This window comes from Oryza glaberrima, chromosome 3 (assembly GCF_000147395.1).
Source record: "Oryza glaberrima chromosome 3, OglaRS2, whole genome shotgun sequence".
In the NCBI taxonomy this organism is placed as follows: Eukaryota; Viridiplantae; Streptophyta; class Magnoliopsida; order Poales; family Poaceae; genus Oryza; species Oryza glaberrima.
Window position 1 is genome coordinate 32,565,675 of NC_068328.1, and position 234,801 is coordinate 32,800,475.

At 42.8% G+C, this 234,801-nt stretch overlaps 32 protein-coding genes and 1 pseudogene across 42 annotated transcripts; 22 read left to right on the plus strand and 11 right to left on the minus strand.

The window, feature by feature from the left end:
• Window positions 1-3,956: 3,956 nt before the first annotated feature.
• Window positions 3,957-7,755, plus strand: LOC127768571 (transcription factor UNE12-like). Its single transcript, XM_052294179.1, has 7 exons — window positions 3,957-4,304; window positions 4,442-4,537; window positions 4,636-4,758; window positions 5,502-5,567; window positions 5,927-5,992; window positions 6,080-6,154; window positions 7,345-7,755. The coding sequence occupies exons 1-7, from the start codon at window positions 4,077-4,079 to the stop codon at window positions 7,573-7,575; spliced, it is 885 nt and encodes a 294-aa protein (XP_052150139.1). The 5' UTR covers window positions 3,957-4,076; the 3' UTR covers window positions 7,576-7,755.
• Window positions 7,756-11,169: 3,414 nt separating this feature from the next.
• Window positions 11,170-15,419, plus strand: LOC127769035 (rRNA-processing protein efg1-like). The gene is made up of 8 exons (XM_052294731.1): window positions 11,170-11,405; window positions 12,514-12,643; window positions 12,746-12,858; window positions 13,168-13,306; window positions 13,456-13,564; window positions 14,015-14,078; window positions 14,185-14,424; window positions 15,055-15,419. Exons 1-8 carry the CDS (start codon window positions 11,250-11,252, stop codon window positions 15,058-15,060), a joined length of 957 nt encoding a protein of 318 aa, XP_052150691.1. The 5' UTR covers window positions 11,170-11,249; the 3' UTR covers window positions 15,061-15,419.
• A 1,607-nt stretch (window positions 15,420-17,026) lies between these two features.
• LOC127765803 (auxin-responsive protein IAA14) lies at window positions 17,027-18,230 on the minus strand. The gene is made up of 3 exons (XM_052290763.1): window positions 17,989-18,230; window positions 17,558-17,902; window positions 17,027-17,464 (listed from the first exon to the last, which is right to left on the minus strand). The coding sequence occupies exons 1-3, from the start codon at window positions 18,177-18,179 to the stop codon at window positions 17,407-17,409; spliced, it is 594 nt and encodes a 197-aa protein (XP_052146723.1). The 5' UTR covers window positions 18,180-18,230; the 3' UTR covers window positions 17,027-17,406.
• Window positions 18,231-25,072: 6,842 nt separating this feature from the next.
• Window positions 25,073-31,443, minus strand: LOC127766444 (probable aldehyde oxidase 3). The gene is given in 8 exon segments (XM_052291486.1): window positions 25,073-25,165; window positions 26,984-27,105; window positions 27,279-27,358; window positions 27,360-27,455; window positions 27,903-27,962; window positions 30,367-30,413; window positions 30,527-30,622; window positions 30,904-31,443. Coding segments are annotated over 7 exon segments (588 nt in total). The 5' UTR covers window positions 30,617-30,622; window positions 30,904-31,443.
• Window positions 31,444-39,023: 7,580 nt separating this feature from the next.
• LOC127765136 (E3 ubiquitin protein ligase DRIP2-like) lies at window positions 39,024-44,602 on the plus strand. The gene is made up of 7 exons (XM_052289978.1): window positions 39,024-39,451; window positions 40,662-40,761; window positions 41,454-41,667; window positions 42,372-42,712; window positions 42,802-42,852; window positions 42,937-43,009; window positions 43,543-44,602. The coding sequence occupies exons 1-7, from the start codon at window positions 39,292-39,294 to the stop codon at window positions 43,759-43,761; spliced, it is 1,158 nt and encodes a 385-aa protein (XP_052145938.1). The 5' UTR covers window positions 39,024-39,291; the 3' UTR covers window positions 43,762-44,602.
• Window positions 44,603-45,208: 606 nt separating this feature from the next.
• LOC127767204 (DNA (cytosine-5)-methyltransferase 1A) lies at window positions 45,209-58,810 on the plus strand. Of its 4 annotated transcripts, none has more exons than XR_008016341.1 (16): window positions 45,209-45,350; window positions 45,826-45,890; window positions 46,524-46,564; window positions 46,974-48,435; window positions 48,683-50,162; window positions 50,273-50,437; window positions 50,547-50,739; window positions 50,817-50,928; window positions 51,017-51,164; window positions 51,266-51,463; window positions 51,549-51,827; window positions 51,924-52,085; window positions 52,184-52,402; window positions 52,793-52,961; window positions 53,261-53,324; window positions 58,780-58,810. XR_008016341.1 is itself a non-coding variant. In XM_052292466.1 (15 exons), the coding sequence occupies exons 3-14, from the start codon at window positions 46,531-46,533 to the stop codon at window positions 52,922-52,924; spliced, it is 4,584 nt and encodes a 1,527-aa protein (XP_052148426.1). In that variant the 5' UTR covers window positions 45,209-45,350; window positions 45,826-45,890; window positions 46,524-46,530; the 3' UTR covers window positions 52,925-52,961; window positions 53,261-53,432. The 4 variants fall into 4 exon arrangements, 2 of the variants coding, with proteins under 2 accessions (XP_052148426.1, XP_052148425.1); XR_008016342.1 differs by lacking the exon at window positions 58,780-58,810 and adding an exon at window positions 55,697-55,916; XM_052292466.1 differs by lacking the exon at window positions 58,780-58,810 and having other exon boundaries at window positions 53,261-53,432.
• Window positions 53,538-54,749, minus strand: LOC127767207 (PRA1 family protein E-like). Its single transcript, XM_052292469.1, has one exon. It carries the CDS (start codon window positions 54,466-54,468, stop codon window positions 53,776-53,778), a length of 693 nt encoding a protein of 230 aa, XP_052148429.1. The 5' UTR covers window positions 54,469-54,749; the 3' UTR covers window positions 53,538-53,775.
• LOC127767205 (protein WRKY1-like) lies at window positions 58,381-60,659 on the plus strand. Of its 2 annotated transcripts, XM_052292468.1 has the most exons (4): window positions 58,381-58,512; window positions 58,815-59,702; window positions 59,783-59,908; window positions 60,238-60,659. In XM_052292468.1, exons 2-4 carry the CDS (start codon window positions 58,843-58,845, stop codon window positions 60,404-60,406), a joined length of 1,155 nt encoding a protein of 384 aa, XP_052148428.1. In that variant the 5' UTR covers window positions 58,381-58,512; window positions 58,815-58,842; the 3' UTR covers window positions 60,407-60,659. The 2 variants fall into 2 exon arrangements, with proteins under 2 accessions (XP_052148428.1, XP_052148427.1); XM_052292467.1 differs by lacking the exon at window positions 58,381-58,512 and having other exon boundaries at window positions 58,548-59,702.
• A 2,132-nt stretch (window positions 60,660-62,791) lies between these two features.
• LOC127768317 (40S ribosomal protein S15-like) lies at window positions 62,792-65,291 on the minus strand. Its single transcript, XM_052293874.1, has 4 exons — window positions 65,144-65,291; window positions 64,882-65,036; window positions 64,740-64,797; window positions 62,792-63,218 (listed from the first exon to the last, which is right to left on the minus strand). Exons 1-4 carry the CDS (start codon window positions 65,144-65,146, stop codon window positions 62,970-62,972), a joined length of 465 nt encoding a protein of 154 aa, XP_052149834.1. The 5' UTR covers window positions 65,147-65,291; the 3' UTR covers window positions 62,792-62,969.
• An 11,116-nt stretch (window positions 65,292-76,407) lies between these two features.
• On the plus strand, window positions 76,408-77,814 carry LOC127768365 (histone H1-like). The gene is made up of 2 exons (XM_052293924.1): window positions 76,408-76,706; window positions 76,786-77,814. Exons 1-2 carry the CDS (start codon window positions 76,530-76,532, stop codon window positions 77,488-77,490), a joined length of 882 nt encoding a protein of 293 aa, XP_052149884.1. The 5' UTR covers window positions 76,408-76,529; the 3' UTR covers window positions 77,491-77,814.
• A 4,245-nt stretch (window positions 77,815-82,059) lies between these two features.
• On the plus strand, window positions 82,060-86,584 carry LOC127767901 (protein WVD2-like 2). The gene is given in 8 exon segments (XM_052293380.1): window positions 82,060-82,389; window positions 83,573-83,999; window positions 84,430-84,515; window positions 84,859-84,952; window positions 85,081-85,152; window positions 85,565-85,675; window positions 86,048-86,245; window positions 86,248-86,584. Coding segments are annotated over 8 exon segments (1,098 nt in total). The 5' UTR covers window positions 82,060-82,309; the 3' UTR covers window positions 86,278-86,584.
• An 898-nt stretch (window positions 86,585-87,482) lies between these two features.
• On the plus strand, window positions 87,483-91,438 carry LOC127765357 (probable myosin-binding protein 6). 3 transcript variants are annotated; one of them, XM_052290234.1, is made up of 4 exons: window positions 87,483-87,793; window positions 88,296-89,306; window positions 89,405-90,659; window positions 91,037-91,438. In XM_052290234.1, the coding sequence occupies exons 2-3, from the start codon at window positions 88,340-88,342 to the stop codon at window positions 90,622-90,624; spliced, it is 2,187 nt and encodes a 728-aa protein (XP_052146194.1). In that variant the 5' UTR covers window positions 87,483-87,793; window positions 88,296-88,339; the 3' UTR covers window positions 90,625-90,659; window positions 91,037-91,438. The 3 variants fall into 3 exon arrangements, with proteins under 3 accessions (XP_052146194.1, XP_052146193.1, XP_052146195.1); XM_052290233.1 differs by having other exon boundaries at window positions 91,055-91,438; XM_052290235.1 differs by having other exon boundaries at window positions 89,408-90,659; window positions 91,055-91,438.
• Window positions 91,439-92,476: 1,038 nt separating this feature from the next.
• On the plus strand, window positions 92,477-93,322 carry LOC127768608 (uncharacterized). Its single transcript, XM_052294221.1, has one exon. The coding sequence runs from the start codon at window positions 92,758-92,760 to the stop codon at window positions 93,001-93,003; it is 246 nt and encodes an 81-aa protein (XP_052150181.1). The 5' UTR covers window positions 92,477-92,757; the 3' UTR covers window positions 93,004-93,322.
• Window positions 93,323-96,651: 3,329 nt separating this feature from the next.
• Window positions 96,652-98,866, plus strand: LOC127765868 (protein RTE1-HOMOLOG). Its single transcript, XM_052290833.1, has 3 exons — window positions 96,652-96,838; window positions 97,847-98,100; window positions 98,240-98,866. Exons 2-3 carry the CDS (start codon window positions 97,867-97,869, stop codon window positions 98,618-98,620), a joined length of 615 nt encoding a protein of 204 aa, XP_052146793.1. The 5' UTR covers window positions 96,652-96,838; window positions 97,847-97,866; the 3' UTR covers window positions 98,621-98,866.
• A 943-nt stretch (window positions 98,867-99,809) lies between these two features.
• Window positions 99,810-104,878, plus strand: LOC127767025 (chromatin remodeling protein EBS-like). 2 transcript variants are annotated; one of them, XM_052292224.1, is made up of 6 exons: window positions 99,810-100,125; window positions 102,495-102,604; window positions 102,701-102,843; window positions 103,513-103,581; window positions 104,078-104,213; window positions 104,499-104,878. In XM_052292224.1, exons 1-6 carry the CDS (start codon window positions 100,050-100,052, stop codon window positions 104,523-104,525), a joined length of 561 nt encoding a protein of 186 aa, XP_052148184.1. In that variant the 5' UTR covers window positions 99,810-100,049; the 3' UTR covers window positions 104,526-104,878. The 2 variants fall into 2 exon arrangements, with proteins under 2 accessions (XP_052148184.1, XP_052148183.1); XM_052292223.1 differs by having other exon boundaries at window positions 99,818-100,125; window positions 102,495-102,843.
• Window positions 104,879-106,070: 1,192 nt separating this feature from the next.
• Window positions 106,071-109,935, plus strand: LOC127767023 (probable GTP-binding protein OBGC2). The gene is given in 10 exon segments (XM_052292222.1): window positions 106,071-106,714; window positions 106,809-106,900; window positions 107,542-107,625; window positions 108,186-108,263; window positions 108,560-108,760; window positions 108,881-108,988; window positions 109,202-109,276; window positions 109,395-109,594; window positions 109,711-109,766; window positions 109,769-109,935. Coding segments are annotated over 10 exon segments (1,512 nt in total). The 5' UTR covers window positions 106,071-106,122; the 3' UTR covers window positions 109,795-109,935.
• Window positions 109,936-128,102: 18,167 nt separating this feature from the next.
• LOC127767766 (SEC12-like protein 1) lies at window positions 128,103-132,178 on the plus strand. The gene is made up of 10 exons (XM_052293205.1): window positions 128,103-128,625; window positions 128,746-128,846; window positions 129,030-129,162; window positions 129,301-129,392; window positions 129,673-129,772; window positions 129,869-129,941; window positions 130,023-130,143; window positions 130,782-130,901; window positions 131,507-131,577; window positions 131,651-132,178. The coding sequence occupies exons 1-10, from the start codon at window positions 128,446-128,448 to the stop codon at window positions 131,743-131,745; spliced, it is 1,086 nt and encodes a 361-aa protein (XP_052149165.1). The 5' UTR covers window positions 128,103-128,445; the 3' UTR covers window positions 131,746-132,178.
• A 9,861-nt stretch (window positions 132,179-142,039) lies between these two features.
• On the plus strand, window positions 142,040-144,559 carry LOC127765314 (uncharacterized). The gene has a single exon (XM_052290185.1). It carries the CDS (start codon window positions 142,124-142,126, stop codon window positions 144,008-144,010), a length of 1,887 nt encoding a protein of 628 aa, XP_052146145.1. The 5' UTR covers window positions 142,040-142,123; the 3' UTR covers window positions 144,011-144,559.
• Window positions 144,560-145,660: 1,101 nt separating this feature from the next.
• Window positions 145,661-152,214, plus strand: LOC127766682 (cactin). Its single transcript, XM_052291799.1, has 13 exons — window positions 145,661-145,967; window positions 146,073-146,164; window positions 147,020-147,116; window positions 147,645-147,716; window positions 147,810-147,872; window positions 147,965-148,105; window positions 148,665-148,760; window positions 149,187-149,471; window positions 149,759-149,915; window positions 150,011-150,153; window positions 150,750-150,923; window positions 151,449-151,715; window positions 151,800-152,214. Exons 1-13 carry the CDS (start codon window positions 145,674-145,676, stop codon window positions 151,917-151,919), a joined length of 2,001 nt encoding a protein of 666 aa, XP_052147759.1. The 5' UTR covers window positions 145,661-145,673; the 3' UTR covers window positions 151,920-152,214.
• A 710-nt stretch (window positions 152,215-152,924) lies between these two features.
• On the minus strand, window positions 152,925-162,007 carry LOC127766681 (protein argonaute MEL1). The gene is made up of 22 exons (XM_052291798.1): window positions 161,242-162,007; window positions 158,751-158,956; window positions 158,517-158,666; window positions 158,289-158,422; window positions 158,089-158,198; window positions 157,911-158,017; window positions 157,348-157,486; window positions 157,153-157,269; window positions 156,853-156,960; window positions 156,697-156,768; window positions 156,311-156,430; window positions 156,064-156,229; window positions 155,858-155,979; window positions 155,598-155,738; window positions 155,271-155,410; window positions 155,128-155,190; window positions 154,985-155,048; window positions 154,754-154,889; window positions 154,577-154,650; window positions 154,386-154,480; window positions 154,260-154,291; window positions 152,925-153,379 (listed from the first exon to the last, which is right to left on the minus strand). Exons 1-22 carry the CDS (start codon window positions 161,935-161,937, stop codon window positions 153,195-153,197), a joined length of 3,177 nt encoding a protein of 1,058 aa, XP_052147758.1. The 5' UTR covers window positions 161,938-162,007; the 3' UTR covers window positions 152,925-153,194.
• Window positions 162,008-166,466: 4,459 nt separating this feature from the next.
• LOC127765563 (uncharacterized) lies at window positions 166,467-168,953 on the minus strand (annotated as a pseudogene).
• Window positions 168,954-169,682: 729 nt separating this feature from the next.
• Window positions 169,683-172,717, minus strand: LOC127765304 (uncharacterized). Its single transcript, XM_052290172.1, has 2 exons — window positions 172,008-172,717; window positions 169,683-170,251 (listed from the first exon to the last, which is right to left on the minus strand). The coding sequence occupies exons 1-2, from the start codon at window positions 172,562-172,564 to the stop codon at window positions 169,840-169,842; spliced, it is 969 nt and encodes a 322-aa protein (XP_052146132.1). The 5' UTR covers window positions 172,565-172,717; the 3' UTR covers window positions 169,683-169,839.
• A 376-nt stretch (window positions 172,718-173,093) lies between these two features.
• On the minus strand, window positions 173,094-175,231 carry LOC127765305 (thioredoxin H2-2). Its single transcript, XM_052290173.1, has 3 exons — window positions 174,981-175,231; window positions 174,755-174,877; window positions 173,094-173,433 (listed from the first exon to the last, which is right to left on the minus strand). Exons 1-3 carry the CDS (start codon window positions 175,116-175,118, stop codon window positions 173,290-173,292), a joined length of 405 nt encoding a protein of 134 aa, XP_052146133.1. The 5' UTR covers window positions 175,119-175,231; the 3' UTR covers window positions 173,094-173,289.
• A 411-nt stretch (window positions 175,232-175,642) lies between these two features.
• Window positions 175,643-183,914, minus strand: LOC127765306 (uncharacterized). Of its 3 annotated transcripts, XM_052290174.1 has the most exons (7): window positions 183,759-183,914; window positions 180,650-182,638; window positions 180,518-180,575; window positions 178,871-179,019; window positions 178,504-178,590; window positions 177,370-177,498; window positions 175,647-176,295 (listed from the first exon to the last, which is right to left on the minus strand). In XM_052290174.1, the coding sequence occupies exons 1-7, from the start codon at window positions 183,834-183,836 to the stop codon at window positions 176,212-176,214; spliced, it is 2,574 nt and encodes an 857-aa protein (XP_052146134.1). In that variant the 5' UTR covers window positions 183,837-183,914; the 3' UTR covers window positions 175,647-176,211. The 3 variants fall into 3 exon arrangements, with proteins under 3 accessions (XP_052146135.1, XP_052146134.1, XP_052146136.1); XM_052290175.1 differs by lacking the exon at window positions 177,370-177,498 and having other exon boundaries at window positions 175,643-176,295; XM_052290176.1 differs by lacking the exons at window positions 175,647-176,295; window positions 177,370-177,498 and adding an exon at window positions 177,528-177,954.
• Window positions 183,915-184,187: 273 nt separating this feature from the next.
• Window positions 184,188-187,265, plus strand: LOC127765899 (uncharacterized). The gene is made up of 9 exons (XM_052290871.1): window positions 184,188-184,377; window positions 184,513-184,548; window positions 184,643-184,711; window positions 185,589-185,657; window positions 185,758-185,820; window positions 185,909-186,007; window positions 186,083-186,150; window positions 186,231-186,543; window positions 186,850-187,265. Exons 1-8 carry the CDS (start codon window positions 184,309-184,311, stop codon window positions 186,541-186,543), a joined length of 786 nt encoding a protein of 261 aa, XP_052146831.1. The 5' UTR covers window positions 184,188-184,308; the 3' UTR covers window positions 186,850-187,265.
• A 2,128-nt stretch (window positions 187,266-189,393) lies between these two features.
• Window positions 189,394-190,734, plus strand: LOC127765861 (uncharacterized). The gene is made up of 3 exons (XM_052290824.1): window positions 189,394-189,900; window positions 190,208-190,359; window positions 190,560-190,734. The coding sequence occupies exons 1-3, from the start codon at window positions 189,685-189,687 to the stop codon at window positions 190,642-190,644; spliced, it is 453 nt and encodes a 150-aa protein (XP_052146784.1). The 5' UTR covers window positions 189,394-189,684; the 3' UTR covers window positions 190,645-190,734.
• A 2,280-nt stretch (window positions 190,735-193,014) lies between these two features.
• On the plus strand, window positions 193,015-201,182 carry LOC127766206 (vacuolar protein sorting-associated protein 35B). Its single transcript, XM_052291288.1, has 22 exons — window positions 193,015-193,331; window positions 193,417-193,513; window positions 193,609-193,735; window positions 194,484-194,669; window positions 195,233-195,320; window positions 195,562-195,618; window positions 195,705-195,794; window positions 195,873-195,995; window positions 196,558-196,632; window positions 196,703-196,762; window positions 196,998-197,114; window positions 197,387-197,626; window positions 197,714-197,779; window positions 197,903-197,992; window positions 198,447-198,536; window positions 198,843-198,932; window positions 199,236-199,304; window positions 199,375-199,455; window positions 199,642-199,749; window positions 199,872-199,975; window positions 200,358-200,471; window positions 200,554-201,182. Exons 1-22 carry the CDS (start codon window positions 193,236-193,238, stop codon window positions 200,765-200,767), a joined length of 2,382 nt encoding a protein of 793 aa, XP_052147248.1. The 5' UTR covers window positions 193,015-193,235; the 3' UTR covers window positions 200,768-201,182.
• On the minus strand, window positions 201,046-204,838 carry LOC127766207 (FAD synthetase, chloroplastic). Its single transcript, XM_052291290.1, has 5 exons — window positions 204,492-204,838; window positions 203,268-203,431; window positions 202,894-203,029; window positions 202,614-202,789; window positions 201,046-202,523 (listed from the first exon to the last, which is right to left on the minus strand). Exons 1-5 carry the CDS (start codon window positions 204,695-204,697, stop codon window positions 202,030-202,032), a joined length of 1,176 nt encoding a protein of 391 aa, XP_052147250.1. The 5' UTR covers window positions 204,698-204,838; the 3' UTR covers window positions 201,046-202,029.
• Window positions 204,839-205,842: 1,004 nt separating this feature from the next.
• On the plus strand, window positions 205,843-213,095 carry LOC127768008 (uncharacterized). Its single transcript, XM_052293509.1, has 19 exons — window positions 205,843-206,022; window positions 206,146-206,206; window positions 206,283-206,319; window positions 206,780-206,910; window positions 206,990-207,133; window positions 207,229-207,319; window positions 207,515-207,648; window positions 207,776-207,915; window positions 208,918-208,968; window positions 209,062-209,144; window positions 209,232-209,286; window positions 209,367-209,478; window positions 209,815-210,310; window positions 210,425-210,638; window positions 210,747-210,817; window positions 211,278-211,446; window positions 211,536-211,665; window positions 212,102-212,514; window positions 212,605-213,095. The coding sequence occupies exons 1-19, from the start codon at window positions 205,876-205,878 to the stop codon at window positions 212,806-212,808; spliced, it is 2,883 nt and encodes a 960-aa protein (XP_052149469.1). The 5' UTR covers window positions 205,843-205,875; the 3' UTR covers window positions 212,809-213,095.
• A 2,352-nt stretch (window positions 213,096-215,447) lies between these two features.
• LOC127768974 (uncharacterized) lies at window positions 215,448-219,031 on the plus strand. The gene is made up of 3 exons (XM_052294648.1): window positions 215,448-216,303; window positions 216,691-216,979; window positions 218,605-219,031. The coding sequence occupies exons 1-3, from the start codon at window positions 215,554-215,556 to the stop codon at window positions 218,637-218,639; spliced, it is 1,074 nt and encodes a 357-aa protein (XP_052150608.1). The 5' UTR covers window positions 215,448-215,553; the 3' UTR covers window positions 218,640-219,031.
• Window positions 219,032-221,450: 2,419 nt separating this feature from the next.
• Window positions 221,451-223,585, plus strand: LOC127767726 (LEAF RUST 10 DISEASE-RESISTANCE LOCUS RECEPTOR-LIKE PROTEIN KINASE-like 1.5). Its single transcript, XM_052293160.1, has one exon. The coding sequence runs from the start codon at window positions 221,491-221,493 to the stop codon at window positions 222,790-222,792; it is 1,302 nt and encodes a 433-aa protein (XP_052149120.1). The 5' UTR covers window positions 221,451-221,490; the 3' UTR covers window positions 222,793-223,585.
• Window positions 223,586-223,918: 333 nt separating this feature from the next.
• On the minus strand, window positions 223,919-227,248 carry LOC127767727 (uncharacterized). Its single transcript, XM_052293161.1, has 5 exons — window positions 227,105-227,248; window positions 225,114-225,245; window positions 224,614-224,766; window positions 224,283-224,412; window positions 223,919-224,192 (listed from the first exon to the last, which is right to left on the minus strand). The coding sequence occupies exons 1-5, from the start codon at window positions 227,246-227,248 to the stop codon at window positions 224,152-224,154; spliced, it is 600 nt and encodes a 199-aa protein (XP_052149121.1). The 3' UTR covers window positions 223,919-224,151.
• An 805-nt stretch (window positions 227,249-228,053) lies between these two features.
• Window positions 228,054-230,239, plus strand: LOC127767724 (probable F-box protein At4g22165). Of its 2 annotated transcripts, none has more exons than XM_052293158.1 (2): window positions 228,054-228,315; window positions 228,397-230,239. In XM_052293158.1, exons 1-2 carry the CDS (start codon window positions 228,128-228,130, stop codon window positions 229,940-229,942), a joined length of 1,734 nt encoding a protein of 577 aa, XP_052149118.1. In that variant the 5' UTR covers window positions 228,054-228,127; the 3' UTR covers window positions 229,943-230,239. The 2 variants fall into 2 exon arrangements, with proteins under 2 accessions (XP_052149118.1, XP_052149119.1); XM_052293159.1 differs by having other exon boundaries at window positions 228,181-228,315; window positions 228,393-230,233.
• Window positions 230,240-234,801: the final 4,562 nt, after the last annotated feature.

Sequence of the window (234,801 nt, forward strand, 5' to 3'; positions counted from 1 at the left end):
AAGTAGAGAACTCTCGATGAGCAGAGAAAATGCTTGAGCTAGTGGGTCTATAAAGGTTTTGCACGTGGGCTAGAGAAGAGGGAGTCAGGGGCATATGGCTGAAAGATCAGTGGCTCGTTGCAGTTGCTATGCGCGCACGAGAATACAAAGGAAAGAAACAGCGAGCAAAGCCGATATGTACAGCTGAAATAGGTCCGGACCCGTTCGTGTAGGGCAAACGATCGTGTATTAGACCCACCCGATGCCGCTTGCTTCGACGACCTCCGCTCGGGATTCCTCCTATGAATACATGTGAAATGGTGAATTACTACTATGCCTCTTTAAACCTTCCAAAAAAATTGGAGATACTTACACCGTGTTTAGTTGTAAATTTTTTCTTCAAACTTCCAACTTTTTCATCACATCAAAACTTTCTTACATACACAAACTTCCAACTTTTCTGTCACATCGTTCCAATTTCAACCAAATTTCCAATTTTGGTATGAACTAAACACACCCTTAGGGTATGCACAAATGTAGAGTCTAATATGAGCTCTCTATATTAATTAATATCACTAGAGACTATCCTCCTATAATAGTAAAGACAATAAGATTTCTAAACCATTAATGCACTAAATTTTTTTTATTATACTTCTTTCCTTTTCTACACCCTCATGCAACAAACTTTCCGTTAATAAATGCTAAGAGTCGACTCTGAGCCGTTGCATGCGTAGCAACGTTGTTCTTATTTCTTCCATCTCTTTCTTCCACGTCATCAAATTTACTTGCATGACAACGAAGAGAGCCCGTTATTAGAAACTATTTCACATGCCCTTGGTGGACAGATGTGATTTGGTACCTCCATTCTTTAAAGACGTTAAAAACTCTTTTTATTTAATTTGTAGATTTTTATATTTTGCGGTGGAGAAATAGTAGGAAACGTCTGCTTGATTGGTCGATGTCGTGGGCACGCGGGCACGGGCGCGTCAGCTCGGTTTCGGTTTGGAGATGTGTCGGGTCGGAATAGCTAGCCCCGCCGTGCAAAACGTGCAGTGTTAAGCAGCACCACTCTCTGTTAATTTGTTCGTGGCCACACGCTCGCGCGACGACCGTTCGTCGCGGATGGCCCAGACACGATCCAATACTCCATCCCTGACACTTCAGTACGAGTACTTGTTCACTGCACTGACCAGACCAAACCAAAGCAACAATGACCAACTGACCATTCCAATTTCCTCTCGACCACCGGCAGAAACGAAATCCAACTGATGAACGTCAATGTGCTCAAAAAAGGGGGGAAAAAAAGCTGATGAACGTGAACACAATTAGTACGATTAGTACCTGCTGATACTGGCGTTGTGATAGTGTCTGCATGCTCTGCTGACTGCTGATCAAACCTGCTGACGTGTAAATGCTGACGTCACGAAAGGAGCAGTACACTAGTGCTCCATCAGCTTAGCTAGTGACGTTCTCCTAACCGTCCGTCGTCGATCTCTATTCGGTAGATCGGCGTATGACTAAACTTACTGGGGAACAAACGGAGCCATCGTTTCGGTGTATTTGTGAACGAAAAATAATTTATGAATAAAAATTTTTTATACGTGTTCTTAGCAATATATTTAAAAGCAAAAGCTGACAAATAAACTTCGAGGAAAAAAACCTTAAAATCAGCTTCAAATTTAAGGTTAAAAATTTAAATTTTGGTTGATAAGCATAAGTATAAACGAAAAGATGTGGCTCTAAATTTGTAAATCCTAAAAAAAGTGAGAGGACAAAAATATAATTGAGATTGAAAATTGAGACAAACAAATTCTCCAATTAATAATACTCTAGGTTGTCTCTCTACGCATATACTCCAATTAATAGTACATAGCTTGAGAGGGACATCAAAGACTAGTACTAATACATGTTTATGCCTTCTAGAAGCTTAGCAATGCATGTATTTGGCCTTTTCGGAGTATATGAATAATGTGCTAGAAAAAATGAGTATATGAATTTCACGAGGAACAAATCATAACAAAGGAAAGGCGTGTTTCCTGCTGATTGCTAAATTTTGCTAGTACTGATTTGTTTAGACACTTCCAATTTCCAAACCATATTGGCCTTGCAAAAGGCTATATTCGAGAAATGTTGCATTCCAGCACCCGTGCATATAGGAAAACACAAATCAATAGCGCGTAGAACATGCTATAGCATGTGAACATATATATGTCATTTTTTTCTCAAAGAGAGAGAACAGATATATGACATTTTTGTGCACTGTGCAAATTAAACAGGGCCCATATTGTTGCGAGTGTACATAATGCAACGTATTTTGCATTTATGAATCTGACTGAGCATACCTGGTACTTTGATTTTTTTCAAGTTAAACTTATTTAAATTATATATATATAGGGTACTCATATGGGGCACCATGGTATGAAATACACAAATTCGTCCAAATTTTTCAAAAATTTTAAATTGTGAGTATATACCTAGTTATAAGTATTCGATTGATACCTATACCTAGAAACAAAACAACTTAAATTCAACTTTATTTGACAATCCAGTATTACATACCTAACTAATTATATGTTTGAATGCTATATATCTAGAATCAAATTCTAATAAAAACATGTTTAAATTCAGTTTAAACTTGTTTTGAACTAGTTGTAAAGTAGTTAATGTTAATACCTAAACATTTGAAAAAATTTCATACTCATTTGAATTGAGTATATACTCAATTTGAATCATGGAGCCGGGCACCATGGAGCACCAAACAAATTTACTATATATATATATATATATATATTAATACAAATCAAATATATTATTAAAATTATATTTAATGTTATATGTTGCTAAATTTTTCTAATAAAGTTTGGCTCAAAACGACATACTTACAATATGAATTACTATAACGGAAGAAGCATCTTGGTAGTGCACGTACGCTCCATAATGCTGGGATAAACTTACATTGATGGATGGGCTAATTAATTCCTAATAATTGGTCCGTTTATTCGCGTAAACAAACGTGTCCTAATTGCGACCATCATGATGGTGATGTCATTTCCAAATTAAGCTCTTCAGAATTTTGCTGGCCGACACCACGTGGAAGACAAGGCCTAAGAATAGTCAGAGCGGTGGCGTTTAATTTCCTTTTGTTTTAAATTTCTTTCAGAAATTATATCATCCACACATGCGCAGTGCAACGAGAATCACAAACGGCGTGCACATATATGGGGAAAAAGAATCCGTGAGCACCGTAGCAACTACTCCAGCAACTGTGTTTTCAATTCTGCAAATGCTATTCTCTGTTAAAAACAAGTTCTATATGACAATATCACTCCGATAAATTGTCTAATCTAAAAAATATTGCTGTAGACTTTTTTTAAAAAAAATCATACTTTTGAAAGCGTGGTAAGAATAATCTAAGCTATAGACTCGTACTTTTGAAAGCGTGGCACAAGAATAATCCAGACATACAGAACGTAACTCAACTGGTTAATTAGGTTTTTCTACGGTGGAATCAACACACTCATGTTAAATCATGGACTTCTTGATATGATACCCATATTACAACTAATTTTTTTTTAGTGGTGTGAAGACTTGACCTGCGTCTTCTTTAAAAAATAAAATCCAAACATACACGGTGTTACTGGATCTCCCGGCCCTACAGAATTGGGCGAGATGGTGACTGATCTCATGGGCCATGACGTATACAAACCTATATGGGCCTTCGCTCTATTTACTGGCCTGGTTTAGACATTGGCTTCCTCCTTACCTCGGGAGGCCTCATTTATATGGGCCTTGATTTCAGTTCAGATTCCAAGCTTACCCACCCACCTAAAAGGCCCCCAATTTAGGCCCATCACATCGAGGCCGAAACGCGAAGTGACAGTGACAAGGGAAGGACGGCCCACGTACAGCCCATCAAGGCTCATATCCACTTCGCCTCTTCCCTTTGATGTTGCGAGTGAATAAAGTCGAAGCGACTCCTCCTCCGATCCCCACCTCGCTTCACACTAGCCGAGGAGACGCGAGCGCGAGCTGCTCTCCTCTCCTCCCGCCCCGCGTCGCCGACGTCGAGGCGGCGGTCGACGTCGACGTCGCCGGGGATGGCCGGGCAGCAGCCGCAGCAGCAGGGCCCACCGGAGGACGACTTTTTCGACCAGTTCTTCTCCCTGACCAGCTCCTTCCCTGGCGCCGCGCCGGGCGGCCGCGCCGCCGGTGACCAGCCCTTCTCCCTCGCGCTCAGCCTCGACGCCGCCGCGGCGGCCGAGGCTTCCGGGAGCGGGAAGAGGCTCGGGGTCGGCGATGACGCCGAGGGTGGCGGCAGCAAGGCGGTGAGTGCGCGCGCGCGCGCAATCCTCTCTCCCTCTCGCTAACTTTCCCCATTTTTGCTTTTGCGTTGGCTCTCCTCGTTCGAGTGGGAACGGAGGCGCGTGTGCTTGCGTGATAAGCTTCGAGCTCTCCTCTGTAGGATCGGGAGACCGTGCAGCTCACCGGACTCTTCCCGCCGGTGTTCGGCGGCGGCGGCGTGCAGCCGCCGAACCTCCGCCCCACCCCGCCTACCCAGGTGCTCTGTTGCAGCAGCGGATTGTGTCTCAGTTCGAAATCGGCAGAGCTGGTGCTAATTTTTGTTGTATTTCGGCGGCCTTATGGCGAATTTTTCAGGTGTTCCACCCGCAGCAGTCGAAGCAGGGCGGAGCAGCCGTCGGGCCGCAGCCGCCGGCGCCGAGGCCGAAGGTGCGAGCGCGGCGTGGGCAGGCGACCGACCCCCACAGCATCGCGGAGAGGGTAATCAAATCAGTTCCCGCAGTTACACTCTCTTAGCTTATGGTCTTTCATCTTGGGTATTTTACTGTTGAGAACTTGTGATCTGCATAAGTCACTGTACCATTCAGACATGCTGTTTGGCGTTTGTAAGGTGATCAGGTTTTAAATTTCAATGCTTGTAATGCAGAGGAAATAATCAGTTGTCTCATGCTACGAGTGAGTCACCGAAGCAGTTCTGTTGTAATGTGAGACTGTGAGTGCAATAATGCACTCTCTTGTTAGGCAAGTCGGATCAATTAGGACTTTCAAATTCGAAGGGATTGTCACCCGTGATTTTTTTTCTCAGATAAATGTACAGAACAAATCCAATTTGTAAGAAAAATATAGCATGTTCTAAAAGAGGATGTTACTTTAGATAGATGATGGCCGGCCATTTGGCGCAGTTATAAGGTGTTTTCCTTCTGGTCTGTACTATTATACCACAAGTCTTATCTTTTTGACAATTGATATGTCATGCCGCAATCCTGTCATATAGCAAATGTCATGTAATTGTTATCTAGCTGTAGAATGCTTCTGCTTTAAGATAGGTTCTCAGTACTTTGTTTCTAGCAGTTGTAGATGTGTCCGATGCTCATTTGCTGTTATTTATATGAATGACCACCTTACTTTAGGCTGCATATTCTCACTTTTCATATTTTTTTTAAATTTTTGGTCTTCTAAGTGTTTGATCAGCAGTGCTCTGAAGCATATTTGTTCTGATGCAGCTAAGAAGAGAGAGAATAGCAGAAAGGATGAGGGCCCTACAGGAATTGGTCCCCAATACAAACAAGGTAATATTATTTGTTATACTTTTAGGTGTTATTATAAGGGTAAAGACTTCTGTGGTTCACATGCTAGCCATTGAAAAAATTTTGGCAAGTGGTTTGGGTCATGATGTGCTCACAATATTATATTAATGCTTTTTTAATATAAATTTTCTTCTTTAAAAGAGTGTTTTGGTTCACTGAGAACCATGCGATCAAATCTTAGTATGCTGTCCCTTTTGAGATAAGCAAGAGCGCATCCTTAGGGTTATATGCATGCTTAAAATAACATGTGATTTTACTACTATAATACAGAGTTCCGTAAATTGCAACATCAGAGGTTGACTATGGGGGAAATAACTCTGATGTCTTCTTGAACTATGCAGACAGATAGGGCAGCTATGCTAGATGAGATCCTTGATTATGTGAAATTCCTGAGGCTGCAAGTAAAGGTTTGGTTCACTATGCTATTATCTAGTAAGCATAAACCACATTTTGTGTTTTTAGTTGTTTGATAGAGCATGATTCTATGGTGGTAGGTTTTAAGCATGAGCAGGCTGGGTGGCGCGGGTGCTGTTGCGCAGCTGGTTGCTGATATTCCACTTTCAGTTAAGGTAAATCTGTGGCCATTAACTAATATATAGCACTGTGCCCAGTTACTTTCTCTCGACTTAGTTTTTACTGCCATTCTTAATATACTTCCTTCGGTCAAAATTATTTGACGTTGGCTATGTGGTTTATTTGTTAGTTCAAGGTTTTCTTCTCTCTTGTATAAAAGCAATACATCAAGCATATCATCCTCATAACTATGTATAGTAAAATTGTGAACTAATTGCTCTCTGCAGTGCCTATTTTTCATTCTTTTAAATTATATGCTACTTGTTCTTGCCCATTCTCTCTCTCCCTTCTCCTCCTCTTGCTCCTCCCTCCTCTCTCTGTGTGTGACTGCAGAGAAATTGATGGATGTTTGCTACATGGGAAAGCATCAGCCTGTACTTAAATCAGATCTCCATACAAAATAAAAGCACCTTTGTCTTTGTTTCATACTGACAATTACTCTGTATTTCCACTTTATTCAAACAAAATATGAATCAGTTTTCCCTTGCAAGAATCATTCTACTTCTGATTCCTCTATTTTTCTCTCGTGAAGTTTTTCACTTCTTTCTTCTAGACAGTGGTGCTGAAAGGCAGTTCCCACTCACCACCTTATTTTCACTGCTGGCCTTTTATTGATTTCTTGATCTAATTGTCTATGTCAGTGCAATCCATTTGTACTTTTGCTATCAGTGACAGTGATTGTAGCTTTTCCTGTCTCTTCTTGAACATAAAACTTCTATGTCTATAGTTTAACAATAATGAATAGTGTTAAAGTCTTAGCAAGATGAAGATATGACACATTTCTACCATATGACAACATGTCTTGTAGATCCCACATTAAAGTCTCTCTCATCTCTAGTTTCCTGATGAGCACAGTGTCTCCATTAGGCTTTTGCTTGCTTCAGAGCCCAATTACAAAGACTTGTATACTTCCTGATCCCCATCGATCGCTCCATAGTACTCCTTCCGTTTCACAACGTAAGTCATTCTAGTATATCTATCTAGATTCATTAACATCAATATGAATGTGGAAAATGCTAGAATGTCTTACATTGTGAAACGGAGGAAGAAGCAAAAGAATGGTGTGCATTATTTCTTTCGTGAACGATCACACCTTCACTCAAGGAATCAATTTGAGAGTCCTTTTCCGTCTCTGCTCTTTCATATCTTTTGGTTGTTAAACTGTATCTTGCTTTATTTTCGTTAGGGGGAAGCAAGCGATAGTGGGGGCAACCAACAGATTTGGGAAAAGTGGTCAACGGATGGCACAGAAAGACAGGTAGCGAAGCTGATGGAAGAAGACATCGGGGCAGCGATGCAATTTCTCCAATCCAAAGCACTCTGCATGATGCCAATCTCGCTCGCCATGGCAATCTATGACACACAACAAACACAGGATGGACAACCAGTGAAGCACGAACCCAACACTCCTTCCTAGTATAGTAATAGCAACTGTAAGTCTGTAACATGAATCGTTACAACCCCTAGTAGACATCAACCTATCAAAGTGTAAGATAAAACAGCTCGTTTTGATTCACTAACAAGGAGGCAGGAAAAGACCTAAGAGATCCTCTCCACTTGAAGTTGTACCAATGGTATATGATGTCACCTTTCGTTATCATCTTTTGTTCAAAGGTGCTTTGATTGCAAGGATATGGTAAGCAATAGCCTGCTCATCCTCCTACACCTTTCAATGCCCCTATGAGCGCGGGTGATTGAGAGAGCTACTAAAGAGTCTGGCATGCTCTCACATTGTCTCTTTTCGAGTCTGTAGTGCACCAGCCATACACTTTGTGGTGGGGACTGCTTTTTTGGTAGTGGGTGTTTGGACTAATCAAAAGGGATTGATGTATGCCTGTGTCTGCAGCCTGCACAATGGTTGACGGAATTTGAACACAAGATGAAATGGAAGATGATTTTGATGGTGATGTTCATTTATCTCCATTTTTCCAAAGTGGAGGCGGAGGCTTTGGTCAATGGAGGCTGAGCGTGCGCTAAGCTGATCGCTAGTGGGTCTGCTATCTACATCTACATGCACTACTGTTGTATCTATTGTGACATACTCTTGATAAGAACTGCGGTATAAAGTTTAATCTTTCTATTGGCGATTAATCCATAGAATTACTTTGTATTTTCTGCCATGAGTTCTCAACTACCCACATTATTTGTGAAGAACAGCTGTTCTTGTACTGTTCACTGCCCTCTACCACAGGGTTTCCTGAGTTTGTGGACAAATTGTGAGAATCTACAGCAAGGACTATTGAGTTTTTTTTTTGTCAACTGACGATTTGTTTGGATGTTACTGTAAGCAATTCACCCATCTCAATACTTGATATGTGCTCACATGTTAATAATTCATGGGTTAAATATCTGGTCAAGTTTATACTTGCACTAAGGTTGTTTATCCTGCATCTTTGATTTTAAAAAGTTTGATTTCAAGTGTGATTACTTATCTGGGAACTGTTCTATAAAAAAGTGACGGCTACCTTTTATTTCTACAGGCTGAAATATTGATTTGCAGGAAGAAATGAAGTTTGTTCCTTCCATTCATATGTTTGTGCTATACTGCAGAAAACTGCTACCGGTTTTAGTGCTTTTGGTACTCCAATGGTGCTATCCTTATCTCTCTGATGATATACATAATTTTTACTCATCAAGCTTACTTTGCATTTTCTAATGGCACAGTCAATGGTATCATGCACTCATATGCTGTGCTTGGCTGGAGAGGAAACTGCTGGGCTGACTATACAGCGGTCGAAATTTTTTGTGCTCTGCTCATGTCTGAATACTATGGTTCATTGATTGATTTGTGTATTGCAGAGCTCCTGGTAAACCAGGTAAATCTGCTTTCAACACATTGTGTCAGACTTTTTGGTGTTATTCTGCAGTTTTTTTTAAAAAAAAAATAACTGAAGATGGCTGCATTATGTCCGGCAAACTTGTGAAAATGACCCATTTGCCCTTGCCAACATAGATAGGGGTCATTTTCATGCAAAATTGGCAATTTGTAAAGATTTACTCTCTCTTTCCAATGATATATTTGTAAATTCATCCGAAAGAATAGCATCTTATGAGTGACCGTCCATAAAAGTACCAAATAGTCAAATTCCCCATCAAGAATCAGGATAACTCACGAGGGATCTGAAACTTGGGATCCCCTGGAGCCTGGGTCGTTGAGACGGTGGATTTTTATTTTAATTTTATATGGTTGAGAGAGTGGATAAATAGGTGCGTTGGCCACGGCTCACCGAATAGGCAATGCCATGTCGACCCACGTGCTGAGACTGGAGCCTAAGCATGGCGGCCATGGCCCAATGAGATGTTGGGCCGTATCGTGTTAGGCTAGTATGAATTGGGTATGTGTGTTGTGCCGGAGGTCTGTAGCCCAAATTCAACATATACCAAGAAAAAAATGCGAATAGTCCGTTGCATCCTGCTACACAAACTTGGGAAGATCTGGCGAGGTCCTCCGCTCATCGATAGCACATTCCTCTTCCTCCTCGTCAAGCACTGTCATGGCACTTCGTTTCCTACTTCCTTCGTCTCGAATCAATGAGCTGCCAATGATCGACACGCTCAGTGGTTGTGCTCACGACTGGGCCGGCCGCACCACTATGCTGTTGTCTCTTTTTCATGTACCCTTTTAGTGTAATCTGTTGGCAACACCTGGGGATCCAATGGAATCCAAATCTGGAATTTTATCAGATGGTAGTATTGGCAAGAATTCAGTTCGCGCATAAGGGCTTTTTGGAAATCTTCTTCTTGGCTGCTTGGCATATCTGGAAGCAAAGAATGGTTTCATCTTCCAAAATAATCACCCCACCTTCCAATCGTGGAGATTACTTTTCAAAAATGAAGTTCTTCTGCATATGTGCATAATGAAGGATCCTCTCAAACAGCTGGTTTTAGACTGGTTAAAAACTATATAGGAATCCTGTTTTCGTTTCCTTTTTTCTCTCTGTAACTTTGTATATATTCTTTTCATTTATAAAATTACACTGCTGGGCAAAGCCTTGGCAGTTTCCCCGGTCAAAAAAAAATGCCTACATCGATGAGCATCCACCATCGCTTTCCTCTATCTCGAGCCTTGGCTTCCTCAATTCTTCCATTCTTCTTTGCTCCTTGCTCCTGCTCGGATGTCAGTTGCTCAACTGGCAGTTGTTCACCGGTCGTCGATCGCCACTGTGTCGCATGGGCCAGGGCATGCCGTGCCATTCGGGGGCCATGTCATGCTAGCTTCCCACATACAACTTGTCGTGCGGGGTTGGGGTGGCGGCCCAAGCATGGTATGGTTAGATGGGTCATGCCATCATGACCCATAGCCAAACAGGGCGTACCATTCCTGGGTCGGGAACTATACATACATGCCCGAGCTGATACGGAAAGACCTAGCCCATTTTATATCCTATATTATATCCTATAGGAAGATTCGGCAAACTCATAGAAGATGATTAGTATGCTAGATGTTCCACCTCTTTATCTTATATGGACAAAATTTATGGCCCCATCTTTTTGCTTATGCTGATGCTTATCAACAAAAAAAATTGAATTTTCAACCTTAAATTTGAAGCTGATTTTGAGTTTTTTTCATCGAAGTTTATTTTTCAGCCTTCGCTTTTAGGTCACTAAAAACACATATGTAAAATTTTTATTCACAAATTACTTATTGTGGAATAAGCCAAACAATGAGGCCGTTAGATATCTGGTAGTAATCACCCTTCCTTTAAAACTTACTCTAAGGCTACACCATAAGAAATAAAAAACCATTTTGTATCTCTGTAACATCCATATCGGTTTGAAGCCTGCATATGAAAGGCTAAAAATATATTTTTAGTGTGTCCCACCTTAAGATTAAGATTAAGAAAAGACCATAAATTTTGTAGCATAATAATGTTATTAGTGAAAGACCATCTCCATGAACTTAAATAAACTGAGGATGCCCTAGGCCGAGCGTTGAACGCGGACGGGGAGCAAATTGCCTGAGAGCCGAAACGCGCGAAACGACCCACCCGCCCACGCGGCCCAGCCCAACCAGGTCGCACAACGCAACTCGCGAGGGCGAGCGACTGAGACCGTCTCCTCTCGTCTCGTCTCCCCGCTAGGGTTCAGGCCATGGCGCACGGCCGCGCCGCCGCCGTACGCCGCCCCAAGTCGTCGTCGGCGTCGTCCGCGGGGGCGGCCGCCGAACGGAAGCGGAAGCGCGCCGCCGCCGCCAAGACCGTCTCCCTCAAGAACCAGATCCGCTCCACCGAGCGCCTGCTCCGCAAGGTAACTTAACCTACCTGGGGTTCGGGTTTGGGTTGGAAAGCGCTGCCTCTCGCTCGCTTCTGCTGCTGCTGCTACTGCTACTGCTGCTAATTCTGCTCCCATGATTAACTTGTTTAGTAATTTAGTTAGTAGCTTACTATCTACTGCTCCGGTGTGTAGAGTGGTGGTGGGGAACAACGATAAATTCGTCTCCGTTGACTGAATTTTGCTTTGATTAGTATCTTCTGCTACTTGCTACGGCGGGGATTATGGAATGGATTGTTTTGAGGTTCCGAGCAGCTTGGCTCGGGTTATTGCAGTAGTTTCGTGAATGGTCATTCGCCTCACGAATTGCAACCCTCCCGTGGGGCATTGCTTATAGGGGGAAAAAAGATAAACGAGCCTGATGTTAAGTATGCAACCACAACTAGATGAATCAGAATGATGTTAATAGAAGTGATGTGTTTGCTCATTTCAGAGTAGGATGGTAAAGGTTGGGTTGATGATGATTGGTTACAACATACTTGTAGGTTGGCAGCTTTAATGTAGGAAACAAGTAGGGATTGAGGGACAATTGATTGTAGAATGTAGAGCACCTTGCATGCTGGTCATAGAGCACATTGCATGCATATATGTCTGCCCAAGCTCGCATGTACTATACCCAAGGGTACCCTTTACAAGATTCCAGGATTCCACTGAAAATCAAGTTAAAAACACCTATAAGGCTGTATGCAAGAAGACAGCCTACTGTTTTGGTCATTGTAATTCAATTCTATTCGAGGACACTATGCTTGTCTGTGCACCAGTGCTTGATGTCAACGGTACTGACAATGCACGCATGGTGTGTTTTTTGGGTAGGCTTGCAGGAATCCCTTCTCCCCCTAAAAAAAGCAATGTATCAAATGGTTATAACCATCTTCTGTGGCAACACTGCTACCAGTTTTAAGTATTCGTGCATGCTTAAGAGTTAGAACTTCTCCAAGTATTGGGGTTGATCATTTGTTGGGGTCTATTCTAATCGGTATCATTTCCCTTAACATGCCTTAGTGCCAATTGTTACATGCATGCATTACTCTGTTTTTTTTTCCCAGGCCTGTTGTTAAGATGCTAATATTGTATATTTGGTCAGGACCTTCCTAATGACATTAGGGTAGCTCAAGAGAAGAAACTGGAAGAATTGAAGCGGCAACAAGAGCTTCAGAATCAACTGGCTATTCAACGAACAGTTCAGCTGAGAGATAGAAAGATAAAATTCTTTGGTCTGCTGGACATTTTGCTTCATTCTTGCTCCTGTATGATGACCTTTAACTGAACATATGTACTTATCATTTTGTTTGTATTGGTATTTGAAAACTTTGAAGAGAGGCGAAAGATTGAGAGGATGATCAGGCGCCTTGAGAAGCAGCAACGTTCAAATGCCGATGATGCCAGCAATAAACTGTCAAAATTAAAGGAAGATCTTGAGTATGTTAGGGTAAGCTTACTGCTCTTTATCCCCCTTGCTGAATCAGTATCTTTGCATTAATTTACTACTTACCTCATCCGAAAAAGAGTTTACTTTTCTACTCGAATATAGACAAGTGGTTGTCCAGATTCGTGTAGAAAGTGAACTCTTTTTGGGACGGAGGTAGTACAGTTTTTGTGTGGACTATCCTCAAGTCTCATTCTTAAACGACTCTTGAAATAGGTGTTCATTATTTTTTTCAAAATTGGATAAAAAATCATTGTTCCATCTGAACCTGCTTGAATTCCAAGCTAAAATTATGCTGTTTTACTCGTGCAGTTTTTCCCAAAGAATGAGAAATATGTCTCACTGTTTTCTGGAGGGAATACCCCAGATATGTTAGAGAAGAGGAATAAGTGGCGTAAACAGATAAAAGAAAATTTGATGGCTGCTGCAGAAAATGGAAAAGACTTGGAAGGTGTGTGTTTACATTACCGTTTACTAGATTACTTATGTTCTATTTGTATTCTTCATGCACTTCTAGCTTTTCATTTGAAAATTGTACTGCCTGTTTGGCTACATATCTACTCTGAAGTACTAAATTTTATTTTTCTCGTCGCCTAACAGAGACAGCAAGCGATGATGATACTGTGGATGTGAGTGATGACGACTTCTTCATGTCGGGGAGTTCAAGTGATGAAGAAGCTGATGATGAATGGACTGACAAAAGTGCCAAGTATGATGCTCCCTCATGTTTGTTGCATCTTCCTTGTTACGTTCCATCTGATATATCATGTGTTAAGCTACTATATTGCAATTATTCCATTTGCTCAGATAAATGTATATAACCAATAAATTTATGCTTTGCTGCTCAGATAGCAATATAGCTTTAGAATTGGTGACTACTCACTGTTTACAGTAATTTTCCTAAGCTTGTCTATGTTTAGTTACTGTAGGGTTATCTAAAAATTATCTCTGGATAATGCAAAATCTGGAAGTAATCCATGAAATACTCGATTATTTGTTAAAGATAGCACCTTTTGAGATCATAGCTGTTTTGTGCACCTGGATCATAGGCTTGTAGTTTGTCCTTTTCAGTCTCTTATGTTAATGTTGTACTTAGTCTAAAACTGCATAGACATTCTGCAGAAAAGGCATCTTTCCTGATTTTGTTAGTTTAATGCAGAGAACCAGCTTCCAGTGCTTCAGGTAAGGCAGCGTCTGGCATGTCAAGCGATGAAAAGAATCAGGTTGTTCTCTCTATACTGGTATTTCAATTTACAAACTTCTTCAAATTTCCAGTAGGTTGCTTTGGTATTCTTCCCTACATTTAATCCCGTCTGTTTTGCTTTTCAGCGTCAGAGAGATGCTCGAGTTCTTATGCCACCACCTCGTTCATTAGCACCAAATAGAACTAGACCAGGGGTGAAACACGTGTTATCCAGCTCAAGCAATACTTCAAATAGCACAAGTGGTGGCACTTTCAAAAATAGGAGAGCAGCAAATCAGCCTGGAGATCATAACAGCAACCTGAGTTCAAATTCTGATGCTCATAAACCACGTCGCAAAAGGAGACATCGGAAGAAAAAGAAGCTGGTATAAACTTTGCACCCATGCTATGAACTTAATTAAATTTATTTTTTCGTGATATCTGTATTTGACAAAAATAACTTGTGCGATTTAACATTCAAATGCAAGTTATATCGACATTATCTATGACCTGCATACATTATATTTGCAATTACGACACTTATGTGAAATGCGTGCTTTGTGTGAAATACATTATCTCTGAATTTTAGTTTTACTGAAATTTTATCTGATTGTACAAATGCCTTAAGGATTTTATATGCACATTGTATGTTCCACCACAAGTGAAGATCATACAAACAGTAACAATATTGAAACATGCATATTGTTTTTAAGGCTATAGGGAGGAAAATATTTCCGCATGATGCATGTATAAATCCAAGTTGGCTATGCTTTTGACTTTTTTTCCCACAAGTTGGTGAATTTCATTGGGAGCAAGAAAATCTTGCTGCATAATGTGTGTATAACTGTAAGTTGGTTATGCTTGATTTTTTTTAACAAAAGTTGTTGATGATATCATTAGGAATGATAACTTGGTTGGTTTGCTTTGTACATTGTCTGCCTGAGAAAAAAAAATGGCATGCACTATCAGCTTGTTTCCCTGATATTAATTGTCATGCTACCTGTCCATCTCAACAGGCATGAATATTCTGGAGCGTGAGGTGGAAGCTGATTTTATTCCCGCACCAAAGTGTGTACTAAGGCTGGTTACTATCAAAAGAATGGAGACAACATGTGTGCCCTGAGGAAGTTGCTGATTTTGTGCGCCCTCTCTCGATGTAAAATGAATCTCCTATCGCTCTTCACTCAATCACTCATTTGTTTTACAGTAACCATCCAAAAAGTTCCGATTATTAACTGAATGCATGCTGGTCTTTACCATGAAGCTGTGCTTTTCCTTTTTTTTTTTTTCTTTCATGACCCACCATCAATCAATTCACGGGTACCTGAAAGCTGTAATTGTGGTTTTAGGGACAGCTCCATGAATTCAGAATTTCGGTACATACTGATTCTTGTCGGGAGGCAAATGCATATGCTTTTATCATTGCTAGGCTGTGAGCGGTTGTCGTTGTCTGCTCCCAGGTCTGGGATTACATGACCTGTAAGGCGTGATATGGATGTTCAATTGTCTCCCTACTGTCTGATCCGCATCTATCATGTGGGTCTAGTGCACGTTGTCTGTAGTCACTGTAGCACCAACATTTTCATATTCTCCCTCCCATCACTTTGCAAAATTAGAGAGACCCTTCTCACTGGACTGTTGCCACACTGTATTTTTACCTACTAGTATCAATGTTATACAGTGCAGCTACATTATCTCTGTCGTTTGCCGGCATTTTGGCCAGGTTTTCTCTTGCAGCCATGCATGCATGCATCGCCTGTGTGGTGTAGTAGGTCAGTATCAGTAGGTCCCGGTTATGACCTGTGCTGCTGTGCACAGTTTGTGACATTCTGGGCTGCAGTAAAGTTCCAGGTACCATCGTTATCAGTGTGGCTCACTCGCCTCTGCATCCTATGCTATGATCCATATGATGTGTCGTCATTCCATGCATGTAGTTTTCCCACACCACCTTAAAATGAGTTCATCTTTAACCTTTACCATTTGTTCTAAAATAATTTTACTTCTTTCTTTTTATCTATTGCATCGATGAGTTTCATTTCTTCAATACCCCTATCTACACATCCATTAATACTATTTGTCTTATTAATAGAAGGTACTTCGGTGTTTTTCACTTTGTATTAATTTGCATTCCAACGATGAAAGATGAAGTTATTTTGGGATAGAGGTAGCCTGTTTTTCTTTTGATTTTGCCGTGCATTTGGATGCTTCTGCTGCTGTGATCTCTCTTGATGGGTACTATGTGACGTCTCTGTTATTCTTTTCAAGCGTACACCCTGTGCAAGACTGGAACGTAACAGGAGCTTTGGGAAAATCGAATGGATGGATATGCATCTCTCTCTTTGGAAAATTGAATGTACTATCCTTGTACTACAATTTCCTGCCTAGCAGGTGTAGTAGTTGAGATTTAATAGTAGGAGCATCTCTGAAGGCGATTACTCAGTGAGCAGGTAATAATCTGATGGCTGATGCACCGTCAGGTGCAGTAGTTGCAGTATTGTTGAGATGGTGAGAGAGACTGCATGGCCATTACTGCCAGATTTGTGAGATTAATGGACAGTAGATGCGTGATTGATTACAAGAATTAAAGCAGAATACATAAATGAGTAGTATGCTGAGATCTGGCGCCTTCAAGTGCTTGTCGTTCTTCACTTGTACTCCATATACGATAGTGAACTTCAAAGGCATACTACACATGAAAAAGGAACAGCAACGAGAAAAGAAGATTGGTCTTGTTTCAGAGAAAAGAAAAGAAGATTGGGAGACAATTCTTGATGTGACAAGGTCTCGTTTTTGACAGTTAACGTACTGTTCTTGTTTTTTTATGACTCTGGTCAGCATCAGTAAATCACACAGAGATTAAAAGGAATCAAACAGCTGGGAGGAAATTAAAATGACCAAACTTCCAAGTTTCTCTTTCTTCAGCTCTCAGATTTCTTCAGTGACACAACAGAAGCTAGAAAAAAAAAAGCTTTAAAAAAAAGGCATGTGTACACAAATCTGCAGAACTAGCAGTTGCCATTTCCAACAACCAAAGTCTCAGCTAGATTATTCTGTACATAGGAGTACTGCAGCTCTGCTCAATCGATCATATCCTCCTCCTCACCAACTCCGATCCAACTGAATCCTGAACTTTTTTAGAATTCAGATCCTTGGATATCTCATCTACACATCTACGTAGAACAAAAACAAGATGCATCCACGTGTAAGTGTCCTTCTTGGCCAGCCGTCCGATCGCCATGCATGACGATGTCCACGGATAGATCTCATCTCTCTCATGCATGAAGCCTTTTTTATGTGAGATGTCTACTCCATGCATGCATCGGCGAAAATTTTTTCTTCAGCTCGACGCCTTTCGATTTCGATATATATCATCTCGCCTCAGATCCTCGCATTATCCATAGCTTCTTGCAAGAAGAGATGAACATGCTGCAAAAGCACAAAAAGATTCAAATTAGAGACAAATAAACACAGAAGATTTTCCATGGATGGATAATTAACATGTGTGTGTATGGTGCTTACTCCCAGGGCACGTCGCCGGCGAGCATGAGGTCGCCGTCCTTGTCCTCATAGGCGACGGCGAAGTGGGCAGCGGAGGCGGAGGCGTCGGCGGAGAAGCAGCCGAAGAGCGCGTCGAGAGCGTCCCTGAGCTCCCTGTAGCCGCCGTACATCCGGAGGTCGACCTTGCGGAGGTATGGCGCCCCGTCCATGCTCACCTTCACGTACAGCCCTCCTCCCTTATTCTGCCTCCCTTGATCCGTCTCGCCGCCGCCCTTCCCCTTCGCCGCCGCCGCCGTCGACGACGACGACGACTGGAACGTGCTCCTCCTGTACGACCCCACCGGCGGCCACCCCACCACCTGCACTCTGCTCACCCACACAAGAAATTGTAAGATTGGCTGCAAATCGAGCTGGCACACATGGCGAGAGAGAGAGCTAGAGCTAGAACTTACTTGGACGCCGGCGAGGCGCCGTCGTCGACGTCCCGGGCGCCGGCGCAGCCGCAGCAGGCCGTGCCGGAGGCCTCGCTCTTCACCGTCGACGACGCCGACCGCCGCTTCTTCGCCGCCGCACCGTCACCGCCGCCGCTGCCGGGCAGCCCGAGGCGCAGCTCCGCGTCGATGCTCTCCGCCGCCATGGCCATCGATCGAGAGAGAGAGCTAGCTCGTCGGCGTTCGTCGCTGCGACACTGACCTCGTCGTCTCGTGCTGCTTTGGTTGCGCGTCGCGTTATATAGAGCGGTTAGTTAGTTGTTGCGTGCGTGCCCTAGCATGTGAGTATGCCAGGTGGGCCCGGGAGACAGGGAGGACGCATGGTTGGGTGGGCCCCATCGGGCAGACAGGTGGGGCCAGACGCGATGGGCTAGGTCGGGTACTTACTCGGGTCGGGTATAGATTCCCCGCGGTGGGCGGGGGCGGGGGCGGGGGCGCTGTTCGTGCACGTCGGGGGCAGCGCATGTGGGGGTGACGGGTGGGGCCCACATGTCGGTGTGTGGGGGGGGGCACGCGTGCTGGCGGGGGTGCCACGGTGTGGGGCTCACACGTGTCGTCGCGACGCGGGCAGTCTGGTTTTGGTTGCATGGGGCCACGTCACGCGCTCCGGTGTGCATGCGTAGCTGGAACGGATAGGCACCTGTCATTGCCCTGCATACGTCATACTCATTCTCGCATTTCTACGCCGGTTTCCAAGACGATAATACATCCCTACTCCCTCAAAAACCCAATTCTCCCGATAAATTTGGAGATACATAATGTTTAAATCATTATTATTAGAACTAAGTTGTAGAGAGCAGATATTATTTTTTAAAGAAATAAAGTACAAACGTAGACGCTCACAACACGTACACACTCATCCCTGTAAATACATGCACGTACATTCTACCTCTACGAGCATATCTGTAAGATTGGATCAGTATATTTTGAGATTGTGTCAGCATGGAATGGGGGGACGGCCCTAATGTTGTGTTAGCCGGGTTGCGGGCGGATAAAAGCGGACGTGGGGACTCGGGTCGGGGCACAGCATAACTAAGATAAGAGAGCCATTCCATTTAGGGCAAGACAGAATGGGCAGGCACAAGCGGTCTGGTGTCCGAGCCGATTGGTCAGACGGTGAAGAAGTTATCACGACCACCTTATTGTCGAGAGTTACTTATCTGAATATTCTTTTGATTATATTATTGGGAATTGATTTTTATAGATGGATATAGTCCGAAGTTAGTTTTTTTTTAAGGATCGAGGGGATTGGTAAATTTTGTAGCACCTTTTTGCCGAGAGAGTTTGGTGTGGTTCAAATCCAGATGAGTGAGTTTATTAACCCAAACTTTCATGTGAACCGTGTCGGATCGTCAAAGGTGATACGCATACGTGTGCATGCAAATATGCAATGCAAAGCATGGTATCCAGCTAAGCGCAAAACGGATCCGGGCCAGACATGCACACGCAACCCAATCGCCCACGAAACTTTTTTGCATGCATATGGCAAACGGAAAATATGGCATTCATATGTCTTAATTATCACTGAAAAGGCAAAAAAAAAAAAAGAAAAACACACTCCCTCGCTTCATATTATAAATTGTTTATCTTTTTAATCAAACTTTTTATAAAAATATAGTAATATTTTCAATACAAAACAGACATATTATCAAAATACATTTAATGTTAGATTAAATAAAACTAATTTAATATTTTATATGTTTCTAATTTTATCTATAAATTTGATGAGAGTTAATAGGGAAAAAAAATCAAATTATATTAAAACGGAGGGAGTAGCTAGTAGACGAAGCTAGGTGAGGAGGATGGTCCCGCAGTTATCGTGTTGCACGGTTGCCGTGACAAGCAACCAACAAACCCAACCAGGTGATCTGTCTATCCCAGATCGTAAACCGGAGGGGGAGGTGCGAACCAAACATGCTTTTGGTGTTGGGTTGGTGTGTGTCCCCTCTCGACAGCGATCGAGCCGTGCGATCGAGCACGCACGCCACCGCCCCTCCATCGCGTCGTACGTCTATCTCGCATGCACCGTGTGCTCCATCGCTGTCACGTCACCAACATCTAAGCTGACTCCGATCCATCTCGTTAATCTCACGAACTACGCCTACTCTTCTTCTTTTTCTGATGAAGACGACGATGGAATGGATGCATGTTCAGGAGACGGCATTGCCATATGTAAACCGTGGAACCAGGATTTAAGTATGACTGTATGAGAGACCTAAGAGTATGGTGGAGACTAGAGAGGGCTAAATATACTATATTTAGATTAATTAGATAATTATATGTGAAAAAAATTGTTAGAAGAGGGCCATAGGGTGCTCGTATTTACGGCTAATTATTCTTTCAGTGGTAGGTGGCGTATCAGTCGACAGCAAGACGCCTGTGGTGACTTCGTCAATCTCAAGACATATCGGCCCAGTCTTCCGAAGGTACTCATATAGATAAGTGTGCTCACGTTGTGAGCATACTGTGTTCCTTTAAAAAAAATGTGGTGGTCGTTCCCGTTGTCCTGTCTCAGCTGCCAATGGCGGAGCCACCACCCGACTACCACATATATGGCTGTCCAGACTCGTCATCAAAAGTTCCATTAAATTTTAGCTGTTGAAAAGAACTATTATGCAATTTCTATAAAGAATACTCGACAGGGGTAGAGCTACTGTGTAATTACTCGGGGTTTAATGAGTAATGACCCCGGTGAAGTTTCCTAAATCCCATGGTAAATCATGTTATTCACCATATATAAATAAGAACAGAGTGACTCCATGGTGCAATATGAGTGACCCCGTGAATTTTCTGTCTGGATAGATCCACCCCTGATACTCGATATTGTTGAGTTTTGTCGGGGTTTAAACATCTTTTCCTTCTCTGCTACTAGTCTGAGAGAGGCGGGCGATCGAGTGCGAGATCGTCCCGTGATTCTGGGGAGTTTCGCGCGAGCGATATATTGATTGCTAGTAGCTACTTGTTGTCGATTCATAGCTAAAAATGTTTAAATTTTAGGCTGAAGGGAGTAGGTGGTTACATTGCTGGCAATGCTGCGCGATACAATAATGGATCGATCGATCGAGTTGCGCCAATGCAACTTGCGATTATTCAGACATGTACATTCAGTGCAGTGTGCAAGTGGCCGGCCGTGTGATCAGCTAGCAATATGTACTGTTTCGTGTCACGATCTCTGATGATATGTGATGATCAGCTGCCATGCATTTGTTGCAATGACGCTGCAGGCTAGATACGCGCGTAGAGTCTCTCTCTCTCTCTCTCTCTCCCCCCCTCCCTCTCGTGATCTCGTGTCTGACGATTAGCTCTCGCAGCTTCACACTGCATATGAATAGCTGAATATGTAGCGCGTAATCTGGCGAAAAAGTTCCAGGGGGAGAAACACAGTACAGTACTTGGAGGGTGCATGTCATCTGATCAGACGTGCATAGTTAGTGATTTGACCTCATGCGTCCTTCTTGGACGACGTGTATTTGGACCTAAGCAGGGGCGGATACAGAATAAGATTTAAGAGAGGACACATCTTCTTATTTCTTCTTCAGTCTTTCTACTCTTTATTTTCTCCCTGTTTTTCTCCTTTCATCTCCAATTCTATCAATGGTAATCCAGCGAGGTAAAGAGGACTCGAGTCCCCTCAGCAACTCACGCTTGATTCGCCCTTGGACCTAAGTATGCTCATGGTGATGGCTAGCTGCTAATAGCTTAACTAATTAAGCTGCTCAATGACGAGAAATGAACCATCGTTTAAACATCCCCCAACTCTTCTTCAAATGAGTAAAGGTATCCATGATGGAGAGATCGATCAGACCATACACTGTAGATGACGATTTTTTGCCGTGAAATTTGGGAGATATTTATGGCTACAAAACGAGGGAAGGCGATGGTTCCTCGAAATCCAGACATACAGTCATCATTCAGCATGACCATACAGTATACACACTATACATGAAACCGGCAACCCATCCAGGGTTCCAGCGAATGCGGCATCGAGGCATGGATCGATGGCTGCTAATTGGCTGCATCCCATGCCGCCCCCGGGTCCCGCCCCTGCCGGTACTTTGGTTCCATATTTTTTTAGGGTGCAGCTATACAACGGAATCCTGTTATCAAACCAAATGATCCCGAGTAGCTATCAGGTGTGATACCTATCAGGTATCAGACGATTCTACACATGTTTCAGGTGATACTTATAAATATCATGTGATGCTTATTAGGTATCATGCGATTTCTATCACGTATCGTGTGATGCTCGTGAGGTATCATGTGAAACATGTCAGGTATCAGACGATTTCAACCACATATCGCGTGATACTCACGAGGTATCATGTGATACCTGTCATGTATCAGACGATTTCTACCACGTATCGCATGATACTCATGTGATACTTGTCAGGTATCAGACGATTTTTACCATGTATCGTGTGATAGTTGCGAGGTATCAGATGATACCTACCAGATATCAAGTGATTCCTACTAGATATAGCTGAGCATCCTGTTGGGGGAGGAGCACCCCGACACGCGCGGTCGGCCCCCTGCAGCCGTCCCTTGTAGACGAGGACGGCGATGGCCGCGGCAACGGACGGGTGTGGCGACGGCGGCGGTAGCGGGGGACGGGCGCGGCGGCGGCGGTGGGGGATGGGTGCGGCGTCGTCGATGGGGGACGGGTGTGGCGGCGGCGACGGCGGCGGAGGCGACGGGGGACGGGCGCGGCAGCGGCGGGGGACGGTGACGGCGGCGGGTGAGCAGGCCTGGTGCATGTGTGGATAAGAATCGCGTTATGAAGGAGGAGCTATCTCGTTGGGGGACGGTATCCCATCCCCTAGCATTCCCGTATTTCTTAACGTGTTGAGTAAAGTTAGAATTAAACTTTTACAACTTTAATGATATTTAGCTTAAAGGCATTACAACAATATATATAAATTTTTCTTACAAATACTATATATAAAAATAAAAGTTTATCTATTTATTGTATATATTAAAATAGAAAAATATAGTCAAATATATATTTCGGATACCGTGCTATTATCCAAAATATAAAAAAAATATGATATCAGAGGCAGAGAAAGATATTTTTACCTGGCTTCTACATCCAACCGGATATATGCAACCTTTTAAATCAGGAACTTAGCCCCTTAAACAATACAATCTGTAAATTCGCTTATATAAAGAGTTGAACTCATAACCTTGATGTGCTATTCAAATCATCGCACCTACTACATGCTCTTTCGCATCCATGATCCACGATAGGTCGATCGGATCAGACACTGTAGATGACGATTTTTCGCCGTGAAATTGGAAGAAATTCCTGGCTACAAAACGAGGGAAGGCGATGGTTCCTCGAAATTCAGGCATACAGTCATCATCCAGCAGACCATACTGTATACACACTGTACATCAAAACCGGCAACCCATCCAGGCCAGGTCCCAGCAAATGCGGCATTCGGGCATGGATCCAGGCGCGCCTCCTTGGCTGCATCCCGTGCCGTCCCTGCCGGTCGACGTGTACATACGCGCGTAGTGGTAATTGCAGAAAATCCATCGTACGGTGTCCCGTGGCTGTGCGGGCGGTCACGGGATAAATTAAACGACTGGATAACGTTTTAGTTCTTATCCATTCCTTTTCTCTTCTCTATCCAAAGCTTTGGTCAACGCCTTCGCGTTTGGGCAGGCCAACACCCGCCATTCCAGCCGTGCATCGCTGCAAGAGAAGCTCAAGAGAGAAGTTCCCGGCGGCAAGATGGCCGACAGCTGCGTGTTCCTCCGATGGCCGTCGACCTTGCCCTCCCTCCTCGGCTACCGCTCCCTCGACGATAGCAAGGTGGCCGGCTTGTCGTCTCCAGCAGTTGAGAAGGAGTGGTAGGTGTTCTCCGTCGACCAGCTCATGCTCGACAGCTACCCATCCCGGCTGCTCCTCGAGAAGCGGTGAGGAAGGAGGAGAGCAAGGCGACGCTCTTCATCGACGTCGCCATCCTTTTCTTGTCAGTGTTATGTGCAAAGTACGTCACGACTGATACCTAGGTATCAAGTTTGGTACCAAGTACCAGGGGTCTTGGGGTCTGTACGGCGTACGCCATCACGCGCCTGTACAGCGTCTTGGGGTGGATGAGGCCTAGCCACGGTGGCAAGAGGAGGTGGTCGCGCGGGCGGAATGGGGAGCGCCATGCTGTGGGCGGTGCTGGTGTTCGTGTTCTCCGCCGCCATGCTGATATAGGTGATACCAGTTTGGTACCAGCTGCATGGTACCTAGTACCTGTGACACCTGGTACCCAATACTTGTGATACCTGATACCTGATACCTGTGGCACCTGGTACCCAATACTTGTGATACTTGGCACCTAGTACTTGTGATACCTAGTACCTGATACCTGTGACACTTGGTACCCAATACTTGTGATACCTGACACCTAGTACCTGTGATACCTAGTACCCGGTACCTGATATATGGTACCTACAGTATGGTGTACGCTAATTAATCACACATTAAAATTGTCCCGTGACTTCAGTTTTTCACGGTATCCCGTGGGCTAGCAGCCCTCGGTAATTGCGGCATTGCGCGCGTACGTTCGTGAGGCGTTGCATACTAAATTTTGGCAATTTAACAATATTGTCAAGTTTTAGCATGATTTCTTATATATTTATCAGAGTTTGGTAAAAGAACTAAATAGATACATATATTTGAAATTAATGGCACCAATCTAAACAACCACTAAAAATACAATAAAATTGTAAAGATATGTAATGTTTGCATGATATTTAAAATACTCTAGATAATAATTATTAGTAGGTGATGATGTAAAATACTCTAGATAACGACTGCTTGTGGATGATGATGTGACACACTTTATGGTAAGCTTTAGGAGTTACTCCCTCCATACTTAAAAAAATCAGTTGGTGATTTGACACCACCTAGGACAATAAATTTGAACAACCTCATGTCCAGATTTATTGTTATTGGTGGTGTCAAATCGTCACCATGTATTTTTTTTTGAGACGGTGGAAGTAGTTAGTAAGATAAGATATGATTTTATTTGCTTTGTATATAAGTACGTCAACTAAAACCACTATTAATATCATGTTCAACTGGTGACTTTGAAAAGCTTGGAGTCTTCTTCTTGTGCTTCATCTCTTCTACCTTAGCTACCTATTCACCATCCATAACCATTTCACCAGAAGCATCAAGCGCGAAATATCCATAATGTTCTCCACCATCTATTGACCTGGTTTTCTAGTAGCGAGAAACAGCTAGTGGTCTTTTGGCTAGTTTCACAGGGTGGTGAGCTAGCCGGCCTGGATTTTAAACCTCACTTTTTCTATTTATTTTATATTAGGTCTTTCTCTATTGTTTGTTTTTTTTAAGTAGTACCTCTTTGATTGGATGGCTTACATTTGTTTTTCTTATTTTGTCCTTTTCTCAATCTGATGGTTTATATTTTGTTCCCTACGTAGACCAATGAGGTGTTTTAAAATCATTTGGCTTTCACTATTTTAGATTTGGACCGACATATATAGTACCACCTTCATATCAAAATAAGTGTCCTTATTTAGTTTAAATTTAAATTAAAGAAGTGCACTTATTTTAAGATAGAAGGAGTAATATGTTGACGTCAAAATTCCTAGTACCAACCTCCAGGAGCTATGCTTGCTAGCTTTAGCTGCCATGGTTGGCAAGAGGTTGATGCCAAATCTTGTTAGTATATTGTTGGATTTTTATCCAAATTCGTGGTACTAAAATATATCACACTTACTTAAAATACATTATATTTTGTAACGGTGAGTAGTATATAATAGTTTCGCTTGCAACAGGTTACATAAGCCATAACACTTGTGATTTAAAAATAATTTATAAGTATTTTTATATATATTTGTGTTTTTAGTGATTTAAAAGTAAATGCTGAAAAATAGAGTAAGATAAAAACCCAAATTAACTTTAAAAATTATGCTTTAAACTTAAGTTTTAAATTTAAATTAGCTGATAAGTAAAGAGGAAAGATTGAGGCTGTATACGTCGGCGCCGGTGATGTCCAGTGTAGCGTCCGAAAGCCCAACAGGCCTGCCATCTTGTTTGCATATCACACCAACAAACGAGCCAGCTTGTTTGCAGTCAGATTATTTTTGGTGTTAATGTAACAAGCCAAGCCAATGAAGGTGGGAGAAAAAGACCGAACCGAAAGACCGAACTAAAAAGACCGAGACCGAGAAATTCAAACAACCGAACCCTTGGGACCTTCTTCAACCCCAGGATGTGATGAGTCAGTCATCAATTCGGTCCTAGATAGTGAAAGACCAAATTTTGTTCGGTCAATTCGGTTAGTCTTCTCGGGTAACCAAATAGACAAAAAGACCGAATTATCAAAAAATGTCTAAATACAACCTACAATCCACTATGTTTAATAGAATTAAACTCTAACTTTCACATCCCTACTTCTTCTAGGCATGCAACATAATAAAAGTCTTTACTCATAAGTGCTTACGAATTTTTTTTTGTGATTTTTGTGTTAAAAATTTCCATTATTTCTTTGCATATATGGAAATGTTGTTGAATTCGGTCAGGACCGAGACTGAGACCGAAAAGACCGAGACCGAATTTGTCGGTCCTAACATTTTTTCACTGAAATTCGGTCTTCACTTTTCAAAGACCGAAAAGACCGAAAGACCGAAGACCGAGACCGAAATTTTCGGTTAGACCGAATGCCCACCTTATTCATCTATTTATAGGCTTTGGCAGCAAAGCTCTCGAGGTACCAGCAGGGTTGGAATTTCGGTCCCTCTGATACTATTACTTCGCTGAAATTTTTCAACTTTTTAATATTTTTCATGAATTCTGATAATATTTGTTTAAATTCAACTAAATTCTGTTTAAAATATCGGACCAAATTTTCGAAATTTCGGTATTTCGGTGAGACCCGATCAAATTGGCCACCCTGGGTACCACTCGACAACGTCGAGGCCGCAGAGATACGTCCATCTGGAAAGTCAGCGCCGAGCCGCTGGCACCGGCGAACTCCTTCCGCGCCGCCCTGATCGCCTCCCTCATCGCGCAGTGCACCGACGACGCCAGCAGCGGCGGCGGCTCACCGGACGCTGCATGCCATGATGGACCGCAAAAACAGTTTCAGATTTCGAGTTCCTTTACGATTTCAATGCTCATGCGTTTGAGAACAAAAGGATATGATATTTCGAGTTCCTTTACGATTTCGGTGTTCATGCGTTTGAGGAAAAAAAAAAGGATCGAAGGAAGAAGACGATGATTTCACCTTTGGAAGATAGGACGCGCTTGTGATCGCGGGCGCTGTTGATGAGCTCGACGTTGAACTGCTTGAGGATGGTGTCCACGCCACGTGCCGTCGTGGATGACCAGCCCATCGGAGTTGGTCGCGTACTCCTCATTCGTGAAGAAGCCGATCCCTTGCACGAACGCGCCTTAATTCCACCTAACCAAGATCAACAACATTCAGTTTACATGTTTAGTATTTACATCTCATTCTTGCAATGATATGCAACATTGGGGAAAATCCCCCTTTTTTTTTGTATGTTATTCAAATTATCATAAAAATTAAATTAATTAACATAATATATCAATATGAGGAATGTCATTTTCTACAAAACATGCAGGCTCAAAATAGACTTATACAAATAAAAAATAAAAATAACAAATTTTATTGCAGATATTACATAATATTCACGTCAAATTTGTTATTTTTGTTTCTATTTGTATTGATTGAATTTGAACGTGCATATTTGTATAGTAATATATCATATATTATTCTATCTTGTCAACTTTTTTGAGAAAATATGATGGTTTTTTTAGCGACATGCATAAAGTGATAAAACAATGGAACGTCCCCTCGAATAATGTTGAAGGTAATTAGTAGATTGACTGACTGACCTGGCCCAAGTCCACGGCAGGATTGAAGCTCTGCCCACAGTCATACACTAGAAAAGAAATGCAGCTTTGCCGCATAATGGCCTAGCCAATAGGAATTAAATATCAATGGGACAGCCTGCACAACAATTTAATGGTCAATTATATAGAGTTTTGTGCTTTAATTTATTAGGCCATCCCCAACCCAGAAATTATCTAGTAGTTTCCATACTTGTCATGTCATATAGACACGAAACTATGTATTCAATGGATGGTGTCTTCAAATTAAATTATCATCTAATCACCTCTCTTCTCTCTCCTTTTATCCACCTATCCCCTTAATTTTATTCTTGGTTCTTGTGTAGAAATGGTTTCTTGCATGAGAAATGGTTTCTTCATCTTTTTACCTCTCTCATCATTAATTCTCTTGCCACATAGGATTTTTGCTTATGTGTCAATGTATTTAATGCTATGGAAACTAGATGACATGGAGGGTTGGGGATGGCCTTAGTATCCAGATCAATTCCTTCTCAGCCTTTCTCATTCGTTCTGATCAACCATCACCCGCATTGCTATCGGCTTCTACTTCCTTCCTCACGCCTGTCCTCTCCGGCTTTCATTCGATGCCATCGGCCGCCTCACCCAATACCAGGCCCTCCTCCTCGAGGCAGTATTGCTATCATAGAAAAAGAAGCTCGAGTCATCATTACCCCCTCCTAGTTTAAATATGATGGTTGTTTTAGCTCTATCACCAATAGCTATTTTTCTAGCTCAACTGGCGAAAACTCAAGAAAATGATGCCCTTTATGCTATTAAATAAGCGATTGCCAACTTAAATAAGAGAAAACTTGATGCCCACATAGATCACTCCACAGGAACATTAGATTTCTAGAAGGGTTATAATATGATATCGGGATGTCGATTTCTATTTCTATAATTAAGTTGATTTTCATCGTTGCAAATGATGTATATTTTATCTCAGTTGATTGTAGTGTATCTCTATAAATATGCAACCCACCCAACATAACATAATTATTGGTGATTAGAAAATGCATTTGTATATTTAGAAGTAATAATTTTATGTATTATTTATTAATGGTACTTAACTTCCTTAAATTTGCTTTTTTGTTTTGATTTTTTTCTTTATACTATTTCCCCCCTACGTCTTCCCTCCTGCCTGTTTACCAATAAATAATTCTTCTATGTTAATTTACTTTGGTAAAAAAAAAGAGAGTAAAAATTAACTATAGGAAGTTGTGCATTTAAAATTATGAATCATACTATTCATCTAGAAATTTAAATTGTTCCATGAAAATAGAAGTTTACATTAGACCATATAGCTAGAAGGACTACTATTAATATTGGTAAAATTAGGAGCTCACACTAACAGCAAACTACTCACATGAAAATTGCCTAACGCTCCACAAAAAGGAAATACTGGTACTACAATTTTATAGAACATGATTATATATAGATCACATGATAGTTCATTGATATATGCCTCTCGATCTACAGAAATTGGCAGCCAACTTTATTTTATTTCTGTGTTTAAAACATTTTTAGTAACTCCAATATAATATTGCATTTATGCATATAAATTTCCTTTAGTTCAGAGAACTATATTGATGGAGGGGAGTTTAGGCATCAGGCCAATCTAAGCTCTTGTTTGCTCAAACTAATAATCTAAAGAATCCATACTTAGTTGTTATGAATATTTGTATTTGACAACTCACATGCCTTTTTAGAGTAAACAAAATAGAGAATTGAAAATGGAACAGTTCTCACTAGCTATTACCTGAGAAAGGAACAGAAACGTGAACTTACTTGCTTTGCCCTTCTGGAAGTTCAGGACTTGACGGCAACAATTGTGGGCGCGAACGCCGGCGTGGTGACACTATGGTGGAAGGCGTGAACTGCAGGTGGAGTTAATGACGGTGGATCTTAGCAACGGTGGTGGAAGCGGACGGCAGTGGCAAGGGATTTGGGCGAGTGATAGCGCCGATGGTGGAAGTGGATGGTGATGGCGGATGGATTTGGGTGAGAGATCGATAGCGCTGGTGCTGGTGATAGATCTAACCGAGCGATGGAGCAATGGAGAGATCGATAGCTAGCTGGATTGATTGTTATGTGTAGAGTAGGAATAGTAACCTTCTCCTTCTTTTACTGCCCTATGCATGGAGGGGAATGGGATAGTAAATAGTCACCTTCCGAGTATACAAAGATTACCTCTTCATCTTCTTTAGGTAACTTCTTTACTTTTCTAAAGAATTCATGGACCAACTAATTTATTTATTTATTTTTCTTCCTAGAGCATTCATAGATATAGTACATTGGAGCATCTCCTCGGAGTGGACACATGGCAGATATTGGGAGGGGACTTTTGCTGATTTCTATGGCACCACGTCGCCCAATAAGATGCAAGATCTTGGACTCTGCATTAGGTCTTTAAGATGAGCCTGCATTAGGTCTTTAAGATGAGGTCGCTCCTTAGGATGGTGGTTGCTCCTGTCAGCATATCCACTTCCACCTACAATGTTCATATGTAAACTTTAGGTCAAGCTCTGAGATTTGGTTTGGCAAATGCATTTTCAGAGCTTCTGTTGTAGTACTAATATGGATCAGGGTATTTGTAGTGCGTACCTCACTAACCGCAGGTCCATAGTTCAAGTAGCTAGGGAACGTCGGGTCAGGGGTCCAGTACGTATGCTCCGTCAGCTTCACACTCGCCATGCTTGCCTGAAAGCGGGGTGGAGCAAATTAAATCAATTCCCATTACAAATTACAAATTTACAATGCATCCAGAAGATGATCATTCAGAAAATAAGATCAGCCTACTGATGCTTGCAGTTGAAAAAAAAAAAGATTCGTTTTGAAACGGAGGAGCAGAACTCCCCAGTTCCATCAATGGAAACGCAGCAGATTGATCACATAGAAAGAAGGAAATTATAGCCACGAAGATCTCACAGGAATTGGATTTTTTTTTTAAAAAAAGGACATTTACAAGGCTTAATACTCACCTGGGCAATCAAGGATTTCCATGGTAGGGTACCAGCCTTCTCCTTGATGGATCATGCTCAGTGTGTCAGCCTGGATGAGGATGACATGGACCTTGTCGAGATCATCGCACAACTGGCCCAGCGCGAACGCGGTCATCTGCTTCACCTTTGTCCATAGCCCCTGACCGATCTCGAAGCCGCCGGCGATGGAGCCATCGTTCATGATGGACACCTTCCCCAGAGTCGTCCGGAGCCTCACGTCGTAGGTGATCGGCACGCAAGAAATGCCCCGCGCGCTTCTTCCAAGCTGCAGCAGTAGCAGCAAGGGAGAGAGATGGAGCAGATTAACTCACCGGCTGGCAACGCCAACTAGGACGGCGCCGTTGTCGCTGACCTCGATGACGAACTCCAGTGGCTGCGCGTAGGGGAGTGCGTCCCCTCTCTTTTTGACGGCCGCCACCGCCTGATCTGGTGCTAGCAAGTGGTGAGGCCGCCGGATCTGGCGAAAAGGCCCTCGCCAGCCTCCTTCAAGAGTAGGCCACGCCACCCCACTGCGAGGGGAGGAGGATACCGGAGCCGGTTCCGACGCTGCTGAGGGGAGGACAAAGAAGGGGGAAGGGGGGACTGACGCCAAATGGCGCATGACGGCGGTGGGGGGGATGGCGTATGGCGTACGGCGATGGCGAGGGTAGGCGGCGGCATACGGGACTACGGCGGAGGCCGGATCCGCCAGCCAGGAGGGCGGTGCCCGGTGGTATGACGATAAGGGGGAGGCGGCGACGGCGGGAAAAGGGCGGTCGTTGAAGGTGATGGCAGTGGGATGGCGCACGGCAATGATGGGGGAGAACGTAAGGCCGTGTCTAGGGGAGGACGGATGGCGGCGAAGGGAGGGCGGACGACGGCATAGACAGGGCTACGCCGCCAGGGATTGGGATCCTCAGACGTGAAGTCAGAGGGACGTGGTGACTGATATGTGGGCCCCACCGCTCGTGGGCCCACCTGTCAGTGACCACGTCATGGGGCAGTTCACGTCAGAGGGACCCTCTCCGTGCCGTCGATGCGTGGCGTGGGTGGGGCGCTGTTGGGAGGAGGTGGGACCGTGGGAGACGGCGGGTAGAGTTCGGGAGGGGATATATTGGGTTCTTTTTCGAGAAAAATCATGTGTTTTTTCTGTTTTACAGCGCTACCTAGGAATGCAAGCAGATCAATCCGCAAACCCGCTTATATACCAATTTGATATATAAATGAGTTTATGGGTAGATCCACTTGTTTCTCTACAATGTGGCAAGCCAAGTTAATACGTGAAAACCCACAAATTACCCTTTATTTAACATATAAGTAAGTTCGTGGGTCAACCCGCTTACATCCCTTGAGCCGCTACCGCTAGAAACGGAATTTTCTCTTTTTCGTGTTGTATTTCTGTGAAACACGAGGGAATTTTCAGATAAAACACAACGGAGCGTCAGTCCATTCGAGGACATAAAATACAACCACACAAAATTTGCGTGGCAGACATGCACGCTGCCGGTCACAACCAGGAGGGCGGGAGGGGGGTGAAACGGTCACCACATGCATGGCTGCACAGGGATTTGACTGAGCATCTGCTCCCTGCCGGAGTTCGTAGCCTAATCGAGAAGCTTTTGCACCTACAAACTACTTCCTCCGTAAAAAAAACCAACTTAGAAGAGGATGTCACCTCCTTACAATAAATATGGAGTATGTGCCACAAGTATCGTGGAGCAAAAACAATTAAAAAAATGAGAAAAACCGTATCCCTAGAGCTGTTATTTATTGATGATGACCAGTAAGACTCTACAAGGATATTCTAAAAAAAAAAGTCTATAGAAACCGTCATGATCCCCCGATTCACATAGCTGCGGTACGTCCAAAAAACCCTAGCCGCATTGTACATGAAATCCGAAATCCAACTATTTTACCTTCCGTTTGTATTGGAAGTTGGTGGACGTAAACATGTTCAGATTAGAAATCGAGTCGCTGTAACTATTGGCAGGGTAGGCCTAAAATGGAGGCATGCACCATATGTTTTTTTTTTTACAAACTAAACTGTTATTAGTACTGGGATTAAGGCAAATTAAGAGGAGAGCAGCTGACAGGTCTTACAAGAGAAGCTAGGGCTGACACAAATTCAAGAAAAAGTGGTGGGTGGAGATACGAGAGGATGTGCGCGAATTCAATTCTTTTGTCCTACTAACTTTATTTTAAAATGTAGCTATTTTAACACAGTGTCTTGTCCCAAAATAAAACTATTTCTCCACATACCTTCACCTCTCAACCAATGATAACCATCTTTTTTCATCTACTTTCTCTTTTCAACCAATCATATACTTACTCCAATCATTCTCATCTGCTTTCTTAATATATGTACCAACCTTAAAAATGGCTACATTTTAAAACGGAGGAAGTATGAATGAAGATGAAGATTAAATGTTTTACGTAAAACAATATAGTATTGATATATGGTTAATAGAGTTTTATTTATTACAAACTTAAAAATAGATTTATCTGATATTTTAGAGTAACTTTTATATAATAAACTTTCGCATGAAATATATTATTTAACAGTTTAAAAAACATGAGACATAGGTATTCAAATTTTCATCATGTCCTTACACCAGAACCGAACGGGGCCAGATGAGAAATCTGGTGGTGGGTGGAAGGAGATGAGATGAGAATGACTGGTCGCACCGTCGCACTGGTGCAAGGAGCACCTTCCATTTGTCTGGACGACCAGAATAGTTATTTTTTATTGGCCGTGCAATATTATCGCTATCAATTTTTAAATTGTCCTGATAGAGCAGGAACAATAGCGGACTATAAACCAGCTATAAACAAATTTTGAGGAGTTAGAAAAAAGGCAAAATAGCCATTTTCGTCCCTAAACTATCGCCCGAGGCTCAGTTTAGCCCCTGAACTATCAAATTGTCCAATTCCGTCCTTCAACAATTGATTTCGAACTCAATCTCGTCCGTTCCCCTTGATAGCACGCCACGTGGCCAGCTAGACATGCGAAATGTCTGTCCTGCCCCTCACTCAATTCTTTACATGTTGGATGGCTGACGGTGTTTCAGGCTCCCCGTTGCCTCCCTCTCGTCCTCGTCTTCTCTGTTCGTCATGGCGGCTACATAGGTATGCTACATGTTCGTCCTCGTCTTCTTTGTTTTTTTGATAAAAATTCGTCGATTTGGTGCCGCTTGAAACATTGCTTGAAGAACATTAAGAGGGGATGCTGGTGAGGACAGGGCTTACATGTCGGCATGGATTCTTCCCAATTTTGTGTTGTTGTTGGTCTGGTCCAGACACTAGAAGAAGGTTCCTGGCATGCTCCCAAGTTGAGCAGCCCTGTGATTTCAAGTATTGGATCGATGAACACTTTGAAGGTAGAGCAAAAAGGGTGATTCAGGACCTAGTTTCCATGAGGCACAGCATGTCGGAGCTATACGAACAGAGAAGACGAGGACGAGAGGGAGGCAACGGGGAGCCTGAAACGCCGTCAGCCATCCAACATGTAAAGAATTGAGTGAGGGGCAGGACAGACATTTCGCATGTCTAGCTGGCCACGTGGCGTGCTATCAAGGGGAACGGATGAGATTGAGTTCGAAATCAATTGTTGAAGGACGGAATTGGACAATTTAATAGTTCAGGGGCCAAACTAAGCCTCGGGCGATAGTTTAGGGACGAAAATGGCTATTTTGTCTAGAAAAAAAAGAAGAGCAGCGGACTATATATTTGTAACCAGCTGCAGCACGGACTCCAAGATGCAACGTGTGTATGATAGGTGGGACCAGATATTAATAGTTAAATATATGTTTATAGATAATTATTATATGAACTGGCTATTAAATTGGCTATAGATATTTTGGAGTTAGTAGTGGGCTATACTATTAAAGCTCTTACACAAGGGATGATGGTTCGGACTGTGTTTTTTTAGCTCAGGAAATCCAAATTACTGTCGATTGGTAGGGCAAACCGACAGTGATATATTTACTATATCTACCCTTAAACATTACAATTTAAGTGCAGCCATCGTTTTTCATGCCCAACTTTAACTGTCCGTCTTATTTGAATCTTTTTTGAAAAAAAATTAAAAACATAAGTCACAAGTAAAGTACTATTCATATTTTATCATCTCATAACAACAAAAATACTCCCTCTGTATTCATAAACAAAGTCGTTTAGGACAATTTTTAAGTCAAACCTTGAGAATATAAATCATGAATAACTCTCAAGTTGTTGAGTTTAAAAATGTAAAAATTATATGTATAGATTTGTCTTAAAAAATACTTTCATAAAACTATACATATATCACTTTTTAATAAATATTTTTATAAAAACAAGAAGTCAAAGTTGTGTTTTGGAGACCGTGTCGCTGTCCTAAACGACTTTCTTTACGAGTATGGAGGGAGTACTAATTATAAAAAAATGTCAAATAGGACGGACGATCAAAATTGAGCGTGAAAACTTATGGTTGCAATTAAAATGAGATGAAGGGAGTATATTTCTGTATCGTGGTCGGCTTAATTATGTACCGACCCATCACTGTCACCTGTGGCCTGCTGGTTCAAAAACCGTTTGCCGGTTATGAACTGGTAGGGATCACCTATTCTGTACTTGTGTGCCCTTTTGAAGATTACTTAAAAACATTATTATCCATCACACAATTTACTAAATCAAAATTTCAAAAAAAAAAAGAACCAATTCGATTTATTTGCCATAATGCAATCTGATATTACATATTTTTCCCTATATTCTTCCTGTTTTTTTTTTGCATTGTTCTTTTTTTTCCTTACTTTTCTCCATATTTAAGAGCATTAGTGCCAATTTGAACAGTTAGAGCTTGCACTTGAGTTTTGGTAGCTAGCTCGGGTACTCAAGCTCTTTGGCCGTCAATTAATTATTTATGATCTATTTTACAATGAGATTATCTAATTTATTTTATTAGTACTAATTACTATACATATCAGTAATATTTGTTGCACCAATGTTGATTAAGTAGTTTTCTAGAAAAAGTATTAAGAAATATATTTATCCTAAAAATGTTCTAGAATGATCTAAAGTAACAATATATACATATGCATATGCTTTGTGTGTGTGTGTTATAAAATGATTGCTACAGATAGTTCAACAAAAAAATTATAACTCTTATAAAAGGGGAGAGTGACATTTGTCATGAATATGGTGGTTGTTATACACTATAAATATTACCAAAAACAACACTATCTTTAAACACATATATTATATGTTAGATAGTTTATAACTGATAAGGGTATGAGTATTTATATTTCTAAGTAATAATATAGAGTACAACAATGACATGTCTTTATGCAATTTCATTAATTAAAAATATTAAAATAAATTATATATATATATATATTATTTTGTAAATAAATATTTTTATCAAGCTGTTATTAAAAATCTAAGTTTGCTACTCATTATTAGTCTCTTATTAGATGAATGTATAATACAATTTATCCATATTTATAAATTAATTGTTTATAGTAATCAAATATTCTTTCAGTATCCAATATAAATGATATTCATCTGTCGTATAAATCAATTGTTACACAAAACAATAAGAATATCTAAGTGTGAGGTCTTATTTTTTTCGTCCATCTTATTAACCTAATTTGTGTTAGCTCGATTTAGTTAACATCCTTAAGGATTGAAGGAGTTTAAATAAGGTTAGGTAATTTTTAAACTATCGTTTTGTATTGTATCATAAAACAAATAATGTTCCTATACAACTATCAATAATTATTTATAATTTTACTTATATAGAAAGGAATATCGTATTTTATATATTTCAAATTTATATTACTTACAAATAAGTGGATATATATATATGATACAAAAAAGTAATTTATATTTAAAATAAATTAATATAAATATTTTTATTTAAAAAATAATATTGTTTTTTACTTAACAAACATATTGATTTAGTGTATTCAAAAATAAGAAATTTAATAAATATGAATTCATTATTGTTAGCGAAAAACACAGCGGCTTCGAAAATTTACTTAATTATAATGTAGGTCCAAAGTTTTGGTTTAATACTTACAATTTATTTTGATCCTGCAATAAACAAGATATATTGGATGCGGAACCCAATCATGTACAATATGGCTACTAAGAAAGGAGTACTTAATATGAGTATGACCACATCCAACCTTACTCTAAACGTAATACATCTCACAACCATTATCAACAGTACTGCAGCTGTTCAATGCTAATTATTTTCTTTCGCTAATTATTTTATTATTTCTTAATATATGGGAACATGGTGAACTTTGGGTGCTATTAAAGTGAACTGGTAACTTTCGGTGCTATAAAACCAAAAACGTGAACTTTGGATGCTATATAACCAATTTTAGCTTTAATTAGTTAAGGCACGTCGGATATCTGGTTTTAACTTTTTTAGCTCGATGACAAGTTGAGGGACCTTCCGGTGTACTTTTTCCTTTGTCCTGCGTTTCCGGGTCACGGACTCCAGGTTTTGGCCCATGGGCCACGGCCTCATATGGGACACCACCCCACGTGAGTGGTGACGCGGCAACTGGGTCGTTCTTTCAGCTCAATGGTTAAATGGCCCTAAAATATAACAACATAAAAATCAGATGGAATATAATCTAGACATACCCCTTACATATTCATACTATTATTCTACTTCCTCCCAACAAAAAAAACACCATCTAAGACAACGAATCCAGACATTGATTTTTTTTCGGACGGAGGGAGTATCTGATTCTATCTTCCTATAATTTTCATGATGGAGATGGTACCATTATTTTAGAGTAGGAAAGAACCAATAAAATGATATAAATATTGAAAATAGATTAAGAATAATATTCTAAGAATTTAATCTGTAAACAATTTTTTTTAGAAATTGCACGTTTAGTTTTTGTTAAAAAAATAATCCTTAGTTCCTCTCATCACGAACAAACTTACCCAGGGCTGCAAGCATGTGTATTGGCTAGAAAAATAGTAGAGTACTTCATTTTACAATCCTTTGATTGCTGAGATGAAATTAAACCTTAGGACAATAATAGTGGTAGCTAGTACTCGATTGTTCGGCCTCGCTTACCATCTCAGCCACAATTTACGAATACGAGTAGGACATCATGCATTCCATACGGCAAAGTGGAAAATGTCTTGGGTCCAGAAAATCTAAGGCGCGAGGAAAATAGTACAGGCTGGTTTTGGGAACAAGGGACGTGGGAGAGAGCAAGGCCACGCTAAGCCAACACGACCTCCACGGCATGAGTAAAACATAGTTGCACCAACCATCAGGCATTCATTTCGGATGGTTTCACAAGGACATGAGAGATCTCATAGGGTGTGTTTGGTCGCTCTTACAGCAAACATAAAAGAGAGTCTCCTATATAATACTTTGAGAGCCATATGCCACATAGAAGCACCGTGACTTCTCTTAGGACAGGAGCAATACAAGACACGCAATCACGCATAGCGTGTCTCTAGCCCTCCTGAAGATGCGAGATTGGTCCAAGGCCAGCATTTTCACAGTGTAGGCGCGATTTTGGATGCGACACGAGGAGACGAGGAGACGAAGGCACAACTGTGAAACCTTGGGTGTGTTTAGTTCACGTTAAAATTGGAAGTTTGGTTGAAATTGGAACGATGTGACGGAAAAGTTGGAAGTTTGTGTGGGTATAAAAATTTTGATGTGATGGAAAAGTTGGAAGTTTGAAGAAAGAGTTTGGAACTAAACAAGGCCCTTTTAGCTTGCTAAGCGCGAAATGTCAGATATGACTATCCCTCAAAATTCTTCGCGGGCATTTTGCCACTATTGAGGGAATTCAGGCCCAAATTTCTGAACGAGAGTTCAGCCCAGGGGCGGATCTATAGTAGAAGAGCCGGTGTCAGACGACACCGACGACTTTCGGCAAAACCTATAGTGAAACTGCTTATCCACATGCTATAACATCATGATCTAAACATAATTAGCATACTATGACACTGATAGACACGTTCTGACACCAACGAATCGATTTTTTTGATCCGCCACTGCTTCAGCCTATACGTTTTCCTTGAACATTTGATCAGCTCCTCCGCCACTGGGCTCTCGTTTCCACATGTGCTTGACCAGCCGAAAGGCGAGACTGTCTTTGGCAGTTTCAGCGTTGCAAAAACACAAATGTTTCAGTTTCAGAAACGAACCCAATCGATCCCCCCTACTACTGCAGTTGCTCACACACCCACACCCCGACTGCACACGTCGCCTCGCCTCGTCTGCGTCTGCGTCTCCGTCTCCAACCCAGGCGGCGTAGGGGAAGGAGAAGGAAGGAGAGATCGCGCGGCGCGCTGGCTGTCGCTGTCGCCGTCGCGCAGGCTCGTCCACCTCGCGAAATCGTGAGCTCGCGCGCCGCTCCGGGCATGCAGGGCGCCGCGCCGGGCGATGCCGCTGGAGAGGAGGTGGGAGGCGGCGGGGACGTGGTGATGGTGAGGCGGGCGAGCGTGGCGGCGTGCCTGACCTGCCCGCTCTGCGGCCGCCTCCTCCGCGACGCCGCCACCATCTCCGAGTGCCTCCACACCTGTGAGTCCCCTCCTCCACCCTGCTCCGCTCACAGTCTCCACGCTTTCTCGCCCAGCGCGCTGGGGAGGTCGTCCCCACGCGTCAAATCTGCACATTTGCGCGGTGATTCGGGGTGGGTTTTTGAGGTGACGCATGGAAGGTGGCAGTTTCCGCCGTTCCATGAGCTATTTCTGCGTGGGCTTATTTTTTTTTCCCGTTGGTGCGTCAAAGGTGGGATGATTTTCATCGTTCGTTCGCGAAATTGGAATTTTGGTTGTGCCATTTCCGTGGGGTTTTGAGGTGGTGCGTGAATATCTCTCGATGTCGGCATGTCGAGGAGGGCCTAGCTTGTGATTCCTGGGTTCGTTGCTCATCAGCTCATGTGTTCTACGGGGATTTGGGATGAGGCTATCAGGCCAGTGGAAGTGATCGGTTGCGGTGGACTTTTGTGCGGTGACGAATTACGTTTGCCCAGAAAGGGGCGCACGCTACTTATTTAATAATATTTAATTTCATGATGATCTATTTTTTCGATGCGAGGATTAGAAAACTTGTCAGGCAAATATACAAAAAAAGATTAATGAAATTGATGAAGGGAGTAGGAAGGTCCTCCCTATTTTCATCAGGAAGAAAAGGGGCAAGAGGATGTGTAAAAGGTGGCACTTTTGGTTAGTGTAGTGTATGCCATTTTTTTTTTTATTGTCAGGTGCTTAAATGCATGAAGCAAAGGTTGCATACACATCGTTTTTTATTGTCAGGGGACTTCATTCTTTGAAACATGTTGAGTACTAGTTACTGTTCATTATTGGAAACATGCTTAGTTCTTTTTCTTTCTAGTTTGTTGAAATATCGTAACTGTGCCATTGTATGGATGCTTGGCATGTAATACTGATCGAATGATGGGTGAGCTCATTAGGAAGTTAGGCAACCAAATATATAGATCATCTAGTATTCTGTATTCGGTTGGTCCTTCTTATTTCTAAGTTATTCTGGAATAAGAGAGGAGAAAAATCCTAATGTGGGCACACTGATTCATTCCATATTTTTTATGACTCTTGCAACGTATTCATAAAGCAATAGTATTGGAGTAACAACTCTACCCAGTGTCCAACCAAAATTTTGTAAATTTGGGGAGTCTTACGGCCAACAGCTGCCAATAGAAACACTTGATCTGTTACCAGTTAATTCTTGTAATATCGTGCTTCAACCATTGATTTATACCTTTAACCAGTCTGCAGAAAGTGTATACATGAGGAGTTCGTCGATAAGGAGTCCTGCTGCTGCCCTACTTGCAACATTGATCTGGGGTGTGCTCCATTGGAGAAACTCAGGTTTGTCTTTGTCACTGTTTCCCTGAAATATTTTATCTACACTATTGCATACTTCTGAGGCTTAAAACCATTGTTCAGTTATTGTATTATTTTCTTTTCTATGTCATGCCCCCAATTTGATATTGCGATTTCAGTGCAGCGCATGTACATACACCTAAGAAGTTAGTGACATTTGGGAGTTGGGAGAGTTTTTTCTTTACCACCTCTGCTCTCTTGCATGTACAAATGAGATAGTCTTCTGTGAGCAATCATCCTTCCTCCATCAATATAACAACTATTGCGTCCTGCTTTTTTGATATTATTATGCATACAACACTATGTTCTTCCTCAATTGCCAGTGATAATCGTGATTTTGCAATACCAGCCTAGTGCTGTGCCACTGTTCTGTTTGCATCACATGGACTGTTATAACATCATAATAATCTCCATCTGTTCAATCTTGGCTTGGATGGTCTTAAAGACTTTATAATTGTTTTGTTTTTGCTCGGTTTATTTTAATGATTAGTTGTTTGTTCGTTACAAGTTATAACTTCAAAAGGGGTGAGATGAGCCCAAACTTAGTTCACACGATCACACCTTGATTAATCTTTAGCCGCTTGATACCGAGTTATCAGCAGCATATAACAAACAAGTTTTACTTTCCCTTTTTGTGATATTGTAGCTTATGGTATTTTCAATTGTGTTTTGTTCAGAGTTGATCACAGTATGCAATTCGTAAGGTCAAGGATATTTCCTTTCAAACGAAGGAAGGTTGAGAACCCAGAAATCATTTGTCCAGTTGCGTCACCTGTCAAGAGGAAAGAAAGATCACTATCTTCACTTACAATCCCTGCTCCTCAGGTGTCTATACAGAAATGTTTGACAAAGAGGAGAACGAAAGCTTCGTGCTTACGCAACTTTCCTTTGGTATGTAGTTCTCTTGTAATGGTTCCCCTGAGAATTGGATGTGTGAAGAATTCTAATTTCTTATCTGTAAATCCACTATTAGAATTGTTCAAATGAATGTGACTCTGCATCACCAGAATGCTGTAAGCAACCCTATAGGTTAGGTCATACCATGTATTTCCATTGTTTTAGTGCCATAGAGCCATCTACATGGTATGCCAGCTATTGTCGTATTATTGCAGCTGGCACAATCACAGATGTGTGCTAGGTAACAGTTCTTGGCACTGTCCGCATGTGTTATTGGTATGCTAAAGGTTGTGATAGTCAACATGTGAATATTTACGGGCTAATACATAACAAATGGTTATCTGAATCTTCTGAATTCATTTATAGTCCAGGCGACATTAATGATAGATGCACAGTACTTTTATTTTGCCTTCAAAACTCAAATAGTTTCCTACAAATTGAGGCAATCCATAGAAATTTCATACTCCAAATACCTTTGTTCCAAAGACATATAGGAAAGTTTCGTTAGGATTGAAATTCTTCAAAAATCCTCCAAATACCTTTTGTTGCAAAGGAGATGTTATGCATGAATTAAATGCAACCGATGCCCCTCCCCTCCAAATTCTAAATCGATGCGATTTTTATTGCTGTTGTGTAGAGTATTTTTTTCTGGTCTGATTTTAATGAATAAATTTTCTTTTCCCCGCCTTGTGATGTAGCATTCTACCTCGAGGGGCAGTAAAGATACATCAAAGAAACTTGGGGGTTGGAGACCATTGGGTTGTCAACTTAAGCTTGGCAAAGACAAAAAATCTCTCAAATCAAGTGTAAAAGATACAAACAGAACCAAAAGTAAGTCTGGTGATACAGATGATGGTGCTCCTGCTAGTAAAGCAAAGGCTAGAGAACCCTTTACAAGATATGGGCGTGCAGCTAAGAGGACTGGAAGCAAGAAATTGCTCATGTTGAAGAACAAAAAGAAAAGGTTCAAGGCAAAGCATCCCAGTAAAAAGAGGAGATTCCGAGCACTATGGTTTTATCTACTTGCTGCTTTTGACCAGTGAGAAACACTAGACTTGTCTTGTGAGATTTGTGCCGTTTCTTCAAAGGAAAAGCAGAAATCATGCTTTGTGTTTGTAATTATTTCAGGAGAGGAGTACCAACTTTACCACAACTACCAGCAAAGTATTTGAGGATCAAGTGAGTTATTTGGTTGCACTTTTCTATTCAAAACAGTATTTGTTAAGCCACACTAACAACTGCCTTTTGTTATATTTGTCAAAGGGATGTTGATTTGCCTGCTTCTATTATACAGAAGTACCTTGCACAGAAACTTAACCTCTCAAGTGAAACTGAGGTATGTCTTTACATATTTCTTTCTTGTAGTGATCATCAATACCAGTCTGTTTTTTGTGCCAGTATCCAGATTAGTTAGAATCAGCGGTGAGAAAGAATTCCATCAATATTTGGCTTTCCTGCCAGGGACAAGACTGGCTAACTGGAGCTAAAATCTCACAATCTAAACATAGTTAGATGTAGTTATGGCACATTCTTAGCTGTTCTTTGGAGGAAAACAACTTACTTCATGATTATATTTGAAAAGGCAAGAAAATTCACCATACTGTTTCCAATTGGTGCTTGATTGAAGGCTGAAGCTGACCGGTGTTCAGTTGATTTTGTGCTGTAGATACTTTTGCCACTTTGTTTTGCGCATAACCATGTTTGTCTTTGCAATGAACAACATAACTGTTCGCTGCTTCAAGTTTCATGGTGCTGCTTGACACTTGCAACATGTGAAATTATTACCCTATATTGACAAAAGTTGACAGAACATTCTGCTCATTGCACAGCCTATTTTCTTCTGCTCTCACCAACGAGTCGTGGTTGCAGGTAGAAGTGTTGTGTGGTGGCAAAGTAGTGAACCAAGGGATGACACTGCATGATCTAGCAGATTGCTGGCTTGAGAAAGGACCAAAGAGCCGAATGCGCTCATCGGTAGGCTCCCCGGCCACTGGATTCATGGTGACATTGTTCTATAGAAGGCCAGATGTGGATGTGTCCTCATCCCCAGCTCCACCCCAACCTGACACTGAAAGTTGCCATAGCTGATGCAGAGCTTTGCTTCGTTTCTGAACCATCTGTGATTGGCTTCACTCATTGGGCTGTCAGCCCTTGATTGATCTGCGAATCGGTTCCAATTTGTGTGAGGCTCAAGCCACACCAATTCACTAATATGTAGATAAATGCTACTAATTTTACAAGCCATGTTGGGCTTCTGATCATCTACCTTCTTCAACCATTATTTTCCTTTTTTTTTTCTCTTCAACCATTGTACCTAGGTATGTGATCTGTAATGAGATGTTAATCGTTAAGTATCAGTTGTTAGAGCTAGGGACTTCATGTTGTCTCCACGTAGCTAGTAGTACTAGATTATGCTTGTGTATTTGAATTTGCTGGTGCATTCATCATGCATGTATATATATAAGCTCTGGAATTCCTTGTAGTTAACTGGATGTTAAGCTGAGAATGTATAAGCTCTAGATTATCAGTTTACCACTCCATGCGTGATGAAATGTGCTACTGCTTACTCTGTTCCCAAATATAAATAACTTGAAATTGTTTACCAGAGATCAAGGTTTGAAAAGAAAATGCTACAGTGTTTCTTATTAAGGCCGAGTTTAGTTACAAACTTTTTTTTTTCAAACTTCCAACTTTTCCATCACATCAAAACTTTCTTACACACATAAACTTTCAACTTTTCTGTCACATCGTTTCAATTTCAACAAAACTTTCAATTTTAGCGTGAACTAAACACGCCCTAAGTGGAGAGTGGTTAGGGCTCATTCGGGATGTAGGTTGAACGAACACAGTGATTGGAAAAAAATACGAATGTGATAGGAATACATGTACAAAACATATGATTTGAATATACATAAATTTCGTAGGAACAGACGGCTAGGTGAATACACAGTACAGGGTGTGTTTACTTCACGCTAAAATTGAAAGTTTGGTTGAAATTGAAACGATGTGATGGAAAAGTTGAAAGTTTGTGTGTATAGGAAAGTTTTGATGTGATGGAAAAGTTGGAAGTTTGAAGAAAAAGTTTGGAATTAAACTTGGCCACAATCTAATTAACGCAGTATAAATTCATTTTGTATTTCATTCTCTTCTTTTTCTGTTTATTATTATTACCCCCTCTGTTTCAAAATGTTTGACACCGTTGGCTTTTTAGCACGTGTTTGACCATTCGTTTTATTCAAAAAATTTAAGTAATTATTTATTCTTTTCATATCATTTGATTCATTGTTAAATATACTTTCATGTACACATATAGTTTTATATATTTTACAAATTTTTTTAGTAAGACGAACGGTCAAACACGTGCTAAAAAGTCAACGGTGCCAAACATTTTGAAATGGAGGGAGTATTATTTTTAAAAGGAAGCCAAAGTCCAAACTCGAAATATTCGGGGCTCCCGCCCAAGGGGTCCCGCTCTCTCGTCTCCTCGGGACTCAGCCCCAAAAACTCAAATCCCCCGCCTTCTTGTTCCCTCCGCTTCCCCTTCCACTTCCACCCCCACGTCGCCTCACCTCGCCTCCTCTCCCCCTCCAAACCCCACCACCACAGAGAAAACCCCAGGGAGAAGGACAAGGGCTCCACATACCAACGGCGCCCTCCTCCTCGACTAGCTCCCGCCGGTAATCCCCTCTCCCCCTCCTCGCGCTGCTTCGATTGCTTGGTTCGCGTGGCGCGATTGCGCGTGCGGTGGTGGGTTTTGGTTGGTAGTTTTGCCTCTGCCTTGGCTGCTTGTGGGGGTTCGTCGCTGATCGTGGTGTCGTGGGGAGAGCTGATCGCGGTCGCGTGATGCGGTGTGTCTGCGGCGTCTCGGTCGGCTCGCGTCCGGCTTCACGCTGTGTTGTTTTCTGACGCGATCGTACATTCGCCGAGATTTTTTATTTGGGTGTATCGGCGTGGTGGGTGAGGCGGCGATTTTGTTCGTCTGCTCCGTATCATCTTCGATCGCTTGTTCCACTGCTGATGCTGTGCGCGAGCGTGTCCTCTATTTCGTCTGTGCGAATGTGGATGAGTCCATTTGAGTTTTTGGTGCCATTTTTTTCATGCTCCGAGTAGCATGGCGCTTTGATGGTTAATGCGGCTGGTTTTGTTGTGCAGGGGTTGCGAACTCGGCGATGGATCAGTGACCCGCCGTGGTGAAGCCTGCAGATTCTACCTATAAGGTATATCGCCCCACCCTTCTTCCTCGGATTTACTAGTAGCTGAATTGTTGTTGACTGGTGAATGATAATCGAGCGGAAGCTGTTCAGGATTTTGCACTGCTGCTTGTTATGCTCTGTGTGGCCCTCTAGTAATGTGGCTTTCATTAAATCAGTGGTTGCTGCACCACTGTTGAAAATGCATTGCACTATTTACACATTCAACAATCTATGTGGTATAATACTAATGAGAATAAAGTGTTTATTACATTATTCCATTATCTAAATAAATTATTTAATTTTAGTGCACTGTAGTACGTTACACATTCAGCAATCTATGTGGGGTTGTTAACTTAGCGCATTTGTGTTTGCACATGGGAATGGGATCAACTTGTGTTGTACACTAGTATAACTGTAGCTTCCTTATGGAGCCTAGCTCAATATGCTATAGAAACCGTCTGCTGAAACTAATAGGATTCTCCAAGAAGGAGATGATGCGGTGATGGTGTGTTGCTGTTATTATTTTCTTTTTGTAAACTGTTTTTGATGTCATACAAACTTCTTGATGTACTTGCTAAACTCTTGAGTTTTGCATTTTGGTTCCTATATTTGTTTTGAACTTCTAATTGAAATGCCTGCTTGATTCCAAATTTACAGGGGAGCTATGGCGAAAAGTCCACGTTCTGTTGTTACCACAGGTCTTCTTCTGTCTACTTTGTAACTGCTTATCTCACTTTCACATAACATCTCATGCATTTATGATTTAACTAAGTTTTAGTCAGATCGTAAGGCAGTTTATGCAGTGTAGCTTACAGCTTATTTTTACCATTGTGAGTTACTGAATTCAACTAGAGCCACACACATATATAATTATATGCCTGCATATATCACTCATAATCACTTGGAGTTATCATGTTTGATCTTGCTTGCAATCTAGAATCTTGCAATAGCTTTCTACATATACATGCTTGACAGTTATAAGTAAGATGCTGATGTTGATTTACTTGTTTATATTTTTAACGTGCTTGGTTCATCTGATGGATACATGCTTGTATGGTATCCAATTATTTCAAATTGTAATATAACCAACACCATTTTGTCTTTCAGGAACAAAAAGGCGTAGAGCAAAGGTTCATAAAGAAGATGAGCCTGTTGAGAATGAAAACTTGGAGAGTGAATTTGATGTTTCCAAGAAAGAGAGCAATGGTGCCACTGAACTTGGTAATGAGCCTGTTGCCAGCAAGAGACCGAAGAGAGCAGCTGCCTGTTCTAACTTCAAAGAGAAGTCATTGGACTTATCAGAAAAAGATTCAATTATCACAATCAAGGAAAGTCGGGTTGAAGAGAAGGAAATAGAGGCTGTTAATTTGACAAGGACAGGACCTGAAGATGGTCAACCTTGCAGAAAAATCATCGATTTCATCTTACATGATGGAGATGGTAATCTGCAACCCTTTGAAATGTCTGAAGTTGATGACATTTTCATAACAGCTCTTATCATGCCCTTGGATGATGATCTGGAAAAGGATAGGGGAAAGGGAATACGTTGTTCGGGGTTTGGACGAATTGAAAACTGGGCGATTTCTGGCTATGATGAAGGTGCTGCAGTAATTTGGGTCTCAACAGAAACATCAGATTACAAATGTGTGAAGCCAGCAAGCAGTTACAGATCTTATTTTGAACACTTTAGTGAGAAGGCACGTGTCTGTGTTGAAGTCTATAAGAAGTTAGCTAGATCAGTTGGTGGAAATCCTCAGGTGGACTTAGAAGAATTAATTGCTGGTGTTGTCCGTTCCATTAATTCAAACAGAAGCTTCAACGGAACAGTAACCAAAGACTTTGTGATCTCCTCTGGTGATTTCATATATAAACAGCTTATTGGATTAGACCATACAGCTGGCAATGATGATGAGATGTTGGCCACACTGCCAGTTCTTGTTGCACTGAAAGATGAATGTAAATCAAGAGCAGGATTCACACATTTGCCAGCTATGCCCTCGAATGGAACTCTGAGGATTAAGGATGGGCAAGACAAGGGACTGACTGAGGATGAGGATGCAAAATTAGCAAGACTGTTGCAGGAAGAGGAAGAATGGAAAATGATGAAGCAGAGAGGCAAGCGTGGAACTTCACAGAAAAATATCTACATCAAGATTTGTGAAACTGAAATTGCCAACGACTACCCACTGCCAGCCTACTATAAACCATATAACCAAGAAATGGATGAGTACATATTTGATAGTGATATTGGTATGTATTCTGATGATGTACCTGTAAGAATCCTTGACAACTGGGCTCTATACAATTCAGATTCCAGACTCATTTCTTTGGAGCTCATCCCTATGAAAGCTGGTGCAGAAAATGATATTGTGGTATTTGGATCTGGTTTTATGAGAGAGGATGATGGTAGTTGCTGTTCAACAGCTGAGCTAGCACAGTTACATTCTTCCTCAAGTAAATCTGGCCGGGAAGATCCAGGAGTTCCAATTTATTTGAGCCCAATTAAAGAGTGGGTTGTAGAATTTGGTGGTTCAATGATCTGCATAACCATTCGAACTGACGTTGCTTGGTAAATACCCTGGCAGTTCTATTTTCTTTTTGTATTACCATTATCTCCAAGGGGTACCATATTTTAGCTTTGTTAGTCTTGATCATTGCCAGCTCATGATGGAAAAATAAACTCAATGCATTTCGGATAACATATCTTACACACACACACACACACACACGAATTTGGCATTTTGTTTGAAGCATGGAATTTTGCAACCATGTTGTGTTTACCTTCTCTCTAATTTACATCTGGTAATCAATTCCAGGTACAAATTACGCCAGCCAACAAAGCAATATGCTCCATGGTGTGAGCCTGTGCTGAAAACAGCAAGGCTAGCTGTTAGTATCATCACCCTTTTAAAAGAGCAAAGTCGCGCTTCAAAGCTTTCTTTTGCTGAAGTTATCAAGAAAGTAGCAGAATTTGACAGTAGACACCCTGCATTTATATCATCGAAAGCACCAACCGTTGAAAGATATGTCGTGGTGCATGGACAGATAATACTTCAGCAGTTTGCAGACTTTCCAGATGAATCTGTCAAACGGTGTGCCTTCATCACAGGTCTTCTAGCAAAGATGGAGGAAAGTAGGCACACAAAGTTGGCCATCAAGAAAAAATCTCAACAGATGAGAGGGGAGAATCTGAACCCAAGCGCAAAAATGGGTCCAATACTGAGAAAGAAGCTTATGCGTGCTACAACTACAATGTTGATCAGCAAGATATGGGGTGAATACTATGCCACTTATTTCCCTGGGGATACAAAGGAAGAAGATCAGAATGAACCAAAGGAAATTGATGATGATCAAGAAGAAAATGAAGACAATGATGCTGAAGAGGAGGTAAATGTTCAAGATGAGAAGGCCACAAGGACTCCACCATCAACACGGTCTAGAAAGTCGTCAGCAGATACTCGCAAGGAAATCAAATGGGAAGGTCAAACAGCTGGAAAAACAGTGTCTGGAGAAGTTCTGTACAAATGTGTTATTGTTCAAGACCTCAGTATTTCTGTTGGTGCGACAGTCACAATAGAGGATGATTCAGGAGAAACCATCATGTGTTTTGTTGAGTATATGTATGAGAAACTTGATGGTAAAAATATGATTCATGGGATAATTCTGCAAGAAGGTTCACAGACTGTTCTTGGCAATGCTGCAAATGATAGAGAGGTTTTCTTGACTAATGACTGTTTAGAATTTGAAGCAAGTGACATCAAAGAGTTGGTGACTGTTAATATCCAATCACTGCCTTGGGGCCACAAGTACAGAAAAGAGAATTCTGAAGCTAAGAGAATTGAAAAGGCCAAGGCAGAGGAGAGGAAAAGGAAGGGCCTGCCAGTGGAATATATTTGCAAAAGCTTATACTGGCCTGAGAAAGGCGGATTCTTCTCCCTTCCGTATGATAAAATTGGAAATGGCACAGGCATCTGTAGCTCCTGTGAGAGAAAACCAGTTGGCAATGAATTCAAGTTACTTTCTGAGAGCAGCTTTGTCTTTGAGAATATTACGTATAACATCCATGACTTTCTGTATATCAGGCCTGAATTTTTCTCCCAAGGGGAGGGCCATGAGACCTACAAGGCTGGAAGGAATGTGGGTCTAAAACCTTATGCAGTATGCCATCTGCTGAGTGTTCATGGTCCTGCTGGATCAAGGAAAGCTAATCCAGAATCGACAAAAGTGAAAGTAAGAAGGTTTTACCGACCTGATGACATTTCATCAACAAAAGCCTACTCATCAGACATCCGAGAGGTTTGCCTTTTTTCCATCATCTGCATCATTGGCAATACTGTGATTTCACCTAAACCTATCTTTTTTGGCCTTTGGTATTTGATTGTTGTGTACTTTGTGATTTGATCCAGGTGTACTACAGTGAAGATATAATAAGTGTACCTGTGGTGATGATAGAGGGAAAATGTGAGGTTCGACTGAAGGATGACCTTCCAAATTCAGATCTTCCAGCGGTGGTTGAACATGTCTTTTGTTGTGAATATTTATATGATCCTGCTAATGGAGCTCTCAAACAGGTCAGCTACTGCCAAATTTTTCTTCAGAATCCCTAGTTATCTGCATTGTTTCCACTGGGAGATGTCTTTGTATTATTGACCGAGCTTGTCTTGCATGATCTTTAACCAGCTACCGCCCAATGTTAGACTTGTGACACTGACAAGGAAAGTACCTGCTTCAAAAAAGAACAAAGGAAAGCAAATTTGTGACATTGAGCTAGGTGGTTCAGACAAACCAAAGGATGGGCAATCAGAGAACTGTCTTGCAACACTTGACATTTTTGCTGGTTGTGGAGGTTTATCTGAAGGATTGCAGCGATCAGGTATGCTTTGCTCATGTAGATGTTGCTTCATAGGAACATTTTGACTCCAGTTACCTTCTGACCATTGGATTGTACAGGGGTATCACTTACTAAATGGGCTATTGAATATGAAGAACCTGCTGGGGATGCATTTGGTGAAAACCATCCAGAAGCTGCAGTATTTGTCGAAAACTGCAATGTGATTCTGAAGTACGCCATTTTTGTTTACCCTCTTTGATATGCTTATCATGTATATGTAAATTGTATCTTCAGCACGTATCTCTATACGATCATGCAGGGCAATTATGGACAAGTGTGGTGATTCTGATGATTGCATCTCCACTTCTGAGGCTGCTGAACGAGCAGCTAAACTTTCTGAGGACAAGATTAAGAATCTGCCCGTGCCTGGCGAAGTAGAATTCATAAATGGTGGCCCTCCGTGTCAGGTCAGTTGCTATGTGGCTTTTGCCTGTATACCAGGGAGCTCCTAACAACACATTCGACATTGCAAGCCAATTGCTTGACCTTTTGACCTATCCTTTTTTAGGGTTTTTCTGGGATGAACAGATTCAATCAAAGTCCCTGGAGCAAAGTCCAGTGCGAGATGATCTTAGCATTCCTGTCATTTGCGGAGTATTTCCGTCCTAGATTCTTTCTCTTAGAAAATGTTAGGAACTTTGTCTCGTTCAACAAAGGACAGACCTTCAGATTGACACTGGCATCACTCCTGGAGATGGGATACCAGGTGCTTGACACTTCCTCTTCACTTGTGCTTGTGCTATAGCATTTCCATTTCTGTATACATTCTAACCTTGTTTATATGTTCTTAGGTCCGATTTGGAATTTTAGAGGCAGGGGCTTATGGTGTTGCGCAGTCCAGGAAAAGGGCATTCATTTGGGCCGCTGCACCTGGAGAGACTCTTCCAGAGTGGCCTGAACCAATGCACGTCTTTGCTAGCCCTGAGCTGAAAATAACTCTACCTGATGGCAAGTTCTACGCCGCTGTCAAAAGCACCGCTGCAGGAGCCCCTTTCCGCTCAATTACAGTTCGAGATACAATTGGGGATCTACCAGCTGTGGAAAATGGCGCCGGCAAACCAACAATTCAGGTATACCCTACATATCGCACTAGCTTCACTCGCCAAGTTCTGTTCTTAAGCTGCCGCTTTATGTCAGTTGAATAAACTTTGTATGATGTGCTACAGTACGGAAGCGGTCCTGTGTCTTGGTTCCAGAAGAAGATTAGAAGCGACATGGCTTCACTGAATGACCACATATCTAAAGAGATGAATGAGCTGAACCTCATAAGATGCAAGCACATTCCAAAGCGCCCAGGTTGCGACTGGCATGACCTGCCAGATGAAAAGGTACTAACATTTGGCCCTCTAATTAACTTCTCCTGCCTCCTGTTTTATTTTTAAACTCTGTAAACACCAATTACTGTTCATTGACTGTGCAAGTACAGGTGAAGCTGTCCACAGGGCAGATGGTGGACTTGATCCCTTGGTGCTTGCCCAACACAGCCAAAAGGCACAATCAGTGGAAAGGACTGTACGGTAGGTTGGACTGGGAGGGCAATTTCCCCACTTCTGTAACGGATCCTCAGCCAATGGGGAAGGTCGGCATGTGCTTCCATCCTGAGCAGGACAGGATCATTACTGTCCGTGAATGTGCTCGATCCCAGGTACACATACCTATTTTCACCCCCCATACATTCACTGCTGCAACAGGTTAATGATGCTTAACTAATCATCGAGTCATTGACTAACCCAAACAAACAAATTTTCAGGAAGTTTTATCCTTCAAAGTAAATTTAGTACTACATTTTGTCTCAATCAGCACTGTAGCAGTAGATTTAGTTCTTTAACCATAAATCAATGGATATATTGTCATCTCTCTTTTCGGCAGAACTGCTTTGTCCATTCCTTCTTGAACCTGTTCAAACATGCATTCATTCTACCGAGATGCCATTATTGCATCTGCAACTTTGTTGCCCTTTTTCTGAATCTTCTGATCTGTTTCTGAATCTTCTGATCTGTTCCTACATGACACTGTCACCATTGTATGCACGCAGGGCTTCCCCGATAGCTACCGTTTCGCTGGCAACATCCAGAACAAGCACAGGCAGATCGGGAATGCCGTGCCACCGCCCCTTGCCTATGCCCTCGGGAGGAAGCTCAAGCAAGCCATCGACGCCAAGCGTTGAGTGGCTTTTAACTTCACTGCATCGCCCTCATTTTTTGGTCGGTCCAAATAGGTTTAACTAAGCATTACAGTTTTCTATATTTTGTGAGCAATTGGACTCCTAAAATTAATTCTGGGATGGTTACATGGATTACCTTTTGTATATCTAACTTGCTGGTAGGACTCTGATACCATCAAGATATTGGTTCATAGAACTATAGAAGTTCAGAAGAGAATCATAGCACTGGGGGGGGGGGGGGGGGGGGGATAGAAAGCTTTTGTAAACAGTACAACTCTTATTAATATGACTGCAATATGATGAGGATTACCATAATCAGAATTAATTCTCGTTTTCCAGAGTTGTGTATTGGCAAACTGGCAATATCAGCTTTTGTGCTAGGCAAACATGTCCCTGCTTCAAGGTCAGTTGCCACTTGATAATATACAGCTTTCTTACACAGCTAATTTTTTCAAAATAAATCCTTTTCTTGACCTGTTGGTTTATTCATATGAACATTCGATGTATTGCATTTTGATCTTGATGTTATGTTCAGTTCACAACTTGATTTTTCTTTCTTTCTTTTTATTTTGAGAAGGGAAGGATGGATGGCTTACAGTTAGGCAGGCTGACAAAATTTTCCTCCAAAGCAACTTGAAATCATCATAATCAGCCCAAAAAATTCACCCAAATGAGCATACTACATCAAACAAATGTAAAACTCCCTTGAAAAATGAAAACGAAAATTCTATACACAACATTGCAAGCTACAGAAATCCAAGAACACAAGCACAAGATCAGAATCACATCAAGAATCCTCTTAGAAGAAAAAAAAACACCTTCGTCTCATCTCATTTCAGTGTGTTGATGCTTCTTCATCTTGGGAGCGCGTAGCCGCCATAGGAGCTCCCCATGAAGGACGATCCGTCGTACGCGTCCCTCTCGTCGAGGTACACGTTCATCCGGAACGCGGCGTGCGCGCCGATGGCGGCGGCGGCGAGGACGAGCGAGACGAGCAGGTTGAGGCCGGCGCGGGAGAGCGCGACGGCGAGGACGGTGGCGACGGAGAGGGCGGCGAGCACGACGCGGTCGTCGACCTCGCGGCCCATGCAGGCGAGCGGCGGCTCGCCGTCGCCGCGGCCGAAGTAGAGGCCGAGCCAGGCGGCGAAGAGCGCGAGGAAGGCGAGCATGGAGACCGGGCGGTAGACGAGGCCGAGGAAGATGAGCACGAGCGCCGCGAGCGCGTAGTTGGCGCGGAAGTAGGCGAGGTTCCGCCGCGCCCGCGCCCTCGCCTCCCCGCAGCTCTCCGGGCGCGAGAACGCCGTCGCGTCGAGCACCTCCCTCCACGCCCTCGGCCTCCCCGCCGCGGCGCCCGCCACCGCCCTCGCCCGCGAGAAGAACGCCACCCCGGCCTCCGCCGCCGTCGCGGGCGACGGCGAGGGCGCCGCCGCCGCCGCCTCCCCGTCCCCGCCCACCACCACCTCCTCGCGCTTCAGGGGAGGCGCCGCCGCCGCCGCCGCCGGCGGGACGGTGCCGTAGCGCGACCATGAGGCGGTGGAGGCGGCCATGGCGAAGGCGAACCCTAGGCTGCGATCGGAGTGGATCTAGGGGGCCGCGGATTCTAGCTGGAGGAGACGAGGAGGGGAAATGATTTGGAAGCTGTTTTTTTTTTCTTTTTAGTTTTTTTTTCTTTGAATAAAGAACTAAAGATCCAAATTGCAATTGGGGATTTGCGAGTTGGAGGGGGTTTATTTATTTAAGGAGTAGCTCGATCGGCATCAAGTGGGAAAGTGGCTTGTTGTTGTATCGTCGGCAGATGAAATCGGGCGGAATTAATGTGTGCTTCAAGTGCGATGGACCGTGAATGTGTCTATCAAGAGGACATATGGCGTGTTAGCGTTGAGCATCTACTCATGTCACATGCAGCACCATGTCTCTTAGAAAGCCGGGTTTCAAAATTCTATATTTTCTTAAAGTTAATAAAAACCTTATTGATCTCAATTAATTATATTAAGGTGATAAAATTACTCCGAGAACACTTTCCATCTCTGCATAGCTAAAATGCACATAACCAAAACATATACCCACACAACAAAAGAAAGAGATCATATGGAGTATTAAGGATCATAAAAAATTATGTATTTAAAAAGTGTTCAATAAATCGGTCAATTCTTTTAATAAAAAAATTAACATAGTAACATTACTTTTTTTTAATTATGTTGGTTTTTGTCGTAAAATCACTGAGGAGCTATAATTGTTCGGTGGTCGCGTTTTCACATCTTGTGAAAGATTCGTGTCTCTCAAATTCTAGTTAAAGTTTACTCATATAAATTTCATATAGAACAATTTAATTTTCCATAGGAACAGGAAAAACCGTAGCATACGAAATAGTACTAGGACCTTGTCTGTTTTTCGTCGAGTTGTTGTCAAGCCTATATCATCACAGTGCATTTGCTAACGAGGATCTGAACACTCATTCCATACACACCGAATATCCAAGGCATCACTCTTAGTACACACCACGAAATGCCTCAAAAATTATCCACAGGAATCCTATTTTCTCCAGGCAATATAAACAGTTAAACACGTTGTGGCATTTTATATTTTTTCAGCACAGTTTGTTTGCTTGACAGCGCCAATCATGTCCGGCCATGGCACCCTAATGTTGGGTGATTCCGGACAAGAGAGAAACGTCCACCACCACTACCATTTTGGATTTTGGACACTTGCACGTTGAACTGATCTTCCTCTTTCCCGTGTCCCAACCGATGTACCAACACACATCCATCCATCCAGATCTCTGCAGATCAGATTGGACAGCAGCAACAGAAGAAGGGATCGAGGCACGCTTTTCGCAGCCTCATCACGCCGCGAAATGGGCGAGGATGACACACACACCATGTGCGTGCCGGCCCCGTCACCCAAACGCCGTCCAAAGAGAGATGTAGAAAGACGGCCCCGAGCCCACGATGCTATAGTAATACTACCTCTCACATGTTTTGACTATTCGTTTAATAGATGACGCTGTTAATTTTTTCTCACATGTTTGACTATTCGTCTTATTCAAAAAATTTACGTAATTATAATTTATTTTGTTATGAGTTGTTTTATCACTTATAGTACTTTAAGTGTGATTTATATCTTTTACATTTACATAAAATTTTTGAATTAGATAAATGGTCAAACATGTGAGAAAAAGTCAACGGCGTCATCTATTAAAAAATGGAGGGAGTACCACTCCCTTCGTCCAAAAATATAATACTCCATCTGTTCTAAATTAATGATCTCTTTAAGATTTATCACAATAGAGTAATACTTGTTCCATCAATCACTTTTAATTCAAAATTTTCTCTTTTCTACCCTCAATCATCCTCTCACATCCAACCATACATAATTTAACAAAGGACGGTATAATTTCTTTCTTAAACCTTAATCCATACTAAACACTTTAGAACGACATCTAACATGGAACGAGGTAGTACTTATTTTTCTCATCAAAACTAAGGAGTGATTAACCCATCAGCCACGTAATAAAAGCAATGAACGGTAGTATTGTATACACATGTATCATGTATGTAATCAATAAGTAGTAGTAAAATAACTTCTTGGGTTCCAATCAACAATTTAATTTAGCACATAAAAATTACAAATATATCTTAAACTTTTGAAAAAACCAAGAAATAAAATAGATATTGTACTTTTGGATAGAGAGATTAACAAACCATGCAAAACGTGCCGAGATCGCTTGTCATTTTTTTGGTTCAAAAAGCTGCCTCGACTTGTTCGCCGCTGATACTTCAAATTTTGGGGTATTTATCGTGATTTTCTAATCTCAATTACAAGCTCACACGTCTAGCCATACATAGTGATATACTTAATACTCCCTCCGTAGGAACATATAAGTACTCATAGAGATTAAGGATGAAAAGAAAAAAAATACGATGTCTCTTTTAAAACTATAGGGTTTGGGAAAGTTGGGCGATGATTGATGGTAAGATTATTCAGTAAAAAAAATAAAATAGAAGGTAGGTGGTAGGTGAAGTAATACCTATAAATATTTGTATTCGCCGTTAAATATTAAAACCTCTAAAATGTCAAAATGCTTATATTTAAAACCAGGGTAGTCTAACAAGAAAATGTCGTCTAGTAGGCCAGCCGAAAACCCTAGGTGTTTCTCAAATTGAGACACATTCCAAGTTAACATATGAGCTTCACTATTCGAATCCTGAACTTGATGACAAAAACCAACAAACCCCAGAGAATTTGACCTTACATTAATCTACTGGACTTCTTCAAATTGTTAACCACTTCAAGACAATCAGAAACAACCTTACGCCGTCGGAATCCAGAGTCTAAAGCCGACGAAATTGCCTCATTGCAAGCCAAATCAGGGTTCAGTGAACTTATTTGCATGAAAGCCAAATTTGGGCCTTTTTGCTTAATTGCGTTTTATTGGGCTCCAAATTTTCTACAGCACATCTCCAAGCCTCTCAGGCCTTTTCGGCCAACGCTCAAATCTCGGCCTAATCTCTAAAAGATGGGCCGTAATTTCGGCCTTCCAAAACGACCTCGAAGTTTATTGAACAGAAAGTTTGAAAGTTAAGGCATGTTCAGATTGTAGCCAAAATAAACTTTGCAAGATGATAATATTATCAAATTTTTGACATGATTTCTTATTTATTTAGCAAATTTAGCAACAAACTAAACGTAGATATTTTTTTGATAACTTTGCTAAAAAATTGGTATGGTTGAAAATGACGTTAAAGTGAACAGAACCTTATTTTAATTGAACTGTTCGTACTAAGATAAGCTGTATTGTTCAACAAATTAATGGGAGACCTACACTTTGATTGTTATTGCATCCTACAACGTGCAAGTGTTCTATGTTTTTTTTTTCCTCACTACCTGGGGTATATTTATGGGTTCAAATTATGCCATGTATTCAATCATATCATCAGTTAAAATGAGGTTGGCTTCGATAAAAAAAAAATGGAGAATTTCATATGGAATTGTTTGTGACTGACACTGGTGGAGATGACGGCTGGAATCGAACAGCAAGCCGATGATATAGTATTTCCACCAAACAAAAACAAATGAAATTTCTGTTGACTTCCAAAATGTTGATCCATTCATCTGCCAGTGAGCTGGCAAAAAAAATACAGCCAAAGCGACTTATTCAATTCAGTTTTTATTTCTCCCAAAAATAATGCCTTACTGAATTTTAGTGTCTAAGACTTGCAGTCATAATCCTATAAATAAAACAGCTATAATGGTTTTTAAAGGAAAATGTTTATGAGCTCATCAACTTCTTTCAAGTCCCTGTACTTGATAATGAGCATAAAATACTTGAAACTGCAGAAAAGTTTAGTTCCATGTCCACACTTCAGTTTCAATGTTAACAAAAAAAAAATAAAAGCAAAGTCAAATAGCATCCAGACCGTCCATCCTACCGACGGCTGTGATCACTTGATCAGGAGCAGTCTCGTTGACTTTGCTAAAATTTTATTCCAATGGTGTTCCACCTCTCACTCCCAGATGGAATTCTATACTCCCCGAATTACTTCCTGCACAAGTGAAGGACCCAATGAGATTTCATTTGCCATCATATAATGGTAGTATTCTCCTCCTCTATAAAATCTCACCAAGATCTTATTCATAAACTTTTTCCTACGCCACCATTTCTTGCAATCTTGCAGCTTTTCATCTCTTGTTCCTCCTAGATTTTCATAGAGAAATCTGTTTCATCCAATCTTACAAAGCTCCTTTTTTTTTTCTTTTTTCATTTTCTTGGTCAAATTTGTTCTTCATCTTTGATCAATTCAGTTACTATTTACTACCTATGATCTGCTCATTTCTGCTAGAATTCATTGATTTCTCAGCTGAAAAACACTCACTGTTCCATTGCAACACCAAGGGTGCTTGAATTTTACTCGGTTTTCGCCATGGATGGGGTGGAGGAGGCGAACATGGCGGCGGTGGAGAGCTCGAAGAAGCTCGTGGCCATCCTGTCCAAGTCCGGCGACCCGTTCCGGCTGATGGCGGCCGTCGCGGAGACCGACGAGGCGGTGTCAAGGTTCGGCAAGGTGGTCACCATCCTCAGCAACAGGGTCGGCCATGCGAGGGCGAGGCTTGGCAAGAGGAGGAGCTCGCCGCCGGTTGATCCGGGCTGCCTCATGGACCACCCGTTGGCGGCGGCGGCGAGCTCTCCTGCTCCCAGCAATGGCCGCCTCCATTTCAGTAGTAGTGCTGCTACTGCGTCGCCGTCTCCGGCAACGGCTGCGGCGGCTTCCTCCGCCGCGAACGTCACGCCGGCGGTGGTTGACCGGAGCTTGTTTCTTGAGACGACGCTCTTGGATTTGAACAGTCGCGGCGCTCCTGCTCCAGCTGCATCCATGGCGGCGGCTGCCAAGAACAGCTCGAAGCTTGCACCTGCACCCATGGTGAACAGCTCCTCCTCCGCAAATCACATCCAGTTCCAGCAGCCGATGAAGAGCTTTCAGTTCGAGCAGACGCCGATCAGCGACAAGTTCCACATCGAGATGCCGAGAGGCGTCGGCGGCGGCGTCGGCGGCGGCGGAGGGAAGGAGGTGATCAGCTTCAGCTTCGACAACTCGGTGTGCACCTCGTCGGCGGCGACCTCCTTCTTCACCTCCATCAGCAGCCAGCTCATCAGCATGTCCGACGCCGCCACCAACTCCGCCGCGGCTGCGGCGGCGCCGACGACCAAGAAGCCGTCGTCGTGCGCCAGGAAGGCCACCGCCGACGACGACGCCGGCGGCAAATGCCATTGCCCAAAGAAGAAGTCCGTGTCAATCTCGCCACCGTTTCTCGGCCATTTCTGCCATGATCTTGACCGTGTTCTTGCTTCCGATTTCTTCGCAGGAAACCCAGGGAGAAGAAGGTGGTCACCGTGCCGGCGATCAGCGACAAGGTCGCCGATATACCTTCGGATAATTATTCTTGGAGAAAATATGGTCAGAAACCAATCAAAGGCTCTCCTCATCCAAGGTAGTAAATCTCACTACTAAGAACAATTAATCATCTCAAAATTCAGTCATAGCTTCATAATACTCGTTCATCTCAGTTACTGCTACTGATCAACTTCTTTGCAATTCCAATTACTATGATCAGTTTCAACTTAAGACAAGAATAACCATCTCATTATCATATTTAAAAGACAATAGCTAATGATCAACTTATCTGTCATGCCTATTAATACGGCCACTTCCAACTGATCTGCAATCTGTACCCTGTACTCTGCTTAATCATGATCAAATGTTCAGATGAAAAAAATTAGACAAATTTGATGAGATTGATTGTGTTTGGGTTTGATGCAGGGGATACTACAGGTGCAGCAGCAAGAAGGATTGCCCGGCGAGGAAGCACGTCGAGAGGTGTCGCAGCGACCCGGCGATGCTGCTCGTCACCTACGAGAACGAACACAACCACGCGCAGCCGCTCGATCTCTCCGTAGTGCAGCAAGCCACCGCTAATCCCCAGACCTGATGATCCTTAGCTTAATCACCATCCGTGTATCTATCAGCATCACTGCAAATGCAAATGCAAATGCAAATGCAAATATAGGATTCTGGAAATCTGAACTTGTCCATGAACAGCTACTTGGTAATATCAAATTTGTGACTAGCTTGTTATGTTTGATCATGTACGAGTAGTAGCTCTAAAAACGTATAAATGCGGACGCTCATATAAAAGTGCACACTCACAATTATGAACACGCATACATATATACAGATTAACGAAGCCACCACATGCGTCTATCATGTTTAAGTCTTAACAGTTTCTACCACATCAAAAACCAGCTGAGTTACGCTCAGTTCGCACTCACTGATTTCTCTTTCTGGAAGTTGCAACGCACAATTCGTCAATTCCTAGTGTGTCTCTTTCCGTCTGATGTGTAGATGTGAAGCATGAGTGTGGTTCGAGGGGAATGAACAGATCTAAACTGCTGAATCATTGCAAATTCTAGATGCAAACATCAATGATTAGTGTGGCTAATTGCATTTCGTTTCTGAGAGATCAACGTGCGGTTAAGCGCGTTTCTTGGGCCCTTATTGTACTCTGCCACCAACCGATTCATGTGATCTGTTTGTTACTGATGAGTCACGATAACACTGACACTTCGGTGTTTTGAGAAATGTGTTTTTCTGCCGATTCCTAGAGAAAACGAACCGTTTCTCGTCAAATTCTTGCAAAATTTATTTGAAACTTAACCCTTAACCGAATTATAAATGTAGATAGCTGGATACTATCGCATTCTGAATAATACAACGGTGCTGGGTGGTTGCATGGCAAGCATTGGATAGCCTTAATCTAATTTGCCCAATAGACTTCTATATTTTTTTCAATACAGGTTATACAGCATATAGATTATAAAAAAAAAAACACAAGTGATTCACATTGCAGCCGCAAACCGGCCCTAAATAGCTAGATTAATATCCAAATCAAGATACTAAACACTTGCTCATGCTAAATTCCAACCCTAGATCAACTAGGTTCATCATGTGAGGTGATCTACCTGGAGCTGCTTATGACACCCACAAGAGAAACTAGCTGGAAACATTGACAAAATCCAATTTAATTCCATCCAGGCATGGTGTTTTCACAGATGAAACATATATATTCAGTTAAACAAAAAGCAGATGACAGAGATGCTAATCTGTCTCGATCAGTCTCTGACAAAACCACATGAAGGGAAATCAAATCAACAAAGTCATTAAGGCATTAAATGCACCTCCCACAAAGAGCGCCGATAATTAGTGGTGCTAAGCATGTGCACCCGTGCAACTTAGCTTATCAATTGGCAGGACTGATCGAGCTGGCCAAACAATTATTTCGGCTAGGATTAAGCTTAATTATATTTTAGTTGTTTGTTTAACTGGAACTCGTGCGTGCTCATGTGATTGATTTTCTGCGAGCTCAAATCTCTTCCAGGGTGAACAAATCTAAATCTAGCCTTGTTAAATAGGAGTACTTATATATCAGACAAGTTCAGAGCTAATGCGACGTGCATATGGGCTTCGAAATATGATTAGTTGATGTGTTCCTTAATGTTCTTTATTTAGCTCAGTTGCTTTACCCTCGACTTTTTATGCCTTGATTACCTTGATGAGAAGCATATGGGCTTCGAAATATGATTAGTTGATGTGTTCTGTGCTTAATGTTCTTTATTTAGCTTAGTTGCTTTACCCTCAACATTTTATGCCTTGATTACCTTGATGAGAACTGCTCAGATATGAACTTGCTCAGGATATAAACTGTGCCTGTATACGGTATAGCAACAATCATGGCCTTTGGACAATTTGAAATGGGCCTTCATATTATGCTTACACCCAAGTTTCAGCATGTTTTCCAGTGTATCAGTGCAAGAATTGAGTGTTCTTGATAAATTTTTGCAACCCTTAGGCCTACAGTACGTTGCAGTTGCAGATCCGAGAGCGAACAAGCACGATCTTCAGGACAAGCTAATAAGGGCATGTTTTTCACAGCTCAAGAACAATCTTCAGGACAAGCTACTAAGGGCATGGTTGGCACAGTTTCACAGAAAAGGAGTAAAGGAAGTGCTCTCAGAAAATGAATTGGCATAGCTCTAGCTCCAGCCCCACCTGTCCTGAAGCTGGAACCCAACCAAAAGAAACGGTTTCAGCTCCACCAAAAAAAAAAAAGGGTTAAGTAGACTGGGGTGCTCTAGATTTAGAGAGCTCCACAACTGCACTCCAAACACAACTTCAAGATTAAACTTAACAGTTGAAATCCTACCAACCAAGCCCTCAAGTAAATTCTAACCACCAGAATCATTGGTTCATGCCATAGGTAGGTTAACACCTCATCATCAGGGATGACAGAACACTGGTTCAGTTCAACGGATGATAATTGCAATAGAAATAACATGTTTGGATATAACTTCAAAATATCTGGGGAAATAACATCAGATTAACCAAGGTTCAAAAAGTGGCTGCTCGGTGGACACGCTATTAATAAAGTACTTTGGAGTTCCTTGTTCGACAGCTCAAGCTACATACTGGAAGCGCAAACAGCTGCAGATGATCTCTCACTTGAGAGGGATAAACCGTGAGGAGTGGGTAGCACCAATACCAGGCCTACCGTGCTTGACTGGCTTGTACGAGATGGAGAACTCTGCGAGGTAGTGGCCAATCATCTCAGGCTTGATCTCAACCTGGTTGAAGGTCTTGCCGTTGTAGACACCGACGATGCTTCCAATCATCTCAGGCACAATGATCATGTTCCTGAGGTGGGTCCTCACAGGCTCTGGCTTCTCACCAGCAGGTGCATCCTTTTTCTGTTTGCAAGAATTTTACAAGAGAACAGAAGATTAGCAACCTACTAGTTAAGTTTGCGTGCAAAGCGAACATAAAGACAAGATGATTGTCTGAAAAATGGCATAAAAGAACCAGTAAAGGCAGAGAGGATTGGAGGAAACAAAAAAAAAAAGAATGCACTAATAGAACTCAATATACCCCACACTCATACAAGCTTCACCCAGATACTTTGCTGAACCAACCAGAGAGTAAAAAGACCAGAGTTAGCTAAATTTTTTAATCTACCACCAAGAACCACATTCTAGCAAAAATATCCACAAAAGCAGCAGTTCTTATATAGACTTTATACATCACACCTACATAACTCACTACAAAGTAACTTCCAGCTTCATAGAAACCTAGTCTGAAGACAGTACCTTCAAAATTACTGCCCTGATAGAATAACGACACGCCAACTAACATTTTTCAGAACCAAAAGGGTAAAAAGACTAACTAAGCTAGCAAGCATGGAAATGTGAGACCCAAATAGCAAGGAAACAGTAATAAATACTCCCTCCGTTCCATATTACTTTTTGGATTGAAATTTGACAGTTTATAGAAACATGTTTTCCACAACACCAAACTAGTTTCATCAAGTCCACCATTTCCCAAAACATGTCTATAGTATATTTGCTTTGTTTTGGGAATATTGCTATTTTTTTCTACAAACCCAACACATCCTGTAATATATAGAACAGAGGGAGTACACCGCGACAAATAACCTAAAACCCCATGATTTGGTGGTATTAATAATTCACTAAGAAAATATCAGAAACCAGACTTTGTGGAGTGCAGGAAAAAAATAAAGCAGACAAGCCAGAACAATTAATGTGAAAACAATAAGTAACACAAAAATACTGAGTTCCTCCAACTGACAAACTAAAAACAAAAAAAATAACCACAGCATAACCTATAATAAAACTGAGACACTAAAAATTGTGGCAAAACTACTGCCAACATGTTAAGTTGCCACAAACAAGCTCCGGGTAGATTTAAAGCACTGGAATGAACCATGTTATAGGTTTCAACATTTCCAGTGCAAATACACAAAACAAATTAATGTCAGCGCATTAACAGAAAGTGAATAATAAATATATACAAATCATATATCAAACATGTAACCAAAAAAAGTGTTGTTCTGCATCAGTTATTCATTGCTAAATGCTAAAAGCAAGTCCAGAGGCATACATTATGGTAAATAACAATTCCAACCTCTAAAGACTGCATCAAATCAGCCTTACATTTCCAAAGGCAAATTTGCATTGAATTGTAAAACCTAAATGCCGACCCACCACAGCATTCTTTTGAGCGAGTGCAGTATTAAGACAGGCAGTTAGTAGACTACGGTACGAAATCTAAAGAGACGCACAATCAAGTTACAGATCCCCAAAATATAAAATAGCAAGATAAATAGTTAACACATAAGATCTGTATCGATTCCACATTTTAACAAATTTTCCATCAACTCAGAACAAATGACTGATGAGTATATCAACACTCACCGCCTTGCGGAGCTTCTTGATGAGCGCCATGGGCTTCCTCTTCAGGCCCCTCTGGAACCTATCGAAACCAAAAGGCACACAACACATCAGATCAAAGCCACCCAACCACAAACAATTGCAAGCATTCCAGCGACGATTCAACCTTCTGCGGGCGCGCGCGGGGAAGAGCTGGACGAGGTCGTCGGTGGACATGTCGAGGAGCGCGTCGAGGTCCACGCCGCGGTAGCTGTACTTGCGGAACGTCCTCTTCTTCGGCGCTCCGGCCGCGGCCACCTCCGCCTCGACCTCGACATCCGCCTACCACCACCACCCAAAAAAAAAAAAACACCACCACGCGCGGCGTCAGGCATCACGAGCGAATGCGCCGACACGCGGCTAGGGTTGCGGGAGAGGCGGCGACTCACCATTGTTGAAGGGGTTGGGGAGAGCTGGAGCTCGAGGCGAGGGGTCGGAGGCGCGAGCTGCTTGGATGAGGAGGAGGAGACGGCGGCGGCGGCGGTTAGGGTTTGGGGGAAGAGCTCTCGGAAGCTTATATAGTGGTTGGTGGTGCGCGTCAAGGGCTGTTTGAGTGGGCTAGGCCCACGTGTTCCGGCCCGGCCTGTCCTGGCCCATTTCGACGCTGTAATGAGGCCTTCCGCTGCAAGCCTGCAGACTCGGGCCCAGAGTGAACGCTGCCGCTCGTGGTCAGCGTCGTTGTGTTGACATTTTGCTTTTCTATTTGAAAAAAGAAGACGAATTGCATGGTTTGCTTTGTGCACTGGACGGTTGCGTCAGCTAGATTCCGTACTTTAAAATACTGTGTAAATGGATGGATTAACATCCAATCCGGTTACTTGCAGAAAAGAAAGTTGCGACCCTGGTTTCACAATACCAGCAGATTCAATCTCTTGACTATGGTATGTATGCAAAATAGTATATTATGGATAAGTGGATTTTTATATGAAACAGTGCAGTCCAGGTAGAATTCATGTGTAGACCCATCGTTCCAAATCTGGCGTGGATGTGAATGGCGTGGAAATGGATGCTAGGAGAGAAAAAGAGGCCCTCCTTGGTGCCGCTTACTATTGAACGAACATAGTATCTGATATGAACACCTTCGATCCAACGACACTTAGGTTCAGGGTTCCTCTTATCGTTTTTGGCGTGGTAACCACGAGATATACCGTAGTTTTAAAAATTGAAAAGATTACCGTGCATGGTAATCGCGATAACTGCGCGGTTTTGTAAACCCTGTTTAGGTCTCAAATTCAGCATCGCTTTCTAACCGTTGCCAGCACCTCCAACAAGCCCTATGTCCGCTCCTCGTCTTGCTCATTAAAAGAGCGTCGGGTCTGACTTTAGGTTGGATCCTTCCTCTCCAGTTGCCACTAGCACAGCCACCAAGCTTGTCATTGTCGTGCTAGCTAGAGCCACCTCCTAATCCACATGGTTCGATTTAGGCCTATAAACCGACGATTTAGCAGCCACTGCCCCTAGGGTCATTGCCACTACCATGCCGAAAAGCACCGCCACAATAGTCATCACCCTCACCGTCACACACTCAGATCTGGATGAAAAGTTTCCACTAGTAGCCACCGCTCCTAGGGCCATCACCTGTACCACCACCATCATTGTCCACACCAACACACCGTAAAGACAATATTGTCCCGTCATCACTCAGTCAAATCTAGGTGTAGAACCTCCATTGGTAGTCATTGTCCCTAGGCTCACCACTATCAGGGAGCCACACAAAACCGTGTGATTACCATGCACGGTAACCTTTTCAGTTTTTAAAACCACGGTATCTCTCGGGGTTACCGCGCGGTTTCGCGATAACCACCTTGCCGCGGAGGTCCGATAACCACGCCGAAAACGGTAAGGGAACCCTGGGGCCAACACTGATGAGCATGTTGCTATGTCGGGACAACCTTGTTATCGTCCATGTACCCTTGCAACCTAATCTGGGCACTGCTCTGTCCACTCCTTAGTGCCGAGAAGCCTACCAACGCAACCACTTGCGCTGCCATGCGACTAGATCTAGGCACGAAGACCCAAAATTCGACAACCACCACCTCAGGCTCCACTGAGACATCCACCAAGAAGCCTAGCCAACATTGTTCTTACCGTTGTATGGACGCACGACAACTGGTTTAAACAGCAGCCGCACTACCAGAAAACTAATTTTCCCAAGCGGCCAAAACTAATTTTCGTAGGCGGGAGGGAGGTCCGCCTGCAACACAACGAGATTTTCGCAGTCGGGGCAACGGTACGCCTGCGAAAATGCAAAAAAACGAACAAAAAAAAAATCGCCGCACGCGGCTCGCCGCCGCCGCCACGCCGTCGCCCCCCTCCCCGGCCGGATCTGAGAGGGGAGGGGAGGGGAGCCGTTGTCGTCGCCGCCGCCGCTCCACGCCGTCGTCTCCGCCACCGGCCTCCCCCCTCCCTCCTCCGGCCAGATCTGGGAGGGAGGGGGCCAGGGGAGCCGCCACCGCCGGCCGCGCCGCCCCGCGCGCGTAGTCGTCGCCGCCGCCGCCGGCCGCCCCGTGCGCGTCGTCACCGCCGCCACCACCGCCACGCCGTCGCCCCCGCTGGCCTCCCCCCCTCTCTCCTCCGGCCAGATCTGGGAGGGAGGGGGCGAGGAGAGCCGCCGCGGCCGGCCGCGCCTTGCCATCCCCGCCACGCCGCCGCATGCAGTCACCGTCCCCGCCGCGCCACCGTTCCCGCCGCACCGCTAGAGAGGAGAGGAGAGGAGAGTGAGGGAGAGGGATCTGAGGGAGAGAGAGGTGAGGGAGAGGATAAGTGAGGGAGAGAATGAGAGTTAGAAAAAATCTACTCCAGCCTAGTCTATTAATATTGCTCCTCATTTTCGCAGGCGGACCATATAAGGTGCGCCTGCGAAAATCATTTTCGTAGGCGCCGCTTAAGTGGTCCGCATGCGAAAATAGATTTTCGTAGGCAGACAGCGAACATCACCCCAATTTATATTTTTGTAGGCGGTTATTTGGCTCCAAAAGTCAGATCCGACTGCGAAAATAAGACCCCCAACGTTAGGGAAAATGCTTTTTCTAGTAGTGCCGGTGAGGCGGAAGGGGAAGGAGATGGTAAACTATAGCAAATGAAAGTGCTTCTGTTTATAGCAGAAAGTGCAGTCGGTATTATTACCCCAAAACGCGATTAATTTACTTTGTGGTAACAAAAAAAGAGAGAAGAGTTTACTCGATCGGTCCTTTTCCAAGTCTATCGCGTGATCGACTGTAAACAACAAATCCACAATCACATCCAATCCAAGGCTGTAGAAGTAAGAAATGTAGGCCGTAGAAACGCAGCAACCAACACGGCTAAGATACATACATGATACACATGTGGCCATGGGTAGAGCAGGCTAGCAAGCAGTTCTATGAACCAACCCGACATGCACGGCAGCAAACCGAGCAAGACGCAGCTAGTGGTTCTCCCTGCGAAAGCGGCACTGGTTTTTGCTATCAGATGCATCGCAGTTGTGCAAACAAGTCACCGTTTCATCAGTTGCGTCAAGTCAGAAAAGAAAACAAGTTTATCCCATCATAACTAGGTATAACAAATCTAACCTTTTTTTTAACAAAGGTACAATCTATCATTAACAGGCTATAACACTCTCTTTGTTTAGACTAACAAGCCAGTTTATGAGCCCGCCGCTGAGCGCTCGAGGTAGCCAAGCCTGCCACCGTTGGCCAGTGAGAGAAAGGAGAGGACTGGAGGTGAGAGAGAGATAGAAAGAAGATAAGGATGATACTTGAAAATTTTTTAAACATTGAAATGGAATAAGGAGGTAAGTTCGACTTCTGGGTGGGTCCTTAAGAGATTCGTCTGCGAAAATAGACTCATTTTCTATACGGGTACGCTGAGAGGTTTGTCTACGAAAATCGATTTTTACATACGGGCCTCTTAAAAAGCCGTATGCGATAATAGATGTCGATCTTTATATACGTGACTAATTATAATATACATGCCATCTAAAGGGGTCTCGTCCAGAAAACCGTTTCCGTAATACGTCGAATCTAAATGGAAGAAACAACCCTCACAAATAACAAGAGGTAGTTGACAGATTTCTCAACTATTAGGAGGTAGCCGTTCACTATTACACGATTGATTTTCCTGGACGCCCACTCTTTTTGTTTCCATATGGTCCGTAAGTGGAACCGCACGGAAAAATAGGGAACCGGCACTGGGGTATCGGCCGCATGGGAACCGGCGCTGGGGTATCGGCCACCTCTCTCTCTCTACCTTATCTCTTCTCAACCTCTTCTCAACCCCTCAACCGGCCGGCTTCCCCACCTCCTCCTCCTCCCCCTCCCCTGGGCGAGGCGGCAGCTGGGCGAGGCGGTGGCCGGGCGCGGCGACGGCATGGGCGAGGCGGCCAGGCTGAGGTGGCGGCTGGGCGAGGCGGCGGCCGGGCACAGCAGCGGCCTGGGGCTCCTCGACGCTCCCACCCCGCTTGTCGCTAACTATGTTCTCCACCAACCTGTGGCCACCACCACCACCAGACGCTCCACCGACTCGGTGGCGTCTTTCCTGTCCGGCATGGCCACGCTCGGTGCCAAGCTGGTCACGGTGGTCGAGGAGGAAGGCGAAGCGGAGGAGGACGACGGCGACTTGGCTGGCGACGCTGCAGCGGCCGAGCGCGGCGGGGAGCAGCGAGGCGCTGGTGCCCAGGCCATTTTTTCCTCTTTTTTTTTTGGTTCCGTACAGGCGGTATAACACAACCGCACGGGACAATCGATTATCCCGTGCGGTCGGTCCACCCGCGCGCGAAAATACTGATTTTCACAGACAGCCGGCTGCAGCAGGCCGGACAACCGCACGAAAAAAATCAAAATGCTCGTATGAAAAAATCTTGTCTGTAGTAGTGGTTGTTCTTCATCACATGCTAAATAACGGTATTATATATGTTAAATCAAATTATAACCGAGTCTCTGTCCCTTTGTTTTTCGTCAACAACGTCTAATAATGACCAACGAAGACGATATGGAAGTGGCGGATCCAGCGTGGGGGCGACGGGGTCTCGAGCCCCCACTACTGGCGTGAAGACTATGAGAGACCCCACGAAGACCCCACTAAAATTTTTTACCATATGTAGATGAGAGGAGGGACTGTAATTCTATCTAGTTTGTTCAGACTCCACTGCTATTTATTTCTGGATCCGTTACTTCATATGGTGGAGACTAGCAGGAGGAAAAAAAAAATCCCATGCGGCCATGCCAGATGCTCTGTACATGCATGACATACATACATAACCCGAGAGAGATAAAGGTGTAGTAGTTCTCTTTTGCGCACAGCCACTCAACTTCCACCGGTGATACGGGGTGGGGCAAAATTGATTGAAACCAAAAGAACGAACCGAAAAGATTAAGTCTAAAAAAATAGGTCCCGACCAATCAAATTTTATTTGGTCATCATCCTTCATCCTCGGAAAGATTGAGTCTAAAAAGTTAGGTCTCGACTAATCGAATTTTATTTGGTCATCATCCTCGGTTAACCAAACAAAATTTCTCGGTATCTGCCATTGCCTACCATCCAGAGTGTCCTGGTTGATTTAGCGATTGATTTCTATTAGAGATGGGCTGCTTCTGCCTGTCGGCTGCCGTACGTCCCGACGCCCGACGGTTTGACCGCGACGAGTCACCGACGATTACATCCATGGATTCATGCAATTTATACATGTACTCTAGTCTAGTCCAGTCCAGCCCTGGGATATAAATCCAGTGCATAACTGCTTGTTTTAGCTGTGATTCGTGTGAATCTTTGTATCCTAAAACTGTCATATGCAACTAATTTGGTCACAACCGAGACCGAATTGATTGATCTCGATTATTTTATAATGTAATTTGGTCTTCAGTTTTGGATAATCGAAATTTTCTAAAAGACGAAAGACCAACCCCAAGATGATGCTATCACCTATCCATTGTCAGTAGCAGATCCAGGAACTTTTCTAAGCCTGAGAAGCATGACGACGGATAACAAGTATATGCAAAGATTATTCACATATGCAATGTTTATATATAGAACACACACGAGAGAAGATGTGCTCGCAATTGATGCCACTGTTACTGCATGATGTCGAACCATCCGTTGAATGAACCAAAATGGGCCTCATTAGGCACAACGCGTCCAGACTCGATCATCTGCCAAGCTAATGCCAGCTTGTGCGCTAGCTTGTTTTCCTGTGAAACCCATGGATTTGCCTATAGCATCACCGGTGGAGCAAAGCAAAAGCTCCATAGCTATCCGGTGCTGTTGGGCCCTAATTCTACCCTTGTCCACTACCACGACACAAGTTTATCGATTTATCCCATGAAAAACACAACACATCGAGGCCTAGAGGTTGGCGATGGATGGGCGACGGGAAAGGCAGGCGACGCCAGTAATGGAGTGGCGGAGGAAGAGGAGTGAAGTCTTTTATCCACTCATATGGATGTCCACCATGGGCCGGGTTAGATGTCACGCGAATGCACTAAGATTGGTGCATACACATATACTCCCTCCGTACTCATAAAGGAAGTCGTTTAGGATAATGTTTAAGTCAAACCTTGGGAATATAAATCATAAATAACTCTCAAGTTGTTGAGTTTGAAAATGTAAAAATTATATGAATAGATTTGTTTTGAAAAATACTTTCATAAAAGTATACATATATCACTTTTCAATAAATATTTTTATAGAAACAAGAAGTTAAAGTTGTGTTTTGGAGACCGTGTCGCTGTCCTAAACGACTTCCTTTATGAGTATGGAGGGAGTACTCCACACAAGGAAGATGCCATGCACTTGGCGGTCGTGGGTGCTAGCCCCGATCCTCAGAGTCCTCTACTTGTTTTATTTTAGATAATGAATTCTCATTAATCCGGTCTCTATACCCATGAAGAATATACTCGGCCAAAAAAATAATAATACAAGTGCACTTAGACTCATACCTTAACAAGAGGAGAACACACAACTAAGAGAAAAAATTACAACCCTGGCAAACACATGTTTCCAGACATACTTTTATGAAACGGCCAAATTTGACGAGTGGAAGTCATCTAGACGCTGCTGCCTCTAGTGCATCTTCGTTGTGAACAGTTGGTACCATCTTCATCTGTTTCGGGTTAGCTGATGCCATGCGCCACCGGATAGCCCATCTTCATTTGTCATCATCCAATCAGAACTAGCCTGACGAGATGCGAGTCGACGGGATACACTTCCGCTTTATTAGATTGCTAGGTCTCCGCTGCCCATAGGGCCGTCACTGTCGTCAGGATCCTCTTCTGCCTCCCAGACTCCCAGCCTGCCATCGCCCCTAGGGCCGCCACCTCTGCTAGAGTCCACATATTTTGCCGAAATCTCAGTCCTCCACCACTGTCGCTGAGGACAACCTCTTCCACCAGGAATCCCATGCCTCCGCCGCCCTTAGGGTTGCCACTGCCAATGGGATCCACCTCTGCCTCTTCCTCCCCAAGAACCTTGTGCCAGCGCACAGGCCACCGCCACCACCGCCAAGGAGATCCTTTCCGCCTGTCTTGGGGAGGTCGCCACTGCCTGTGGGACTACCTCCGCCTAAACCACCTTCTCCATGCCAAGGATTGGCCGTCAAAGCTCAGGCCGCCTCCGTCCTCCGCCACCCCCGCTGTCGGTCGAAGGGGTGCCGCTGCCGACTCCTCGCCAGTCGCCGCTACCCGTCGCCCTCCCACCACTTCCGCTGTCGTCACCAACAACCACAGCCAAGCGTGGGCTTGGTCGCCTCCGCCATCCATGCTCTCCTTCGCACCGCTCTAACCAAGCAGCAACGACCAGGACGAGAAGGCACATATCCAAGTGAGGGAACGCCAGATCTGGCCTCGTCAGCTCGTGTCGCGCCTCGCCGACTGCCACAATGCCCGTATCTTTCAGAAGGAATTTTACCATCATTGATACCTCCTAGTACCTACCAGTACACTATGTATCTGAACCATCCGTTTGATTTGATCGGACGGTTCATAAAGAACGGTACCAAGAGGTACTGCCTAGTGAGAAACGAAGGTTGGTTCAAGTACTAACCATGAAAGGGCAGCTATGTAATTGGAGTAAGAACTTATCTCTCCCATCCCTCTCTGTTCTCTCTTCCATACCAACCAAACAGCACGTGGTGGCTCTCGTTGAGGTCATGGCCGATGGAAGGGGCCATCTATACGAGAAGAGGATGATGGTGTCCAGGTCGTCCGATGTTGCAAGGGGCTTCATGTCACCTCCCGCTAGAGATCCAAGTGCCATGATGTCCTCTTTATCTCTTCCACCTGATCCATCTCACCCGCCTGCAAATGGAGGCCAAGCAATAAGTTGCCCTAGTGAGCTCCCTTACATGCAATGAGCTACTACCCCCATAGTATCCACAGTTATCTGAATCCGAATGTAGCAACAACCATGCTAAAAAACGATGATTCGGCAGATATCTCTTTCTTGTAATAACGCTATTGTAGTCTCTTTTACTTGATATAATATAATCAGCTCTGTTGCGCAAAAAGGAATATGAGAATTTACCGCCTCCTTAAAATTTTTATAAATCTATTGTAAACCGCATATCCAAAATCACATCCAAGATTGTAGTACCAAGCGATAACGACATAACATATATAGGCCACATAAACACATAATATAAGCGATAACATGAGTCACTAACATGTAGGCCCATTAAATATATGGTCCATATCGGCAGCTCAAAATTAGAGGTTCGCACTGTAGAAAATCTGTTCACGGACACGTGTCGAAAGTTAGAGGATTGTACCGTAGAAAATCCGTTTACGGACACGTGTCAAGTGTCGACCGCAACATATGTACAGTCATCGTGCCATTGGTAGCAACGCTAGCAGCAGTCCTATGAACACGACATGGACCGGTAGCAAACCGAGCAAACGGTGTAGTACTACATATATGTCGTTCTCCCTGCCAAAAGCAACACGTAGTCACATTGCTGCAGTTGCCCTAATGCCGCGATCAGATGCAATGCAAACCAGCCCCCGAAAAAAAAAAGTTACAAACCAAAGTGTATCCCAGATAGGAGTACGTCGCAAGCTGAATGGACATTTACATTTATGGGTAACATAGGATACAGATAGCTTAATCATCATGTTCGTTCGATGTCGCTGGACCCTGTTACTGAAAGCGGCCTCTTCCAAAAAAAAAAAAAAAAGAACTTTCGATCGAAGCGTGCAGCTTCAATTGCTCATTTTGCTCGACAAGAAGAGAAAAAAAAAATGGAGATTGCAACGATGTATTATGAGTATCCGCGACCACGAGCGCTGCGACATGCTTCGAAATGGCCCCTTTGACATCGCGTGTGCAGGAGCCTTTTACGTGCAGATGGGGTTCACCAAGTGTGTAGTAATTAATTTCGGTACTGAATTCCGAATCCATAAGGAAGAATTTAAAGAAACTAACCCTCACAAGGAACAGCAATATAGTATTCAGATAGATTTTCCAGCAAGGAGCCAGCAGCAGCTCGTCAATCACAGGCTAAATTATGGCTTTATTATGCTGCATCTTTAACTAATTACCAAGTGCCTCTCTGTACTTTTGCTCTTCGTCATCGTCTAATAATGACCAACAGGAGCAGAAAAAAGAAGGAGAGAAATATCCCATGCTCTGTAGATGATGCATATATAAACCTGAGAGATAATAATAAAGGAGTAGTTCTTCTTTTGCTCACAGCCACTCGCCTTCACTGCAGGTGATGCTATCGGCTATATCCCACTGTCACGGTTGCAAAAATTTTCCTGCGACGAAAACACGACCTTTTCCGGTTTAAAGATGCGAATTTTCTCGCTCAGATTGGTGATAATTTAACTTTCTCGTCGCAAAACGAGATTGTTAATTTGCGCGTGCAGTAGCATCAGTTTGAGCTGATTTGGCCGTAATTGCAGCCGAATTTTGGGCATATTTGTATCACAGATTTTAGGACAGACATGTTTGTGTGTGCAGTTCAGTTGCTGCTGTTTGGGCGATGGATTTGAGATGCTAAAAATGGGTTTAAGTTCGGGAGAAACACGACGAAGTGAGGGTGCCCAGGTAGAAAAGCTAGGGTGGTTTGGAACGCGGTCAACCTCATGTTTAGTGCTGTCCTCGCTAGCAGCCAATTCATATCCCGTGCAGTACAACACTAAATTCACAATTCGAAATAATTCATCCTTGAATTCCATCATATCAGCGAGTGAAATTCATATTTAGCACCATGGCGATAGTCAGATGGCCAACCATAGGTTTCGTGAATTAAACCACAGCATATCATACGGGTGAGCTGATGGTACACCTGTATTGCCCTAATACCATCTTGCTGTATATCTGTTCATCGATCTTGATCCAAATCTGATTTAACCAACTCGAATCTGCAGATCAAGATAAGGTTTATTTGGTTTTGAAAACGCCAAGAAATGAGTCTATCCATATGCGTGTCCAGTTCTTGGTCGCCCAGACCCACGATGAACCGAGACCATGCAGCTAACCGATGCTGGGTTCGGTAGACAAACAAGTTTCGAACAGGTTTGAGTTTTTTCTGAACTTGATGTCCATCTTTGACACGTTGGAAACATCGGTTTGATTTCATTTTGAAGCAAAAGTTTACAATTCGTTAGGCGTTCTATGTGTTGGAATTCCAATTTGACCAGCTCATGCCAACACATAAGAGGAGTACTGCACCTTGTGCCTACTTTGACCTCTTCCTGCGCAAATCGATTCGTCAGGACAGTAACGAAATCTCTCAAAAAGTTCAAACCAACTCGTAATTCCATCACGAATCCGACGCAGAATTCAAACTGCGGTGAGAAACCGACGGATAAATATGAGCAAAATTTGGATACATGAAGAACAGGCAAACTCGTATCACCTGGTAGGCAGCTATGCTTTCCCCAACGGCAGCAACGAGCTTTTGATTACTCCCGTGCAGATTAATCCGGTTTCCGACGTGCTAATGTAAATGCAGCTGCAGGGTCGCCGCCGAGATGACCGGAGCCACCGGCGGAGGCCATTTCTCCGGCGAGACGGCCGGCGGCCGCGCCGCCGCGGGGGCCAAACCCGGGGCGAACTCGCACACCGGCGGCGAGAGTGCTCCGAGGGTGTGTCAGTTGCGCCGCGTTCAATCCGGCCGTAGACCATCGAAACGGCGGCGGATCGGCGAGGTTCCAGGCTCGCCGGATTCCCCTGCTAGCCTGCTACATCTTGACGCCGGCTAGCCGGAATGTTCGCCGGAGCACCACCGCTCGCCGGCCGGAAATCCCCTCCAAACTCACACAAATCCGCCGCCCAGACCAGTCCGGCTTTGCCGATCAATATCTCCCAGAATACCCAACCAAATCGAACAAATTTACACTCGTTTGAAAGCCATGCTCCGTGCCTACAATCTGGAAAAAAACCCATTCAAATTGGTCGATCCAATTCGGAGAAAATCGGGTGCAAATCCGGAGGAGAAGCACACTTCTGGATGGGTGGGGATGAGGCCGGGCGGCCAATCCAACTTGAGGGGGGCAGCAATCCGTGGCACGGGATGAGGGGCGCACACGACCGTTGGATGGGTTCGGATCGGACGGCTGAGATTCAATGTGGGGTGCGTGGGGTGGCGATCCGTGGGGAGGCCGTCTCGGCCAATCAGAGCGCGGCGTTGGCGTCTCCCCGTCATCGCGAGGCATCCCACTATATAACCACCGATTCCTCCGCCCCGACCTCCTCACCCACCCACCGGCGAGCAGCTGCTCCGACAAGCTCTCTCTCTCAACTCCGGCGAGCCTCACGCGCGCTCCGAAGCTTCGGATAGCGGCAGTAGTCAGTGCATTGATGGCGACCGACGTGGCAGCGACTGAGCCCGAGGTGGCGGCGGAGGAGGCTGCGGCCGCCGCGCCGGAGACCACGGCCACCGCCGGGGACTCCAAGCCGGCGAAGGAGGCCAAGGCCAAGAAGGCCGCCGCGCCGAGGAAGGCTCGCTCCACCGCCACCCACCCGCCGTACGCCGAGGTAAGCTTTGATTCGTTGCTGCTGTTGCTGTGTGTTGTGTGGCTGGATCTGACGTGGTGGTTGGTCGGTGCTCGTGCAGATGATCTCGGAGGCGATCGCGACGCTGAAGGAGAGGACCGGGTCGAGCCAGTACGCGATCGGCAAGTTCCTCGAGGACAAGCACAAGGACCACCTGCCATCCAACTTCCGCAAGCAGCTGCTCGTCCAGATCAAGAAGCTCGTCGCCGCCGGCAAGCTCACCAAGGTCAAGAACTCCTACAAGTTGCCGCCGACGCGCGCCCCGGCCGCGGCCAAGCCCAAGGCGAAGCCCGCCGCCGCCGCAAAGCCGAAGCCGAAGCCGAAGGCCGCAGCTAAGCCCAAGGCGGCTGCCAAGCCGAAGGCCAAGGCTCCAGCCAAGTCCAAGGCCGCCGCGAAGCCTAAGGCGGCTGCCAAGCCAGCCGCGAAGCCGAAGGCGGCGGCTAAGCCCAAGTCTCCGGCTAAGCCAGCCGCCAAGCCCAAGGCTGCCCCCAAGGCTAAAGCCAAGCCGGCCGCGAAGCCGAAAGCCAAGGCGGCTCCCAAGCCGAAGGCGGCAGCCGTGACGAAGACGAAGGCGACCTCGGCTCCCGCCCGGAGGCCGGCGAAGGCGGCGAAGACGTCAGCCAAGGACACGCCCAGCAAGAAGGCGGCGCCGGCGGCCAAGAAGCCCGCCGCCGCGGCGAAGAAGGCGCCCGCCAAGAAGGCCGCGCCGGCGAAGAAGGCGGCCGCTCCGGCGAGGAAGGTGCCCGCCCGGAAGGCGAAGAAGTAGAGCTCTCTCTCCGGCGAGCGAGCAATCTAGGGCTTCATGGTTGTTTTCTTAGCTGTTTTTTTTTCTCTTCTCTTTGTTGTTAGTTGCGAGGAGGGGTCAGGGGTACTAGCTTGTAAATTTGATATCGCGGCGGGGGTACACTGGTCATTTCGTACCCAGGTGGTGGTGCGCGACGATGATGACGACGACGACGAGACAGTTTGTTTTTAGGGCAATGTATTTCTGAGTAGATTGGTGGAGTTTTTATTGTGGTAACAATCTTGTGATATTTGTCGAAATCACTTTAGCTAAGTAATTAATTATGGAGTAATTTTACTTACTGTATTGGCTTGACCACACCCTGTATTCCTCTGAATTTTCAGATCTGGAAATTGAAATGAAATATAGGATTTGTGACTTGGCGTGTGATTAGGGTTCAAAACAAGCATGTTATTGCACCGATCCAAATTTCAGGTCGCGTGTGGTACCGAACTATTGTTCACTTTATGAGCTGTAAAAAAATATATTCGGTCTTATATCTGGATGTATCTGTTGTCAAATTTGAATATTCAATCAATGCAAGTATCCGAACTGATATTAGGCCCCACTAATTTCGCTTATCCATTTGGTTTATGGGCCTTCCTAGTGTTATCGGGCTTTGAAACTTCAAAAAGCCCGGGCAAATTTGAAACTTCGAGAAGAGAGAGAGACGCTTGTGGGCTGGGCTGCCTGACAGGTAGCATACGTGGCCAGCCGTTTCGTTGGACGCGTGGCAGTCTCGTCCTAACGGACACACGTGGATGCCATGGACGCCGCGGGAGGCCGCCTCGATTTTTGAAAAATTGTCCGGAAATGTAGGGGTCGGAAAGTAAGATTCGCTGTACATAACCGCCAGTGTCCAGTGACCTGGAACTATTTGGATGCGCGCTCCGTTTGGTTTGAAATTTTTTTTTTCACTTTTGACCCTCTTCCGGGCTTCTGCTACTTTCTCTGTCCTTTGCTTTCTCTCTTGCAACTTGTGAAACTTGCAATTGCAATGCTGCTCTCTGTGACCTTCTCTGCTACTCTCTCCCGCTGTCTGGCTTGGCCTAGGAGGATCAACGGTGTGGCCTTTTGGCTGGCACACAGAAACTTGCTTGTTCCGTTAACCAAAACAAGCCGTTTGCGTGCGTGTTCGTTCAATCCCATGTTGGCATTCACAGGCTTGTTTGTTTCATAGCGATTTTTAGGCTATGCCTCCCGACACGGAAAACAAAACACACGATTGTAGTGAGATTAATTAAGTATTAGCAAAAATACTTAAAAAATAGATTAATATGATTTTTTAAAGTAACTTTCATATAAAAAAACTTTTGCAAAAAATACACCGTTTAACGGTTTGAAAAATGTGCGCACAGAAAACGCGGGAAGTGGGTTAGGAAAGATGGGATAATAACAGAGCCTTATACCTGTTTATTTTCGTTTTGTTTTTTTTGCAAATGGTAAGGATGTGGACTAGTAAGTGATATTTTTTTGGCATTTATTAATTATTTTTGCATGGTTAGATTTCTCTCTCTCTCTCTCTACCACACTCCTGCCGTACCTGTATATTTCATGTGACTGCATCTTTCGTAGCAGTAACCTTTTTGTTATCTCATGCCAGTAGCCAGTGTATATCTACATGACTAATGAAAATATTGTAGGTGTAATGTGAATACTCAATGGCTGTAAGCCTGTAACGCCTAACGACCAAGGCAATCTAAATCTAAAGAAAAGGTTCAGAACAAATGGCCCAGTCCAGACCATCCATTGGCAAAGCCATCTTTACACATCATCTCCCAGCCCACCAAGCAACTGGCCCGTTAGGCCGTCACCTCTGTCCAGGCCTCCAACCCAACCACAGATCAGTAGCCAGATCAGGTTTGTTTGACAGAACTTCAACTCTAAATTTAACTTGAAAAGCTGGTTTAGAGTGGAGTCGTGGAGCAGTTAAAACACAACTTCATCATTTTTGTGAGATCACTCTCTAGCTCCGCTTTCAATCGGTGATGGTGAAACTATTGGCTGAGCTAACTATAAGAGAGGTAGAGCTGAAGCTAGAGCTCTGCTAAATTGACCCTCTATTAATCCTAGTAGTCACTAGTCAACGGAAGAAAAATGCTTAGCCAATGGCTAATACTCCCTTAGTGACAGCACGTTACATATCGAAAGCACTTTTGGTATCCTTAATTTTGCGGCTAATTCGGTCGGCGTGAAAAGCCTACGGCGCCTAATGCCAGACACACGTACGCGTGCTGACATATAGAGTACATGATAATTAAACTATTAATATGATATTAAACCACTCTTCGTTTGGAAATCTCAAATCCTGCTTTATGAGACTTCATCTGTAAGCTCTACAAGATGATCTCGAAACCTGATTTACTTGGAGAAAGATAAAGCGCTAATTGGATTGGGTATCAAGATATCATGATACAGATGCATTAGCTTCCCTTTTGCTTACATGCATGAAGGGCTGCCTTTCGTGCTAATCAAAGAAGATACACCATCATCTAAGGTTTTTATTATCTCTCTTAAGATGATTATGTTAGACAAGACTACTGTAGAAAAATCATTATATACTAATACTTCTATCACATACGTCTTTTAGTCAGTGACACATGCGACTAAAGTAAATTAGCTAGGCTTATATGTTAGTGACTTAAAGACTTAAAGTTATATAGTGACTTAAGTCAAAGGATTCTTGTCAGTTTTTTCTACTACTCTGTAATAATGTATCCTGATGGAGATTATTTTTGCAGCTCTCATTTTATAGCAGTGCAGGATTGAATCCTTTTGTTAATTAGTAGGCCCTCACTGATCACTAATCGTCACTGCTATATGTGTACTACTAATGTAGGAGTACATCGGTTAGTTGTTGGTGATTAGAATTTAGAAGTAGAGCACTCTACCAAATACGTCGTGGACCCAACCAAACAGCGGCATTAAAATGCTTGATCACTCTGGAAAAACCGGCCAATCGAGAGGTGAGCTGCTGTGAGGCCAACGGTTGACCAGCCGAATTGTCAGGTAGAAGCATCCGATGTTAGAGCTAAGGGTGTGGTGTGACAGGTCGCCCTCCACATTGTCTCCCCAGCTATGAGGTTTTGGATCTTCTATGCCAATTATTGCAAAGGTTCATTGTATCAGTGCTGCTATCACTCACCTAAATTTTATGTTTTAGCCTTGACAGTATGTAGATAACATGTTGAATGGTAAATACGAGGGATCAAATTGACACTATATATTTGAATAGCATTCTGGGTGTGTTCGGCTGCAAGTTTCTAACAGCTGCTGCTGCTGCACTGCATGCGTGTATGCGGCTGCGGCGCACAGCCAAATAGCACTAGCCACAGCTGCAGCTGCAGCCGAAAAATGGCTGCCGAACACACCCTCTATAGTTTGCTAGCCATGTCTCCTGTATTTAGACAATTAGCCGTATAACAAAATAACCAATTCACAAGAGCCGTATTTGTATGATAGAAATTTCTTGAATTCGCCTTTTGGTGACATCGAGCTCATCAAAAGAAATTCAACACAAAACCAAACAAAATATCAGATCGAATAGGATAGCTTCATTTTCTCGAAATGCAAAATACTATATTATATATGTATTAGCATAAATTAAAAATGTCCAACGATGAACATTTCTCTGCGATAAAAACATGTGAATGTTGCAGAGCATAACCTGTGCTTTTTTGCTGGAACAAAGAGGAGAGGAGCCCTTGATGCCAACGCCTCATTTAAGCAAAAGACAATCTTGATCCCGGACCAATCAAATCATCAAGCCAAGAAAAATGGTTGATGCTCAGCCTAACTTGTCAACTGGTTTTTCAGAGAGAGAACATGGATGGATAGTGGATTTCTTATTGATTGTTGATCCCACGTGAATAGATAGTAGAGGAAAGGTACCAAAGAGAAAGGTAGGTTTAAACAGATGTGGTATTTCTTAGCGTTGGTACTCTAAAATAAGTGTAATTTTACACCGTTCATACCCAACGTTTGATTGTTCGTCTTATTTAAATTTTTTTTTACGATTAGTATTCTTATTAGTATTAGATGATAAAACATGAATAGTAATATATGCATGACTAATTTCTTTTAATTTTTTTATAAATTTTTGAGATAAGACAGACTATCAAACATTGGACACGGATACCTACAACTGCATTTATTTTGGAACAAAGGTAGCATGTACTCCTGAGTAGTACTATAATTTTTTGAGCTATAGTACTGTGGCTGTGTTTAGATCTAAACTTTAGATCCAAACTTCTAACTTTTTCTATCACATTAATATGTCATACACACATAATTTTTTAGTCACGTCGTACCAATTTTAACCAAAACTTCCAACTCTAGAAGGAACTAACCACAGCCTGTATTAGTTTTTCTTACATTTTTTCAGCTGATAAATTTTGATTTTGAACGGCACCGAACGCAGCAAATGGCATATGAATCTGTGACCGTGAGCTGGGTTCCACCACTTACACGTGGGCCCTCCCCCCTCGCCCACGCACACGGCACACCTGGGGACTCTGAAGAAACTCTCGGCCCCTTCCCTCTCGCACGAGGGAGCCACGCACATTTTCACACTTCACTCTCTCTCTCTCTCTCGTGCGCCGCGCCGCGCCGCGCGGCGAGGGTGGTGGTGGGTGAGCGGCGAGCCGAGCCGGGCCACGGGCGGCGCCGCGGGAGGCGTCCCGGCGAGCGGAGGGGAGGGGGGCATCCGAGCGCTGGGGGAGGTAGCTCAGCGGGAACGGGAACGGGGCGATCCCCCCCGGCGTTCTCCTCCCCGGTCTCTCCTGTAGCTAGCTAGCTAGCCATGGCGGCGAATGGCGAGGGTGGCGGCGACCCGGCGGCGCGGAGGCGGTGGGATCTGACGAACAAGGGTGCCGAGAGCATGTAATGGCAGTGGCACCAGCTGCATTTCGGTTTGTTTGTTTATTTTTTTTTTTTGTGTGTGTGTGTGTGTGTGTGGGGGGGGGGGGGGGGGGTTGGCTCGTGGTGTGGCGATGTTCATGGAGCAATGTTGGTGGCGGAGTTCATCTTCCAGCTGGGCTGCTGGATCTGCTCGATTTGTGCTTGGTTTATGCGAGTTTTTGGTGATTTCAGATGGGTTTTTTCCCCTTGGTCTACACGGGGCAGCTAGGGTTTCGTTACCTGGAGAAGATAGATTGGCCTTAGATACTGTTGTTGTTGTTGTTGTTGTTGCTGGTATAAATCTCAATACGGTAGGGTGGGAGACGGATTTCTGTAAGAAATGAGCTTTTCCGGAGGCAAACGAAAGAGGGATTTCAATATTAACTAGTGGAATTAAAAAAAAATTCCCTGTTGGGGAGGAAGGATGGGGTAGATTTATAGGCATATCATGCATTATTGTCAAGGTCATTGCAGTGAATTTATGTGTGAACTCGTATTTTAATGACTCAACCTTTCTTCTTCTTGAGCATGCTGAACCATTCAAGGATTACTGTCAGAAATTTCTGATGGATATGACTTTGAACTTTCCTGCCCAATTTCATATGTACTGTGTCACATCCCTGATACATTTTTAATTGCAGCTGCTGATTCTAAGATTTTGAGACATTGCCTGACTCTTAGTGGGCTTGCTGTTAGGATTGTGCTGGTTGACTTTGTGTGGAGATATCTTATGATCTGCTGATGCACAATTGTGATATGGCCATTTTTTATGCAAAGCTTTCGACTTTTGTTTAGATTCTTTGTTATCCGTATTAGCTATACTTTTATTTTTCCAGGGTAATTTAGTTTTAAGTGTTCAAATCGGAAGCACTGAGGCTGAGAGAAATGCTGACTAGTTTATGTAATTACATACCTAAAAAGCCTTCTATGTATGTGCAATATTAGATAATCTGTGTGGGCATCAACTTTTGTACTATTTAGGTTACAAGCCTTATTTTTGCAGGAATGCACTAAATGCTCCTGTTCTGTAGTTATTGTTTCTGCATGACCTGAGTACTTGAGTGTTTCTATATATTGTGTAGTTGCTTGCATGCTATTTGTGGTGAATAACTTATGAGGTTGTACTTTTGTTATAATTGTGGTTAATGTACTTTAATCCTTGCAGTCCAATGGTGAAAGAGGCTGTGGAAATGTCCACAGACGAAGAATCAGACGGTGTCGTTATATGTCCACCAGATGGCAACAATGATGATCGAGAGGAAGCCATTAGTAGTAATAATCATGATAATTGCCAGGAAGGCGAAGTCACTTGTGTTAAAGACCCGGTTATAGACAGTGAAACCCAGGAAGACAAGTGTGTGAACCAAGATTCAGTTAAGTTGATAGATCAAGAGAAGTCTGGTCCACCCAAATCACCATCTAAACCTGGCATTTCTGGGTCAGATAGGTCCAAACGTACTGTTCCTCAACCATTTGCCCTTTCTTCTCAAAGAAAATCTCATGGAGGAAATAGTAAGGCGGCTCATCCGTCTGGCAATGGAGAAAATTCTGGTGATAAGAGCAACTCCTCTCCAGCAAGTTTGACAAAGAAGGTATGACTATTGTCATATATACAGTATTATCCATATATCATGATGCTACCAATATCATTTGACTCTTGTTCTGGTTTTTATTATTGCTTACCATTTTATGTTTCTTTTTATTTTTTGTATTCTCACCCTAAATCATATCATGTATCTTAGTACTGCCTAGGTAGTCTCACTGAGTATATCATGTTCAAGGCTCTAAGCTGCCTTTAGATATCAAATTTATTAGATTGATGAGCCCCATTATATGTTGAAGGTTTGTTTTGCAAGTAAACATCGTAAGCTTGTTCTGTGAAGTGTGCCTAAACCTATTTGGTGGCATACCTGTCTTCTTAGTACCAGACTACCAGTTGATGTATCTATTTGCCTGAAAATGTTATGTTGTAAGCCTTCCAGAGATAGCTGGTTCTGTTGACACAACTGATAATTATTGCAGACTGCACCGATTACTCCCAAGAAGATTGCACAGCTTGATCATATGCTTCACCATCAAGAGGAGGACTCCTGCTCTGTGACTTCTTCGTATCCTTCTTCAATCTAATAAAAATACACCGTGTTTCTATTTTTTTTGGGTTGTACTGTGATGATGTTTTCTGCCTTTATTTCTTGTGAAGATGTTTCTAAAATATTGCATGAGAAAATTCATTTCACATAATGATCAGATATTTGGTTTTCAATTCTAGAGTGATGACTGGAAAAAAAATCGATGTTAAAAATGATTAGTTCTGTTAACCTTAATTGGTTTTCAGTTGATTTGATATTATTCTTTGTAGTGAAAACATTGCCAAGGTGATGTTCTTTCTACTCATTGTTTGAAACTATTGTATACAATTTGGCCCCTTTTTTTTTCCTGAGCTGTGTAAAGAACCACAACTTCAACAAGAGCTGGCAAAACCAAGGCAACTGTTGGTGTTGCCCCTTCATTTGTATGTGCTGATCGTGCTGACAAGAGAAAGGAGGTGAAATATGTAGTTTGATTGCATTATTTCAAGATGGCCTCTTAAATGTGTTTGTTGTTTACAAATAGCGATGGCATTTTCTTTTCTCTAAAAATAGCTGGTGCTCATAGTGATTGTTGTTTCTTCAGTTCTACACAAAATTAGAAGAGAAACACAAGGCCTTGGAAGCTGAGAAGAATGAGGCCGAGGCCCGGAAAAAGGTACGAATTTCCTTGTGGGGGAGAATTGAATTGTAGGATACTTAAGTTTTGTTTGGTCTGTGCTATTTTACTGGGTCTGTCAAACATGGTTTTAATTCGGTAATAGCTAAATTTACTCTACGCTTCTGTGATTCTCCTTAATTAATGCTTATGAAATATTTGTCTCAACATTCTTCGCCCAGATTCAGCCATTATCTCTTTTTTTTTTCATATAATATATTTTGGTTCTTAGATATATCATGGAGAGAGGAGTAATACAATGCCTAAGATTTATGTGCTAGGCAGAACATTTGAATATGATACTTTTTGTTGTCCAAATCTTTCTATAAGATGTTCATGTTGATGGACAACTCCTGGCAACTATTTATTTACCAATTTACCTCAACATTCATGTTCTTTTTTTTTTGTGTAGGAAGAGCAAGAAACAGCCTTAAAACAACTAAGAAAGTCCTTAGTCATCAGGGCAAAGCCCATGCCAAGCTTCTACCAAGAAGGACCTCCTCCAAAGGCTGAACTTAAGAAGGTAGTTCTGAATTTCTGATGTTTTGTGTTTCTTTTGGAAACATGTACTTGTGATTGTTAGTCTTGGCAATGTGGAGATATATTGCTAACTTCTAGGAGGAGATTGTTGGTTCACTGGAATGAGAGGAGTCCTTAATTTACTTATTTTCACTGAACAACATATTTGCCATTTTGCCCAAAATGCCAAAACTAGTTAGATGTACAGTGATAACACAAGAAAGCTACATTTGAGAAAGCTTTTCCTTCTTTACAAGGAATATATACAAATCTATATTATTTCTTGCATCATGTATCTTAAGCACAGTTTTAATTTCCATAATTGATGATTCTACTGGTGGGCAATATGACATTCACTTGTCTTTGTTCTTTGAAGGTCCCTCCAACTCGTGCTAAATCACCAAAGTTTACAAGGAGGAGGAGCTGCAGTGATGCACCGCCGACGCCAGAGGCAGCAAATACCACCGCAGCATCTAGTCGATCACATCGTCACAGCATTGCGAACCCTAAAGATGCTAACAGAGTACAATGCTCACCAAAAAATGGCGTCGCTGCCAAAACTAGAGCTGTCAAACCTGTGAGCTGAAGGCCCTCTGGAGATTCTAGATCAGCCAAGTGTTGCGAATGTCGCTGTACAAACCTAACTTTAGCCGTCTCTCGGTTTCATGGCATTTTGCATTTGATTTATACTTCCTGTCACCAAAAGAAGGCCACAGTGCCGAGGCCGGTGTGCTTGCAGCTGAACCCTTTCATTTCTTTTCTTCTTTTCGCGTTGCTGTGTAAGAACTCTGTTGCTGGGACCATGTACTGTGTTCCTTGTTGTAAATGGTCGAGGGTTTCTGTCAGAACTCAGAAGGAAGACACTCTGTCCTTTTAAAGCCCTTGATGAACCGTTGCAATGTTTTGCTTGATATTTACCTGGGTTTGCAGATCCTCTAGCATTCTAGATCCCTGTCAAAATTCTATGCTCCCATCCTGTGAAGCGTTTGGTTCATGGTGTAATTATCATTTGCCCTAAATCAAATTTAACAAGGTGGGGGTCATTTCATTACACAGCTGACGGCTCATCGTCTGCAACATTTGAGAGATGAATGAATGAATTTTCTGAGTATTGCCGTATCGGATAGACAGATTTTACCATGAGGTGGAGTGATTTAATTTAATTTAACCAATAGCTAGTCGTTATTGGCACCATTTTTGATGAAAATTTTATGACAATTTTCTTGTCTAGATAATGCTCAGGAGTCGCTGACACATCGATCGGAGGCCGCTTAAGAGGATAATCTAATCTGACGAAGTTATAATAACTAAATCGGGCCCACGCGCCAGCGTCAAGAGTGCAAAGTTTTACCTGTGTTGGGTCCGGCCGGTGTGCTGGACATTTCAGCCACTACTGTCACCAAACCTGGCTACTGGGGTACTTAACTGTCCATGATCACCATTTTTTTCCCCCAAAGAATATAATCATGCCAACTTTAGCTCTCCTTGCAAAATGTAAATCTACCGACATGTTTCATTTTAAATTTGATCGTTACCTGTTTGAACTGCATGAATTTTCAGTTGAAATGGACCAATATCAATATTTCCAGGGTTGATATTGTTAAAGGGGAGATGAAGTATAACTGACGCAAGGCATACATTGTTTGCAGCTAAACAGCCTTTTCTGCTTGCTATTTAATTCATAAAACAAAGGAAATGATAAAGAAAATAAAACTAGATGCGAAATATGACCTCTTTTTAGTTGGAAACTGTGAAAGCTATCTGTTTCAGATTGAAAAGAAAAGATCAACATTAACATGTCTCTTCTTTTATTCCCTTCAATCTTCTGTTCTCTTCCAGCCTGTAATGACGAGTTCTGAGAGGCTCCCCATCTCGAATTCATGCTCCATTTGACTACTCTTTCTATGCCCTTTTTATTTTTTTTTGATAAAGAATGTAGTTATTGATGCAAAGTAAATTTCTTATTTTATGATTTGTCTATTGGTACCTTTGGTAGTTGACGAGTAGTGCTGCAAGGACAAGGAAAAGGGGAGATCTGAGGAGCAGTTTCTTCTTTCCTCATTCCTCTCTCCTACCCTAGAACAAGAAATGATCCATGATCCCTTCTAAAATTCAGACGCAGGTATGCTAGATGAGTCATTTTATTTCTCTTCCTTTAGTCACCGAGGCAATTGGAGAATTCTTGTTTAGTTTGATTTGCTTTACATTTCCGACTAGATTTTGTTCTGTGAACATGGGAGGCTTGGGCTATGCAATGGGTTCCTCATGTGGGTTTTTTGTGCTAATTTTTGTAGATGATTTTGAAAGTTAAAATTGTCCGCATTCTTGCTATCTTGCCTGCTTACTGGAAGTTGGTCATAATTCGTCCGTAATTTTGGACCGTTCAGAGTTGTAAGTTGTGGAAATAGTACAAGATAATTTACTGAAATTTTACTTTGGGAAATTTGATATTGAGGAAATTCTCTTGTTCTGCTGCACAGCTGCAACCCTAATTCTTGCTAAAACCCTTGACCCTGACTCTCTCTACAAAATGGTAGTTTACTGGGATATATCAAGCTTTAGCCGAACTTTTTAGTGATATAACCTCATACTTTGCTGCTCTCATGCAAAATATTATCTTTCAGGAAATATAAATTCAGTGACAAATTTTCATCCAAAATTGACATTAATGGCTCCAAGAACTAGTACTGTTATAACCTGGAGATATCAGCAGCTCTTTGTTGTACTATCTTCAGTAATCCTGGAATGGGTTTTGATGCTTCTTCTGCTTTTTGAGGGGCTACTATCCTATCTCGTTACGACATTCGCAAGCCTTTGCAAGCTCCACCCTCCATGCCCAATGTGCACAAGGCTAGATCATGTCTTTGGCACGGCGCAACCAGGCTTCTACCGTGACCTTATGTGCAATTCTCACAAGGCAGAAGCATCATCATGGGCATTCTGCCACATTCACCAAAAGCTTGTAGATGTCCACAGCATGTGTGAGTCCTGCCTTATTTCATTTGCCACCAACAAGAAGTCAAACCTTGCGACATACCGGTCCCTGGCAGGGAAGCTCGGTGTCGGCATCGGCAATGAAGGTTTCAGGCCTAGCTTCAGTTTGGACAATTCATCTGAAGCATCAGTTATCAAGGAAGATATTACTAATACTTTGTGTTCATGTTGCTCAAGCCCATTGAAAGTGAAATCATATCCTTCTATGGTTCTTCAGAACATAGCTAGTGCCATTGACACTGAGGTGAATACTAGACATGTCTCAAGAGATCAGCTTATTGAGGAGATCAGTCTTGTCAGGTATAGTGAGCTGAAGACTTCTGACTCTGAATCAGAGCCCTGGCAACATGGTGGTGTTGCTAGCTTGCTGGATGATGCAGTTGATAATTTGAAGGAAGATTTTACTTTGAGCCATCCAAAAACAAAATTTGCAGGTGTTATTCCTACAGATGGCATTGCACAGGATCAAGTGGCTAAGAACTCTGACTTGATACAACTCCAGAATGGTGGTTCTGACAGTAAGAATTCTCAAGTTTCAGCAGAGTTGTACCACTTCAGAGCTGATGGCAATGCAAATCTTCAGTCAACTGACTTTTCCAGCAAAACTGTTCAGCATCCTACCGAAGATTCAGACACAACAGGTTTGCACTATCCTCTCCAAATGTTAAAAAAAAAAAAACATTGTTGGATTAACTATTCACTTGCTTAGAGTATTGACACTGGTTTTTCTTTTCTTAAGTAGATAAATCTGAAGATGATGTTTGGCACAATGCTCTTGATTCCATCAGTGAATTATCAGTGACTGATAAGCCTGCCGAAACCAGTACCGCGGAGAATGAACCGAAAGCTGAATTTACCGATAGAACTGCAATGAAGGATTCTTTCAAAGCTCATGAAGATCTGCAGTTACTGTTGTCACAAGTTTCTCCAAATGATGCCATCAATATCCCTGGTGTACAAGAGCAAGCCATACTGAACAATATCACTAGAGCACTCTCTCTTGACAGGAATTATTCAGGTAGTATTTCTGAGAGCATGGCCATTGATGAAGCTGAAGAACATTGTACAGTTGATCAACTGAAGAAGCAAATCGAATTGGACCGGAAGTCGATAAGCCTTCTCTGGAAAGAGCTAGAAGAAGAGAGGAATGCTTCAGCCATTGCCACAAACCAAACCATGTCCATGATCACCAGGCTACAAGAAGAGAAAGCAGCAATGCAGATGGAAACCTTGCAGTATCAGAGGATGATGGAAGAGCAAAGCCAGTACGACCGTGAGGATCTTCAGAAGATGGCTGCCATGGTGCAAGAGCTCGAAGCCGAGATCGAAGGCTACAAGACCAAGCTGAGAGACCAATCGCTCGTTAACGAGATACGCGACGCGATGCGCATTTCACGTTCAGAGGAATGTGAGACTAGCATGTCAAGAACAGCTCGATCGCTCTCATTGTTCGAAGACGAGAAGGCGTATATATCAAAACACCTGAAGAAACTAAGACAGAAGCTCCACCAATTCTCAAACAACGGCAAGTTCATCGACCCGAAAAAGATTGACGACAAAGAAGACACATTTGATGTCACAAACAGTGAGGATGTATACCAAGATGCTGATGAAGATTCAGAAATGACCAATTCAGAGAATTCAGAGATGACCAATGTGATAAGAAATGGTCGCAACTTCAGGTACTTATCTAATGGTACAGAGGGATTGACAAATGGTAAAGATGATCCTGAGGGTCAGTACTATGCAATGGTCAGTGAGAATGACTTGGTTAATTTTGAAGATGAGATCTCTGAACTCACTGCAAAGCTGAAGGCACTGGAAGCAGATCATAGCTTCCTAGAGCACAGCATAAACTCGCTGAGAAATGGCCAAGAAGGCAAGGAGCTGATCCATGGCATCGCTTGCAGCCTCAGAGAGCTCCGGAAGATGGGGATCACTTGGAAGGATTGTGATTAGCTGAAGCTTCATCAGAGGATACACGTTTGACAGAGGTAATGCAGATTCAGTTAGGTAGAAGTTCACAAGTACTGATCTATATAAATTCATGGCACATTATACAATGATTGTTCCTTAATTGATTTCTTTATCTCTCTCATGATTGACATGGATCACTTGTCATCTCAATGGCCTCTTATTATTTATCTGTTAGCTTATCAGTCGCACAGACAAAATTTAAAATTTCAAACTTAATTTATTTACAGTTGATTTTCGAGTCTTTCGTCGTAGTCTATTTTTCACCTCTGACTTTTAAACAACTAACATCATGAATATAGAAGTTTTACACATAAATTATTTTTAGTTGATTCTTCTTTTTTTTACAATTTATCAGCTGTAGCTTAACCGATCACTTATCATCTCTAATTGACAGTTGACCACGTGGCTGCAGGATGTAAACTGTAAAGAGTGATGGATTAAGCTGCTGACTGTATATGTGCTAATGTGCATGTGCACACGGCGGTTGCTGTCATGTCATGCGGTGGTGGTAGGTTTTGGGCCGTTGCAAGTGCGCCGTGCTCTTCGCGTGGAGTGTTCCTTGTACAAATGCAGTGTGGATTTTTTGAGTGCTCAGAATTGACCAATATGCATACACACCTTTTCTCAGTGCTTGCTTAATTTGCAGTTTTGCACATCTTTCATGTATTTCTTTTTATACTTTTAAGTGGGATTGTCAGCTTGTCTGTATATATTGTCAAACAATCCAGCATTTCATCTCGACAAGTCGACGACAGGTTGAGTCAATCAGGCCAAAATGTCAAAGAATCGACTGCAAAAATTTGCTCATGCATTGCATCGTTAAACCTTTTTCTTTTGTGATTGTACCGATGACGCATACGCAAACACACCACTAACACACGCTCAAAAAGACGGAGGCGAAGACATTATACATGCCAGTTGTTTCCTGGGTCCTGTTTTTATTTTTCTTTCTTGGGGCTTTTTGCCCTTCGACAGTATAATGTTGTTTTGTAACCGACTCGACTTGGTTGGCTGTCTGCGGGGTTTAGCCCTGCTTTCTTTTCTCGTTCTTAGTTGGATGAGGTGCTTCCCTGGCTGCCGCGACATTGTAATGTCGTTGTAACATTTTTACTGTATTTTTTCCTCTAAATTTTATTGAAATTGGTCGGCCAACCTTTGGCTGACCCGGCAGAAAAAAAACGACTCGACTTTCTCTCTTAATACAATTCGGTTGGTCGATTTTCGGCTGACCGGGCATACCATCTTGTCGAAACTTAATTTTGGCATGCAGCTAAGGTAGCCGGCTAGCCGCACCGGTCGGTTTCAGCGCGTGTGACACGCAGATTCAGGCTACAGATCGAAGAGCTCTGAAGTCTCTGAATCTGACACTCACGCTGACCAGATTAACCGAAAGAGAGCAATGTGTTAGGCGAGTTGCATGATCCAATCGATCGATCCAATTCTACCTGATAAACAAGCGGCCACGCGTACGTAACGTACATCTCTCTTTCTCTCAGGTGGACTCCAAATCTATCTCCAATTGGCCTAGCTTCCAAAGTGCGTGCATAGCTTACCGTTTCTCTGAAAACTCTTGCCGACAACGTCTTCTCTTCCAGCTTCAATCCCACTGACAATCACACACACGACAATGCACGCACGCGCACAACGATGAGAGAGAAATTAGAGAGATGGATAGAGAGAGAGAGATTGACACGTGAGAAAAGGAAAGGAATGAGAATTCACCACGCATTACATTAGTTTCCTTGCTGTTTCTTCTCGCTCTGAAGAAGAAGAAGAAGATTTGCTGAATTAGTCGCATCCTGTGGAGTGTTCGTCCAGCATCCAAGGGAATGATCGGCTGCTAGCGATAGTCAAACCACGATCCAATTACGTCTCTCTCATTTCCAAATGAGGCACGCTCGATCGTGCATTCATGTGCCCGTACACCTGCGTGCGCGTATATATATACACGCACAAGAACTGAAGAACACAACAAAAAAGGCACTGCAAATCTTGTTCAGATAACAGCAAGTATATATTCAGATTGTTCATAGTTCATTTATTGTTCATAATTCAGATACCAGCAAGTATATATATACAGATACAGATAGTTCATAGTCGATTGATCGATCGACCATGAGGCATGTTACTTTCTTCGCGGCGGTTCTTGTTGCCATCTTCCTCACCTCCGGTGGCGGGAGGATGAGCAGCACGGCGGCGCGGCCGACGGCGGTGGGCGGCGCCGGCGCGCCGCCGGCCGCCGTGGCGGTGGAGCTGGCCGGCACCGGCACCGGCACCAACGCGTCGTCGCAGCCGTCGAACTGCACCTACGGCAACAACGTCGGCGGCCAGTGCCCTCCCACTCCCGGCGCTGGCCATTAGCAAGAGCAGTGCACGTCGCTGCCATCAAATCGTGCAGCTGAGCTGCGTAATTACGATTAGATATTGTATTAATCTTGTGAATTTTTTTTTCATCCGATCATGTAGTATTAATCTTTCCTGTAGCTTGAAGGTGATTGCATGATCAATTGAGTCTGTAATTCTGTTGGTTTGGTTGTATTTTTTTTTAACTTTTTTAGGTAAAAAGTCGGGCGAATTGATCACCTGTTTAATATACTGTAATTATCTGTTGCATGGTTAAACAGCAGTAATTGCTTCGTGCAAGTTCATTTCGCCGGTTTGGATTAAATGATTAATTACTTCGACCAAGATCAATTCGCTTTAAATGATTAATTAGATCAAAGATCAAGATATCACGATTCACAAGGCCGAGCCCATGGAGAAATTCAGCTGGGCCATGGGCTTTTTTGGTCCATATGGTGACAGCTTTTGCGTCCCTTAATTTGCAGCTCGCTCTGTCGAATAATTTCAACGTAGTTGTCTGTTACTCTGCTAGTCTGCTTAACTGCAGTATCAGTTTACTTTACTACTTGTCGTTTATACTATAATTTTGCTAATTACAGTGTCACCTTATCTTGTTTGGTAACAATTCGTCAGTCAAGAATGGCAAGTACTCCTATTTGTGAACGGACTGAGTCATAGGAAATGAAGTAGACTATCTTTTTTTTTTAACAGATTCATCAGGTTTCAGTCGTGAGAATCTGTCAGCTAGTTTCTGTTGTGAAATATGAAATGTAGAGGACACATATATAGTATTTCTTTTCTTGTACTGCTCATTGCGTACATGTGCAGCTAACAACTCAGCCGTTCAGAGGAGAGGATGGATAAACAACTCGTGCATATATACCCAACAAACCATTGCTTTACTAAAGCTTAATTATAAACATTAAGCATTAGTTGCGAACCTGTTTTGATCATAGCAATCATTTGCGTTTTGATCATAGCAATCATTTGCTCGAACAGAAGTAGTTAGAGTATCTCTAACAGCCTCTCCAAATCTGACTCTCCAAATATCTATTTGGCCAACTCTCTATCTAATTTGGCAATTCAAACTCTTTTTTACTCCAACAGCCTCCCCATCTATCATCTCCATTACAAGTTTATGACAAATGGGACCCATATGTCAGCCTCAACTACCCTTCTTCCATACTGATTCTTTTTCCCCACCTATACTACATTTCCTTTCTTCCTTCCGTACTACTGCCCCTTCCCCGCACCCTCTACCTCGGTGCGGCGACGGCGACGGCGACGACGACTTGCGTGCGTGCAAGGCGTGGGCGGGCGAGGCGACGGCGACTCGCGTGCGCGTGAGGCGACGGCGAACGGCAGCGACGCCTCGTGGGAGCCCAAGGCGACGGCGGGCACGTGAGGCGGGCCCGCGAACAACAGCGAACGTCGAGCGGAGATGGCACCGAGCCGGCGGGATGCATCACGCGGATCCGCTCCTCACCGGCCTCCCTTGCCGTCGGGCCCTCTCCCCCGCAAACGATGGCGATGGTGGCGGCGGCAAATGGCAACGACGACGGTGGCCCCGGGAGGCATAGGCGGAGGCAGCGGAGGCCGCCGCTGCCCCAGAATCCACCCCGCCGGCAAAATATGCACGAGGTAGGAGGCCGCGCGGCGGAGGTCGCCCCCTCCTCCCGAATCCACGCCATGCTGCCTGAATCCCCCCTCCCCCCGAGTCGAGGTCGGGTGGAACCGGAGGCCTCCAGACGACGGCAATGGATGGCGACGGTGCAGACGACGGCGGCGGCGGCTGGCGATGGAGACCTTGGCAGCAATGGAAGATGGTGTCCTCGATGACGATGGTGGCGTCGGTGCTTCTCACCCTGACTAGGGGCATGGGAACAGAGAAAAGGGCAAATGAGTGTCTGACAGCATGGGGCCCACGGTTGGTAACCTGTTTGGCCAACCGTGGAGGATGGCCAAATTTGGCTAGTTGGGAAGCCAGCTTGGCCAGCCAAATGGCTTGCCATTCGTTTAGCAAGGCTGTTGGAGTGTATATTTTCATCAAAATAGCTAAATTTTAGCTTGGAGAGTCTATTAGAGAGTCTATTGGAGATGCTCTTACTACTTACTACTAGCTAGTACTCCGTATTACATATGCCAAGAGAGAATCGTTCATTAGCAGGTGAGGAAACACAATGCATGAAGAGTGTTTGTGCTTGTGAACTATATGCTTTTTTTTCGGGAATGCGCAAAAGGTTTGCACACTTTTTATATTAAGAGAAATAAAATTTATACAAATGGCAAACAAAGAAGAGAGATAGGGAAAAAAGGGGGAAAGGGAAAAAAAAGACTTAAGCCTACTCTCGCTAATACAATGTGACGACTGAACGACCAAACACGCTAACTAGGGAGCACTGGCGACAGAGGATTGGACTATAAGCTTTGATGAGTTAGTTTTTGTTTGAGATGTTGTTTGTTTTTAATTCGACTAGAGCCATGTGAGAATACTCTACCTCCAAGAGAACACGAGATTTTGTTTCCATGCATGTATGGACACCATTAACATCCACACAACAGCTTATTACATAATTCAATCATATTAAGTTAGACACGGGAGCGAAGAAGAATTACGCATTCGATTGATTCGAATCACTAGTTGTTCATGGAATCAGAAAACAAGACCGACGAACAGCTGAACATCGATCATGCATGTTTCTTGCAGAATATTACAAGAATGCAAGAGCACATGAATCAATCAAATATCCCGAAACTGATCGAAACTACTCGAATTGATCACAAAATCAACTCGATCGCACAAAGAATTTGATCCGCTACGTACTACTACAAACTAATCTTGCTCTTCTTGCGATTTTCGCGGCTGCGCTACGCCGCGCGCTCGACGCCGTAGACGATGAAGCCCGCGCCGTCGAACGCCACCCTGGCCGCCGCCGCCGCCTGCTGCTTCGTGCTCGCGCACGGCGACGCGGCCGCGCCGGTAGACGAGCCGGCATTGTCGGCGCCGAACGAGGAGGAGCGAGAAGACGAGGCGGTGGCGGCGGAGGCGCTCCTCTTGTCGCCGGACGCGGCGGTCGTCGCCGTCGCCGTCGGCGGGGGCTTGTAGTACATGCGCGCCGTCTGGGGGCAGTGCGAGTAGGCCCTGACGGCGACCCTCGCGGTCATGCCCAGCAGGTCCCCGTACGCCGCGTACTTCCCCATCGCCATGGATGGAGCTCGACGCGATCCTCCTCCTCCTCCTCCGGCAAGAACAAGAACAAAGAACCAGAGCAAGATCGGCTCCAAGAACCGCGGACAAGCGGATGATCCCCTCTCTCTCTCGCGATCAAGCTAGCGATCGAATTGGAAGGATTCCTGTGTCGCGAGCTCGGATTCTCCTCCTTGGCAATGGATGTCTAGGGTTTGGGGGATCGGTGTATTTGTAGCCGGTGGGGAGTTCGATTCGGAGTCCGATTCGGACAAGGATGATCTTGCTCTTACCAGCCGCGGCGCGTGGACGCCACGGGAATTTTCCCGGGTGTCATGGGCAAAAATCTGGGAATAATCTCCGATTCGAGGCCCATTATCCAGCTCGGCCCACGAAGACACGAGGCCCATTCGATCTCTCGTCTTCCCCCTACAAGGCCCACCAAAGTCCATCAAAGTCCACGCCTCGCTCGGCTTGGGCTCGCTATCGCGTTGAGTCGAGTCTGAGCCACCGCCGGAGGAGAGGAGGGGGGCCGAGCGGCGGAGGCGCGCAAGGGTTTGGGAGCCGCCGCCGGCGACCTTGGCCGGAGCGCAAAAGACTGAGGAGGCGTGGTCGGGGCTTGCCTGCTGCCGGCGGCCGGCGACCGGCGACCAACGGCCAGGACAGGTCTAAAATTTTACTGCCTCACTTGAATATTTCGATTACTGAATCTGCAGAGAGGAAGCGTATTATTCCCTCTTTTTAGCTGGATCGAGTGGGTTAAAGCAATTACGATAGTAAAAAAGAGAGGAGGGTTAGGATGCAGTTTTTAGGGGATCGAATACACTGTGGAACAGAATGCTGCATTTTGCTCTATCTGTTTATTACTAGTACTTGTTGAAGGATGGAATTGTAGGTTTTCCCCTTTATAAATTGGATAGAGGACTTATGCGGATTACCATATGTTGAATTATTGTGCAAGATTTTTTTTTGTTAATTGTTCAAAACCATTGAAATATTTCATATTGGGTGCCTCTAATAGTGGAGGATAGATCATTCTGTTACAGGCAGGTCTTCTGTAGGCTTAGGTTTGGTGGTCCTCTACTTTGTTCTGGGCTTGTGGCTGTGTAGTAATGCTAGTTGCTAGGTGCCTGACCATATGCTTATCACCTTAGAAGAAAAGCTGCTTCAATTCTAAATTCTAACAAGGTAATTAGTGGTAAACCATACTTATTCCATTCAAAGGGCTGTGACCTTTTGAAGTCACTCGGTCTGAGATGAAAACCCAGAGAAATATTATGAATGAATCCTGACCTGTTCTGAGAACAACATCAGCCTTTGTTTTGGGATGTACTTAAGAGGAAAGCAAATTTTTGGCCTTTAGATTTAATTCTGTTCTATCATCTATCTGATGACAAATCAACTTAGTATGATTTTCTTTTATTTGCAGCTGTCCTCAAATCCATCCCTACATTCCACCAATGTATTTAAGCTGTTGACCACTTGCACTTGCACTTGCTCTCTGCCTAAAATTTGATGTATAGGCTTTATATAAGATGGTATATTGATAATAAACTACTGTTTACTAATCAACTACTAGGCTCCTAGCATGCTTTGATGTGTATTTGCCGGCACCCCTATCAACATGCTTGTGACACTTTTATTTAATGTTAACCCGTTTCTCTTTTCCAACAGCTTGTGCTTATAGTGTCCTGATGGAAACCGACAGAAGCCAGCCTGCTCCAATTGACCCAAGAAGAGCTCGCTTTCCTTGTTGTATAGTATGGACACCATTACCGTTAATCTCATGGTTGATCCCCTTTATCGGTCACATTGGCATCTGCAGAGAAGATGGTGTAATTTTGGATTTTGCTGGGCCCAATTTTGTATCAGTTGATAACTTCGCGTTTGGAGCAGTTGCACGATATATTCAAGTAAACAGTGATGAGGTTAGTACTTAGTATTATGTGGTTAATATCACTCTCATTGCCGCCTCCTAGTGACACCTTATCAACATGTAATGTATAATTATTGAATACTTTAATCATGTATAGCACTCACCAAACATTAATCTCTTGTAATCTGCAGTGCTATAAGCTTCTTGAACCTGAAGGAGCATCAACATGGGATGACGCGCTGAGGAAAGGCGTGCAGGAGTTCCAGCACAGGGGCTACAGCCTGTTCACCTGCAACTGCCACTCCTTCGTCGTGAACAATCTGAACCGTCTGTTCTACTCCGGCCATGACAAATGGAATGTGGTCAGCCTCGCTGCTGTGATGTTCTTACGGGGTCGCTGGGTGAGCACAGCGTCAGTGGTGAAGACTTTTTTCCCATTTGCACTGGTGATCACCATCGGCACTCTCCTTGGCGGCGCGACATTCCTGATCGGCTTGCTTGCTTTCGCTGCGGTGATGACTGGCTGGTTCCTTGTGGGCACCTACTGCATCAAGAGCCTTGTAGAGTTGTAGCTGGAGTAGTATATTGGATTGTACTTGGTTTTGGGTCTCCTTGTGATCAAAGGGTGCATACTTCTAATTTTTATAGTTGCTTGTAAGGTTTATTTTTGACTGGAGAGATCTATGAACTGGAATATAATTTGTAGCTTGATGAACTGGTCATCGATCCAGACGGTTAATTCTTGACTGGAGAGACCTATGAACTGCAATAGAATTTGTGGTTTGATGAACTGCTCATCAATCCAGATGGTTGCGGCATGAATTGCGTTTTGTTCCATGCTCAGGAAGTCAGTACGAAATGGTGTTTGTCTTCAATTGCATTAACTATGTTTACAAGTCTATTACCCATGCTCCTCTACAATGGAGTATATTTCGCAAGCAGCAGATCAAATTCTATACTGCCTCTTCTTTTCGCTTATACTTATACTTATCAACTAAAATTTTAATTTTTAACTTTAAAATTGGAGTTGATTTTAGGAAATTTTTTTATCGTAGTTTATTTTCCAGTCTTTGCTTTTAGATCATTAAGAACACGTATATAAAAGTTTTATTCACATATTATTTTTTATTTGCAAATATGCCGTTTCGCTTACATGCTTATAATCAGCCAAACAATGGTGCCCGTAGAATCGGAAACTTTTCAATGCTTCATTTGCAGGAAACACTTCAGTTCTAACCTATTTTCGTAGGGGACGGTTCAATTCCTGCAATATTTGGAAAAAAAATATCGAGCCATTTAAAACCATAAATATCAAATCATGCCTATCAAATCAACCTATGAACTCCCTTTTTGGCTTTTGCTTGAAGGGCCGCTTTATATTGGTGTTAGAACGTGCCTGATTGTTTTGGTTTGAAGTCAAATCATTGACAGTATCGATGTTCAATTTGATGCTTTCTATGTTGTACTTGAAATTTAGCTCTAAATTGACCTTAAACCAAATACAACTGTATCCTACCAAGAACTCGATAATACCAAAACTTATCTAGATTTTACACGGCCAACATTTTAGTAGGGTATTACAACAAAAGCTGAAAATCCAGATATCCTCCACTGAGTCACAGTTCCACTCTCAGCCTGTCCTTATCCAAGAACCATCTAGAAGCTCTCGCGCCGACCGTAACAAATGGACGGCCAGGATGAACTCCACCCCAGCCGATCCAACGGCTGAGGACGCGCCAAGCCACCGATCCAGTGGGCTCCCGTCGCGGCGCGTCCGATCCGACCGGTGGCCGTGTTCGCGTCCGAGGAAACCAGAAAAGGAAGAGAGTGAAAGCAGGCGGAGGAGGAGAAAAAGGGAGGAGGAGGAGAGGAGCGCGTGGAGCATTTCGGCTCAAAGGGGAAATAAAAAGGGGAAGATTTTTTTTGCATCTCATCCTCTCGCTCTCGCCGTCTCTCGCCGCTCCCCCCCCTTTCCAGGCTCCAATCCCGCCGCCGCGTAGGATGGCCAAGACGCGGCAGCCGCAGAAGCGGGTGCTGGAGTCGTTCACCATCAAGGGGCCCGACGGGGTCATCAAGCGTGAGGACCCCTTTCTTGATCCTTTTATCTATTTATCTAGGTTTTTGTTGTTTTGGGGGAAATTTTGGTGCGTGTATAGGTTAGCTTGGCTTCGATTATAGATCTTAAATCTAGGTTTTTGGTGGTAGAATCTCTACTTTCATCCAAAGGTACCAAATAGTGTTAGCGGAGTGGTAGCGGATTGATATCGGGGTAGCAGCGAGATTGCGGGCGGTATCGCGGACGCTACATTCCTATAGCGGTTTTGATATCGGTATAGCGGATTGATTGCGGGTGGTATCGCAGACGCTACATTCCTATAGCGGTATTAATATCGCTATAGTGGATAGATTGCGGGTGGTATCGCAGACGCTACATTCCTATAGAGGTATTGATATCGGTATAGCGGATAGATTGCGGGGGACATCATGGACGCTACATTCCTATATAGTGGTATTGATATTGGTATAGATGGAAGTTCTATCTCAAGTTTGAACCTATAAAATGTTAGATCTTCTTTAGTTTTAGGACAACCTGCAAAAAGAAGTCTATGTGCTGATTAGGACGGTAGCTCTGTGAACAGGGCCGGTTCTATATTTTCGAAGGTCCTAGGCAAACTCTGTGCTACGGGCCCTAAGGATTTTTTTACTTGTAACCATGTATTCTCTAAAATAACATGATTAATAATACGTAGTTGAAAATTGTAATTTGGTATTTTATTCTCGATAAATAGTGTTGATAGTATAATGGGCTTAGTTTAAAAAAACATAGTACAATAGACAACTAAAAGAAACCCGTGCAAAAACGAAGTAGTATAAATAGCTCAAATAGGATAAAATAAATAACAAAAAGAACAAAACAAAACCGAAACATAATTTTAGGAATAAATAGATGCAAATGAAAATTGAGAAGATCAGAAGAAGTGAAAACCTTATCCGAGTCACGATGAGACAATCGGGCAAGGCATGGGCCATGGGCGTCGGGCGTGAGAGCATCCGGCTGGCTGCTGCCACGATGTTGCCGGACTCTGGATCGTGAAGTCACGGTCGTGCTGTGGCGCCGTCACCTGTCGGCCATCGCGATCAGGAGAGAAAACGCCGAGGATCTAGAACGAAGTAATGAACTGACGCGTCACGGTTTCGCCCTTGATCGATGGTTTGGGCTCGATCCTCGATTGCGTGCGTGGCGTGCCTCCCTCCCTGCCAATCGACGTGGCAACGACATCACTGCAATTGGGCTAACCGGCTAACTAGGTCATCCTGGGATGCTGATGGACTATGATGGTGATGGGCCCTCTACCGGCCTGGGCCCTAGGCGGTCGCACAACCTGCCTAGGCCCAGAGCCTGCCTTGTCTGTGTATCACAAAGCTTAGATTTTTGTGTTTAACTATACTTGTTTACGTTATTGATTTGCGTGATCAGACACATTTCTTGATAACCTTGTTCTACCTATTTGCTTATGTAACATCTGATTGTATGTAAGAATTAAGTTGATGGAGGTAGTCTTGATTATGTATAAGCTTCCACGTAGCAATGGTGTACTCCTGGTTATAAATCCAAGTTTCTTGTTGGGTTAACCAAGTTAGCATTTTGGTTTGGAGTGAGATGAAGACTGAAGTTATTTATTTCCCTGCAAAATTTAAATTTTAAATACAAAAAAGTTCTTGCAAGTTAAAATTTATGGTGGAATTCAAGCAAGGTAATCAATATCGAGATGCTAGGTAGGATCGTTTTTTATTCGTAGTATCATAGTATTGGGATACTACCATACTATCAGGATACTATCAGATTTTAGAAAGTACATATTTTATATAAATATATAATATGTTGTATAAACTAAAGCATATAATATTGGTTTTGATAAATTTAATTGGTTTTTATGTAAACTTGAGCATATTTATTCACATTATTTTAAATAATATTTTGTAGGATCGTAGAATCAGGATACTACCTAAGATTTCGTAGCATCGTGGAAATGAATAGTAAGATCAAAATACTATGAAAATTAGGATACTAGGTGGGATCGGTATCGTTTCGGCTTGGTAGGATCGTAGTATCTAAGATACTAGGATATGGATTGGAATACTGACAACCTTGCTGTGAAGTACCGACAGTTAATTCTGCAAAATCAACTCAGCATTCAACTTCATTCGATATTAAGCACACTCATCTTGGCTACTTGTTATCTTATATAACTATTGGTATTTTTTTTTGTCGAAAGGCACTTGTTGTACTTTTATGTAATTGCTTTGATTCAGTATGAACAGTTTCTAGTGTTGTCAGGAATGTTTTCCAATATTAGCAAATTAATGTAATTTGTGAGGTACAACAATTATTAGGAAATAATATTGGCATAGTCTTTTAGTGATTATGTTGTATGTCTGTTCCAGCTGGGGATACTGTGCTAATGATGGCACCTGACTCATCAAAGAAACCATATGTGGCAAGGGTTGAGGAAATTGAGGCAACAGGACCTCAAGCCTCTCAAGTGAAGTTCAAGGTGCGGTGGTACTACCGCCCAGAAGAGTCCATTGGTGGCCGGCGGCCATTCCATGGTTCGAAGGAAGTATTTCTTTCTGACCACTATGATTCGCAGAGTGCTGACACCATAGAGGGCAAGTGTTATGTCCACACCTTTCGAGATTACACCAAGCTTCGATCTGTCAGCGCTGAGGACTTCTTTTGCCGCTTTGAGTACAAATCTGCCACAGGCAGCTTTGTGCCTGACCGTATAGCTGTGTAAGAATCCAAACCTTCAAATTCGTTAGACATGACTCCGTACTTATTACTACTAGTATATTCTAGCATCATTAGAAAGAACTATTGACACTCAGGATATTTCAGCAAACTGTTCATCTGTTGTGATCTTGTTGACTGCTATATGGTTTATGGCTTTCTTTAGAAAGTTAACATATGATTTTCTTCTGAATTTTTCCTAGCTTTGATAGTTTTCAGATTGTCTCCCTCTATCCAATGCTAATGTCTGGGATCTTTCTACCACCTTGTTGCTCTGATTACACCATTCACAATTTCTTGAAATATGTTGCCCTGTCGATTCTTATCCTAGCAGTCCCATTGGGGTCACAGTCTGTCTTGAAACCGTTATTTTCTGCAGTTCTGCTAGATTATTCAGTGCTGTTCATTAGCGCCTGTTTGAATTGGGAGAATGCAGTTACAAGATCTACCTATTCAGATTGCACATATCATATATTTGCTCTCACGTATTGGTAGGCAATCAATCGGCGTAGTGGTTGAAGGCTTGGGCATTTCTTTACCCTTTTAAATGAGTGAAGTTTTCAACCTGTAGTGACAAACTTGACATACCTCTCCTGTTTGCTAGTATGACACATGCTCAATTCTTCAATTGCAAAAATAATTTATTTGATCTGTTGTTGATTGACATAACAGGTTTTGCAAATGTGAGATGCCATACAATCCTGATAACCTTATGATCCAATGTGAGGATTGCTCTGACTGGTGAGATACAGCTGACGCATTCAACTAGTTTCTGTATTTTTGAATGTTACCAAACCTGAGAAAATCTTTACATTAACTGCAATCAGTAAAGCTAGGTGTATGTCTTGCTAGAAACCTGTTTCTTATTAGTAGTGAAGAAGCTAAGCTTCACATGTGCAAACCATATATTCTACAGAAAAACCTATAAGGATTTCTGCAGGCTAGAATAGCTCCACTAAAGTCAATACTTGTGGAACATTAGAAAAAAGAACAGTATTGCTCCTCACAAGTATAATGGTCCATTGTGGACAGTATGGCGCATGTTCTAATTCATTTATGGCTGTTTTATGTCAAGTATGTGTACGGACTACAGAAGTAATGGAACTCATAAAGTCAAAGTGAAATGAACAAAAGGAAAACTGAGGAACTATATCCAATATACACCTGAGAAACCTCTTGAGTTTACACTTAGCAATTTCATAGTATCTTGTTGAAGTTCTAAAATATTTTCCTGCAGGTTTCATCCTTCCTGTGTTGAAATAACCATCAAAGAAGCGAAGAAACTAGAGCATTTTTACTGTAAAAGCTGTATTGCTGAAAATGGAAAGGATCTACAAAAGTCCAATGGTGCTACTGTGCAATCTGAAGAAAAGGTAAACTGAGTAATCTGATGAAAACTTTGGCGCGTCACCAACAGTACTGATGAATATCTATAGTTCTGATCATCTGATTCTAATTGAAGTTGAACCAGAGGGCGCCTTACATATATGATGTATGTCAGGAGGTTGCAGTGAACATAACCCATGTCAGATGTTTAAAATTTGCACAAAATTGACAATGCCACTGAAGTGGATCAATTCATATCATACAATTTTACAAATGCAATCTTCCTCATTTCTGCCAATGTTTGCTCATCCATATGCTCCTGCTTGCATCAGGTGCAGTCCAAACGACGGCGGAGGTGATGCCATGGAGACAGAATCTCAATACCTCCAAAGTGGATGTAACAATTCTGTGGGGAGCAAAGCCTCATCACTCCTCCAGATCTTCTCTCTTCTCTTCCTGTGCAAGGCTGCTTGCAGCCAGTGACCAGTGTACTGTGTACATATTTACCAGTGTTTTCTTTTTGCATCGTTTGCATGGTCGTCGTAGCGTCGTCGCATGTACTAGCTTGGAGTCAGTCAGTCAGTTAGCTCGAGCAAAGGGATCAAACTCCCTCTTGGTCATAAACTCATAAGCGATGATGATAGATGAAACTGGGCACTGCCTACCGTGGTTGTGTTGTTGTCCATCAATAATACCTTGACGACTTGCTACCTGCCTCTCTGTTCGTCGTCTCCATGTTCGTTCTTTTTTTTCCCTTTCTTTTTTACTTTGAGAGGTTCATCAGTTCATGTTCGTTCTGTTTCCTGGTTTTGATTTTTGAAAAGTTGTATTTGAAAGAAAAAATTGACCCGAAAAAGGTCTCCAATGTTAGGTAAATGGGCGATTACCAGCTCTCCTTGCCCCTACTTTGATGTGTAATATTGATTTTGCCCCTTTTTTTTTGGGTTTTCGTTTTTACCCCTACTTTTTTAAATGAATCAACCGTTTGCCCCTATTATGTTAATTCTTGTTAACGGTGTTAAAATGTGGGGGGTAAAAGGACAAATATACCCTTAGATATTTTTCCGTACTTTTGGCATAATCAAAATATAAATCTATTGATGCCATACTATAACAGTAATTTAATTGTCCAAATTTGTAAAAGTGTGCCAAAATTTGGGTCAAATTTGAAAGTGGTACAAAAATACCGGAAAATATCTAAGGGTATACTTGTCTTTTTACCTCACATTTAACACCGCTAGCAAGATTATCGGAATAGGGGCAAACATTTGTTTTGTTTAAAAAAAACAGGGCAAAAACGAAAACCCTAAAAAACATGGGCAAAATCAATATTGAACAATGAAATAGGGGCAAAAACGAAATTGCCTCAAAATTCTAGGGATACACGAAGGCCAAAAATTCTAAATTTACATTAGATATCTGTTTTGAATGGCGATTAAGGTCCTGTTCTTTTCTCCGATGAAGATTTAGATTTTCGTGGCACACTTTTTAAACTGCTAAACGGTACGTTTCGTGCGAAAACTTTCTATATGAAAATTGCTCTAAAATATCATATTAATCTATTTTTCAAGTTTGTAATAATGAAAATTCAATCAATCATACGTGAATACCACCTCGTTTTGCGTAAAAAAACTTAATCTTCATCTTCAGGAGAAAAGATTACCACTAAGGGATGCGGTTCGATCAAGATTCAAGAGCAAGACATGAAATGAGGAAGCCGATATAGACTTACCCCAAACACAAATTGCGCGCTCCACGGCCTATATTCGGCCCAACCTGCTGCCGGGCCCGCCGCTCTCTTCATGCTGGGCCGAGCCGACAGGCCAACTCCACGGCCCATTAGGCCGACGTCCTCCTCGCAGCCACGCGCTACGCCTCCGCGGCTTATCGTCTCCTCCACCGGGCACACCGCCGCGCCACCGCCAGTGAGCCAGCGACGCCACCGCGCCGCGCGCCATGCCGCTCCTCCTCCACCCGCGCTTCCCCTCCTCCCACGCCGCGGCCTGCGCCCACCGCGCCGCCGCCGCCCACCGCGACGCGCGGCCCGCGCTTCGCCTCCCCGAGCTACACGCGACGAGGCGGAGGCGGAACAACGTCGCGTGCCGCGCGACCAGGGCCAGGGAGGCGCCGCCGCAGCAGCAGAATACGGCGGCGGCGCTGTCCAAGGAGGCGCACAAGTACTTCGACCACGCCGTGGTCACCGTCCGCGCGGGCGACGGCGGCCACGGCGCCGTCCTCGCCATGCCGGCCTCCCCCTCGACGGACGCCCCCAAATCCCCCCGCCGCAGGTCGGACAAGGGCAAGAGGAGCGGCGTGAAGAAGGTGTCGTACAAGAGGAACTACGACGGGTCGGTGGCGCTGCCGATGGGCGGCCACGGCGGCGATGTGGTGGTGTACGCCGACGAGGCGGAGGAGACGCTGCTCCGGTTCCACGAGAAGGCCCGATACTGCGCCAAGAGGGGAGGCAACGTGGGCGCCACCGGAACCCTGAGCTCGCGGATGCACAATGGCTTCGCCGGGGAGACGCTCAGGATACCCGTGCCTGTAGGTTTGTAGATTTTGGTGGTGTTGGAAATGCATAGCATTTTGCTCTGTGATGATAAAGTCTTCTTCGGTTAATATCTGCCGCATCGAATTTGCAGGTACTGTTGTGAAGCGCAAGAAAGGCGCTGTTCTTGCTGATTTGGCTCATCCCGGTGATGAAGTTATTGTTGCTAGGGGTGGACAAGGCGGGGTGAGTTGCTAGTTGTTCACCATCGTTATGCTTATTCAAGAGGAGGGCTGAATTCGTAGCTCAAATTCCCAAACTTTTTGCTGTGCTTAGCGAACATTTCTATCGATTGATGTCTTTAATCTTTTGAGTTGCGTTTATAATTTGGAGATGGCACAAGTCAGAACCATGCTAAGATCTTTCAATGGTGCTTAATAAGCTTTCGCTACCATGCTAAGATTTTTCAATGTTTATTTCTACACAAAGGTGTAAACTGGGCGGTAGCCATCCCATATGAACATTTTGAGATGTACTAGTTTCAATTCTAGTAAACTCCCCACAAAAAAAAAATCTAGTAAACTGCCAAAACATCTGCTGAATTCTATATCAAATATTATAACTTGATTTTTGCCAGTCGTTAATAAATATAGTTGGTACTTGACAGAACTGTATCTGACCTCGAGCAGTTCTTTAGAAACTTCATTGTTCTATTAGGGCAGTTAACTGAAGCATGGTAATCATGATGATTCATTGGCGTACATAACTTATTTGACTGATCTTATAAATTGTTACTTCCTACAACTAAAGTACACCTACTACTTTTACAAATATTTATGCACTGAATGATACTGTCATGACTTTACAGTCGGGCTTTATTTTTGCAGATAAGCTTGATCGATGTGCCTGAGTACAGAAGGAGGAAAGCCATGGCTTTATCACCTAATATCATGCGTGATGTTAGTGACAGGGTAATTTGTTACCTTATGATACACCGGGATTTGAATTGATGGTAGCTTTAATGTTGTTTCACCGATAGCCTGTTTTAGTTGGATCGTTAAAGTTTTTGTGAAGGATTAGCTGGAGCAAATAGTTTCATGTTTCTGTTAATGTAGTTTCCACATAGATACTTGTATAATGGGTCTATCAGAGAAAATAGTGCAATTTGCAAGCTAGTTGACTTGATTGTATTCAGTTTCTTGGCTCCTTGCACACTGCAGCTACTTGCATTCTTGATTCTTGCGATGGCATTAAGCTATGTTCAAGTTTGTCAAAACTTCCACGACATATACTAGTGAATGAATGATAGTGAGAAGACATTAATAGATTCTCAAGCACTAACGCCAACAATCATGTGCAGATTATTTAACAGTACTGAACTGCTGGTATCCATCGCTCTGTGATTGTATCAGCATGATGGTTTTTGATAATCCAAAGGATTTCAAACGATTACATGCATTTGAATTCCATAGCTTTCATTTTCTTTTTTCATCATATTTTTTATTCGCTCTGTCCTTTTCTTGTTGTGTAGGTGTTAATTCATGGTCAGCCTGGTGAGGAAGTAAGCTTGGAGTTAATCTTAAGGGTGGTTGCAGACGTTGGTCTTGTGGTATGTGTGTCTCTATTCTATATTTCTCATGGTTTTGGTCTTGCTTCACAGTTTTGGGAACAAGAAAGTGTTCAGATCATTCCTAGTAGTTTATATATCGTACACAAGAATCTTGCTCAAAATAATGTACCATACATAAGAAAATTTCAAGATATTGGAAGAATTTGGTTTGGAAAGGTCTACGTTGTGATTATCCCACATGGGTTTAGATGCTTTACATTCCTTTTTTTAGGCTTTATTTATGCTATTTCATTGCAGTCGCCATTGTTTGCATGATGTCTTACATGCATTTTCAGGGACTTCCAAATGCTGGAAAGTCAACACTTCTATCAGCAATAACACTTGCAAGACCAGACATTGCTGAGTATCCATTCACTACATTAATGCCAAATCTTGGTCGTCTTGGTGGAGATCCTGCTCTAGGGGCGTTGCAGTTTTCCTCAGAGGCAACATTGGCAGACTTGCCAGGTCTCATTGAGGGTGCTCATCTGGGCAAGGTGCTCTTTTACTTTTATGCACTTTGCTTATTTCATACAAAATGTTTCTTTGCAATAGCCATGTTGCTTCCCCTCATTATTTTCTTTGGCATCATCACTTGACTTAATATTACATTGCAGGGTCTTGGTCGCAATTTCTTGAGACATTTAAGGAGAACTAGAGTAATCGTCCATGTTGTTGATGCTGCTGCTGATGACCCTGTGGATGATTATAAGATTGTTAGAGAAGTAAGAAGTTCCTTCATTCATAATAGCTCTTTTGTTTTTTTTTTTGAACAGTCGTGCACACTATGCCAGAGAAGTTTGATAGTCCTTTATATTAGTTGGGTAGAATCTTATCAGCCATTTGTATATGGGTAGTTAGTCAGTATAATTGAATCTTTGTCTATGTTTTGTTTCTCAAGTCAAGATGTGTGTTGAATGGTGAATGTCTATTTACAGGAACTCAGGATGTATAACCCCCAATATCTGGAGAGACCTTACGTTGTGGTTCTGAATAAGATTGATCTTCCTAAGGTATTGTACCTTAAGCCTGTGGTTTTCTATTTCTACTATAATCCCTTGATGAAAATTTTGCCTCTTGGCATGCTCGGTTTTCATACTGTTTACGCTTTGCTTTTTATCCCACTTGTAGGCCCAAGACAGGCTATCTTCACTGGCTTTTGAGATATCCTCAATAGGCTGTGAAGAATGTGATGGTAACAATACAAGCGAAGACAGTTTAAACGGAAATACAGGCGAACATAATACCTCATCAGAGACTAAAGTTGAAGGTGGTGAAAAGGAACTTCGGGACTATCCAAGACCTCAAGCTGTTGTTGGTGCAAGTGTACTGTATGTCTCTTCAGTTGACCAAACTACATGCATGTTCTTTTTACTCGAAAACCGTTTTACATCCCTCACATGATCTTACTATCATTCCCTTTGAACTCACGGTCGTGGTTCTGCAGGAAGCACATCGGAATCGATGAGATGCTAAAGGAGATTAGGGCAGCCCTGAGAAAATGTTTGATCACAGGTTACCTGAGCCATGAATGGAAGTCAGCCAGCATACCAGAGGCTAGTACGAAGACCATAGACAAGTTCTCAAGTAGCAGAGACAGATCGAGCTCGGCTCTTGCAAGGACAACAGGGTTCCCTTGGTTTGCAGCAATTTCGACGGTTGATGAAGCATGAAAATGACCATCAGAAAGTGTGATGATATGGGAGTTTATCAGTATGAGAAGATGCTATTCGTTAAAAAAAAAATTATTCGTTCAAAAATGTATGAGAAGATGGTACGAAATGCCAGTCAGCAGACGCGTGTGAATAGGAAAGGATAGTTCTGTGTGTTGTTAGACCCTTTTGTGTACGATCCAATTGGCACGTAATGAAGCAAGCAGCTTTGATGCATATACTCCATCGCCTTTTCTCTGCTTGAATCTGCTTCATACTCTGTGTTCTCTCATGTCTGAAGTCTGAACTTACTGCTGCCTACGGAGAATTCCGTTATCTGTTTGTTGGCTTATAAGCCGAAACCGAGCTTCGCCCCCACGCCCCGCGCTGGTGAACAACTGAACATGAGATTGGTTGAGAAGGTGGGGAGAATGAGGGGGAGGGAGGAAGAAGACAGGGGCAATTTGGTCCTATAATATTAAGAGAATACAATGAAGGGGTATGTAGTGGCATATCTTCAATATTTGTGAAATTATAATGCCATAATTACAAATAAGTGAATAGTAATATTATATTTTAAAACCGTAAAATTTATAATTGCATGGATTCAATTAACCCAATACAATACGACTTCGTTTCCGACTAACACGAACGGCCACGTTATTCATAGCGATCGATAGATTGATCGAGGAGTTTGAGGGGGGAATAACGGGGAGGAGCATCGATCTCGATCGCCGGCGACCATGGCGGCGGCGCTTGTTCGCTCTTTGGCGAGCAGGAGTAGGATCGGCACCCGGCGCTCTCACCCAGCTACAGCCTAAGCCGGCGGCCACCGTCATCTCGCCCAGGTTGCTTAGCCATGGCGGGCTCCTCCGCCGGGAAGCCCTGCCGCCGCCGCTCTCGCCGTATCGCTTCTTCTCTTCCGGCGGTTTCGAGTCACCTCGCACGGTATGCCTTCTTCTCGTTGATATATCTCCCAATTGATCGAGATAAGTCGATGCTTTATACGTTTGGATTATTTTCTGTTCCTCCAAAAAAATATAATGTGTCTACCAATCTGCGATTCTGAGCTTCTTCCCCCAAAATCAGATTCCTTGCTAATCATAAATAAAACTATGAACTTTTCTTAACTAATATGTGTGGTTGAATATGTTCAAGTCTTCTTCTCTACGACATACAATTCATTATAGTGCCCGTGCATAAGACATTCACATTGTTATCAGAAGTAGGCTATTTTGGTAAAACAAGATATGTTAAAGATTGGCCTTTTATAGGGTATTTGATATTTCCGTTATGTTACTATAGTGCGTGCGTTCGTTCGTTTTTTGTTGCATGACCTCGACATGAACTTAAATTCCCCACGACCACACACACACACACACATTAAATAATGCTTTTTTTTTCGAAAATACGCAAAAAGATTGTGCACCTTTGTATTAAGAGAAATAAAACTTACAGAGAGCAAAACAAAGGAAAGAACAAACCGAAAGCCAGAACATAAGGTGGGAAATAAAAAAGAAAAACATGGAAAGCTTAAGCCTATTCTCGTGAAAACAGAAGGAATGACCTAGCAACCTAGAGAACTAAGCTAGCAGCGCCTGCGACCAAGGTCGGGCAAACTTCCAGAGGACAGTTTCCTGCGCCATTGCCGCAACCACTTAGGGCCACGTTCGATTGCATTGATTGAACACCTGATTGTTCATCTCCTTCTAAATGTACAAAGCCCCAAGGGTCACAATTGTGTCGAAGCCACGACGCTGTTCCTTTTGGACTTTGAAGTGGCTAGAGCATTATTTTGATGGCATATTATCTGTCCAACCCAGTTCAAATGAAGTCTTGTCACAGCAATCTACCAGGAAATAGTTTTTTTTAAAAAAAATCAGCCAAGAAATGAGAATACCCAGAAGTGTAGCCTTGTTCTTTGTTCAAGGGAAACTGCTTGTTCATAACCCATAATTCAAGTGATTCTTCTTGTATGTTCAGGGTCCCTCGCCTTCTAGTACAGAACCTGGTACGGACACAGAGTCTTGTACCAATAAGCAAGGGCCAGTGGCTGCTGAAGAGAATAATAAAAAATGTTGTCCAAGACAGCAAGCTTCAATGGCACTTGGGACGGAAATTGAAGAGAGGAAGAAGGAGCTTCTCAAGCTAATGTTGCAGATGAAGAATATTCCACATTGTGATGAGTGTTTTCCGAATAAGGAGGAGCACTGGATTCGTTTTCTTCAAGGATCGCAAGCTAGCGAGCAACAACGGCAGCCAGCGTAAGTGGGCAGTACATTTCGAACATAGTAAATTTGTTCCATGCCATCACATAGTAGTAACGCAAGCAGAGTGCAGTTCGAAAAGTGCTCCCTCCATTTCAAAATGTATGACGCCGTTGACTTTTCGTACACGTTTGATCATTCATCAATAAAATATAATTTTAACTTATATTTTTACATATTCATACTGAATAAAACGAATGATCAAATATTGTGGGAAAAATCAACGGCGTCATACATTTTGAAATGAGGTAGTATCATTGATTGTTTATCTTCCTGGTGGCATTTTGCAACTTCTTGACAGTTGCGGTAACCATTAGAGAATAGTGTTAGTTTGTATTACTTGCTGATCAAACATACTAATCCATCATTTTTATAATTTCTGACATGTAGGTTTGGAAAATCTGTGGATGTCTTGTTGATCGTATTATATGTCTTGAATATCGGATTCATGCTCAGGGACTAAGATTCTTTTGAGGCAATATTGCAGCAAGTGTAATAGTTAAGCGTTTTATATTCCCCTCATTTGAACACCGGTCCTGTGGTTATTTTCCAGTCATCACTCTCAACAAATGTAAATTCTTTCATGCATGAATTCTCCTCTCCTGAAGGGTCTCTTGCTGAAACAAGAACATATATATATATATATATATATATATATATATATATATATATGGCAACATATCCTATGCACACAGGCCCTCACGTGTACACACGTGCACACCAACTAAAAAATGTCACCAAAAAATCTAGAAAAAATCATACACATACTTTCAATTGTATTACACTTAGGGTTAAAATCTTAACGTCAAATTCATTATATTTTAGCCGTAACAAAAAAAACAAAAAATCTGACAGTTTTAAGGTTGCAATTTTGTCAGAATTTTATCTTTTTTGTTATTCTCTATGTAGAATGAATTTGAAGATGCGACTTTGCACGTAGATGTAATACTATTGAAAGTATATGTATGAATTTTCCTAGAATTTTTTGTGATAATTTTTAGTTGGTGTACACGGTGTGTACATGTGAGGGCCTGTGTGCATAGGATACTCATATGGGGCACCATGGTATGAAATACACAAATTCGTCCAAATTTTTCAAAATTTTCAAATTGTGAGTATATACCTAGTTATAAGTATTCGATTTATACCTATACCTAGCAACAAAACAACTCAAATTTAACTTTATTTCACAATCCATTATTACATACCTAACTAATTATATGTTTGGATGCTATATACCTAGAATAAAAATCTAACAAAAGCAAGTTTGAACTGAGTTCAAACTTGCTTTGAACTGGTTAGTAAAGTAGTTAACGTTAATACCTAAATATTTGAAAAAGTTTCATACTCATTTGAATTGGGTATATAGTAAATTTCAATCATGGTGCCCGGGCACCATGGAGCACCAAACAAATTTACTATATATATATATATATATATACGTATATACGTACACATATACACATATATACGTATATATAGATATCCGTTTTTTTGACAAATTGACCCTTTTGGAAAACTTATTTCGAAACTAACCCCTGCCAAAAACTTCAACCAAAAATAGGTCGTCGCCTCAGCGCCAAACACATTGGCGCTGAGATTGGCCGTGTAAGCGCCAACGGGACTGGCGCTGACATTGTGCCACCGTGGCGGCCGGGCTGATCCCCTAGCTGACGTGGCAGCTACCTCAGCGCCAACCTGCCTGGCGCTGAGGTGGAACTTGGCCACAACGACCAAGGTCCAGACTAGCAAGCCTTCTGGATGGCTTGCGGGCTGGGACCTCAGCGCCAGCCATAATGGCGCTGCCCGTGGGAAGCTCAGCGCCAACTGGCCTGGCGCTGAGGTGGGACTTGGCCGTTTCGGCCATGGCCTAGCCCAGCAAGCCTTATGGATGGCTGGGCTGGGACCTCAGCGCCAGGCGCACTGGCGCTGAGGTTGGACATGTCAGCGCCATTTGTCCTGGCGCTGAGGTCCCAGCCTTGCTAAACTTTATCAAAACTTTGCACACAACACAGGCAAACATCAAATCACAGAAATTCACAGGCAGTAATATATCCAGAGAACCATACAGAACATACATCCATCCATCAATCCCAACATCATTCCATACATCCATAGAACCATGCATCAAGTCCATCCATCTATCGAACCATGCATCAAGTCCATCCATCTATCCATCCAACCATCCATCTATCCATCCATCCATTGAACCATGCACTCACCTCCTCCTACCTCTAGTGCGAGGACGAGGCACGTCGGGGGGTGTACCTCCAGTCCTGCGAAGGAGCCCGCCGGCGTCGTGGTCGAGACAGGCCGGGCTGCGAGAGATCCGGCTGTGACGACTCTGGTGCGTTGTCACACCCTAAAAATCCCAAATATATAAATTGTTGTCTAAATTGGAATTATTAGAATTTATTTTAAAAGCCTAGAAGAGAAGATCTGTTTTTAAATAATAAATTCCAATATAAAATGGGGCCAGATAAAATTTCATTAAATACTTTGCTTAATTCTATAATTCCTAGATTTTTTCTGGGATTTATTTGAGCTAAGGAAGTATTTTTAATAAATGGAATTGCATTTCATGAATAATTTAAATTGAAAAAGGTTTTTAAAAGTCTCTTTTGGCTTTGGGCCGAAAGTCGGCCCAAAACTCTCTCTCTCTCTCTCTCCCTCGGCCCAAGCCGGCCGCAGCCGCCCGCTCGTGCGCGCGCGTCCGCTCGCTGACAGGTGGGGCCCACCTGTCGGACTCGTCGTCTTCCTCGCGCCGCCGCCACCCGAAACCCTAGCACGTGCCGCCGCCGTCTCCTTCCAAATTCGGCCGCGCCTTTCCTTCTCCAGTGAAATCAATAGAGGGGAAATGATCCTAGGGATCTCCTCTACCTTTTCTCTTTTGGAAATTTCACCTAAATCGTTTGGAAAACGGAGGATTCGATCTCGAATCGGATCGGTCTCTCTCTCCCGAACCCTAACCTTTCCTTCTCGTCGCCGGTCGCCGTGGGCCTTCGCCGCCGCCTTCTTGCCTCTTTAAAAGGATCCCCGGTGTCTTCGCTACCCGCCGCCACCCTCGCCTTCGCCTCTCGTCGTCGGTAGAGCTCTAGCACCGTGTAGCCTAGCGCCGCCGTCGCCGCCGTCGCCGCCGTCGCTCCAGCCGTGCGTCACCGTCGCTCCAGTCGTCGCCGTCGCTCGGGGAGGCCGCCGTCGTGTTCACCGTCTCGTTGCCGTCCTCGTCCGCCCCTCCGTCGTCGCCGTAGACCGCCGGAGCACCGCCGTCGTCGTCAAGCCGAAGGTCGCCGCCGATTCTTCCTCGTCGCCGTCGCCGTCCGTTGATCTTCCGCCGCCGTTTTGGTCACCGGTGAGTTCGCCGTGCCGTCCGCTACCCGTAGGTGCTCTCCGTTCGCGCCGCCGCGCCGTCGTTCGCCGGCGAGCATGCGCGCCCGAGCCGCCGCCGGTGGTGACGTCACCGCTGACGTCATCGATGCCGTCCGCCGTGGTCTGGCTGTGGACCGATCGATCTCGACCGTTCGTTTTGGTTGGATAGATCTCGGCCGTCCGTTCCCGTGAACCGTCGCCGTGCGCCCGGTCCACCGCGAACCCTAGCCGCTGACGCAATAATTCCCTTTTCCTTTTCAAAAATAATTCATTATTGCGTCATAATTCAATTAAAATCCATATAAGTGTTTTCAACCGATTTAATCTTTGAAAATTCATAACTAATTCATCTTAGCTCGGATTTAGTTGGTTCAAGTCTCTAAATTTTTCTAAAATTGAGATCTACATGTTAAAAATATCCACATGTACTGTTCGTGCTTGTTTATGTGCTGTTTGGGTGATTTTGCTCTTTTCTCTTTAGATTCCGACGTTTCCGGAGAGTTCGTTTTCACAGGAGAAGAATTTGAAGAGTCCCAAGGCCAGCAAGGCAAGTCACACAGATCCCAAACAACCCTTTGAGCATGTTGATCCCGTTTAAAGCTATTGTTTCTATTCAACTATTGCATTTATTTTCGAATGCCATTGGGTGGAATTAACCTATTGTTTGTTATAGCCCTTTTGTTCTTGATTACTTTATTCCTTGATACCTTGGGTTATTATAAATTGACTAGTTAAGCTTTATATATTGGTTCAGCTAGATATTAGATGTGATTGCTTAGCCATGCTTAGAAACTTTAGCACACTATTGGGATAACTTATGACTCACTATTATTTAATGATGGCTTAATGATAGCTCATGATGGTTAATCATGATTGGTTAAGTAATTGATTTGCCAACTAAAACCTAATAATGGTGGGTTGTGAGCACATGGTTTTGATGGTCGTGCTCATGACAATTAAGGACCGGTTCACGAGTTTCGGTTGTGAAACATTAATCGTGCCAACCACAAGCCAGCGTGGGCAACGGCTTTACCTTTTGTATAAGATGGTTCATTGCGGGGCACCAGACTGAGAAGTGGCGGAGATAAGCCCACGGGGGTCGCTGGGGAGTCCATGCCTTGTTTATAAGGGGGTGATTATGATCCAGGAACGGTGCGTTGTGGTGGATTATGTTGTGCGAGGGGTACTGTCACAGCTCCTTTCCGAGGTACCGTGGTGGCATCGAGGCGCATGGTGACATGTCGTGGGGCTGTGTCTTGTGGGTACAGTGGTACACCTCTGGCCAGAGTAAAACTATTCGAATAGCCGTGCCCACGGTTATGGGCGAGTCTAACAATGTCTTTCGTGATTAGTTTCACACTTCTCATCATAATAAAAGATGCTATGACTGGTAATAATTTGATTAGCTCCTGGTTTGGAATGGTATATTCCTGGTTTGGAGATAGAACTGTGCAGCCGGGATGGTTGTTCAGATTGGTTGGGCCTATGCAACAGGGTATGTTGTATAGCGTTGGATTAATATTGTTTAATTATTGTTTAACTGTTTTATTAAATTCTGAAATGTTTATTAAATGCTGTTTATGCAAATGAAACCCTATTATGCCATCCTTTGTTATCCTGTGCACTTGCATATTTGCTGCGTGGCTTGCTGAGTATGTCATATACTCACCTTGCAATCATTCATCAGAGGAGGAGTTCTACAGCGATGCTGATGGTGTGGAGGATTAGGTGTAGTCCTGGTCAAGATGCCTGTGGAGTGGAGTCGTCTGCGCCATTTATCTTATTTTCCGCTGCTTAGATCTTTATTGATTGAGAGGAACTATCTACCTTTGTAATGACATTTTATCCGCTTATTAATTAGAGTAATAATTGTACTCTATTATCAATTTGTTATTGTGTGCCTCGGCTGATTCCTGGACGAGGGTTCACACACATGTAAGCGTTTGGAATTTTGGATAGAAATTCCGGGCGTGACATGCGTCCTCTAGCTGCGAGGGACCGAGCTCATCCGCCTCCTCTTCTTCGTCCCCCTCCTCTTCTTCCTCCTCATCCCCTTCCTCCTCCTCATCTCCTTCCTCCGCCTCTTTGTCTTGCTCGCCCTCCTCGTCACCCACCTCCCCTTCTTCATCCCCCTCTTGGTGGGCATGAGCATGTTCGACCACATCAGTCGACCTGCAGCCGAGCCTTGCTGCTAACTTCCGACATCGCTGCCATAGTCTCTGCATAAAAAATAATCCATGTTAAGTTATCGCTTTTGGAAGAAAACACCGTAGTTTCATCTCTTTCCAACGATTACCTGTAGGGTGTTGCGGAGGGTGCCGCCCTCTCCTTCGGAGCCAGGAGCCGTGCCTAGCGCCACTCCCGCGTCGTTGACGGTCCGCAAGAGCTCTCGAGCCTGTAGGATTGAAATGAAGTAAGTCACAACATATATGGCATTGAAATGAAATAATATACAATATTAATGCTAGAAACTAACCACTCTGTCGCGAACAGGTCCCGTCTCGACCGTGGTACCTAGACGGGTACAAGTATCGTACTCGTTCTGCTCCTCAACATCCTCGGGGTCATCCGCTATGTCGGCTAGTGTCCAGGCCGGACGTAGGACAAGACGGTAGGTCCTGTGGAGCCACGCCAAGTACAAGTCGAACTCCGTCCCGTTGTGCTGACCCTGGTCTGGTACTCCATTCTCCTCGAACTTCTCCCATTGCGTGATATGATCCTGATGGTAGTAAGCCCAATCAGTCACTTTCTTGTTCTTCCGACGGTCAACCCTGCACGTATGCAAAATGTCCAACTCAAATATGTAGTAAATGTTGAAGTGACTGATTGGGCAAGCAAAATAAATTGCTAAGTGAAATTACTAACTTGTGTAGGTCGATACTCGTGGAGAAACGGTGCGGGATTGTTTGAAGCCTCCCGAATTGCCGCATCACGCGGTGGCACATCTGGAACTCCACTACATAGAAGCAGATCAGTGGGCACCGTAGGGTCTTCAACGCATCCTCTATATGGCACATGGGATTCAGTTCTAGCTCGAGCACTTCCTGTGCCTGATATGGCATCCACACCACCTGCAGCAACAAAAATAAAACACATTGAAGCACATTTAGTACTATATAGTAAGAAACCATCTTCATGTGTGATAGAACCCCGAATAGCTTACATGTTCTGGCTGTAGGTAGTCTATCTCGTTTGTGTAGTAGTAGTACGCCAAATTCCTGCGGCCTACTACTGGAGATGGGACCGATTCCCACAGGTGAGCTACAGTGGGACGTCGGTCTACATCCTGGTGCGGCCAAGCCTGATGGGTCCTCCACATGGGCCGACCAACTGGAAGCCTCATCCACATCCAAACCTACGTCACATACGTTAGCTTCCAACATGTTAGCAAGAAATTGAAATGTTACGAAACATAACATGCGTGAACTTACCTGTAGCAACCAAACACAGCCTGCTAGGTTCGCGTCCCCGCCTTGCCTTCGGCAAGCATCACAGAGTTGCCGGTACAACCAGGCTAGGGCAGCCGACCCCCAGCTGAAGGTACCCGCCTCGTCCCAGTCCGCGAGCAACGGCAGCCACATCCAAGAAGCCAAGTCTCCACCAGAGTCAGGGAACAGAATACTGCCGAAGATGTACAGCACGTACGCCCTGCAGTATCGCTGTACTGTAGCCTCGTCTGCCTCAGCGGGACACTGACCGAAGTTGGCTCGCAACCAACTCAAAGGAACCCCTGATGTCTTCGTTTGCCTCTGACCATCAGGTGCCACTGGAGGCTCCAGACTAAGGTACTCCTCGACCCTCTCCCTCCAGTTCCCCGACGCTGTGTCACCTGTGACCGGAAATTAAATGGAATCATTAGTAATTGCAAAAAAATTAACAAATGAATAGGAAGACTCATTAGTAATTCCCCGACGCTGTGTCACCTGTGACCGCCTAACCCCGGATAAGAAGACCCAGGATCATGGCGACGTCCTCCAAAGTGACCGTCAGCTCCCCGCACGGTAGGTGGAAGGTGTGTGTCTCTGGACGCCACCGGTCCACTAGGGCCGTCAGAGCAACGGCGTTGTACAGAGGCACCGGTCACTGTGCCATGGTCACGAACGCCAAGAGCTTCACCCGCCGTAGGTACGGGACGTACCGGTCGTCGAACAGTATGTGCGCCGTGTGACCTCTTACTCGAAGGGTCTTCAAGCGCTGCATCAATAGACAAACATAATAACATAAAGTTAGCGACAATATATCATATACAAGGGTTGTGGAAAATACATCATGCAACTAGGAACTTTAATTTTGGGATTGAGCAAATATTAACAGGATAGCATATGCATATGCAACAGCAACAGGGCATTGGGCCAACTTCAAATATTTTGTGTGTTTGATTTGAGATATCTCTATGATGGATGATCTATCCGTACAAACTAAAATCATAGAAGAAAAAATAAATTCGATCATAAAAAAAAATTCCATATTGTTGATGCTAACCTCTCCGCTGGCAATCTGTGGGGCCCGGTGCTTCTCCTCGTAGAAATCCTCCAACCCCGGAAAGTGCTCCATCCTGCAAATGAAAATGGAATCATTAGTAATTGAAAAAATATTAAATGGAAAAATCACAATGAGAATGGAAAGGAGGACAACAGAAAGTAAACATTGAAGCAACAATATGAACTTAACAAATGAATGACATCCAATCCCACCTGTGTGCTACCCTCACCACCTCCCCCCGTCCTACGGCGCTTTTTCAGTCGATCCTTAGACTTGTCTCGCTTCGGGCACCTAGTTTTCTTATGGCCTAGTTCGTGGCATAGCGAGCATCTATTTTGCATGACCGGCTCTGAATTTGTATTGTTCGGCTTTTGTGACCGTCGGTTGGCTGAGCCTTTGTATGCTTTGTCCATGTCGTTCTTGAACCTTCTTGTCCTTCTTCTTCCTCGTGTGTTGTTCTTTAACGACAAGTCGGGCACGAAGAACTCTCCATCATAACTTGGCCATTGCGATGGATCTAGGTAAGGTTCAAACCTAGGGGAGTACGAGTCCAAATACTCGTCTTTGTACTCCATCCACCATCCTGGACTTCTCGGGGTGAGCCTCAACACGGAAATGCATGGTACGGTTCTTTGCTTTGATGGCACGCATCAGTGTAGGCAAGCGAACATATGTCTCGTCCCAATCTCCCCAAATGACCTTCATAGCATCTTGCTTAGCACGCCATGCTTTGCCATACGTAGGCCGATAGTGCCATATTTGCTCAACTGCCTCGACAATCGCTGCTGGAGATAAAGTAGGTTCAGCTCGCACAAATGCATGTAACCTATTTCCAATAAACCTTGAAGTAAGTTGCAAATGCTTGCCGGTTACTTCCGCACTATAGCATGTGTGGTCTTCGCCCACCCTAGTCACCCGCCACCTATCTCCTCCACTCTTCCTTGCATTAATCTGCCATTTGCAATGGCGATCGAGACAAGCCACAGTATACTTTACTGACGCGTTAGATTCCTTCACATGGTACGGCCGGTGGACACGGATAGAATAACTCTGTAGCCATATTTTCAGATCATCCATCGATCGAAACTCCAACCCCTTCCTTGGTTCATCACACATTGGTTCGAAGGCACCGTCATATTGTGGATCCCCATCAGCAATTGCTAGCCCGGATCTGGTAAGATCCTCGAATTGTCTTATTTCCGGGTTTCTACCCACCAGTTTCGCAAACACAGTCCTTTCATGCTCTGACATCTTACGCACTGGACGATCATCATCGGAGTCGGAAGCGGACTCATCCAATTCATCCTCTGTATCATACTCCAACCAGCCTGGGTTCAATCCACTGCGTATCATAGCCTCCTCACACTCCTCTCGGGTATAGAATTTCAGCCTAGCCAACTCCCTTAGGCCCATACTTACATTCTTAGCATTCGCTTCTTCCTCAGGCAACTCCACATCATCTCCTACCTCCCGACCATCCTCAACATCTCCTTCCTCTCTTACCGGCACATTCTCCTCCACATTAACTTCCTCCCTTAACGGCACATTGTCCTCTGCATGTACTTCCTCCCTTAACGGCACATTCTCCTCTGCATGTACTTCCTCCCTTACCAGGTCATTCTCTTCCCTGACCTCCACATCCGCCATATCATTTACTCTCTCGCCCCCGTCCACGTCTTCCTCAATCAATTCTTCCTTCCTACTACACCTCTCCGACAGTTCGTGACAGCTAATGGGTGATTCTATGAGTGGACTTTCATTAAGGTCTATAAGTTCTTTCTTCCCTATCCTACCATCTTTCTTCCATGCAAACACCTCGAGAGATTTGAAATGTGACCCCAATACTATATCTATATATGTTTGCCATTCGATCTCTCCATTCAAGTCTAACATAAACTTATGTGACATGACACCGCCGCCCACATCGTATCTCCCTTGCATACCAACCGACTCATCACTCCAATCCAATTCATGCTTGATGCGAGACATTAACTCCTCAAAGGTAGGCTTCACAGAAAACACTAATTGTCTAACTGTCATTCCCTCAAATTGGCTTCCATGTGTACTTTCCTCTACCACACAACCACCATAATGAAGCCGGACCAATCTATCCATCTATAATTTTTAACCCATGCATAAACATTACTTACTTGAAAATAATATGTAATTACCATTGCAATACCAATACTTCAAAAGCTAACAACATGTCTAATTTTTCCAATAAATAAGTACCTTACTCAAATACTACACATTATTGATAAAAAAAAACTCTACTCCTACAAATTACCTACCCTTCACCACACATCAACCCCTTTCAAACCCTCTCAATCACCACAAATCCATCCCACACATCAACCCCTTTCAAACCCTCTCAATCACCACAAATCCATCCCACATCCTAGGCCATCACCACACATCCATCTCCTATCAAACCCTAGTGCATCACCAAACATCCATCCCAAATATATTTTGTCAAATGTATCAACAACAACCAAATGGATAAAGATATGCCACCTCCACACTTCATCCCCACCCACATTATCCATCTAATAATCCATCCTTAGCCAACTATTATCAAACCACGTCTACAACCAAAACAATGCAAAATATCCAATAAAACTTTGGGGAACTTAGGGTTTGTAGAGGGGTTTACCTTCTCTTCCGATCCCAAACTCAATGCCGCACAAATCACCTTCGATTAGAGAGGTTTTTGGGGGAGATTGGGCGAGGAGAACGCGGTGGCGACCGAACCCTAGGCGGGCGGCTGGGGAAAAACAGAGGACTAACTGGCTAGGGCGGCCTCGGCCGGGCTCAAAGTAGCCAAGATCAGCGCCAAGTACGTTGGCGCTGAGGTTGGGCACCTCAGCGCCGAAGCGGTTGGCGCTGAGGTAGCTGCCACGTCAGCTGGGGGATCGGCCCGGCCGCCACGGTGGCACAATGTCAGCGCCAATCCCATTGGCGCTGACACGGCCAACCTCAGCGCCAATGCGCTTGGCGCTGAGCCGACGGCCTAGTTTTGGTTGAAGTTTTTGGCAGGGGTTAATTTCGAAATAAGTTTTTGAAAAGGGTCAATTTGTCAAAAAAAAAAGGTATAGATATACATATATACCTATATATAGATATACATGTATACATATATGTATAGATGTATATATGTATGTATAATATATATACATACATCTATATATATACATACATATATATATATATATACACATACATATATATATATATATATATATATATATATATATATATATATATATATATATATATATATACACACACATACATATATATATATATATATATATATATATATACACACACATACATATATATATATATATATATATATATATATATATATACACATACATATATATATATATATATATATGACAGCTTTCTTATATATATATGCTTATTTCAGCAACCGTCTCACATTAAGAAAAATATATTTTCATTTGGTGTATAAGAAAGCTGTCAGCCATGGGGGTGTTACATTTTTGGATTTTGTGAATTCTGGCATGACATCACTTCACTGGGAATATGTTGTGCCTCAGGAAAAGTATCATGTGATATACTAGTTGCTTTGGTATATCGGTTCTGTATGTATTAGATGAAGTGTATAAGGTAAGCATTTCCTCTTGTTATAAATACTAGCAACATGCGTGCAACGGGTTATATATTACTAGATTGCTGCGAGGAATCAGTATAAAACTTATGGTTGCAAATTTGATGATAAGAGATTTAAAAGGCACTGGGTACATATAAAAATGCTAGCTATAACTTAAGTCAAAATAGAAATACATGTGCATTGCACAATGCTCTAATAATATTAGATGAGAAAATTAAATTGCAATACTTTGCAAGGAGGGGGATGCATGTCCCAATGCCATTGACTTCAATACTCGTGTTGTGTTCCTGAGGGAGGGCAGCTTGATTAGGAGAAAACATCCATGGTACTTTTTCAAAGAATAACTGATGGAAACTCATCCGGCAATATCAAAACCCAAAATCAGGGTAAATTGTATTTTTTATATGAAATCAAAATTAAATTGTTGGAATAAAGAGAAACGGTAAGGCGCCTGTGGTGACTTCGTCAAACTCAAGGATTTGCCGGCCCAGTCTTCGAAGATCACTACTACAAACAGCATTATCCCGTGCGGTCAAAATAAATTTCCTGTGCGGAAGATTTGTCCGTCTGCACCAAAACATCTGGAAAAATCAATATTTTTGTGTGCGGGCGGCCCAACCGCACGGGATAATCATTTTCCTGTGCGGTCGGGTTAATTGGACCGCACGGGATAATCGACAAATTATATTGCCCTCACGGAACTAAAAAAAAACCCAAAAATAAAAAAAGCGAAAATCGCCACGGGCGCCGCCGCTGCGACCAGCCACGGCCGCCCGGTCGCCTCGACCATGCACGCGGAGCCAGCGGCGCCGTCTCGTCGTCGTCGTCATGGCGCCCGCCGCCGTCCGAGCGGCCAAGTCATTTTGGTCGTAGAAATCAAAACAAGTAACAACTGCAGTAGTACTAGTTATAGCCATAGAAACCATCTCTAGGAAAATCAGCCGAGTGAGATCAAAGCAAGAAGAGAGCAAGAACTCAAGCACTGGCTATAACGGCATGGAGAAATTAGTACCGCAACAACCTCAACTACCAGAACATTAGCAATAGCAGCCACCACCAGCGGTTTGGCTGGGGATTCAACTCAAGCTTGAGAGAAATCGTCAAGAGACTGGAAGCCAGTAATTCAACATCACAACCACACCACTTTGCTGTCGTAGCAGCTATGGAGAAAAAAGAGAGTAGGAGATGCTTGAGATCCAGCGCGTCCACGCGGAGTCGGCGGCGCCGCCTCGTCGTCGTCGTCGTGCCGCCCGCTGAGAGCCGCGTGGGGCCCCGCAGCCATCCGCGCCCGCCGCGCGTGCACGCGGAGCCGGCGGCGCCGCCTCCTCCTTGTTGTCGTCGTCATCGCGCCCTTGATGGGAAAAAAATTCTGTGCAGACAGGCTGCAAACCTTGCATCATGCATACCCGATTCAGATTGGCGACGCGTGGACGAGCGAGTGATCCGACGGCGCGCCCGCACGGCTCCATCCACACCAGGAGAAGGCCCAGCTCGGCTCGCTCGCGTCGACTCCCACAACCAGAACTAGAAGCGCATGGACTGGCTCTGTGGCTCACTCGCGTCATTTTCTTTCTGCTGCGGCGATCCCCGCTTCCCTTTCCGCCGCCGCCACGATCTCCTTCCCCATCTCGCCTCCATCTGTCGGGATTGCCTCTCCTTGGCGCCATTGGCTTAGCCCATAATCCCCTCCGTTCAACAACTGATGCGGCCACTTCTCTCGCCTGCTACCGCCGTCGCGGCCTCCCTCCTAGGCCTTGGCCACGAGCGCCGTCGGTGACAGCGGCGACGGCTGGGTTGGCTAAGGCGAGCACGAGCCGTGTTCCCCTCCTCGTTCCTCCTGACCACGGGCATCGGACGCCTTTGGTGTAGGCCGCAGCGGCTGGATTGGCGAGGGCGAGCAGAAGCCAAAAGGCAGTGGAAGAACTAGGATCTGCAACGCGCCGCCGGAAGTCAATGCAAGTGGAGCACTATTCAAGCAATGAAGAAAAAACCTAGAAGTGACCTGTATTTTGTAATTTTGTAGTTGCTACGTCTGATCCTTTGCCCGTGTCTTTCTGTCTTTCATCAAAATGCTAGGGTGTTGGTTGGTTTTTCTATAGTTTAACCAGATTAGTTCATTAGCCTTTGCTAAAAGTGATGCGATTTATCGCTCACACTGAGTAGGCTGTTGGTAAGAATATTACAAACTGAGTCACAGGCTTCCATAGCAGCAGTGCTAAATTAGGTATATTCAGATGGTTTACTGCATTCTGACAAAAATTATTATGCAAAGCATCTGCTACTCATGCAGCTGGTTCCAGGCTTCTAGCAATGACAAAGGCTTACGACTGGGTATACCAAAATCTAGAATGTGATGGATCAATGTGTAAACAAGATTGTGGTTTGTCTGTCTGGTTCCTTTCAAAAATGAAAACTGAAAAATTGTGTAATCTGAATCTTGAATGTCAAATCTGGAGGCCAATCGTTCTCAAACAACATATAGCTGATCATAAGTGTAACACACTGCAAATGGAAGTAAAACATAGTACTGTAACATAGTAAAAGAGTATAGTTGAGTAACATAGTAAATGGAATAAAATCGAAATCCATTCCAACTTGAGGAACGATCAAAGCTTGTTCAGCTTTATCATTGACCTGTTGTGCAACTTCGTCATGCATGATCATGGTCATCCCCTCGAAGTTCTGTGCAATCTACAACATATATATGGTCACAGATCAACCAATATGAAGAAATATGACTATCAAATAACTAGGCGAGCATACATGTGTTTTCTGCTTCTCATCGGCTCCACAATCCCCGGCGACTACGTCGTCCGCATGCACAGGTGAGAGAAACGGCTGTCTGGCCATGTCGTTCACTAAGGCGGGTGAAGAAAGCACCGGAATCCTGGCGGCTGCGGTGCGCATGGCGGCGATCCGATCTGGCGAAGGAAGACGAAGCCAGAAATAGATTTCGCTTTTGCTGGAGCCGAGTCCGCGTACGGCATCCCTGCCGCCTCGAAGCGAAGCCGGCTAATCGTTCAAGCAGGAGCCGACTCGAGCGAGCCGAGATGGGCCTTCTCCTGGTGCAGATGGAGCCGTGCAGACGCGCCGTCAGATCAGTCTCTCGTCCACGCGTCACCAATCTGGATCGGGTATGCACGGTGCGGGGTTTGCAGCCGGTCTGCACAGCTACCAGGTACCACCAATAAAAGCCTAAATATTGAGAAATTAGTAACTATTTTGCAAGATCCTCCCATGGCCTGACAGCTTGTTGTTTGTTTTTTTGAAAAAACCCTTGTTTTTTCTTCGAAATATAATGCAAAGGATGAAAATTCCCTTTATAAGGATACTATTGTAAAAGTAAAGTACATGGGTGTTTCTAAAATACTCTCTTCGTCCCATAGAAAACCAATCTATAATAGGATGCGACGTTTACTGGAACAATGGATTTGGGCAGAGACATGTTTAGATTCATTGTAAAAGAAAACGTCGCATCCTATCCTATTGGTTTTTATTGGGACGGAGGGAATATCTTGCACTCACCCCATAGCCATCAATCCCCTCACCCTGACTCACACCGTGGCGGTGCCTCTCGGTTATGTTACCTTGATACTTTATGACATTTTCTAAGAAACATGGATATAGAAAATTAAATAAGTGCAAAAATAGTGGGTCTAATGCATTACCACTCAAGCATCCATCAATCAAAATACATCGCATCTAACAAGATATGGCACTTGTAGTCTTGTACCAAGAAAATTATAAAGGGGAACAAATTTTAGATAAGCCTGGATTGGAAGGAGAGTAGAGCGGAAGAACAAAAAAGTACTAGGCAGTAGAGCATAAACTGCAGAGGAGCTACAATGAAGGATTGGAAGGAGAGTGGAGCGGAAGAACGAAAAAGTACTAGGAAGTAGAGCATAAACTGCAGAGGAGCTACAATGAAGTGTATTAGAGCAGGTACAATAGCAGACTATAAGCCAGCTATAAACACATTTCTAGGAGATAAAATAGGAGAGAGATGAGCAGCGGGCTGCAAATTTATAGCCAGCTGTAGCACGGACTCCAAAATACATGTGTGTATAACAGGTGGGACCATATACATGTGTATATAACAGGTGGGACCATATATTAATTATGTAGTATATATATTTATATGTAACTATTGTATAAATTAGCTATTAAGTTGACTATAAATGATTTGAAGCCAACAATTGGCTATAATATTAAACTTGCTCTTAGGCCCATCTCTATAACATTATATGAAAGTCCAACGGTCAATATCAGTTTCTACAGTGAAATGTGCTACCGTACACCATACGACCTGTCGTACATAAGGTTACTGTTTCTACCGCAAAATAACTATCGCTAAAGACTCAAGACACTGTTGTAACAGTGCCTTTCTGCTGTTACAGCAGAGGACCTGGTTGCCGAGGATACCGTCCCCCGTGCGGCGTGCGCGACCAAGCCGCCATGACCGAGCTCTGACACTGGGCGCGTCGAGGCGATAGGCGTACGGTTTGACAATTCAGGGCCTGAGCTTGCATAGTTGCATTGCATCCTCTGCTCCGATGGAAGAAGCTACAAATGCCGGCCCGAGAATATCCCTACGATTAATTCCGTCGCGCTCTCCGCCCGCACGCGCGGCGTGGCGCGGCGCGGCGGCGTCTCCTACAAATGGCGAGCGCCCGACGGAGAAGAGAGCTGAGGCTTATCGAGTCCGAGGCTTCTGAGCCTGCTTGTTGCCGCCGCTACTGGCTGCCGATCTGCTGCAGTTGGGGGGGTCTCCCATGGCGGCGGAGGTCGGGATTGGAAGGGCGACCTGCGCGGCGTGGGCGCGGCGGCGGGGCGGGGGCGGCCCGGCACGCCTCCTCGTCGTGTACGGCCGCGCCGCCACGGCATCGTCCCCGCCGCGCATCGACCTCCACGCGTTCGACGCCGGCGCCTCCGCCGTCGCCGCCGACCCCCTGGTGAGCGCTCCCCGTCCGTCCTCCCGCACGCGCGCGCTCCGGCGGCGTTGTCTGCTCTTCGCGTACGTTCGGTCTGAGCTTGAGTCGCGGCGTTGCGTTTGTGCTCGCGGGTTTTCGCAGGTGAGCTTCGTGATGGGACACGAGGAAGACGACGCCCCGCGCGCGATCGCCGTGCACCCGAGCGGCGACGAGTTCGTCTGCGCCACCGCGAAAGGGTGCAGGTGAGTTCTGAATCGCTCCCGCTAACTCAGACACTCATTCTGATCAGCTTGATTTGCACTAACTTTTGTCAGAGTTTATACTTGCTGTTGCTGATAAAAAGCTCATGTTTCATACTCCCAAATCACTTGAAATTCAGATATACCTGTCAGCGTTGTTAGATCATCAGCCAACTACTGTTGTAGGTTATTCAAGCTGGTGACTGAAGAATCCAGTGTTCACCTTATTTCAAAGGATGCTCCAACTCTGCAATCAATTGGACCTCAGAAATGTCTGTCATTCAGTACAGATGGTGCGAAGTTTGCTGTTGGTGGTGAGGTACCATGTTATCCAATCTGTTTATTATGCACTTCGCTCTTTGTCAGTAGAATCATAACTTCAGATTCTGCAGTCACAAGTTTGGCTTATTAATTCTTATACAAGGTTTCCTGATACCATTTTTTCTGGCAACTACAGGATGGGCATCTTAGAATATTTCATTGGCCAGATCTGAATTTGCTTCTGGGTGAACCAAAAGCTCATAAATCTTTCAGAGACATGGACATTAGGTGAGAAAAGCAGAAGCATTGCCTATTCTTTTGACAAACATAAGCATAAATCGACAGAATCCTCCTTGACATTGTCCATAAACTGAATTAGTCATATCAATATCATTCAATATGTTGCATTGCACAAGTAACAAGGTAGTTTTAAATATAGGCTCTGCCTAAGAGTTACTTTCTTGGGTGTAAGGATAATTACTGCCCAACGTTTTTAACATAACTTTATTTCACAAAATAAAGTCATTTTGGCAGATTTGGATCTTTATATTGTTCCTCCTTCTTGCAGCTTAGACTCCGAGTTTTTAGTCTCAACATCCACTGATGGTTCTGCAAGAATATGGAATATAGATGAGGGAGCGCCGCTTGTCAATTTGAGTAGATCTTCGGTATCGTATGATAAATTACTGCACTTTTCTATTTTGGTAGTTGAAACTGAGTCATTTATTTGACTCTCTTGTTTATATTTGTTCCCCCCTTTACAGGATGAGAAGATTGAGTGCTGCTGCTTTTCTAGGGATGGAAATAAACCTTTCCTGTTCTGCACACTTGTGAAAGGTAATATATTCCATAACTCTCAATAGGATGTTAATATGTGCACCACCAGCCACTTTAATCAAATCCTTATTGCTTGAATAGGTCATAACGTTGTGACTGTGGTTTTGGACATAAGTAATTGGAAGAGGATCGGGTACAAGAGGCTTTTGGAAAAGCATATCTCCACACTTTCAGTAAGCTTGGATGGAAAGTATCTCGCATTGTAAGTTCATTGTTTCTGCCTCTTACTGTCACATGCCATACACTCATCCTGACTATAGCAATACTGTTATGTAGCATTTGAGAGCCTTTTTATGGTGTTATGGACTGGTCATAATAGGGTAGTTTCCATTTCTCGCATTTCTCACCACTCAATCACTCATCCATATTGATGTATACTTCTTTAGCTGACTTCTCCTTTTGACAAATTTATGCATGTTCTTAGAGAGAATTTACAGAATACTTGCACATCATTATATTTATGCATGTTCTGACAAAGCTGTGGCTGATGACATTTGTTTAGTCTCATATTTCTGGAAAATTACAAAAAAAATGTATATAGTAGTGGGGAGGGTACCAGAAGTGTGTTCAATTGACTGAAGAACTTGTTAGCTGGCCACCTCATAATTAATCATTATATGTTATTGTTACTCTCTTGGGGAGTTAGATATTGAAAGAAACCTAGATACCTGTTTTGTTTTGATAAAAATAAAAGGAACATATACACTTGCTATTCTACTTCACCTTCAAATTTGACACGTGTCTGAAATCCTAAATCTGTTGCTGTATGTGCATTAGTTCATAATCTTCTTTTCGTACATATTTTATATTTTTGGATGTATTTTCACCCTTTGTTATTAGAGGAAGCCATGATGGTGATTTCTGCGTTGTGGATGTTAAAAAGATGGAAGTTTTGCACTTGAGCAAGAAGGTTCATCTTGGCTCTCCAATTTCATCAATTGAATTTTGTCCTACAGAAAGGTAATTATAACCATTGGTCTTTGTTGGAAGAAGTAGTGAGACAAACCGAAAATCTCTAGCAGTAAAATAGTTGGCTTCACTAAGCATCCAAGCACTTAGTAATGATCTCTGGTTGTACCAATGTTGAAATTTTTAGCAGTAAATTGTCTTCACTAGTAATTTGTTCAGTGCTAGAATTCTTGAAGATACTCTGAAGATCCAGCATTAAGGTATTAGATTGCCCACATGCCTTCTCAACATGTTTAAAAAATGGATCACACAACACGATGGTAGGTAGATAAGCGAGCTATGGTATCAGCATTATGCATGGCTAATTTGCACATACATGGGGGCAGGATGGAGCAAGATTTGTCCTCCACCAGTTCACCTTGCCCCTGAAATTTAAAAGGAAATTGTGGATTGGTTTTACTCTGCATTTCTGCAGTCTGCACTGCAATTGCAGATCCATATGTGAATGAAGATTTGTCACATCAACTCTGTTCATAAGCAAACATACGGATGCTTAATGTTGTTTTCTGAAATTACTGTACATTTGGATGGCAATGCTGCAGATTTTTGAAGTACTGCTGGATAGTTACAGTAGCACTTGTCTGCTTGTATTGCAGGGTTGTAATCTCCACTTCTCATAAATGGGGAGCAGAGGTAACGAAACTTGATGTTCCTACTGATTGGAAAGGTACACGTTTCTGTCAATGGATTGAGTTTTGTCCTCTGTAAGTATTTACCAATATGGTTTTTTTCCCCTGCAGTGTGGCAAATGTGGTTAGTACTCTCGTGTCTGTTTGTCACGTCGGCCATCCTATTCTATGCGTTCTTCAAACACGTGGTCCATTTGGAACCCTAAAGAACAGAATCTGGAGCAGAAAAATCATAAGTTTCTGACGATCAGAAATTCAGAATCCATTGTAACACCAGCATGGCTAACAGCGATAGCTCCATTGTCATGATGAGCGCTTGCTCTATTTGCCATTATTCATTTCTGATGACTATTTGCCATTATTCCTTTCTAATGACTGTTCACCTGTTCCAATTTCCAACCCTTAATCCCTGAAAATATTGTCATCAGAGCTTTGTGCCTGAATTTATTTCACAATTTTTTATCGCTCGATAAGTCAATACATAACAGAACTGTCTCTTTCATGACGATGAATGACTGAATGTATCTCCGACCACAATAAATCAAAGGCGTTTGGTCTTTATCACTGTGTCCATTTCGACTGATACTGACAACAACTATGACTCCTGTACTGGATCTGATAAGCTGTTAACGTTCCAAAATTTGTTGTCCTCTTTATTTCCAAGACCCAACAAATTTGTTTATGTGGACTCTAGAGCATGCTTTGCAATCTGATTCTGGGATATCTGACGTTGTCGGCACATCATTTACAGGTCATCTGACACTGTGAGGTGTGAACAATTTTCTGCAGTCCCGCAGCCAGGGAGAGCCCATGTTTGGTCACAACATTGTCACACAGGGATAAGAATGAAACAGAGATCTGCTTTTGACTGGTAAACTCTGCTTCTGTGATTGGTTAGACTAAACCTATCCTGTACTAACAGTTTCTTCTTTCTTCGTGTGGACAGTGCCGACGAGCATCTGCACGCGTGCGTGGACTAGCAGTCCAGACTCAGGAGACTTGTTGCAGCTGTGCCGCATGCTTCCATTTCCTACTGTTCAACTTGTGAGCTGTGAGACTTTTGGGGCCTGTTCCATTGCTCTCAAGGTATCTTTCATCTCCTGAATCGCATTCTTGAATCGCATGCGGCTGAATGCTGATGCTGATGCTCCATGGGATTCACAAAATGCACAATAGTGGAGTTGACATGAGATCCTACTGCCATTACTGTAGTTTACTGCATTTTCTGCTCATGAGTGAATGACAGGCATCACATCCTTTTCCCTTTTAGGGGGGTGTTTAGATATGTAAAGTTTTGGTGTGTCACATCGGGTATTATATAGGGTGTCGTATGGGTGTTCGGGCACTAATAAAAAAACTAATTACAGAATCCGTCAGTAAACCGCGAAACGAATTTATTAAGCCTAATTAATCCGTCATTAGCAAATGTTTACTGTAGCACCACATTGTCAAATCATGGAGCAATTAGGCTTAAATGATTCGTCTCACAAATTAGTCGCAATATGTACAATTAGTTATTTTTTTAGCCTATATTTAATATTTCATGCAAGTGTTCAAACGTTCGATGTGACAAGGTGAAAAGTTTTGGGGTGGAATCTAAACAAAGCCTAATACTACTACTTCATGGATTGTGTCCACCCTTCATCAATTACTGTACTCCAAGTAATCCAAGTACAGAAACAGGAGCTGCACAGCACTTCCAAAATGTGTGACTTGCTAAAAGCCTAAATTGCCACTGCAAGCTAGAGACAGATGCTAGATGACGATCTAGAAGAGAGATCAGTGCAAGAGCCTGTCATTTTCAGTTGAGGTGTCTCCGTGTCTGATGTGAGGGCAAGTACAAAGGCAGAGACCGGTATGGTCTCTACGTTAATTAGAGGCTATCACGTTACAATAGTTAAGACAATCTGGTCTCTAACCATTAATGTATTAAAATACTTTCTTACTAGTCATCTTTCCTTTATTAGACTCAATGCAACAAAAAATTTCCTAATAAATGCTAAGAGTCGATTCTATGTCGTTGTCATGCGTAGCAACCATCTTTCTCTTTCCTTCTTTCTCTCTCTTCCACGTCACCAAATATGCTTGCATGACAATAAAGAGAGACCGCTAATAAAAACCATTGTACATGCTCTGATCTGTTAGGTTTTGCAATTGGTCAAGTTTATAGCATATTTATCAGTCCTAGATTTTATAGATAATGACGATATCAGAGTGGAAGGTGAAAAGGGAAAACGCAGTGGAAAAGTTCCATACTTCTGGTAGCACTTTCCACATACAAAAAGGAGAGGATTCCTCTCTTCTTTCGTTCCCTCGTGCTGCTGCTGTGCCTATATCTCTTCTCATGTACCCTTCATATTATCTTCCATTTGCATTAAGTTATTATCTTCAAATGATTACTTCACAACTTTCTTTGCAAGCGTGCAGATTTGCATCAAACTGATCTCCTACATCTATATTGCACTGATTTGATCTACCACTGACAGAAAAGTTGTTTTTGTGCCTTTATGGTTGTGTACATTCGTTTTGTTCACTTGTCAGATAGCACTCAGATATTAAATGTGAAGTAAAGACGCCAACAACTTACATACACAATTATACATTGGATAATGTAAGAGTTATTAGAAGACCATAGCATGTGTTGCATGTGCTTAAGCCGCTATGATTAGCAAGGTTTGGCAAGGTTTTATTTGCTATTGCAAAAAAAATGAAAAAGGTAGTAGATTTGTGGGGCTGTGAAAGCTATATCCAATATGCATGTACCAGTACGACTCCACGTTTTCATGAAACTGATATGCATCTTTTTGTTTTTTTTTCTTCGATGGAAACTGACATGCATCATGTCGATCGATTTCAAGAAGGGAAAAGGAACTAATCTAAACAGTTTTTAAACACGCTGAATTCGACGCTTCTGGCTTTGGTGGCAGTCGTTTTCTCCATTATGATGAACATCTAAATAGCTGTACTTTATGTGCACATTTTCAATCTTATTTCAGTTATAGCCATTGCATATGATTGCTCTCAAGTGCAAATTTGTAGATACATATGGAATAATGGATAGTTAGAGATATTAATTAAGGAGAAGTCCATTCATTCGCCGTGGGCGTGTCAATGTGTCCTTGTCATTTCCGATCATGCATGTTTCGAGATCTGACTTTGCAAGTTGAGGCTGGTCGTGATCACCTAACGTCGGGGTGCCAAGGAAATAAATTACAGGTAACTGCCTATATATCATGTGATAGATTTTTTAACCTCCTATCACGCAGATTTCTTACTCTTTAGATGAACATCTAACGGATGACATTAATATACACAAACAAAATACAAAACACCAAACAAACGGGTTATGTGGATAATCTGAAGCTCACGTGGGCTCAAATGGGCTCAAGTAGATTTCAGACTTACATCGTAAATACACTAACATTGAGTTTGAGGAGAAGGAGATTGAGAAGATACGCAAAACGAGGTAAGCCATTAGCGTATGATTAATTGAGTGTTAACTATTTTAAATTTAAAAAATTGATTAATATGATTTTTTTAAAGCAACTTTCCTATAAAAATTTTTTTACAAAATACACACCGTTTAGTAGTTTGGGAAACGTGCGAGCGGAAAATGAAACAAACTCACTCTCTTTCTCCAGCTGCTGAACGCAGCCAAAATTACATATGTAATTATAGTGTAATTACGATGCAATTAGTACGTGTGGGATCATAAACAAATTAGCATTGGAAAACACGGCTCAAATCAATAATGATGGAGTCGGCAAGAATGCTACACGAATCTTGACACTATCCAACATACATAAATCTGCAAGATATGGGACTCAAAAATCTGTCGCCAGACAGATAGCAATTCCGAAAAAGATATACGACTTTCTAGTTTATTGCATAGAAAAAAAATCAATTATGCTCATTCTAACTGAAATGTCATGCTTATCTCCCCCATGATTTTTTTGGGCAAATCAATATTGTGCCACCCTTTTGAAGATAATTGTTGTCTAACAAAAAATATATGTATTGCTATATATATTGATAAAGATCTTTGAAGATCAGCATGTGTATTCCAGATTCCTATCTAGAAGCCATTTTTCAAACTTGTAAACATAGAAGAATGACTTGTACTCGAAAAGGTTATTCGTTTATTTCTCCAACTATCTGTATATACACACAAATACGTATCACTTTCCAGCACTTTAGACTTTTTTTCCCTAGCATATGAGCCCGATCGATCATGAAATATCTGTTGGCATTGTGGCATTGATGTGCACCGCATTTAGGGATACACGTAATTACTATCCGTCAACAATATAGTTAATGATGGATCAGTCGAGCCTATGCAACGAACAGCTTAACTAGCTAAAGCTAGCACAGTAATCTTTTTTTTAAAAGCAGATCAAGTAATTGACCCGGCTTTTTAAAGAAAGCCCAGAGGTAAATATAGCACAGTGATCTTTCATAGAAGAATCCGGTTCCCTAGTGTGATTGTAACTTAAGCAATAAGCACTCTAGAATAAAAAAAAACCAGAAGGGTAAGGATGAAAACGATGATGGAAAGCGCCATCATTTTGGTACTATAGAATTAGTTTCTTAAATTTTGAGTGAATTACACTTTAGGCTAGTTATTTTTTCCTAAGTTACATGGTGGACCAATTATTGTCTTATGTTTTCACTTTTGACTGAATTCCTTACCATTTGTTGCACATTGGATCATATTGGACATTGTTGGTATCTCTTTGCCACCATGGCTGGCCGGTGAGGGATCACCAGTCCACAGCAAAGGACTTGAGCGTGTTCACTGCCTCATCAACTCTTAGCCTAAGATTCACGACACCACTTTTTTCTAGTGCTACTACTTCCTCCATCCCATAATATAAGGATTTTATAGTATTACGATGCATGACAGGACTCAGGAGCTTGCCAATGTGAGGGCAGGGATGATATAGTCAGCACAATGTGAGAAGAGGATCGCCAATCCAGAGAGACGAGAGAAGCTTTGTGTGCCATGTGGGGAAGACTAGTTTTGGATGAATCAGGTTAAGTAAAAAGGCTATTATAGGCACTAACACGTGGGGTTACTAGTCTAAAGTGCAAAGTATTTCTTATAAAATAAGTCTACTCCATTCATCCTAAAATAATTGGGGCAATTTTATTTCTGCCCCTACTTTAGTGTCCAATATTGATTCTACCCATACTTTTTAGGGTTTTCGTTTTTGCCCCCACTTTTTTGAACCGAACAATATTTTTGCCTCTGTTTTGGATGGAGAAGTTAACGGTGTTAAATTCTTGGCAAAAGGACATTTATACCCTCTCATATCTCTATTCATTAATTGTGTTTTTGCCCCCATTTTATGCATGGCTTTGGAAATTTAAATTCTTGGCAAAAGGATATTTAAATGACCCACATTGACTAACATAACAATTTGCACAGATTCTGAATTTGATGGAATTTCTACAAAATTTCAGCATCATTTTGACAAATTGAACAAAACTTTGACAAAATTTCAACGACATCTCAGCAACCTTGCCCTCTCGGTCTTCACATCCAAGCCACCTGTAGGTCGCCGCCTGGCTGACGCCCACCGCCTCCTGGCCGGCGCCCGCTGCCGCCTAGCCCCCTCCTCGCCGCCGCCTGTCACTCTCCCCGCCGCCACATACCGCGCGCCTCTTGCTCGCCGGCGGGAGGGGCTACGGCATTGCGCCTGGCCGCCGCTTGCTCGCCGTCGACGCCCGTTCGCCACCGCCTACCCCTCTCCTGCCACCGAGCCCTCTCCCCATCGCCTAGAACTATCCCCGCCGCCGCCTATCGCGCACCTCCTGCTCGCCGGCGGGAGGGGTTGCGGCATTGCGCCTGGCCGATGACCCGCTCGCCGCCGCCTGCACCGCCCGGATGGCCGGATGGGTTTCAGCCGTTGTTATATTCGAGAGGATAGAAGAATATGTGGGTTAGATATTTTTCAGGGGTAAAAAGGTAAATCACAAAATCGAAAACTATTTTTTCTTTTATTTCTCTATTTCTTTACTGCTATAAACCCGGTCCCACAAACTTCCATCTAAACCAGGGGTAAACGCCTCTTTCGGTTCAAAAAAAAGTGAGGGTAAAAACGAAAACCCTAGAAAGTAGGGTAGAATCAATATTGGACACTAAAGTGGGGGCATAAACGAAATTGTCCCAAAATAATTTGATCTATGATAGAATATGATATATTCTAGAACAACAAACAAATTTTATCCAAATTCGTTGTTCTGAAATAGGTCGCATTATATTCTAGATTAAGTTATTTTGGGACGGAAGGAGTAGTCTAAAGTGAAAACATATGTCAATGTCTAGTTCAATGTGCAACTTGGGTAATTAATGGCCTCATCTTTTCGCTTAAGCTTATACTTATCAGCCAAAGTTTTGAATTTTCAACCTTAAATTTGGGGTTGATTTTAGGTTTTTTTTAATTGAAGTTTACTTTTCAGTCTTTGCTTTTAAATCACTAAGAACATGTATATAAAAGTTTTATTCGCAAATTATTTTTCGTTTGTAAATATGTCGTTTCGCTGAATAAGCGAAACGATGGGCCGTAAATCTAGTCTAAAGTGCAATTTATTTTAATTTTTTAGTGGTGTATTGCAATCTTCAAATATAGTTAATTCCCTACTGACCGAGAATCTTTTTGATAGGTGCTTTCGTTTCGGTCTGTTTTCAGTCCTACGAAATACCAAGATCCTTTCTCGATACCGTATCAAATTACTGTAGCAGGGTGTTTTAGGTGGTACTGGTAGGTGGTTGGCCTGACTTGTAAGTGCAAGAGTTGGCTCTGAATGCTGTCGATTGTGTTACTGTAAAGACTAACTCAAATTCATAGGACAGAGGTGAGATGTGGATGCTCAAATGTGCAAAGAAGAGCATGAATAATTCTGATGGAATCTCACAAGTTTTGGAATCTGCAATACGGGTTTAATCTACTCATGTTTTGAAAAAAAAAATGTGCACAACTTCATGGGTGCTAATACCAAGCAGGGTTTGGCGTCGTTTGAATCAAAGAAATGCAAACATTTCGCTGTCTCCAACTCGATCTGTATGCGCTGTCCTTAGCACGCACGTTGTTGTTCTTCCAATGTGCCCGGTCACTAAAAAACACAGAATATTGTAGAGTGTACTGTGTAGCTGTGAAGATCCAGTATGATCCCGTGACATACATAGTGCAATTGTTTAAAATTATTCTGATGATACTAACTGATAAACTTGACCTAGTAGGATACAGAGAGATCATGCATAGACTTGGTTAATGATGCTAGTGAGTAGTGACATGATAATTAAGCCGAGACATGTACACATGTATGCTAGTGTGATCGAAGTGTGCACTCAAGGCTAAGTAGAATACTGGAATCAACTAACCTATTGCTACCTCCTCCCTAGGATCGATGCAAACATGATATTATATATGCAAGTTGCCTTAGAAGTCAATATGTTACGGCGCCTTCGGATAATAATCATCTGTGATTGCAGCTTGATTGATAATTAGTAGGGTGGCATCAGAGCCATTTGATGTAGGCAATGGACGGCCCAGATCAAGCTAGCCAGCAAAGGAGTCAGTCCAGTCAAATAGTCAATCCAAGCTGAGGTGTAGGCTAGCAAGCATGGTTGAATGCGACGAGCTAGGTCAATCACCGTTGCTTCAAACAATCACAGGGCACCCGGAATCCGTTGACTCGCTCACAGTGGCAGTCAACACAGGAGAGAGAACGATTCAGTGTTTGCTAGTGCCTTGGCAACGCAGATGATTCGGACACAAATTTAATCTGAGATATAAATCCGAATTGTGATTTTGTGCACTTGTGCTTCTAATGTACATTTTTTTTCATATAGAAGTTATCATATTATCATATAAAAGTTCTGAAGTAAAAGTTTTGTTAAAAACGAGAATATTAGGTAATAACCTAATATCAAATAATTAGAAGGGGTGAGACTTCGAATCCATATCGTATAGCCCACCATCTTGTAAAGCTAGCCGGAAAACCCCTGGACGTTTCTTGGTGAAAGCTTAATGTACATAAACAACAATCCATACTTCGGTCGGTATAGAATTGAAGTGGCATTTGGAAAACACCCATCCATTTGTGATCTTCATTAGAAGAAAAGACAGTATTAAAAAAGTCCAACTCAATAATATACTTCCTCCGTTTCAAAATATTTGACACCGTTGACTTTTTAGCACATGTTTGACCGTTCGTCTTATTAAAAAAATTTATGAAATATGTTTGACCGTTCGTCTTATTAAAAAAATTTATGAAATATATAAAACTATACGTGTACATGAAAGTATATTTAACAATGAATCAAATGATATGAAAAGAATAAATAATTATTTAAATTTTTTGAATAAGACGAATGGTCAAACATGTACTAAAAAGTCAACGGTGTCAAACATTTTGAAACGGAGGGAATATATTTTTATCACTGCAACATGTATAGTAACAACAAATAAATTGGCACAAAGGATACTGGTGTGAACGTAGTAGACAAGTTTTTCTAACAAAAGTTATTTTTGTTTATTTCACCAAGCCGCCAACATGTATAGCCGTTGTATTGTACATGTGAAAATCTTCACTAAGCAAGCAGTCTAAGATGCGATGACCAAAGATGATCATTTCTATACACCTTGTCTACTTGTTACGCCGTCCTTAACAACACCAAATTGTCGCAAATCACGGTAGATTTTATTTAAAATCATTGTCTTCTACTATTTGTTACGAAAGTGCATGGTTGGCTCCCTCCCCGGCTACTCGGCCTCCAAGGTTGTAAATTAGAACATGGAAAGAGACGGCCATGGCAGTTTCATAACGAGAAGAGATACCCTTGTACTTTCTTATTGCTTAATTAATTCACACCCTTCACCTTAATTAATCATGCCACATGGTCTTAACTATAAGACTATCCATATGATCACAGTGCGCATCTGTGGTTTATTATTATCTCTCCCAAGGTGTCTCAGTTGGACTGGTTGAACCTTCCTAATCACATGTATCTTTGTTTATTAAGTACGTACCAATCACAACTATCTCAATTGATGCTTGCATAGCACTATCAGAAAGAAGCTATTAATTGTGTGGCATCAAAACCTGAAAATAGTTGACAACTAACCAACATGGCAACATGTAAGTACTGAAGCTGCCGTCTAATTAATTAATTTCCCTCGAGTGCTTGAGCATCATCAACTCATCTATGTCATGGTGCTACATCACGTTGACTAGCTAGCTATCCAAGAGATTGGCACTTTTACCACTTATCAAACTATCATAATCTCTTTCTTCTATATCTGATACTCCCCCCGTGCCATAATATAAAAAATTTTAAGGGGATGTGCACATCCCAGTATTATAAATTTGAACTGGGGTTCATCACATCCTTCCAAAATCTCTTATATTATAGAACGAAATAAGTATTATCTTGTTCTGATTTTTTTTCTATGACATATTCTGATTTTTATTTTGTTCTGTCCATGGTAAAGTATGGGCATTTTGCTATTTTTTTTTAAGTATCTCACCAGCTGTGAGACTGTTTCACACTGTCACTGACAAACCGGTCCCACCGTCTAGAAGAGCAGAAGCTCCAGCGGCAAACTGCCAGAACTGTAGAGATCAACAACAGCACGCCATATATGGTCAGCAGAGATCGCTTTCCATCGCCATTGTGGATGGTCGTCGGTACACTCCCAAGTCAAAGTCGCATCAACAATTAAAGAATTAATCACACCATCATCTCGACTGAAAAAAAAAAAGATGGACACTAATATTCTGCAACATACGCGGCCTCTATGATGCCGCATGGAGCCAACCGTTTACTATACAAACAAGCAGTCCCCTTTCATGAAAACTATAGCGATTGCGATTTGCAGAGAGACCATTTTCTCATCTATTTTCAAACACTCTTGCTTTCAAAATTTCGTTTTGGAACTTTTGATACCGTCCAACTCCCATTAGGCGTTGCGTTTGTATCTCATCATCCTTATCTGAGAAAAAGTAGTCACCGTGTCAGAGTGAAAAAAAAAAGACTAAATAAGCCAAAAAAAAACTTTCATTTTTTTTAACGGATCTTCACCTCACGCTAATACGGTTGGTTGCTACTGCATCACCATCTACAGATGTAAACCATCTTCATAGTGCATCCAAAATATCGAATATAGTTGAAAGGTTATCCATGTCAGAGTAAAACCAAACTTGAGGCAAACGAGTCAAAAAAGAATTTAAAATTTCGCGCACGTTTGGATCTCCACATAGCGCTAGCACCGTTTGGATGCATATCCAGAATTTCCGGAATGCATATCCAACATAGTGGGAGGTGGCTGGAGCCACATTTAAGCAGCTCAAGACAATATTTCCCCCTTTTTTTCCCGTTGAAAAAAGAAAAAAAAAACACTTTCCCCCCTCTTTTTTTCCCCTCCTCCGTGTTGCCAACTTGCCATCCACCCGTTGCTCGCCGCAGCCGCCCGCGCGCTCTATAAAAACGCGCGCGCGCGCCGCGCTCTCGCCACCGGACAAGCCAAGCGCGCGGCGCGTCCACACACATTTGCATAGCCACAGCCAAGAAGCGACGCGATGGTGACGGCGGAGTCGGGCGTCGCCGGCGGCGGCCGTGGCGCGGCGGCGCTGCTGCGGGAGGTGGCGACGGCGCGGTTCGCGCGGCAGGTGGTGCTGGGGCGGTGGTTCATGGTGTTCGCGTGCCTGCTGATCCTGTCGGCGTCGGGGGCGACGTACATCTTCGGGATCTACTCCAAGGTGCTCAAGTCGTCGCTGGGCTACGACCAGCGGACGCTGAACACGCTCTCCTTCTTCAAGGACCTCGGCGCCAACGTCGGCGTCATCTCCGGCCTCATCAACGAGGTGACGCCGCCGTGGGTGGTGCTCGCCATGGGCGCCGCCATGAACCTCGCGGGCTACCTCATGATCTACCTCGCCATCGACGGCCGCACGGCGCGGCCCCCCGTTTGGCTCATGTGCATCTACATCTGCGTCGGCGCCAACTCGCAGTCGTTCGCCAACACCGGCGCGCTCGTCACCTGCGTCAAGAACTTCCCGGAGAGCCGGGGCATCGTGCTCGGCTTGCTCAAGGGGTTCGTCGGCCTCAGCGGCGCCATCTTCACGCAGCTCTACGTCGCCATCTATGGCGACGACGCCAAGTCGCTGGTGCTGCTCATCGCGTGGCTCCCCGCCGCCATCTCCATCCTGTTCGTCCACACCGTCCGCATCATGCCGTACCTCCCCAGCCGCCGCCGCCGCGCCGACGGCGAGCTCGAGGCCTCCGCCGCCACCAGCAACGACGCCTTCTTCTGCTTCCTCTACATCTCCATCGCGCTCGCCACCTACCTGCTCACCATGATCGTGGTGCAGAACCAGACCAACTTCTCGCACACCGCCTACGTCGTGTCGGCCACCGCGCTCCTCCTCGTCCTCTTCCTCCCGCTCGTCGTCGTCATCAAGCAGGAGTACCAGATCAAGAAGGAGCTCGACGACTCCCTCCGCGAGCCCCCCACGGTGACCATCGAAAAGCCAGCCGCCGCCGCCATGCAAATGTCAGCGATCACCACCAAGCCCAAAACCGAGACACCGTCGTCGTCGTCTCCGGCGCCGGCGCCGCCGTCTTGCTGCCTCGGTTCTTGCCTGAAGCACATGTTCAACCCGCCGGCGCAGGGGGAGGACTACACCATCCTGCAGGCGCTGGTGAGCGTGGACATGCTGGTGCTGTTCCTCGCCACCATCTGCGGCGTCGGCGGCACGCTGACGGCGATCGACAACATGGGGCAGATCGGGCAGTCGCTGGGGTACCCGGCGAAGAGCATCAAGACGTTCATCTCGCTCATCAGCATCTGGAACTACGCGGGCCGCGTCACCTCGGGCTTCGCGTCGGAGATGTTCCTCGCCCGCTACAGGTTCCCGCGGCCGCTGATGCTCACGGCGGTGCTCCTCCTCGCCTGCGTCGGCCACCTCCTCATCGCGTTCGGCGTCGCGCAGTCTCTCTACGCCGCCTCCGTCATCATCGGCTTCTGCTTCGGGGCGCAGTGGCCGCTCCTCTTCGCCATCATCTCCGAGGTGTTCGGCCTCAAGTACTACTCCACGCTCTACAACTTCGGCTCCGTGGCGAGCCCCGTCGGCGCCTACGTCCTCAACGTCCGCGTCGCCGGCTACCTCTACGACGTCGAGGCGGCCAGGCAGCACGGCGGCTCGCTCGCCGGCGGCGACAAGACCTGCCTCGGCGTGCAGTGCTTCAGGAAGGCCTTCCTCATCATCACCGCCGCCACCGTCGCCGGCGCGCTCATCTCCCTCGTGCTCGTCTGGAGGACAAGGAACTTCTACAAGGGGGACATCTACGCCAAGTTCCGCGAGAACACCGCCACCGACGAAGCTACCACCAACGGTAACTCCGCCGATACAGCGGCGGAGAAAAGGTCAACTTTAGTCAATGACGAGGACAGTAAAAAGGGGTAGTAATGTAGTTTACTGATACAAAGATTACTACACCAAAAGACAAGAGCTTGTTACTTCTTATTAGCAGAAAAGTCAAAAAATGGTAGGCTTGCTGCTAATATAAGTTTCCAGATATCTGTAAAAAATTTTGGGGCTAGAAAGAAAGAATCTACTACTAGTGGAGTAAACAAGATTAGGCAGCAGCTCTGTGCTTGTACCCATTACAAGCAACAGTAAGCTGCAAGCTAGAGTAAAATACTGTCACTGTAAGAAGTTGGGTGATTAACTGATGAAACATTGGCTTCTGCCTCTGCTCAAGATGGGCTTAATTATGCTGTAATTAATTACCTTGGCAAAGGCCGGTTTGACCATTAAAATGGATGAGACGGATGAAGCGATGGATGAATGCCGCCCACAGCCTGGGCTAGTGACGGTGATGTCTAAACATGAGGTGGAGCTTTTTTTGGCTGCTGCTGAATCACTCCATCATATGCAAACGTTTGTTTCTTTGCATCATGCATAAGCTTTGAATTTTGATGAGAACCAGGAGAGAGATGCTCACGGCATATTAGCATCACTTGTTGTTTCTTTGCGTTTCAATTCTTGGCTTGATCCCCATATCTACGGCGTATATGACGTGCAGTTCTTACCATCTGAAAACTGAAAGCTATGTTAACTTAACCCCATTGGATCCCGAGAAAATTATAATATTGGGACTGCAAACATGGGGACACTCCGAGTGGATGACAATTGGACCCATCTGTGTCTATGAAATGTGGGTCCAGTGTCATTATAGTAAAGGTTAATGTTTGCAGTGTTATAATTGCAAATCCCCCGAATCGGATCCAGAGGGAAAATATTGCAGTTCAGAAGAGTACAGAATGACAGCATTGACTGATTGACACTAGAAATACATAGATTTGGTCATTTAGGAGTTCACAAGAGTACAGAAAACGGTCATATATATGCTTCAAATTTTATAAACCTCCTGGCTCCTGATTCTCATACCATATGCTAAACTTCATATAATGCTGTCTCTCGTCCAAATTTGATTTTGCAAACTATAGGGTAGATGATTGCAGAAAACCACTCCATCAAGGTTCAGTTACTTCAAATTTACTAGCCCTATTAGCTAAAGAAAACCTGAAACAAAAACATACTACTCCAATTTAAGCATGTTCGAGAAGCCCAAGAATAAGCCTATTTTGCCTCCGTCTCCTCTTGTCCCTGGTCGAATCACATCACTCAAGTCCTCAACCACAACTTCAATAACAGGTGAATTTGACTTCTTTAGTGGTTTTGGAAGCGGTTTCTGTTGACGTGGTAAGTTAACTTGGTTAAAATGTGCTGACGTGGTAGACTAGTCATCAAAGTAATTAAAAATATAAGTGGGTCCCACATGTAAGTGATAAGGATAAAAATAAAAATAAGGTGTGAGCCACTTGTCAACCCCACTTCTCTCTCTCGGCGAAATGCAGCACCCAAAATTACGGCCCATATAGATGGGTCGGTTTGTGTCTTCCCAAATAAGCCCACATACAGGCCCTGTATACCTGGATGGGCCTACATTGAAGCCCATCTAAACGAGGCATCGGGCCGGAATCTTACCGGTTTTGGGCCCTTATGAATATTGGCGTGTCGCGACGCCCCACGACTCATTGGCGGCTTCCCTCCCATCGCCGACATGCCTAGGAAGGAGCGCGACAGCGAGAGCAGCCGCCGCCGCCGCCGCCGGTCGCCGTCCGACTCGGAGGAAGCCTCCGACTCCAGCGGCTCGCCGCGGCGGAGCCGGAGCCGGAGCCGCCGCAAGAGCCGCCGGAGGGACACCCCTTCGTCCAGCGACGCGAGCGATTCCCAGGCGTCGGACTCCGGGTCGGACTCCGGCGGCCGGGTCCGGAGGAGGAGCGGAAGCCGGAGGAAGGGGGAGGTCACCGAGGAGCAGATCGTGGAGTACATGGCTAAGAAGGCGCAGAAGAAGGTATTGGGGCGGTGGAGGTTCGGGTTTTCCGTTTGGTTGGCTCCATTGTTGCGGCTAGGGTTTTGATTTCTAACTAACTTGTTGATGGTGGTGGTGGCTGTGCAGGCAGAGAAGGTAGCGAAGAAGATGAAGGCGAATGCTGTGTCGGGGTACTCCAATGACTCGAACCCCTTTGGCGATCCCAACCTGACCGAGAAGTACGCGAATTCGTCCCCCTCTCCTGCCACATTATTCGTTCCATTAGTGGTGTTGCTTAGCTAAGTAGAAATTTGGGCTGAAATTTGTTTGAACTGTGTCACGGATGACATAAACAGGAGGCCAAAAGTTACACTTCCCTTGTTTGTTTGATGCCCTAAAATTGTGTGCAGATTGATGATTACTGTCATTTATTTACATTAGTAAGGCTTGAGCTTACTTATTGATCACTTCATTTTGACACCTACAGCCACCAAGGATACATATATCTTGTATAGCAAAAAAAAGAAAATGCTCTTGGTTACTTGTGCGGCCCAATAAAAAAAAACTCTAAATGTGGTTTGTCTAAGCCAACTGGTAATTGTATTTGGGGAAGACGTCAAGTTGGTTCGTTAGATATAGGTAGTATTTATCAGTTGCAACATTAACACAGCTAACAACTTACAAGTAAAATCGAGGCTATAATGTTTGTCTAACTAGGTAGTGTACTGGACAAATGTATGAAGGATTGAATTGATAGCTTAGTGAACTACTGATTGAGATCATCTGACTACGGTAGATGTCTTCTGACTTGTTTATTCATTTGTTGCACTCTCTAGAATGAGTTATGAACATTTATGAGAAATCTTTCTCTCAACTGTGAGAAATCTCGTAGAGCATTATTTTGCATACTGTTATCAGTAGACAGTTTTGCAGTCAAGATTTCTAATGTTTAACAATGTTATCATGTGATATGACCATATGGAAATGTTGTTGGCTGCACTTCAGATCCTAATTTTATCCCTACTTGTTGCATTTGCACTGATTGCTTACTTTGACTGTTCAAAAGTAATACTCTCAACCTTGTATTGGTGCAGATTTGTTTGGCGAAAGAAGATTGAGCGTGATGTATCTCAAGGGCAAAAGGTGGACATTTCTGTTAAAGGTGAAAAGAAGAAACAGAGAGAAAGAATGGTACTTCTTTTTTCCTTTTATTATCCTGAACTTCAAATCTTATGATAGGAGTACCACTGGCATGCTTTCTGAACTTGGAGATGACTCTTCATTGAAATTAACAAAAATAAAGGACTCAAAGGACATTTACTCAATACTACTTGCTTTCATTTTAGGATAATAAAACAATATTATCTCGTGTTACCTTGCCAGATTATAATTATATTGTTATCATCTTATGCAAGTGTCCAAATACATAATAACACGTTGGGGTGAGAATACCTATAGTTTCACCCGAAACAATAGTGAGAAACAACAGATTATGTACTAAACATTAGCATCAGTGCCCAAATGCCTTGCCCCAAAGAACTACAGCCTAAAATGTGGATGCATGTAAATTTACACATGAGTAGAGATTATATGGATCTGTTTCTTGCAAGAATGCCATTGGCTGGTTCTTTGCAGAAGCAGTTTTATATTTGATGTTATCTTTCAAGATAGAGTAATATGTCACTAGCCTGCAACTTTACTATTTTATTCTTAATATAGGCTGAAATAGAGAAGGTTAAGAAAAGAAGGGAGGAAAGAGCGATCGAAAAGGCACAGCATGAGGAGGAAATGGTCTGTATATATCTCTCTGGTTACCATTAATTTTCTCTTTGTTTCAAGTAACACTTTTTTGTGGAACTAAATGTCTATAATTGTATTTCTTAGGCATTGTTAGCCAGAGAAAGAGCACGCGCTGAGTTTCAGGATTGGGAGAAGAAAGAGGAAGAGGTTCATATTTTACAACATGGCAAATATCATTTGGTCTCATGCTGAATTAAGCCGGACTTCTTTTATGTAACAATTTTTGTCTTCTATTGCAGTTTCATTTTGATCAAAGCAAAGTTAGATCTGAGATCAGGTTACGCGAGGGGCGCACAAAACCTATTGATGTTCTCCTGAAGAATCTCAATTTCTCAGAAGAATTTGATGTTGAGTTAAACGAGCCCTACTTGGTATTCAAGGTAAATTGAACTTCTCTTACCCACTTGATTATAGTTAACCAAAGAGCCGCTATATGGATGCACCTATCGAGAAGTTACTTTGTATGTATCTGGTTCTCACATATGATGTTCACTCAATCATTAGCTGATGTTGGTGCCAGGCTTTCTTTCATACTATCAAACAAATGCAATAAATTTCAGATATACATCATTAACATTCTGGATTCTCTTCTGAAAGAATGGCTCCCTATAACCAACTGTTTATCCTTCTATAATCTCCAGCTTCATCCGCCTTAAGCGTTACCCTTTTAGAACGTGCAGGAATACTGTGTCCTTGTGTATTCAAAGTAAAAGGTTCAATGTTTCAATATATCCTAAGATACCTTACATCTTAGAAATAGCCTTAAACATTCTAACGATTCATCATTAACTACATTCTAATTAGAGAGGTGGAAACATGTATCTCTCAATGGGTTTGAAATTTAATCACTCCATCTGTTCTTACTTTACAACTAGCCCAGATCTGAAAGAGTTCCCTTTTCCTTTTAACACTTAAACATATGTGATGTGCTAAATGCAGGGATTAACGGTGAAGGAAATGGAAGAGCTGCGCGATGACATTAAGATGCATCTTGATCTGGACAGGGAAAGCCAAATAAATGTCAAATACTGGGAGGTGTGTCTTTGTCTCAACATTCATTATAATATTACCCTTTACTTGAATAATCATATGAATTCATATGACTGATGTGTATGTTGCATAATGTATATTCCTGTTGATTGAGGTTAGTACCAAATGGCATATAGTCCAAAACAGTAATGCTAAATTTTTGAGATTTTGATAATTATGTTTTGTTGGATCGATCTTTGGCAAAAATATTGTGCCGTAGTATGTCAGAACATATTTTTTAGCTTAGCTTGTTGTATATATGGTTTGCCTATAGGCCGTAGGTTTTCACAAAAAAAAAACTAAATCAAGTTATTCCTAATATGACAGTAGGAACTAATAATTTCTGTGATTTCATGTTGCTCTCTTGATCTAATTAGCAAGGATGCTCAGGGCTGTTGACCAATTGTCCACTCTTTATTTCAAATTCATCAGGCACTCATGGTGGTATGTGACTGGGAGCTAGGTGAGGCTCGGAAAAGAGATGCCTTGGATCGGGCTAGGGTGCGTGGTGAGGAACCACCTCCTGATGTTCTTGCGGAAGAGAGGGGCTTACATGCAAGTATTGAGGGTGATGTAAAGGATCTTTTGGAGGGTAAGACTTCCACAGAACTAGAAGAGATGCAAAGTCAAATTGAGTCCCAAATGCGCTCTGGAACAGCAAAAGTTGTTGAATACTGGGAGGCCATTCTGAAACGCCTTCATATTTACAAAGCAAAGGTATGCCATGCTTGCAGACACTAAAAGACACTCTTCTTTTCTTCTTGTAGCAAATGTGATTCCATCCATATCACACTATCTTGGTTGTTTCATTTGCATTACACAAATAAAATGTGTTCTGGTATCTTGATTTGACCTTAGTTCTTGCATCATAATCAGATCCTGGTTTGGATTCTTATATGAACTTGTGAAACTGCTTTGCCTAACTTTCTGAATTTGCAGTTTATGTGGTTGCCCGGTTTAAATAGTGTATAATAGGTGAAAGCTTACCTTTTTCTGCATTGCAGGCTTGCCTGAGGGAAATCCATGCTTCGATCTTACGGAAGCATCTACATCGTCTGGAGCATCCTGATTCCATTGAGCAGGATAAGGAATCTGAGGATGAAATCGATGCTAAAGAGAAGGATGCAACACATATTGACGATGATGATGATGATGATGAAGGTTTAGTTTTATTTCTGTATTTCCGGTCACTCAAATACTCCCTTCCATGCTGTAACTCTAGCGACTATGAGTTCTTATACCTACTTTATGTGTAGATGATAAGCGATATTCGCCTGAACCTATAGCGGAGCAAACAGAGAGTCATTTGGATGAAGAAGACGGATCCTTTTCTCCTGAGCTAATGCATGGCAATGAAGATGAAGATGCAATTGATCCTGAGGAGGACAAGGCAGAACTGGTAGTGTCCTCACTCCTGCTACACTTAGCTTTTAATACTACCTCCGTTTCAGGTTATAAGACTTTCTAGTATTGTCCACATTCATATAGATGTTAATGAATCTGGGCACACATATATGTCTAGATTCATCAATATATATATAAATGTGGGCAATGCTAGAAAGTCTTATAATATGAAACGGAGGAAGTAAATGCTAAGAAAATAGTGGTAGTTTTTATGTAGTGAAGTGAACTGCAATTGTTTTACAAATTGGCAGACTTACTATTTATTAGACACTATATTGTGCAAAAAGATGAACAAGCCAGTACAATTGTTTAGGTATCATATAGATCTTTTCTTAAGGCACCAACTGGATTCCCATTGACCCATTCATGTTTACCCTGAGAAAGGCCTTTTAGTTTCATCGTGTACCATAGTACACTTACGGTCATTTGTCAGTGTAAGGTGTTATTATTGGCTTATATATTGGAGTTTACATACATGAAATTTTTATCTCAATTCAGGATTACATCATTAGGTACATTCGTGAGTTGATTGCAGATTTTAAATGTTGGCAATTCATAGAATATTCCTATGCACTTTGAATTAATGTCCAGGATCGAAAACGTGAAGCTGTAGTTATGGAGCATCAAAAGAAAGTTCAGCAGGCCATCGCAGTGAAGACAAGAGTACCCGATGAGATGGAGATGAAAGCAATGAAAGCAATGGGAGCTATGGAGGAAGGAGATGCTGTGTTTGGTTCAGGAGCTGAAGTGAACCTTGATTCACAGGTAACATGAATTTTTTTTATATCTAGAGAAACAGCAATGCTATCACTGTACCACCTTGCCTTCTAAACAGAACAGTATCTGATACCCATATTGCAATATTCTGTGTTGTAAAAACTTTGTGGTTGGAATGCTTTTACCAGAGTCCAGCTCTAACTCTGCATACTTTGGCAAGTTTTTAGCCCCTACAGAGCTCATAACCACCCATGTCTGGTAAAAGGTGGTCCTGTTGAATCATGAACCTTATGCAGGATAGCTTTACACTAATTTGTTCATTGAACAACCCTCTACAACATGGTCTGTCACAAAGACCTTCACTCCACTTGTTATTTCCTCATTTAACCCCAAGATCATTTGATCTGGATTGTGCACATAATATTAGCCCAAAGCAATATTGTGGAGGCTGGCTTGCTTTTACATGCTAGAAGATTTATTTAACAACTTAAGTGCATTGATCTGCTTCCAGTGAACTTGAATGCAAGCTGACTTTGTTTCTGATGAAAATATGCCTGTTTAATGTGCTCACAGGTATATTGGTGGCACGACAAGTATCGACCAAGAAAACCGAAGTACTTCAATCGGGTGCATACTGGATATGAGTGGAACAAATACAACCAGACTCACTATGACCACGACAACCCCCCACCGAAAATCGTCCAGGGCTACAAGTTCAATATATTTTACCCTGACCTGGTGGATAAATCAAAGGCGCCAACATACACGATAGAGAAAGACGGGAGCACCGGTGAGACATGCCTCATAAGATTCCATGCGGGCCCTCCATATGAGGATATAGTAAGCCTCTATTCCCATATCTTCAAATTTAATCCTGTAGAGTTTCATGGGCACTTCACTTAATTACTCTGTTTTCTTCACCAGGCTTTCCGTATTGTCAACAAGGAGTGGGAATACTCACATAAGAAGGGCTTCAAGTGCACATTCGAACGTGGGATTCTCCACCTCTATTTCAACTTCAAGCGCTACCGCTACAGGCGATAAAATGCCACGCAAGGAAGACGTTTTGATCTCCATTGTGCTGTTAGAAGTTGGTCTTGCTTTTCTTACCTGAGAGCCCTATGCAAATAGGTTTGCTCGGATACCAACTCTGGAGTCGACTACACATGCTCATCCGAGATCATATGTACTAAGTGAGAACAGGGTAGCATACTAGCATCCCGTACTTATGCTGATTAGGCTCTTTGTTAGCGGTTTGAAAATAGCAACGAAGTCTCCTGTGTACATTGTAACTTCCTTGTTTCTGCTTTGGAAATTGAGTTCAGATGTCAAAAATCAACACATCTTTTTGGTGGCAATCAAACTAATAGTGCGTATATCATTAAACTTCTTGTTTCTGGAACTAGCGAAAGTGTGGAGTACTTAGCTCAACATCAGAAGGCATGACCAATTGACTTATAGCTAAAAATGTAATAGCTGTTTTTTTTTTGTTTTTTTTGTTTTGCTCCTACACAACTTTGTGCTATTAACAGGATCAGAGATGCAAAGTGGCAGTTGGTCCGAGGCTCCTAGCTCCGAACCACTATCAGTTTGCAGCTATTGGCCTCTACATCCATCTTCTACACAAGATTATAAGGACAAGAGATGATTTTAAAAATGGAAGGCAAGTATTCACTCAAAGTTTAGATGCCATTGGATGGTAGAATCTAAACTGCTTCTAAATAAGTTACCGCATACAAAAAATAAATTAACAGAGTCCCCTTTTTCACAAGTGAGGTTTGCTCACTTAGTTCCCTTTGCACTGGCAAACTACGACAGTGTGTAAATTTCAGAAGGGATATTAAAACATTTACCAATGCAGCAAAGGTAAATAGTGCAATGGGCAAAATTGAATTGATTCTGTGGACAGGATATCTCCAAAACCACTAGCCACTTTGGACTTGGTGGCTAATGGTCGGGTTTCTCCGTCCAATTTCCAGAACAAAACAGGTCAACTCCTATGAAGTCAGAGACTCAGGAGTTGCTTTTAAAAAACAAGGAAGAAAGAAAAAAAAATATTTTGAGTTGAGAAAATGGCAAGGCAAATATGATATACTAGTAGAGCACAGGAGCAAATAACAAAAGCCACAGGGAAATTTAAAAGACTTGCATTGTCTCAAGCAGAGTTAAGGTCTTAAAGACCACAAAAGCTCAGTCACAATCTGGCTACTCGGAAACAGCAAATGGAACTACAAGCAACCAGCTCCAAACCAAGGACACAAACAAGTCTACCAACCAAAAAACTACCAGAATATCGGGCTCTCCTTGCCAACAATCTCCTCAGCAGTAGAACATGACGTCCTTGACGTTCTCCTTGATCTTGGGAAGCTGGCGCACCTCCACAGGGCCCTCTCGCGCCACAGCCTGCCCGCTGCTGCCAGGGGTCGAGCCACCATCCGAACTCTCTCCTTCCACGTAGTAGCGAGCGCGGAATGCAGCAAGATGAGCATAGTAGGCCGGTGGGACTGCACAGGAAAGAAAAAGAGCAATACATCAGTGGACAAATGCAACAGATTTGAAAAGGAGCACCACGTAGAAAAGAATCTCTGTAGTTCAATTGCTAGTGCCTAGAAAGTAGCATGAGAGCATCGCATGCGAAATGATAGGATTCAGCAGATTTGAAAACCACATGTTTAGGAACAGTTAACATGATGACACTGATGGTGCTTGACAAGCAAATAACACTAGGTTCGATTCACTTCAAAAAGCAAGATCACATGATGTGCATTACATACAGTAGACAGACACAATTTCAATCTTAATGAAATTTGGTTGTAAAATAAGTATTTATTCCCCTTTTCAATCTTAATGAAATTTGGTCGGCTCCTTCGCCGACCTGGCAAAAACACAATTTCAAAACATGCTAAATTGCACAGATAGGAAAATGAGTACTACATCAGTGAATAGAAAGGAAAATGTTTCGGTAGTTCAATTGCTAGTTCCAGAAAGTAACATGGGAGCATCACATACAAAATGATAAGATACAAATGGAACACATTCGAAAAGAAAATGCTGAGGACAATTTTGAAAAGCAGATGTTGTGGAACAGTTAACAAGATGACATTGGTGGTGCATAACAAGCAATGACAGCTGTGCAGTTCACTTACCACATGATGAATTGGGTGCATTACAGTAAACAAAGGTCCAATTTTTAACACATGCTAAATAAGGATTTCTACTGTTGAGAACAACAGCCTACTCCTAGCGCTTATCTTTTCCAGTTCACAGTTAAACCAATGCCAAAAATTTTGGTGTACAAATTTGCTTGCTCATCGAAGGAGGTAAACAAAGCTAAGCAAACTAATGCAGAAATGAGAAACAAAGATGCAAGAAAAGAAGACTCACCCACAGACACTGCCCGGGTGCATCGCGCATAGCTGCATTTTGCCAACAGTAGGAATTATCAGAGTTGGGGCAGCCGAAATAATAAGGGAGCTAAGCAACTAAGCAGAAACAGAGAAATGAACTTACGTATAGCAAAGATTGTTGGTCAGGGACTGAAGTGCATCGGCTGTAAAATGGTTCTCATCGTAAAGGACATGGTAATGAGTTGGCCTGCTAGTACCCTGAGAAAAGGAATGTCAAGAGCACACATTAACTGAAAATTTTGTTGGCTGGAAAATTTTGTGCAATCTGCAAACAGCTTCCAGCATGGGTTTTACCTGTATGCCAGCATGGCTACACAGGTAGAAATCGAACTCTGTAGGATGGCAAATCTGACGGTCCACGACAGTTCCTGCAGGACCAAAAAGAAACGGAATACAACGATATATCCAATCATCAAATGCCTGAAGAAGTAGCAGATGTATGTTCTCAGTAGCAACCAACAAGAAACTGACCAGGAAGGATGTTTCCGCTCTTGTCAGTCATGTCTCGCCTCCCATGAACCTCTGGGAAAAGCCTTGTGTGATGCCTTTTCTGAACTACTACAAATGTGACAGGTGGTAGATATCCCTCCTCCAAAGATGCACAAGCCTTGCAATGTAAAAGGATTAAATTCAGAAAAAACAATGAAATTGGCTTGTCCAGAATAGATAACACAGACAGATGTATCATGATGCGAAGCTCACCTTTCTGATGGCATCCATTTCATGAAGAAGCACATGGCTGAACTGACCTTCACTTACACCATCTCTGCAGAGGAGAATGACCACTCAACAAATTTCATTTAACTGGACACATCACTGAACAGAACAGAATTTCCAGGACATACCTATAGAAGATTATCCTCTCAGGCCTTCTGCCAGTCTTCTTGCGGAATGCGATAAGCAACTCCCTGTAAACAAGAGCATGGTCAGTTCCCAGTTGAACCTACAATAATATACAATTGCAATACCACATTGACCACAAATTTACCTGATCATCCCACCATTTACAACCTTCACTGGATCTTTACCAACACTAAAGAGATCTTCTATTATCTCCTGTCTATGTGGTTGAGCAGAGACCAGACCTCGGTATTTGGTGATTTCAGGCCAATCCATTGATGCTACAACCTACATGAACACAAAGAAAATATACCAGTAAAGTTTGTATATGCAAAGCAATAAACTTTGGGAAGAAAAATATAGTTCATCTATTGCATCAAGTTATTCACAGGATAGCCCATGATCTTGTATTGTAGGACAACATCAAACAGACCAAGTAATGAATTGAAGAACCATTAGCTAGGAGGGTACTAACCGCAGCAATAGATGATGCAGAGTCCTCTCCAGGTGGAGGGTGTGTGACATCAGCGCCAAAGATGATTGTTGGGACTTCTGACACAAATGGTATGCCATTGCGGATAAAGGCTCGCTCAAGAACAGTGTTGCGCCCTCCGACCTGGTTATGGCACAGAATTGTCATACTTCTGGGGGAGAATACTAAAAGCACACAAGATAAAGTCCACAGAATTGGTATAGTTCTAGGGAAAAAAATACAAGCCCAGCAGAATTACAGACCTTGACATTGATTTTGAGTGCAACATTTTCCAAATATTGCTTGTTCGGCCTGCTGGCATGCCTTGGCAAACAACATTGAGATACAATGCCAAGGTCAGTCTCACAGACCCTTTTAATTTTCCCTGTAAAAACCATGCATATACGACATTTAATAAATAAATCAGGGAATGGAAAAGTTTAGACTACCCAACCAACAATATACATACCATAAGAACCACTAACTTCAGGCAGAATTACAATTAAAAGCTGCAGGCCTCCCTTTCCCTCTCTGGCTAGCAGTTCTGATGTTCTCCTGTGAACATCCCTCAGAGCATTCTCTATATTGTTAGGATTTGTTGACCGGACATCCACGACTGGTCTTGGATTGAAAGACTACAGGGTCAAGTCAAAGTTAATTGCAGCACATATAATTATTAAACTGCTTTAATAGCATTGTAACTATGCCAGAGTTACCATTCCAGTGGCATTGCACATCTGAATCAGGTCACCACAGAACCTTTGTACCTCCTCAGGACGCATTCGTGAAAAACTCAGACATGTCCAGTTATCCACAGTTCCTCCATTGATCATTTTCTGAAAAAATTAACAAGTATTAGTGTCTTCCTTTAAACACATCAGCAAGTAAATTATGTTGGCTCAGTAGTTTGTATCTTTACAGGTTCTGCAATCATGTTTCAGTACCAGGTTGTCAATTTCAGATACTCTCCAACAAAAAATAAAGCTAATGGTCAATTCATAAAGAAGTTAAGCAAGTGTACCTAGAATTCACTTTCAAACAAAGGCAATACAAAATTAACCTGAGAGAGAAATTGAGTTGTAATAATAAAGCAAGGCATCACCTTGTTAATCATGTTCCACTGTCCAACACTGGGTGCACAAGTTTTCTCCCTTCCAGAATCATGATACTTCAACTGAAAAGCGCAAAGATTAAGGTTGTTAGAAATTCCCAGCAGTTTAAACAATGCGAACAAAAGAAATGGAATAAAGCATAGTACCATGGGTGGAGGCAGCACACGGGCTGGAACAGAGACTAGGTCATTGCAGACCTTGATACCGAACTCCTGAGCAAACCTATCCTCTGTATACTTGTTGTGGAGAACCATCTGATAGAAGATGAAATGGAAGTCAATACAAATACATGATATTGTCTTCATTATCTCATCAAGAAAAAAATATAGCCTTATGTTCTACGGAAATGTTATCCTAATAAAATGTGCAGAAATAAAAGGCCATTAAATGTGAGCAAAAATCCAAAAGCATAAAAAGTTTGGCTCTGCATCTACATGGTATTGTACCTCATGAATGCTCTGTTCCCTCTGCTGGGGGCGTTGACAGGTTGCTCTAAGGATGTTGGTCACTTGTTTGTCATTAAGCTTCTTGGAGTACCTCTGCCCTTCTACAATCTTGCACACCTGCAAACACATTTGCATGAACAAACTGCACACAGCATGCACAATTCAGGTAGAGGTAAATGGATGATGAATCAATACCTCCATAGGTAAGTATACAGGGCGAGAATCACTGCCAGACTGTAGGCAGGGCCAAGAAGCGTACTTCAGTCTGTAATTGTACCTATCCCAGAAGTACTGAACAACAGTCTTCCTTGTCCCATTATCATCAACAGGAAATCTAACAACATCAAACCAGGCATCAGTTTGGAGAAAAACAAGTTCTGTTCATGCTATAAAACAGTGAACAAGCATGATAACAAAATGCAGGTCCTAAAAAAGATGACAAAGCACTATTCTCAGGACAGTAAAATTATGTGCACTTCAACCTTTACACATCAATTTTGTTGAACATTGAAGGACATTTCACAGCATTGACAGTATGGATATCAAAGGAACATACATTGATATCTAAGGAATAAACCTTTGAAAAGGATTAAAATGTTTCTATCACATGTCCACAAACAATTAATGTACTTACCATGCCCAAGATCCATAAACAAAGACATTTCAAATATTCCATCAACAATCTATATTGATTTTCTGTATCTTAAAGAATGTAAACAAAAAGAGAGTTATAGCAGAAGCAGAGGAAAGATAAGTACATCAGCTGGCTCATAGGAATGGGGGTAATCCCTGTTATCTTGTATCTTCTGATTTGGTCCTCTTGGTGGTTTGTTTCAATGCGAACCCCACGTAATGCTTTCTTTATCTAAACATCATGAAAAATGAGTTAGGATCAGTATTGCATGATTTTATGAATTCCATCAGTAGGAATATTACCTTCACACGATCCCGGTCTGACAAAGGTCTTGAGGTGTCACGTATGTTCAGGAACTCCTCCACAAATTGGATCACTGTCACAGGCTTAAAAAAGGACGTTGCAGATATATCTGAATGAAGCATACCGAACAGTAGTTAGTATCTGAAAAGATCACTTCCATTCAGAGAAAACTGATAAACAGTAACTGACAGGGAAGTACCTATATTCAGCGAAAGGCCCATCTGTGTTGGGCGCAGGCTCTGATAGTAACCTCTCCAACACTCAAGTCCCTCACCAATGTCACCCCGGTGACCAAACTGGGTAGAGAAGAAGGATCTGGACACTGTGACATAACTGCAGAAAAAGTAGTTATCAATACAGCATTATTTGTACCCTAGTCAGTAAATAATCAAGCAAAAGTCAAAACAAAGACAAGAAAGAATCATACTTCCAAGATGGTGACTCCCTAAGGACAACATCAAGAACTTGAATGGTTTCTTGGGGCATATCCCTCTGTCTTCCAAGCAAAAACTGCTGGAGGTGGTACAAGTCTGTTCTGCCAGCAATCCGAATTGTGATCTTGTACTCCCTCTCCGCCCTGCAGAAGACAAGAAAAAATAATATGAGACTGCAAAACACATAATTCATAAGAATTTAAATCTCTAGCTTGCATCATACAAACCTTTCTTTATCCTTCTTTTCGGGATCAATTAGCTTAACCACAAACTCCTCCGATTCAAAAGGGAGTGAACCAGCAGTATAGAGACTCTTTCTTCCATCATAGGCAGGCAATTTGCCACCAAGAGATGTCTTCCCGTGCAACTTGATGAGCTCATTGAGTACTTCCCTATTTGTTGCTCTTGATTTTGACTCAGGATTGATTGAAACCTGTAACATAATCCAAAAAGAATATGAACGGCCTTTCTATTGGACATGAGGGGCAGATTTTTTTTTTATAAAAAGGAAGATCTTAGAGCAACTTAACAAGAACTCTACAGTAAACATCACGTAACAAGTAGTTTAGATCAGAGCAGTTAACCATCACTAATACACCAAACTACTCAATGTGTGTTTCGTCTAGACCTAAATGAGTAATTCAGTACCAAGTTATGAGTAGTACACACATTATCCGAGCCGATTGATTAGGGAAATGAATGCAGGCCGAACAAAAAAACAGAATGCCCCAAAGTAACGAAATCTAAATCAGCTAGGGACCAACAGAAATCAAACAACAAAGAAGGTGGTAAAGATTGATCCTCTCCATTGAGGTCACGATAGAGGTAGAACTACACTTGCAATACTACGGGTACGACACTTACATGGGGCGGGCATCCATGGCGGAGGCTAGAGCCTGGAGGGAATCGCCGGCGAAGCGTTTGAGGAATGGGGAGAGAAGCATGGGGAGAGTTGAAGAATAGCTGTACTACGGGTCGAACATGAAGAATAGCTATACTACGAGTTCTTTAAAGCCCACCAAAGCCCATAGGAACAGGGCCAAGAATATCGTTACAGCTCAGGATTCAGAAACCAAACATCAAAGCCCAAAAACAAAATAAGAAATGGAACTACTACTAAAAGCCCCAAAACAAAACAAAACATATGAAACGAGTTTGCAAGAATTCCACCTGAAAAAACGTTATTGTTTTTTGAACGAATAAAAAAAAAGCTAGGCGTACAAGATCATGAATGAGAACGACATCCTGACAAAGACAACGATAAAATTTTCATAAATTTTGCCAAAAAAAAAGAGCAGAAAACACAAAAACCAAAAGCCACATGTATCATGAGTTTTTAAACGTGGATCCACCACTCTACTTCTGCAAGCGACAGGCTTCCGGCCGCTGGAGAGTTGCTGCAAGAAGATCAGAGAAAGGACAGCGGTCACTAGTCCGCTGCTACAAGAAAACAAGAATCGATCTGACCACTTTGGATGCAAAAGTTCAGGCGAAGGCTTCGCATACAGGGAGAACAAGTTTAACATGTCCCTTGCAAGAAAATAGCAAGCGAACGTATCCGCTTACACAAAAATGGCAGTCTCCAAAAGACAACAAAAGAAACAGTCAAAACCAGAGGTAGAACCGATCGGGCAGTGCACAGAGAGGTTTCGTCGTCTTCCATCTCACACAAAAAAAGCAAACTTGTAAAGTAGAACAAAACGATGCAAAACCTTTGCTTGCAGAGGGAAAAACCCGACCAACTCCCACGAGGGAGAGATCAGAACTACCCTTGTACGAAATCAGCAACCCCAAACACAGTAACCGTTCTGAAGAAAACGGGATGCGCGCGCATGTACGCCAGTGCGTTTAGCAGATGAGATGCATGTCACGAAAACGAACGCAACGAAACGCTTCGAATGGGTGAGCTGCGTGTGCTGCGGCCATGAGATTTCTGTCGACATCGGCCAGATCTCTAGCACCAAACTAGCAGCGAGCACCGAAGGTGTAAATGGCCAAACAAACGGAGGGGATCAAAAAATCGGATAAGAAACTTTATGCAAGAAACGAAATGCGACGCTCCGACCAACACCCACGAACTGGATGATAAACTTTAAACGAAAGCAGCAGACAAACGAACTTGCAATCGAAAGAACGAAACAGAAGGATCAAGAAGCAAAACTGAACCGAGCAACCTACCCTTGTACGAAACGTAAAACGTTCCCAACAAAACAACGACATGCATGTACGCCGGTGCGTTGAGCACGTGACACGCGTACTACATATGTACATGCATATCACCAAATTAAACAAACAGAACGAAAGGCTTCGAACGGGTGAGCTGCGTGTGCTGCGGCCCTCTCGACATCGGCCAGATCTCTAGCACCAAACTAGCAGCGAGCACCGAACTGGAGAAGGCCAAATAAACGGAGAAGAAACTTTATGCCAGAAAGGAGACGCGACTCTCCGACCAAACACCCACAAACTAGGATGAGATCGGAAGCCCTCGCTCCATGCAAAACTGCAAACGAAGGCAGCAGAGAAACGAACTTGCCATCGACACAACAAAAAAAAATCATCCAGAAGCAAGCAAAATCCATGCATACACACAACATGCAAGGTAAATTTAACAGATCTGACCATCACAAGTACAGGAGTACAGTAGTAGACAGCATGCATGGAGTATGCGTAGATCTAGGGGTGGGAAGGGAAGGGAAAGAGGGTCAGGGGTGAGCTCACATCGTAGTGGAAGAGGTTGTTGTCGGCGACATTGACGAGGAAGTGGTTCGCGCGAATCATCACCTTCTTCCCGGCCGCTCCGAACCCCGGCCGCGCAGGGTGGGCGAGCCCCTTCTTCGACACCGGTGCCAGATCCTTGTCCGACGCCACCGACGCCTCGCCAGCCGGCGCGGCCGCGGCCGACGCCGCCGCCGCGGGTGGCGCCAGCGCGGTCTCCGACACGAACAGCTTCTGCTCGAACTCCTTGGCCAGAGCCGTAGCGGACGGCGCCGTGGAGGACGACGAGGGAGCCGGCGCGGCCGCCGCCGGCTGGTACGGAGCCGGAGCCGACGAGTGCGACGGCGGAGGCGCCCGGATGGTGACGGGCGTGCTGCGCGCGTAGCCACCGATCACCGGAACCCCCGGGGAGGGCGCGCGGTACACGCCCCCGGGCTGGTACGCGCCCTGGTGGTGCGCCGCCGGCATCGGCGCGCCGTAGACGACGGCCGGCGGCCCCGGCCGCGGGTACTGCGGCTGAGGAGGCCCCGGCCGCGGCGTCATCCCCGGCGGCGGCCACACGAAGCCCGAGGCGGGACGGTACGGCGGGGCTCCACCCCCACCACCACCGCCACCACGGCCAGGGACGTCGCCGCGGCCGGAGTAGGGCGGCCGCTGCTCGCCGCCGCGGCCACCTCGGCCTCCGCCTCGGTAGGCCATGGCAGAGAGAGAGGTGGAGGAAGGCAACGAGATGGAGGTGAGGGTTTGGGAAGGGGTGGGGAGTGGGTGAGTGATGTTGCGGCCTTGTGGGAATGGAAGGGGAGGGGGATTTTATAGGCGGAGGGTGATCGACGAGGAGAAACCCTAGCTAGACGCGGTGGGAGGGAGAAGGGGGTGGTGATCTTACCGCGCGGTGACTGTATGCTTGTCCGTACGGAAGAGTGATTAATTAGGCGGCCGGTTAATCAAACTTGCTACCCAAGACAAATTATGTGTCATTATAGAAAGTGAATTTATGTCCGGTTTTTTTTTTGTGTTTTTTGAAGGAAAATTATATGTCATTAAGTTCATCGATCGGGGTGAACTAATTAATCTGAGTTTGTTTTGTTATTAATTTGGGTGTTAAGATATTGTATAGAACCAAGCTATGAACGTGAAGTTATACATATGTATAGTCAAGTGTACGAGTGTAGCAATTCATAATGTTTAAAGTTAAACTGCAAATGGCAAAAAAGGCCGTACGTCTAGTGTAGTATCCCATTTGACACCATCCTTCCGTTTTGTTTTCTCGTAATTAATATTGAAGTTATATATGTTTGGTGTGGTTTTTGTGATATACATTGTCCAAAATTTGACAAATTAAATACTATACAGATCAATAATGCATAAAAAAAACTAGCTAGAAGTGCATGCGTACCAGCTGGAAGGATCAGACTGAAATTACTTTTTTGAAAACCTACCGATTGAAATTACTGTTGCCTAGTATTCTCATTTTCCCAGCGATCGAGTCTCGAATTGCTGCCACGTAATGCCTCTATCTTGGACCATTTTGATCGCTATGGGTAGAAAAGGTTTGATTTAAAATCAAGTCGTGTTCTAATTACCTTCATGAAGGGATGGTCAAGACGAAGCGTATAGGCAACATTGATTTTTACTGCAGTTAGAAATATTTGAGAATTGAGATGTGAATATACATGTGCAAGGCAAAGCACGTGGACGCATGCAGTGAGTGATGAGATGAGTCCACACCTCCAAGACAAGTCACAACCCGATCACAACGGACGGAAAGAAGAAGATTCTGGAGGAACGAATGACCCATGCATGCATCTGTAGCCAGTCTCTCTCTCATGCGCCTTGGAATTATCTCTCGTACGGCTTGGGCCCACCTGTCATTCTCACACTGTATTGTACCCAAGGTGAAAATATCTTCACTCCTAATTAATGGCTAGGTAGTTTTAATCATGGGTAAGATAAATAATCTATATACTATTAAGCTAGCTACTCTGTACTCCTGAGAGAGGAACTCGATCAATCATGATCGAGTAGAACTTTACACTGGAAAAACGATACTATATGGTGTGATCGTCTATCGGCGATTCGATCGGCATACGTGTCACGTTTGAAAAACTGGATCACTGCTCGCCCCTCTCTCTCTCGCTCTGCAAAGAGATCGTATCAGATCGTCTTGGCTGCGAGAGCCACCCAGCGATCGAGCCAGAGGCGGTCGATGGCTGTAGCAGCCGTTCTTCCGGTGAAAGCTGAGGCTATGGGAACATGCAGATGCGTCCAAGCGGTCGGCCCAGCTCATCCATGCATGTATACGTTGCGGCGCAGACTGCATGCAGTAGTCGAAAAGCAAAAGGAAAAAGGTAGAGCAAAATTTTTTGATCGTCTCCAAACCCGGGTTAAAAGTGTGTGTGGACTGTGTGATTTTAACTGCAGTTAACATTATCTCCAAGCCCGGGTTAAAATTATGTTCTGTATTCTGTAGTGGCTGACATGCGGCTCGGTTTTTCTGATCACTAATATAACCTGCGAGTAGGAACATTGCATGCAGCAAATTTTACTGTCTCTATCCCGGTCCGTTTTTTACCATAGCGCAGAACAAAATAGAAGAAGAGCTGCACAGTGCATGCGTGGTGGACTGGTGGTAAAAACGACGAGGTGTGTACAGTACACGATGCGCTCCTTTTCCCATGCCGCTTTTGGCATCCTCGCGCCCTCCTCCCCCTGTGCAAATCTCTGCTGCCGCTGCTGCCGCAACCTCGCAATATCGCATTCGACTACGACCAAACCGCGGAGGCGAGGAGCGTGTAGGGGAGGGGTTGGTGGTGGACTGGTGGTCAAGCGAAGCACGCAGCGGTTCGAGCCGCAAACGGCAAAGCATCTCTGGCGCTGCGATGCGCTGCACCGTGGGGGGAGGGGACAGCGGCTGCAGGTATCAGAGACAGGAGCAGCGTACACCGCGGCCAAAAGCAAAAGGGTGGGTGATCGTGCTGGCCTAAGTTGGCAATACTGGCAAGCTGTGAGGCTGTGACCACGCATACAATGGGTAACCCAAACCCATGCTTCTCTGTTTGCGAGACGATCAGACGAGACACCGCGAGTGGGTGTGTGTGACTGCCTACCATGGAATTGCATAAGACTGAGGCCTTAGTTCCCAAAATAAAAACTATTCACCCATCATATTAAGGTGGTGTTTGGTTGGAGGGACTAGAGTTTAGCCCCTCTCTCAAAAACGAGAGGGACTTATGTTTTTGAGAGAGGGGCTAAAGTTTAGCCCCTCTCTCCCAAACACCCCTAAGACCCTATTTAGATGGGACTAAAACTTTTAAGTCCCTATCACATCGAATGTTTAGACACAAATTATAAATATTAAACATAGACTATTAATAAAACCCATTCATAATCTTGGACTAATTCGCGAGACAAATCTATTGAGCCTAATTAATCCATGATTAGCCTATGTGATGATATATTAAACATTCTCTAATTGTGGATTAATTAGGCTTAAAAAATTTATCTCGCAAATTAGCTTTCATTTATATAATTAGTTTTGTAAGTAGTCTATATTTAATACTCTAAATTAGTGTCTAAATACAGGGACTAAAGTTAAGTCCCTGTATCCAAACACCACCTAAATGTTTGGACACATCTATGAGGTATTAAATGTGAAAAAAAAATTACACATTTACGTATAAATTTCGAGACAAATATTTTAAGCCTAATCGCGCCATGATTTGATAATGTGGTGCTATAGTAAACATTAATAAATGGTGGATTAATTAGGCTTAATAAATTCATCTCGTAATTTTCCGGCGGAATCTGTAATTTATTTTATTATTAGACTATGTTTAATACTTCAAATATGTGTCCTTATATCCGATGTGACAATCAAACCTAAAATTTTTCCCCAACCAAAACAAGGCCTAACTATGTTAACGTTGCTTATTGTAAATATTACTAGTATTGTATATTTGTATACTCTAGTACTCCACTACGAGGACTCATCTCTGCGTGCAGTTTGAAGCAATTTGAACTCAGGCCCTGTTTATTTCACACCCCAAAAATTTACATCATGTAACATCGAACGTTTAAATACCTGCATGAAGTATTAAACATAGGTTAAAAAATAACTAATTACATGGATAAAGACTAATTTGCGAGATAGATCTTTTAAGCCTAATATCTCCATAATTTGACAATGTGGTGCCACGGTAAACATTTGCTAATGACGGATTAATTAGACTTAAATTTGTTTCGTGTGTTACTGACGGATTATGTAATTACTTTTTTTATTAGTGTCCAAACACCCCATGTAACACTCTATGTAATATTCAATGTGACACGCTAAAACTTTACCCCCCTAAATCTAAACACCCCCCAAGTTTGAACTGGAGTTGGAAAAATAACCGCGGTAAAAGATGTGCCCGTGTGTGGTAAATTAAACATGCAGCACTAGTGGAGTGGGGCTACTACACGTCTACACCCTTGGTGGACTGGCAGAGTGGGCCCACGCACCGGGGCAGAATGTTGGATGAGAGGAGAGAGATGCTTCTTGTTGGCTTCGCAGCCAAGAAAGAAGCTCCTGTATGCCTGGCTATAGCTACCTGGAACATGCAGGGCGCGCTGCGCCGCCTGCGCACGCAGCAGGCTTCGCGGCCATGCATTCGTCCAAGCGGTCGTCCCACCTCATGCATGCTGCACGTATACGTTGCATCGCAGACTGCATGCACTCGAAAAGCAAAAGAAAAAGGTAGTAGTAGAGTACTAGCGAAAGCGAGTGGGCGGGTGGCATACGTACGTGTGCACTCCAATACTTAACCATGCACGTAGACGTAGGGGGTGCGGATTAAACTGCAGTTATTCTGTAGTAGTAGCTGTTCTTTTTTTTTTTTTCTGATCGGTAATTAGACCATGAACAATAATGTACATGCAGCAACTTTTACGCTCCCTATTATATTACGTTCCGTTTTTACACGTATACGGGTAAAACGACGAGGTCCACACGAGGCGCTCCTTTCCCATGCCGCTTTTGGCACCACAGTTCTCCTCTGTCTGTGCAAATATCTCTGCCACTCTGCAGGCTGCAGCTGCTGCCTCCCACTCCAATGGTCACCTCGCATTCGATTTGGAGTACGACCAAACCGCGGAGGAGGGAGAGCGAGACCGAAAACGCTAATCAGCGCGCCATTGATCGCGCGCCCTCCCCCCGTGCGGCGCAGCCACGTGGCGCACGCCGAGGACTCGTGAGCGCGGTTTTCTTTTTTTTTTTCGGTTTTTTTCGCTTTTCTTTAGGTTTTCTTTTGGTTAATTCCCGGTTTTATCCATTTTCCATTCGGTTTTTCAGTATATATACTTATCGTTTGGTTTTTAATCTATATATGTATATACAAAGTTTATATATGTGTGTATTCGTACTTATAGCCAAACCCTTCTACAATGTATAGCAGGAAGGAGTTAAAAGAATCAGTTGGGCATAAGCACCAGATACAACATAATTAGAAAAGGGGCCCATAAATCGCTATAAGTCAGACAATTATGTTCCAGGTTTTGGACAAGTTGAACGAAAGAGGACCATAAAGCTACAGCCGATTCCAAGCAAAAAACATGGTACAACGCATCAACACTAATAGCAAGCAAGCCAGCATAGATGAGAAAGATATGCATGGGAGATCACATGTACTCCTAAGTCATAGTAAGATTAAATTCCTGTTTCTGAAGTTACTGCTGCAATACATAAGCTAGGAACAAAATAAGCAGCCAGATTAAATTCCTATTTCTGAAGCACATCCAGATCTACAGACAACCATATATAGCAGCAGCAGCCATAGAAAACGTAGAAGCAGCTCGCAAAACAAAGCACGACGATGCAGATTTCGATCCCTGATACTGTAAGTATAAGCAGCATGACTAGATGAGGTCTGCTCCAGCACCACAAGACGTCTGCCTCCAATCCTTCCATTCCAGTGCTGTCAAACAGAAATATTAATTATAGTATAGCTTAGAAGGATGGCAACATCAATGGCAAAACCAACAGTATTAATACTACCAAATAATGTTTAACTCAGGGTAATTTAAATGGCAAGCCGCTAAGAAGTATAGCTGTGATTAACACAAACCAATAAGCGCAGAATGAAATTGCAAACGAAGTTAATTAATTAATTGCATGCAGAAGAAGTTTAGCGGTTTGAGTTACCTGACGAAGATGTCAGGTTCTTGACAACCTCCTCTTGATTGCAGTCGAGCACTCCTCCAAATCAGCACGATCCCTCTTGGGTGGAACTGGATTCTGAATGTCTTTGGGAAATTCTACACCCAAAGGCTGTGTTGGGCAGGAGGAGAGCCTGGTGGAGGACATGATGTTCTTGGTGTGCATGTTGAGGCTGACCATGTACACCCCTTCTTCAGCAGCATTGAGTATGAAACAGATGACACCGTTTTCCTCCATGCTCAGGACGGGGCTAGTCGGCTTGACCTTAGGCAACCCGGCCTTCTTGAAGGCCTCCAGCTCCCACAGGCTTGCCACACGGAGTTCCCCATCCTTGTGCCACTGCCTGGTGGCCAGGGTCAGAGTCCAAGTCGTCATCATAGCTTCATCAGGATCAGGGGGCACCATGTCAATAGAAGCGAACTTGATGGAGTCCTTAACGCAGTTCATTGTCCGGCATAACCGCAGGTGATTCTTCATGGGGTCAAGATGGCACTCAGGCGGCAGCGGGATGTAGCGGAATGGCACATCGTAGCCACCGGTGAGCACGTCGTGGCAGCTGCAGTAGAGGACACTTTGCGCGAGGTTGGCCCAGAAAGCCTGACCTCCGGACGAGAACACCATATGGGCCTCGAAGCGATTCGGCGTCTCTGGAGGGAAGAGCGGGTTCTTGAATTGCCACGGCGTGGTGACAGCGGAGAAGGAGGATGGCGGTGGAGGTCTCGAGGATGGCGGCGGCGGACACAGGCAGAGCATCCTGGAAGAAGCGCCTGGTGGTTTCCCGGTCGGACCGCATGTCCCTTCCCAGGAGGGCAATGGTGTAGTCGCCGCCGGCGCCGGCACGAAGAGGGAGAGGCTGGAACGTGGCAGAGGGATCGCAGCGGTTGGGCAGGCAAGGGATCATGGAGAGTGACTTGCCGATGGCGTCGTAGACTAGGTAGCGGTGGGTGCGATTGCGGAGGCAGGAAGTGAAGACGATGAGGTCGTCGGCGACGGACTGGACGGAGGTGTGCAGGTTGAGGGCCCGTTTAGGCAAGTCCAAGACGGAGGAGCCATCGTCGAGGATCTCCTCTGGTCGGGCGGCGACTTGCACGGGGGGTGGTTCGCTGAGGCGGATGGACAGCTTGGAGAGATCCGGCGGCTCGGCGATCTGCGCTAGGAGCGACAAGCCATACACCACCTCGTCGCCGACGTGGTCGTTGCGCAGGTAGGTCTTCCGATCTCTACACTCCATGATCGCCCACTCCGATTCTTCCTTGACGGCTTCCTTGTCCAGATGAACCACGCGGTCCAGCACGACATAGGAAGGTGCAGACCCCATGGTAGCCATCAGCTGTGGATGGAGGTGGATGAAGGCGAAGGGGATCTGCGAGTATTAGGGTTTCTCTGGGTAGACCTAGATCGGGGACGAGTCGGACGAGGGGAAAGGTTCGATCTCAACTCGACTTACAGCCACAGCCGGGAGGGGAACGCGATTTGGTCAGGGGCAGGCAGACATAGCGCATATCGAATCGATCCGACCGTTAGATGCATGGCGACGCGGATCGTGGCTTCATCGAACGGCTGGTGTCTAGCCCCAACAAACACAACGGGTGACCAACACCTGGACTAGGTGCACCATGCCGCACTCCATAATTGAGTCTTCTGGGCCTGCTTCAAAGCCCCTAGGCTCGGTGGCCCCGGTGCCAATATAACCTGGCCCGCCTTTAGGATAAATAAGTTCACTTCAGATCCCTCAGGTTGTCAACAAGTCTGAAATCTGTAGCTCAACCAAAATACCAAATATAATGCATCCCTCAACTTAAAAAAAAAAACTGCAAATAAGATAAAAACGGTTTTGATGACGGTTTCATCCAACGTGGATGGTTTGATTTGGTTCTTATCCCATGTGATGTTGATATGGCATTATTAGAACGAAGATTGACAAATTTAATTAAAAATTAAAGGGACAATTACTTATTTGAGCCTAGTTTATAGCCTAACTACTAAATTAACCCTACTCTTTTAGGTTTGCTCATTTAACCCAAATTGACCGTCTTAAATTTTTTTCATGAAAAATATTATTTTTCATGATGTTAACCATTCTATTTTCAAACTTCACAACAAGCACTTCTATTGGTGGTGGTGGTGGGGGGGGGGGGGGGGGGGTTCCCAACAATCACAGTATGACCCTATTCTGTGTAAAAGGTTGGTTCAAGCACTTCAGAGTTCAATAAGCACTACTCTGAAGGTTAACAAGCTTTTATGTTCAAACTTCAAAAAGGTTACCAGCTGTGATCCTGTGAAGGCCTCAAAGGTAAGCATTTTCATTTTGTATAATAGGAAAAATAGAGGGAGAAGTTTACAGCTAGAATTCCCTCACAAGGGTGAATTCTTCTTTACAACGAAAAAATAGTTGCATGTTCATTACATCATTTAGCATTCAGTGATTTTTTGAGGGATCGAAGGACACCCCACATGACAGTTGATAAAAAGAACAGAACTAAACCAGTGATAATGGCATACTTCAAACCAAGATTCATAAGCAAATTTACCAACAGTCCTGCTAAGACAACGCCCACGAAATTTGCTGAAAAACCTGACCAGAATGGCATGCCAAGAACTGATGAAATTATTGCCCCAGTCCATGCTCCAGTTCCAGGAAATGGTACAGCCACAAACAGCATCAAACCAAGCCATTGAAATTCCTCAACAGGTGCAGCCTTCTGCCGCGCCCGCTCAAAGAGAAGATCCATAATCCGAGTTGCAGATGAGCTTCTTTGAGAGAGAAATGCTGCAAGTTTTTTCAGGTAGAGGATAATGAATGGCACAGGCACCATGTTCCTGGATAATAACATAATGGCATCAGATCCTGAATTGTTTTTGTGGGGATATTCTGTATATTTACGATGAGGCATTTTCCAAGAGATATAACCAAATTGTTTATTAGTACTACTGTTATAACTTATAACTAGCAGTTTCTGTTCTAGGTGTGTCAGTGTCACTGAGAAATAACTTCATGTGTCGTCGACTCATCACAAATTAACAACCCTATCATATCACAATACAAAGGAATACTCAGTCAAATATTAAATTTAGTTGCTGCCATTTCACTGCTTTGCTCTCTTATGCTGACAATGCTTCAAATTACTGACCTTCCCATGTAGGAGGTCCAAATTTAAACGGTAAACAAGTGTGCATCATATTTTTATCCCAAATGTTCATTCATAGATTGATATTTACACATAATCTGTCACGTTGATCGAATCAGCACTGATCAGTTACTATATGCAGTTTCTTTCTTTATGTATAGTAACTGATCAGTTATGCATAAAGAAGAAATGGCAGAAAGGTATTGTTGCTGGAATTGCTGCTGTCCAGAACAAATCAGAACCAATCAGGAACTATGCATAAAGAAAGAAATTGCAAAAGGTTCTTGCTGCTGGAATTGTGATCCAGAACTGATCAGTCACTATACATATAGTAAAATCTAACTAAACCATGTGCTGTTGTTTAATTGCTAGAGCCTAGAAGTAGCATTAGTGACTAAAATCAGCATGGAATTGCAGGTTTGCAGTTATCATTTCCAGGTTATCCTACATTGTGAGTTTATTCCATCATTAGTTTCAGTATACATATTCCATTACCCAGGACCTAGGTGAATCAGGCTAGCATATTTATTCATACCATATTATTATTTTACAGTAGACCCTTACTTTGTTTATTCATCAAACTGTGATTTTGATTTGTGGACTGTGTGAACAAAGCCCAAAATTTAGATGGTTCTGCAAATTAGCACCAGAACATTTTGTACCACTGTATATTAGCACTACATTTTCTAAGAGACATAACCAAATTGTTTATTACTACTATTGTCATTATTACCAGTTTCTGTTCCAGGTTAGTCTGTCATAACTAGCAGTTTCCAAAATGTTTATTAGTATTATTGTCAACCCATCACAAGTTCACAATCCTATCAATTATCACAATGCAAGGACTACTCAGTCAGATATTAACTTTAGTTGCTGCCATTCAACTGCTTTTCTCATGTAGGAGTGAAAGTTGTATTGTAAACAAGTGAGCATCATCTCTATTCTCAACAATTCATTCATAGATTAATAATCACACATAATCCGTCACAATGATTAAATCAGTACTAATCAGTTACTATACATATAGTAAAGAAAGAAATTACAACATGGTTCTTGTCGCTGGAATGGTTATCCAGAACAAATCAGAACTGATCAGTTAAAACCTGACTAAAACTTGTTCTGTTGGCTAATTGCTAGAAGTAGTACTCTGAATTAAACACTTAAGTAAAATCGGCATGGAATCACAAACTCGCAGTCATCATTTTCAGGTATCCTACATTGTGAGCTCATTACATCACTAGTTTGTTGACCTGTAAAAATGTGATAATGATTTGCCGGACGTGTGAACAGAAGCCCAAATTTTAGATGGTTCCAATACAAATTAGCTCCATAACATTTTGTAGCAATGAATATTATCACTATGTTCAATCCCAGTGTCACAGGCAATTCAGCGAACACCTCATGGGCAAAGCTCGCCAAAAGGAAAAAGGTAAGCAAGAGAGACAAACCCGAGAACGGATAGGACGGTGAGGCGGATGGGGTCGAGGCGCATCCAGTACCCAACCGGAATGGCCCCGCGCAGCTCGATCACCGGTAGCGTAGCGAGCGTGAACACGACGGCCTCGTCCGCCCACCCGAGCCTCCGCAGCGACGCCGCCACACGCAGCCCGAAGCCGGACGCCTTGATCGAGTCCTCCGCCGCCACCGCCGCACCGCCGCAGCAGAGCACGGCGCACCCCAGCGCGCCCAGAGCCAGCCGCCTCGCGAGCGCGCCCCAGTCTGGCGCCGTCGCAGCCGTCGCATCCCGCTCCGTCTCGTCCCCACCCATCGGCGCCACCAGACACCGCCCCGTCCCCGCGACGGCGCGAGATTCGCCGGTAACCGGAGGAGACGCCGCAGCGCTCAGGCGGAGAGCGAGCCTGGGATTTGTCGCTCCGCGAGCTGCACCTGCAACTGCCAGAAGAGGCGGCGGCGGCGGAGGCCTCCATCTCCACGACGCGAGCGCGAGCGGAGGAGGGGAGGAGGAGGACGAGGCGGCGAAAACCGACGCCGCCGCCATGGCCATCTGGATCGAGGAGGAGGAGGAGGCCTCTCGCGGATCGGATTGAGCCTGCCACTTTGGACTCGATTTGATTTTGACGGTTGTTACGAGGCAACGATTCGTGGTGATGCGGGAGGAGGAGACCCCGAGGTTACCTGCGGCTGCTCGCTCGCGCCATGGGAGGGAAGAGGAAACGGGTGGCGATTTGTTACACTGAGAGGTGGGGCCGGAAAGGTGTGGGCCCACCTGTCAGTGAATGCGGTGGGCACGGGGCACGTGCCACGTGTCATCCGGATGTAATAGCTTTTTTTTTTTTGCTGGTTTTGGTGGTGTGTTGATCCAGTCGTTATCAGGTTGAGCGAATCAAAATCAACAGAAGGAATGCAGCAGGTAAACCGTCAAAATTAACGACTAAATGAAAGAATTTTCGATGGTGATGGCCACTGCTCGCTACAGACAATCAGAGATTCAATTGTCAGTTCTTGAACGGGCAAAAAAAAACAAATATTGCTTCTATTGCGGAAATATCAATAAAGAATTGAATATGATCAGATGATGACTCAAGAGCAACAGGCAATTACATTTCCATTCCCAAGTATCACAAGTTTATTGTCTTAAACGCGTTTACTCCCACTTCACATCGAATTTTGCAGCATTTTTAAGAGGACAACCACAGGGTCTCTCACTCCTAGCACCGAGAGAAACCAGAGCCTGGTACTAAATGGGGAATGCAGGCATAAGTTTGGGATTTAGGATGAGGAGGATGAAATGAACATGTTGACTTTCCTCTCCAGTTCATCCTTCTTAGCACCAACCACGCGACTAACCTCCTTCCCGCCCTTGATTAACACAAAGGTCGGCATGGCCTCCACTTTCCATTGCCTCGCCACTTCCTGCAAAATTCAGGTTCACCACCATTAACAAAACATCATGTTCTTGTTATACAAGAATAAAAGAAGACGAAACACTAGCGGTGTGTGCTCGAATTGCCAGACAGGCTTGCAAATGGAATTCTTAAGAACCTTTTGCTACAAACCAAACAAAGTACAATAATTGGTCTGCAGTTACATACTTTATAACTTTATAAATCATAATCGGGACGTACACATTTGATGCATCCAAGTAGTGTGCCACATAGACCCATCATTCCCGCCCGGCTATTTATTAGTGCATTCAAACTTGCACAATAATTTTGTTGTGGAGTTTGAGATAAATATGAGAGGATCCAATACTCAATGATGCAAGAATATGTTTATGCAGACTGGCTAACTGAAACTTGATCAATAATTTGCTCTAAATTCTACTAGTTGAACTATGTAAAATGCACAATTATTTGTGGTGGTGGATGAACCTCCACCTCTGATGAAGTGATAATTCGTCCTGGTATGCTGGAACCAAACAAATATTCTGTTAGGTATGAATACAACGATACTTCCATGATTCTAGGCTGTAACTGAACAAATTCTTCTTATCCTGAACAAGTCCCCATAAATCATGAATATTTATGATGCTTGTTATGATATCATCTTGGAGTACTCGACAATTCCCCATAAATCATGAATATTTATGCTTGTTATGTCATCATCTCAGTCCATCCTACATCTTCCCAAAAGATATACAATGCGCTCTAAACGGATTTGGTCTTTGCTTTATAAACCATAATTGAGCCATCTATTCTTGATTTGATCTTGCTTAGGTGAATTCTTAGAACATTATCAAGTCGAATCACTCAAACCAAAGACAAGTTCATCCAGACCCATAAAGCTAGATACTGTTTACAGTACATATAAAGCATCCTAGGACAACGCAAGACAGCAAAGAATGTCATCACACTGAACTCCATAGTCCATATCTGGTTCTAGACTTCTAGTGGCCAAGCAACTATATTGCTTAAATACTACGGCAAGAACCAAATTCATGTGAAATCAAACATCTCACTCAATACAAGTGCGCATACCAGCCGTATGCAACCAGCACGATTTCTCAGAAATTATGCAAAATTTCTATGATTTTGAACCAGCTTTGAACTAAGGCGAGAGTCAACTACAAGTACTGTACTAATTAGTAGAGTAGATAGTAACATAATAACCAATATAACTCAAATTCTTTCCCCCTTCTAACTCTGCAGAATCTGTCGATTTGGCACCGAGGTCAAGCAAAACAAAAGAAGAAGAAAAAAAAAAGCAAGACATGCCAGGGTCGTAGCAACCGTACCGAAAGTTCGTCGACATCGATCTTGAAGAAGACGGCGTCGGCGAAGCGTCTGGCCATGTCCTTGAAGGCCGGCTCGATGAAGCGGCAGGGCCCGCACCAGGTGGCGGAGAAGTCGATCACGATCTGCCGCGCGAGCAGTAGACAGCCAACACACGCTCAGATCCAAACCAGCACTCGAGGTCGAGGTCGATCAGATTGGGGGGGAAACAGCGAGAGCGGAGCTCACCAGCTTGTTGGGGTTGCTCTTGTGGGCGCCCCACTGCTCGTCCCAGGTGGCCGTGGAGTGGACGGCCACCACGCGCGAGTCGCCGCCGTCGTCGGCGGCGGGCGGCGGCGTGAACATCGTCGAGAAGAAGGAGCCCATCTCGGTCGCGTGCTTGGTTTGGTTCTCTCTCTCTCTCTTTTCTCGCCTTGCTCCTCTTCGCTTCGCGTGAGCGCAAGCAACAACTCTTCTTGTTGGTTTTTGACTTGTGATGAGGGAGGAGAGACGACTCTTTGTAGTCTTGTGGAGTCACCTACTCCTCTTAGCCACAGAAAATCTCACGCCCAATTTTACTATCAACGGTCCAGATTAATCTTGCAAAACTAGGCCACGTGTCAGTAACGAAGGATGAAAATGATACGAAAATTTCCGACAATCATTTTTGTAAAAAATAAAAAAGTAAAAAAGTAATAGTTTTTAGCATTTCTATTTAGTCATTTATAAAATTTAGTTTTCTGTTTTCTATTTGCATATTGAAATCGACAATAAATAGTTAATTTATAAAATAAAAAATAGACCGTTTTCATCCTATCGCGTGCCTTTTTAGGTTTCGTTCAATCTTGACCGTCCACGTGTCCAAACAAAGCGGACAACGATAACCAACCACTGACTCAGACAAGGGGTGGATTGTGGTGTGCCAGCATCTGAACTATGCAGATGTGTAAAGCCAAGTTGATTCCAGACTTGCACGGGTATATGCTTCGAGGACACAAGGAAATGGAGACCCAAAAAGGCTAAAGAACCCAATGGTTTCTTGCCAAGGTGCATCCTCTTGCTGTAGTAGCATAGATGATAGAACCACCACACTTTTTTACATTTCCAACCCCACTGGTCGGCAGCCATCTACAATTTACATGACAGGAAAGAATGAATAAATACTCCGGAGAAGCTTTTGTTGCTGCAGGCTGAGGCTGCAGACCAAATGTGCTAGCTTAGCTACTGGACATGAAGGATTCATGCTTCATGAACCGAGCAGAAGAGAGACTACTTGACACTACATGTTACACATTTACAATCTAGGCACACGGAGCGAGATGAGCTTCCATGGTGGTATCACATCCTACTTGAAAAGGAGTAGAGCAGCACAACGAGCCCACCCTGTGAGCGCTGCTCACTCAATGATCTCCACTAGTTACCAGTGACAATGTGGCATTGAGCTTCTCAAAAGGGGTTGCTGAACAAAACCAGTTAGGATCTAGTGCTCCGGCTTCGGGGTGCGTGTGACGAATTGCGTTACAGCATCCTGGTTTACATGAAAAATGAACCTCATATCCTTTATCTGCAGTAAACATCGACAGATCAGTAAGGTGAGCGTGAGTATACTTGATGATGAAAACTAATGACATTTTCAGTGAAACATCTTTCAAACAAGCCAACGTGAACTACCAGTATGTACTAACCTGTCCGACAATTAATTATTGAAACTCAGCTTATGAATCTATGAATCATCATTATATCTCTGAAGATTATTATGAGTGCTACACCAAATACTAAAATAAATGTAAAAGGAGCTAAAGGTGAGTACTTACGTTGAAAGGCCCAATAAGATTAACTGTTTAACATCAGTATTTTGGCATGTCTGACGAATAAGCCAAGATAAAAATGGCAAAGGGAACATTTTTAACTTATTCCATTATATATTTGAAATGTATGTGATTATCTCAAGTAAAATTTTATTTTGATTCCTGAGCATTAGCCATTTCAGTCTGGTCTTTATATATAACAAGCATAACACTAGGCACGTCTCATGATACATCGTGGATCGAGTATACCACCACATGCCAGTCAGCCAGTAAGCGGTGCAAGCTGTGGTACAGTGGTACCCTAAACAAATCATACATGTTCAAATTATTCTAAGCACTAGTACTAAAATTGTGTAGCACATCAAAGTTAAGTATGGAATGGCAATCCTTCTTGCTATCTGGCATAATAAGAATATGAACAGTTCAATAACCGCCCTTTCATAATAACAATTTTCACTAATGGACTCCAGGATCTGGTAACACTTAACAACAAAGCGTAGTCAAGATTTTCTTAAATATCTATTTTCCATAGTAATTACATGGATAATGAAGGATTTCAACCATGTTTATCAGTACAACTCATTCCAAGTTCTAGGAACAGCCATACGTCATATATATCACACTGAAAGTTCAAAGAATATAAATGCACATATGCAAATTTTTATAACATATGAACACACTACTATCAAAAGACAGGACCAGAACAATTACTACAGGGATCATTTCTTAATCATGAGGTTACAAATTAATTGTGTAAACAATGAGGTTTGGGTAGTTTACTGCTTTTGGTTCAATCAGTGATAAATGAAGGAAACAGGAAATACCAGTACCTCAATTAACGAATCTGAACTTAAGATGATGCGTTTGCAGCTTGGTACTTCCTTGCTATTAACAAAAATTGAACATTTCCCAATGTTTTTGATATGAAAAGAACCAGCTTCATCCATCTTGATGACCGCCTAATTTTCATAGCACACATGGATTTATATAAACACAAAGGCCCAAAGAAAAAGAGAAAAAGAAGCAGATGTGGTAAAACCTAATCCCAGGATAAGTTTTTTTAGGGTACTGCACGAGCAAACAATGGGGGTTAGGATGTAATCAGATAAGCCTACTATTAATTACATGAAAACAGTTGCTAGTTTAAGCAGAACGACATAATCCGATCAAGCACTAGAAAAGTTATGCTGCCTAGTTGTATGTTGTTTAGGACCATTTCCATGATTACAGACCTGTAGTTAACATAAATGACTGGAAAATGTATTTTAAATTAGTCATAACAACTCACTAACCTAAGGCTCAGAATTAGTGATAAATCCTACCTTTCATCATGGATCGACGCTATGTAATTTTCTTGCTTGTACAAAAACCATATAAATATCCCATATTTTAATGTACCGTGGGGGCCTCCCTCACTGTTTTACAGTAAAAAAACAACTCACTAACCAAAACATTAAAGCCACCAGTTTCTAACTGAAAACACAAAATCATGACATTCATGATTAATATATATCTGGAACTGCCCCATAACAAAAAGCCCTAGATGAACATAAATCATCCACCACTAGATATTTGAACCCCAAATATATCCAATTTGATAAAGTTGACTTCACAATTCGAGCAAACATTATGGCCAGCATGAGAACAACATTAATACATGATCAATGCTTTTTTTACTGTCATCAAGGCTGCATAGACCTAGTAGGCTGGAAATTGGAGTAGGAACAACCATAGGCACTAACAATACATTCACCTTAGAACACACCACAGCAAAGAGCATCCAATCAAAGCGCGCATGAGGAAAATAAGAAAATATAAATTTAACCTCCTCCAATTGTACAGGACATATATGTCCTTGCCTTTTGTAACTCAAGTAGTCAAGTCAACTACTATTGGGCATTATATGCTTTTAATAAGTTGTAGTTTAAGTCTCATAATGTAAACTGGAGGATACGAGCAAATACCTGTCTACGAGATATTTTGTTTGCCCTCCCTTCTTTTCCCAAATCAACATCAACTTTTATGTCTTCTGTCTCTCTTCCAAGAGTCACCTAAATGAACAACAAAGGAGGCAGTTTGAATGTCAGAAAACGGTACCAATATATTACACTAAATCCCTGATAAACGATAAATGGAAGACACACACCAAAAAAAGGGTAGTGTCTCTATCCTTAAAAGATTGGATTAGAACAACTCAATCAGCATCCAACTGTTATAAGACCAAAAGAAAAACACAGACAAAATGGTATGTCTGGGCATCTATTATAACTTAAAATGTGTATCTCATTATAGTAAACACCAGCTCAGCTGAAAAACATTGATTTAATTTACCTCACTGTCCTTCATATAATATCTCAGGTGCAGTCCATAAATAACTGCGAAGGCACCTTTGGACACAATGGCTCTGTTCATATAAGACCTGGCACTCTGCTCCAGTCGTATCAATGATTTCCTGCTTTCTGGATGCTGAAACCTGGAAACTGATCATGCAAAAACATTGATAAATGCCCATTTGTGGCTTCAAAAACAGGACAAAATGCTTCTTTGGCTGCTCGTTGGCTTATAAGCCACAGACAAATTTGAATTTTAGAACTTAATTTTTGAGTTGATTTGGGGTATTTTTCAGTGTTTTCTAATTTTTAGCTTTCGCTTTTGGAACGCTGAGAGTAGGAGTATAAAAGGCTTGCCCTAAAATTATTTTTTGTTGCCTAGCTACTCCCTCCATCCCAAAATATAAGAAGTTTTAGAGGATCGCACAGCTATTAAGAAAGTAGGTGGAACTAAATGGGGGATGGTTTTGATTGGTTGAGATGAGGAAGTAGGTCGAGAACTTAAATGGCGAACAATTGTGATTAGTTGAAAGGAGGGAGTAGGTGGAGAAATTGTTATATTTTGGGACAAATTTTGAACGCTGGAAGATGCTATATTTTGGGATGGAGGAGTAGCTTATAAGCCGCAGCAAAAAGAAAGTATTTGCCAAGCAAACACTAAAGTACCAACAAGTTAATGGCAAACTAAATTCAGTAAATCTATCAGCTACGTTTACAACCTGGATGTGGATTGCCTTAATAAAACTAACATGTGTCCATGAAGCTAGACATGCAAGCGTGCACACGCGCATGCACTATTATCAGAACAATTTTCCTTGTTCCATTATCATACTCCCTCCGTATTTTAATGTATGACGCCATTGACTTTTTAACCAACATTTGACCATTCGTCTTATTTATTTTTTTTGTGCAAATATGAAAATATTTATGTCATGCTTAAAGATTTTTCGATGATAAATTAAGTCACAATAAAATAAATGATAATTATAGAAATTTTTTGAATAAGACGAATGGTCAAACATTAATCAAAAAGTCAACAGCGTCATACATTAAAATACGGAGGGAGTACTACTTTAAAAGGCTCTAGTGATGGTGGCAGTGAATCTGCCATTCTGCCACCTCAAGTACTCGCATTGTAAATTTTGCAAATCACTCCTTGAGCTTCTTAACATTAAAAACAATCAAATCAAAATGGATAGCAACATATAAAATTAAAATAAGATGAATATTTCCTATAGCAAACAATGGGTAGCACACTTCATGAAAAATATATTTTATCCGTAGCAAAGCACGGGCATTCAGCTATTCTGAATAGAATATATACCCCTTAAGCCTCACAGCCAATCAACATTTCATACTCCATACTCTTATCATGGTCAGTCTCCTTCGAGGCTAACACTAAGCACTACCACTCGACTGTAAATTATTCCAATAAAGTGGTCAATATTTCAGTTTCACACATAGTATTATCGTGATAAGGGCGCTAACAATTGAGCACAGTACTTCCTTCCACAACTCTATCATAATATTAGTATGTTACTCATGCTAAGCTTAAAACACACATCTTTAATATCAAATATTTGCATGTGTTGGTAGAGTCTTATACCAAAAAAATTTTCACACTGATTTGATAAAAGGAGATATTTACCTCCTTCTGGATGCTGCTCAGAGTCCTGAACCCATGGGATTAAATCTTGATCAAGTATCTGCAATGAATAACAAAAAGGGATAAATCAGAAGAACAATCAATTCTTTTAAGTAGCTAAGCTAAGGGACATACCAAAGCTTCTAGATCATAGTAGTTTGGAACATCATTTTCATTGTCAGAGCATTCTTCTACTTGATTTGATACAGGAACAGTTGTAATGGGGTCTTGAAGACCCAAATCTGGCAATTCATGTGGTGGAATGCAGTTCTGTAGAGGAGCCCCATCTCCTAATTCTGGTTGATTATCATGTGAGTTGTAATTCATGTGATCGGGCACTTCAACTGAATTGGGCAAAGGAAAACTCAGTGAGTCATCAAAGTTATTCTGCTGTTCTAAATGGCAAGGTGATCCTTCAGCAAATACAGCAGCACTGATAGAGGGTAAATTTGACGCACATGAGTTTGCATCATTAGTGTCAACGTGACAATGCACGAGTGTACCAGCAGTTGAAGGACCTTCTGATGGTTCAGCTCCTAGTGGGACACAGCCTTTACTAGGTGCTGTTGAACCTTCTTTTTGTTCTGAGGTGGGTGGGCTGAGATTCATTGGTTGTGAAGAAGGTTCAGTATTTGTCGTATCTTCCCTCTTTATTAGGGCTTTGTCACTCACATTGGAATGTTCGACATTTGATGCAGGGCTAGTTGCAGGGGAAACCAAACAGGTATTGTGCTCAGAGTTCTGGCCAAAATCAGTAGCAGAGCATTGTAGAGGAGACTCGCCAGGAAAAATAACATCGTCATTGCAAGGAATTTCAGGATCTTCTGTGTTCAACACACATTCAACAAACCGACCAGGATAAGGCACTTCCAATGAAGTAGGAACCGAGATTATCCCAGAAACATCTACATTATGCTTCACATGATCAGGATCTGTCTGATCATAGCAAATGTTGGCCTCATCAGGATGCAACAGATTTTTCACATGATCAGGATCATCTAAATCCTCCTGATTTGTCTCATGTGGAATATTCAAAAAGTTTTCACCATTCAGGAGATCTAAATCTTCACTGTTGCTGAAATAGGGAAAATCCATGAAATCACCTTCTGTTATGGCTGCATGATCTAAACCAGCTGCACAAATCCCACCATCTAAATTTGGTTGCAATGCTAGAGGGTCACTGTTGTCTGTCTTTATTTTCTTATCATCGTCAAGAGTAAATGTGCCTCTTTCGTCAACCTCAGTCCAGATTGAACCAACTGGTGTTTGAGAACCCTCTGGTTGGCCAATCACCTGGAGTGAGCCAGGTTCTTGCATTCTTGAACTGCTGTTCACAGGGAAATGGACATGTTCAACTCCACAGTGATCAGCAATCACTATTGTCTTTGATTCTGTTACTTTGCTGCCACATTGGTTGCTAGAGCCCAGATTCTGGAACTGCATGGAACCCTGAAAATCTGTTATACCCTTTAAAGAAACATTGTTCCCTTCATTAGTATCAGGGTCCTTTCGCGTGTATGCATCTTGCTCATATATTTGACTTACATCAGAATAGCCATACGGGACACTATTAGCAATATCTCCACCTTTAACCATGCTATCAGTCTCAGCATGCTTTGCAGGGAAAGAATGTCCATTCATTCCAACAAACATAGTTTGTCCACCATTGTAACTTCCATCCTGTTGCCCAAAGCAGTTCATTGTACTTACCCCTGGTTCTGTATTATGAACCACATGGTGACCTTGTGAATGTTTATCTAGGCCTCCACATACACACTGCCCGCCATTCATTGTACATGAACAAGGGTCAATAAGAAAACCAAGGTCGACAGTACTACATGGTTCATTGCGGACTCTCTTTCTCATCGCATAATATTGATTCTTCACACTATCTATTTTCCGTTTCTGGAATGACAAATCCTTTTGCTTTGCGTTGATAACTTTAGCCTTCAGAGGATTGGAAGTGGAAAGATCATTCTCATACTCAACCATACGAGCAGAAGCTTGTGTTGAGATCTCTGGGTCATATAGCAGAGAATTCCAACGATCCTGTATTTCTTTAAGAGTGAATTTACGGGAGAAACATACGGCTCCTTTTGCCAAGGCCTCCAATGAGGCACCAGTCTACAAGTATCATAACAATCAGTTAGGAAGAGATGGGGAACCATTCACAACATCAGAATTCAGAACGAATATGCAGCTAGACACTTAAACTTATATGAAGAATGTCTCACAGATAAGGTTTGCCTGACCCTGCAGACTGGAGATTAACTAACTTCAGATCAAATTTTCCTGAACAAATCCCTAGTATTCAACATGACTAACTCAGGATTGGAGTACTAAATATCTCGCATACTTCATAGATCGGCATAATAATGTTAATATGATAAGCCCACTTACTATGATTACAAGGTCAAGTTGCCATGTAAGATAAAACAGTATTCATTGTCTTGAGTTGCAAAGCTAGTTAATCACAGAATTTGGCATGGCACTATATGGAATGTGTTCATATAATTACAGGTACCAACGCATGGGATTAAATAGATTAATCAGGGCAGTCTTGTACAAAAACTACAGATCAATCACACCATGGTAGGTGCATACAAGACCTAAACAATTTGCTTTATTTATTGAAAATAAATTCAAATAAAACGGTCAAAAACTCTTGCAGAGGAATATAACACTCATTATTATTTCCTCCACCACATAGGATCTACCTGCAGACACTGAGTATGCAAATTTCTCCCAAGCAAAATGTCAAGCGACTGGTCTCTGTGTGGGGTCAATAGAAATTGCACCCGGTGGTGTGTGTCCTGCCAAACCTGACCCGGTTGCACACGCGCCACATTAAATTCTTGGCTAGATGATAGCAGAGCCACTGAACTGCTATGAAAACAAATCCCTATGCTGCTTCAAGATTTTGATTCCCCAACAAAGCGATTCAGTACAACGGTGTTCAGGACTCCGCACAGGGAATAACCACCCAAATTAGATACGGACTAACAGCTGAGCAATTTCGCAAGGCCGAGGGTTAAAGTGTTAAACCCTGACGACCTGACTATCATGACAAAAAATTTAAAGAAAGAAAAATGGCTCCGTCGACCTCCGCCATAAACAACTTAAGAACGAAGCCCGAACTCTCCAATCGAAGCCTAACCTAAGCGACGCGGCGAGACGAACAGACTTCGAGCCGCCCCGAATTGTAAGGGACCGGGGCGAGAGAGGGGTGGGGGGGATCGTCTACCTCGACGGCGTTCTTGAGGAGGATGTCGTCCTCGACGAGCCAGATCGCCGACGACGTCGCCGCCGCCAAGGCGCCCATGCCCACCACCGCCGCCGCCGCCGCTTCCGATGGGTGAGGGAGCAGGAACCGTGTGGTTTTAGGGTTTAGAGGAGGAAGAAGGAGAGTGAGTGGGTTGGAAAGAGAGGCGAGGAGACCGGATTTTTTTACATTTTAGACCTTTCTGAAAAATTATTTTTCAAATAGATCCCTAAAATACTTATTTCAAGAATTGACCCTTCCCGTTGGGCCGCGAAAAGGGTAACATTCTTAGGATAAGTTTTTTAAAAGGTTTATTTATAAAATAGGTTTTCAAAAGGGACCTAAAAGTAAAAAAAATCCAGACGCCGCGATGGGGTTGGGTTGGGTACTTGGGTTCGGGTGACTCAAGTAGAACTGGGGTTTAATCCGCATCACCAAACACCCCTCCACTTCGTCTCTCTCTCTCGCCCAAGTCCACACTTCGTCTCTCTCTCCCAAGTCCAAGGCCTCGATTCCGTCGTGAGAGCTCACCATGGCGAAGGCGGCGGCGGCGGCGGCGGCGGCGGCGAAGAAGGTGCTCAAGATGGCTGCGGGCTCCGAGGTTTATTATCTCTCCCCGTCTCGGTCTCTCTCACTTATTTTGTTCCTCCTCTTGTGTTTGTGAAGCTGATCACGACCGCCGCCCCCGTCTCGGTCTCTTCTCACTTATTCTGTTCCTCCTCTTGTGTTTGTGAAGGTGATCGCGACAGCCGGGAAGAGGAGGGGTTCCGAGGTGCACGCGTGGCGCCGGATCTCGCGTTGCATGTCTCGATCCGTCTTCCCCATCTCGGTTTCTCTCACTTTACGAGTTTCTCTTGTTTGTGCAGCTGTTCTGCCCTTCTCCGCCTTTGAACTTTGCCATGTTCCACCGCTTCCTTCTTCCTGGATCCACGAGGGTGAGAACCTAATATGAAATCATTTGATTGTTTGGTCACATTGTCACAATATCGCCGAAAACCTCATCCATGTTTGTTGTCTGTTGTTTGGAGTCTGCTCATCTCATGTGAATCAGGTCCCAACTTATTTATTGTGCATGATCTGTAAACCTTCTCCCCAAAATCTATTGAAAGTGATCGTTTATTGTGCATGATCTGTAAACCTTCTCCCCAAAATCTGTTGAAAGTGATCGTCAATAGCTTTTTGACTTGTCTTGCTGTGTCTTGCCATGTGTATACTAATACTGTCTCCCATTGTGCTTTATGTGGTTCTTCCTAGGCCTGGCTGTAGCTCTTGTGTGGAAAATCTATGTGTTTGCGTCCCCTGTTTGAGCCATGAAACTCTTGTTGATTGCTTTTTCATTGCCCTGGGCACTGCTACTAGTACTAGGATCCTGGCTTTTAAATATTTCCTGTATATATACCTTTTCTTCAGGACTCAGCAATCTTGTTTGTTGTGCAAGGCCTAGCTAGCCTCTATATGAACCGAAGCTTGTAGTTGGCCAAATTGTGTTGTGCTTCAAATTCTCAGGGCCTTTGCAGTGCTGTTGAGCATCTTGTTTACTGGATGATCAGTTTGTACAGCCTTGTTCCATGCTTCCTGTATTACTTGCTTGAAACCATTTACCTTGATCCAGAAATGAAATTTGGCTTCCTTTTTGGCTCCTCTCTCATAGATTAGGTTGAAATCCCCCAAAATCGTCAATGTGTTGGTGGTGGTGGTTTTAGGGATTTCAACTCATCCAGTAAATCTGGTTTTTCACTGTCTTGTGAGGTTTGAAAGAATAGTTGTCTGTATTCATGACATTGCACTGTTATGTTTTTTTTTTTTTTGCAGTACTATCACTCTCTCATGAAGGAAAAGACCATATGTATTAATCCGCATAAGCTTCTGCTGATGACTATGGTAACACATTATTGCTTTTGAACTAGCTGGGGGTGCCGCAACTTGTCCTTTTGTCTCCTCTTCTCCTAATGTTAACTCTTTCTAACTGCTGTGTTTTTAGGTCGAAGACACTATTACCAAGAAGGTTGCCGGAAACATATGCTCTAGTCTCAGCAATGCTAGGGTAATTATCTCTTCTTTCTCTGCCTCTTCAAGCTGAGGGCCGTGCATCCCGCATGCATCTAAAATGCTTTTATTTTCTACCGTGGTAGGCGATTGGGGCTGGAATCTGTTGTTTCTCTACGTCTGCGCCAAGGGGATATCGAAGGGCCTTCTTTACAAACTCCTTCGAGGACATGGGGATTCTCAAGGTAAAAGAAAAGCTCTACATGCTTTATTTTTCCACAAAGGTCTGTTTATGCGCATTAATGTTCTGTTAAATGCAGGATATGGCTTTGGTTCTCCATGCAGCTTTCAAAGGCTGGAAGACGAAGTTCCAGGACATCCCACCTATGTAAGTCCGCAACTCTTTCCCCCTTCTTCCTTTTGAACTTTAGTCGTAGATAGTTCATGTGACTGGATTTTTTGGAACAGGAAAAAGTATGTTATGCTCCTAGGACTTGCTTGCTTGACTCTCCACCTTGCTCTTCATTACAAGATGAAGAAGATGGAGACTAACCTCAAGCAGGATATGATCAAGTTTCGTGCTGAAGTAAAGCTGGAGATTGAAGCAGCAGCCAACGCGATGCAGAAGGAGATCGCCTCAGAGCTTGCTAAGTCTGCTCAATTTAGGGCAGATTCAGTGGTTGCATTCCAGAAATGCAAGGCTCGTCCTGATGTGTGGTCGGAGTATTACTGCCTAACATTGCTGGAGGCCCTCATGAGGTCCAGAATCGATGGCAAATAGGTACGGGCGGTAAGAAGTCCATATTATTCTGTTAAATATGGTGATTTTGTTTATGAGTCCATTGCAACAGCTACTATGGAAGTACTAGATAGGATGGGAAAAAGTAGTTCCTTGTCTTTTTATGCCACCATTTTGTTGGTTAATAGCTTAATATACATGCATTCGATTTAATATGATTGAAGCTCTATAGCCATTCTATTTCAAATAGATCTTCATACTGGTAGATCATTGTGTTAAACTTTTGTTCTGGTTCTTAATTTTCTTGCTGGAGTGCTTATTGAAGCTTGATCTTACTCTTCTCCGCAGACTCTGGATTATCACTCGAACTGAGAAAACGATGATCGTCACTCGGAGCAGATTGTCTGGTCACTTGGTGCCTTGGTGGTTGTCAAATCTCGTTGTTTGGTTAGTTTCTATGACAGTTTGTGTGTGGTCATAAAGGGATTTAGATCGATGGGGTACACGATCTGCATGTAAGGAAGGATTTTTACGAGTGGCTATACTCATCAATTTTCCCAGCTCAATTCATCTTCTTATTCAGTACATCCGTATACTTTTGCTATTTGCATCTACTGCTGCTGCATTTATATTTGTCAAAAACGATATTTCAGCTGCTTTTTTTTTCTTCAATATGTCGACAATGAGTTTTTTTCCCCTCTTTCGAACTTAATTAGAATGTACTCCCTCGGTTTAATACCATGTGTCACTTTAATTTTTTCTTTCAGTTAAACTTTTTTTAAGTTCGAAAATGTTGAAAATGTTGCTATATGTTTCTCTAAATTTGGTTAAAAGTTTTAACATAAAACTTCTCTAATTTTGGTTAAAACTTAAAACTTAAAATTTAGAGAAACATATAGCAACATTTTCAATACGAAACAAACATACTATCAAAATATATTCAATATTATATTTAATAAAACTAATTTGGTATTGTAGATGTTGCTAAATTTTTTTATAAATTTAGTCAAATCTAAATAATTTTGACTACGAACAAAAGTCAAAAAGACTTTTATAATATGATATCGAGGGAGTATATGATTTTCTATTAGATCTGCAGTCGGAGTATATAGGTGCGCCAATTTACAGGGATTAAACATTTAAACCTACAAATAATTACTGTTTTGATCTTTTTTTTCTCAAAGATTAATTTTTCATTGATGTCAGTTGTGTGAGTCATTCGGACGCACATAGAAGTGATCAACGGATCTCATATATTCCAAGCACATAAAAGTCTCCCGTAGAATATATTTATTTATTACAGCTCAAGTAACAAACCGTTGACGACACGGACGAGATCTTTGTGTAGATTATGGTGTGCTTACTAGCCTTATCTTTTTGGCTTGTACTAACACGTATAAGCCAAAATTTAAATTTTTAACTTTAAATTTAAAGTTGATATTGGAGTTTTCATCATACACACACATGAACACACACACATATATATATATAGAAAATGAACCTGGGAGTAAGTACACCTGCTCCCATCTACCGTCCATCCATTCAACCAGCGATCTACCCGATCGAACCTCCCCCTAACGAGTATAGCTGCACTGGCCCGTTAATATTTTGAATAAGATTTAATCCATAATTATCTAGGGATAATTTAACTAACCATCGCCGATTTTTTTCTCACTAAAGCGACACATATCTCTCGCGATACAGACGCGGCGGCATGCAGCCATGGCGCGATCCATCGGCGATTCGGCCGCGACGCCGGCACGATCCATCGGCGATTCGGCCACAACGCGAGGCGCGGTGGCTACTGGCAATCCGGCGACGACGGCGTGGTGGTTCATCGGCCGATCGTCCTCCTCATTGTTGGTACCAATCCTTGAAGTCTGATTGCTAGATATATATTCTGATTCCAGATATTCTGATTCATGATCGCTTCTAAATCTCTGCTATCCTTTCCCCCTTTTGTAGTGAGCCAGGCGTACGAGAACCGTATCAATCATGGCAGAGGTTTCTGGGCTTCCGGCCGTAACCTGGAGGCAAACCGTCCAACGATGGCAGCTGCTCACACGGATCCTCGATCGACGATGGTGTCTAGTCAATGAATCACGGCCGCAACGCCCGGTAGAAACGCGTACTGCACCATGTCCTATGGTTATTTGATTTCAGGTTCAGAGCTAATATCGATCTGCCAAAAATCAGAGGCGACACCTAAGGCATTTGTTCCAACCTCCTAGAAAACTGAATAGATTCTGAATTTTTTAGCAATATATATATCTACCTCTTATTTCTTTTTCTTTATTTTTCGATCGACTAGTTGATTCTGAATCCTGTGAGCATGAGCTCATATATACCTCTTGTTTTTTGTATTTGTAGATGAATTTTGTATCATACTTCTAAATTTTGCTCGTGAAAAAGCATATAATACTGCACACATGAAAAAGCTATATATGGTTTATCTAAGTAATAGTGGTACATACTACTAAATCTAAGAAATAGTGTATATACTTATTTAAGCAGTATATGCATCATATATATACTGAAGAAAAAAAGAGTAGTATATGCAGATACTGAGCAAACAAGAAAGCAGTATTATCTCCTTTAGCGATGAGATGCAGTATATAGTGACCGAACAAAAGTATAGCAGCATATACTGACCAAATTAAGAAAACACTAGTATATGCTCCGTCAATACTAATGTAGTATATACTGGCCAGAAAATTCAAGAAAACAGTTACTCACGATAGGTTAAATTATGATAATCAGTTCATTTTCTTCTCTGCTTCATCTGTTTGCTTGTACTGCTTCGATTTTGACTCTGTTGCTTTGATTTTTGCTGGGGAAATTTCTAGGCGGAGCAATCCAAGATTCCCCACCCAAGCCGCCGCCGCCGCTCCGGTGCCCACCCTCCCGCCGTCACTACTGACTGCCTCTTGCAGAAGGCCGAAGGGGAGAGAAAGAGAGAGGGAGAGGGATATGAATCCGATTCAGTTACTGGGAGTCAAAGTGAACTTATATTCCTTTATACGGTGAGGTGAAGGCCTCAGCCACAGCCCACATGTTCGTGTCCAAGACTCCCGAGTCCAAGTCCAACTCTAAGATGTCTCATAATCTTATTCCGGTTAACACAGAAGTACAAAGGGGGGATTAGGGATCGATAGACAGAGGAGATCGATTTCGCCAGCGACCATGGCGGCAGCGGCTCTTCGGTCTCTGGCGAGCAAGAGTAGGATGGGCCTCCGCGCTCTACCCAAGATTCAGCCCCAGCCGGCGGCCACGGTTATCCCGCCAAGGTTGCTTAGCCATGGCGGCCTTCTCCGCCGGAAACACCTGACGCCGCCGCCGCCGCCGCCGCTCACCCCGTATCGTTTCTTCTCTTCCAGTGTTTCCGAGTCACGTGGCACGGTAAATGCTTCTCTCTCTTACTGGATCTAAATAAATGATTCTTTTTTAGATTAACCAAAATTAGTGCTCCCATCTGTACTCACGATAGGTTAAATTATGATAATCAGTTCATTTTCTTGTCTATCTAGCCATCTTGTTTTCCTGTGTTATCTTGACATAATTAGACAGGAGCTCTTCTTACGATTCTTATTGCTAGCACGGAGTATGATCCTTATTCGTGGGAAATTACTTGTTCTCATAAAAGTCAAAAAGAAACTGCTTGCTTGTAAGTTGTACCTTAATTCAAATATATTTTTTTATTGCCCAGAGTCCCTCGCCTAAGCAAGAATCTTCAAGAGCACCAAGGCAAACTGAGGAGGGAGAGGAGCTGTTTAGAATGCAAGATGAAGAGAAGCTTAAGCTACTCTCGTTGATAAAGAATCTTAAAGAATCGGAAGCTATCAAGCGAGAGGACCCATTGTAAGTGGGACAATACAAAGTATTACCGCAATCATATTCATAGATACCATTGCTAAATTCTATTTCGCAGTGGTATTTTGCAACTTGTCGATGATTGCGATAACCCTTAGCATATATTACTTGAATCCTATCCATTAATCTTTACTAGTACTTGTTAACTATCCATATTAATTCTTATATATATATTTTCTCACATTTAGGTTTGATATAACTATGAAGCTCGTGATTTCCTCGATGGCCATGTTACTTGTCTGGACTGTCTCAGACATACTATTGATGGAGTAAGATTTTTTTTTCCGATGCACTGATGTAATAAGATCCGTATGGGCACTAAGTGTAATAATTAGGTGTTCTATATATTCCGTTATTTGAACACTCGTCCTGTGGTTATTTATCTACTACTACGTAGTCATGCGTGATGTCTCAACAGCGCGATTTCACGCATGAATTCTCTCAACAACGCGATTTCACGCATGAATTCTCTTGGATGGTCCCTTTGGGACTACTCCAGATGGCGGTGTATTTTAGCACTCGAGATTGTTAAGAAATGAGAATGAAATCGTGTGACAAAATCATTGATGGTATTCTGATGTGTTATCCCAGTGTCTTGCCCCTACTACTGGTTCAGTTCAAAGATGAGTTAGGCATAATTTGTATTAAATGACTAGTTTTGTCTTCTCTGCTAGGCAAAACTATAGAATATTGGACTTAACCGAGAAAGTTCTGGGCTTTTAACTACGCTGATACAAGCGAAGATGATGAATTTACTTCCTTGCATGACAGAATTTATTTTCTTGCCGGAGATCGAATTTAACCGATACAACCCAAACTTAAAACTAAGAACTCATCGGGTTGATACTAGTCCCGTCGGAATAAAGGTGACGATGCGCCGAAAGCAATTGCATTGATATGTGGAGATAGATTACAAAGACTCCGGGTGTAATCTGGGTGTACATGTTTATACTCTCGGGGTGTAATCTGGGTGTACATATTTATACTCTTGGGTTGAGACTAGTCCGTGACGATGCGCCGAAAGCAATTGCATTGATATGTGGAGATAGATTACAAAAACTCCGGGTGTAATCTGGGTGTACATATTTATACTCTCGGGGTGTAATCTGGGTGTACATATTTATACTCTTGGGTTGAGACTAGTCCGTGACGATGCGCCAAAAGCAATTGTATTGATATGTGGAGATAGATTACAAAGACTCCGGGTGTAATCTGGGTGTATATATTTATACTCTCGGGTTGAGACTAGTCCTAATCGAATACCATACAAGTTTTATAGAAATAAAAGAAAAAAATACTAGTCCTGATTGAACATTAGACAAAACTTTCTAAAGATAAAAAAAAGTTATTAAATTATTTTTGAACTCCGTCTCTTAAGAATAAATCTCTCATCGGCTAAAGGATTGTATTAAGTTTTGGTGTTACTAGAAAAATTGCCCATCGTTGCAACGGGTAAAGGCTATTTTAATTTTATTACTGTTATACGGTTTAGTTAAGGTGAAATTTACTGTGAGAATTTGCTTTGATATATTATTTTCTAGAAAATCATGAACTGCAATTAGGAGTTCGATCATCGCTTGGATATATTATTTTGTAGAAAATCATAAGCTGCAATTAGGAGTACGATAAATCTAAGTTAACATGCAAGTTTTTCTAAAAAGATATTTCTTATACGACTCCTCCTGTATTTCCAAAAGCGAACAAACTTAAAACTCGACTCAAATACATATTTGAATTTCCAAAAGTAAACGAACTTAAAAACCGACTCATACACGGATGACGTACCAAAGTATCGATAAAAACATCTTCACATCTTCAACTTTTATAATAGTAGAGATAAAAGGCTATAGCTAACTTTTTTAGAAGAAAAAAATAGAGCAGGTTTCAGATGGAGTAAATTCGTATTTTTAAACCCACTTAGATAGTAAGGGCCTGTTTAGTTGGCAAAAAATTTTGCCCCTGCATATCACATCGGATATACGGACATACATTTGAAGTATTAAACGTGGTCTAATAACAAAATAAATTACAGATTCCGCTAGGAATCTGAGACGAATTTATTAAGCCTAATTAATCCGTCATTAGCAAATGTTTAATGTAGCACCACATTGTCAAATCATGGCGTCATTAGGCTTAAAAAATTCGTCTCGCAATTTCCCGGCGAATTATATAATTGGTTTTTCTCTACATTTAATAGTCCATGCAATGTCCAAACATTTCGATGTGACAGCGTGAAAAATTTTATTTGGGAACTAAAGAGGCCTAAATTCGTTTTTGGGCCTGTTTAGTTCGTGAAAAGAAAAATTTTTGAGTGTTACATCGGACGTTTGACCGGATGTCGGAACGGGTTTTCGGACACGAATGAAAAGCCTATTGCATAACTCGCCTGGAAACCGCGAGACGATGTGAGTTACTGTAGCACTTATGGCTAATCATGGACTAATTAGGCTCAAAAGATTCGTCTCGCGATTTCCCCCCTAATTGTGCAATTAGTTTTTTAGTGTATCTATATTTAATACTTTATACATGTATCGAAAGATTCGATGTGATATTTTGGAGAAAAGTTTTTGAAACTAACATGGCCTTTACCGACAAGTCAGCCCACCCCAGACCCAGTTCGGCCGTCAACTCATCTGATCCAGATCGAATCATCGAACCACTTCGGAAAACAGAAAAAAAAGAGGAAAAAACCGATCATAAAAAAACACTCGAAGAACACAAACACTCGCCCCGATCCAAACCCGAGAGGGGACAAGCCCACGCGCGAGAGGCGAGATCCAACCCCAACCCCAACCCGAGCCACCAGAGGCCGACCAGATCCACCCCCGCAGCCAGCGAAGACGGCGGCCACGGCGGCGGTCAGGATGCTGCCGGATGGCGGCGCCGACGACGAGGAGCGGTGGCTCGCCGAGGGCATCGCCGGCGTCCAGCAGAACGCCTTCTACATGCACCGCGCCCTCGTAAGGCCCGCCAAACCCTAGCTCCCTCGGTCTGTGACTGCCCCCTCTCGCTTATCATCTGCCCCGATCGGCAATTCGTGCGCAGGATTCGAACAACCTCAAGGATGCGCTCAAGTACTCGGCGCAGATGCTCTCCGAGCTGCGGACCTCGCGGCTCTCGCCGCACAAGTATTATGATCTATGTGAGTGTTTCTTATGTGTCAGGATTCCTCAGTGCGCCCAATTTTGGCTGTGGTTTCAGCTGGGATTTGATGGGGGTTTATTGATTTTGCTGCAGATATGAGGGCGTTTGATGAGATGCGGAAGCTGGAGATGTTCTTCAGGGAGGAGACCCGTCGTGGCAGCTGCTCCGTTGTTGATTTGTATGAGCTTGTGCAGCATGCTGGCAACGTACTGCCCAGACTGTAAGACTAATGCACCCCTTGTCAGGCATAAACAGCTGTTAACTTTGTGTAATTATGTGCTGTTAGCTCTGTTTTACTTGCTCTGTGAGGTTTCTGGAGCCGACTTTGTGGTGGGTATTGCAGTCCTGTAGATCATTACAACTCGATACGATCTAGTAATAACTTGTAGCTACTAGATCAATGGAAGAACTTGGTACTTCGATAGTTTAACTTTCAAGTAACTTTAACTTTGTTGAAAAGACTAGTTTGAAGTTTGAACTACTGTATATTTACTTGGTACAACTGAACTTAATTAGTCTTATTGCTTGACTATCAGTGCTCATACCAGTAGACATTATATAAGCCATATCATTCAATTGCCGACATGGTTCAAGAAGGTGCTAGAGAGTTGGAAGGGCTGGCGCCTAGGTCAAACCAACTAGTCAAACCCAAGAAATTAGTAAGTATATTACTTAAATTCAGACAATATAACACTAAAATAGCAACAAAACACCACCCAAGGTAGGTTAGCCACCTAAATGCACCATCTAATGCCTAATCACGATGACTACCCGGTGCCTAGCACCGACTTTAGAACACTGATCCCTGGTGATTTTACTGTGACCAACTTGAATACACTTGTCACACCTGAATGTGAGGCCAACGGTTAATCATGCTTGCATGTACAATGGGATGTGATTTTGACTCATTTGAAATTGCTGAAGAACTGTTATGGTATGAACCTGATTTGGTGTTGTTCATGTCCTAGCTATCTCCTCTGCACAGTAGGATCTGTGTACATTAAATCAAAAGAGGCTCCTGCGAAAGACGTTCTTAAAGACCTTGTTGAAATGTGTCGAGGCATCCAACATCCTCTTCGTGGGCTTTTCCTAAGAAGCTACCTATCTCAGATAAGCCGAGACAAACTGCCAGATATTGGTTCCGAGTATGAAGGGTAATGCACTCCATGCCATGCTGTTTAAATGTTCAGTAACTGAAGATAAACTAATGTTTCATATGTATGTAAAATGTTGTCTTATTCTACAACATTAATTTGGCATTCATATAGTACCTTTTGAACAGGCTGTAATCACAAAATCCAAATGAAAGGGAACTGATAGACAAATTAATGTTAAGTACGTAGTTCCCTTGCTCTTCGTTTTGAATCGTGCATGCTATGGTGTAGGCATTGATTCTGTGACTTCCTGTGCATTAATTCATTTATTTGTCATCGCTGCTCTATCTATCTCATATATAATTTACCAATCCTTATTTAGGACCAACTGTATATTGGAAGTCTTAACTATTGCCACTTTGCCAGTAGCGCTGCTTGATCATGTATCAGTACACTAGAGGCAACATGAAGTTCAATTCACTTTATTATATCTGGGAGTTAGGACATGCAGAGCGCAAAAGTGTTTTGTCCTGAAAGTATATGCTACTTCACATTTATGTTATTCTCTTTTACAGTACCTAATTGTTTCTTTATACCTGCCTTTTGCAACTTTCATCACACAGGGATGCTGACAGCATTAACGACGCAGTTGAGTTTGTTCTTCAGAATTTCATAGAAATGAACAAACTCTGGGTCCGAATGCAACATCAGGTTTGATTCAGCTTGCAACTTGAAGCTTTTTTTTTTTTCCTTTTCAAGCTGAAGTCTGAGTACAAGTGCTGCGATGCTTTCCCCTACCATGCATTTACCGCATTAGGTTTCTGCGCATGCATACATTGTTTCCCATGCTGTTCATGAATACAAGCTTTTATCACAGATGTCACCTCTAGGAAGCTCAAGATTATCTAACCAGATAATAACTTAAACTGGCCTTGATGATTATGGTTTGCAGGGCCCTGTTCGAGAGAAGGAGAAGCGGGGAAAAGAAAGAAATGAACTGCGTGATTTGGTAATCATCAATTACATGTATTCCCTACACTACATGTTCTTTGGTGTCATTTCAATGACATTACTACTGTTCTTTCTTTTTTCTAGGTAGGCAAAAACCTTCACGTTCTAAGCCAGATTGAGGGTGTTGACCTTGACATGTACAAAGAAACTGTCCTTCCAAGGATATTAGAACAGGTCTGCAATTAGATTTGTTGACAAATTATAAAATGATCCATGATTCTACTGGAAGCTGAAGAAGAAATATATTGGCAGGTGGTTAATTGTAAGGATGAACTTGCACAATTCTACCTGATGGACTGCATAATACAAGTCTTTCCAGACGAATACCATTTACAGACATTGGAAACATTGTTGAGCGCATTTCCGCAACTACAGGTTGGCATGTTTATGTTATTTTAACTTGATTGTTCTCTGCATATCGTTGCATGTTAGAAATTAAACACTGATGTGGATGATTATAATGTGACATATTTAGTTGATTGTGTCAACCAAATGAGTTAACTACCAAGTCATCCTTATGTCTTTGTCTGCTTGATCAATTTGATTTGCACTGCCTGATGTTCTATTAACTACTCCACCTGTCTCAAAATACAACTCAATCAGGGAATCAACTCAAGCGAGTCAGATTCACTTTTAATCTGCGCATGCTAGTAGCTTTACGTAGGGTCTTCGACCGTGTCAGTTGTTCACTTGCTACTTTGTTGTAAAATGTGACTAGTGAACTTGACACATAATTTTGCAAAAGGCTTTATCATGTACATGTAGTACATTTTGTTCTGTCATGATCTGTAGTTTAAGCTGCATTTAACACAAAAAACCACAACCGTAGAATAAATAAATACAACTCAGTGTATATTTTGATATATAAGAATCGGGATGTAATTTTCTGTCCAATTTTCACTGCGATTGTTACTTACTCATTACTATTTTGTGGCAGCCAAATGTTGATATCAAAACCGTGCTGTCTCAACTCATGGACAGGTTATCAAGCTATGCTGCCGCAAGTCCTGAAGTAAGCACTCACTAAACCACTTCATCATGGTAAAATTTGCGTATACTATTGACAATCATGAATTGTACAGGTATTGCCAGAATTCTTGCAAGTTGAAGCTTTTGCAAAGTTCAGCAATGCTATTGGAAAGGTAAAACTTATTCTGCAATTTTTATCACTCTTTCTATTTCGTATTTTCTTGCAATACTATGAGTTGGCATTTCATCTGAAAACAACTCTGTGCACATTTATGAGGTCGAAAGGATCCTTAGAGTATAACTTTGTCTTTTTTTTCTTGCTCCTTGCTCAAATTATACAGTTGTTGCGTGCTGTATTATGGTATTACTGTCAAAACTGAAACTAGTGATCTATGATTCATTTGGCAGGTGATAGAGGCCCAAGTTGACATGCCAGTTGTTGGTGCAGTAACTTTATATGTATCACTTTTGACATTTACTCTCCGTGTGCATCCGGATCGGCTTGATTATGTTGATCAAGTGTTGGTAAGCCTTCTTGTGTAGGGGAAAAAAATCTCCTAACTCTATAGTATATGTGCATGTAATTTCTGTACTTTATATATACTTTCTCCACAATCTACGAATGATCCTTGAGTGGAAGTGGTGAAGAGTAGAGGAATGAAAATATATGAAGTAATATATATTAGGATGTCTAAATAGTCTTCATGGAGTATGCGCCACAGCCACTCCCTTGGTGATGCCTCTTATGTCATGTATTATTGCGCTTTTTAGCTCATGTTAAGTTTAATGTTGGACAGGGTGCATGCGTAAAGAAACTTTCAGGGAATGCAAAACTTGAAGATAGCAGGGCAACAAAGCAAATTGTTGCACTTCTCAGTGCCCCCCTGGAGAAATATAGCAATATTGTTACTGCATTAGAGCTCTCAAACTATCCTCGGGTTATGGATTACCTTGATAATTCTACAACAAAAGTTATGGCTCTTGTAATAATTCAAAGCATAATGAAGAACACGACTTGCATATCTACTTCTGACAAGGTAACTTTTTGACATCATATTTTTGCTTATTGTCTTGTCAACTACTATGGGAATCATCATGTAATTCTGGACATCATTATTTTGCAGATTGAAGCTCTTTTTGATTTAATTAAAGGTCTTATAAAAGATATGGATGGGGCTCAAAATGACGAGGTAATATACACGCTTCATTCTACAATTTTCTTTGGCTTGTTATATTGTTTCTGCTGCTGTTCAACTGAATCAGCACACACAATATTCTATTTTCTTATCAAGTTTACCTGTTATATTGCTTAGCTTGATGATGAGGATTTTAAGGAGGAACAGAATTCTGTGGCGCGTCTTATTCACATGTTGCACAATGATGACCATGAAGAGATGTTGAAGGTACACTTGTATTCTACTGAAGTTGATTAAATGATGCAGAATTATTTTGTGCTCATTATGTTCTCACATTTTAGTAACTTCGTTTCGTGATGGTTACATACTCACTGTTAGGAATATTTTTATGTCCATTTTTCACATCTATGCTGTTGGTATCCAGCGATAGCAACGTGCTGACAGAATATGAAGCTAGTGTTTGCCCCCAATAAAAAGGTTAAGAAGAATATTTTATTAGGTCATGTCTTTAGAACCTAAGTAAAAAGTCCATATCATGTTCATGCTGGTTGCAAAATGGATAAGTCGCAGCAATAGCCTATCCAATGCTAAAAATACAAAACCGGGCATTAACTTTTGTATTTATGTTTCTGGAACTGGACAGAACTTACTGATCAGGTTGAATGTCTGAACACTTGATCATTTTGAAAATGCTAATGGCAAATACTTGTTGATCTTTCAGATATTATGCACCGTTCAGAAGCATATACTTCAGGGAGGTCCCAAGCGGCTACCTTTCACTGTGCCATCCTTAGTATTCTCTGCTCTCAAGGTTTGTCTTACAACTACATTTGGACAGTACGATAAACTAAGTAATCTTCTCATTTCGTATTTCTATTATAGATAATGCTTCTAAAAAAAATATCTAGTTGATCAAGATTCTTTGTAGGGGCCGTTTTGATAAACCAATAATTTACCGTATCTGACATCTGTTTTTAGATAATAATGGGAAATCGTGGCCTTTGCTAACCACTGACATATGTTAGCCAGATATTGGCTATGTACTCTGCTTAATTCTGGTATAATAGTTATTCTAATTTTAGGCTTCTAATCCGTGGAGAATCTGTCCTGCCTGCAGTTGGTCCGAAGATTACAAGGTCAAGATGGTGATGTAATAGGGGAGGAAGTTCCTGCAACGCCTAAGAAAATATTTCAGATCTTGCATCAGGTCCCCACCCCCTTCCCCTGGCTAATTTCTTTTTAGATGTGTTTTGGAGTTTCACTTAAAAACTCTGATAAAATATCACAATTTTTTACACACTATCAACTTTGAAACTGTTGGAAAAAGATATAATATTGTTAATAATTGTATGCTGGATACATAAGTGTGAACTGTTTTATCCAACTTCCTCTAGCACAGAAACTCTCCCTGGCTTGATTTACTTGCTTGCATAAGGATGAGGGCTATAAATCTGTTGATGGGGATATTGTTCTCCCTCATCAATGTTCTCATCATTTTTTTCATCCGCAGACCATTGAAGCTCTCTCATGTGTTCCTTCTCCTGAACTGGCTCTCAGATTATATCTGCAGTGTGCAGAGGTATTGCTGTAACAATTGATTTATGCTTTCCATAACTCTGCATATCATGTAACTACCTTTCATATTACAGGCGGCCAATGATTGTGATCTGGAACCGGTTGCTTATGAGTTCTTTACTCAAGCATTCATCTTATATGAAGAAGAAATTGCGGTATAAGCCCTGCGTTGCCCTTCCTTGTGCACATCCATTTTGTCACATTACTTCAATTGAGTTATTTGATATAACCCCCGGATCATATCATAAACACATGCAATATGCATTCCAACACTAGGGTCAATAGCTCATTTTATAACTCTATACGATTTTCGACCTACAATGTTTGCATGCTACATGCAGGATTCAAAGGCTCAAATCACTGCAATTCATCTTATAATTGGAACCCTTCAACGGATGAATATATTCGGGGTTGAAAATAGAGATACCCTGACTCACAAGACAACAGGGGTAACAATTACTATGCTGTTTCCTTATTGAATTATGTTTTTCTCTTCTCTCTCTCTCTCTCTCTCTCTCTCAAATCAGTCTCTTCTATGCACATAATAACATCCTGCTGAATAATTGTGCAGTACTCAGCAAAACTTCTAAAGAAGCCTGACCAATGCCGAGCGGTTTATGCATGTTCACACCTTTTCTGGACTGACGACCAAGACGGAATAATGGATGGTGAAAGGTAAACTTCTAAGCATACTGATTTGTTGAAACTTGTAGACTAGTTATGCCATCCGTAATTTTCAACTTTTAGTTCGTTCTTGCAAATGAAATGTTAGGACCTTCCTAATGATACGGAAACAAGTCTATTATAATTTTGTGGTGAGTCAAACTGTTTTAAAAGATCACAAGGTAGATAAAACACAGCTGCAGCTGTCAGCAACAGCAGGTGCACACGCAAGTACACAGCAAACTTGCAATATCCTTTTGAGTTTCCCATGGTTATGTCAATTATTCATGGGAACAAAAGGCACTACTATATATTCATTATCCTTGAATTATATTCTTGTATCTATGAAAACTGACAAGTTTTTATTTGTTGCTTCTTTGAATTGTTGTTCCAGGGTCCTCCTTTGTTTAAAGCGTGCCTTAAGAATTGCAAATGCCGCTCAACAGATGGCTAATGTAACAAGGGGAAGTAGCGGATCTGTCGCGCTATTTATCGAAATTTTGAACAAGTAATCTCAAGACCTAGTCTGATATATTCTCTTGTGCATATGATTGCTATTGTTGTAATCCACATGCTTCTATTATTTCCAGGTATTTGTACTTCTTCGAGAAAGGAATTCCAGAGATCACGAACACTGTAATCCAGGATTTGATTGAATTGATTAGGACAGAGAAGCAAAGTGAGAACACTGTAGCTGATCCATCGACAGAGGCCTTCTTTGCAAGCACTTTACGTTACATTGAATTCCAGAAGCAGAAAGGTGGGAGCATAGGTGAAAAATATGAGCAAATAAAAACTACCTGATTGTGCACTAAGTCAAAACAAGAACAGCGTCACGACGTGTTGTTTTTGTCTCGAGTCATATTTGCGGAAGTTCAGTGAAATACAAGCCATTGGTCTCAGCTGCCTCTGGCCTAAAGGATCTTTGCATCTGTTGTTATTTGTGCATCTTACGCTCAAAGCGGGGCCTCCCCTCCATTTTGTGACATGTTTGGGTTAGTCAGGTGGCAATAAGCTTTACCCTTGGGAAGCTCAGATCTGTACAGCGCAACTTGTGTACCAGAGTATCATTGTTGTATATCCTTTTTCTTTCTTTTCTTTTTTTGTCAAAGAACAATTTTAGGGTTCTAACTTTTTTAACTTTGGAGGTACATATTTCTATTTATCTGGCTGGACCTTTTGCTTAATTCATAGCAATGAAGGCGTTGAATTTGAACTATGTTCCGAAGTATGAACTGTTTGTCTGAGACCTTGTGAGCTGACGGACCTACACAGACGATTAAGGTTACAGAGTTTTACCTTGTCCGGTAGCCTTTTCAGAGCTCCAATACACGCCAACGATCGATTAGGCTAAGCTCAACATTGTTAGGGACCAGATATTCGAAGATCAAGCAACACATTTCATTAACTGTTGATAGAACAGGCAGCAATCTAATAATGGAAAGTTGCTGTGTAAATGAAACCTATTTGTGCAAATCACAATTTCATAAGCTAGATTAGGCTAAACTCAACGTTGTTAGGGACCAGACCTCTCCAGATGTTCGAAGATCAAGCAACATATTTCATTAACTGTTGATGGAACAAGCTGCTATCTAACAATGGGAAGTTGCTGTGTAAATGAAACCTATTTGTACAAATCACAATTTCATAAGCTGGAAAAACGTACTAGGTGGGATTTGGGAAATGAGTTCCCTTGTATGTTTCCTTGTGCTTCAGCTTTGCTGATACAGCTAGCTAGAAGCTAGTCAGTTCTATCGTTGCCAATTCCCAGGGAGAAAAAGGACAATGTCCTCTCTGACTACCATGTCTTCTCGTTGCATGAAATGCAAATTTGCACAAAATCTCTGTTCATCTATAAGATGCTCTTTGGCTTGATCACGATGAGGTATACACCCTTGAATACAAAGTTCTCAGTTTTTTTTTCTTTCTTGCTCTATATCCCCTCCAGATAAAATCAGCACTATTTAGCATCAACACAAACTAATCCGCAAGGTGCCAGATATAATGAAGATATAGTACAAAATATGACCTGCCATGTCACCAATCATGAATTGAGCTGTACCATATCATCCAAATTCAATACCTAATTGCTGATTTTCTTGAATAGTATTTGGTAATAAACTGTTCTCATCTTTCATCTCAATTTCAATGGTCTCTGAGTTTATGATAACCCTGCATAGTCCAAGATGGCCTCCATTAACAAGGTCACAATTCTCATACAAACCATCAGCTGGTGGCATGTTCAACATGCAAGATTTTGGCAACATGATCCTTTTCCTTTCCTGAAGGTGGTTTTCCTTAACTGTCAGCACAAGGCGGTGTTTCCTCCCTAGTAATTCAGAAACATATTCCATATCACCCATAGCCAAAGCATGGCGAACACGACTAGAAGAAACCTGCCCCTTGTCGCTTGAATTTACGGAGGTTGTAACTCCATTATAAGATCTAGCTGTGTCCATGACTGACCGTACAATAAATGCACTTAAACCAAATTCTTCACATAGTTTCACTAGCTCAGCTGCATCGCCAGATGCCCTGTAGCCAAATCTGTAGTTTTCACCTGTCATAATAACAAACAAAGCTATATTGTAAAAGGTTATGACAATACAGTAAGATAGTGCACCTACAAGAGAAGACAACATGTTTCTACCTGCTACAACACCTTGTATTTTAAGATCCCTTGATAACCTCTCAACGAATTGCCGTGGAGTTAGGTACCTGACCTTTGAAAACTCAACTTGATATTCAATAGGCACTACATTCTTACAGTATGGAGCCCAAGAGGTGAGCACTCGCTTCCGATCACACCGAGCAACTATAGGAGGCCTGCATGAAAGGAAAGCAGTCATGAATTGCCACAAGCAAGGCACTCTGTTATTTGGGGCTAATGATTACCAAGGGAAATTATGAATAGCCTCTTTTACACTCACCTATACTCCCAGCCAAGAACCTCAGCAATTCCCACAAAAGAAAGAAGAAAGGGAGTTCCTGCCTTAGAAGCATACATTGCCAATTCTCGATGGCCAATGTGAAGGGCATCAAACTTTCCCAAGGCAACTATCCCATCTGAAACATGCATTGAATACCCAATGAAAATCTGGTTTAATCCTAGCCTCATGCAAGATTTGTGCAGAGTTTTCTAAGAAAGTATATGTGCAGCCTTAGAAAAGGACATGAGCTGCCCATAATAGATTTGGCATGCAATTATCACTTACTGGAGGTGCATGGTATAGGTTTTACATGCAAAATAAGCACACAAGTATGAAACTTAAATAATCTGAAGAAAAAAAAACATAGTGCATACCAATCACACAATCTTGATCTTCCCCACAATCTATTAGGAGCTTTTCTTTCACTAAATCTTCATTGTTCAGACTGATCCCTGACTGTCCAAATGAGCTGAAAGTTGCCAACGAGCATCTGTTTTGCCCTTTGTTCATGCCTAGAAGCTTGCTTTGACTGCAGTATCTACAAGTGTGTAAGAGAAATTTTAAAGTTTTAAATGAGAAACCAAGTTCACATTATTAAGCATTTACAGCAGTAAACATAAAAGATCGACTCTTATTGATGTGATTATAAACCATAGCTTTATGCGAGGTCTGTAAGAGAGAAATAAAATCCTGAAATCTTAGGATTACCAGTGGGAAAAATCATATGGCAATACCGCAATAGTGAGCCTTACGTGGGGAACACGTCAAATATACGGCCTCATCTTTTCGCTTATGCTTATCAACCAAAATTTGAATTTTCAACCTTAAATTTGGAGTTGATTTTGAGGTTTTTTTATCAAAGTTTATTTTTCAGTCTTTGCTTTTAGATCGCTAAGAACACGTAATATAAAAGTTTTATTCACAAATTATTTTTCGTTTGCAAATATCCGATGGGCACAGTTGTTCCACATAATCTCTTTAATTTTAATTGGCTTCACCTGCCAACAGGCTAGACTTGGGCAAGATATACTTCTTGCCTGACGTTAGAAAGTTCCGCACAAGTTTAACGTTACACTTACTAAACCAGTAAAATGCAACAAGCCACCCGCAACTTTGAGCCATGAAAGTGCTTGACATGGAGACATGCTAATTTAACTCCTTTCATCCTCGCAGCTAATTCGAAATTCTAGCTTTTGCCCATCATCTGCTAGAAGCTCAAAGTATCTAGACTGAAATATCCAAAATTAGAATTAATGTACATTGTCAAACCCGGAAAGGTGGTAAGACAAGCACAAAGAACTGTCCGAATGCTCCAAGCCTCCAACCAACCATAGCAAAGCTACTAGCTGTCAAAGTTAACATTTCACTGGCACGAGATTGAACAGGCTCAACGATCCAAAGTTGCCAGTCCTAATCCATACTATATAAAGTGTCCTAATCGATTAATCCCTTTCCTAAGATGACGGCATCATCACTTACCCCCAAAACGCACAGGCGTTTCATCGAACAGCTTGCGAGCGCAGGAGCAATACTCCCAATCCCAACCGAGACAAGGAGGACAAGGAAAAGGGAACAAGAGACAGCAGGGAGCTCGCTACCTGAAGCGCCGGCATGGTGGCGGCAGGAATAACCGCGGTGCCCCGGCGACCACCGCGCGCTGGCCCCAGCCCCGGCCACGCGAACGGGAGCGGGAGCGGAAGCCGAGGAGAGGCCGCCAATGGGGCGCGGCCGGGGACGTCGGGGAAGGGGAAGGGGAGCGGAAGGTGCATGAGAGCGCTCCTGCGGCGGCGGCGCCCCTCTCCATATCCTCACTTTGATGCGCCGTTGGCTTCTCGCTCGCCGCTTTGCTTCGCAGGCGGCGTCGGCGGCGGCGCGTCTCTCCTCTCCTCCGCTTGCTGCTGCTGCTGGCAGTCACGCACGCGGCACGCGTCACGGGCGAGCTGCCTGCCCGTTAGATGAGGGTGTGTTTAGTGACCTTGGTTATTTCATAATCTAAGGGTCTGGATCTGTTCAGAGAACTTAAAATTACGAGAAGTTGTTACTTCTAATAATACAGCGGAGCGATTTTTCAGTTTATGGCTTCTAATTTATTTTCTGAATTTTATAACTACAACTTATCAGAATCCGAACGAAAATCTGGACCGTTTGGTGTGTGCGCGTGGGGTTCTTGTTCTGGAAAAATTTTCAGCTAACAAAAGCTCCCTTAAACATGTCTCAAGGCTGTTGTGTTATAAAGTTGCGGAAAAAAAATAAAGTTGCTGAAAAATGATATGCAAAACCAAGTTTTTATTTCGAAAGTAGAGATGATGGATCAGATATTAGAAAGTTGAAGATTTAATGAAAAGGTATTATTAAGAAATGTTGATGAAGTTTCATTTTTTTTAAAAAAAAAATGGTGCCTAGAAGTTTGATAAGCATCATGTCAGTTGAAACTACTCTTAATATTGATGGCTCGATTAACACTAGTTTTAGAAGTTAGGACAATCTATACTTAATTTTATAGTTGACTAGAAAATGTCTATGTTTTGTTATAGATAAAAAAATATATTATAATATCATAGCATAATATTATTTTATCAAGCATGTAATTGTTTGCTTATTTGCATATATGGTATTTACTTGAATCAAATATTAGAATATTCTACAGTATCAGAAAATATCAAGCGGCAATTTATAAAAACCGAAGAAGCACAAGTAGAATAACAGATTTACTCCCATCACCATCGTAGTTTTTTATATGGAGTATATAGTTGTATGTAAATGAAACTCGAGCACTCGACCATTAGTTGAGGGACGTAAAGTGGACCTTTTTGCACTTAACGCAAACAGGCCCAAACCAAGCATGCACCGCTAGGACATCCGGTCCGACAAAAACAATGGCCCATTCTAAGCTATAAACCCTAGCGGCCTAGCCCAACAAAACCTCTCGCCTCGTCGAGTACGGGAGCTTGTTCACACGCCTCCTCCCCTACGACGCCGGCGATGGGTAAGCGGAAGCAGCGCGGCGGCGGCGGCGGTGGCGGGGGAGCAGCCACGGAAGGCGGCGCGGCCACCGGCGGCGGCGCCGGAGGCCACAGCCCCTCCACCGTGTTCGTCTCCAACCTGCCGTACACCTTCAAGTCCTCCGATGTAAGCGCAAGCCGAGCCCCAATCCCAAAGCCTTATCCCCTGCGAAGCTATGCGGCTAGCATTTTTTTGCTGTTTCGGTCTGCGAGGCTGTGATACGCGGTGTGTATTGCTGTTTTTTTTTAGCTCGAGGCGGTGTTCAGCGAGGTCGGGCCGGTGAGGCGATGCTTCATGGTCGCGCCGAAAGGTATGAGAATTCAGTGACAGTGAGTTCAATGGCTGTTTAGCAGGGAGTAATTTGGTTGTGTTTGTTTCTAATGCAGGGTCAGAGACGAGCAGAGGCTTTGGGTTCGTGCAATTGTAAGTTTCATTGCTTGCTTTTCTGGTTGTTTTCCGATGGAAATGTGTTTCCCTTTCCTGTCACAATTCCAGAATTCGAGAAGTGATTTTGACCGTGAGTAGTGTAATGCTCTAGTGAGCAAATTGTTTAATGCTAAGCGGAAATTCATTTATTCAGTGTCTCTAGTGATGGTGTCTGGTTAATACCAGCCTATCAGGTCCCTCACAGAAGTTAGCCCCAAACCGATAGTTCTTATTACAAGTATGTTACTGCACGAAGCTTTCACCATATGTTATGTACTGTACTAATGCACAAACCAAATCACAAGAGGTTGGTTTAGCTCGATCTTTTTGTTTCTCTTACAGATGTGTCGTGTGATTATTCATGTAGGAATATCTTTCTGCAGAAAATATATAGGCATAAGGCATAAAACTGACGCGTAATCTTTTATACATTTTTGACATATTTACATTGATACAGTGCAACTGTTCAAGATGCTGAGCGATCTATTCAGCAAAAGGATGGATTCTCTGTTGCTGGTAGAAAAATTAGAGTTAAGCTAGCAACGCATCGTGCTCCACTGAAGGAACGTTTACAGAAGAAGGAGAATGGTAAATTTCTATTTCTGGTATTTGGTTCTGAATTTCAATTGATTGAGATTTTGATTGCCTGGCTGTTTTTGCTTGTAAGCCGTGCAAGCCAAGGATGCCGATGCAACAAATGAAGCCAAGGATGCTGATGCAACAAATGAAGCCAAGGATGCCAATGCAACAAATGAAGCAGATGCTACTTCTACTGCAAAACACAAGGAGACATCTCATAAAACAGATACAGGTTTGAAAGGAAAATTGTTCGATTCCAACACTGTTTCCATTCCTAAATTTTATCAATGCTTTAATTTTCTGATTCATGGTGTATTACTGAACCAGAACCACTACAGTTGTTGAAAAAGGAAACTACACTATCAAAGGAAGTCAGCATTTCCAATACTGCTAAGGTGAAAAGCTCAGAAAAGCAAAGGTGTGGACTCAAATATTCTATACCATCAAGCCATAACATTACCTAAAAACAATTTAAGTAATTATGCTGATTTTTCCCCCATCCCATTCTAGTTTGGTTTCCATAACCTCACAAAATTCTTAGTTTTTTCATGGATATATGCTTTAATTGTTTATTTTTCATCCAGCATGACATTTGTAATTGCTTGTGATGAAGGGTTGCAAAAACTGTGATATTCGGTGGTCTTCGAGACTTTGCTATGGCGAGTGAAGTATTTCGTCTAGCTGGAGAGATTGGCACAGTTGTATCTGTTAGCTATCCACTTCCAAAAGAGGAAATGGAGCTCCATGGTATGACTTATTAAGTTTTATCTCATTTTCCCAGTTCCTGCTGTACACACAATTATTCTCCTTTAATACCACTAGCATGTGGTTCTTGAAACAGTATAATTTATGGAATGGCTGTCATTCTCAACAGGGCTTGAACGAGATGGATGCACAACAGATGCAGCAGCTGTACTTTTTGCCAGTGTCAAATCAGCTTGGGATTCGGTTGTTCACTTGCATCGTAAGGAGGTCAAGGGAGCAGTTGTTTGGGCTCGTCAGCTTGGTGGAGAGGTATCTTCTTGCATTATATTTACCTTGATGTGCTGCCATTACTTCATTATTTTAGCTTGATAGACTTGTTCTATTCTACAATTAAACAAACTTCAAATACTTCCGTTTTTCTTCCACTTTTTGTTTACCAGTGTAGTAGTGCATGTGCACACATTTAGTTTCTCCTCAAAGCTACATATAATTATCCTTATGTTCTAACCTAAGGTGGCTATCATGAATTAGTATGGTAATTTAAAACGGATGGGTATGTGCTAATTAAAAATGGGTTGGAACTTCAAATTCTGGAGTCTCAAACTAACAATAACTTTCTGCTGCTGTGTCTCCTGGCAACGTCCTGAATACCACATATATTACAGATCTCCTGACTACAGTTTCAAATATAGTTAGTTACAGTGTCCTGTAAGACCTGCAATAAGTAAACTAGATATTTTACCAGAACCAACATAGTGCCTGTTCATTGCAATGGATCTAAACTAAATATTATAAGTTCTAAACTAGAAAAAAGTTAGTATCCCCAAATTTTAAATATTGCATACATAGTTCACATTAGATCAGATGGTGACATGCAATCGTTCACAAAAGGCACTACTATATTATTCATCATAAGATACTACCATCACCACCGCTAACTCCATTTTTGTATCTGTAAAAGATGTACAAGCCTCTAGAGATTGATTAGTCAGTGAGTTAATCAAGCTTTTCTCACTTTCAGTTAGAAAGATCCTAATATTATTCCGTGAATGACACAATAGATATGCTACCGCTTTGTCTCCACTTATAATCTACTACTACTATCTTGCATGGCTACAATTGCAGCTGTGAGAATAGGTGGGTAGGAGATAGAATGAGATTACTTAAAATCCTAATTTTCAGTTGTTGTGTGTCCCCCTTCTTCACAAGAGTTGCATGGTGTTTATCTGTACTCTGGAACCACTATCATATGTTTCTCTTTGGCTATTTCCCCAGTTACCTGCAGTTGTTTCTAACTTGCTTGCTATACAGGGCTCAAAGATCAGGAAATGGAGAGTGATAGTCCGGAATCTACCATTTAAGGTGCTTGATTGAATGCAAAAGTTCACTTGTTCCAAGCTTTGTTTCCTAGAAGAGATAAAACAGAGGCTATATGTTTTTGTTTTATTGTTGCAGATTACAGTAAAGGAGATCATGGATATATTCAGTTTAGCAGGATTTATATGGGATGTGTCCATTCCACAGAAGTCTGATGACGGGTATGTTTCGCGTTGAATCCTTTATTTCTTCAGCAGTTTAAGCAAATTGCAAGATATGATAACTCTGTTGCATTCATTCTTCTACAGGGCATCAAAAGGCTTTGCTTTTGTGTCTTTCACACGTAAACAAGATGCAGAAAATGTCAGTGCCCTATTCAGTAAGAGCAAAAAAAAAAAAATCTTTGGAAGTCCTAATATTTTATATTTTTTTCTCTTTAACAGGCTATAAAAAATGTTAACGGAAAAGTAGTTGCAAAGAGAACTGTAGCTGTTGATTGGGCTGTTCCAAAGAAAGTATACACTGTTGCTGCAAAATCCAGCACTAAGGATGATGGTAAATATATAGACTTTTGTATCAATTATTTTAATTATTGCCTTCGTTCATCCTGTGACCTGCAATATCTTTATGTACTCCAACGATATTCTTAACAGCTATTTTAACATGGACATTTGGCTTTTGGCAAAGGTACCATGTCATTTCGTTGGTATGGTTTCTCAGGCAACAGATAAACGGTGGTTCATGTTGTTCAAAATGACCAGCTGGCTTCTTGTTTAAAAACTAAATATTTGTTTTAATACACCGTGTGCCCTCTTAAATCCTGTCAATTCTTTGTGCTTTCTGAACTACTACTTTGGAAGCTGAAATATCATGAACTTGCTGTACCTACAGAGCTGGCAAATGTATCAGACAGAGGCAGTGACGAGGAGTCTGAAGATAATCTTGTTGGAGAAGATGATAGCTATGAACTTGAGCAGGAGACTTCCAATTGTCCTGCTGATGATGATTTCAAAACTGAAATGGATATTTCAAGAAAGGTTCTTGAAAATTTGATCAAGTCATCTGAGAGGGCTGAACCATCTGGCAATGAGGGTTCTGATATTGATACAGACACAGAAACAGAACAAGATACATCAGAAAAGAAACAGAAGCAGACCCATTTACCTGCATCTGTACCTGCAGCTGACAAGTTAGAAAATTCTAAACGTGTGGCACAGGAGGAAAACACCCTTCCTGCCACAAAATTCAAGAAACAAGACGCTGGGCTGGATAGGACATTATTCATAAGCAACCTTCCTTTTGATCTAAGTAATGAGGAGGTAACAGAGCGCTTCTCAGCATTTGGGAAGGTTGAATCTTTCTTCCCAGTTCTTCACAAACTCACAAAGTATGTTTCACCATCTGTTAGAACATCATATTTCCTTTATTTCCTGCTGTTGTATCAACCAGAGGTCGTTTGCATGTACACTCATTAATGCATGTTTTTGTGCTATCTATACAGGAGACCTAGAGGAACTGGTTTTCTGAAGTTCTCTACACCAGAGGCAGCTGATGCAGCAGTTTCTGCTGCCAATGCTGCTCCTGGATTGGGAATTTTTATAAAGAGCAGGGCTCTTAAGATAATGAAAGCACTGGACAAGGAGTCAGCTCACAAAAAGGAACTTGAGAAGGCAAAGAATGAGGTGGAGGATCGACGTAACCTATACTTGACTAAGGTAACCTTTTTACTAGAGCCTCCCCCCTCCCCCCTCCCTTCCCCCCTCTCTCACTCTCTCATCATCTCTTAAATCAATTTTCCTATCTCAAATTCATTGTTGCGGCAGGAAGGTGAAATACTTGCTGGGACGCCAGCTGCAGAAGGTGTATCCGATGCTGACATGAATAAACGTAGTTGGTAAGAGTTGATCTTTTCCTTCTTTCTGTGCACCATTAGATCACCCTACAGCTAGTACCAATATAGCCAATGTCTTTTGACAAGAAATATAGGCAAAGTGTTGGTTCTATTATATTGGTAAATGTCCACTGTACATGTGTGTTAATGTTTCTCTGGGAATAAACAGCTATGATAGATGCAATTTTTATAATTCATTGGCAGCATGTGGTGTCTCAAACCTTTTCTATAATAAAAAGGTGTCTCTGTACGGCAGATGAAACTATTGAATCATAGTCTTTTTCCATTAATTTTATTTTGTCAAGTATTTTTCAATTGTTTCTTCTATAATATGTATTTAGTTTTTTTATTGAATGTCCAGTAATCTTTCTTAAGATGGAGTTTTATTATGCTCTCAATCATGGGCTCATGGCCAAAGGATCATGTGAACAATGCTCACGAAATCTTTGATTTTGTCATGTAGGTTAGCTAGAAGAAAAGCGGAAATGCTCCAGTCTCCAAAATTTCATGTGTCCAAAACAAGGCTTATCATCTACAACCTGCCAAAGACTATGACCATTAATGATGTAAAGAAGCTTTGTAGAGAAGCAGTTATTTCTCGTGCTCACAAGCAAAATCCCGTCATCCGAAAGGTTTATTGGGTTTTCTTTATTCAACCTCTGTTTTATTCTATTTCTAGGTATCTTTATAATGCTTATGCATGTGCATTTGTCTTGAACAGGTAAATATTCTGAAAAATGAAAAGAAGAGCAGCAGTACTGCACAGAAACATTCCCGTGGTGTAGCCTTCGTAGATTTTCAAGAACATGAGCATGCTCTTGTGGCTCTAAGAGTCCTAAACAATAACCCTGGTACTCTTTTCTATACCAAATGCTTCTAAGTATTGTTTTGTTGCAGCCATGCTGTCTAACTGCCTCATCGTCTCACTTACTTTCTAATGTGCAATATGTCTTTTCTCTGAGAAGAATGTGATGTGTTAATCTTGCCTATTGCATAATGCTGCATCCTTGGATTGCATGGAATCACTGTATCACTTGTTCATGGCTTCGCGCTACCTATCTGTGCTGTTTCTTGTCCAATCATGAGCTTTCTGTGTCTTTGAGCTGCTGTTAGCTCTAGCTGCAGTTTTCACTTTTCCTCAGTATGCAGATCATCAGAGACATACTATACCCTTAATGTCTTCCCTTCCTTTCTAGTAGTAACTAGCATTTGCTTGTTTGCTGCTGCATTTTTTTTTAGTGTTGTCTGTTTATCTCCAGTTACATTGTTGTTTTTTGTCATTTGCAGAAACTTTTGGTGCAGAACGTCGTCCAATTGTGGAGTTTGCACTTGAGAACGTTGAGAAAGTGAGACTCCAGAAAATTTGGAAGGACCGCCGTGATAAGTTGCGAGAAGCTGCGCAAGATAAGGCGAGGCCTCTGGGAGATCAGTCTGCAACTGATGGCCCTGATGCAAATAACAGAAGGGCTTTCAACAAAGGGAACAAGAGAAAATCACACGATAGATCATCTAAGTTACCCTACGCTGGTGAAGGGCCTGCAGAGGATCTTTCGGCAGCTGGAGATGGTGGCACTGTGGAAAGTATGGTTGAAGATAAAAGAAAGGATCAAAGGCCTGCAAAAAGAGCACGAAAGTCAAACAAGGGAACCACCGCGTTGGATGGAGATAGACAAGATGCAACACCAACCGCTGATAGGAATGTAAGTAATATTGGACCTTTTGTTTTTCGGCACCACAAAATTATCGATCTCGATGAAGCGAAGTAGTTTAACATAGTCTCCGTTTTGCAGCGAACTCTGTCGAGTAAACATAATCCGGCAGATGCCCTGGCAAAGAGGAAAAACAGAAATGATAGTCATTCGGAGCAAAAGAGAGGAAGGGCTCAAAGAAAGACCAAGAAAGAGCTGGCTGGGGAAGGAAGCGTGGATAAATCGCTGGTGGAGCAATATCGTTCCAAATTTTTGCAACATGGTCTGAACAAAACCAAAGGATAATTGAGTGTGATCATCGTGGGGAGAACAACATGGTGACCCGGACCAGCTTGTCAAAAGGCTAAAATGTTTCCAGAGAACTTTCCACAAACTTTGCAGCCCCACCATTGGTCTGCCAAAATTTTGCTTGCTACATTTTGGTTGTTTTGTCCCACTCTTGTCGATCTTGACCCTTGATGACAGTGGCTGATGGTCGTTGGAGCCATCTATTATGACCATTTGAATGGGAATGCTTATGTATACAGAAACGCGCTAGTTTAAAATGGTACGATATGTGCTGCTTCCTGTGATTGGCCTGTCCATGATGGTGAATGGTCATTTACCCATTTGATTACTGCGAGGTGCACTGACACAGTTGGATTGATTGCGTGGTTGCGTGTTATGGACGTGACGTGGTTTTCCTGGGTATTCTTTTCGCGTTGAGACTGGTGTCTTAATGCCCTCAGTTTGTATGTTTCTTGTGCAATTGGTGTTTGCCTCATTGGATATTGTAGATTAGGATGTTTTTCTGGTATTTGCCTAACCTTTTATGCTATTCTCGCCATCAATACCGTTTCTTCTCCTTGTGATCTAAGATATGGAAGGGGTAACAACAATGGTTGAGACAACGAATGGTTATGTGCATTTGACAAACTTTTCAAGCACCATGTTCTCCCTTGTCTAAATTTGGCCAAGTTTCTGTGTCTTTTGACGTGGACCGCATTCAACGCCGGTGCTTGGTTGATGACTCCAATACGTTTCAGAAACCACATAGGAGTATTTGTGATTCAAGTTTTGATGGGTTGTTACCACGTCCAGAATGTCACCTGCGTGATGGAATTCACCACTAGTAGTACTATCTTACCGAACCAACAGATGTACGTTCGTACAACGATTTTTTGTGATTTTCTTCTCTTCAAAATGGGTAAAAACCAGCATCTACATCGAACCGGATGTGCCAATAACCTTTCAAGATAATAACTCTATTCAAAGAAAGTTTGCATAACAATATATTTATCCTTAAAAGTTTGTATATAATTAGGAAATTTTCCATACATTTGGAGTTCATGGACGCACACTTTTTTTTTAAAAAAAAAAAAACTTCTATGTATGTAGTGACTTTAAAGAAGGGCATGCAAACGTGGAAAGGCTGAGCTGTTTATCTTGTCCTAATTTTCTAAACACTATATTTCTGGTTGGACTGCTTTCTCTTGCTAATTGTTTAAGGCCTTAATGATACAGGGATGCATAGCATGGCGCCTTGGCTTGACACTGTCAATATGCAAACTTTAGTCTGGAAGACAGTGACATCTCCAAGACTTTTCTCCAAATTTATCCTATCATATGGTCATATGTACAAACACGGGCTATTCGCTACCACTACGGCACTACCAGACTGGTGACGTACTAGGATTAATCAGCTATACCGATCAAAGTTTCTATTACTTTCTTTTTTTTGTTCTCGTATGGCAAAAGTAGATGCTCCTAACTCCTAACCTGATTATTCTTGCTGGTACACTGAGAATTTAGTTGTTCATCGCCACACGAAAGACGGAAAGAGTGAGCAAGGGCAGCGTTGTTCTATCCTCATGTTACTTAATCACTAAGTTTATTGGTGGGTTTAGGTTATGTTTGACACAGCTCCAGCTCCACCTCTCCTGAAGATGGAGCTCAGCCAAACAGTTTTAGCTCCATCTAAAATGGGAGCGGAGCTAGATGGAGTACTCTCACAGAATGAATAAGTGATGTGGAGCTAGGTTTTAGCTATTCCACAATTCCACTCCAGACCTACCTTCTAAAGCTAAATTTTAAAGTTAGAGCTTTATGAAGCAGGATCTTATTGTCGCCGCGAGATCGGAACTCAAGCTGTCCGGTAGACCGGTACGAACGATGCTCGCTCATCACGTGAGTATTGGATTGCACGGGTGCAAGCAACACTGAATCCGATGGAGATCTCGTAGGAGTATTTGGGGGCGGCCATGTTGTGGTCGGCAGTTGATGACGCGCCGCCGTATTTGGAAGGGAGCCCTATTTGGAACTAGTAGGCGAGACTCCAGGTCAAACCAAACTTATCAGCAGAAGATGCTACGAAGGCCGCTTGAATTGATGGCCATCCACACCTTTCCCCGTCAGCGCTTAAATCCGCCCAAGTACAACTTCAAACGCGTGTGCTCTGCTCTGCTCTGCCTTCATGTTTACTTGACCTCATAGTAGTAATTGAGCTCGTAATTAAAAAAAAAACAATGTTTGCATTGTACTACATGAACTAAAAACAACAATGCAAGTTGTCATTCGATGAACGATCTGGTTTGCGATCAAGGCATCATCATCATCATCATCATCATCACGTGAGGCACAACGAAATCGTCGTACAAGGTTGGCTACCAAAGCAGTAACTACTCCAGTTTACATGATGAGAGAGGCAGTGATCAAGCGAGGTAAACGGAATCCATCGTCCCGCCATTTCCGCGCGTTGCCTTCTCGCCGCGCGACCCATCCCAACGTGCCGGACACCCGCAACCGCGAGCCAGTCAAAGTCGAACCCCCCGCAACTGACCGACAGGTGGGCCCTCCCCCAACCGTGGCCCCCACCGGCAGCGACGCGTCGTCCCCCCTCATTAATTAATCCCATTAATCCCCCTCCTCCTCCTCGTCACCGGCCAACTCAACTCAACTCCACCTCGTCGCCTCCGCCGCTTGGAGAAGAAGAAGAAGAAGAAGAAAATCTCTCTCGCCTCGGAGAGAGGAGGAGGAGGAGATCCGGCGGCGATGGAGCTGTTCGCGAGGGCGCAGGTGGTGAGGCTGAAGAGCCACCACGACAAGTTCCTCTACGCCGACGAGGACGAGGTGCACGTCACGCAGGACAGGAACGGCGCCGCCACGAACGCGCGGTGGACGGTGGAGCGGGTGCCGCACTCACCCGGCGTCGTGCGCCTCCGCAGCCGATACGGCCGCTACCTCTCCGCCTCCAACGAGCCCTTCCTGCTCGGGATGACGGGCCGCAAGGTGCTGCAGGCGCCGCCGCCCGGCGGCCGCGCCACCGACTCGTCGCTGGAGTGGGAGCCCGTCAAGGACGGCTTCCAGGCGAAGCTCAAGACGCGGTACGGCCACTACCTCCGCGCCAACGGCGGCCTCCCGCCGTGGCGGAACTCGGTCACGCACGACGTGCCGCACCGCACCGCCACGCAGGACTGGGTGCTCTGGGACGTCGAGATCGTGCAGGTGCTCACCCCCGGCCACGACCGCGCCCCCACCTCCGCCGCGCCGCCGTCGCCGGCCCACGCGCCCGAGCTTAAGAAGCCGCCGCCGCCGCCGGAGGCGCACCACCGGCCCACCAAGTCCTACACCGGGCACCCGCCGCCGCCGCCGCTGGAGAAAGACGCGCCGCCGCAGCCGCCGCGACCGCAGGAGGTCCACCACCGGCCCACCAAATCGTACACCGGGAACCCGCCGCAGCCGCTGGAGAAAGACGCGTCGCCGCAGCCTCCACCGCCGAAGCCCGCGCCCTCTAGACTCGAGGTTTGTCATTTGTTCGAACATTTCCCTTGCTCTCCATTGAATTGACCAGTGCATGTTCGTCGAATTGGTCTCCATCTCATCCTGAGATCATTGACTTCAGATTTGGAGCAAAGAAAGCCATCATTGACTTCAGATTTGGAGCACTCTTTAATTGCGTAGGCTAATGTGTCGTCCTTTGGATGAACTAACCAATCATTTCATAAAGCTGCTTCTAGAATCAACAAATAGAGATGCTCAAATGCAATTAGCAATCATTTGGAACTTTTAATCATTATGTGTGCCAAGAAATTTGGAACTATTATAGTTGATTTCTCCAATTTCCCAATTACTTCTGAAACTTTTGCAATGATTCAGAAAATTAACACTGAGACTTCCTTGTGCTGTCAGTCCTCCCTTTCTTTCTCTGCGCCATTGCACAAGGTGGAGGGCCGTGCAATCTACTACCACATTGCAGATGATAAGGGCGATGTGGACGAAGACGACGAGACACGCTCATTCACATTCAATGGCTCCAACTTGGAGGAGCTCACACACAAGTTGCAGGAAGAGACGGGCCTCCATGACATAATCATCTGCACACGCAGCCCTATCACTGGCAAGCTCGCTCCTCTCCGCTTGCAGCTGCCACCAAACAATGCAGCAATGCATATTGTGCTTGTCCAGGAGTCCTCAAAAGGTGAATTTTGTCATTCCTTGTTGTTTTCACCATCCTAACTACTCCTGCTTCTATTGGATGCTATTGTAAAAGTAAAAGAAACTAAATTTTATTTAGGCTAATGATATGCCCTGAATCTGTCTGATTAGTCTAAGATTAGATGATTTGAGGATGGACTAGCTCAATGGCGCATTTGACTTAGGTCTTGCAGAGCATAACGTGGGTATTAGGTAAAGTTAGTTCGGTGTGTTGCTTAGTTTTATAGCTGGAAAGTAGAGCCAGAGGATCAATGGTTGCCATTGTTCCCTCTCATGCTTCCAGTCCTAGAGTACTTTACCTCTTGTTAACTGGAGTACTAGAGCCTAATATATTTTTTTATGAGAACATAATATAATTTGTTTATGATATGATGATACCAGCCAGGCAGCCACTAATTTTAAGTTTTTCAACCAGCTGGGAATCAAAGAATGGATATCCACATAACCAACTTTTACAATGCTAAGGCACCCCCTTTTCAGCAAGTTTAGGATAGTAGGATGTCTTTATAATGAAGTTGTAGGAAAGGTTCCTTTCCGTACTATGTCCTCTTCAGATTTTGGTTCAGAGAGTAAGTAGTAGTAACTTTTTTTTAACGAAGGTTGCCTTATTTCGTCGATAGAGAACATAAAAAACACAAAGCCAAGATTTCAGAGAGTAAGCAGTAAAAAGAAGATGGATTTAGCTGTTAATGAGGTTGCACTACACATCCATTACAGCTCAACCAACCGTTTTTGTTATTTAGATCCAGTTGACCTTTTACAATATTGTTGCAAATTGTATGTGAAGTCCTTGCATCTACCAACGGTTTCTGTCCTAGATTATGTTTCAGACTAAACTTTTTATTTAGAAGAGTGAAGAAATGTATTAGTGCATCCTTGGATTTTGCAGAACACGAATAGCATGACAAGGTTCAGTGTTACCATGAGCTGTTCATGTTAGATGGTGCATACACAAAATCTAGTGCCACATCTCTTCTGATAGAGAGCTACCGTACTGAAGATGGTGGTATCATTCTGTTAGCAGCAAACATAGTACAATTCAGGTCGTGGGTTTTCCTTAAACAGTGAACATAACTTGGTAATGGTTTTGTGGTCTATATGACATGCGCATGCGCAGCATCTTTTGGTATTTCAACCAAAGAACCCAATTACTAGGAAAAAGCTACACTTACCAAAAAAATGTTACAAATTTCTTACCGACGCTGATGCGGCATACCATGTTTTAATCTAGCTTTTCTATAACTTCCAATTACTTGAATCAAATGTTGAGAGTTTTGTTAGTAAGAATTTTGTAAGAGTTTGTTGCCCCATCTTGCTATTACAGTCAGAATATGGACAAGTCCATTTGCATGTACTCCTTTCGTTCTAAAATAAACAAAGCTAGGATGTGACGTGACGTAACAGTGTATCCAGATTCATTGTATAATGTTACATCATTCTAGGTTTGTTTATTTTATTCTAGGTTTGTTTATTTTGGAACGAAGGGAGTACTCTCCTAACATTATTTTTGTTGAGTGTACTCAGCTGCTTGCTGAGTGCTCTCAACCGGATGATCTTGATATTTCTTTTCTTCGTCTAATGATCTTCCCTTTTTGTTGTGCATTTCAGTGGCAAAAACATTTCCATGGCCATACGGTCCATAATCTATGGAGAGAAGGTAGCGAATTGGGTGGAATGATTGGTTGTACATTTACTCCATTCATTTTTTTTCCTGTACCAGTGGAGTACTTGGTAGGATCTAATTGTCGTGTGTATATAGCCTAGCCTAAATTAAATTAGCTGAGGTATTCGCATGCAAAAAAAAAAAAAGAAAAGAAGAGGAGATATTTATAGTTCATAGTTGAGTTTTGAGACCTCAAACCATCTATACGGCTATACCCTTCATTTATTGATGATCTTTTTTGGGGGAAAGAGGTTTTCAGAAGTTTATTTCTGATATCCATGGATACCCTATTTCTGAAGACTCGGCAGAATTCAGCCTGGGGGTAATGAATCTGAATCTGCCTGTATCAGCGGTTCTAGGCGATTTAAGCTATTACGCTTTATCATGTTCTGAACTTCTGATCAAGTAGTGGACAATGAACTTCTGATCAAGTAGACAATAGGCGTGCATACATGAAGAAAAGCTCAAACACTGATACTACTATCGCATTCGCATCTTCTTGCCGCTGCTTTGCGAGTTGCGAGCCTGCGACTGGGATGGATAACTGAATCCGTGTCGTCGCAAAGTACGTGCCGTCTTCTCCTTTCCCCTTTTCCTTTTCCTTTCGATTTCTTTTTGTTTTCTCCTCTTTTTCTTTCCATCTCAAAAGAGTGCCGGGACAGAATACTCAACGGTAGAGTACACACAAACAGAGATTGAATCGAACACCTGCCACACAGCTTAAAGTTGATCTTGCCTTGCCGGACATATGTGTGCTGTGTGCTAGCGTCGTTTGCAATATCTTGCGGTTACTTCTTGCTGTAGCCAAATAATTTTTTAGAACTCATCAATAGGTTGTTTTTAGAACTCATAATTTTTAGCTGTAGCCGTAATATCGTGGCTGCGGTAACTCTCACCAAAAACGATTATCAAAATGGTAAAGAAAACCCTGCTTTGTGCAGCACAATCGAACTCATCCACAAGACCACAACGGTTTGGGCAGTAAATTTTGCTCCTGCTCATTGGCCCTGTTTGAGGAGCTTGTCTCAGCTTCTGCTAGAAGCTGCCCCAAACAGTTCACAGCTTCTGAGAATCTATAGTTACAGATTCTGAAAAATGAACTAAGAAGCCAGAAGCTGGAGAAGCTGGGTTTCAGAGCTTTTACATATTCTCAGAAGTTGGCTATAAAACAGCTGCTTCTCAAATTTAAAGTTCTCCAAACTGGGCTATTGACTCGTGCCGATTATGCGAGTCGGTCAATGCAACATGCCAAAGCTATCGTTGGATGAAATTTGGCACGGAACACCATGAATAACCCCCATTGATGAAGCTGGTTGTCTGGTGGCGAGCCTGTGACTGTCATCTATCTATATATACTGTCCATCCCTTTCTACTACAGTGGCCGCGCTCCAACTACTGTATTTTAGTACTCCTACCACAGTACAACGACTTGTAATCGCGACGACCGTCCTAACATAAACAGCTAATCACCCTCACTAAACTAATCGAAATCGCGTCGAGACACACGGCACAAGTAATTAACAAGAGCCGCATTCCGTTCCATTCCCATCTCGCCAGGTCGCTGTTACTACTAAATCCATATCTCACGTCGGCATCGCCCAACATGATGAGCGCCATTAAAAAGTAGCCGAGACCACCGGCGACCAAAACCTACCGCCACAGCCACAGCCACAGCGAGACGCTGCTGCAAAACAGCATCATCGCCGATCTCCTTGTGTGATTTATGTCTATCCACTGCCATTCTCCATCACCATTCATCTTATTTTAAAAAATAATATAAATTTTACTTATTTTTCTATAATTAATTTTATTATAAAAGATTGCATACCTCGTATTTTTATATATTTGTAAAAAGAAGATAAATAATTAATCAATGTCCAATAATCAATAGCGTGGTATATCTAGAAATGGAGTATATCTATCTATTACTTATTTTGTTATTAAAGGTGGCATACCTCGTATTTTTATATATTTGTAAAATAAATAAATAAGGTGAATGATCGATTAATGTCCAATAGTCAATAGTGTGTGGTATATCTAGAAATGGAGTATATGTATCTATCTATTGCGCTATCCACTACGATGGATGGCCCATGGCTTTGAGTTGGGTTGACTCGCCTAATCTCTCCCCTTAAACTTTTCTGTTAAGAGTCCAAATCAGGTGTGATGCCCACCACTTCTCTCTTGGAATTCATGAAACCGACGCCGAAAAGAGAAAAGAAACTTCGCTCCGCCGGGTGAAAACGACGTACGCTATCACACCCCCGGAGATAGATTGGATCATCGGAGTCAAAACTTCGTGTTGAGTGACTAAACACGCCAACGTCAAAGTGAAAACGAACAAAATTCGTTCAAATTTGTCGCTTTGAACCATTTGATATGGGAGTTTAAGTAAAAGGAATCCGACTTATGAAGTGAGCATAGATCAACCGGTTAGATCTCCTATAATGGAACTAATACACTAGATTAAAATTCTATACTTTGACACATGCACTTCATTTACAACTAATTATTCTTTCAGTGATAGACGACGTACCTACCGACAATGAGATATTCGAGATAACTTCGTCAATATCAAGATATGTCAATCTAATCTTTTGGAGATGTTTATAGTAATATGGTGTACGTGTGTGTTTTTATAAGGGTGAGTACACACGCGTTGTTAGCGTCTACGTTTATACTATGTTTAATGAAAAAGGAATCCGGCCCCACCTGCCAGGCGCGGCATGTGCTGACGTGAGTTGTGGAGTCTACTGCATAGTAGTTGTGACCTTCTCCTCCACCGCGCAGCGCATCCCAACTTTTGTCCAGCCCGTGGATCGCGAGCCCAGATGCCCCCACCGCCTCTCCTCCTCGCCGCCGCCGTCGCCGCCGCGGCGCTGCCCCCGCCGGCCGCGGCGAGACGCCACGCCTCGCCCCCGCAGCCGCAGCATCCGGACAAGGCCGGCGGCGGCAACGGCGTGCTCACCACCGCGCTCGTCGCCGCCGCGGTGCTGCTCGTGGTGCTCCTGCTCTACCTCTGCGTCGCCATCGCCGTCCGCCGCTACCGCGGGCGGGGCCCGGCCCCGGCCGCGGGGCCGACCAACGCGGCCGCCCGCGCCGCGGCGTTCCTTCGCCGGCACGGGCTCCACCAGCATCGCCCCTCGTTCACCTACGAGCAGCTCCGCGCCGCCACCGCTGGGTTCGATCCAAGCCGCAAGCTCGGGGATGGCGGGTTTGGGACGGTGTTCCTCGCCTACCTCCCGCCCGGCGGCCGCCCCGCCGCCGTCAAGCGCCTCCACGTCCCGCCGTCGCCGTCGCCGTCGTTCCCCTCCGCATCCGCCACCATCACCAAGTCGTTCTGCAACGAGGTGCTCATCCTCTCGGCGCTGCGCCACCCGCACCTCGTCCGCCTCCACGGCTTCTGCGCCGACCCGCGCGCTCTGCTCCTCGTCTACGACTTCGTCCCCAACGGGACCCTCTCCCACCACCTCCACCGCCGATGCGGCGTCACCGCGGCGGCGCCCCCGCCGCCACCGCTCCCCTGGCGGACGCGCCTCGCCATGGCGGTCCAGATCGCGTCGGCGCTCGAGTACCTCCATTTCGGGGTGAAGCCCGCCGTCGTGCACCGCGACGTCACCTCGTCGAACATCTTCGTGGAGGCCGACATGCGCGCCCGCCTCGGCGACTTCGGGCTCTCGCGCCTCCTGTCCCCGCCGGACGCATGCGCCACGGGGGCCCGGAGGGAGCTGGTGTGCTGCACGGCGCCGCAGGGCACGCCGGGGTACCTCGACCCGGACTACCACCGGTCGTTCCAGCTGACGGAGAAGAGCGACGTGTACAGCTTCGGCGTGGTGGTGCTGGAGCTCGTCACCGGGCTGCGGCCGGTGGACGTGGGCAGGGAGCGGAGGGACGTGACGCTGGCGGACTGGGTGGTGGCCAAGATTCAGGTGGGCGAGCTGCGGGAGGTGGTGGACCAGCCGGTGCTCGGCGAGGGCGCCGGCGTGATGGCCAGCGTGGAGGCGGTGGCGGAGCTGGCGTTCCGGTGCGTGGCGCCGGACAAGGACGACCGGCCCGACGCCCGGGAGGCGCTGGCCGAGCTGAGGAGGATCCAGGGCATGCTTCCCGAGGTTTCCGGCCTCAAGGGATCTTGAATTGGAAGCTTCTGAAGCTTCTCAATTCTGATCCTCCATGGCTATGGCTGTGTGGTGGTTCCAGTGCTAACCTGTCGCCTCATCAAGAATTGGTAAGAGGTGTACAATGTCAAATGCCAATGTGATAATGGAAGAACCAAAGTAATTTGTTGCATATAGTTTACCTGGCTTCTGATACAAATAGGGTGTATCCTTATGTATGTGAAATTCAAGTTCGAATCGGGTATATTGAATCATTTTGATTGAGTTGAGATCATTACCCGGGGTTGGCCTATGAGTTGAAGGAAAAATGAGTATGTTACAATCGAGTTTATTAGGTTTTTGTTTTTTGTACAGACTAAATTGGCTTTGATAGTCTACCACTTAGTGGATGAATCCAAAGGAGTAAGTAAGAGATTACTAATGTGATAGTTAAACAGGTACTATAAATTGAAGTACTCTAACAAAGGATCGATGGACTACTCTCAGGGAATCCATTGATTCATTGATTAGTTCTTTACCCCCAAACAATACATGTTTCAGCATTTTTTCTGCGTCCTTCAGTCTCAAGCTTTCAGTGAACTGAATATATACTAGCATATATAGTTGCTGTAGTGTGAGACCAATTTGATGTAATTTTTTGGTTTCCACCTGAACTATGTGTAGTTAATGGAAGTTGTAATTTATGAACAAAAGATATAAAATGTAGGGCCAGGGTAATTTCTAAACAAAGAGGACGACAAAAGGCCATGTTAGGCTGGATTTAAAACATATTATTGAGCGGACTAGGCTTAATTTCCACCAGAACTATCTAGCTTTTAGTTTAAAACAGATTAATTGTAGAATAATTTAAATATTTTGATAAATAGACTTAACAAATAAATTAAAACATGTGTTGTAATCACTACAATAGAAGATTTTTTTTTTGAAAAAAAATAATCGGTAAATAACGTGAAAAGAAGTCGCTGTTGGCATTCTGAAAGTGTCTGAATGCAAACACAATTCTGGTGCAAGCCAAACCCGAACCAACTCACTCACACTCAGCCAGGTAGCCGCACGACACGAAGAAGAAGAACAAACCAGCCTGTGCTCGTACCGCATGTGGGCAATATTAGAAAGTTTTACACTGTGAAGTGAAGGAAGTAGATGCAAATCCCATATAGTTTTGTAACAATCTTTTTCGGCAAACATTCATTTACAACTTATGACAAGAGTGTAAGCGCATTATAAATCCAGTAAAGAACAGCTCCAAAAGTAGTAAGAAGCATATGTACAAGTGCATGCCAAAACAACCACCAGCGGAAACTCTTGTTCAAAGTTCATACTGCTATACTACTCGCTCTACACCAAGATGTCTCGGTACACCTTGGCATTCTGTGGTCACTGGCTAGTCTCGAGATTTTCGTATTGCCTCCACCATCCTAAAAAGACAAAAGAGAATTAAGTTAAGCGCTAATATTTAATGTTAATCCACAGTTAACATCCATGTTTGCAACAGAATGGTAGATCACCTTGAGCCTGAATGTGACAGAAGTAGGAGTGAACCTCAAGATCTTCATGTGTCATTGCCCTTACACTGCAACCTGGCGCTTCACACTCCACACCGATGTCGCCGTGCAAATTTATGCAGTGGATTATCAACTATATACGACATGGAAATTAGACTTGCTGAAATACAACATTACATACATAACAAGGGCAATGCATCTCAAAAACAGGGCAAACAATTGCTTCATTTTTTTTAAGGAAAAAAACAGAGAAAATCACAATTAAATCCAAAAATAGGGACAAGAATACAAATGTCTCTACGTAATACCTACAATGCGCATTTAGATTACTCACCTTAGATTGTTTGACTATGTAGTTCTGACATCTTTGCTCGATGAACACACACATATGGCACACACGCTGATTCTCCTCACAGACTGATGCACGTTTACAGTAATCAACATAAGCAACTACCACTTCCTTTGGAAATTTTCTCTCACCCACGGTCTACGAATTTCAGGAAAAGAAAAATCATATAAGAACATGCCATATACTAATTAAGTTGGCAATCATTAAAGCACCATAGCATCAGCATGCACACCATCCTATTGCGTCATGTTTAAATGATTCAATATGATCTGAAAGTTCAATGTGTCTATGATTAAAATCATATTTGTCTGATTGTGACCACTATATATAATTTGTACATATTTAATTCAAATAGATTTTAAACTTATATGAGATATTTCTCTTTCCTTTTTTATATACAAATAAAAGAAAATCAAATTAACCATTAACTCAAAAAATGAAAAAAAAAACTAACAGGTTATAATTTGAGAAGTCATCGTTCGTACCACTTCCTTGTTCGAAGACTCTGCACTGGTAGGAAGGTTGATAGCCCTAGCGGTAGAACGAGAGGTCCTGCTATTAGAATATTTGCCATAAAGCAAAGCATTATGATGCTTTCCCTTTCGAGACTGAACCCCCTACAATTTAGTTTAACATTGCAAGAAATGAAAAAGCATTATTGAAATAACAATTCATATAAGAACCCAATACAAGATTAATACATATTTGGATAAAAATTAAAATAAAATCCAAAATTAGCAAAAAAGGAAAATAAGAGTTCAAGTAGAAATACAAGTTTAAAATAACGAAATTTCGGAATTAAATTAAGCAATATTGAAATAAGAGTCCATATAAAAACACAGTACGAGATTATTAAAATTCGAAATAAAAAAATAAATAATCAAAATTAGTAAAAAGAAAAGAAAATAAGAGTTCAGTTAGGAATACAATTTAAAATTAACTGAAATTCGGAATTAAATATAAGCAATATTGAAATAAGAAACATATAAGAACCCAATACAAGATTAATTAAAATTTAAAATAAAAAATAAAATAAAATCTGAAATTAGATAAATTAAAAAGAGGGTTCAAGTAGGAATACAATTTTGAAACAACTTAAAATGAAAATAAAAAATAAAAATATTAAAAGAACACAATACAATATTAGTTAAAATTCAAAAAAAAATAAATTCTGAAATTAGAAAAAGAAAAATAAGATTTCAACTAGGAATACAATTTATAAATAACTAAAATTGGTGATAAAAAAATAAAGACTATTGAAAGAAAAGACTAACTAAAATACATGACGAGATTAATTAAGTAACATGCCTATAAAGGAGTAGAGTGGTGGCAGTTGATGGAACATTTTAAAACTATTAATAAAGCATCAAATAGAATCCTAATGACGATTAAAAGGAAACACAACGGATAGGTCGTGAAGCAATCGGTCAAGACGGTTAGCGGGACTTCTAGAAAGTAAAAAATAAACCCCAATGATAATTATATTTGATTTTTAAAATCTAAATGACAATAAAAATGAGAGGCAGCGGACGGGTCGTATAGGAGTACAATGGCAGAGCCGCCGATGGTTGGTGGAACTTCTAGAAAGTAAAAGAAAAATGAATTCTAACAATAGTTATGTTCAATTTTTACTATTCGATGACAATAAAGAGTAGGCGGCGGACGGGTTGTAGAGGAGTGCATTGGCAACATTTGACGGAATTTCTAAAAATTATAAAAAATGAAACCCAACGAGACAATAAACTCTAAAAACTGTAAGTCCAATTTTTAAAGGTTTGGGCTTCTAAAAAGTAAAAAAAATAAACCCCCATGATACTCCTATTTGATTTTAAAATCTCAATGACAACAGAGAAGGAAGGCGGCGGGCGAGTCGTAGAGGAGTACAGTGACAAGGTCGCTGACGTTTTGGTGAAACTTCTAGAATGTAAAAAAATAAACCTAAACAATAGTTATGTTCGATTTTTAAAATACAAATGACAATAAAAAGAAGAGGCAGTGGACGACCATAGAGGATTATAATGGTAATGTTTGATGGGACTTCTAAAAATTATAAAAATAAATCCCAACGGGACAATAAACTTTAAAAACTATAAGATCTAATTTTTAAAGGTTCCAAGGAGAATGGATAGAAACATTGGTAGATCGAGCAAGCAAATAAAAAAATGATATGACAGAAGTAAGGAGTAGCAATTGGTGTGACTTTTAAAAACTATAAAATTAGAAACACAATGATGATAAGGTTTAGTCTTTTAAAGTTTTAAGACAACGAGATAACTATTTAATAAATTTTAATTAAAATCATATTAAAAATATATAATTTTTGTATAGGTGCTAGCCGCGTAATTGCGTCAGCCGCCCAGCTAGTTTTGTTAAAAGAGATGCAGCAGTTTGTATACAGAGCAAAAGAAAACGAAAATGCGAATCCACAATTTCTGGCGCCATCACTCCAGCAAACAGTAAAAACACATCAAAATACCTGTGATCGCGTAGAAGAAGAAGAAGGCTGCAGCCTTGGAGAAGATCCTCGCGACTGCGAAGGACAGCCGAACAGCGCGGCCAACCAACGACAACATGGCGCCTCAGCCCACCATGAGATGACGCTACCTGAGTCGGGACCCATCTGTCTCTTGCGCCGGATACAGTCGTGGAGAGACGATTCTTGTCTGCAATAAACCAAGAACGCTTCTTGCCCTGCGTGTCTGCAAAGATGAGCTCTGTAACGGGATGGGGAAGAAGAGAGAAAGAGAAGAGAGGAAGGGGAAGAAGAGAGAAAGAGAAGAGAAGAAGAGCTCGTTATGGAAGAAAGGATGCACCTTATTATCTTTGGACGCGGCGCGGTGCTTGGTGGTGGCGCAAACGCAGTGGCAGAGAGCGGCCAAGAAACCAAAAATGGTGAAGGTTTCTTCTCAGGCGAGCGGTGGCGCAAGCGCAGTGGCAGAGAGCGGCCAAGAAACTGGTGTTGGCTTCTTCTCCGGCGAGTGGTGGCAGAGGGCGGCCAAGAAACCAGAAATGGCGGTGGTGTCTTCTTCTCCGGCGAGCGGTGGCGCAAGCGCGGCCAAGAAACCAAGAACGCTTCTTGGCGTACGTGTCTGCAAAGAAAGACTCTGTAACGGGATGGGGAAGAACGGAAGAAGAACTGAAGAAGGGAGGAACAGGATGCACCTTATTATCCTTGAAAGCGATAATTGGTGGTGGCTTCTCCGGCGAGCGGTGGCGCAATGGCGGTGGCAGAGCGAGAGCGCGGTGGGCAGGTTGGCGAGAGAAAGGTTAAATAGCAGACTACCCCACCCCGTTCAGCGTCGCCGGCCACCATTTTGGGCCGACACATCAAGCAGGCCAACGCGCAGGCCGGCCTAAGCCCAAGTATGTATTGGGCCCGGAGCCCAACTCGTGTCGGCGACGACGATAAGCCGAGGCCGGCGGCCGGCGGCGGAGGGAGGATCGGGGTGGGTGGCGCAGCGGCGACGGAGAGAGAGGAAATGCGGGCGGGGTGGCGGCCATGGCCAACCCAACCCAGCCAAGTAGCCGCACGACCCAACCAACTGCGCCGCCGCTGCGCCCTCGTCGGCTGGCTCCTCCTGGCGAGTGGAATGGCCCAGTTTTGCTACTACTGCTGCTTCCGACGACACAGGGAGAGAGGAACTCAACACTCGTCGGATTCGGACTCTCTGCGGCAACAGGTTTCAGGTTTGGTCCCAAACTCCCGATTCCGAATCTATTTAAGTGCTTTAGCTCGCCCGTGCACTAATACCAGAATTCCGCAGGCAGGCATGACAGGAGCAGTTTCCTTCTTGGATTCAGATTCCCGTTCAATTTCGGATTCGAAGCCGTCCTTGCCTTGTTGCCTATAAGTGTATACACTATCCAGGGCCAAGCCCAACTCAACTTTTTTTTTCATCTTGCAAGTAGAAGCAGTGATCTGATGGCGACCTGCATCGTAGCCAGCATAATGAGCATAGGCAGGCTAGCTACGGCTTTGTGCTCTGCAATCTTGGGAGCTTTGCATAAGCTCTCAGCTCTTCCTCACATCGAAGAAGAACATGTTGGCGTGCTGCCATCGATGGTGGAGGCTGAATTGCCGCATCTGCCGGAGGATTTGCTGGTACAAATACTTTCCCGCTTGGAGATCCCTGCCTTGCTGCGTGCGAGCTCCGTCTGCTCCTCTTGGCACTCTGCATACACCACACTACACAGCCTTGGACAATATAAACGGCACCAGACACCTTGCCTCTTCTACACCTCTGAATCTGCCGGTAAGAATGTAGGGTGTATCTACAGCCTTGCAGAGCAGAGAACCTACAAGATTACTCTCCCGGATCCACCCATCCGTGATAGATACCTGATTGGGTCATCAGATGGTTGGCTGGTAACCATTGATGATAAGTGTGAGATGCACCTCCTGAACCCAGTCACTAGGGAGCAGATGGCCCTCCCGCCAGTGATCACCATGGAGCAGGTTAATCCCACCTACGACGAGTCGGGCGCTATTGTCAAGTATGAGAATCGGAGCCAGTTCTGGCACGACGGAGTGATGTTTTCCTCAAGGTCAATGGGATCCATCATTTCTCCTAGATGGCAGCAGTTGTTCCTCACTGGGAGGGCTTTTGTATTCTCTGAAACATCGACAGGAAAGCTCCTTGTGGTGCTTATACGCAATCCATTCGGTCAGCTCTCATTTGCAAGAGTAGGGGATGATGAATGGGACTACCTGCCAGAGTACGGCCGATATGAAGACTGCACCTACAAGGATGGCCTGCTATATGCAGTCACTACGTTGGGAGAAATTCATGCAATTGACCTCAGTGGCCCTATTGCCATGGTGAAGATTGTTATGGGAAAGGTCATGGATATAGGGGATGGTGACAGAAATACATACATACTTCACGCGCCATGGGGTGATGTGCTGCAAATCTGGAAAACAGAAGAGGACGACTACATTCATCCGTCAGAAGATGATTATGATGCCATTTTGAAGAATACTGCAAGTATCGAAGTATATAAGTCTGACTTGGTGGAAGAAAAGCTTGTGAAGATCAATCGCTTGCAAGACCATGTCCTGTTTGTTGGGCATAACCAGACACTTTGCCTCCGCGCTGAAGAATTTCCGTCTCTCAAGGCAAATCATGCCTACTTCACCGATGACAGCCAGAATTGGATAACAGAATTCAAGAATAATAGACGTGATATTGGAGTATTCAACTTGGAAGATAACAGCAGGGATGAACTTGTGTCTCCTCAGCTTTGGTCCAACTGGCCCAGTCCGGTTTGGATTACACCCAGTCTTGCAAAATTGAATTTGATATTGGATATGTAGCTGTTTTTTTTTTAAATATTGTTATAGATATTCCTGCTTTTACCATTTTTTGTGTGTATCTTATATGCAAGTCTAATGCCAATTTGAGAACGCGTGAATGGCAGCACGGTGGTAACCCACCTAGTTGTGGGGTTGCTGACCAGGGTTCGGTCTTTGGGTCTCACCAAAAAAAAGGTCCTTGATGAGATAACTGCTTTCAGAGTTATATGCGAAAAGCGTCCTTGGCAGCCAGCGTTTGGGTCTTTCTCGATCTAAGTTCAAAGATTTGTGGGATGTCTCTCCCCAATAGTTGAGTTTAAAGTCAAATGCAAAAGATACTTTTTCTTGGAACTAATGTAAATGGTATATTTCCTAGGTATTATTGAGTGCATTTCTAGTGATAAAAACGTTTCTTGTTTTTGATAAGTTTGAGTAACACCGCTGATGTAATGGACCAAATGCTAGTATCTATTATATTATTAAAGGAATAGAAAAAGGAGCCTCCACGTTCGCTCTCATGGCCTAGAAATTCTCGCATTAATCAGAGAAAAAGAAAAAGCAGAGTCCATATAGAAATACAATTTAGAAATAGCTGAAATTCGAAATTTAAAAATAAGGAATATTAGATGAGGAGACTAGAGTCCATATAGAAATACAATTTAGAAATAGTTGAAATTCGGAATTAAAAAATAAGGAATATTAGAAGTAGAGTATAGACTCCATATAGAAATACAATTAGGAAATAATAGAAATTTGGAATTAAAAATAAGGAATATTAGAAGTAGAGTATAGAGTCCATATAGAAATACAATTAAGAAAAAATAGAAATTCGGAATTAAAAAATAAGGAATATTAGAAGTAGAGTATAGAGTCCATATAGGAATTTAAAACTAACTAAAATTTGGAATAAACATAATAAAATTAAAAGTAGAGTTTTTAGAGTCCGGATAAAAATACAATTCACAAATAAATAAAATTCGAAATTAAGAAAAACATGGGAAGAAGAGTTTAAAGTCAATATAGGAATACAATTTAGAAGTAACTGAAATTCGAAATTAAAAATTAAAGAATATTGAAAGATGAGTTTAGAGTCCACATAGAAATACAATTAGAAATAATAAAAATTCAGAATAAAAATAAATAATATTGGAAGAAGAGCATAGAGTCTATATAAAAATACAATTTACAGAAAATTCGGAATTAAAAAAAGAAATATTAAAAGACGAGTCTAGAGTCCATATAGGAATATTATAATTTACAAATAACTAAAATTTGATATTAAAAATAATTAATAACTAACACGTATATATAAAATACCATATGAATATTACACATTAGTAGTTTTGTAAAGTTATTGCAAAATTTAAAATTATGTTGTCATTTTAATATATTTGAATAATATAATGAGAAAACATATATGCTATTATATGAGAGAAAATATAATGATGCTAGCCGCGCAATCTGCGCGGACCACCATGCTAGTTTATATGAATATGGCTGTACTCATTCTTGAGTCTTCTCTGCTCATGCAATCCATGTAAGGCTTAGGGGGTGTTTGGGAGAGAGACTCTCAAACACCCCCTTAATTTCGTTTATAGCTCGTGTGCGTTATGTTTGTAGGACTAGGAGTTTACGTGATGAGGTTGAGAACTAAAAAAGGATTTTTATCATCTCATTGGCAACCGAACAGGCAACAGCTAACAGAATTCAGGTACCCCCACATCGATCTATCAACTGAAAACGATGGGTGCAATAGTGAAGATTTGCTCAATATCAGCCTGTTTTGCTTTATGTCATGGGGCACACGTTGGAGCATGGCCTTCCGATGTATTTTTGTAGAGTTTTATGCCGATTGTAGTGAACTGGTCATACTGAAGCTTATTGTTATCCTTTCTTAGGTGATCTAAGCAAGCTTGTTGTTTTGGTGTTGGGGGCAAATGCAGTTCAATTAGTCTGACTGATTTCCAGTTCTATATTGTTTGTACCATGTGTTTATTCGTATTTGAATTCAGATGAGCTTACTGATGACATATACTCCCTCCGTCCCAAAAAAAAGACAAAACCTGGTTTCCATGTCCAATGTTTGACCGTTCGTCTTATTTGAAAAAATTTAAAAAGATAAGTCACGCATAGAGTATTAATCATGTTTTACCATCTAAGGGCAAGTACTATGGGACTAAACAAAGAATCGGACCAAACAAACAAACTGACGGCACCAGGAAGCCATTCCAAGTCTGAAACTCTGAATTGGGGAGCAGTTCAGTGGTCAGTTCACATGCCCATTGCTCCACAGTAGTACTGTATACAGTACTAGTAGAATTCGTGCATGACAGAATTTCAGCAAGAGACCCTTCCAGAGGAGAATTCGTGCATGACAAAATTTACATTTTGTTGAGAGTGATCAACTGAAGTCCAAAGGTCGGGTGACGGAAGCTTTTACTTATGTCCCATAAGATTTCCTTGTAACACATTTACGAATTGCGATGGCATGAAACAAATTCGCTGTGTGTTCAAAATGCATTGGCCACTTTCAGTGGCTGCCGTCACCGTTTGCTAGCTTGTGATTCTTTTTTTGAAACCTAAGCTTGCGAGAAGGAATCAACTGCTCCTCCTTGTTCAGAAGACACTCATGACAGCTTGGAAGATTCATCATCCGCGGCAGCAGCTTGAGCAGTTCCTTCTTCTTCTATTCAATTTGCATTTTGAAAGTGATCTTGAAGCTTGCTTCCTTGGACAGGTTTTTTCATTCTTCTCTTAAGCAGTCAATGGAAACTGGAATCCGATTGCGGAATTCGCCCAAGTTCCGAGCTAACGGTGACTGTCACAACCGGTGAAGGGATCACGTCGGCGGCAGCCAGAACCACGAGCCAGAATGCCAGATCATATGGACGCTAAAAGGATTGTACTACGGACTAGTAGGGAGTAATAAATCTTGAGGGAATTTTACTGCGGACATATGCTCTTCCAACAATAAAATTCAGGTGTTTCGTTTTTCTTTTTTGAGCGGAGGTGTTTCGTATTGATAGTTTGTAAGTATACATCAACCTGTATGGTACCTCAAATACCAACTGCCAATCCGGTGGGTGGATTTTCTTTGACGCTGTGTTTGGAAAATGGGATAAAGAGGGTGGAAAATGGATATTATTTCCAGTTTTGGTATTTCCCTTGTTTGGGTAGGTTGGGATGGGATATGCAATCCTGCTGGATTGAGGAGTGCATATGTTGCTATGCGAAATTACTAAAATGCCCTCGCCACTGTGACCCTTCTATAATATGTTGTTTCATCTACCCAGCTCATAGCATCATCAGATCTGAGGCTATCTGAGGCTGCTCTTCGGTGTAAGCAGCTGGCAGCAATCCACCGAGATCCTCGCGTGGGACGAAGGGTCCCGAAGGTGGTGAGGGACCAAGACCACGGATCGTTAGGCACATTTCTTTGTCATCCTTTCTTCAGTTTTTTTAATTTGCGTTTTTCATTTGGATTTGGATCTGGCTGCTTTGATGGATGCAAGTTGCCTAGACCAGTATGAATGTTCGGCTAGCTCATGTTCTGAGCAGGGGACGTTCACCCCTTGGATGGTGGAATAAAATGTGATTTTTGAATTATAAAAGTTAACAAGTTTGGTTTTGTGAGTTTGTCCGTACGCTGGGATTCATGGCTGGATTCCTGAGCAACTTATTTCGTTGGGGACAGGGCATCAATAAATCCATTTATTTTTCTTTTAGCATTTCCCCCCTTCTTGTGAGGATTGTAAAACTTCTTTTCACCCATTTCCTTGGACAGGACATCAATAAATCCATTTTTTCCTTCAGTAAAAAAAAACTTTTCTTTTTTGTTACGACTTCAATTGGCTTCAACCTCCGATCCGCCTATAGGGCTGAAAAGAATTTATATAGGGATGTCATATGAGTTTCATAACATTGAATGTGGAACTGTAGAATAAGTACTCATATATGCATGTATGTGTTCCCATGGGTCCTTCTGTATGATTGTATCATTAGTTGTCTAACATTTGGATAACCTACATGCACAGCAAATGGATGGACGGTGTGTCAGCATCTTGATGCACCATGGGGGTGTTTTTTTAAAAGAAGGTGTTTTAACTTATGATGGAGGAAAAATTAAAATTTTCCGAGATATCGATAAGGATGAAATGGAGTACTCTCGTTTAGTACAGATGGCTAAGGATGTAGGCTACAAGGATGGTGACAAATTATTTTTTGCCATTCCTGGATGCAGTCTTGATAATGGTATAGATCAACTCATAGATGATGCATCAATTTCTCGAATGATGGAGCATGGAAAGTGCTGTAACTTTCTTGAAGTTTACATCCAGCATAAGCAGCATAATATTTCTGAAAATCCAATGCTCAATGAAGCCATCAAATGTACCTATTCTGATGAGGTACTACATATGTTTTTCTATATAGTTTTACATTTTTAACTACAGATGTGCATTCGGCTAGATATGGTGGTTGCTGCTTTTATTTTATTGTCGAGTGCTTGCTTGCTCATGTACTGTGTGCATTTTATATGTTATTTGTCTTTTGGTTTTCAATATTGTTGTCTTAGAATACATCCAATATCAACACTTTTGAAAATTTATATATTCCTACATGACAGACATGGCTCGCCCTCCACCTAATAGAGATATCAAAGTATTCCGCCGTCAAAGGAGACAACGTAGGCTGAAAATTATAATGGCACTCCAGATTGTTTTGCTGTACTGGATGGTACAAATAAAAAAGCGTTATTCTAGGTTTATCAGAGAACCTTGTAGGTATGACCCAGCTAGTCGAACTAGAAGCTTGAATCAGTTAATATATGAAAGTGACATCCTTTGTATGCAACAACTTCGGATGGATAGGCGCTGTTTTTG

Bases quoted from the DNA above. Each gene is read 5' to 3' on its own strand.
- LOC127768571 (XM_052294179.1), top strand. From the start codon at position 4,077: ATGGCCGGGCAGCAGCCGCAGCAGCAGGGCCCACCGGAGGACGACTTT. The intron at 4,759-5,501 runs GTAATCAAATCA...GTTCTGATGCAG, and splicing joins CCCACAGCATCGCGGAGAGG to CTAAGAAGAGAGAGAATAGC. The intron at 6,155-7,344 runs GTAAATCTGTGG...TATTTTCGTTAG, and splicing joins ATATTCCACTTTCAGTTAAG to GGGGAAGCAAGCGATAGTGG.
- LOC127769035 (XM_052294731.1), top strand. From the start codon at position 11,250: ATGGCGCACGGCCGCGCCGCCGCCGTACGCCGCCCCAAGTCGTCGTCG. The intron at 11,406-12,513 runs GTAACTTAACCT...ATATTTGGTCAG, and splicing joins CCGAGCGCCTGCTCCGCAAG to GACCTTCCTAATGACATTAG. The intron at 13,307-13,455 runs GTGTGTGTTTAC...GTCGCCTAACAG, and splicing joins AAATGGAAAAGACTTGGAAG to AGACAGCAAGCGATGATGAT.
- LOC127765803 (XM_052290763.1), bottom strand. From the start codon at position 18,179: ATGGCCATGGCGGCGGAGAGCATCGACGCGGAGCTGCGCCTCGGGCTG. The intron at 17,903-17,988 runs GTAAGTTCTAGC...GTGGGTGAGCAG, and splicing joins GGCGCCTCGCCGGCGTCCAA to AGTGCAGGTGGTGGGGTGGC. The intron at 17,465-17,557 runs GTAAGCACCATA...GTGCTTTTGCAG, and splicing joins GCCGGCGACGTGCCCTGGGA to CATGTTCATCTCTTCTTGCA.
- LOC127765136 (XM_052289978.1), top strand. From the start codon at position 39,292: ATGCAGGGCGCCGCGCCGGGCGATGCCGCTGGAGAGGAGGTGGGAGGC. The intron at 42,853-42,936 runs GTGAGTTATTTG...TATTTGTCAAAG, and splicing joins GCAAAGTATTTGAGGATCAA to GGATGTTGATTTGCCTGCTT. The intron at 43,010-43,542 runs GTATGTCTTTAC...TCGTGGTTGCAG, and splicing joins ACCTCTCAAGTGAAACTGAG to GTAGAAGTGTTGTGTGGTGG.
- LOC127767204 (XM_052292466.1), top strand. From the start codon at position 46,531: ATGGCGAAAAGTCCACGTTCTGTTGTTACCACAG. The intron at 46,565-46,973 runs GTCTTCTTCTGT...TTTGTCTTTCAG, and splicing joins ACGTTCTGTTGTTACCACAG to GAACAAAAAGGCGTAGAGCA. The intron at 48,436-48,682 runs GTAAATACCCTG...AATCAATTCCAG, and splicing joins ATTCGAACTGACGTTGCTTG to GTACAAATTACGCCAGCCAA.
- LOC127767207 (XM_052292469.1), bottom strand. From the start codon at position 54,468: ATGGCCGCCTCCACCGCCTCATGGTCGCGCTACGGCACCGTCCCGCCG.
- LOC127767205 (XM_052292468.1), top strand. From the start codon at position 58,843: ATGGATGGGGTGGAGGAGGCGAACATGGCGGCGGTGGAGAGCTCGAAG. The intron at 59,703-59,782 runs GTCCGTGTCAAT...ATTTCTTCGCAG, and splicing joins TGCCATTGCCCAAAGAAGAA to GAAACCCAGGGAGAAGAAGG. The intron at 59,909-60,237 runs GTAGTAAATCTC...GGTTTGATGCAG, and splicing joins AAAGGCTCTCCTCATCCAAG to GGGATACTACAGGTGCAGCA.
- LOC127768317 (XM_052293874.1), bottom strand. The intron at 64,798-64,881 runs GTTGAATCGTCG...TGGTTTCGATAG, and splicing joins CCCGCGCGCGCCCGCAGAAG to GTTCCAGAGGGGCCTGAAGA. The intron at 63,219-64,739 runs GTGAGTGTTGAT...TCTTGCAAACAG, and splicing joins TCAAGAAGCTCCGCAAGGCG to AAAAAGGATGCACCTGCTGG.
- LOC127768365 (XM_052293924.1), top strand. From the start codon at position 76,530: ATGGCGACCGACGTGGCAGCGACTGAGCCCGAGGTGGCGGCGGAGGAG. The intron at 76,707-76,785 runs GTAAGCTTTGAT...GTGCTCGTGCAG, and splicing joins CCCACCCGCCGTACGCCGAG to ATGATCTCGGAGGCGATCGC.
- LOC127765357 (XM_052290234.1), top strand. From the start codon at position 88,340: ATGGCTCCAAGAACTAGTACTGTTATAACCTGGAGATATCAGCAGCTC. The intron at 89,307-89,404 runs GTTTGCACTATC...TCTTTTCTTAAG, and splicing joins CGAAGATTCAGACACAACAG to TAGATAAATCTGAAGATGAT.
- LOC127768608 (XM_052294221.1), top strand. From the start codon at position 92,758: ATGAGGCATGTTACTTTCTTCGCGGCGGTTCTTGTTGCCATCTTCCTC.
- LOC127765868 (XM_052290833.1), top strand. From the start codon at position 97,867: ATGGAAACCGACAGAAGCCAGCCTGCTCCAATTGACCCAAGAAGAGCT. The intron at 98,101-98,239 runs GTTAGTACTTAG...TGTAATCTGCAG, and splicing joins TTCAAGTAAACAGTGATGAG to TGCTATAAGCTTCTTGAACC.
- LOC127767025 (XM_052292223.1), top strand. From the start codon at position 100,050: ATGGCCAAGACGCGGCAGCCGCAGAAGCGGGTGCTGGAGTCGTTCACC. The intron at 100,126-102,494 runs GTGAGGACCCCT...TGTCTGTTCCAG, and splicing joins GCCCGACGGGGTCATCAAGC to CTGGGGATACTGTGCTAATG. The intron at 104,214-104,498 runs GTAAACTGAGTA...TGCTTGCATCAG, and splicing joins CTGTGCAATCTGAAGAAAAG to GTGCAGTCCAAACGACGGCG.
- LOC127767766 (XM_052293205.1), top strand. From the start codon at position 128,446: ATGGCGGCGGAGGTCGGGATTGGAAGGGCGACCTGCGCGGCGTGGGCG. The intron at 128,847-129,029 runs GTGAGTTCTGAA...CTACTGTTGTAG, and splicing joins GCCACCGCGAAAGGGTGCAG to GTTATTCAAGCTGGTGACTG. The intron at 129,773-129,868 runs GTATCGTATGAT...CCCCCTTTACAG, and splicing joins TCAATTTGAGTAGATCTTCG to GATGAGAAGATTGAGTGCTG.
- LOC127765314 (XM_052290185.1), top strand. From the start codon at position 142,124: ATGGTGACGGCGGAGTCGGGCGTCGCCGGCGGCGGCCGTGGCGCGGCG.
- LOC127766682 (XM_052291799.1), top strand. From the start codon at position 145,674: ATGCCTAGGAAGGAGCGCGACAGCGAGAGCAGCCGCCGCCGCCGCCGC. The intron at 146,165-147,019 runs GTACGCGAATTC...GTATTGGTGCAG, and splicing joins GATCCCAACCTGACCGAGAA to ATTTGTTTGGCGAAAGAAGA. The intron at 151,716-151,799 runs GTAAGCCTCTAT...TTTCTTCACCAG, and splicing joins GCCCTCCATATGAGGATATA to GCTTTCCGTATTGTCAACAA.
- LOC127766681 (XM_052291798.1), bottom strand. From the start codon at position 161,937: ATGGCCTACCGAGGCGGAGGCCGAGGTGGCCGCGGCGGCGAGCAGCGG. The intron at 157,487-157,910 runs GTACTTATCTTT...TGATGTTGTTAG, and splicing joins ATTCCTATGAGCCAGCTGAT to ATTTCCTGTTGATGATAATG. The intron at 155,049-155,127 runs GTATGTCCTGGA...TCTCCTCTGCAG, and splicing joins GAGAGGATAATCTTCTATAG to AGATGGTGTAAGTGAAGGTC.
- LOC127765304 (XM_052290172.1), bottom strand. From the start codon at position 172,564: ATGGCCATGGCGGCGGCGTCGGTTTTCGCCGCCTCGTCCTCCTCCTCC. The intron at 170,252-172,007 runs GTTTGTCTCTCT...GTTATTATCCAG, and splicing joins ACCGTCCTATCCGTTCTCGG to GAACATGGTGCCTGTGCCAT.
- LOC127765305 (XM_052290173.1), bottom strand. From the start codon at position 175,118: ATGGGCTCCTTCTTCTCGACGATGTTCACGCCGCCGCCCGCCGCCGAC. The intron at 174,878-174,980 runs GTGAGCTCCGCT...CTCGCGCGGCAG, and splicing joins AGAGCAACCCCAACAAGCTG to ATCGTGATCGACTTCTCCGC. The intron at 173,434-174,754 runs GTACGGTTGCTA...TGAATTTTGCAG, and splicing joins TCGATGTCGACGAACTTTCG to GAAGTGGCGAGGCAATGGAA.
- LOC127765306 (XM_052290174.1), bottom strand. From the start codon at position 183,836: ATGGGCGCCTTGGCGGCGGCGACGTCGTCGGCGATCTGGCTCGTCGAG. The intron at 177,499-178,503 runs GTATTTGCTCGT...TATGAAAATTAG, and splicing joins ACAAAATATCTCGTAGACAG to GCGGTCATCAAGATGGATGA. The intron at 176,296-177,369 runs GTACTGGTATTT...TGTTTACTGCAG, and splicing joins GTTCAGATTCGTTAATTGAG to ATAAAGGATATGAGGTTCAT.
- LOC127765899 (XM_052290871.1), top strand. From the start codon at position 184,309: ATGGCGAAGGCGGCGGCGGCGGCGGCGGCGGCGGCGAAGAAGGTGCTC. The intron at 185,658-185,757 runs GTAACACATTAT...CTGTGTTTTTAG, and splicing joins AGCTTCTGCTGATGACTATG to GTCGAAGACACTATTACCAA. The intron at 186,008-186,082 runs GTAAAAGAAAAG...TGTTAAATGCAG, and splicing joins AGGACATGGGGATTCTCAAG to GATATGGCTTTGGTTCTCCA.
- LOC127765861 (XM_052290824.1), top strand. From the start codon at position 189,685: ATGGCGGCAGCGGCTCTTCGGTCTCTGGCGAGCAAGAGTAGGATGGGC. The intron at 189,901-190,207 runs GTAAATGCTTCT...TTTATTGCCCAG, and splicing joins TTTCCGAGTCACGTGGCACG to AGTCCCTCGCCTAAGCAAGA. The intron at 190,360-190,559 runs GTAAGTGGGACA...TCTCACATTTAG, and splicing joins ATCAAGCGAGAGGACCCATT to GTTTGATATAACTATGAAGC.
- LOC127766206 (XM_052291288.1), top strand. From the start codon at position 193,236: ATGCTGCCGGATGGCGGCGCCGACGACGAGGAGCGGTGGCTCGCCGAG. The intron at 193,736-194,483 runs GTAAGACTAATG...TTCATGTCCTAG, and splicing joins GGCAACGTACTGCCCAGACT to CTATCTCCTCTGCACAGTAG. The intron at 197,627-197,713 runs GTAACTTTTTGA...ATTATTTTGCAG, and splicing joins GCATATCTACTTCTGACAAG to ATTGAAGCTCTTTTTGATTT.
- LOC127766207 (XM_052291290.1), bottom strand. From the start codon at position 204,697: ATGGAGAGGGGCGCCGCCGCCGCAGGAGCGCTCTCATGCACCTTCCGC. The intron at 203,030-203,267 runs GTATGCACTATG...TGCATGTTTCAG, and splicing joins AGATCAAGATTGTGTGATTG to ATGGGATAGTTGCCTTGGGA. The intron at 202,524-202,613 runs GTAGAAACATGT...TTATTATGACAG, and splicing joins AATACAAGGTGTTGTAGCAG to GTGAAAACTACAGATTTGGC.
- LOC127768008 (XM_052293509.1), top strand. From the start codon at position 205,876: ATGGGTAAGCGGAAGCAGCGCGGCGGCGGCGGCGGTGGCGGGGGAGCA. The intron at 206,207-206,282 runs GTATGAGAATTC...TTTCTAATGCAG, and splicing joins CTTCATGGTCGCGCCGAAAG to GGTCAGAGACGAGCAGAGGC. The intron at 212,515-212,604 runs GTAAGTAATATT...TCCGTTTTGCAG, and splicing joins CACCAACCGCTGATAGGAAT to CGAACTCTGTCGAGTAAACA.
- LOC127768974 (XM_052294648.1), top strand. From the start codon at position 215,554: ATGGAGCTGTTCGCGAGGGCGCAGGTGGTGAGGCTGAAGAGCCACCAC. The intron at 216,304-216,690 runs GTTTGTCATTTG...TTGTGCTGTCAG, and splicing joins CCGCGCCCTCTAGACTCGAG to TCCTCCCTTTCTTTCTCTGC. The intron at 216,980-218,604 runs GTGAATTTTGTC...TGTGCATTTCAG, and splicing joins TGTCCAGGAGTCCTCAAAAG to TGGCAAAAACATTTCCATGG.
- LOC127767726 (XM_052293160.1), top strand. From the start codon at position 221,491: ATGCCCCCACCGCCTCTCCTCCTCGCCGCCGCCGTCGCCGCCGCGGCG.
- LOC127767727 (XM_052293161.1), bottom strand. From the start codon at position 227,248: ATGGGTCCCGACTCAGGTAGCGTCATCTCATGGTGGGCTGAGGCGCCA. The intron at 225,246-227,104 runs GTATTTTGATGT...ACTAAATTGTAG, and splicing joins CTTCTTCTACGCGATCACAG to GGGGTTCAGTCTCGAAAGGG. The intron at 224,413-224,613 runs GTGAGTAATCTA...TGTCGTATATAG, and splicing joins ACATAGTCAAACAATCTAAG to TTGATAATCCACTGCATAAA.
- LOC127767724 (XM_052293158.1), top strand. From the start codon at position 228,128: ATGGCCAACCCAACCCAGCCAAGTAGCCGCACGACCCAACCAACTGCG. The intron at 228,316-228,396 runs GTTTGGTCCCAA...TTCCGCAGGCAG, and splicing joins TCTGCGGCAACAGGTTTCAG to GCATGACAGGAGCAGTTTCC.